We start from the raw sequence: 267,320 nt of genomic DNA, 5'->3' as shown, positions 1-267,320 counted from the left end.
GCTGGTGAAAGGGGGATTAAAATCAGTCCTCATGAAGGGTCTCAGCCCGAATTGTCGACTGTTTACTCTTCTACAAATGCCGCCAGGCCTGCTTAGTTCCTCCAGCATTCTGTGTGTTGCATTGAAATCAGAATCAAAATTTGCCCATGCAAAACTTTGCAATATTTTGTCACCCCCAGGAAGCTTAAACATTTTAGTGTACAAGCTGTCTTGCCGTGCAAGATGATCTTTTCAGTAATATGTTTCTGCAATTTAGTAATCAGTTCCAAAAATATTTCATAACATTTTAACATTTTGCCCAATAACTGGCATTTCTAATGCACTGCTTTCAGCTTTAAGGAGAAATTAATAAGATTTCAAATTTCGCAAGGTGATCCATGCATTATTAATATCTATGTGAGCCGTCCTGAGTCCCAGGTCATCTTTGACTCGGACGATCAGTGATTAGAGCTTCCTTACGGGTGTGTGCATGGTATGAATCCGTTATTTCTTCAAGATCCTGGTGTTCCTTCCGGAAACTGGAAATATAGGGAAGAGAGGCGGTAGCGACCGGTTCCTCCTCATTACTTGGTTTCCTGGATTTCCTGCTGGCCCTTCACCTGGTAGCCATTCTGTTAGGAACGTTGTGCGTGATCGTCTTGTTTCCTCTTGGAGACTCTCCGGGTCCAAAATAGTTTTCGCACGGTTAACAAAATAGAAAGAACTGCTCTACGTTGTGAGGCGTGATGTTGGCTGTTATTGTTGAGTTATAAATCCGTGTGAGTGGGTTTCCGATAGACGCCATGTCCGATGCTACTGTCTGGTTTCTGTCCAATTAGAATGCTCAGGAACGGGAGGCAACCATTCTTCATCTTCATCTCCACTGAATGTGAGTTTGGATCTTCGAAAATATCCTATTAAGTTCTCAATTGACATAAATCCATATTAAATTCCTGATCAATCCAAAGTAATTCAATCGTGATACATTTATATAGATTTATTACCAATTCACTAACATTTTGAATTCTTCACAAAGAGGCAAACAGACTATAGGACTGGAAGAACGATTACTGTGTAACACAAACATAAGTGGAAAGAGATCAGTTCATGTGTTTTATTCAGAGAAGAAGAGATAATTTAAAACATTTTCAGTAATTCATTGCATTATTATACAAATACTGTACTGGATAGCTATGCTAGAGGCATGACAGAGGTGCAGGTAAGTGAGGAGGCCAAGTTGCCTTCATGGTGAAAGAAGACATTGTAATGGTCCTTAGAAAGGATACTCTTGGATGATCATCCAGTAATGCCATATGGGTAGAAAGGGATGGTCACTCTAATGGGATTGCATTATAGGCCCCTCACTGGGCCGTGGGAATTGGAGGAACTGGTAAATAGTGAGATTACAGCTAGATCTAAACACAACACAAGACATAGTCTCAGAACAGAGGAACATCAATTTAGAACAGTGATTAGGAATTTCTTTAGCCAGAGAGTGGTGAATATGTGGAAATTATTGCCACAGGCATCCGAGGAGGCCAGGTCATTGTGTGTATTTACAGAGGAGCTTGCTGCCACTTATGCACAGGAGGGGGGAGCTGGGGGGATAGTTTGGGGTTCTAACATTTCACTGTCATTCATTCTTTGATGCTTTAGTGGATGGTTGTGAAGAAAAAGGATTTCAGGATGTATATTGTATACATTTCTCTGACATTAAATTGTATCTTTGAACCTTTGTCTTATGGTCTTAAAGTGCTGGAAGGGCTCAGCAGGTCAGGCAGATTCTATGAAGGGAAAAGACAGTCAACATTTCAGGCCGAGAACCTTCATCGGAACTGGAAAGGTCAGTGAAAGAAGCCAGAATGAGAAGGTGGGGGAGGTGAAGGAGTACAAGCTGGCAGGTGATAGTAGATGGAAGAGTTAAAGGGCTGAAGAAGAAGGAACCTAATAGAAAAGGACAGTGGACATTGGAAGAAATGGAAGGAGGAGGTGCACCAGAGGGAGGAGATGGGCAAGTAAGGAGAAGAAAAGAGGTAAGAGTAGAGTCAGAATGGGGAATGGAACACGAGGGAGGAGGGAGGGGGAAGTGAGAGAAATTAAGGTCCATGCCATCAGGTTGGAGGATACCCTAACAGAATATGATGGATGTATTGCTCCTCCAGCCTGAGAGTGGCCTCATCATGTCAGTAGAGGAGGAATGGGGTTAGCAAGTGGAATTGAAATGTGAAATGGGTGTCTCTAAAGAAATCGCACCTTTTGTGGTGGATGGAGTGAAGGTGCTCCACAAAGTTCTACATCAGGGCTCACTGATGTAGTGGGGACAGCAGCACTGCAGTGCATCACAGACAAGAAAGGTCACCGGCTTGCCAGTAAGTTGCTAACCCCTTGATGTCCTAATACATACTTACATAAAACATGTTATATCTGGCAACAATCAACTTGTTGTTTTGATAGGATAGGACGTAGAATGACTGATTTTGTGTTCATCAAGCACAAGGTCAAGGAAAACAGGGAGTAAAAAGAACAAAATAAAACATGGAAAACTTGTATTTTTGATAGGATAGGACGTAGAATGACTGATTTTGTGTTCAACAAGCACAAGGTCAAGGAAAACAGGGAGTAAAAAGAACAAAATAAAGCAAAGAAGTAATAATTTCATAAACACTGACAGTGAAATAAATATTATTTTATAAAGCTCCTTTTCACTGGCCTCAAAGAATAATGAATTGTGATGTAATGGAACATGGTTAGAATCTTTCAACTCAAGGGCATGATTCATGCCCAAGTCTCCCAAACTAAAGCACAAACCAATCTTTGACAAGTGTGACGGAACATGAAACTAATTAAAAATCAACCAGAAAGTGAAAATTTGCAAGTACTATAGTGTAGATTTTGGAAATCTGAGATAAAAACAGAAAATGCTGGGAATAGTCAAGTCAGGCAGTAAAAATGGTCTTCATTGACCTTAATGTCAACTCTGTTTCTCTCTATTTATACAAGCTGCCTGACCTGCCAGTTTCTGTTTTCCCAACATTTTCTGTTGTTAGAGTAAGAGTTATAAAGCACGGAAACAGGCCCACTGGTTCATGCCCACCAAAACACCCAGTCCAACTTAATCCTATTTGCCCACTTTTGATCCATATCCTAAACTTTCTATACAAGTACCTGTCCAAGAGTCTTTAAAAATTTGTCATTGTACCTGTTTCAGCCCCTTCCTTTGGCATTTCAATCCACATACACGACACTCTTTGTGTAAAAAAAGTTGCCCCTCAAGTTCTTATTAAATTTCCCCCTCTCACCTTAAACCTGTGCCCTCTAGGTTCTTGATTCCCCAGCCTTGGGGAAAAGACTGAGTGCATCCACCCTACCTATGCTCCTCGTGATATAACACTGTACACAGCGATGAGGTCATCCCTCAGTCTCCTATGCAGCAAGGAATAAAGTTCCAGCCTGCCCACCCTCTCCCTGGATCCCAGTACATCTAATCCTGGCAACATTCTTGTTACTTCAGTTCATGCCTGTTTCATGGATATGTTAGGATGCTGAAACCGATTACCACACCTCCACGCAGAGCTAAATTTTGATGCTTTACACCCATCTGAGACTTTTCCTTCCACTTTTTGTGCATAAAATGAGCCTGTAAAGTGCTTACTTCATGAGAAGTGTCCTAGTGCAAGCAAATTCTCCCTTTAATCTGTCCACTATTTTCTACTGTTGTCCTCTGATGGAGCGGACACAGATTGAAGCTTCTGCATTGCTATTATTTCATTCCCTCTTCCCTGTGAAGACTATATCTTCACAGTAAAATATAGTCTTACCTGGTGATAATGTTGTCCATACTTCTGAAGGGGTGGAGCATTTGTCTTTACTTGAGGGACAGGTTAGTGTCAGGGTGCTGAGGTGGATAAATCTGCTGCCTGGGTTGAAACTGTTAACAATGACTGGCCCTTGTAGAGAATCTTGTGATGACTGAAACAGGGAGGTAATTCTGAAGATGGAGTACCTGGTAAGGCTCTGAAAACCTGTGCCAAACAACTGGTGGGGGTGTTCAAAGACATTTTCAATCTCTCATTGTTACAGTCAGAAGTTCCCACCTGCCTCAAAAGGGTAACAATTATACCAGTGCCCAAGAAGAGCAGGGTGAGCTGCCTTAACGACTATATCTAAGGCACTCATATCTAAGGTAGTACTTTTAGAGGTTAGTTATAGTTAGAATCAACTCCTGCCTCAACGAGGACCTGGACCCACTGCAATTTGCCTATCGCCACCATAAGTCTGTGTTGGACGCAATCTTGTTTGTTCTCCAGGTCTTGGATCACCTAGACAACGCAAACTCCTATGTCAGGATGCTGCTCATTGACTACAGCTCAGCATGAAACCTGGACCCAACATATTGATGCAGCTATAAAGGAGGCAAGTCAGGGGCTATACTTCTTTAAAAGTTTGAGGGGATTTGATACATCACCAAAAACACTCGTAAATTACTACAGATGCACCATGGAGAGCATTCTAACTGGATGCATCACCACCTGGTATGGGGAAGTGAGGGCTACTGCACAGGATTGAAGTAAGCTGCAGAAAATTGTAAAATTAGTCAGCTCCATCATGGCAATAGCCTCTGTAGTAGACAGGATCTTTTCAAGGAGTGGTGCCTCAAAAAGGCAACGTCCATTATTAAGGACCCCATCACCCAGGACATGACCTCTTCTCATTGTCACCATCAAAAAGGAGGTACAGAACCTGAAGGCACCCACTTAGTAATTCAGGAACAGCCTCTTCCCCTCTGCCATCTGAATTCTGAATGGACTTTGAACCCATGAACACTACCTATTTTTTAAAATTTCTATTCTTTTCCAATACTCATTAAATGATTTAATACTCATTTCAAACTAATTTTCCACTACTGTAATTCGCAGGTTTTTTCCCCTCTATTATTATATATTGCTTTGTACTGCTGCTGCAAAGTTAACAACATACGCCAATGATATTAAACCTGTTTCTGATTCTGATTCTGGAAGATCGAAAACAGACACCCTCTGAACAGTTTGCAAATTATTGCACAATAATAGGATTGAACAAAGGTAGTTTTGTCAAGAGAGCAACATGTACTGTACTTTACTGATAGTGGTTTTTCATTGTTAACACAGGACATGGAAAGAAAAGAAATTGAAAGAATTAGGTGGGGAGGGGGATCTCACTGAAACCTACTGAATGTCGAAAGGCTTAGATCGACTGGAAGTGGAGGGGATGTTTTCTATGGTGGGGGAGTCTAGGACGAGAGGGCACAGCCTCAGGGTGGAGGGGTCATCCATTTAAAATGGAGATGAAGAGGAATTTCTTTAGCTAGAGTGTGGTGAATTGGTGGAATTCGTTGCTACATGCTGCTGTGGAGGCCAGGTCATTGAGTGTATTTAAGGCAGAGGTTAATAGATTCTTGATTAGTCAGTGAATGAAAGGTTATGGGGAAAAGAAAGGAGAATGTGGTTGAGGGCGAACTGGATCAGCCATGATGAAATGGTGGGGAAGCCTTGATTAGCCAAATGGCCTCATTCTGCTCCTATACCTTTGTCATGGTCTGGTCCGTGAAATCCGCGTTCCGGTTCACGGTCTGGTCCGTGGAATCCGGACTCCAGGTCTTCCGGCTGTCCCCTATTTCAGTTGGGCTTAATCAAAGGCACTTGATGCTCGTCTTGGGGCTGGGAATATAAGTGGCCCTGGGTTCAAATGTAGATGCTGGTTTGTCTCATCAGTATCCCGACCTTGCCTCTGTGGGGTAAGTCAGGCTGGCTTTGCTGTTAACCTGCTATTGGATCTGTCCCTTCCTGTCCTTGCCTCCATTGGGTAAGCCAGGCCGTCTTTGCAGTTACCCTGAGGCTGGACTGTTCCCTTCCCTTCCCGTTCTTTCTGTAGCCCTTGGCTGGAGCCTTGCCTGCTACCTTTCGCCTGAAGCCTCGCCTGTGTCCTCACCTATTCTTGCTGTCAAATTCTACCGCCGGAGCAAGACCAGAGCCTTGCTGTGTCTAGATAAGGAACTGTCTTTCGTTGTTTGGAACTGTCTCTTTGTGTCCTCACCTTCTCTAGGTAGGTCCAGCTGTTTGCCGCTACCTTGAGTTGGGAACTGTCTCATCATGTTCAGCTTTCTGTGTATGAGTCCCGGCCTTGCGTCCTGTTCTCAAGGAGGGGTCCCAGCTCTGTGTTCTGCGTTCCTGTCTCCCAAGACCAAGGCTCTGTGTTCCAGTCTCCCAAGTCCGAGTCTGAGCTTCATGTCCTCATCCAGCCCAGGAGTCCTGCGTCCTGCCCCCACGTCCTGTCCTGTTGCCTTGTCATATCTTGCCCTTGCCTAGATCCGGAGTCCAAGCCCGAGTCAAGACCCAGGTTCCTAGTTCCTTGTCCAGGTCCCGCTTTCCTAGTCTAGTCCTAGCCCAGGCCCTGTATCCTAGTCTTGTCCAGGGCCTGTGTCTTGTCCAGGTTTGTTTCTTCCCCACTTCCCTTGCTTTCTTGACACACCTAGTCCTGTTCCTAGTACTTCAGTGTCTGTGTCTTCCATTTGGGTCTGCTCCCATTGCCCACCTTTTGACAGCCTTATGGTCACATGGTGTAAATTAGCTGATGAAGCACGACAAGTTAACAAAGAAGGTCAGGATTTTCTGTATTGAATCATTTTATTCCCTTTCCAAATCATCGGGCTAAGCAAAAGTTCTGATGCTTCTACAATTATTTCTCAAGGGCGAAGTTACATGTAGATCAGAATTAAATTTAAGAAATTTGATCATCCTAGTCTTACCAAGCATGTTATAAATTTGTCCCAAATGCACGGTTTTATAGCAGGATTGATTGCAAAGATAACTTACAGTGCCCCACTGTCCTACCAGTACATTATTCATTATTGGGATGTGACAGAAAACCAGAACACCCTCTGTGTGTAAATGTTGTCCATCAGGTTGATTATATTTCTCCCCTTTCAACTTAAACCTTTGCCCTCTAGTTCTTGATTCCCAAACCATGGAAAGAAGGCTGTGCATTCACATTTATGAAAATACATGCAGTATCATTATCTTCATAAATAAAAAAAACTTAAAGCCACTCTGGTTGGGATATTCTGTACAGTTTTATTGACAAACTTCTTTGGTCAATGGGTTTGACCAAAGTCAAACTTTGGTCAAAGTTTGTCAATGGGTAGGAGAAGTTAAAAAGTAAGTTTATTAGGAACAAGAACTTCATGATGTGAAGAGATTATAGAAGAGTAGATTTGTTCTCAAGCAAAAGATTAAGAGTTGACCATTCATATGGGAAACACATTTTGATAATGCAAATAGAAGATAATTGTTATTTCTGTTAATAGACAGAGAGCATTGTTATAAGATAATTGGGAAAAGAACATATAAAAATGAGAACATGTCTTTCTAGCACAGAGGAAGGTGGAAGTTGATAGATTCTTGATTAGTCAGGGTGTGAAACGTTACGGGGAGAAGACAGGAGAATGGGGTTGAGGGAGAAATGGATCAGCCATGATGAAATCTGAGTAAAGATCTGATAGAGATTTATAAGATTATGAGAGGCACTGATAGAGTGAATGGACAGTATTAGTTTCCCAGGTTCTGCAAAAGGGTCTCGATGGGAGAATTTAGAGAGCTAGGCTGAAAGCTGAGAAGCAGGACCTCCAAGGTAGTAATTTCTGGATTGCTACCTGTGCCACATGTGAGTGAGGGTAGAAACTGGATGACTTAGCAGATATATACGTGGCTGAGAAGCTGGTGCAGGCAGCAGGGCTTTCTTTTGAGGGAGGTATGATCTGCATAAAAGGGATGGGTTACACCTGAACCTGAGGGGGACCAATATTCTCATGGGCAGGTTTGTTAGAGCTGATTGCAGTGGGGGGGGGGGGGGTTAAGACTAAGTTGACAGGAGGATGGGAACCCGAGTGAAGGAACTCAGGATAGGACGGATGGTAAAAAAGCAAAGACAGCGTGCAGTCAGACTGTCAGGAAGGGCAGACAGATGATAGGACAAAATTGCAGCCAGCAGGGTGGGTATCAGTGCATTAGGAATGCAGAATCAAAAAGGCCAGCAAATACAGTACTCAGTGTTATATCTCAACGCATGGAGTATAAGAAGTAAGGTGGATGATCTTGTTGCACTTGTACAGTTAAAAAACCGTAAGGGTAAAAGGACCCGGATGGGAGTTATATACGTTCTGTAAACAGTAGCTGGGATGTGGGCTAAAGATTACAATGGAAAATAGAAAAGGCATAACAAAAAGACAATGTTACAATAGGCATGGAAGATTTTAACATGGAGGTAGATTGGGAAAATCAGGTTGGTAATGGATCTCAAGAGATTTAATGTGTTGAATGCCTATGAGATGGCTTTTTAGAGCAGTTTATTGTTGAGCCTTCTAGGGGATCAATTATTCTGGATTGGCTGTTATGTAATGAACCAAAGGTGATTAGGGAGCTTAAGGTAAAGGAACCCTTAGGAGGCAGTAATCACAATATGATGGAGTTCAACTTGAAATTTGATAGAAAGAAACTGTAGTCGGATGTAGCAGTATTTTGGTGGATTAAAGGAAATTACAGTGGTATGAGAGAGGAGTTGGCCAATGTTGGCCAAAGTAAATTGGAAAGAGATGCTGGAAGGGATGAGCAGGTATCCTTGTGTTTCTGGGAAAAATAAGGATAGTGCAGGATAGATGTATTCCAAAAACAAAGAAATACTCAGATGATGGAAGAGTACAGCCATGGCTGACAAGGGGAGGCAAAGCTATTGTAAAAGCAAAAGAGAAGGCATACAACAAAGCCAAAATTAATGAGAAGATAGAGGATTTCAAAGTGTTTAAAAACCTACAGAGAGTAACTAAAAGAGTCATTAGAAGGGAAAAGATGAAATATGAAATCAAGCAAGCAAACAATATCAAGATGGATAGAAAAAGCTTTTTCAAGTATATAAAACATAAAAGAGAGATGAAAGTGGATATAGGACCGCTAGAAAATGAGGTCGGAGAAATTATAATGGGGGACAAGGAGACGACAGATGAACTAACTGAGTACTTTGCATCAGTCTTCACTGACTAGTGGTGTCCCACAGGAGTCAGATGTTGTATATTTGGACTTTCAGAAGGCCTTTGACAAGGTGCCACACATGAGGCTGCTTATCAGGTTAAGAGCCCATGGTATTAGCAGGAAAGTTATGTGGTTACAGCACTGGCTGATTGGTAGGAGGCAGCGAGTGGGAATAAAAGGACCCTTGTCTGATTGAATGCCAGTGACTAGTGGTGTTCCACAGGGGTCAGTGTTGAGACAGCTTCTCTTTATGCTGAATATAAATGATTTAGATGATGGAATAGATGGCTTTGTTGCCAAGTTTGCAGATGATATGAAGATTGGTGGAGGGGCAGGTAGTGTTGAGGAAATAGGAGGCTGCAGAAGGACTTAGACAGATTAGGAGAATGGGTAAGAAAGTGGCGAATGAAATACAATGTGGGAAAATGCATGGTCATAGGAAGAAATAAATTTGTTCTAAATGGGGAGAAAATCCAAAAATCTGAGATGCAAAGGGACTTGGGAGCCCACGTGCATAACAGCCAAAAGGTTAACTTGCAGTCGGTGGTGACAAAGGCAAATGCAATGCTAGCTGTCATTTCAAGAGGTCTAGAGTACAAGAGCAGGGATGTGATGCTAAGACTTTATAAAACATTTTTTAAAACATTTTTTTTATTAGTTTTTCAAAACATTTTACAAATTAAAAGCCCCAAATCCCAATGAGGAGCATTAATACAGTGCAAAATTAAGCGTACAATAACAATATGCTACAAAGGAAGAGAATTTAACAAAAAAGCACCTAAATTAAAGACAAGTAAGCTTAGTGTCCTCCCCAAGCCCCAAAACACAAGATAAAAAACAACAACAACTCCAGACCGACCACAACACAATATAAAGAGTATAGGTCAGGACAGTCAAACTCCCAGACTGTGAATACACTTAGCAGCAGAGGATAATAATGCCTACTACTAGAAAAAAAAAGGGAGCTGAAAGCAAGGGACCGAAAAGAAGAAAAAAAAGAAAAAAAAACCCTAGTCAGGAGGAAGGTTACGGAAGTACTCGATAAAAGGTCCCCAGACCTTATGGAACTTTAGATCCGATTTAAGAACTGAATAATGAATTTTTTCGAGGTCCAAGCAGGCCATGATGTCGTTAAGCCATTGCGCATGAGTGGGCGTGGCAACATCTCTCCATCTAAGGAGGATCAAGCGTCTCGCCAGGAGAGAGGCAAAGGATAGTATTCGGCATTTGGTCGGACCCAGACATAAATCTGTCTCGCCCCAAAAACCAAATAGAGCAATTAAGGGGTTTGGTTCTAGGTGATGATTCAGAATACCCGATAATGTAGTGAAGACATCTTTCCAGAATTTCTCCAAGCTAGGACAGAGCCAGTACATATGGATGAGAGAGGCCACGCCCCTCTTGCATTTATCACAGAGCGGGCTAATGCCAGGGTAGAATCGAGATAGTTTAGATTTAGACATATGGGCCCTGTGAACAATCTTAAACTGTAAAAGGCAATGGCGAGCACAAAGAGAGGTTGAGTTAACTGATCTGAGAACTGAGTCCCAGCTCTCCTCGGATAAGGAGATATTTAAATCCTGTTCCCAGGCCATTTTAATTTTATCCACAGGGGCCCGTCGTAAGGCTGCTAGTTTATCTGGGATAATTGATATTAAACCTTTACCTAGTGGATTAATGGAAAGAAATAGGTCCATAGCATTTTTCGCAGGCATTTCAGGAAAGTTAGGAATTAAAGGAGCAATAAAGTGTCGGATTTGGAGATATCTGAAAAAGTGAGCGTTAGGCAGGTTGAACTTAACAGAGAGCTGCTGAAAAGAAGCAAAGCGATTATCAATGAAAAGATCTTCAAAATGCCTAATGCCCTTCCTGTACCAAACATGGAATGCTGAATCATACGTAGTAGGTAAAAAAAGGTGATTATGTGATAGATAGGTAGATAGACAGGGTTAGAAATGGAAAACCCCTGGAAACCATAGCATTTCCTAAACTGAGCCCATATACACAAAGTGTGTCTAACAAGAGGATTAGCTATTGATCTGGGCAGACTGCTAGGGAGTGCAGAGCCAAGAAGTGCAGATATAGATAATTCTTTATTGGAGCTCAACTCCATTGCCACCCAGTTAGGGCACTTGGGTTGGCCGTGGAAGAAAGACCAGAAGGTAGCACAACGTATATTAGCTGCCCAATAATATAAGCGAAAGTTAGGTAAAGCCATGCCACCCTCTTTTTTAGATTTTTGGAGGTGGATTTTATTAATTCTAGAGCGCTTATTCTGCCACAGATATGACAAAATAATAGAGTCTAAGGAATCAAAAAAAGATTTAGGAATAAAAATTGGCATAGATTGAAATAAGTATAAAAATTTGGGGAGAACATACATTTTAACAACATTAATACGACCTACCAAAGACATAGATAGAGGTGACCATTGTACCAGCCTCTGTTTTATAGCATATGAAAGGTTGACAAAGTTTTCACGAAAGAGATCTTTAAACTTCCTTGTGACTGTAATTCCAAGATAAGTAAATTGATTATGGACTACTTTAAAAGGGAGATCACGAAATATTAGTTCTTGTGCTTCTTTATTTATTGGGAAAAGTTCACTCTTATGTAAATTAAGTTTTTAGCCAGAGATCTGGCTAAACTGGTCAAGAAGTGAAAACATTAGAGGTAAGGATGTAGATGGATTTGAGAGAAAGAGTAATAAGTCATCAGCATAGAGGGAAACTTTATGCTCAACACCCCCTCTCCAAATCCCGGTCAATTCAGGACAGCTTCGAAATGCTATCGCCAGAGGTTCTATAGCCAAATCAAAGAGAAAGGGACTTAAGGGGCATCCCTGACGGGTGCCACGTTTGAGATTAAATACTTGGGACTTCTGAAAATTAGTTAAAACAGAAGCAGTAGGACACAGGTACAGCAATTGGATCCAAGAGATGAAACTTTGGCCGAGGTCAAATTTTTCTAAGACTGCAAAAAGGTAGTTCCACTCTATACGATCAAATGCTTTCTCCGCATCGAGGGAAATAACACATTCAGGAGTCCCAGTTGGAGCTGAGTATAAAATATTAAATAGACGCCGAATGTTAAAAAAAGGGAGACGGTTTTTAATAAAGCCTGTTTGGTCATCAGAGATAATGGAGGGAATAACAGTTTCTAATCTATGAGCCAACACTTTAGCTAAGATCTTTACATCAACATTGAGCAGAGAGATCGGCCTGTACGAGGAACACTCTGTTGGGTCTTTGCCCTTTTTTAAAAGAAGAATAATAGATGCCTCATTGAAAGAGGGTGGCAATTTGCCATAATTAAACGAGTCAGATAATACTGAAAGTAACTGAGGAGAAAGAAGTGAGGAAAATGATTTATAAAATTCTACAGGGAACCCATCAGGTCCAGGAGATTTCCCTAAGGACAGTGCAGAAATTGCAAAAGATATTTCTTCTGATGATATAGGCGCATTGAGTTTGGCTTTGAAATCAGATGAGAGTGAGGGGATGTTCAGATTCTGTAAAAATTGATCAACTGAGATATTGTCATTCAAAGATTCAGAGGAATAAAGCCGAGAATAAAAATTTTTAAATGCGTCATTAATTTCTAAATGATCCGATGTAAAGTCTCCGTTCTCCTTCCGGATCTTTGTAATATGTTGTTTGGCTTTGGAGCGCCTCAGCTGATTGGCTAGGAATTTACCAGACTTATCCCCATGAATGTAAAAGCGACTTTTGCTTTCGAGAAGTTGGCGTTCGACAGGTTGAGTGGACAGAAGGTTAAATTTAGTTTGGAGTTCAACGCGCTTCTTGTATAATTCAGGGTTCTTAGTTTGGGCATATATTTGATCCAAATCTTTAATCTAGTTAATGAGGTCTGATCGATCTGCACGGGATCTTCTGTTGAGATTTGCTGTGTAAGAGATTATTTGACCCCTCAGATATGCTTTCATGGCATCCCAGACAATCTGGGATGGCACTTCAGGTGATGTATTAGTGTTAAAATAAAAGGTTATCTGATCCTTAATAAATTTTAAAAAATCATCATCCGATAATAAAGTTGAATCAAACTGCCTGTGTTTATTCCTCTGAGGGAGACTAGGAAAGTTCAGAGAGAGGGTAATTGGGGCATGGTCAGAAATCAGTATACTCTGATAGTCACAAGAGTGGGCAAATGGGATAAGTTGGTTATCGAGTAAGAAATAGTCAATTCTAGTGAAGGTATGGTGAACATGTGAGAAAAAAGAATAATCTCTCTCTGTAGGATGGAGGAAACGCCATATATCAGAGATACCAAAATTAGAGAGAAACGATTGGATAGCTAAGGCAGATTTAGTAGGTGATCTGGTAACAGAGGACGATCGATCCAGTTTAGGATCCAACCAACAGTTGAAGTCACCACCCAGTATAAGAGAGTATGAGTTTAAGTCTGGTAGTGAGGGAAAAAAACCGTTCAAAAAAGTTAACATCGTCAAAGTTGGGAGCATACAGGTTTGCTAGTGCAACTTTAGTGTTATATAGTTTACCAGAAACAATAATAAAACGGCCATTTGTATCAGATATTTTATTATGGAGTTCAAAAGGAATATTTGAGTTAATAAGAATGGAGACTCCCCTAGCTTTAGCGGCAAAGGATGAATGAAAATGCTGACCCGCCCACTTTGACAGAAGCCGGGAGTTATCAAAGCAACGAATATGAGTTTCTTGAAGGAAAGCAATGTCAGCTTTGAGTTGTTTGATATGTGAGAATACCTTCCTCCTTTTAACAGGGTGATTCAATCCCTTTACATTCCAGCTCACGAATTTAAGTGCACTAGCCATTATCAATTACTAATGCATAAAAGGCAGCAGGCATATAAAAAGTCAAGCAGTACACTAGCAGTCTGGGAGCAGAAATGTAAATATAGATTCGTAAAATCAAAACATATACATGTCCTGAGCAATAAAGAGAAACAATAAATACAGTGAGTGATGTTGGAACTGGAAAATCCACCCCACCCACACAACCCAAAACTAGACGGCTACCAAAACAAGTAGCTAGCTCTACCAAAAAAATTAACCCAAATACAACTTCCAGATCTGTGTCTTTGACAACAGTTCCGTATAAATACTATAGCAAATAGTAACTAGTTTATGCACTGGAAAACATAACTACAGATTAGAACACCTTCTGCAGAAATATAAAGCTTAATACAGAGAAAATCGGAAGAAAACCAAAACTAACCTACCCGCGAAAAATTATAGAAGAATAAAGTAAGAGAAAGGGAAAAAAAAGGTAAAAAAAAAGGAGAGGAAGGGGAAAATTATAAATTCAAGATGAGTATTTATCAACCATTTACAGAGAGGAGAGAAAAAAATTCAGAGATTAGAAAAAAGGGATGAAGAAAGGAAAAAAAAAGATAAAATAAATATCGTAAATTCCGGACTATAAGCCGCTACTTTTTTCCCACGCTTTGAACACTGCGGCCTTTACTACGGTGCGGCTAATGCATGTTTTTTTTTCATGCCGCCAAAAACATTTTGCCTCGTAACAGTAGACCAATAAAATTGATGAGTAGTTCACAGAGGACCAATGAAATTGTACGATAAATCAAGCGCACTTTCACAATTAAATTATTGTAAATCAGTCATTTGTACTCACCCTCATCAACATGGAAAACACTCGAAGAAAAGCATATGATGCAGCTTTTAAGTTAAAGGCGATCAATCTGGCGGTTGAAGAAGGAAATCGAGCTGCTGCACATAATCTTGGCATAAATGAATCGATGGTGAGACGGTGGAGACGCCAGCGTGAAGAACTGAGTCAATGCAAAAAGACGACAAAAGCTTTCAGAGGTAATCATAGCAGATGGCCCGAACTTGAAAACTTTCTTGAAGACTGGGTTAACACACAGAGAGCAGGCGGCCGCAGTGTTTCCACCGTGCAGATCAGACTGAAGGCTAAAGCAATCGCCACCAAAATGAAAATCGAAGATTTTAGAGGTGGGCCATCGTGGTGTTTTAGATTTATGAGACGAAAAGGCCTGTCCGTCAGGGTACGCACGACTCTGTGTCAGCAGCTCCCTCCCGACCACGAGGAAAAACTTGCTAACTTCCGCACATTCACTCAAACAAAGATAGCGGAGAATTCCATCGGGCCAGATGATATCATAAATATGGATGAAGTACCTTTGACGTTTGACCTGCCTCTCACTCGGACTGTTAATAAAAAAGGTGACTCGTCCATCACACTGAAAACAAGTGGCCATGAGAGAACGCATTTTACTTGTATTCTGAGCTGCACAGCATCCGGACTAAAGCTTCCACCGATGGTGATTTTTAAGCGGCTGACAATGCCAAAGGAAAAATTCCCAAAAGAAATCATGGTGAAAGTCAATAAGAAAGGTTGGATGATGGAGAGTCTAATGAAGGATTGGCTGAGAGAGTGCTACGCCAAGCAACCAGGGGGATTTTTTCACAGAAAAAAAGCATTGCTCGTTATGGACAGCATGAGGGCCCATATAATAGATTCAGTGAAAGCTGCCATCAAGAGTACAAACTCAATTCCAGCTGTGATTCCTGGGGGCACCACGAAGTATTTGCAGCCACTGGACATCAGCGTGAACTGGGCATTTAAAGTGGCGCTGCGCGATGAGTGGGAGACTTGGATGACGAGCGGCGAGAAATCCTTTACCAAAACAGGCCGCATGCGAAGAGCATCTTTAACTCAAGTCTGCCAGTGGATCCTAAATGCGTGGAGCCGTGTCACAACATCCACCATCACCAACGGGTTTCGAAAGGCTGGACTGCTGCGTGATGAAGAGGACCGCGTGCGCTCAAGTGAGAGCGACAACGAAGAGACTGAAGTGAGTGATGAGATCCTGAGGTTGTTCAATTCGGACACTGAAGAAGAGGACTTTGATGGTTTTAGTGCGCAGGAGGAAGATGAAGAAGGCGATCAATAACTTTTCCTGGTAGGCTGCAGTATATATATTTTTTTTACCAGTCGTTAGGAGATATTGGAATGTTGTTCATGCACTGTTCAGTAAAAAAGTATACGCAACGTAATTTGTGTGTTACCGATACGTATGTATATTTAAAAGTAGCTGTGTTACAGGCACTGTTCGAAAAAAAGCATTTGCAATATGTATTTGTTTATGTTACCATACGGATTTAATTAAAAGTTAAAAAATCCTCACGCGTAATATCTTTCTGTGTAAATATCTCATATTACAACGTGGAACATCTGTGGCTTAAAATCCGGTGCGTGCGCTCTGTAGTCCAGAATTTACGGTAAATATTAAAAAAAGGGAAAAATAAATCAGCAATTAAACTGTGAACCAACAAACAGGGAGGCCTTCACTGAAGACTTCGAACCTCCAAAACAAGTTAGAGTCAGTTGTAAAATTCTGTAGATAAGGTTATACAAGAGTAAAAATAGATTACACACACACCAAATCCCGGGAGAGATTGTCAACAGCCCTTAGAGTTTCATTGAATAATGTCTGAGTGATTCAAGTGAAGTCTGAGTCCAGAAAAAGTAATTTTACTACTAGGAGTACTTATCCACCATTTTAGGAGGTCCGATCAGATTCCGAAGATGGCTGGATCGCCGGAAGACTTGCCACAAATGCTTCAGCTTCCTTCACCAACCTGAGCCATTTGTATTTTCCAGTATTAAGCTTGATTCGTAGATCAGCAGGGTTGCGAAGGGAGGGTTTAAAACCACGATCAAACAGCACTTTCATTACGCCTTTAAACTCAGCGCGCATCTTTAAGGTCTGGGGTGCAAAATCTTCCACAAAGCGAATGGTTGTATCCTGGAAAGGAAGAGACCCCCTGCGACGTGCCTGCACAATCAGACTGTGTTTTACCTGGTATTGATGGAAACATAAGATTACTGGTCGCAGACGGGAGCCCAAAATTCCAGGGGGAACGTAAACTCTGTGTGCCCGTTCGAGCTTGGGCGGGTTCGGAAGCAAATCTTTCCCGAATATCTCACAGAGAAACTCGGCGAAAAACTTCACGGTTGATCCCTTTTCAGTGGCCTCTGGCAATCCAAGAATTCTAAGATTGCAGCGTCTGCTGCAATTTTCGAGATCCATCATTTTGGAAAGGAGTTTGTTAGATTTTTCCTCTAAGCTGGAACAGAGAGTCTCCAAGTATCGACACGACTTTCTAAATCTTTAGAAGTCGAATCGATGCGAGATAAGTGTTCAGCATGCTTGTCCACTTTATCGTTGATCCGATCCAGTTTGTCTTCCAACTGTTTGAAAGCGGTTTTAAATTCCTTTAAAATTTCGTCTCGGAGCTTTCCGAGCGCAACCAAAGTCTCGTCCGAGGGAGCGATAGCCTCCTTTCTCCCGGATTTAGAACTCTTGCTAGACATTGTAAGTTAGATGTGTTCACAGGCAAGTAAGAGATACTGAAAAAATTCCTAACTAAGGTTTAAAAAATGGAGACATTTAGTGCAAAGATAGCGACAGTAACGGAACAAAAGTTCGGAGCAGCTAAACAATCGCCATCTTACCGGAAGTCCGCTGAGACTTTATAAGGCAGTGGTGAGGCCTCCCCTTGGCTCCTTATCAAAGATAAAATGTGCTGGCAATGGAGAGGGTTCAGAGGAGTTTCACAAGAATGATTTCGGGAACAAAAGGGTTATCATATGAGGAACGTTTGATGGTCTGGGCCTGTACTCACTGGAATTTAGAAGGATGAGGGGGAATCTCAATGAAACCTTTCGAACGTTGAAAGGCCTAAATATGGTAGATGCGGAAAGGATGTTTCCCATGGTGGGAGAGTCTAGAACAACAGGGCACAGCCTCAGGATAGAGGGGCACCCTTTCGAAACAGAGAAGCGGAGAAATTTCTTTAGCCAAAGGTGGTGAATTTGTGGAATTTATTACCACAGGAAGTTGTGGAGGCCAGGCTGTTGGGTGTATTTAAGGCGGAGATTGATAGGTTCTTGATTGGCTACAGCATCAAAGGTTACGGGGAGAAGGCCAGGGAGTGGGATGAGGAGGGGAGAAATAAAAGGATCATCCATGACTGAATGGTGGGCCAAATCTGCTCCTATGTCTTATGATCTAAGTGTCTATTACCACAAGGCATGCATTTGAGGTGAAAGGGGTTAAGTTCAAAGATGATGTGAGGGGTAAGATATTTACACAGAGAGTGCTGAGTGTCTGGAATGGTGGTAGGGTGGTGGCAGAGGCATTTAAAAACAGCTAGATAGGCACCTGAATGTAAGGGAAATGGAAGGATATGGACATTATATACGCAGAAAGGTTTAGTTTAGTTGGCCCTTTGATTACTAATTTAGTTGGTTTGGCACAACATTGTGGGCTGAAGGGCCTATTCCAGAGCCGTATTGTTTTCTGTCCTATGTTCTAAGAACTTTAGCAAGGTATTTCACAAAGCCTTGCATGGTAGGCTGGTTCAGGGGGTTAGATCTCATGTGGTCCAAGATGAGATAGCCAACTGGAAACAACATTGGCTTGGCGGAAGAAGTCAGGGTATGATACAGGAGGGTTGGTTTTCAGATTAGAGGCCTGTGGCCAGTGGTGTGATTGAAAAATTGATGCTGGGACCATGGTTGTTTGTCATCTATAGTGTATATTAATGATTTGAATGAGAATTAGCATGGTTAATGGGTTTGCAGATGACACCAAAACTGGTGGCATAGCTGGTAGCGAAGAAGGTCATCAAAGATTACAATGGGATCCAGATCATCTGGGGAAGTGAGTCAAGCAACAGCAGATATTTGGACAAGTGCTAGTTGTATTTTGAAAATTAAACCTGGCTAGATGTTAACAATAAATAACCAGAACAATTTTTTTTAGAACATATGGATCTTGGGTACAAGTACATAGTTCCCTAACAGTGGAGACATAGATAGTGAAGAAGGTGATTGGCATGCTTGTTTTCATTGGTCAAGGTACTGAGTACAAGAGTTGGAACATTATGTTACAAGATGACGTAGAGACCTCACTTGGAGGTCTCAGCGTGCATTTCAGTTGCCTAGTATTGGAAGGATAACATTAAGCTGGAGAGATTGCAATAAGATTCATAAGGATGTTGCTGGGACTGGAGATTGTGAGTTATAAGAAGAGATTGGAAAGGCTGGGACATTTTTCCTGGAGCATAGGAAATTGAGGGTGACCCTATAATGCTATGTAAGATCATGTGGAACATTGCTGGATCTTAGAACATTGATCACTGCAACACTGGATAGGCCATTCAGCTCACAATGCTGTGTCAATTTTCATGCCAATTTATACTAATTGTCTTTTCCTGTGTACTATCCATATCCCTCCAGATTAGTGAAATGTCATTGTACTTTTCTTATAGCAGAGAAGTCTAAAATTTGAGAGAGGGTCAGAAGGGTAGGTTCTTCACCACAGACGGAGGTGGGTATGTATAAAGACCTGCCAGAGGAAATAGGAGAGGCAGGTATAATTACAACATTTAAAAGACATTTGAACATGTTCATGGATAGGAGGCATATAAAGGGAGAGAAAATCTGCAGATGCTGGAAATCCAAAGAATGCATACAAACCGCTAGAGGAACTCAAAAGGCCAGGCAGTATCTATGGAAAAGAATAAACAGTCGATGTTCTGGCGGAGGCCCTTCAAAACGTTGAACATCAACTGTTTCCTCTTTTCCATAGATGCTGCCTGGCCTGCTGAGTTCCTCCAGCATTTTGTGTGTGTTGTGATGTTTAAGCGGAAATGGGACTAACTCAGGTAGGCATCTTGGTCAGGGTGGAAAGTTGGTATTGACCCGTTTCTGTGTTGTAATACTCTGACTCTATTGGGCAGTATAACCCAATGAAGCATATAGATATGTACTAGAATTAGATGAGAGTGAGGCTTGAGTGGAGTATAACATGGCAGGAATTGGTTAGACTGAATGTTGCTTTTAAATCTATAAAATGAGAGAATAATTTACAGCAGAGCTTCTAAGGAACAGCTGCACAACAGGAGTAAGTTAACTCGAGAACCACAACCAATCTAGTCAGATGGAGCCACTTCAAATTTATTTGGACAAGTGGGGAATGAATAGAAATGTTAATGAAAGTGGAAGTATGAACTAAACATAGTTTACGATTTCTAATAATGACTGTAGGTCAGTGTGGCTTCTCTTTCTGTAAAAAAGCAGAGATTGTCTCATTCTAATTTAGACCTTTTTGAAGAGCAATGTATCACCTGTGCCTTGGAATTGAAGAACAGTTTTTCCACAAGTTGCTAGATTCTGTAGTCATGTTGAACTTTGGGAAACCAAAGTAATGCAATATTGAATGACAACTTCATAGGTGAAATAAAAGTATTTCTGTTTGGAACTAGTAGGCTTAAACTAGCTATCAAGGCTACAACCTAGGGAAAGTATGCTGGAAGATTATAATTATGTCACCTGGGTAAAGATGAATTGTTTCTTTGTTAAAATGAGTACTTAGGGAATGAAACTGGATTCTGACACAAAGATTCTATTTCTTTTTAACAAATCTTCATGGTTTCACTTATGACAATTTAAAGTTGATAACAATCAACTGTTGTAACTTTGGGATGAAGTAGGTACTCAAACTGACTGAGTTTTAGTCGGAATTCAGGATGTATATGGTGTTTTGATACTAAAAGTTAAAAAGTAGCGTTGTGAAAAATAATTAAAACTATTCTTAGACAGTCCATCAAGATGAGGAAGATGGATTTTCCCTCCAGTTTTCTGTGATCTGAGGTGGGTAATGGGACCAATGCAGATCCAGGAACCCTCCCACAGATGGGCAACACACACAACATGCTGGAGGAACTCAGCAGGTCAGGCAGCTTGTAAGAGAGGATTGAAACTTCTTCAGAGTAGAAATACCTCAAAGGGGTTTTACAGAGGTAACATAGATGCCAGAGATTCTGCAGATGTTGTGAATCTTGAGCAGGGCACTCAAGATGCTGGAGCAACTCAGGCAGTATTCATTTTGTGTGTTGCTCAAGACTTCCACCATCTGCAGAATTTCTTGAGTCTTTCACAGGCAGGGCAGGATATGGCTACCTACAAAATGCTAAGCAGAGAGATTATTCCAGAAATTTGAACAACAGTCTTCAGAAATGCAGCATCGTGTGTGCACCTGCTGGCTCTTCCCTTGCTGGCCAATTGCATCACATTCCCCGCCTTCACCCCCTTATTCTCTGGCAGCTACAACTCTCTTTCCAGGGGCACCAGCAAGGTAACCGCATTAGGCTCACAGGCTCTCTCATCGCTGTAGAGGAAAGGGGTGGCGTGGTCTTCATTTGAATGACTGCAAGGACCTTTCCCTGGTGGCACCCCCTTCCGAAATGTCCAGTCGATCACTGGCCCGGCTCATTTGTATCCACTCCCCATCCAGACTGGGATGACTACCTTCAGATTCCATGTGCAATCTTCCTCAGTCTGCCATTGTGGAACTTGCTACCTCTGCTTTAACTTAAATCCCTCCCCATCTATTTCCCCATTATCTTTTCTGTTCTGTGCTGTTCAACTAATCAGCTACCTTCAGCAACCGGTCTTCATTACAGAATATCGTTACCATTACACTTTACATGCTATTCACAGGTTTATGTCGGTGTTTTCTGTCTTCGCGTTTCCTGTGGGTGTGTTTTCATCAGCTGTGCTCAGGTCTGGTGTGGCCGGCTGGTGTTCATCTCTTAGGTTCTCTGTAATTACATGGCTACTGGGGACACTCAATCCCCCGTTCTGTCCGAGGGTACAAGAGGTGAAACATACGGTTTAACTTGTGTCCGGTGTTTCTGCTGGCTGCCTCGTCAAGTCTACACAGACACAAGTGTCTTCACCAGCTCTATGACCTGATCAGCAGTTTGATTGGTCAGACTGGGCGCTGAAGGGGTGAGATTGTGTGTCTGCCGTGACTTTCACCTGTTTTTCTTTCCTCTTTTTTGGACACTGCCTCCAACCACGTCCCAGTAGGCCACAGCTATAGCATATCAACTCCTTTACCCTCCCACGTCTATTCCAGCAGTTCCTTGCTTCATGCCCTGGTCACCGGCAAACTCTCTGGGACATCGCAGCAGCTACATCCATATCTTTCCTCATTGCTGGCGTTGCCGGTTGCTGCCCTTGTACCTTCCTACCCCACATATCCCTCGGGTACTTTTACCAGCACGTGTATATCTTCAGGTGCATCTGTTGAATTTCAACCACTTCCTCGAGCTTGCACCCGAAGTCCGAATTGCCGCACGCGACTTTAAATGAAGGCAACTCTTGACAAAATGCTGTGTCTCTTCCCCCACCCCGGGAAGAAGGGTCGTAATCACAGTCAGGGGCTGAGTCAGATCAGCAGGGTTCTCGACTGTGGTGAACTACATATACCTGTCTGGACACGCCCCCTGATGACTGCTCCTGTGGCTCCTCCCACAGACCCCTGTATAAAGGCGATTGAGGTCTGAGCCTGGCCTCTCTGTCTCTGTCGTGGTTTCTCGTGCCCCACAAACGACCAGGAGACGCAGAAGATTCTTCAAGAAGTATTAAACTTTAATTTGCAAATCAAAGCTGAGACAGTCATTGAGCTAGTCGCTGACTGCCCACCGATCCCCGGACACAGCATTCTTTATAGCAATCTCCTGGTCCAGTTGTATTAGCATATGCAATCGGTCTATAGTTGCGTATCACACGTACATCCGCCACTATTGTTTCTACCCATTGACTTAATCATGTTCTAATCTACATCTCTTAGCTACCTCTCATTAACACACCATTGTCTTCTACATTCTTAGGATTTCATTCTCCTACTAAATTGGGTACATACATAGCAAATAGCAAGTTTCAAAACTGACTACATAGTTTTGGTTACACAGCAAAACTTATACTTTTATACTCCAATATATCCCCCTTTTGAGACCCAGAGGGTCTCACACAGAGAAAAGATTAAGAGTCTGCACACAAAAGCCCCAATAAACTCAAGCACTTATTCCCAAATCTCGGGTTAAACTATAATTTTCTGCGCCAAGACCTCAAAGTATTCTCTCCCTGTTACCCTGGGCCGCTGAGCCAAAAACCTGTCCCTCTGTACCTGAGACAGGGAAAAAGGCTCAGAAGCCCTTACAATCTACTCCCACACTGTTGTTTTGCTCTTGTTCATCATGCAGGTGTTGTAGGCTGTAACGATACATTTTCAGTGTTTCTTTCTCCACTAAGCTTGCTTCAGTAATTGCCACGAGCATTGGAAATTGTTTGGTTGCAGCACACACTACAAGAGATTTGAGACAAGGAAGAAAACAGCACAGCTCAACAATATAATACTGACAGTTATTGCTATTTTAGTCAGCCATGCTCCCCATCCTCCGAGTCTATTTTCCAACCAATCAAAGAACTGATGTTCAAATCCTGCATTCTGTTTGACCTCTGTCCGCAGATTCTTTAATTTATTCATTGCTCTGGTGAAAGACCCTTCTGGGCTAGTATTGTTCGGTATGAAAGTGCAGCATTGTTCTCCAAACATTACACACACACCCCCTTTTTCTGCCAAAAGCCAATCCAGTACCTGTCTGTTTTTCCACGCCACCCTGCTAGTTGCATCCAGCTGTTGCCCTAAGGCCTCCAGTGCATCATCGGTGTAGTTGATGAATCTCCGATTGTATATAATATATAGTTTATCCATTCAACATTTTTGCTTACCCCATCACAGGTATGATAGCTTCCCAGTGAGCATCTCATGCAGTGTCAGGCATGTCATTCGATTAGTTTGCTTGCGGTAACTCATCAATGCTAACGGTAAAGCATCGACCCAATTAAGTTTAGTGTCTGCACAAATTTTGTTTAGTTTGGCTTTCAGGGTTCCATTAATTCTCTCTACCATGCCCTGCGACTGAGGGTGGTATACACATCCAAATCTTTGCTTTATCCTCAGCGCCTGTAGTACCAGTTTGACCACTTTCTGGATAAAAGCTGAACCATTGTCTGAGCTAACTTCTGTAGGTATTCCAAACCTTGGGATCACTTCATTTGTCAGAAATTTTACCACTGTCTTTGCCCCTTGATCTCTTGAAGGTACCGCCTCCACCCATCTGCTAAATCGATCAATTACAACCAGCATGTATCTTTTCCCTCTCACTGTCTTTATCATGTCTACGTAATCGATCACTAGATGTTTAAATGGTCCTTCAGGTACAGGAATGTGACCTATTGGGGTTGTAATTCCCTTCCAAACATTATTCTGTGCGCATACCTCGCACTGTGACAAGACAAAGTCCACTGAAGCCTGTAAATAAGGTGACCAAAAACCATCCTCCTTTATTTTCTTTATCACTTCCCCCCTTGCACAATGGTCAATCCCATGCGCTTCTGAAATCAGAATCGTCAGTAGAGGGGTGGGCGCTACCAACAAACCGTCTTCCATGCTCCACAAGCCTTCCGGGTTCTGCTTGGCCCCCCTTCGTCTCCACATTGTCTGTTCTGCCAAAGTTGCCTTACCTTGTATTTCAATTAGGTCCTCTACCTCAGGTTCTGGAGTTAGGCTTACCTGGGGGGCAATGACAGCTGATGTACACCCAGACGCTTTTCTGGCTGCCTCGTCCGCAGCTTGATTTCCCTTTGTTATTACATCATTTCCCTTTTTGTGTGCCTGGCATTTTACTGTAGCCAATGCTTTAGGTTTCATTATGGCTTTTATTAAGTCTAGAATTTGCTGACAATGTTGTATGGGATCTCCATTACTTTTTTTAAAACCTCTCTGCTTCCACACTGCCCCAAACAAATGGCATACTCCATGAGCAGATGCCGAATCAGTATAGATGTCTACTTTCTCACCTTCCATCATTTCACACGCAGCTGTCAGGGCTTTGATTTCTGCTAGTTGGGCGGAACACGGTTGGGGACAGGACTCCATCCTAATAATCTTATAGCTCGACTGATCCTGCTGCACTACTGAGAACCCTGCATGATTTCCATCATAATCCCTATAACAAGAGCCATCTACGAACAGAACCTTTTTATCTACATCCTCTGGTGGTTCTGACCGTAAATCTGCTCTCAATTTGGCAAATGCCATCGTCTTCCCTACAATCATGGGGTTCTCCTTCATAGTCTAAAGGGACAAAATCGGCTATATTACTGGTAGTGCATCTCTGTATAGTTATGTCAGGAAATGTCACTAGCATCTGATACGCTGCTATCCTGGCCGGCGTCAGCACAAGTTTCCCTCTTTCCAGCAATTCTGCTACTTTGTGGTGTGTGTACAGAGTCACAGGATAGCCCAGGGTTACAGATGATGCCTTTCCATATGCATAGTACAGCGCCGCCAATCCCTGATAACAGGGTGGATACCCCAGAGCCACCTCATCTAGTCTCGTACTGTAGTATGCTATCGGCTCCTTTGCTTTTCCTGTGCCTGTCTCCTGTGTTAGAACCGCTGTGACATAACCCTCCTTTCGGTTGGATACATAAAAACCTTCTTGTAGTCAGGCAAAGCTAATGCTGGTGCTGACTGCAATTCCTGCTTAATAGTATTGAAAGCTATCTCTGCCTCTCCATTCCACTGTAAGCCGTTCTTTAAATTTGTATGTCCTGCTTCTTTCATTATCTTTCTCAAAGGTGCCACAATCTCAGCATATTCTCCTATCCAATCTGAGCTGTACCCTGCCATTCCCAAAAACATCATCATCTGCCCTACAGTCTGGGGTTTGGGGGCCTTAGTTATTGCCTCAATCTGATCTGGTGCTATCGCCTTTACTCCCTTGGATATTACCCTGCCTAAGTACTCCACTTGCTGCGTGCAAAATTGCAGTTTCTTTTTGGATACTTTATGTCCTCCGTGCGCCAGCTTCTCTAACAGAGTTATAGTGTCCTGCTCACACTGTTCCTTACTGTGGGAGCAAATCAACAGGTCATCCACATACTGTAACAATGTACTTTCCAACGGCATGCCCTCTAGGTCTGCCTTCAACACCTGATTAAAAACGTGTGGTGAATGTTTAAATCCGTGCGGCATTCTGGTATAGGTATACTGAGCACCTCTGTAAGTACCGGTAAATGCAAACAGATACTGACACTGGTCGGCTAGAGGAATGCTGAAGAAAGCCGAACACAAATCAATCACTGAAAAGTAACTTGCTTCCGGTGGAACATTAGTCAAAAGCGTGTGTGGGTTGGGGACTACCGCTGGCCAGTCCTCTACCACATCATTTACCGCTTGCAAATCATGTACCAATCTCCACTTAGATTTATCTGCTTTTAAGACCGGCAACAACAGGGGATTGCATGGACTGTTTGTTCTTTTAAGCACTCCTATTTCAAGCAACCCCTGCACTGTCGACGCTATTCCCTCTTCTGCTTCTGGTCTTAGAGGGTATTGTGGTCTCCTGGGTGGAATTGCTCCCCTTTTCAGCCTTATTTCCACTGGACTAGCTGTTTTTATTTTCCCTACGTCCGTGTCATGCTGTGACCACAGAATAGATGGCAACTCATCTAACCTTTTATCTTTCTGCTGGTCTCTTTCCTTTCCCAGCAAGGGCAGGTGTAGGTGGGGAGTTATTTCGACCTCTCTCACTGTCCCTACCATATCTACACTTAACATTATTTTAATGCAATTGTTGTCTTCTGATATCCACACCTCTGGCGTGATTTTCCTCCACACTGTTACGGTTTCAGCACTCTTAACTAAGGGTCCTAAGTCTTTAGACTGATATCCCTTGTTTACCAACAACGTTACGTGGGGCGCAGCCTCCGGTATCCTGTACCATTTTTCTAAAAAGGTGTTCCACTTAACTTGTAAAGCTGCCCCTTCCTTTCCAATTATCATAGCCTCCCCTTCCAGGTGCTGTTGGGTACATGCCTCCAGGTGCCATCTCTCCTCTAACTCCCTGTTCTGAGTCTCGTCAAAAATCACTGTACAATGTAGCTCAGATTTGGGCATTACAGCCCTGGGTAATATAGCCTGCACGCCCTTTTTCCATTTTTCCCAGGTTTCCTGAATCTGATCTGCGATGTCTCCTATCCAAAAGACATTAGCCTTCTTGTCTTCTCGCACTATCAATTGAGCCTCTGCTCTTTCCACACTCAGCCCATTTCTGGTGCATTCTAATTTTAATTCCAGTTTCAATAAGGCATCTCTGCCTAACAAATTAATCAGAGTTCCTTTAAATACTAGCACCGGCAAAACAATTCCTTTATTTCCCATTCTCAACCGCACTGGAGCCATGCACTGTGTCAACTGTGTTTTCCCCGAGAACCCTACCGTCTTAATAAACTTTCCTGACATGGGAAGGTGAAGGGGATACTGTGGCTGTACACAAGTGTACGTGGCTCCAGTGTCTATCATCATTGGTGTCAGTTGCCCTTCTTTTCAAATCTTTTTATTAATTTTTAAGAAAAACATAAGTAAAATATAAGTACAAAACATTTGAGAGTACATAATAGATTAACTAACAATCAGATATGTATTAATCAATACATAAAGTCTCCCAAACTCATAGTATTAATGTAAAGGAATTAAGAAAAAGAAAACCCCCCCAAAAAAAACAACTAAAAAAAAACTAACCAACATGGGCAATTGCATAATGTTAAATACATACAGTAGTGCCGATGACTCCTAACCTCCATCCACACAATTCAGGATAGTAACAATAAGGTTCAGGATCAGACCATTTAATTCATATGAAAATGTTGAATAAATGGTCTCCAAGTTTCCTCAAATTTAACTGAAGAATCAAAAACCACACTTCTAATTTTTTCTAAACTCAAACAGGAAATAGTTTGAGAGAACCACTGAAATACAGTTAGAGGGTTAATTTCTTTCCAATTCAGTAAAATAGATCTTCTAGCCATTAGTGTAACAAATGCAATCATTCGTTGGGATGAAGCGGATAAACGCTTATTATCTATCATTGGTAGACCAAAAATTGCGGTAAAAGGATGTGGTTGGAGATTAATATTTAAGACTCTTGAAATAATATTAAAAATATCTTTCCAATAGTTTTGTAAACAAGGACAAGACCAAAACATATGGGTCAATGAAGCAACATCAGAATGACATCTATCACAGGTTGGATTAACATAAGAATAAAATTTTACATAAGAATAAAAGCCCTTCTAACATAACCTGAACAATGGGTTCCTCATCTGTCTCCCTTGTTATCATTGGGTAATGTCCCTTCCCACTCGAGTTCTCGGGGCACCCCTAATACCTCACATAGGGGTTCACAGGTCCGCTTGGGCCTGTGGGGGCTGGTCCTTGGCTAAACTTTAGTTCCCTTCTTATCGGTTCCTGCTGGTGTGTGACAGGCCATGGTGTAAACGGACAATCTCTTCTCATGTGACCTGGCTGATTACATCCCCAGCACAATCTCTCTACCTCTCTTTCCCCCTATTTCTTCACTGGTCCCCTCTGCCTATAGCTCCTCTGTCCCCCTCCTTGGGACTTCCAGTCCTGTCTGGGCTGTTTGAATTTAGTCTGTTTCTTTACTGCCTCCCACACAAATGTCTCCGGGGTCCTCTTCTTCCCTCGGTCTCCCTGTGGAGTCCTTCCTTTCTGTCCTGATTCAATACTTGGTTGGCCCCTGGAGTATTTTTCGCATCTCCTCTGGCAATCCCCTCTCAGTAACTTATCTAGCTCTCTCTCTACTTCTGCAAGTCACTCCCCTACCGCCTCCTTCTGCTCTTCTAGGCTTCTGCCTCCTACCTCTTCCCCACAAATTCTCACATCCTCTCTCTCTCCACTTAACTCTTGCTCCTCCAATGAGTCACCTTCTCTTTCTTCCTGTCTGTGTCTGTACACCTTAGTGTCTTCCTCGCTTGTAATCAATATTCTACCTGTCCTCCTCAGCCTTTCTCCCTCCATTCTGAAGAGTTTTAGCACTTCCATTTTCTTTTTTTTGCCCTCTTTTCTTAGATTTATCTTTTGGTTTGTAATTTTTAATTAGTCCCTCCATTTCTTCGCACAAACTTACATCAAACGTTCCTTCTCTTGGCCACTTTGTGACCAGGTTTTTGGTTCTTTTTTCCCATTTTTCTGAAGTTTTTGTGATCCCATATTTATTTAACGGGAATTTTTTGCTCAGAATCTCTACTGCCGTTCCTTTACCTGTCATGTTATTCTCTCTTTTTAAGGTATTTCAGAGATTCACAGTTCGTTTACTGGATAATATTATTTACTCTAATTCTATGCCTAGTCTATTCTGTTCTGCCCGTACAGACCTCTATTCAGAGCGGTACCCACAGAACTTGCTCTTTGCACCTCGTCTATTCAGACCCTTATCTCTTAAGGCGGTATCCACGAGGATTTTCTCTATTTTCCTTTCCCTGCCCGTTCAGCCCTTCGTTTCATACGAAGCGGTATCCACAGGGATTTACCAACATCACGTGGAATTTTTCTTAACTTAACTTCTTATTAACTTATTTGTACTTACCCTCACTGCAGTGTTCTTGATCAATCCTCTGAGCCTCCTGTTAACCCCCAATTCTGCCAGATTCTTTGGACCGGAGAGACACTTCGGCAGTGGTTCCACATTTCTGAGTCTCCGAGACCTCCCCAAAACCAACAGAATTCTAAGTACAAATTCTCGCAAAAAGCGCTTACCTTTTGTTTGGGTGCACCCTTAATTCTGTTAGCCTTGTGGGGGTCCCTAGAGGACTGGGAATCGTCCCCAATCTGCCGTTTCCTTTCCGCAGGTCTCTTTCCGGTCCTGCCGCGGTCGCCAATTTTGTCGTGGTTTCTCGTGCCCCACAAACGACCAGGAGACGCAGAAGATTCTTCAAGAAGTATTAAACTTTAATTTGCAAATCAAAGCTGAGACAGTCATTGAGCTAGTCGCTGACTGCCCACCGATCCCCAGACACAACATTCTTTATAGCAATCTCCTGGTCCAGTTGCATTAGCATATGCAATCGGTCTATAGTTGCATATCACACGTACATCCGCCACTATTGTTTCTACCCATTGACTTAATCATGTTCTAATCTACATCTCTTAGCTACCTCTCATTAACACACCATTGTCTTCTACATTCTTAGGATTTCATTCTCCTACTAAATTGGGTACATGCATAGCAAATAGCAAGTTTCAAAACTGACTACATAGTTTTGGTTACACAGCAAAATTTATACTTTTATACTCCAATATCTCCAGGATGTAGTATGGTGGTCAATCACTGCTTGTTCCTTCTTCCAGTCAATAAAAGCTGATACCTCGCCTTTACGTCTCAGAGAGAGTTATTGATGGTGCATCATCGACCTGACATTGCCTGACAGATATCCTGACAAGATATATCTGGGTAAAACCTCTACACCAATTCCCACACTACGCAAAATAAAAATGACAGGTACCAGTTAAACAGCACGTACTTAAAACAGCAGAGTACGCACTCACCTGCGGGCTACTTTTGAGCACCTGAACTCATGATGCCTGCTGTTTTCCTTTGCATCACACTCACAGAAAGTGTATGCTAAAATGCAGCTCCCAAGCGAGGCATCCCGAACCGTCGGTAACCCCCCCTTCGCACCAAATTAACACACAAAGTTTCGTCTCTTACATAAACACGCATGCACACACGCACACTACTCCCAGTTCATCCCTCCGTGTTTGTGATACCCCGTGTAGCCGGATAGCACCGACTGGGACAGGTCCAAGGATTTCTAATTTCTAAGCATACTCACCCACTTAGACTGCTAAGACCGCTGTCCACACGAAGGTATCCCACATGACACCAAATATTGTTACGTGAATGAAGTCATTGGAGAAAATTACTGGTAGATACAAACCATTTTCTCTGACAAAACAAGGTACAACAGGCACATATGGAGATGTTTTCAGTCAGAGCTGCACTCCAAATTAAATCCACAATACATTTTCAGATGTGAAGACTGGTAGTCAATTGTTAAATGTATATGTCCTAAACCCAGAAATTGCTCTAACAACCAGCTCAGGTCTTCAGAACTCGGCCAGGTACCCCATCTGGGCTGATTGCTTTCCTTGGGTTCACCCTCCTGAAGGCTGCTCACATATGGGCCTCAGACACTGAAATCACGGTGTCACTGGGGGGTGTGGGCATTTGTGATTGTCAGAAACGAGCCAAGCTCCCGAATAATGGCTTCAAGACAAATTCAAGGAAACAAAGTTTATTAACAGTTCTGCAGAGCTGGGCCCCTTCAGAGAAGGGAACCCTGAGCCTTACAGGGCAGCAGGTTTTATCCTTCTTCCTTACCCCTCCTCCCTGACTCGGGAGGTACACAGTGTTTTCCCATTCCATATTTGGAGTTGTTTTTTTACACGTTTCTGTAAAACAATAGTCCATATCTCAGGACTTCAATGATTCCACAAACAGTTAATTTTGTCAAGGCTTCTGCATTCATAATTAGATCACACTTGTTTACAGACTTTAACCCAGACATAATTAAATCACATTTGTCCTTTGACTTTAACCCGGACCTGTCAGAAACACACATCTTAATTTTGAATCTTACAATACCACCCTTTTTCTTTTTAAGATGTGCGTTTCAGCTAGCATTCTCTCACTCCCAGGGGACCCACTTTCTTCTTTAATAGCATAAGTTTTAGCTCGTTTGTCCCATGATGGGGTATCGCTACTGCCTGGAGCTGGAATATACTGCGCCTGATCAGTGTTCGTATACAAGGAATCAAACACGGCAAAAGTAAGAGAATCATTAGACCCCCGCCTGCTACTAGGAGAGTGGTGCGCCACCAACTACCTCCCAGTAGCCCGTCTAGCCAACTCATGTTCCCCAGGGATCTCCAGGTTTGTACTGGCACGTGGGCCAGTTTCCGAATTTTGTCGGATATTTTTAACACGGCCTTTCCACTGTCGTCTATCTTAAGGCAACAGTTTGTAAGATTGAACTTCCCACATACCCCGCCTTCAGAGGCCAATAGGTAATCCACAGCCAGCCTGTTCTGGTATATTGCTGTTCGCATCTGACTCTGCTGTTTTGCCAACAGCTCCAATGCCAGTGCCGTTTGATTGGTTATCACTCCCACCACTGCCTGCAGTCCAATAATTCGGTTTAACATGTAGACAGGAGTGCGATACCCCCACGACCCATCCTGGGCCCAGGTCGCTGGCCCATAGTATTCAATGATGCGAGCCGGTGGCCACTCATCACCCCACTCGCCCACCTTTATCTCCCGTGTTTCTCTCCTTAATGAATCAAACAGCTTAATTCCCAGCTTCCGGTCACCCTCCTGATGCAGGAGGAAGAACTCCGGTCTTTCCTGGGACAGCTGAGACTTCTCATGGTCCCCCCCTGTCCCATGTATCCTTTATTATAGACTTGGTAATAAGGTTTACTATTCTCCCAACATGTTTCTCTCTTGCTTAGATCATAGCATCGATCATTCACATGCGAGTGGGACACAAATGATCCTGGGAACACCCTCTGCCCCACTCGTACCACGGTTCTGCACTTGTCACATTTCCCTTCAATTTCCCCGACATATAGAATCAAATATATTACAGTCAATAATGTTACAGTCCACATAGAGTTCATTTTTGCTGCCTTTTTAGCTTCACCACCAACGGTTCTTCACCGGGAACACAGGTCCACTCAGTGCGGCTTTCGGGCTTCACCGGTCCTTTTACCCTGGATGCGTGTGTCCACCCTTTTTCTTTTGTCCGTACAGCCGCCTCTGTTGTTAGCAGGACCTGGAAAGGGCCTTCCCACTGTGGCTGTAACTTCTCCGGCTTCCAGGTCCTTACCAGAACCCAATCTCCAGGCACGATCTGATGTAAAGCAAAGTCGAGCAGCGGAGTCTGGGCCAAGAGACCCTTTTTCCGCAGTTCTGCAAAGGAACGGGACAAGGCCAGTAAATTGTTCTTTACAAATAAATCACCCCCCTGTAGTGTGGGATACCCCTCTATTTTATTCCAATATGGCAGTCCAAAGAGCATCTCATAAGGAGATATTCCTATATCCTTGCGGAGTGCAGTTCGTATTCTCAGGAGAACGATCGGCAAACACTTGGTCCATGGTAGCTTGGTTTCCAACATCAACTTGGTTAGCTGTGCCTTCAGGGTGCTGTTCATTCGTTCTACTCTTCCCGAACTCTGGGGATGCCACCGGGTATGGTACTTCCATTCGATATCAAGTGCATCGCAAATTAACTGGTGCGTATCTCCTTCTTGGTACGTGGTAGTGACATTCCCGTTATTCCAGCTATCCTTTCTGGGGTAATGCATCGCTGTCCTTTACTGACCCGGTGTCCCAGATACCTTACTTCCTTTTCTACAAATTGTAACTTTTTCTTTGAGACCCGTAGCCCCTGCTTCCCCAGGAAGTTCAGTAGTCTGATGGTGTCTTCCTGCACCCCTTCCTGTGTTGGCCCGGATAGTAATAGATCGTCCACATACTGTAGCAGTTGGCTCTCTGGAGCACATTGGAATTCTGCTAGTACTTGCTCCAAGACCTGCCCAAATAGGTTAGGTGATTCGGTGAACCCCTGTGGCAGGACCGTCCACCGGAGTTGTCTTTTCCGCCCCATCGTAGGATTTTCCCATTCGAACGTAAACATGTCACGACTGCTCTCTTCTAGCGGGCAACTCCAGAAGGCGTCTTTTAGATCTATTACACTGAACCATTCATGGACAGGGGAGATCTTACTCATCAGTGTGTAAGGGTTGGGCACTACCGGGTATCGGGTTTGGACTACTGCATTTAGGCCCCGCAGGTCTTGTACCATCCGATAAGTCCCATCTGGCTTTCGCACCGGGAGTATTGGGGTATTATACGGTGACATACATTCCTCCAGTAGTCCGTCAGCGATCAGTCCTTCAATCACCGGCTGCAGCCCTTTTCTTCCTTCCATTGAAATAGGGTACTGTTTTCTCCGTACTGGCGAACTGTTAGGTGATAGTGAGATTTGCAAGGGGGGACGTTCAAACCCCCCCGGTTCCCTTCCTGGTACCATACCTCCGGGCTTATTTTCCTATCGTCTTCTTCCCTGAGGGCAAACAGCTGTACCATTATCTTCCCGTTCCTGGGCACAGTCCCAATGCCTAGCCTGACTTGCAGATCCCGCCCGAGCAGGTTGAATCTCGCAGAGGGTAACAAAAGTAGGTCCTGTCCCGTTACCCTATCCTCATGTTCAATTTTCACGTTTTCTATAACAGGTACTTGTATTATTTTGCCTCCAATACCGGATACTCCCATTACCTTTGTTCCGGTTCGGGCGCCGGGAGGTATCTGGATTACGCTAGATCTTTCGGCACCCGAATCTACCATAAAGGTTGTATCTGACCCTTGGGGACCTACTTTTAAATTTACCAGGGGTTCCTGCCGATAATTCATCCCCAAGGGGTGGAACCCCCGACCTCCCTAGTCTTCATCTTCCATCATAGCGTACGAGCGCACTTCCCGTCGGTATCTGGGGCACTCGCGCCTGAAGTGTCCTTCTTTGTTGCAGTGAAAACATCTTAAAGCCTTCCTTAGCCCTCCTCGCTCCTGGCTACTACCTCGATCCAACCATGGTCCCCGTCTCTCTCTCTACTATCTGCGGTTACTTGTCGCACTGTCTGGACCATTATCCTTGCCGTCTTCTGCTTCTCTTCATCCCTTCTTACAAACACTTTCTGTGCCTCCCTAAGTAGTTCACTTAAGGGTTTAGTATTCCAATCTTCTAGTTTTTCCAGTTTTTTTTTTCTGGCCATGCTTTCGATACAAATTCAACACGAATCAGCTGTTGGCCAACCTCCGTCTCAGGGTCTTCGATTTGCGGAGCGGTAGGGGGCACATATGGGGCGGCAGGTGGTCGAGCACCTCCCATGTATTCTTTTTCTGTCCCCCTTCATTTATCGTTTTCAATTTATAACTATTTGTCGTTGGTAACCAGCATAGGGCATAATCACTTTCTTCGGGTTTAACGTTAGGTTTTGAATTCACGTACAGATTAAGGGCTTGTTGTACCCAATCCTCGCTAGACCCGAACTTAGGCCATCACACAGCCGACCCTTGGATCGGCTGGCGGGACCAGAATTCACAGTACTGTATCATTTTTTCTTTGACTTCCCTTTTCGCCTCCCATAATCCCAATTTTCTAACATCCGTCCCAACGGACTATCAGGGGGTACCCCGGGGTATTTTTCATCATTGGCGCCTGGATTTCCTTTACCCTTTTCTCTCTTAGACCCCTTATTCCCCATCTCGAGGACTTGCTCGGTTCCAATCCACCCGCAGGCACCCCGTAATTCCACAATTCTCGTGCACTACGTCTCTGCAGGAATTTAATTTGAATGTGACCCACCTAGCTTGGTCACTCCTGTCCAATTCCGGAACCTGTATTCCCGTGATCGCCGAGGAATTCACCTGCAGGCACCCCGCAGTTCCACAATTCTCATGTACTACGTCTCTACAGGAGAAATCACCTGCAGGAACCCCGCAGTTCCACGATTCTTGTGTACTACGTCTCTACAGGAATTCAATTTCTTACCTGGGTCCTGTGCACAGAAATTACTCGATCGCTCACTGTCTCAACTGCCTCGACAACCCCTCTTTGTTTCCTTGAGTCCGCCGGATATCACTCGTTCAAGCCGCGCAGGGCGACGAGCAAGGAATCAGGGACTGCCGAACTCGGCAGGGTGCACCTTCTCCGATGTCCTTCCTTGCCCCCCTCACGGCTGGAGTGTGGATCCCGGACGAGCGCCCCAAGTTGTCAGAAACGAGCCACGCTCCCGAATAATGGCTTCAAGACAAATTCAAGGAAACAAAGTTTATTAACAGTTCTGCAGAGCTGGGCCCCTTCAGAGAAGGGAACCCTGAACCTTACAGGGCAGCAGGTTTTATCCTTCTTCCTTACCACCCCTCCTCCCTGACTCGGGAGGTACACAGTGTTTTCCCATTCCATATTTGGAGTTGTTTTTTTACACGTTTCTGTAAAACAATAGTCCATATCTCAGGACTTCAATGATTCCACAAACAGTTAATTTTGTCAAGGCTTCTGCATTCATAATTAGATCACACTTGTTTACAGACTTTAACCCAGACATAATTAAATCACATTTGTCCTTTGACTTTAACCCGGACCTGTCAGAAACGCACATCTTAATTTTGAATCTTACAGTGATGATTCCTCTATGTTTTGATGGTCAAAGCCAGTCTAAAAGGCTCATCTAGACATGAAGCCTTGTCACCTGTCATTTGGTTCACTCTGTAGGAGATGATAGCATTCAAGTCTGCCAAGTTCAGTCCAGAATTGCTACTTCACAGGTGAGAAGGCTTTGCGGAGATTGGACCTGAACCCTTGGTCTCCAGACCTGAATGCCACTGATCTGGCCCTCAGCAGAATGCAGATTCTCATGGTTCATCTTGAGCTTCTGATTGAGGAAGACTGAATGATGTTGTGAGGAAGACTGAATGACTCATCTACAACTGACAACCATGGTGTATTCATTCAGATCCTCTGATGAGTCCTTGAACAAGGCCCAGTTTACTGTCTTGAAGCAATCCTGTAGCCGTGCCTCTGCCTCCCACAACCACCTCTTTGTTGTCCTTACCTCTGGAGCTTTGCTCTTTAGCCTTTACCTGGATACTGGTGGGAGAGCCAAGTGATCAGATTTCCCAGAATGTTGTCCGGACATGGAAAGGTAGGCATTCCTTACCATAGTATATCGGAGGTTTCGTGTGCTGCGGATTAAATGCTGATGATAATTGGGCAGGGATTTCTTTAGACAAGCCTGTTTGAAGTCCCCAAATATTATTTGAAATGTATCATATTGGATTGTTTCTTGTTTGTTGATGGCAGCAATCAATATTTCAAGTGCCTGATTAATGTCAGCTTTTGGTGACATATAGATACAGCAGAGAAACAGGACCTTTGGACCATTGAGTCCATGCTAATCCTGCACTAATCTCATTTTATTCCCCCCACATTCTCATCAATCTACCCCAGATCCTGCTGCCACTGTGGCTACCCATTCTCCCAGTGGCCACCTATTTTAATTCCATTTCCCATTCCCATTCCGATATGTCCATCCATGGCCTCCTCCACAGTCGTGATGAAGCCACACTGAGAAACAACACCTTATATTCCATCTGGGTAGCCTCCAGCCTGATGGCATGAACATCGATTTCTCAAACTCCCACCGCACCCCTCCCCCACCCGGTCACCATTTCCCATTCCCTTTTCCCTCACTCACCTCATCTCCTTGCCCACCCGTCACCTCCCTCTGGTGCTCCTCACCCCTTTTTCTTTCTTCCATGGCCTTCTGACTCTTTCACCAATCAACTTCCGAGCTCTTCACTTCATCCCTCCCCTTCTAAGTTTCACTTATTGCTTGGGTGTTTCTCCCTCCCCTCCCTCCACCTTTTAAGTCTACACGCTCAGTTTTTTTTCTCCAGTCCTGCCAAAGGGTTTCGGCCTGAAACGTCAGATGTGCTTTTTTCATAGATGCTATCTGGCCTGCTGAGTTCCTCTGGCATTTTGTGTGTGTTGCTCAGACTTACAGCATCTGCAGATTTTCTCTTGTTTATTATTTTTCTACTTATATTTATTCAGCTCATTTAATTGCCTTACAAAAAAATAACATTCAGATTTAGTAAGTATCATTGCAAACTTTTAATTCTTTATTCACACTGAAGAGCTCTGCAGTGGTCCACAATTTATCATTCGCAGTATAACTGTACTTTCCACACAAAAAAATGACATAATACTTTTTAGTGCTGGCAAATGTCAACCAAACAATAAAACAAAATAATACTTCATGTGAAAGACAATCTGCAGCTGGCACTCTGTAAATGAGCTAATTGATTTAGAAAACACTTGCATGATGTTTGCAGGAGCCATTAACATTTGCCCAGCCCTTTTCCTCATCGAATAGAATATTAGACTGAAATTGCTTTAGTCAAAGGCGAGATCATTCTGGCAAGTCTGACTGAGTCTTGTTGATGTTGCTTTTCAAAAAAAAATTGAACGTAAAATAATATAACACAAGCTTCAATATTATTTGAGAATGGGAAATAACCAAAGTATATTTACTGAAGAACAGCTAGATGAATATCAGGTAAGTCCAGGGAAGAGATTATATAATGTAAAAATATACAAGGTTATTATTCTTAATGGTGCATTGAAATGTACTAATTTGTAATGTTATAATAGAAGAGAATCTATTAAAATTATTCCAGTTTCGATGTCATATGCTAGGTAATGTTCGGTAAAATTCTACTTTAAAAGCATGCAAAGAAAAATCATTTTAATGTCACTAAAGAATGATATACAATAGGGTATGGATTATTTACAGAAGTAATGACTATTGATTTGAGGTTTAACCATTTTTAATCTCTCTGATTTTGGAGAAACTTGAGAATTTAAGTACAGGTTAAGTCATTCTATGGATGAAGTGAATGAGCAGCAGATGGCTAGCCAGAAAATGATGGAAGGAAATATTGTGAAACATTTCAGCCAGAGCACATTATCAGAATTTAAATAGCCGTAGATCTGTTAAAAGAAGGGGATGTTAGATGTGTCACAGATTCCTCCAAATGCTGTCGAAGGAATGAATGCAAATAATATTTTAATGTTGTGGGGAGGTGGGGAATATAGTTTTTAGATCTATGAGATATTGGGAAAGGAATTTCTTACTTTTATAGCAACTGTTATAATGCAAATACCATTCCTCAGTAAGTGCACACAAAATGTATATCACTGAATTTACATGATCACATTGTTGACAGTGTTGACAGTGTGATAATTGTCTCTCATGTAAACAAGGAGCTATTGTGACTCCAAATAAAATTCACAGGTGACTAACAACAGAACATAAGCTTGCAATCATCTGAAAATGACTCTTATTCAGGTATAACTCTTAAAATTGCTTTTAATTGCTTAAAATTTGTAGAAGATTACTTTTAGTTAAAGGGATGTACACTCATTGGTAAGGTCTCCTGCCAGTGACCTTCTTGCCAGAATGATGTTGTGTTAATGGGTGGGAGATGAGTTGACTTTACAAACATATCCTTCCATTTTGGTTTATTCACTTTTTATGCATTTGTTTTCATTTGCGCTCATGCTAATTTGACCTAAGCATTGCAATCTAACGACAGGAAGATTAGATGCTGAGAATGAAAAAATGAGTGCAGAAGTGAAATAAAAAATGATTGCCTATAAATTATAAACCCATAAACCCCATCACCCAGGCCTTTGAAGTTTCAATCTTGCAAGTGGTCAAAGTTTCAAGAGAGGTTTGTGACGTTGCCCACACAGAAATCTTACTTTGTAAATGCTGCTTATATTGTCAAATATCAGCCTTAATTTGCTGCCAAGGGTGTGATCTATTTTTATGGTGGAAAGCCATCAGTGTCTCATGTAGAGGTTAGCGCCAAACTTTGTTGTTTTGTGCGTTTAAGGCCACACAGGTTATCCAACTCACCGCATATCTTGTTCATTATCGTCTTGTTGATGGTTTGTTTCAGCACTTTTTATGGCTAGTGCTCATAATTCCATTTTATATTCCTAGCAACTTCTGAGAAATAATTAAATTCGCCAAAGCACAATCTAGAATTCAGTGCAGGACCTAATTAGTAAGAAGGCATTTATTGGACAGTAGGTGGCAGCAATGGAATAGATTTATGGCAAAAACTCAATTGATAAATAATATTATTGCATTACATGAAAATGCATTTAAAGCTTAAGATCCAACTTACAAACTTAAATTGAATATATATAAAATGCAATTTTAAGCAATATAGCTGATGAAGAATCATACCTGAAAGATGATCTCCTTCTGAGAACTTTACACTTGTTTTTATTACATTAAGATATTCTAATGCAGCTCATTCTTAGTGGTTGAGTTAGCAAATTGGGAAATATAATATGTGGTGTTTGTACACTCTGAAGTGTCTCTTATGTGTGTCTGGGTAGCAAGATAAAATAAACAATCCTTTAATGCAGATATATGGTTTACAAATGGCAGTAATCGTTATTCTGTAATGCCAGGTCCTGATAATGCTCCACTTAGAGGCACACTCCACAGATTAATTAAGGCTAGGAACAGAATGGAAGCTCCAAGTGAGGTGAATCTTACAGTTTCACAGCTATAGTTGTTCCAATAACCAATACATCACCTCTCTACCCAATCCACTAACTAAAGTCACATTCTTCTCTTTCCCCGTAATGAGGAACATCAGATTGGAATTCCTCCTTTCCTTAAGATATGTTTCAGTAATACCTGTAATATCAGACTTAAGCACATTTTCTATGTCCTAAATTCATCCACCTATTTACTAAGTACTGTTATTATAGTCGGTACCAAAGTTCAAAGTAATTTTTTATTACCATTTATTATTACCAAATTTATTTGTCTTTTTCCTAATCTTTATTTTGTTATCCTTCCAAACTTGCTGATTAACTCCGTTTCCACTTTCTCACCCTTCTGACTCCACATCCAGGTTCCTAGCCCTTGCAAGTACCCTCACTGACTGTAATATTGAACAAAAACAAGTCAGAACTCTTGAAAGTATTCGGTGGGTCAACCAACATTATTGGAAGCAAAGGGTGTAAGCTGACATTTCAGGTTGAGTCACTGCATCAGTCTTCAGTAATCGTAAACTACTCTGTCCCTGACCCAACGAAGTGCAACTTGTCTATTTTGTACAAGTCCGTCCTCCTAGGAGTCTAAAGTCCTTTTTGCTGCAACCACAAGCTCCTTTTTTCTGTGATAATTGGCACTTGGATGGGCAGTCTGAACTCCAGAGATTCCTACTTTGAGATCCACCATTTTACTCTTACCCGATTTCCCAAAATCTGCTTTCAGAACCAGATCTTTCTTTGGCATACAACATTCTTCAGCTGCTCGGCAATATCCTTGACACTGGTACTGCAGAATTAAAATGCCATCTTATGGTTATGTAGCAGCAATACCAGTCTTAACTTCTACGTTTAAGAGCAGCTTGGAGATGTATATGGATGGGAGGGGCATGCAGGGCTATAGTCCTGCTGGTGGTTGATGAGACTAGGCAGGATAACACTTTAGCATGGACTAGATGGGTCAAAGGGCCTGCTTCATCCTGCAGCACTATATGACTCTATGACACTATACACCCCTCCAGCACTCCAGCCTTTCTAATTGCCTCATTTCCCTTTGTATAACTAACCCAGGCAATGGACCTATCGGCATTGGATCTGGCTGTAACCCACAAGAACTGTAAACTCAACTCTATTCAGAGGTGAATACAACAAGAGTAATATACAGTTGGGGGATTCATGCACTGTCTGCCTGACCCATCTTTTCTGGCATTCATCCATTCCGTCTTTGCTGTTGCTAGGTAGGAACGCCTGAATGCCATTGCTCACGTAACCCACAGCCTCACAGATGCGTCACAGTGAGACTCTAACTCTGATAACATCGACAGTACTGTTCAGTACAATACAGGCTCTTTAACTCACAATGTTGTGTTGAGCATTTAACCAACTCTAAGATCAATCTAACTTTTCCCTCCCACGTAGCCTTTCATTTTACTTTCATGCACATGCCTGTCAAAGAGCTTCTTAACACTCTCGAATGTATCTACCTCTACTGCCACTCCTGGCAGGTCATTCCATGCACCTATCTCTCTCTGTGTAAGAATACATACCTCTGACTCCACCCCACTATACTCTCCACCAATCTCCTTAAAACTATGTCCCCTTGTACTAAGGATGTACACCATGGGTTTATCTAGCTGGCAATGCTTCCAGAAATACTCTGCAGCTCCTATGAGTTACGGCACTTCACAGGTGGCCTTCTCTGCCGCGATTCACCAGCTAACTAATTAAAATGAGGCAACACTGGTCATTCAGTTTTGACTTTTCACAGCACTAAGTGTTAGATAGCCTGGTGAACGATCCTAAGATTGGAGTCAATGTAATTGACAAGTTTCTGCATGTTTATGTAGGACAGATCTTTAAAACAAGGCAACTAAAATATTCTTTTCTATTTCAAGGATTGTACTGTCTTCACAAGGAAAGAAATTATGAGGTAAATTAAGAGATTAGATTTATTTTTCATATGTACTGTACATCAAAACATCAAAATATATGGTGAAATGTGTCATATTGTGTCAATCTGAGGATGTGCTGGTTGCAGCCACCCTGATTCTGGTCCCAACATAGCAAACCCACAACTTACTAATCCTAACCAGTACAACTTTGAAATGTGTGAGAAAACTGAGCACCCAGAGGAAACCCACGCGGTCACAGGGAGAACGTACAAACTCCTGTAAAGTGTTATGATGACTGTTCCACTACCATTCCACCAATGTGACTGTAACTATGTGAGAGCTAAATGGTGTCCCTGTACAGCAAAGAGCCTAACATGCTTTGAGGTTACAGCCAGAACAGCGGGTCAGGTTGTCTGAAGACATCAGTTTCAGTTTGAAAATGAGGTCTTTTAGGGTTAAGGGAAACATGGAGGGGAGCTTCTTCACACAGAGGGTGGTGAGAGTGTGGAACAAGCTGCCAGTAGAAGTGGTGGATGCGGGTTCAATTTCAATATTTAAAAGAAATTTGGATAGGTACATGGATAGGAGGGGTATAGTGGTCTATGGTCCAGATGCTGGTTGATGGCACTAGGCAACATAATAGTTTGGCATGGACTGGATGGGCTTGTTTCTGCATTGTACTGTTCTATAATTCTATGATTCTAAGGTTGTCAAGAATAAAGTGAACATAAGGCACCATTTAAATAGAAATGCTTGTTCATAGATTTTCAGTGTAAATTTCATTTTTGTGACTATTTTGTACTATTCAATGTTGCCACATTGAATATCAGCATCCATTAAACAGAGTAAGATAGGAATTGCGTGACAGCACAATATCAATAATTCCACACATTCACAAACACAATAAATATGGCTTGGCTTTTTTAAAAGAAATATTTATGGGATATGGGAATCACTAGTGATGTCAGCATTTACTTCCTTTCCTAACTGCCCTTGAGAAGGTGATAGTGGTGGAAGGAGGCTTGAACCTGCAGTCTGGTGAGGGGATTTCTGTGGTGCCATTATAAAATCATAGAGCACTACAGCACTAAAACAGGCCCTTCAGCCCATCTAATCCATGCCAACCTGATCACCTGCCTAAACCCATTTACTGCACCCAGATCACATCCCTCTAAACCCCTCCCATCCATGGAACCTCTATGTAGCTTTGTATTATCAACAAACCTTGTATTGTTATCTTCATTTGATCACCTCATCTAAATCATTAATATGTCTTGAAAGCTGGAGGTCCAGCACCAATTCCTGTGGCAGCCTCCCAACCCAGAGGTGACCTGATCATTCCCATTCTCCATTTTCTCTCTGCTAATTAATCTTCAATCTGCGCCATATGTTACCTCAAAATCTATGTGCTTTTATCTGGGAACTCTGCAAGAATTTCCACAAGTCCAAATACACACAAACATTAGTTCTCATTTATTCATTCTTCTGGTTACCATCTTAGAAGAAATCTAATAGCTTTATCAAATATAATGTGCCTTAAATTCATGCTGACTGCCCAATCCTGTACTCTAAGTTCCTTGTTATCACTTCCTTAATAATACATTTCAAAATTTTCTCTGCTATTAGTGTCAAGCTAATTGGCTCACTGATCCATTTTTTCTCTCTGATCTCCCTCTACACTTGGGAATGTATTTATTATTTCCCACCTTTTGGGACCATCCTAAAATTATGGAATTTTGGAAGGTAACAACCTCATTCAAAACCTTAGGTTGCAGGTCCTTGGGATGCATTACTTTGTCTGACACTACATTTTTTACTGCTAATGCTAATTTTTTTCAGCTTCTCATTTACTCCAGATCTACAGTCCTCCATTATTTCTAGGATGTTTTCAATGCCTTATCCTGTGAAGATCAACCAAAAAAATGTATTTTTTTGTTGGCTATTTTCTTTCTCCTATCTCATTCTGTGAGGCACCCAGTATTAACTTTTGCAAATCCCATTTTACATCTCCTGAGGTGCTTTATATTGTTCATGCTAAGTTATTCTTGTTTTCTATTTTCCCAGACTTCTATGGTGAATTCTGAAATATTCCCAATCCTCAGGCCTATTGCCTCTATATCCTGTTTCTTACTCCATCCATATGCTTTTATATCACAATTATTTCCACTTTCCCATTAAAATATTTTATGGAAAAACTTCTCTGATAATTTCCCCCATTCACTTAACCTTACACAGAGTTACACAGTATTACACACTGGCATTTAGGGCAGCAATGCAGGTCTTCCATCTGTGCGGTGTTCAAGGCTTCCTTTTGGTTTTCACTACTGTCAGTCAAGCAGGTCTTGAGTGGAGACTCAGGAATACTGTTGAACTCAGATGTAGAAGGATTCTTTATTGCTGTTCCCAGAACAGCTATGTCTTGCCAGTCAGGGTTGTTAGACCTGATCTGGACCCCTAAACCTGGAGGACCGGTGGACCTCTCTTAGTTTGAACTCTGTCCTTTGATCTGTTTGGCATGGGGGACCCTACAATGAACTAAATCACAAAGCTCTGACTCCAGCCAACATAGCTCTCTGGGTCATTGAGGCACACAAGCCTCCAAGCTACAACAAGGTTGTGATCCTCTTGGAGGCATTCATTTAACCATTGCTCATCATTATTTTTAACAGACAAAGAAAGTTAATCCATTTCCCTGCAGCTTTGTTGAATTTCTGTACTCTTTCAGACTATATCATAGATTCCGTGCATTGGTATCACAGAATGTCCCTTGGCAATTCAATGATATTAAAGATATCAAGCTACCTCTGCAACTCATCAGCAAGATGCCTGAATTGAAGGTATGAATCTAGGACTGTTTAGTGATGGCAAAAAGGACGTGGTTCTTTTACTTGGTGAGCAATCTGATACCCAGTGCCAGAGCTTTCTGAGACTGGCTCATAATAACACGATTATCCAGTGAGAATGAGAGGAGGTAAATTCTATTCCTGAAGCATTCTGTACAAATGTTAAACAATAGAAATTATAATTATTCCCTCTTTTTTTCCCCTCCAGGAAAACCCCTTTCATCAAGAGCTTCTTGAAGTGTTTTCAGATGAGCAGGGCGTCATGACATTTAATGAGTTTCTAAATATGTTCTCTGCCTTAAGTGACATGGCACCCAACAGTTTAAAGGCATATTATGCATTTAAAATTTACGGTAAGAGAACTGTATCCTCAGCATCATTTTAGAGTTTTATACTTAACTGTTAATTGAAAATTAAATTTGTTGTATAGTATATTCTCACCAGTCTCAAATTAAAATGAAGATAGTGGTGTTGCCCAAGGAATGGAAGTCAGCTGATGTAAAATCAGGAAGAAGAAAGCTATGCTATTAGAGCATATTTTATTTCCACACCATAAAGGCCCTTTGACCCACAATGTTGTGTCACCCTTTTAAACTACTCTAAAATCAATCTACCGGTAACCCCTCCCTCTCACAATTTTCTATCATACATGTACCTTTCTAAGAGACTCTTAAATGGCCCGAGTACATCTCTGGTACACACGCCTACCACTCTTTGTGTTTATATTAAAAAAACCTACCTCTGACTCTGCCCTAAACTTTCCTACAATCACTTTAAAGTTGTGCCCCCTCATTTTAGCCATTTCAGCTCTGGGGAAAAGGTGCTAGCTGTCCACTCTATCTGTGCTTTTTATCATCTTATAAACCTCTATCAAGTCACCTCTCATCCTCAGAATCAAATTAGAATCAGATTTAATATCACCAGCATATATCATGAAATTTATTAACTTAGTGACAGCAGTACAATGTAATACATGATAATATAGAAAAATAAGTGAATCAATTACAGTAAGTATATACATGTATATTAATTAGTTACATTAAAAATAGTGCAAAAACAGAAATAATAGAAATGAGGTAGTGTTCATGGGTTCAACGTCCATTTGGGAATCGGATAGCAGAGGGAAAGGAACTGCCTCTGAATCGGTGAGTGTGTGAATCATCCTCCTTTGCTCCAGAGAGAAAAGCCCCTGTTTGCTCAATCTTTCCTCATAAGGCATGCTCTCTAATGCAGACAGCCTTCTGGTAACTATCCTCTACGTTCTCACTAAAGCTTCCTCATTCTTCCTATAATGAGGCAACCAGAACTGAACACAACATTCAAAGTGAGGTTGAGCCATATTGAGCTGCAACCGTACATCATGGCTCTCGAACTCACTCTCCGGCTAATGTAGGCCAATAGACCATATTTCTTTTTAACCGCCCTATCAACTTGCACGCAACTTTCAGGGATCTATGGACGTGGACCGCAAGATCCCTCTCTTCCAAAAAAAAAATCATGCTTCAGAAATGCATGGCCTTTGTGCCTTTATCATTTGTATTTATTATACAACTTAACAATATAGATGACACAATCGTTCATTTAACACTGCCCCGTAAAATTGCTCCTTCAGCAGTTATGGCACAAATCATGCGGGAATTGAAAGAAATATTCACAAAATGGTGGGGGAGCTCAACAGGTCAGGCAGCATGTGTGGAAATGAACAAACAGTCGATGTTTCAGGCTGAGATCCTTGTTCAGGACTGGAAAGGAAGGGGGAAGATGCCAGAATAAAAAAGTGGTGGGGAGGAGAGGAAGAAGGAAACTTAGATGATGATAGGTGAAGCCTGGTGGGTGGGAAAGGTAAAGGTGGAGATGTATGCAGGATTGCAACATTCAACATTCCATAGCCTGAAGCATGTAGTAACACCTCTCGATGAGATGTTTGATACTAAGTTCTGCAACTGAACTTTGTAATATGAAGGTAAAAATTCCACATCATAAAAATGATTAGCAGACAAAGTTGTAGCCTGAATATAAATCTTTGTTGCTAGCATTTTGTTATGTAAACCTTAAAAACAATTTTCTCTAACACCATAAAAATCTGTTCATTAAAATGTAACTGGAGTCTTCAGTTCACTTCAGACACAATAAATAACTGCCAACAAAACAGAGAAGCAAGATGTTCCATGATGAACAGTTAACAGTCTGATCCCTTTGATTGTGACACAAAAGCTACTGACAATCTCCAATCTTTCATTCACATTCCCCATAACTTTCTCCTTCATTTTTCTTGCCAGTGTAGCTGGTATTCACTTCCCAGAACTGATCAATGCAAGGAGATTAATTCAACCAAAACAGTTTTCAGCCTGATAAAGCAGCAGGCATGATGGAACAAAGATCATTAATCCTTTCCAACTATTGAAATGATCAGAAAATACATTTTTTTAAAATGGTGAGAGAATCCCATCTGAAATCATGGAGCAAATCTATCATTAAAACGTTCACATTAAGAGGATATATTTATAGTAATAATTTACTTGAAACAAATGCCATCAGTAAATTAAATGCTCAAGATGATTATTTGAAATATATCTCTGAGACATGAAGCCTAAATAAGGAAGCACATAGATTCATATTTACATTTTCATGTTTTTCCTACAAATCACACTCCGTACCAGCTGATGTTACAGAGTTGTAGAGTCACAGAATTACCCAGCATAGAAACAGGCCCTTTAACTCTGCTGATCCATCCTGATCAAGATATCCAGCTAAGCTGTAGGGAAGTGTATGGCCATGCACTTTGGTAGAAGGATTAAAGGCATAAGTTTTGTTCTACGTTGGGAGAAAATTCAGAAATTGGAGCCACAAAGGGACTTGGAAGTCCTAGTGCAGGATTCCCTAAAGGTTAGCTTGCAGGTTGAGTCAGTAGTAAGGAAGACAAATACAATGGTAGCATTCATTTCAAGAGAATTCGAATATAAAACCAAGTATGTAATGCTGAGATTTTATAAGGTATTGTTCAGACTACATTTGGAGTATCCTGAGCCATTTTGAGCCCCATATGTAAAAAAGGATGTGCTGACTTTGAAGGGGGTTTTATGGGAATGACCGTAGGAATGAAAGAGAAGCACTTGATAGCTCTGAGCCTATACACTCTGGTGTTTAAAAGAATGGGAGGGGGGGGGGTCTCATTTAAATATATTGAACATTGAAAAGTCTAGATAGAGTGGCCGTGGAAAGGATTTTCCGATAGTGGAGAGCGGAGAGACCAGTGAGTAGAGCCTCAAAATACAAGAATTTATTTAAATCTTCAAAGAATCCCCTTTAGATCTCTTCCCTCACACCTAAATCTATGGTGTCTAATTCTGATATGAATCTAAAGCAGATTAATAAGTTAACAAAATATCCACATGCAGTATACGCAAGCTGTACATGATTAGCCATTGATGTCTAAATGGAGTTTTTTTTCCTGAATTGTGAATATGAAACTCAATAGAGCCAAAGACAAGAAAATACACGGACTCCTACTCACCATAAATCAAATGTTGAATTTTATAGTTTCTTATTGTCATCTTTTCAAAACAAACTCCACTGGATTCGGTTACTGACTCAGTTGATGAATACTATGGTGACTTAATACTAGAACAGTAAGTTCTCTTATTTGATATTAGTTATACGTACAGCTTGTTAGAAAGTTGTAACAAAAGTTGCTTGGAACTTCAAGATTCTTGGCTTGGCATTTGAAATATATTGGCAAGGTTTACAGGGAACTGGTTACTAAATGATCTTCTCAAAGCTATTGTTATATCTTGTAATGCTTGATTTTCCCATTAGCATATGCTTTAGTCTTCAGTTCAGAAGATGAAAGGTAACAGGGTTTCCCTTCCTCCACCATTGATGCTGCCCTCACCCGCGTTGCCTACATTTCCTGTACATCCGCGCTCACCCCATCTTCCTGCCACCTTAACAGTTTCTTGTCCTTACCTAACACTGCATGAGCCTCTGCATTCAACACATCATTCTCCGCAACTTCTGCCACCTCCAAAGGGATCCTACCACCAAACATATCTTTACTTCCCACCCCTCTCTGCTTTCCACAGGGATTGCTCCTTCCGTGATTCCCTTGTCCGTTCATCCTTCTCCACTAACCTTCCTCTTGGTACTTACCACTGCAAGCGGCCAAAATGCTACAACTGCTCATTCGCCTCCCTATCACCTCCATCCAGGGTCCCAGGCAATCCTTCCAGGTGAGGCAACATTTCACCTGTGAATCTGCTGGGGTCGTCTATTGCATCCGGTGCTCCTGATGCAGCCTCCTCTACAGTGGTGAGGCCCGTCATAAACTGGGGGAAACCACTTCAACGAGCACCTCGGCTCCATCCACCAAAAGCAGAATTTCCTGGTGGCCCAATGCTTTAATTCCGATTCCTGTTCCAACATGTTGCTCCATGGCCTCCTCTTGTTTCATGATGAGGCCACCCTCAGGATGGAGGAGCAACATCTTGTATTCTGACTGGGTAGCCTCCAACCTGATGGCATGAATATCGATTTCTCCTTCTGGTAAAATAATATTTCCTCCCCCCTCCCGTTCCCCACTCTGGCCTCTTACCGCTTCTCACCTGCCTATCACCTTCACTTGGGACCCCTCCTCCTTCTCTTTCTCCTGTGATCCACTCCCCTCTCCTATCAGATGCCTTCCTCTCCAGCCCTTTATCTTTCCTAGCCCTCTGGGTTCACCTATCTCCTTCTAGCTATCCTTGTTCCCCTTCCCCCACCTTTTTATTCTGGCATCGTTCCCCTTCCTTTCCATTCCTGAAGAAGGGTCTGGGCCCGAAACATCCATTGTTTGTTCATTTCCATAGATGCTTCCTGGCCGGCTGAGTTCCTCCAGCATCTTGTGTGAGTTGCTTTGGATTTCCAACATCTGCAGAATTTCTTGTGTTTAAGGTAATATATTAGCTGTGTCACGTTTCATAAATTGATCATGCCATAAAAATCCCAATCACATTCCATTATCCTGCGTTCACTGGAATCATTACAGTGCCAAAGCACCAGTCAACAGAGGTAGGGAATGATGCTACTGAGATTGGTCTGCTGGGAGCCAGCACTATGCTGTAATTATACAGTATAATCACAGATATGTGGCCCTTTCACCAGCTTGTTTGTCCCACCCATGGTGCTTATCTGTGCTAATTGCATTTGCCTACATTAAGCCTGGTTCCTCTGTGTATTTCCTATCTAAGTATCTGCCCAAATGCTATAAATGTATCTGCCTCCACTACTTTCTCTGGCAACTTGTTCCAGATAACCACCACCCCTGTGTCCAAATCTTACCCCTCAGATCTCCTTTAAAATGTCCACTTTCTCCTTAAAACTGTGTCCTCTTATTCTAAACTCCTCAGCTTGCCCTGGGTACAAGATTCAAACTATCCTACCTAGGCCCCTCTATAAAGTTATCTGTTAACTTCCCATGTTCAAGTGAGAATAAATCCAACCTATCCAACTTCTCCTTATATCTATAGCCCTCCAGTCCAGGCAATAGCCTGGCGAGTCCTTCCGCATTCTCTCTATTGTTACCATATCCTTCCAGTAGTGTGGTGACCAGAGCAGTACAAACTTCTCCACTGTAGTCTAACCAATGTTTAATAACATAAAAATAAAAAGTAAGATAATAAATTAAAGCAATAGATATAAAATAATTTTTGCTACTCTAGTTATTTATTTACTGAGATACAGCACAGAACAGCCTTTCGAGGTGCGCTGCCCAACAACCTCCAATTTAACCCTAGCCTAATCGCAGGACAATTTACAATGACCAATTAACTTACCAACCAGATGCCTTTGGGCTGTGGGAGGATACCAGAGCACCTGGAGGAAACCCACATAGTTACAGGGAGAACGTACAAACTCCTTACAGACAGCAGTAGAAATTGAATCCAGGTAATCAGTACTGTAAAGCGCTGTGCTAACCACTGCATTATAGAACCTTGTTATTATTCCCCTAACAATCCTGCTTTGAGCGCTAAGATCACATTGGCTCCCCGCAAACCTAGGACACTAACAAGCAATGAACAGACTCAGGAAAGGAAATTCAGTCTCCAAATCAAGTTAGTGGTTGCTGTAACAAAATCCATTCTGCTGGAAGAACTCAGTGGGTTGAACATCAATTGTCGGAGGAAAGGAATGTTGCCACTTTAGTTTGAAACCCTGCATGAGGTTTAGTTATTTAAGTTTTGTATGTAGTAACAGTAACAATACTTCTCCATTTAAGACAATTTATATTTACTTAGTGTTTATGTACACTCAATGACAATGTTATTAAGCACATGTGCTTGTGATTGCAAATATGTAATCAGCCGATCATGTGGCAGCAATTCAATGCATAAAAACATGCAGATATGGGCAAGAGGTTCATTTGTTGTTCTCACCAAACGTCAGAATGGGGAAGAAATGTGACCTAAGTGACTTTGGCCATGGAATGATTGTTGGTGCCAGATGGGGTAGTTTGAGTATCTTAATAACTGTTGATCTGTACCTAAAAAGACCAAGGTAACATGTCTGAACTACTGGCGTACTGTTACACTCACATCAGCAATAAGCAAATGCTTTGAGAGGCTGGTCAAGGACTTCATCTGCACCGTGCTACCACCCACACTGGACCCCCTACAATTTGCCTACCGACACAACTGATTGACGGATGACACATTAGCCATAGCTCTACACACTGTCCTTACACATCTGGAGAAGAAGGATGCTTATGTGAGAATGCTGCTCTTGGACTACAGTTCAGCATTTAACACCATAATTCCCTCCAAGGTCAACAAGAAACTCAGAGACCTCGGTCTGCCTTGTGTAGCTGGATCCTGGACTTCCTGTCAGATTGCCGGCAGGTGGTAAGAGTGGGCTTCCTCACCTCTGCCCCTCTGCCCCTCACCACAGGTGCCCCTCAGGGCGGTTTCCTAAGCCCCCTCCTTTACTCTCTATAGCTATGACTGTGTCGCCACCCACAGCTCCAATCTGCTAACTAAATTTGCTGAGAATACTATATTGATTGGCCTGATCTCAAATAATACTGAGGCAGCCCACAGAGAAGAAGTCATCAACCTGACATAGTGGTGTCAAGAAAACAACCTCTCCCTCAATGTCACAAATACAGAGGAGCTGGTTGTAGACTACAAGTGGAATGGGGGCAGGCTAGTCCCATCAATGAATCTGGGTTTAAGAGGGTGAACAGCTTTAAGTTCCTCAGCATAAACATCACCAAGGATCTCATATGCTCCTATAGAGAGATTTTAGGATTTGGGGGCCCATACCAAACTCCTTCAACCATCTGAGGTGAAAGAGGCGCTGTGTGATGAAAAAGGCACAACAGCACCTCTTTCACCTCAGATGGTTGAAGAACTTTGGTTTGGGCCCCCAAATCCTAAGAACTTTCTATAGGAGCATGATTGAGAGCATCCTAACTGGCTGCATCACTGTCTGGTATGGGAACAGTACTTCCCTCAATCAAAGAACTCCGCAGAGAGTGGTGTGGACAGCCCTGCACATCTGTAGATGTGAACTTCCCATGATTCAGGACATTTACAAAGACAGGTGTGTAAAAAGGACCCGAAGGATCATTGGAGACTCGAATCACCCTGAACACAAACTGATCCAGTTGTTACCATCTGGGAAACAGTACCACAGCATAAAAGCCAGGACCAACAGGCTCCGGGACAGCTTCTTCCACCAGGCCATCAGACTGATTAATTCACAGTGATACAATTGTATTTCTATGTTATATTGACTGTCCTGTACATACTAATTATTATAAATTACTATACATTACATATTTAGATGGAGACGTAACATAAAGATTTTTATTCTTCATGCATACGAGGGACGTAAGTAATAAAGTCAATTCAATTCAATTAAATTCAATTCAATCTCTTAGGATTTTCACGCAGAGCAGCCTCTAGAATTTACAGAGAATGGTGCGAAAGACAAAAATCATCGAGTGAGACACATTTCTGTGGATGAAAATGCTCTGTTATGAGAGAGGCCGGAGAACAATGACCACACTGGTTCAAGCTGATGGGAATGTGACAGTAACTCAGATAACCATGCGTTACAGCAGTGCTGCAGAGAAGAGAATCTCTGAATGCACAACACTTTGAACCTTGAAACGGATGGGCTACAGCAGCAGAAGACCACACACATACACTCAGTGGCCACCTTATTAGGTACAGGAGGTATCCAATAAAGTGGCCACTGAGAGTAATGACTAGCAGGAATCAAAGCCAAGGATCTTAAAGTAGGAATGGAGGAAATATTCCACGAGGGAAGTCAAGGGTTGTGGTAAAGGGACCAGTGATGGAAGAGCAGAGTGTTGTGTTGTGTTTGGAATATCTGTGAGCAGAAAATTCAGCCCAGACCAGCCGGAATGAAATTACTGAGGTAGGACAGGCTCTGAGTGGAGGATAAAAGAAGGCTTTGCAAATTAATCTGGTTCAACTATTTCTACAACTTCCTTTCAAAGATTATTATTACATTTGTATAAACGTACTCCCAAGTTATCTTGCCAATCAGAACAAAATTATTCTTCATATTACTTTTTTGTCTAACAGCTTAACTCTTGTGTATTTTTATTACTGAGTCTGCTCCGAATCTCTGTTCTATTGAAAACAACCCAACTTTCTTTAGTTTCTCCTTGAAATATAAGTTGAAATTCTTGATTATATTGCAGCAAATCTCCACTCCACACTCCCTTAGACTTTAACCATGCTGCTAAATTGCCCCGAGTTAATCTGCAAACTAACCAGTGATTTAGAACAAATTCCATGTTCTTGTACTTCACACTTACATTTATAAAGCCATGGTTCATGCCTGCTTACTTATGAACTGTTTACTATGTCTTATCCTCACCAGAGACACAGTTACACAATCTCTTGACTCCCTGCTCCGACATCCAGTTCAAAGTTGTACAAATTAATTGATATTCGTCTTTTCTCATGCTTCCTACCAAAGTGATGTCACTTCATATCCCATGTTTGGCTCCATCTATCGTATCTTTTTCCTTCAGGCCGGAGGAACAAGCTTTCCTTGTTTCCTCAACTATTGTTTATTGCTACAGTGATTGTCATTTCAATTTTTAATTTGCTTTAGATATGCGTTCCCAGATGGCTGTCTTCATTTCTGAAACCTCCCTCTGTGAAGCTCACTCATTATTCTAAACTCACTTCAGAAGTTCAGACTGGATGAAATCTTTGTCTTCTTCAATCTCTTCCACATTTTCCAGACCAAAATCCATTTTTCTTGTCTGGTCAGTGTTTTATTTACCTTCTGGAACAGCACACAATCAAACAAATCATTGTGTTGTGTCATATTTTGCATAGATTTCAACCATGATAACTTCATTTGCCAGTCTGACCTGGAGGTAATGCTCAATAAGCTTACAGGCAAGGAGCTGTCGGGTGAAGAACGTCAGTTGATATGTGAGAAAGTCATGGAGGAAGGAGACCTGGATGGTGATGGGAAACTGTCTTTAGCTGACTTTGAATACATGATCACCCGTGCCCCAGATTTTGTGAGGTAATTTCAAAGTCGATCAATGAAAGTTTTTGTTATTTTTATTTTTACATATTTCATGAATCATAGAGAATATGATTGCATTTTTAAACATTGGTAATATCACATCTACTGATGTAAGATGTCAACCTTCCTGTCTAAATCTTTCTGGATGTACCAGGAGTCCCAATGGGGCTGTAAGTACATTCTGAGAGTAATTCACAGATTTGGTGTTGACCCCATGCAGGAACTCCACTTGGGAAGAAAATAATATCAAATGAATATGTTTCCAGGAATGGGAGTAGAATTAAGATCACAACCAAATCTAAACAAGAGTTCCAAAGGGACATGGGGAACACAATGTAAACATCGACCGGTGACTGCAGGTGTATTGAGTCACAGAGCAATAGAGTTTTACACCATGCAAATAGGCCCTTCAATTCAACTGCTCCATAGCAACCAAGAGTCCCATCTAATCTGGTCTAATTTGCCCATAATTGACTCATTAACAACATTTAAAAGGTACTCAGTCAAGTACATGGAGATAATGGTTTAGAGGGATCCGAGTCAATATCTTTTAAAATGCAAGTATGGATCAGCAAATGCAGCTTTGGATGTGCACAATGCTATGGGAGAACATTTAGGAAATCATTGCATCATTTGAGTCTGAAAGTGATAATGGTAAGGAAGAGGGTTTTGCCAGCAGATGGGTTGAAGCAGAGTGAAGGCAGAGAATTTGTGAAGGGAGCTGGTGGATAAACTGTTCTGTGATGGAGAAGATATGGGATAAAATGTCTGGGGTTAAATAAAACTGCACAGTTCCAAATATACCAGTTTATTCTGAAGTCATGACCAGGAATGAATCAATAATAGAAGAATGGAGTCCATGACCATGGGGATTGACAATGTTTTTAATGTAGGAGGAGTTGCTTCACTCAAGACCGGCTGTGAGACTTGAGAAGTTGAAGCTCCATTAGCCTATCTCTGAAATTTGATGTACAGTTTGAAAATCATGTCATTGGTTAGGGAGGGGTTGGAATAAAAATGAGGAGAAAAAATACAGAGAGAGTAAATTAGCCCAGTCTGGCATTTTATCTAGTGGAAGTTAGCAACTTTGTCAATGCTGTTGTTCTTCATGAATGCACACAAATGTCAGCTTGAACATTTTTTTTAACATTGGCTTAAATTGAGGTACTGTATCACTGAGCTAAGACAGGCATTTCATGTAACAGGTTAATTTGTAGCTTCAGGAAGAAAATGATTCAAATTAGAAGCATATTATTACTGACTAAAATGACATGGAATGTGTTGTTTTGTGGCAGCAGTACAATGCAAAGACAAAAAGCTATTATATATTACAAAAATAAACTACTAAAGAAAGGAATATCAAGGTAGTGTTTATAGGTTCATGGACCATTCAGAGATGCAAGATGACGCCGACGATCTAGTAGATATAAATTTTCTTCTGAACTGAGATTGCTTCTGTCTGCATCCTGTCATTTCCCTTTTAAGTTTGTATTTTTGAGTCAACTAAACGATTTGGCACTTTTGTGATCTGCTGAGGGATTCAGCGAACTAGACTCTCGAGAGTGTAGGTATGGCCGGGGTGGTCATCGCTGGGGGAGGGCACTGCGTTGAGGCCCGAGAGCAGAAGATGTGTTTGGCTTCACTGCTCCGCACCGATGAAAGTGTTGAGCAGGATTAAAATGGTTGAGGACGAGAGTGGAAAGCAAACCGGTGTTCAGCACAGTCTGCCTGCGTTTGACCAGTCTTCCTCTTTTCGCTACCACCAATGGGCGGGATATGCAGGAGTCTTGGGTGCCATGTTATCCTGCAGCCAGCGAACTCCTGGACCAGCTTCACTTGCTTCAGCACTGAATGGGCTCTGCACATTTCCACCCACTTTCAGGGATTCTGCAGTTCACATTCACTGTGTTTTTGTTTCCGATTTGCATTACCTGTCCCCCTTTGCAAATTAGACATGCGGCCGTTCGGTGTGTATGTGTTTTAGTAAATTCTATTCTGTTTTTGTTTTGAGAATGCTTGCAAGAAGGTGAACCTCAAGGCTGTAATGACATACACACTTTGAAAATAAATTTGAACTTTGAAATCTGATGGCAGAGGGGAATACCTGGCCCTGAATAATTGAGCCGTCTTCAGGCTCCTGCACCTTCTCTTTGGTAGAAATGAGAAAAGTGCTTTCCCCCGAAGGGTACAGCTTTCTTGAGGCACTGCATTTTGAAGATTTCATTGATGGTGGGGAGGATTGTGCCCATGATGGAGAACGTAGAAAATATTCATCTAACATTCCATAAACAACTGTTCAGCTGTACAACTTCCTTGAGACTTTAATGCTACTAGTATAAAAAAAACTTACCCCAGAATTTAAACACAAAGTACACTGCAGCTGCTGTGGTCAAATCAACACGTACAAACAAGCTGGAGGAACTCAGCAGGTCGGGCAGCATCCGTTGAATTACCCCAAAATTTATGCATCTTAATTGTAATTCAGTATCATATTCTCAAAAGTCAATGAAGGTAAGGCTGGCTTGACTGATTTAGGAGTTAAGTGAAGGAAGAATATTGGGTGTGCGACTTAAAAATAAGACATCTAAATATCAATTCTTTATGCCTGAAATGTTCTGAAAGTAACTTAATTACACTATTTGCTGGCACTTTAAAGAAGAGGTAGTAAGATTTTAATGCATTATTTAATCTTCTGATTTCATTCTGTCACTTTATAATTCTGCATGACATCAAAGTTCAAATTTCAAAGTAAATTTATTATCAAAGTATGTATATGTCACCATATACTACCCTGAGATTCCATATGGACCCCCTGTATGGGGTCAACAATCTCAACACCAATCAAACATTGAATCCTTAGACCGAGTTGCTGTTAATGCAAATGAGACATTGACACTATGGTTCGATGTACATGTGGTAAATAAATGAAGCTGAATTTATGGCTGCATTTCACAATATCATTGAAGTGCTCACAGAATGAACCCCTTGTACTTCCAGAAAGCAGGAAGTTTGGCCCCATGCATCAATAAGAACATGACCTTAAGGTACAGGAGCAGAAGTAGGCCATTCGGACCATCGAGTCTGCTCTGCCATTCAATCATGGGCTGATCCAATACTCCCAGTCATCCCCACTCCCTTGCCTTCACCCCATACCCTTTGATGCCCTGGTTAATCAAGAACCTATCTATCTCTGCCTTAAATGCACCCAATGCCACTCATGGCAACAAATTCCACAGATTTACCACTCTCTGACTAAGGTAGTTTCTCCACATCTCTGTTCTAAATGGATGTCCTTCAATCTTGAAGTCATACCGTTTTGTCCCAGACTCCCCAGTAAATGGGCATTAGCACTGTATCAATGTTATCTCATTCTGTACGATTAATGAAATGTGTAAAATTAGCAAGTGAATGTGTAATGCTTTCTAAAGAGTTAAATATTAAAATCTAAAATCTTTTTATTTTTCAACAGCACTTTTCACATTAGGATCTGAAGAGCTTAAGTACATGAGGGGCTGCTACACAATAAAACCTTTACTTCTAATGCTACTCTGCACCATTTTTTTCAGCTGGAAAGTATTCCATGACCATATTCTGAGGCAAGATTTCTATTACATGTGTCTAAGTATTTAAAACTAATTGACACTTAATTATCTGAGTTAGAATTTCCCGTCTTTGTTTCATCTCATCTGATGTATTTGAATTAAAGAAAAAACCTTCAGAGAAATGCAGATTTGTTGGAAATAATTCATTAAGCCAAACAGAAAGAGCTTTTAAATTGAATGTTACAGTTTTCTTCCTCACCTGTTCAGTTTGAATACTAGTGAGAGCCCCTGAATCCAGTAATCACTTTGAGAAGTCCTGCTGGAATGACCACCAACGCAGCACGTTGGAAGCTTGCAAACATGATTCAGTACATATTGTCCGATTGAACAAGATTTCCATAAACATGATCTGAAAGGACATATGTTCGTTGGAGAGATTTTGGTTTTAAAAAGACGATCCTCTTTGTTATATTATTATAGTCTCTAATGAACCTTTCACTAAAATTTAATTTCTCCATCTCACACACCATCAAGAGGTTTCCAAACTGTTAGAACATGTAATAAATTTAGTCAAATACAATGAAATAACTAAGTTTTATTTCTATTTGTGAATTTTGCTGATGTGTTCATGAATTCTACACATATTCTTAGTATGTGTAGGCCTCTGTTAGTCTCGATAGACCACTGATTTGCACCTTGGAAAGTTTATATTCTTAGCAAAACCATGTAGAAAATTGCTTGCATTCAATTCTGCATTCAGAGTTCAATTCAGCTCTTGGTGTATGAGTTATTAAGGTTTTAATATAAATTCAAGATGTTGAGAGAGGATATTAAGTTTTTTTAACAAGAGCCAACCTCAATTGATTAATTGATAGAGACTTAGTGTTATCGTTAGGTAACAGCTCCTTTATTGTTGTATCACAAGACTAGCAAGAAGATAGAAGCCAAAATAGATGGATTATATGTTTTTAATCTAACAACATCAAGGCAAACCTTTGTTTCCAAACTTCACTATGTCTTTACTGTATTTTAATGTATTTTTACTTTAATGTATTTTCACTTTAATGTATTGGACACTCAATGTTACTCGTTTCCTTTCAAAAAAATGACTGAAGTATTTCCCAGTTGGTTCTGATTTGATCAAGTGTGGTTAGGAGTTTCTTTGTGAGAGAGAGAGGGCCAGGCCCTCATTTTTTTTCTCTGTAGTGCTCTTCAATTACCAGGCCAAACACCTGCTAAATGTTGGTTTTGTACCTGCCTCCACTTCCTCTCTGGCAGTTTATTCCAGAAATTCAACATCCTCCATGTGGAAAAAGCTACACTTCAAATTTCCTTTAAATTTCACCCTTCTCACCTTAAACCTGTCCCATTTTCCAATAAGAACGAGGAGCAGAATAAGGCCATTCAGACCATCGGTGAGGATCACAACTGCATCTGTACAGTTAATAAGGATGTTATAATGTGATTGAACAATCTATCGCTGCTTAAAACCAATGGAAACAATGCTAATTGTGGCCGTACTCGTCAGAATCCTTGAAGGAAACATGGCTGCTGATCAGGGACACAGGTGCGTTTAGGAAAATGGGGTTTTCGACTCCCATTACCAACTATCTTGCTGGCAAACTTATAGTCTCTAGTAATGCAATGAATTCCAAAGATTCACCACTCTCTGGCTAATGAAATTCCTCCTGGTCCTAGACTCCCACACTAATGGAAACATCTTATAAATTGGATTCTGGATCAGCCATGATGGAATGGTGGAGCAGACTCGATGGGCTGAATGGCCTAATTCTGCTCCTATGTCTTGGGCCTTATGGTCTTATCCTCTCCATATCCACTCTATCTAGGTCTTTCAATATTTGATAAATTCTAATGAAATCCCCCTCATTCTTCTAAACTCCAGCAAGTACAGGCTTGGAGTCATCAAATGCTCCTCATACGTTAATCCTTTCAATCACTGAGGAAAAGATTCGGACTATTTATCCTATCCTTTATATATTATAAATCATAATAGATCATGCATCAGCCTATCCAAGCTGTTCTTAGAACTTGCAACCCTTGGGTTCCAGGCAACATCCTGGTGAATCTCTTCTGCATTCTCTCCATTGCTATCACACCTTTCCCTAAGCATAGCAACTAGAATCGTACAGTCTCTAAGTGTGATGTGATGAAAGTTTTGTACAGCTGCAACATGACAAGTGAATTAAGGGTGTTTTTATTTCAAAACTGCCCCCCCCCCTTTTCCGTATTAAGAAGGCTATGAATGAATGAAGTAACCACGTAGTCAATTACAGACTCTACTGCAGTTGCAGATACCTGCCATCTCATTCCTGTCTGTTCCTATTCCTTTTTTCTTTAAAAGGTTCGTGTTTTGATCACCTACTACCCTGCCTGTTATGAGAGTGTGATTACATAATCTACTGTGGTCTTTGCTGCCAAATAACGCAAGTTGCAACTTACCCCAGGAAGGAGCCAGCACACTCAGGCAGGAACAGAAGTGAGGAAGATCCAAACACAGGTCTAATCTAAATCTCAAATAGCTCAATTTTAAAAATGTGTTTTTTTTTACCCTGAGGAGGCTCAACAAAAAGTTCAAAGTAGATTTACTATCAAAGTACAGACATGTCACCGTATATAACCCTGAGATTCATTTTCTTGAAGGCACACTCAGTAAGTCCAAGAAACATAATAGAACCCATGAAAGATCTATTCCAACAGGATGGACAAACAATCAATGAGCACAAGACAGCAAACTGCAAGTACAAAGTTCAAAGTACGTGTATGTCACCATATACAATCCTGAGATACATTTTCTTGTGGGCATATTCAATAAATCCATAGAATAATAATCATAACAGAATCAAAGACCATACCAACTTGGGTCTTCAACCAGTGTGCAAAAGACAACAAGCTGTGCAAATACAAAAAGAAAGAAATAATAAGAATAAATAAATATCAAGAGCATGAGATGAAGAGTCCTTGAAGGTGAGGTGTAGGTTGTGGATACAGTTCAGTGATGGGATGCATGGAGTTGAGTGGTTGTGCACTGGTTCAAGAGTCTGATAATAACAGTTCCTGAACCTAGTGGTGTAGGTCCTGAGGCTCCTGTACCTTCTTCCTGACAGCAGCAGCGATGATGATGGATGCTGCTTTCTTGCAATAGTGCTCAGTGGTGGGGAAGGCTTTACTTGTTATGGACTGTGCTGTATCCATTACTTTTTGTGGGAGTTTCCATTCAAGGGCATTGGTGTTTCCATACCAGGCCGTGATACAGCCACTCAATATACTCTCCACTACTCATCTACAGTACAGAAGTTTGTCAAAGTTTTAGATTTCATGCCGAATCTTCACAAACTCCTAACGAAGTAGAGGCACTGCTGTGCTTTCTTCATAATTGCACTTATGTGCTGGGCTCAGGACAGGTCCTCTGAAATGATAACACCGAGGAATTTAAAGTTACTGATCTCCTGATGAGGACTGGCTCAGAGACCTCTAGTTTCCTTCTCCTGAAGTCAATAATCATCTCCTTGGTCTTGCTGACATGGAGTGATAGGTTTATGTAACAAAATAAATCTCTCAGCAAAAGGGGATGTAATGCAGAGAAAAGTACAAGCCAACCATACAATTTATAAAAGGTTTAGTTTAGTCAAGAGAAAAGCAAAGTTGAGCAACACCAGTGTGAATTACATTAGAATTGTCAGCAATAGCATTGTGTATGGTCAGTGACATCTGAAGTGAAGATTTGGCTGAAGGAAAAGGTCATACTCCATCTTGTGGTACAACAGTGCAAACCCACAGTCAGGCATTGAAATGGAAGAAACCAAACCTGGAGTTCCATAGACTAAGGTTTGTGCCAACACATACATTCTTAAAACAGCTAGCACCTCAACAACCAAGTCAGTGTAATAAAACTAAACTGGATTAAATTTATATTTATAAATGTATTTTAAAAAAATGAATTATTTTAAAATTATTTTTAACGACTACTATCCGCTACCAAGCCGGCTGCTTCCCGAGGGAGGAGGCAGCAAAAGTGCTGTGAGAGAAGACAGAGGAGGGGTCAGAGGGCCGGCATCCATGCTAGGCTAAAAGCTAACCCCACCAGGCCAGCGGTACCATCCCTCCTGCTCTCAAATGTCCGTTCCATCGACGACAAGCTGGATGAGCTGCGTCTGCTGAGAGAAACACGCAAGGAGTTTAAAGACTGCTGTGTGTATGTCTTAACGGAATCCTGGCTCCATGACAACATACCGGACGCGGCGATACAGCTAGAGGGAATGACATCATTTCGTGCGGACAGAGAGGCAGCTAGCTCCGGTAAGAGCTGAGGAGGAGGTCTGTGTATTTATATAAACAAAGACTGGTGTGTGAACGCTACAGTAGCTGCTAAACACTGCTCACCGCTGGCTGAATTTCTCATTGTGAAGTGCCGGCCATTCTATCTGCCAAGGGAATTCACCATCGTGCTTGTGGCAGCTGTTTACGTAGCTCCCAGTGCCAATGCTGAGGCTAATGCTAACGAAGCACTGGGAGGCCTACATGAAGCCATCAGTGAGCTACTGACTACACATCCTGACAGCTTTGTGGTGATTGCTGGGGACTTTAACCACACCAGCTTAAAGACTGTTCCCCAAATTCCTGCAATATGTGGATTTCAAAACCAGGGGAGACAACACACTGGACTTGGTTTATACCAACACCCCACAGGCATACAAAGCAGCCCCCTGCCCCCATCTTGGCCACTCTGACCACATACCTGTCATGTTAACACCAGCATATAAACCACTGCTTAAACGTGTGAGAGCAGAGAAAAGACAGATAAGGGTCTGGCCAAAAGGAGCAGCCTCAGCACTACAAGACTGTTTTTTGCACACAGACTGGGACATATTCAAAACAGCAGCCTCCTATGATGACCATATAGACATTGAGAAGTATGCTGAGGCAGTAATCAGCTACACAGCCAAATGCACAGAGGATGTCACTGTGATGAAAACCTTCACCGCACGTGGTTATAAAAAGCCATGGATGACAACAGAGGTGCGTTCACTACGGAAGGCCCGTGACACAGCCTACAGATCGGGGGACAGGAGTGTGCTTCGCTCAGCCAGGTCTGCGCTTTCACTAGGGATCAGGAAAGCGAAAAGGGCCTACGCGGGCAAAATACATGGACACTTCTGTGACACAGGTGACACCAGATGGATGTGGCAGGGAATTAAAGCTCTGACAGACTACAAGATCAGGCAGAAAACTGATGACAGCAACACCTCTGTTCCAAACAAGCTTAACAAATTCTTTGCATGCTTCGAAGCATCAAACACTACAGCAAGGGGGAGAGCCAGTCCCTTCTTATCATCTGACCAGCGGGCTCCGATCATTGATTCAGAGCAAACAAGGAGGACCCTTGCCAGGGATAACCCACGAAAAGCGGGAGATCCTGACAACATCCCTGGACGTGTGCTCAAGGAATGTGCTGATGCATTAGCAGATGTCCTGACAGACATTTTCAACATCTCCCTTAGTCAAACCATTGTCCCCAGATGCTTCAAAACCTTCACAATAATCCCTGTAGCAAAGAAATCAGCTGTAGCCTGTCTGAATGATTACCGTCCCGTTGCCCTGAACCCCATAGTGATGAAATGTTTTGAACGGCTTGTCAAACCTCATATCACAGCCAGCCTCCCCTCATCGCTGGATCCTCTACAGTCTGCTTATTGTCCAAATCGCTCTACGGAGGATGCAATATCCACCACACTGCACACAGTTCTCTCTCACTTGGACAACAAAGACACTTATGCCAGAATCCTGTACATTGATTTCAGTTCAGCGTTCAATACCATCATCCCGCAGAGACTAGTGGAGAAAGTGTCGCTGCTTGGCCTTAACACTGCCATGTGTCGCTGGATTCTGGATTTCTTGACAGAGAGACCACAGTCAGTCCGTGTTGGCAGGAACATCTCTGACTCCATCACACTGAGCACTGGATCCCCACAAGGCTGTGTGCTTAGCCCATTGCTGTTTACACTGCTAACACATGACTGTGCAGCCAGATTCAAGGAGAACCTGATCATTAAATTTGCTGATGATACGACAGTGGTGGGGCTCATCAGCAAAAATGATGAAACAATGTACAGGGAGGAGGTCAAACACCTAGAGAGCTGGTGCAGCGACAACAACTTGATGCTTAATGTCACCAAAACCAAGGAGATGATCGTCGATTTCAGACAGTCTCAGCCTGAGCACACACCCCTCAGCATCAGCAGCTCCACAGTGGAGAGAGTGGAAAAAGTCAAGTTCCTTGGGGTGCAGATCTCGGACAATCTCACTTGGTCCAGGAACACCACTGGGATTGTGAAACGAGCCCAGCAGTGATTGCACTTTCTGAGGAAGCTTAAACAAGCATCATTCCCCACTAACATCTTAACTACATTCTACAGAGGCGTGGATGAGAGTGTGCTGACCTTTTGCATCACAACCTCGTGCTCCAGCTGCAGTGCTGCTGACAAAAAAGCCTTGCAGAGGGTGGTTAGGGGAGCAGAGAAGGTTATTGGGGTCTCCCTACCTTCTGTCCAAGACCTCTTTCAGAGTCGTTGCCTCCAGAAGACACGGTACATCATTAAAGACCCCTCACACCCTCTCCATGAACTGTTAGTTCTTCTGCCATCAGGTAAACGTTACAGGAGCATCAAAACTAAAACCACAAGGCTACTAAACAGCTTCCTCCCACAGGCAGTCAGACTGCTAAATAGCTGCTCTACCTGACTCTGCTTTGGACACTTATAACTTGTTTTTAACTGACATGTGGCTGTTGTGTTCTACTATTTATTATGATGTTTATTATTTAGTGTTGCGTTTGTTATGTTATGATTGCACTGCTCCTGGGAAACGCTGTCTCATTTTGCCCTGCAGAGCTTATGTACGGTTAGAATGACAAAGTTTTTGAATCTTTGAATCTTGAATTTTTGCAGCTGAAGAAATGAAGCTCCATTGAGTTCCTCCAGCATTTTATGTATGTTGTTCAAGACTTTCAGCATCTGCAGAATCTCTTGTGTTAGTGATACAAGTTAAATATTGATACAGTGTATGGAAGAGGGGATGGTTTTGTAGGTTAATAGTGGGATGTTTCCCCAAACTGTGACAACTCCAGCTTCCATCAGTGCAAGTAGCCAACTCAAATGTCAGATTTGGAGATCAACTTAGACCCATTATTCCGTCACAATCTTCCTTAATCCCTAAAGTTTGGTTTCAGGAGAAGCTGATGATTATATAATCAAGTATCGTAAGAGACAGAAACTGGTCATGATAAGCAGAGCAAGTAACTGCAGAAGAAGGACATTGCCCCAGGTTCCCAACTGCAATAAAACTCCATAAACACTGAACCCGTGACACCTATAATCAGATGCATCTGCAATCCTGGTTTTGCTCCATCAGGGGTAACCCCCTTCCCCACCCTCCCTGCGCCTTAATGATCTTCTTTTATCTCCTTCCCAATTCTAATTAAAGGTCTTCTACCTGGTATGTTAGCTCTGTTTATTGTCCCACAGATCTGGGCTGATCAGCTGAGTATTTCCAAAGCTTTTCTTTTTACGCCAAAGTCTCAGCTGAGTTTATTGTCATAAGCAATGAATACAATGAAAAACCTGCAGCAGCATCATGGCACATGGCATCAGACAAGTAGCATTCACAAGAAAAACAAAAATTCACATTTGTAGCATCTGTAGTTCTTTAAAAACGCAATTCCTCTGTTGAGTTGCTTCACCTCAACATGTCAGACTTCCCCCTTCGGGACACCCGATGGCATCCTGGTGAAGGGTGAAGTTCTGTATTTCCAGTTTCCTCTTTAACAACATGTTTTTCTCACAGCCATTCCCTGAAAAGTTCCAGTAAGTTTTTGGCAGCCCTTCTGTCATACAAAAAAGTTCTTGGGCATGTGTCTACTCAACCACAAATTAAACCTGCAGTGGAATTGGATGCTGGTTAAAGCTAGCTGAACAGATGACATTTCTATTTTCCTCTCAGAACTCATGAGCTATTCTTTCACTATGAAAAGCCACATTACTGCATCACATGGCGTGTATCAGCATAGACACGTTTTCATCATTTGTTGAGATGTGGTACATACAAGACACATGAAGAGTCTGCCAGTGCAAGATTTTTACAATGCTTCCACGCCTGAAGGAGTAATTTCCCATCATTGTCATCCAAGAAACCAGTGGTAGAACATCAAAGAGAATGAACATTTTTTAAAGAGAAACATATTTAGTGAGTTTCGTTTGTATACAAATTCTGCAGCTGGCTCACTAACCTTAGACAAAATCAAATTGTAATGACAATTCCAGTTTAAAATGTTTGACTGGAAACCTTCTAGAAACTGAGAATTGGTTACAAAACAGAAAGAAAGAGCAGGATTAAGAAGATTGAGCTCAGTTTTTCAGGCTGTGACTAGAGAAGTGTTACAGGGATCAGTGCTTTTCAGAGAATCAAGTTTACTGTATTATCACTGACATATGTCACGAAACGTTTTATTTTCAGGAGCAGTACATAAAATTACAACAGGTTACAATAAGCAATATAAAAAAAAAGTGCAAAAGGAGAGCAAAATAGTGAGTCGGTATTCATGGGTCGTTCAGAAATCTGATGTCAGGGGGAAGAGGCTGTACCTAAAACATTGAGTTTGTGTTTTCAGACTCCTGTGCCACCTCCCTCACAGTAGAAAGGTGAAGAGGGCATGTCCTGGATGGTGAGGGTCTTTAATGATGGATAACACCTTCTTGAGACACAGCCTTTTGAGGATGCCCTCAATGGTAGGGAGGCTTGTGCCTGTTATGAATGTGATCTAAGAAACTGGAGAAGCTGGTGGACAGGTAAGGCTTTATTCATCATGACAAACAGATATTCTCATAAAGACCCTTTGAGTAGAGTACCATAGACTCAAAGCACATCACATTTTTATATCCTTAAGATCAAAGGTAACAGTAGGTGCTTCAATACAATTTCAATAGTTACAATGACATGTTTTACTTCAATACTTTGGGTTGACAATGCTTCCTTTGACTTGTATATCTACAGTGGGAGCCACCTCTGAATAGTCAAATACCTTTGCTGGGGCAAAATAATTCACACAGTATGTCTAGAAGTTTCTGGGGACAGAGATCCCTGACACCCAAAATTGATGTTGTTCAGAGCTGACTGAGTTCACAGTTGATAGACCAGCAAATTGATGTGCTAAGTAAAAATGGTCTGGTCTGCAAGATTCCTTGAAATTGTTTGCAATGGTGCAGGTAACTTCGTTACGTTGCTTGGTTTGATGCAGGCTCAATTAACAGTTCAAAGTAAGTTTATTATTAAAGCACATATATGTCACCATATACAGTTCTGAGATTCATTTTCTTGTGGGCAATCACAGTAAAAAAAAGCACAAAGTAAGTTTATTATTAAAGTACATATGTCACCATGTGCAGCATTGAGATTTTTCTTGCGAGCATACTTAATAAATCCAATAACCATAATAGAATCAATGAAAGATCTCACCAATAGATCAGACATCCAGTGAGCAAAAGGCAGCAAGCTCTGCAAATACAGAAAGAAATCAAAAAAAGTAATGTAACAATAATAAATAAGTAATAAATATTGTGAACATGAGATGAAGAGTCCTTGAAAGTGAGTCCATAGAAACATAGAAAACCTACAGCACAATACAGGCCCTTTGGCCCACAAAGCTGTGCAGAACATATCCTTACCTTAGAAATTACCTAGGATTACCCATAGCCCTCTATTTTTCTGAGCTCCAGGTACCTGTACAGGAGTCTCTTAAAAGACCCTATCGTTTCCACCTCTACCACCGCTGCTGGCAGCCCATTCCACACACTCACCACTCTCTGCAGTTCCCAGAGGTAAAGCGGAAAAGGACCTTGGACCAATGGTTAAGGGTCTGCAAGGACTGCCACAACAAAAGGTCCTGGAAACAACTGGGTGGAGTCTGTCGCAAATGAAATGAGGTAAAGGCTTTTTTCCCCACTTCCTAGTACATTAGAAGCAGAGGCAGCTTTTGAACAGGAAAGTTGTAGAAGGGTTGTTGTTCAATGCTGATGTGGATCCTTTACTCTTCAAGGCCCCATTGCACCTTTGGACTCTCCGCCAAATAGTATGGGTAAGATGCTCACAGCTGAGCTGCATAAAGTGACTCATCAACCCAAATGATGTTCTGGCCCGCAGGGCAGAGTACCCTCATTCCCTGGAATCAAATGACGTATGCCCCTGGTTTATTGCAAGCTATAAATCAAGATGTGAACAATTTTTGCTATGTATTTTACAAAACCCAGGTAACTTTGGTGAAGATGGAGGATCTCATACACCATGATGGACTGTTCGTGCATTTACAGATGAATTTTATAGAATTCCCTCCTTGTGAAGGATATAAATATGCCTGGGTCAATATTGATTTTTTTATATGATCATAGAAATCTACAGCATATTACAGGCCCTTTCGTCCTCCATGTTGTGCCAACCATGTAACCTACTCTAGAAACTGCCTAGAATAACCCTACCACATAGTGCCCCACGTTTCACTTGGCATCACTACCTCACCACTCTCTGGCCCAACAGCACCACCACAGGGGCCAAGAAATACTGGATGATTGCCTTTCCAGGATATGAGACTGCTAGACTGTCCAGGAAGCTGAGTTATATGGCATCGGCTTTGGAGAAAACAGCCAATAAAACTGCATGTGCCTTTGATCAAACCCACCAAGCATTAACCAATTTGTGAACAAACTGATGGCTGTTCGTGCAGTAGCATTACGTAGGTTGAGAAATAGTTCAGTGGTTGGCAAGTAAAGTTGAGTAGAGTTATCCCCTCTGGTTCAAGAACCTGATGGTTGAAAGATAACTGTTCCTGAACCTGGTGGTGTGAGTCCTGAGGCTCCTGTGGCTTCTGACTGATGGCAGCATTGACAGAAGAGCATGTCCGGGGGTGGGGGGGTGGGAACGGGGGTGAGGGTCCCTGATTATGGACGCTGCTTTCCCGTGACAGCACTTCATGTACATGTGCTCACTGGTGGGGGACGGTAACACATGTGCGGACTGGGTGACATTACTTTTTGTAGGCTTTTCCGTACAAGGGCATTGGTGTTTCCATACCAGGCAGTGATGCAACCAGTCAATATACTCTCCACCAGTCATCTGTATAAGTTTGTCAGAGCTTTGGATGAGATGCTATATCTTTGCTAAGCTCTAAGAAAATAGAGAGGCTGCTGTGCTTTCTTCGTAATGGCACTTAAGCGAGGACAGGTCCTTTGAAAGGATAACATAGAGGAATTTAAAGTTGCTGGCATTCTCCACCTCTGATTCTCCGATGAGGACTGGCTCCTCCTGAAGTCAATAATCATCTCCCTGGTCTTACTGGCATTGAGTGAGGGGTTGTTGTGACAGCACTCAGCCAGATTTTCAAACTCCCGCCTATACGCTAATTCATCAGCACTCTTGATTTGGCCAACGACAGTGGTCATTGCCATAACATAATGGGGTTCACATAACCCCATTATCTTATATTTGCATACCAGAATGTCTTATGGTCACTTCACTTTGGAAAACATATCTCTATCAGCTGTGAGCCAGCCTATACTTCACAAACAGTAAAGTTTATTTGCAAAGGTGTACTTTTAACTTCAATTTGCTGCTTGCAATTTAGATTTTACATTAAGAACTGAACACTGGTTCTTGTTTGAATTAACGTCTGCTATATTCACTTAACTCCAGAATACTCCCTAACAGTGCCCATGTAGGAGTTGACTGAGTATACTAATGACTTACACTACATCTTATTCTAATAACTTGGCTGAGGGGGAAGAATGGCTTTTTTCCAGATTTGCTGATGGCACTAAATTAAGTCGGATTGTGAGTACAGAGATATATGTAAGGTGTCTACAAGGACATATGGACACACTGGGAGAGAGTGAGAAAGAAGAGACTGAATGCATTACAGAATGAACTTAAGAGCATGAGAGATTCTGCAGATGCTAGAGATCTTGAGCAATACACACACACAAGGCTGGAGAGACTGAGCAAGTCAGGTATCATTTAAAGATTTTGGGCCAAGACCGTTCATCAGGACTGGAAAGGAAGGAGGCAGGACCAGAATGAGGTTATCCATTTTCACGTACAAAATAGAATCTGCTAAGTGGTGACAGGGTGGCTTTTATTGATATTCAAAGGGATTCCCTAGATGTCTGCTTCTGCACACGTTACTGAACGCCAACACACAGGGAAAGTGGTTTCACACACACTCCACTCTACTCAACAATTTTCTCCAGTCCTGCTGAGCGGTCTTGGCCCAAAACATTGACTGTACCCTTTTCCATAGATACTACCTGACCTGCTGAGTTCCTCCAGTACTTTGTGTGTGTTGCTTGGATTTCCAGCATCTGCAGCTTTTCTCTCATTTGTAATGGAAACTGGTATGTTAGTTTTATTTTTATTAAAGAGAGAACCTGGACAGAGGAAAATGCAGTTGTGTAGGACCTTGGTGAGACTGCACCTGGAGAATTGCGTATGGTTTTGATTGTCTTGCCAGTTGGAAGCAGGAACATGGTTCCCATGACCAAGAGGAAATTTCTTCATACAGTCTATTTATCCCCTTATCAGGTCACCCCTCTGCCTTCTTTGCTCCAAGCAAAACAAACCCAGCCTTTTTAGCAGAACGAAAGTCATCCAATTCGGGGCACAATCCTGGTGCCTCTTCCTTTCGTCATTGTGATGATCTGAACTTCACACAATACTCCAAATGAAGTTTAACTAGTTTTTTTTTAACAATGAAGCATTATGGCTCACTTGCACCATCATTGAAATGTTCCCACAATCTATAAACTCACTTTCAAGGACTCTGCATCTCATGTTCTTGATATTTATTGCTTGTTTATTAATTATACAGTAATTTCTTTTTGTATTTGCAGTCTGTTGTCTTTTGCACACCGGTTGAGCGCCCAAGTTGGTGCAGTCTTTCATTGATATTATTCTATTACAGATTTATTGAGCATGTCTACAAGAAAATAAACCTCACAGTTGTATATGGTAACCAATATGTTCTTCGATAGTAAATTTACTTTGAACTTTGTTCTTTGCCCTAACGTATGGAGAGAAGAATGTCATGAGCCTTATTCATCAACCTATGTGTTTTCACTTTCAAAGAACAACGGACTTGAAACTCAAAGTTCCTCTGTTCATCAACAATAATTATCACCCTAATATTCACTATGTATGACTTCCTGGAATACATCATCTTGCTCTTGTTGAGATTAAATTTCATCTGTCAATTCCCTGCCCAGCTTTCTGTCTTATCTGCATTATACTGTAGAATTAGACATCCTTTTTTGCTATCCACAGCATGAGTCATCCACAAACTTACTAATCATTCCTCCCGTGCCAGATGGAACTTTGTCCCAAGTTAATGCAGCAAATGGTCGAAGAGCTGGGAAGTCTGAAGAAGATTGGGCTGGTACAATGATACAGCCAGTGGAACTGATGTGTCACAGTGCCAGATTCCTGGTACAGTCCCAATCTTGGGTTCTGTCTGTGCGGAGTTTGCATATTCTCCCTGTGACCACGTGATTTTCTCAAAGTGCTCCAGTTTCCTGCCACCCCCAAAGATGTAAAGATTGGTTGGTGAATTGGCCTTTGTACATATTCTAGTGTGTGGGGGGGGGGGGGGGGGTAGAATCTGGACAGAGTTGATGTGAATATGGGAAGAATAAAAATGAGATTAATGTGGGATTAGTAGAAATGAATGGTTGAAGGTCAGCAAGGACTTACTGGAGTGAAGGGCACATGACGATGCTTCAGTCTTACCATGTAGTACAGGTGCAGTAGAAAGATACATTCACTTTATTTGTGACGTACTCATCAGGGGTGATTGATAAGTTCGTGGCCTAGGGTAGAAGGAGATGAGTTATTAACTTCAAACTTTCTGCATAATCAGAGTTGAACTGCATGTGCATGTAACGAGAGCTGTATTACTCATCTCCTTCTACCTTAGGCCATGAACTTATCAATCACCCACCTGTGGACACTTTCTGGAGGTCCAAGATCCATATGCTCCACGACCGCTGGACTAAATGTGTAAATGTAGGAGGGGACTATGTTGAAAAATAGGTTTTCTAAAATTGACCCCTTCTACCTTGGGCCACGAACTTATCAATTACCCCTTGTAAAATGAAATGTGATGTTTGCATTAAAATCAAATTAGTGAGGCTTGTTCTGAGCACTCCGCAAGTGTTGGCAAACTTCTGGCACCAACATATTATACCCATAGCTCACTAATCGTAACCCATATGTCCTGGAGTACAAGAGGAAACCTACAGGACCATGGGGAGATCACACAAGTTCCTTACATACAGTGGTGGGAATCGAACACTGGTTTTACAGTTGGCACTTTAACAGCGTTACACTAACTGCCTGAAAGAGAATTCCACCCAAATGAGGCTCACCAAGTACTGTAAACAGGAGTTTCTGTGAGGATAACCAGATCAACCAGCTTTGCTGTTGATGTCAAACACTGTTTTCCTGTATATTTCAGGTAACTAGGGAGGAGATTCGACATACAGTCGGCCCTCCTTATCCGCGGGTTCCACATGCACGGATTCAACCAACCGCGGATCAGGAAAACCCGGAAGTTCTCTCTCCAGCACTCATTGTTTGAGCATGTACAGACTATTTTTTCTTGTCATTATTCCCTAAACAATACAGTATAACAACTATTTACATAGCATTTATATTGTATTAGGTATTATAAGTAATCTAGAAATGACTTAAAAGTACAGGCAGTCCCCGGGTTATGAATGAGTTCCGTTCCTGAGTCCATCTTTAAGTCGGATTTGAAGTCGGAACAGGTACATCCGGTATTATTTAGCGTCAGTCAAATGTTTTTCTTTGTATATAGTACATATTTTACCTTTCTTTGCATATAAAACACTTAAGAAACATACGTATTTCAATAATTAAACCACTGCGTTGCTTGGTAATAATTGTAGCTTTCATCGGGGCAGAGCCTTTCACACGCTCCATTAAAATTGTTCCGATCGTTGACCGACTGTAGCCTAATGCTTTTCCAATGACCGATGGCGTTTCACCTCTTTCCGATCGCTTTATTATTGCCACTTTATTTTCAATCGTGATCGTGATTATTTTCGTGAACAGAAACACTGTGGATTCAGAGCTTCACAGCCGGGTCCTAATGTCCAATGCACTGAGACAGGTTAAATAAAGTCTGGGGTTCTGCTGGGTCCTAATATCCACCGCACTGAGACAGGTTAAATAAGGGACTTGAGCATCCGCATTTTTTGGTATCTGCGGAGTTTTTCGGAACCAGTCCCCCGTGGATAAGGAGGGCCGACTGTACGCAGACAGACAGCTTTCAATAACAAAGATTCTGATGTTTTATTAACAGTACAAATTATTCCCTAGCATACAGGTTAATAATAGATTAATTGTGTCCAGAAAAATATGTACAATACATGTACTGAGTGAAAAATATAAACATTTCATTGTGACAAGCAGCTTTTGGCAGATTATTGGCAAAACCTTTAACCAAAAAAAACTATTCAAAAATAAATCTGTGCAAAATCATCATTAAAATTGACATTCTATATCCAACACTTCCAGGTCCGGATAAACTTGGTATTGTGTTTCCGTAAACAATAGAAAGTTTGCTGCAGTAAACATTCAAACGTATCTCTTTTCATCTCTTCATGGACAGACTCTCCCAAACTTCAATCTGAAAGGCAAATGTGTAAGTAGTTACCAGCTTGATAATGTGTGCGATTTCACTAACAGCTTCTAATATTATCCAAGTGAAATTAATGACTACTTTTCTCAGCAATATTTTCTCTGGAAACTAAGTAATTGATACATTTCCACGCACATGAAGGTGACTTAGTGTGTGGAGATTCCAAGCAGGGTTAGCACCTCTGGTGAAGGGGCTGTCAATATCCATTCTGGAGAACTCCACTCACTTTTGGTCTCCACCAGACACTCAGCTCTCATCTGTGGCTCCAAGTAGCCATATGCATGCGGCAGAGATCACACCCTGGTACACCTCTTCGACAGGCAAACTAAACCAGGTGAGGGTCGCTGGTGAGCCTAATACCCCAGAGAGATAGGGCCATGCCTGTCCTAGCATGCTTAGGACAGCTTCAACAGACTGGGAGGATGGGATCAACAGTGAGATGATCTGCAACACTTTATTGAGAGCGCAGGGCATGACAGTAGACGTCATGGTCAGCCACTGCAACAGAGGAGGTAGTGACGACAAATTGTACCACTAGATCCAGATTTCTGAGGTTGAAAGAGGGGAACTGCCACACTTCAATGGCTTTTCCACTTGAAAAACTGCCCACACACAGGTTTCGCTGTCATTGCTGGATATTACAGACAACTTTTCAATGAATATACCTAGGGCCAGTAAGAAGGCAAACCCGCATATAAAGCATTTCATTTCTAACTGAAGTTAAGCAGCAGCCACTTTTGGGGTTGTAAGGATTTGATGTTTTCGGAAAGTGTTTGAAATTCCATAATATATAATAAATTGACAAGAACCATAGAACATTACAGCATAGAAACAGGCCTTTTGGCCCTTCTTGGCTGTGCCAAACCATTCTTCTGCCTAGTCCCACTGACCTGCACCTGGGCCATATCCCTCCAAACCCCTCTCATCCATATACCCATCCAAGTTTTTCTTAAATGTCAAAAGTGAGCCCACATTCACCACTTCATCTGGCAGCTCATTCCACACTCCCACCACTCTCTGCATGAAGAAGCCCCCCCTAGTGTTCCCTTTAAACTTTTTCCCCTGCACCCTTAACCCATGACCTCTGGTTTTTTTCTCCCCTAGCCTCAGTGGAAAAAGCCTGCTTGCATTCACTCTATCTATACCCATCATAATTTTATACACCTCTATCAAATCACCCCTCATTCTCCTACGCTCCAGGGAATAAAGTCCTAACCTATTCAACCTTTCTCTGTAACTCAGTTTCTCAAGTCCCGGCAACATCCTTGTAAACCTTCTCTGCACTCTTTCAACCTTATTAATATCCTCCCTGTAATTAGGTGACCAAAACTGTACACAATACTCCAAATTCAGTCTCACCAATGTCTTATACAATCTCACCATTACATTCCAACTCTTATACTCAATACTTTGATTTGTAAAGGCCAATCTACCAAAAGCTCTCTTTACAACCCTATCTACTTGTGACGCCACTTTTAGGGAATTACGCATCTGTACTCCCAGATCCCCCTGTTCTACTGCACTCCTCAGTGTCCTACCATTTACCTTGTGTGTTCTACCTTGGTTTGACCTTCCGAAGTGCAAAACCGCACACTTGTCCGCATTGAACCATCTGCCATTTTTCAGCCCATTCCTCCAACTGGTCCAAATCCCTCTGCAAGCTTTGAAAACCTTCCTCACTGTCCACTACACCTCCAATCTTTGTATCAACAGCAAATTTGCTGATCCAATTTGCCACATTATCATCCAGATCACTGATATAGATGACAAATAACAATGGACCCAGCACTGATCCCTGTGGCACACCACTAGTCACAGGCCTCCACTCAGAGTAGCAATCCTCCACTACCACTCTCTGGCTTCTTCCATTGAGCCAATGTCTAATCCAATTTACTACCTCACCATGTAAACCTAGCAACTGAATCTTCCTAACTAACCTCCCATGCGGGACCTTGTCAAAGGCCTTACTGAAGTCCATGTATACAACATCCACTGCCTTCCCTTCACCAGCTTTCCTGGTAACTTCCTCGAAAAACTCTAATAGATTGGTTAAACATGACCTACCACGCACAAAGCCATGCTGACTGTTGCTGATAAGTCCCTGTCTATCCAAATACTTGTAGATCCTATCTCTTAGTATTCCTTTCAATAATTTACCTACGACCGATGCCAAACTTACCGGCCTATAATTTCCCGGCTTACTTTTTGAGCCTTTTTAAAACAATGGAACAACATGAGCTATCCTCCAATCCTCCAGCACCTGACCCGTGGATATCGACATTTTAAATATTTCTGCCGGGGCCCCTGCAATTTCAACACTAGTCTCTCTCAAGGTCCGAGGGAATACCCTGTCAGGTCCTGGGGATTTATCTACTCTGATTTGCCTCAAGACAGCAAGCACCTCCTCCTCTTTAATCTGTATAAATTCCATGACCTCTCTACTTGTTTGCCTTGTTTCCATAGACTCCATTTCAGTTTCCTTAGTAAATACAGATGCAAAAAACCCATTTAATATTGCTCCCATTTCTTTTGGTTCCATACATAGCCGACCACTCTGATCTTCAAGAGGACTAATTTTATCCCTTACTATCCTTTTGCTCTCAACATACCTGTAGAAGCTCTTAGGATTATCCTTCACCCTGACTGCCAAAGCAACCATATGTCTTCTTTTAGCCCTCCTGCTTTCTTCCTTAAGTATTTTCTTACTCTTTTTATACTCAAGCATCTTATTTCCTCCCTGTTGCCTATACATGTTATACATCTCTCTCTTCTTCTTTATCAGAGTTCCAATATCCCTTGAGAACCAAGGTTCCTTATTCTTATTCATTTTGCCTTCAACCTTGACAGGAACATACAAACTCTGCACTCTCAAAATTTTTCCTTTGAAGGCCTCCCACTTACCGATCACATCCTTGCCAGAGAACAACCTGTCTCAATCTATACTTTTTAGATCCTTTCTCATTTCTTCAAATTTGGCCTTTTTCCAGTTTAGAACTTCAACCCAAGGACCAGATCTATCTTTATCCATGATCAAGTTGAAACTAATGACGTTATGATCACTGGAACCAAAGTGTTCCCCTATACACACTTCCGTCACCTGCCCTAACTCATTTCCTAATAGGAGATCTAATATTGCATCCTCCCTAGTTAGTACATCTATTGATATATTGATCTACTGATATATTGATTTAGAAAACTTTCCTAAACACATTTCACAAACTCTAACCCATCTAGACCTTTAACAGTATGGGAGTCCCAATCAATGTGTGGAAAATTAAAATCCCCCACAATCACAACTTTATTTCTCCTGAAGTTGTCTGTTATCTCTCCGCAGATTTGCTCCTCCAATTCTCGCTGACTATTGGGTGGTCTATAATACAACCCTATTAATGTGGCCATACCTTTCCTGTTTCTCAGCTCCACCCATATGGCCCCAGTAGACAAGCCCTCTAATCTTTCCTGCCAAAGTACTGCTGTAATATTTTCCCCAACTAGCAAAGCCACCAACCCCCCCCCCCCCCCCCCCCACCCTTCATCCCTGCCTCTATCACGTCTGAAACATCGGAACCCTGGAACATTGAGCTGCCAGTCCTGCCCCTCCTGTAGCCAAGTTTCACTAATGGCTATGATGTCATAATTCCACATGTCAATCCAGGCCCTCAGCTCATCTGCCTTTCCCACAATACTCCTCGCATTGAAATATACACACCTCAGAAGATTGTTACCACCCCACATAACCTTACTATTTATGACTTTGCATGAACTACTAACATTTATTGTTACCCCCATTCCACTATCTACTCTGGCACTCTGCTTCTCATCCCCCTGCAAATCTAGTTTAAACTCTCCCCAATAACACTAGCAAACCTCCCTGCAAGTATATCGGTCCCCTTGTAGTTCAGGTGTAACCCGTCTCTCGTGTACAGGTCCCACCTGCCCCAGAAGAGGTCCCAATGATCTAGAAATCTGAAACCCTGCCCCCTACACCAGTTTCTCAGCCACATGTTCATGTGCCAGAGCATCCTACGCTTACCCTCACTGGCACGTGGCACAGGCAGCAATCCGGAGATTACTACCCTTTTATCACTTGTAGGAATATCAATATGCACAAGTAATTGGTCATGGTTCATTGTCTCACCACATCTTCCTGTTAGCTGCAGTCTGACAGGACGCTTTATTACACCATTCTACAGTTGATTTGTCCGTGCAGTAGTGAGGTGTTGCTGCATTTGGAGCAACTGTGAAACCAGCACTTTAAAGTTCAAAGTAAAATTTGTTATCAACACACTTATATGTTACTATATACCACCCTGAGATTCATTTTCTTGCAGGCATTTACAGGAAAATAAATAAATACAATAGGATTTATGAAAAACTATACATAAACAAAGACTGACGAACGACCAATGTGTGAAAGGAGACATAATGTTGAACTAAAATATAATACTGAGACTGAGTTGCAATGAGTCCTTGAAAGTGAGTGCATAGCAGTTGCAGAATCAGTTCAGAGTTGTGGGGAGCTGCTCTCATAGACGCGGCCTACCATGCAGACTATCCTTGATAGATAGATAAATGCTTCATTGATCCCAAAGGAAATTACAGTGGCACAGTAGCATTACAAGTGTACAGATATACAAAATATTGGAAGAGAAATAAAAAATAAGTTACCTTAAACAGTCTAACAGGGGGGGGGGGGGATTCATCACTTCCCCAGATATAGTTTGACTCATTATAGAGCTTAATGGCCGAGGGTAAGAATGACCTGATACAGCACTCTTTAGAGCAGCGCAGTGGTCTTAGTCTTTTAATAACAGTGCTCCTCCGTTCAGCCAAGGTGGCATGCAGAGGGTGAGAAACATTGTCCAGAATTGCCAGGATTTTCCAAAGGGTATTCAGTTCTGCCATAGCCTCCAGTGTGTCCAGTTTGACTCCTGTAACAGAGCCAGCCTTTCTAATCAGTTTATTGAGCTGTTTGGCATCAATCTTAATGCCATTTCCCCCAGCACACCACTGCATAGAAGATTATGCTGGCAACAACAGACTGGTTGAACATGTGAAGGAGAGGCCGGCATACTCCAAATGACCTCAGCCTCCTCGGGGAGTAGAGGCGACTCTGGCCCTTCTTGTAGTGTTGGTGCTCCACTCAAGTCTATCATCTAGGTGCACACCCAGGTACTTGTAGGTCCTCACCTCATCCACGCCCTCACCATCAACAGTAACAGGGAGCAGTGCAGGCTTAGTCTTCCTAAAGACCATCACCATCTCCTTTGTCTGACTGATGTCGAGCTGCAGATGATTCAGGTTGCACCAATTGACAAATTGTCCACTAGGGCCCTGTATTCATCCTCCCATTAAACACCCAGCTATTGCTGAATCAACAGAGATAGTCTGCAGATGACATGATTCAGTGTTGTATCTAAAATGCGAGGTATACAGGCTAACTAGGAAGGAAGCCAATACAGTCCCCTGTGGGGCCCCAGTGAAGCTTAGAGCCAAATCTGACACACAGCTCTGAAGCCACACAAACTGTAGTCTGCCAGTCAGGTAGTCCATTATCCAGGATACAATGGAAATGCCAACATGCGTTGAACAGAGCTTTTTAATGAGGGCTGTGTGGTATTGAAAGCACTCCATGAAATTAAAAACACAATCCTCACAGTGCTGTCCTGCTTATCCAAATGTGAGTAGGCTCTGTTCAGCATGTAGAAGACAACGTCATTGACTCCAATGAGTCAAACTGCCTGATCTGACCAGGAGGTGAGCCAGGACCAATCTCTTTTGGGTCTTCATGATGATGAGGTCAGGGCCACTGGACAGTGGTCATTCAAGACTTTCAGTCGGCCCTTCCTGGGTACTGGGACTAATCATGATGTTTTCCACACAGCTGGGACCCTTTCCAGGCTGAGACTCAGACTGACAATGCGCTGGAGAACTCCACACAATAGTTCAGCACATTTCTTCAGGACCTTGGGGTTCACACTATCCGGTCCTGATGCTTTTCCGTGTCTGACTACCCCCAGAGCCCTTCTCACCTGCTCAGTCCACGTCTATCCAAATACTCACACAGTCTCTCTCTTATAATACCTTCCGGTAATTTTCGCACTACTGATGCCAAGCTCACCAGCCAAAAATTTCCTGGTTTATTTTTAGAGCCTTTATTAAACAGCAGAACTACTTTGGCCATTCTCCAGTCCTCTGGTACCTCACCTGTCGCTAAGGATGACTTAATTATCTGTTATGGTCCCTACAATTTCTGCACTTGCCTCCCACAGGTCCTAGGAAACACTTCGTCAGGCCCTGGGGATTTATCCACCCTAATTTGCCTCACGAGAGCAAAAACCTCCTCCTCTGTAATCTGTACAGGGTCCATGATGTTGATGCTGCTTTGTCTCACAGACTCTGTGTCCATCTCCTGAGTAAATACAGATACAAAAAAACCATTTAAGATCTCTCCCATCTCTTTTGCTTCCATTCTGATCTTCCAGAGGGCCAATTTTATCTTTTGCTCTTACCATATCTGGAGAATCTCTTAGGATTTTCCTTCACCTTGACTGCTAGGGCAACCTCATGCCTTCTTTTAGACCTTCTGGTTTCTTTCTTAAGTATTCTTAAGTCTTATACTCATGATGTACCTCATTTGTTCCTACTTGCCTAGAACTGCTAAGCATGTCTTTTTTCCTTAACCAGGGCCTCAATATCTCTTGAAGACCAAGGTTCCCCACACTTGATATTGTTATCTTTTATTCTGACTGGCACATACAAGCTTTGTACTCTCAAAATTTTACTTTTGAAGGCCTCCCACTTATCAAGTACACCTTTGCCAGAAAAAAGCCTGTCCCAATCCACATTTGCCAGATCCTTTCTGATCAAAATTGGCTTTTCTCCAATTTAGAATCTCAACTTGTGGACCAGACCTATCTTTTTGTATATTTACTTTGAAACTAATGGCATTGTGCTCACTGGATGCAAAGTGTTCCCCCACACAAATTTTTGTCACCTGCCCTGTCTCATTCCCTAATAGATCAAACATCACACACTCTCTATTGTGTATCTATCTTTTTATTTTGTATTTGCATACAGTTCCCCTTCTTTTGCACATTGGTTGTTTGTCAGTCCTTCCATGTAGTTTTTCATTGATTCTATTGTATTTCTTTGTTCTACCGTGAATGCCTTCAAAAATATGAAAATGATGACATATACATACCTTGATTAGAAATTTACTTTGAACTGTGTTCTACGTGGGGTTTTAACAGAAAGAAAATCAAAAAGTAGATTCCCTTTTTACACTTCTGTACATCTGCAATACATATCAAGCCAAAATGTTTGATTTCATGGCAATCTCCTAAATTATTACTGCAATCACCAGTCCTTTTTTCCACTTTACTAAGCACATTCTCTTCCTTTAGCACAGCAAGAGCTGAATGATGCTCCCATGTGGGATTCAAGTATCTTTGAACAATCATTTCTCATTCATGCAAATAGTTGAAAAAATTAACACTGCAAATCTCCTCAAATTTTACCATCTCCATTGTCATCCTTCTTGTCCCCTTTAACAATAGATCTGCTTACACTCCCAGCAAGCAAGCTATATTCATTGGGACATGTCTCCAAATTTTAGTTTACAAACCATTTTTATCTTGCAATGTAGTACTCAGATGTCGCTCTTTGAACTGCTTCGGAGGGAGTTTTGGCACCTCCTCTCTGTTATTAGTTTGCACTTCACACCCATACTTCTGTTAAAAAGCAAATGATGGCCAAACATTAGTTAACTATTTTGCAAATAAGCTTCACATTAAAGCAGTCGTTTGATTACTTTGAAGGACTTCAGCAAATTAAAAATGGAGTTAAGTTCAACATTAAGTTTTCATCATTTCTTGTTACTAGAAATGATGAGAAACTTAACACTGTGCAAGAACCTACAGATCCATTGCTTAATGGGCAGTTTTCAATATTAAATACACATGAAGAGCTGAGTCTATTGTAAAATATTTGAAAATAGAGAACCCACATAATGTTATGGATATACTGAACTTCATAAATATTATTCATTACATTAATAACCATTTATTAAGCTGTGCTCATTAAAATGTTTTCAAACATTATGCCATCCAGAAACAACCAGGTTGCCTAAGAAACTTGAATGCATCAGGATTGAGAATTTCATACCAGAATGGTATCATACTTTCTAATAGCAACTGCACAGGTTACTGCAGCTTGAGTGTTTCTTGCTTTTCTCCAGATAATTAAGGATTCATATGGTAAGCAGGCTTTAGCTGACATGAATCCTGTGCTGCAGGCTGCTGAATTCCAGAGTACACCTGCATACATTTAAACAATTCCAAGAATTGTCTCTATTGACTTAGCTCTAGCAAACTGTGATGGTCCAAAGAAGAGCGTGCACTATATCAAAGTAATTATACCCATGACATGACTAACCAAATATAAAAACATAAATACCAGCTGGTCCAAGGATTACCATGCAGATATATGAAAGAACTGAAGTGCAAGTGGAAACATCTCAACTACATGTACCGTAGATTCCGGATTTTAAGCCGCTACTTTTTTCCCACATTTTGAACAGCTTTGAACTCTGCGGCCTTTAATCCAGAGCGGCTAATACATGATTTTTTTTCATGCCGCCTCGTAAACATTTTGCCTCGTAACAGTAGACCAATAAAATTGATGAGTAGTTCACAGAGGTCCAATGAAATTGTACGATAAATCAAGCGCACTTTCACAATTAAATTATTGTAAATCAGTCATTTGTACCCACCCTCATCAACATGGAAAACACTCGAAGAAAAGCATTGTGCTGCCTTTATGGCAGTTATTTAGTTTATAATAATTTCGCTTAGTAATTCATTTTCTAGTTAAAGTTAGAAGAGTTTTAACTATATTTGTTTTCTGTACTACATCGCGGGATGCTATGACGTCACACCCGGTTTCGCCGCGTCTTGTGGGATACCAGTTTGCGATAAACGGGAAGGAGGGGGCGAGCAGCGGAGCGGCTTTGGATCTGAGCGAAACGCTGCTTTTAAATGCCGTTTGCGATAAACGGGACGGCGGGGGGGGGGAGCAGCGGAGCGAAAACGCTGCTTTTAAGTTAAAGGCGATCAATAACTTTTCCTGGTAGGCTGCAGTATATATATTTTTTACCAGTCGTTAGGAGATATTGGAATGTTGTTCAGTAAAGAAGTATACGCAACGTATATTTAAAAGTAGCCGCGTTACGGGCACGGTTCAATAAAAAGCATTTGCAATATGTATTTGTTTTTGTTACCATATGGATTTAATTAAAAGTTAAAAAATCCTCACGTGTAATATCTTTCTGTGTAAATATCTCATATTACAACGTGGGACACCTGCGGCCGAAAATCCGGTGCGGCCTTTACAAGTAAAAAATTGATTTTATTTCTAAAATTAGAGCCAGCGGCTTTTAATCAGGTGCGCTCTGTAGTCCGGAATCTACGGTAATAATTTCGCACTAACAGGGTTCTTACAAGATCTTTTCAAATTCTGTTTACTTGAAAATTTCTGATTAAAATACATGGCTCTGAATTTTAGTGATCTCTGGTCATCTTCAGTACATTTACTTAATTTAAACAAAAGTATCAACAGCTTTGGAAAATCTCTTCCCATGTTTGTCACCAATTATCTTTTAAAAGTTATAGAAAACAGGTCAAAATGCATGAAAAGTGACGATTTGAGTTTTTAGTTTTAAGATTCCTTAAGGGTCATTAAAAATATGGCTAAACTATAATGAGAAATACCAAGTATTTCATTGAAGGCAATTAGACAAGCAACTGGATATTACCTATACGATAAAAATCATTTTACTCATTAACACCATTCCCCCTATATATTTTTCTTACAATGTGTAGACCAACCATTGGACAGAGCAGGATTAAAAAAAATTATTCTTTATAATAATTTTTTTATAAAACAGGGCCTAAGCACTGTGCAGCACTTTAAGTTAACATAATACAGTATAAACGAAAATTCCAGCTGCACAACAACAAGGCTATGCACACAGGAGCATTTCAGTAACTGCCCATCTGCAAGGGTTGGAGGGAACAGTACTCACAAAACATTATTACTGAATTGAAATACTAAAACCCAATTTTGGTAAAAGAACATGAATTAATGGCAAGTGGGACAAGCTTTAAAAGGGACTTGACGGACAACTTTTTGATGCAGAGGGTGGTGAGTATGTGGAACGAGCTGCTGGAGAAGGTGGTTGAGGCAGATGCAAAAGCAGCTTTTAAGTAGCACTTGGACAAGTACCGTAGATTCCGGATTTTAAGCCGCTACTTTTTTCCCACATTTTGAACAGCTTTGAACTTTGCGGCCTTTAATCCGAAGCGGCTAATGCATGATTTTTTTCATGCCGCCTCGTAAACATTTTGCCTCATAACAGTAGACCAATAAAATTGATGAGTAGTTCACAGAGGTCCAATGAAATTGTACGATAAATCAAGCGCACTTTCACAATTAAATTATTGTAAATCAGTCATTTGTACTCACCCTCATCAACATGGAAAACACTCGAAGCATTGTGCTGCCTTATGGCATACTTAGTTTATAATATTTTCGCTTAGTAATTCATTTTCTAGTTAAAGTTAGAAGAGTTTTAACTATATTTGTTTTCTGTACTACATCGCGGGATGCTATGACGTCACACCCGGTTTCGCGGTGTCTTGTGGGAAAATGCCGGTTTGCGATGAAACGGAAAGGAGGGGGGGAGCGCATTACGCGAGCGGCTTTGGATCTGAGCGAACGCTGCTTTTAAATGCCGTTTGCGATAAACGGAAAGGAGGGGGGGAGCGCATTACGCGAGCGGCTTTGGATCTGAGCGAACGCTGCTTTTAAGTTAAAGGTGATCAATAACTTTTCCTGGTAGGCTGTAGTATATATATTTTTTACCAGTCGTTAGGAGATATTGGAATGTTGTTCAGTAAAGAAGTATACGCAACGTATTTAAAAGTAGCCGCGTTACGGGCACGGTTCGAAAAAAAGCATTTGCAATATGTATTTGTTTTTGTTACCATATGGATTTAATTAAAAGTTAAAAAATCCTCACGTGTAATATCTTTCTGTGTAAATATCTCATATTACAACGTGGGACACCTGCGGCCGAAAATCCGGTGCGGCCTTTACAATTAAAAAATTGATTTTATTTCTAAAATTAGAGCCAGCGGCTTTTAATCAGGTGCGCTCTGTAGTCCGGAATCTACAGTACTTCAAGAGGCAGGGCTCACAAGTGTTCACAACCTGGGGTCTGCAGACTCCTTGGTTAATGGTAGGGGTCTATGGTATAAAAAAGTTTGAGAACCCCGGCTTAGAAGAATATGGGCAGAATGCAGGAAAGCTGAGTGGGCAATGTGGTTGGCACGGACTGGTTCAGTCAAGGAGCCTGAATCCACTTTGTATTGCTCTATGACTTAATGCATCTACGTACCTCATGAAGTTGCTGAATCTCTTTCATTGCTAAGCGTATAGAAGGGTAAAGTCTTGGGAATGTACGCTTGTTTCCCGTATGCTCATCTTCATAGCAGTTCTCTGCGTCCAGTGTTTGCGTTTCCCCTAACGTGGCGTTCTGCAGCTTTCTGTCTGTGATCTTTCTCATGACTGGTGGAACTCGAGGCTGCATTGACAACTGTGGCTCAGGCGGCATAAAAAGCTTGGACAGCTCGCGGTGCACTCGATTGTGGGTTGAGACATTTGCCTCAGTGTCTGAATCAGTAGATTCTTGTGATTTCATTCTCACTGAGAAGTGCCTGAGTTCCTCATAATCTGTTTCACTGTCACATTTCTGAGAAAGAATAATTTCAGCATTAGTGCACAGCCATTAAAACATGAAAAAGATGACCCAAGAAAACAATTCATTGCTAGGCTTGGAATGTCATAATGTATTGTCTTAACCTCCCTATCAGAAGACTGAGTAATTAAAAGATACTCCTTCTTTTTCTCCTACCCCGCTTTCATGACCTTTGCATCATCTTCACTTTCTTCCTGGTTCCCTGTCTCCTTCCCTTATTCCATGGTCTACTGTCCTCTCTGATCAGATTTACTTTTCTTCAGCCCTTTGCCTTCCCTACCTATCACCTCCCAGCTCTTCACATTCACCCTCCCCACCCTCCTGCCTTCCCCCCTCATCTGGATTCCCCTACCACTGCCAGCTCTTGCTCTTCCCTCTCCCCATACTCTTCCATTTTGGTTTCTTGCCTCTTCCTTTCCATACCTGAAGAAGGGTCACAGCCCGAAATCTCAACCATTCATTTTCCTCCATAGCTGCTGCCTAACCTGCTGAGTTCCTCCAGCATGTTGTGTGTGTTGATACTGGATTTTTCATCGCCTTACTGTACAAATGCAGCCTTGTTGGAAGTGCTACCTTCTGCCACTGTACATGCACCCACAGACTCCAATGACACAAGTTAAAAGTCAACTTTGAGCAGGCAAGCATCTGACTAGCATTCCTCCTTCAACCAATATGAACAATAAATACTATTTCTCCATACATTCACTGGTTTATTATATAGAGCATTGCTGGAAATAATTAATATACAGTCACAGGCATTATAAACAGAGACATCAAGTACAAACACCATATGGACGGTAATGCTAAACCTTAGATAAACAAAGTTGAATATTGTTCCTAACTGTGGGAGCTAGGGCTTAAAGAGTTTGTCATCACTGGGATGCAGCAATTGATTCACTTTGTGACATCAGAAAGCCTTTCCACCTGCAACGAGGCAAACTTCAGGAGTGTGAGTGAATAATAAAGATCAGCTTTATTTGTCATGGGTACATCAAAACATAACAGTGAAATGCATCAGTTGCATCAAATCAAATCAGCGAGCATTGTACTGAGCAGCCTGCAAGAGTCACCAGCACAGCATCCCACAACTCACTAACCACACGTCTCTGGACTGAGGGAGGAAACCAGAGCACCCAGAGGAGACCCACGTGGTCGCAGGAGAACTAACAAACCTTACAGACAGTGGCAATGCCAATCTTACAGCTGGCATTCTAAAGCACTGTGCCGAAAGCCACTCTACTGTGCTGCCCCAACAAACTCCACTTGTTCGGATAACTCCAGCTCCAACAAAATCGAACTATATCCAAGACAATGTGCTTACTTAAAGCCCCACCCATCACTCAAAAGTTTCACTCTCTCCAAAACTGGTACGTCATAGCTACTAAACGTACTGTAGATAATGCTAAGCCTCTATAAGACACTGGTCAAGTCCCACCTAAAGTATTGTCAACCATTTTGGGCCCCGTATCTCAGAAAGGATGTGTTGTCATTGCAGAGTCCAGATGAGGTTGATGAGGATGATTCCAGGAATGAAGGGGTTAACATATGAGTAGCATTTGGCAGTTTTGGGCCTGTGTTCACTGGAATTTAGAAGAATGCAAGGAGATCTCATTGAAATCTACCGAATGTTGAAAGGACTAGATAGGGTGGATGTGGAGAGGATGTTTCCTATGATGGGGGTATCGAGAACTAGAGGGCCTCAAAATTGAGGTGTGACCCTTTAGAACAGAGGTAAGGAGGAATATTTTAGCCAGAGAGTAGTAAATCTGTGGAAAGTTCTGCCACAGACTGTGGTGGAGGCCAATTTTAAGGCGGAAGTTGATCGTTTCCTGATCGGTCAGGGCATCAAAGGACATGGTGAGAAGGCAGGTGTATGGAGTTGAGTGGGATCCAGGATCAGCCATGATGGAATGATGGTGCAAACTTGATGGGCTGAATGGCTTAATTCTGCTCCTATGTCTTATGGTCTTACTTGTCAGGCTACACACACTTGACCTGTATCACTGAGGTTGACAAGGTAGGCAGGTGGATGAGAACACCACCATCATGTGGGAAATCACATAGCGACCTGATTTGCAAATGTATCATTGCCCCTTCATTGTCACTGGGTTAATACTGTGGTAGTAGCTTCAAACTACTAGACTAGATCAAAAATGTGATTCCTCATCATACTCAAGGGTAGTTACCGATAGCAAGACAAAAAAAACAAAATAGGTTTTTTAAAATTCCCTCACCATACACAACAAAGAAAAATAGCTGAGATTGAAGGGCCATCAAATAATTCATAAAGGTACTTAAAATGATAGTTTAGTCAATTAGTATTTGCTTTCAATAGCTGAAAATGTCTGTAATCAGTGGATACAGATGTAAGATGATCAGTAGAAATACAACAAAAGGGATTCTGTTTCTCTTTAAATAGGAGCATTTCTTTTTAGGATTCTGGATGCAGTTGGTGTTGGAAGCATATTTATTTGAGCCAAGAAATGGAACTAAATGGAAAAGCTGGGAAAAGTCAGTAAACACTTGGGCCAATTAACCAGCTGCAGTGCTTTTTCACTCTAAGATAAAGCAGAGGACAAACAACATTATGGAATATGTGATGCATATTTGCAAGCGTGAATCACACTTTCCCAATAAATTATTTTCAACTTGTTTCATATTTGTTCTGTTTGTAAAAGCCTGGTTCGGGCATGAAAATTTTAGCTGTGCCCATTCTTGCCCGGCTTGTGAAATGGAGCATCCAGAGATGTGAAACATCCGGTGCTGGAAAGGAGCTAATAAAACTAGATAGGAGGCTTCCTAAACCACAAGACACTATAGCCGGCCTAGTGCCACAATTTTACAATTTTAAGATGTTTCAACAATTTTCCTCTCATAAACAGGCCAATTTAACAGATGGGATTGATTGGCAAGTTACAACCGCAGCCAATGTTATGGGAATCAAATTACCAGCTTCTGAGCATTAGGCTGGACGAACTGTCTGAAAGCAGCACAATAGACCACAAGTGAAATTATGTGGATAATTATCGGAAAGCTATGATGTGTTGCGTGATATTCCTGAGGATTAAGAATTCACAGAAATGGGAAGCAACCACTTCTAGAGGACGCAGAGCAAGGAGCATCAGGATCTGACTGCATGTGCTGGAGCCTGGAGAGCAGCAGGAGCAAGAAGGTGGACACACCAGCTTAGCAACTGCAACCTCATTCCCTAGCCTTTAGACCCATAAGAAACAGGAGCAGAATTAGGCAATTCAGCCCACTGAGTACACTCTACCACCCCATCATGACTGATTTGTTATCTCTCTTAAAATTCTCCTGCCTTCTCCCATAACCTTCGACGCACTTACTAATCAAGAATCTATCAACCTCTGCTTTAAGTGTACCCAATGATTTGGCTTCCACAGCCACCTACATCAATGAATTCCACAGATTCACCACCCTCTGGCTAAAGAAATTCCTCCTCATCTCTGTTTTAAAGGGACATTCTTTTATTCTGAGGCTGTGCCCTCTGGTCCTATAATCCCCCACAATTGTAAACATCCTCTTAACATTACTCTATCTAGGTCTTTCAATATTCAAAACGTCTCAATGAGATCCCCTCTCATTCTTCTAAACTTTAGCAAGTACAGGCCCAAAGCTAAATACTCCTCATATGTTAACCCTTCAAACTCCAGAATCAATCTCATGAACATGCTCTGGACCCTCTCCAATACTAGTACGTCCCTGCATCTTAGATAAGGGGTCCAAAACTTTTCACAATACTCCAAATACAGCCCGACCTATGTCTTATGAAGCCAGAGGGATGAGGCACCTATGTATTTATTATAAAGAACACTAATTGTGAATTGATTTTCATAAGGATTTGCAAATGAAATCTCCCAATGCAATCCATATGACCCTCTACAAACTACAGTCCATACCACCTGGAGAGTCTGGGAGATGCGGAAAATACCCTCACATCCTGCTGTGCGGATCCACTTACAAAACAAGTCCCTTTCCCAATTACTTCGTAAGCTTGCTACATCTCTCTGTTCATTCACAAGTGGTATCTCCCTCTGTTTAGTATAGGGGTGAGCAGAGGAATGCACACTTTGATACATTTTGTGAAACCACTCTTTCAACATCGCTTTATTCTGCAATGGCATTCAATCCTGGAGATGGGTTAGGGCTTTCTTATGCTGTGCAAGACAGATCTCCTGGACACCCTAGTGCATTGGTTATTCTTGCTGACAAGTGTCTCACTGACCAGTGACTTTTATACCCCTTGAGTGAACGTGTGAACAAGCAAGAATTGGACTCACATCAAAACAGAAATTACTGACAAATTTTCCAAATTGTTTCCCTATCCAATAAAACTACAAGAGGACTAATATTATTTTCTGGCACCACAATAAAACTATGAAATGGCACGAGATGTATATGAAGGAGCTCCCAAAGGGATTATAATTATTTACCTGTCCACAAGGTACTGTGAGGACTTCCATAAATGGTTGAATTCCAACAGTTTTATAATACTCCACCAAGTCTGGTAGTGATGAATGAACCCTGTCTTCTCCCAGTATCACATATTTCCCATTTGGCTGCATTTCAATCATATAGTGTCTGCATCGATCTACACCCCTACAGTGGTTGGGGAAACAAAAATAATGCACGATTAAGCAGCAGATTCCTGGCACAGAGCCTCAAACAATCCAGTTACAGAAACACCCTTCCAATTCTTCCCGATTTACTGAATTACAAATCTGAGGTTGAAGTAGTAACAAAGTTTGACACATTTACTAATTGCAAGCAAAGCAACTTAGTAAACTCCTGTGACTGTTAGAGGGTGCTGCATTGACCCAGACCACCATAGCTCCAAATCCCAATATTCAAAATATTCCCTCAGGGCTCCCTCCCGTCTCTTCATTTAATTACTATCAACAGTACCTTCATTTTTAGACCCCACATTCTGCAAACCCATCTCTTTAACCCCATTAACAAAAGAAATTCTGCAGATGCTAGAAATCCTGAGCAACACACACAGCACAATTGATGTTTTGGGCTGAAACCCTCATTTCCCCCATGGGTTGTTAAACTCTTTACTACATTCTTTATCCTTGGAACACACACAAAATGCTGGTGGAACGCAGCAGGCCAGCAGCATCTATAGGAAGGAGCATTGTTGACGTTTCGGGTCGAGACCCTTTGTCAGGACAGTAGCGTTACACTGTTTACTTTTTAACTTGTGTCGTAACTTACGTCAGGACAACAATCTTAAACATTTATATAAGGTCATCCCCTCAGTCTCCTATGTTCTACAAAATAAAGACCCAGCCTGGCCAACAGAGAACCTCTAATCCTGGCAACATCTTTATAAATGATGTTTAAATCCTTACAATCAGAGGATTTCCTTTAGTTGGAGAGTCTAGGACTAGAGGGCACAGACTCAGAATACAAGGATGCCCTTTAGAACAGATATGAAAGGAATTTCTTTAGCCAGGGTGGTGAATCTGTGGAATTCATTGCCATAGTGGGCTGTGGAGGCCAATAAAGCAGAAGCTGATCAACTCTTAATTAATAAGGGTGTCATATAAATTATGGGGAGAAATCAGGAAAATGGAACTGCGTGATAATAAATCAGCTATGATGGAATGGTAGATCAGACTCGATGGACTAAATAGCCTAATTCTGCTCCCATTATCTATTATCTAAATCTTTTCTGTACTCCATCAAGTTTAACCACATCTTGTCTATAAAAGGGTGGTTAAAACTGTACACAGTACTACAAGTGCAGCCTCACCAGTGACTTACACAAGTGCAAAATAATGTTCCAACTCCTATTCTCAATGCTCTAACTGATGAAGGCCAGAATCGTAATGCCTTTTTCAGAACCCTGTCTACCTGTGACACTTTCAATGAACTATGCACTTGTACGCCCAAGTCCTTCAGTTCCATTGCACTCCCTAGTGCCCTACCATTCACAGCCTACTGTAAGTCCTATGTTGGTTTGACTTTCCAGCATGCATCTCCCCACTCATAGCTGTACTGAAATCCATTGCCACTCCTTAGCCCAGTTCCCTAACTAATAAATATTTCCCTGTAATCTTTAATAATGCTCTTCCTATCAACAACACTTCCTAAGTACATGTAATCTGCAAACTTACTGATCAATCCTTGTGCTTTCAAATCAAAATCATTTCTGTAACATCGACCCCTGCGGCACTCCACTGTCACCGGCCTCCAGTTCAAGAAACGACCTTCACTATCTCCAAGCCATGCTCTCTGCCTTCGATCTCAAAGCCCATTTTGAACCCATCTATCTAGCCCTCCCTGCATACCATGTGACCTAACCATCCAGACCAGGCTACCATGAAGAGTCTTGTTAAAGGCCTTTCTAAAGTCCAAATAGACAACATACACTGCCCTACCATATTCTATCTGTTTCATTAGCTCTTCAAAACAAAACTATAAAATGTTTGTCAAGCACAACTTCCCATGCTCACTCCTCATAATCAAACTTTGATTATTCCAGTGCTGGTGGAACCTGCCCCTTAGAATTCCCTCCAGTTTCTTCCTCACTAATACAGATGAATACTAAATGTTTTAAGGGACCATAAGGACCTTAATACTAACTTCTCAATTAGCACTACAATTTCAAAATACTTATTCACCTCATCCCTTGCTGTCTACTGTTGTGGCCTGTGACTACGCTGGGTGTAGTTCTTGGTTTGCAGTGACTCTTGGCAAAGCCCCAAGAACAATTAAAACATACATGTCAACTTTTTTCTTTATATAAAGCAAATGGGACAAAGCCTTTCAGAGTTTTATCTGTGCTGTTTTCAGCTTTATCAACAAAAGATTAGGCTAGAAAATGGTCTCTTAACTACACCACAATGAATGCTTGTTTTCCGTGCTAAATACTCAATTTCACACTTGGACCAGCACTTATCTGTTAGATTAATTAAAAAGAACAGGAAGTAACTAAATGACCATAGAACATAGAACAGTACAGCACAGCATGGGCCATTTGGCCCATGATGTTGTGCCTACTCCATAATCAATCTAAAATTTCCCACCTAGCCCATGTGCCCATCTATAAATCTCTTAAATCTCTCTACTGCATGAGCCTGTCACCACCCCTGACACTGCGTTTCAGCAACTACGGTACCACTCTGTTTCAAGTTTAAAACCACTGACTTAAAAGACCCTTTTACCTTTATGCAGCTGGACATTTCTCTTTCAATATTTTTATTAATATTATATAAATTGCATGGATATAAATACAAAGTTTATAAGGATACAAGTAATACAAATTACATTACATTTAAATCACAGTAATATGATCACAGTATCCCATATTCCAAATCAATCATGTAGAAAAAAAAATTGAATTATGAAATGAAATAAAGTAGAATGATTGTATTTTATTAAAAAGAATCTACCCCCACTACCAAAATAAGCTGGTTGGTGAAAAAGAAAAGAGAAAAAAAAAACCTTACCATGTAATATTATAATAATAATAATGGCTCAGAACCATACTTTAATAACAGTTCAAAGATTATGAAAATACCTCAGAAAGGATCCCCATAACATTAGAAAATCATGTTTAGAATCAGAAATCGAACAACGAATCTTCTCTAGATCAAGGCACAACATAACTTCCGATAGCCATTGAACATGAGAGGGCGGGCAGCCTCCTTCCACTTGAGCAAGATCATCCTCCTGGCCATAAGCGTTATAAAGGCCAATAACTGCAAATTAGATGGCTTCAGTCTTGTAATACTATCCTCAACAATACCAAACATGGCAGTCAAGGGATTGGGCTTAAAACTAACATTGAAGAGTACAGAAAAAGTTTGAAATACATCTTTACAAATTTGTTCAAAGCTCGGACATGTCCAAAATATATGAATTAGTGTGGCCACTACATTAGTACATTTATCACAGTAGGGGGAAATATCTGCGTAGAAATGAGACAGCTTGTCTTTAGACATATGAACTCCATGTACCACTTTGAATTGTAATAAAGAATGACTGAGCACATGATGATGAAGAATTAATCAATTTTAAAATAGTTTTCCAGTTCTGTAAATCCTTTTCCCAGTCTCCTTTAATTTTATCTAAAGACGCCTTTTTCAGTCCCAACAGCAGACCGTAAATGTGAGATATCTTTGGATGCAGAGAAGGCCTTTGACAGAGTTGAATGGAATTATCTTTTTACCTCCTTAGAAAATTTTAATTTTGGACCTAATTTTATTCATTTGATTAAATTACTTTATTTATCTCCCTCCGCTCGGGTTCTTACTAATCTTCAGAATTCTCAAACTTTTAAACTCCAACATGGAACTAGACAAGGTTGTCCTTTGAGCCCTTTGCTTTTTGATTTGGCATTAGAACCCTTAGCAATTGCTTTTCGAGAGTCTAAAGAGATTACTGGTATTTTAAGGAGTGGTACTATTCATAAAGTGTCGTTCTATGCTGATGACTTATTGCTTTTTATATCTAATGTTACAACCTCTTTACATTTGTATTCCATTTACTAATTTTAGTCAGTTCTCAGGATATAAATTAAATTTACATAAGAGTGAACTGTTTTCTTTAAACAATACCATCCGATATTAACCTTCCTTTTAAAATTTTAAGCTGGACATTTCTAATATCCCCAGAGTTCATAGAAACATAGAAAACCTACAGCACAACACAGGCCCTTCGGCCCACAAAGTTGTGCTGAACACATCCCTTACCTTAGAAATTACTAGGCTTACCTATAGCCCTCTATTTTACTAAGCTCCATGTACCTATCTAAAAGCCTCTTAAAAGACTCTATCGTATCCACCTCCACCACTGTTGCCGGCAGCCTATTCCACGCACTCACCACTCTCTGAGTAAAAAACTTACCACTGACATCTCCTCTGTACCTACTCCCCAGCACCTTAAACCGTGTCCTCTTGTGGCAACCATTTCAGCCTGGGAAAAAGCCTCTCACTATCCACATGATCAATGCCTCTCATCATCTTGTACACCTCTATCAGGTCACCACTCATCCTCCGTCGCTTCAAGGAGAAAAGGCCGAGTTCACTCAACCTGTTTTCATAAGGCATGCTCCCCAATCCAGGCACCATTCTTTGTAAATCTCCTCTGCACCCTTTCTATGGCTTCCATATCCTTCCTGTAGTGAGAAAACCAGAACTGAGCACAGTACTCCAAGTGGGGTCTGACCAGGGTCCTATATAGCTGCAACATTACCTCTCAGCTCCTAAATTCAATTCCACAATTGATGAAGGCCAATACACCATATGCCTTCTTAACCACAGAGTCAACCTGCACAGCTGCTTTGAGCGTCCTATGGACTCGGACCCCAAGATCCCTCTGATCCTCCACACTGCCAAGAATCTTACCATTAATACTATATTCTGCCATCATATTTGACCTTACCAAAACACTTAACTGGGTTGAACTCCATCTGCCACTTCTCAGCCCAGTTTTGGATCCTATCAATGACCCGCTGTAACCTCTGACAGCCCTCCACACTATCCACAACACCTCCAACCTTTGTGACATCAGCACACTTTACTAACCACCCCTCCACTTCCTCATCCAGGTCATTTATAAAAATCACCAAGAGTAAGGGTCCCAGAACAGATCCCTGAGGCACCCCACTGGTGACCAACCTCCATGCAGAATATGACCCGTCTACAACCACTCTTTGCCTTCTGTGGGCAAGCTAGCTCTGGATCCACAAAGCAATGTCCTCTTGGATCCCATGCCTCCTTAGTTTCTCAATAAGCTTTGCATGGGGTACCTTATCAAATGCCTTGCTGAAATCCATATACACTACATCTACTGCTCTACCTTCATCAATGTGCTTAGTCACATCCTCAAAATTCATTAATTTTTGGAAAAGTACCTGAGAACTTGAGAGCAAGATGATGTATTAATGAGCAGAAAGGTGAAGCCAAAGTTCCTATAACATTATAAAGAGTAAAACGACTATCTAACGAAAGGGAAGATGATTGACCATAGAGGAAAGTGTCCATTTAGTGGCAGCAGGAGGAGAGCTGAGAACGTGAATGAATAGTCTGGATCCACTTTTGCTAAAGAAGCTTCTGTTAGTAGGAGAGAGTTAGTTAAAGAAAAGGTGGGTGGAACTTAAAAAATCGTCTAGTCCTTGCTATGGGAAGGTATGAAAACAATGACTAATCTAACCACAAGTTTCTAATTCTGATACAAAGGGACAGACGCCAGACAATTCCTGGGACAAAGGTCAAATCCAACAACTTCTGGCTGACAATGGAGGGTAAACTCTGGGAGACAACAGGAGAGAAAAATAAATGGGATTTAGAAAATAGTACTTAGGGCAGTGAGTTAATAAAAAGAAAACTGGATGGATTAAATACAAATCTGAATAACCTGAAAGGAAAGATTTAGTGGGCCACAGGGTGAAGGAAAGGGAATGGAGTTCATTGTATAGCTCTTTCAGAGTGCTGTCCCATTTTAGTGTGGGCTGAGCAGCTTCCTGAAATGTATTATTCTGTAAGTGTACAGCCATTTGTACCTCCACTGCAGCATAGCGGCTGGCGTGACACCATTACATCTGGGGATTCAATTCTGGCCTCCTCTGTAAGGAGTCTCTGTCCGTTCTCCCCGTGCAATGTGTGGGTTTTCTCCAGGTCCTCTGCTTTCCTCCCCCAGTCCAAAGGCGTACCAGGTAGGTTAAGTGGTCATTGTAAATTGTCCTGTGATTAGGTTAGGATTAAATCCAGATCGTCAGGGGCAGCGCTGGAAGGGTCTATTCCCCTTTTTATCTCTAAATAAATAAGTTTCTCATTCATTAAATGGGAAACATTAGAGAAAAGAATTTAGTAACAATTTGTTAATGATTATGTATCGATAGAATTATGTATACATATGAATTGCTTATTCATAGGTACTTAATGTTTCGGTGATCTCCAAGATTTGGAGAATCGAGATAAAATATCTTTTAATTGATCTCTCCTATTTATGCGGTAAAAATCGTTGTGTTTCTTTTTCTCTTGCAAAGCTGCTAATGCAATGATTACAATAGATACAAGTTCAGAATCAGAATCAGGTTTACTGTCACACGTTGTGAAATTTGTGTTTTGTGACAGTAATGCAGACAAAACAAATAAAATAATAAATCCAGGAATGGTCTTCAATCCATGTAATTTATGAGTATTTAATTTAAGTAACAGATTCAATAGTCACCCACCAAATGCTGGAAAACTTTCTCAAAATTCAGTGAATTAAAAAAAGAGAACAAAACCCATTATTGCCCATTTTAATGTAAAAGTCGCAACTGAGTGGAAGAATAACAGCTTATAAAGAAACTTTGCAATCACAACCACTTCCTAGATACATCGCACCTAGACAGACCACCCATCTCCTCACACTTCTTTACTACACAGTGTGAAAACCAGAACAAGAAAATGCAGCCATTAATTTCCAACAGTCTCACCATTTTCTTTACAACTATACTGCAAAACAGGGGAGAGAGAGGAGAGAGAGGGGGTGTGAGGGGGGGGGAAGAGAGACAGAGAGGGGGGAGAGGGGGAGGGAGAGAGAGGGGAGGGGGAGAGAGGGTAGAGGGGAGAGGGGGAGGGAGGGAGAGAGAGAGGGGGGAGAGGGGGAGGGAGGGAGAGGGGGAAGGAGAGAGAGAGGAAGGAGGGAGGGGGAGAGAGGAGGGAGGGAGGGGGAGAGAGGAGGGAGGGAGGGGGGAGAGAGAGATACAGTACACACACAGGTCATATAGTTAGAAAGCACAAGGCTTCTGCACAGTACTTTATATTTGTCAACTCAGAGTGAGAAGGACTTTGTAAATCTGGTGGGAGCAAAGGGTGTTGGGAATGGTGAGGGCAGAAGGCGGTGGGTGTGGCGTGGGACAGGTGGCTGAGAAGGGGTGCCAGGGGTGGGGGTTGGCGAGGGTGCAGACACATCCAGCCCTGAGACACCAGGGCAAGGTCATTTGATTCCAAACAATTGGTTTACTGATCTGTGCAGAATATCTCCCTGGTGCTTCCTGCTCCCTCCCCTCTCCCTTCCCCTTCTTCCAACCATGATTCCCCTCTCCTTGCCCTCTTCCCCCTCTCAGTCCACAATCGAGACTCACATCAGAACGTGGTTTATCATCACTTACATATGTCGTATGTTTTTTTTGCAGCAGCCGTACAGTGCAATGCATAAAATCATTAGAGTGTAAAAAAGTTCTCAGCACCATACCTGCCTAAGACTTTTGCACAGTAGAGTACTTGTTTACGGAAAGATGTCATCTATTGTGTTAAATACTATGAAGAGGATAAGGAAGGTTAATTATTTCTGAAACCAATCACAACAGACGATACTGGCAATGCACGCCAGAATGGTGTGGCTGTTGCGTGGTGAATAGAGGAAGCTAAATGTGAAGGGGATATTAAACAAAGCTCAGTGATTATGTAGATCCAAATAGAAGTTAGAGATCAGTGCACATTGGAATGAGCATGAGATATCCCCCTTAAAGAGTTTTCAAAAACAATACAATTATCAAGATTTGAATGAAACTTGACCAGAGTAGTCATGGGATTTGTGGGGATAGAGGGAAGGTGGGAAAGAGTGTATGACATGAGGGTCTGAAAAAAATACAAGGGAGAGAGGGAAAGAGAGAGAAGTACAAGGGAGGAAGAATTTATACTGATAACTAAGCAATTTCAAGCAAGGCTAATAATTTTAAAGGACAAAAATAGTTACCTGTAAGTTAATGTATACCCCTCCCTGCTTTCACTGACACGTATCAAGAAGCAACCTAACGGTTGGTTTGCCAACAGATTTTCACCTTCACTGCAATGCAAAGTATAAAAATGCATTTTAGTAGTACACTTTCACAAATAAAGAAGAAATATCCGAGAAAACCGGTGCCCCAGACAGTACTTCCTCAGCCCCCATGGTACTCCTTGTACACTCATGAGATTCTGCTCTGGTTCTGCCTACCTTTCTTTTTGAATTTGCAAAGTTTGTTGTCTTCTGCACACTGGCTGTCTGTCCAGTTGGTGTGGTCTTTCACTAATTGCATTGTGGTTACTGGATTTATTGAGTATGCCCACAAGAAAATGAATCTGAGGGTTGCACATGGTGACATTGATGTACTTTGATAATGTTTACTTTGAAATTTGAGTAATCAGTGATTAAGATTCAATTCCCACCTCTGCCTATAAGGAATTTGTACGTTCTCCCCATGACTGTGTGGGTTTCTTCCCGATGCTCCAGTTTCTTCCCACATTCCCAAGACAAAGGTAACTTGTGGGCATGCTATTTTGGCACTGGGAGCATGGCGACATTTGTGGGCTGAGCCCAACACTTTCTCAGATTGTGCTGGTTGTTGACACAAATGACGTATTTCACTGTAAGCTTTGATGTACATGTGACAAATAAAGCTAATCTTTTAATCTTTAAGCAAGATATATATACACAGTAGCATCCAATGACATATATAACACATTGAGGCCCTTCCACGGATTTCAACAGCACGCAGACGGCCCGCAGTGTCCACATGCTGGTCTCATAGAAGCGAGCGTTTTCTGTGGCAGTTGAGTGCTGTTTCAGCACAGTTGAATCTGGATGATAATGTGGCAAATTGGATCAGCAAATTTGCTGATGATACAAAGATTGGAGGTGTAGTGGACAGTGAGGAAGGTTTTCAAAGCTTGCAGAGGGATTTGGACCAGTTGGAAGAATGGGCTGAAAAATGGCAGATGGAATTTAATGCGGACAAGTGTGAGGTATTGCACTTCGGAAGGTCAAACCAAGGTAGAACATACAAGGTAAATGGTAGGACACTGAGGAGTGCAGTAGAACAGAGGGATCTGGGAGTACAGATACATAATTCCCTAAAAGTGGCGTCACAAGTAGATAGGGTTGTAAAGAGAGCTTTTGGTACATTGGCCTTTATAAATCAAAGTATTGAGTATAAGAGTTGGAATGTAATGGTGAGGTTGTATAAGACATTGGTGAGACTGAATTTGGAGTATTGTGTGCAGTTTTGGTCACCTAATTACAGGAAGGATATTAATAAGGTTGAAAGAGTGCAGAGAAGGTTTATAGACAATAGACAATAGACAATAGGTGCAGAAGTAGACCATTCGGCCCTTCAAGCCTGCACCGCCATTTTGAGATCATGGCTGATCAACTACTATCAATACCCGGTTCCTGCCTTGTCCCCATATCCCTTGATTCCCTTATCCATAAGATACCTATCTAGCTCCTTCTTGAAAGCATCCAGAGAATTGGCCTCCACTATCTTCCGAGGCAGTGCATTCCAGACCTCCACAACTCTCTGGGAGAAGAAGTTTTTCCTTAACTCTGTCCTAAATGACCTACCCCTTATTCTCAAACCATGCCCTCTGGTACTGGACTCTCCCAGCATCTGGAACATATTTCCTGCCTCTATCTTGTCCAATCCCTTAATAATCTTATATGTTTCAATCAGATCCCCTCTCAATCTCCTTAATTCCAGAGTGTACAAGCCCAGTCTCTCTAACCTCTCAGCATAAGACAGTCCAGACATCCCAGGAATTAACCTCGTGAATCTACGCTGCACTTCCTCTACAGCCAGGATGTCCTTCCTTAACCCTGGAGACCAAAACTGTACACAATACTCCAGGTGTGGTCTCACCAGGGCTCTGTACAAATGCAAGAGGATTTCCTTGCTCTTGTACTCAATTCCCTTTGTAATAAAGGCCAACATTCCATTAGCCTTCTTCACTGCCTGCTGCACTTGCTCATTCACCTTCAGTGACTGATGAACAAGGACTCCTAGATCTCTTTGTATTTCTCCCTTACCTAACTCTACACCATTCAAATAATAATCTGCCTTCCTGTTCTTATTCCCAAAGTGGATAACCTCACACTTACTCACATTAAACGTCATCTGCCAAGTATCTCCCCACTCACCCAGCCTATCCAAGTCACCCTGAATTCTCCTAACATCCTCATCACATATCACACTGCCACCCAGCTTAGTATCATCAGCAAATTTGCTGATGTTATTTTCAATGCCTTCATCCAAATCATTGACGTAAATTGTAAACAGCTGTGGTCCCAATACCGAGCCCTGTGGCACCCCACTAGTCACCACCTGCCATTCCGAGAAACACCCATTCACCGCTACCCTTTGCTTTCTATCTGCCAACCAGTTTTCTATCCATGTCAATGTCTTCCCCCCGATGCCCTGAGCTTTGATTTTACCCACCAATCTCCTATGTGGGACCTTATCAAATGCCTTCTGAAAATCGAGGTACACTACATCCCCGTCTAACTTCCTGGTTACATCCTCGAAAAACTCCAACAGATTAGTCAAGCATGATTTACCCTTGGTAAATCCATGCTGGCTCGGCCCAATCCTATCACTGCTATCTAGATATGCCACTATTTCATCCTTAATAATGGACTCCAGCATCTTCCCCACCACCGATGTCAGGCTGACAGGTCGATAGTTCTCTGTTTTCTCCCTCCCTCCTTTCTTAAAAAGTGGGATAACATTAGCCATTCTCCAATCCTCAGGAACTGATCCTGAATCTAAGGAACATTGGAAAATGATTACCAATGCATCCGCAATTTCCAGGGCCACCTCCTTTAGTACCCTAGGATGCAGACCATCTGGACCTGGGGATTTGTCAGCCTTCAGTCCCATCAGTCTTCTCATCACCATTTCCTTCCTAATGTCAATCTGTTTCATTTCCTCAGTTACCCTATGTCCTTGGCCCATCCATACATCTGGGAGATTGCTTGTGTCTTCCTTAGTGAAAACAGATCTAAAGTACTCATTAAATTCTTCTGCCATTTCTCTGTTTCCCATAACAATTTCACCCAATTCATTCTTCAAGGGCCCAACATTGTTCTTAACTATCTTCTTTCTCTTCACATACCTAAAAAAGCTTTTGCTATCTTCCTTTATATTCCAGGCTAGCTTGCGTTCGTACCTCTTTTTTTTCTCCCCGTATTGTCTTTTTAGTTAAGTTCTGTTGTTCCTTAAAAACTTCCCAATCATCTGTCCTCCCACTCACCTTAGCTCTGTCATACTTCCTTTTTTTTTAATGCTATGCAATCTCTGACTTCCTTTGTCAACCACTGTGGCCCCTTTCCCCCCTTTGAATCCTTCCTTCTCTGGGGGATGAACGGATTTTGCACCTTGTGCATTATTCCCAAGAATACCTGCCATTGCTGTTCCACTGTCTTTTCTGCTAGGCTATCCGTCCAGTCAACTTTGGCCAGCTCCTCCCTCATGGCTCCATAGTTTCCCCTGTTCAACTGCAACACTGACACCTCCGAGCTGCCCTTATCCTTCTCAAATTGCAGATAAAAACTTATCATATTATGATCACTACCTCCTAATGGCTCCCTTACTGCAAGATCGCTTATCAAATCCTGTTCATTACATAACACTAAATCCAGAATAGTCTTGTCCCTGGTCGGCTCTCGTACAAGCTGTTCCAAGAATGCATCCCATAGGCACTCTACAAACTCCCTATCCTGTGGTCCAACCTGATTATCCCAGTTCACCTGCATGTTGAAATCCCCCATAACTACTGCGACATTACCTTTGCCACATGCCAATGTTAACTCCCTATTCAACTTGCACCCAATATCCATGCTACTGTTTGGTGGCCTGTAGACAACACCCATTTGGGTCCTTTTGCCCTTACTGTTCCTCAATTCTATCCACACAGACTCTACTTCTCCTGACCCTATGTCCCCCCTTGCAAAGGACTGAATCTCATTCCTCATCGGATGTTGCCGGGACTTGAGAAACTGAGTTATAGAGAAAGGTTGAATAGGTTAGGACTTTATTCCCTGGAGCGTAGGAGAATGAGGGGAGATTTGATAGAGGTGTATAAATTATGATGGGTATAGATAGAGTGAATGCAAGCAGGCTTTTTCCACTGAGGCTAGGGGAGAAAAAAACCAGAGGTCATGGGTTAAGGGTGCAGGGGAAAAAGTTTAAAGGGAACATGTGGGGGGGGGGGGGCTTCTTCACGCAGAGAGTGATGGGAGTGTGGAATGAGCTGCCAGATGAAGTGGTGAATGTGGGCTCACTTGACATTTAAGAAAAAACTTGGACAGGTATATGGATGAGAGGGGTTTGGAGGGAGATGGCCCAGGTGCAGGTCAGTGGGACTAGGCAGAAAAATGGTTCAGCACAGCCAAGAAGGGCCAAAAGGCCTGTTTCTGTGCTGTAATGTTCTATGGTTCTATAAGGTATGTAACCTGTCTGTAGCTACTGACAATGCACTGTTATAAGTATTTTCAAGCAGAATCGGGAATCTGAAGTTTTGCTAAATAGTTAACTCATTGAATACCACATTTGCAATCAATGCAAATTTAATACCATGGTATTAAAATTATCAATATCAATGATAAATCACACCCAAATAAATTTAAACTACACTCACCGTCTTGTGATCATCCCATGAAACCAGCAAGGAAACGTGCCATTCTGAACTACTTTTCGAGCCTGAGTTTCTTTGAACCATCGAATTGTAGCCCTTTTCTTGATAATTTGCTGTTCCTTCTCTGCCTGCTCCTGAAGCCACAAGTTGTTCATGTGCTCCCGAGAATTATCGAAGGGAGTTGCCTGAAACAAAGGTTTTGTTTATAATAGACATTTTAAACCAGGTAATCTGCTAGTGAATTATTAAAGTGAACAGTGGAAGATACCAGCACTTGGATGTATAGCTGTACCCACTGAAATCCAGTTGAAATCAAAGGTGTTACTTCACTACTGCTCTAAGCACATGCAGCAGAATACACAAACCTCTGTATTAGTCCCTGACTTCCAAATGTTGGAGATCAGCCAAATGTCCTTCGCTTTTGCTTCTTTTGGTTTGCTAGCTAAATGATCAAATTGGGAAAATGGAGAAACTTAAAATTTGTGAGGTCTACCAGCCATTTTTATCCTCCCTTACAGTTCCATTACAGGCACCATCCTCCCTACTACTGAGGACACTGTTGGTGACATTCCTTCGCCATCAGATTTCTAAGTGGCCCATGAAACTATGAAAACTACCTCATTATTCCTCTTTTGTGCTACTTATTTTTTTTAACTTTTTGTAATTTTAATGTCTTGCACGGAACTGATGAAGCAAAATAACAAATTCAATGGCATACGGTGCCTATAAAAAGTATTCACCCCACCTGGTAGTTTTCATGTTTTATTGTTTTACAACATTGAATCACAGTGGATTTAATTTGGCTTTTTGACACAGATCAACAGAAAAAAACTCTTTTGTGTCAAAGTGAGAACAGATCTCTACAAAGTCAGATGGAAGAAGTTTCTATGGTTTCTATGGTCAAAATTGAGCTTTTTGGCCATCAGACTAAATGCTATGTTTGGTGTGAAGCAAATACCACACATTATCAAAAATACACCATCTTTACTGTGAGGCATGGTGGTGGCTGCATCATGCTGTGGGGATGCTTCACTGCAGCAGGCCCTGGAAATCTTGTGAAGGTAGAGTGTAAAATGAATGCAGTAAAATACAGGGAAATCCTGATACAGTCTGCAAGAGAACTGTGACATGGGAGATTTATTTTCCAGCAAGACAATAACCCCAAGCATAAAGCCAAAGCTACATAGGAATGGCTTAAAAACAACAAAGTTAATGTCCTGGAGTGGTCAAGTCAGAGTCCAGACCTTAATCCAATTGAAAATTTGTGGCTGGACTTAAAAAGGCCTGTTCACTCACAATCCCCATGCAATCTAACAGAGCTTGAGCAGTTTTGTAAAGAAAAGGGAAAAATTGCAGTGTCCAGATGTGCAAAGCTGATGGAGATCTATCCACACAGACTGAAGGCTGTAATTGCTGCCAAAGGTGCATCTACTAAATACTGACTTGAGGGGGGTGAATACTTATGCAATCAATTATTTTGCGTTTTATTTTTGTAATTAATTTAGATCACTTTATAGAGATCTGTTTTCACTTTGACATGAAAGAGTCCTTTTCTGTTGATCGGTGTCAAAAAAGCCAAATTAAATCTACTATGATTCAATGTTGTAAAACAATAAAACATGAAAACTTCTGGGGGGGGGGGGGGGTGAATACTTTATATGGGCACTGCATATCAGTGATATTAAACCTCATTCTGATTTTATAATCTCTTCTCAGTTGTGCTATCAAAACATAACATTTTACCTTTTTAAAGATTAGACTCCATCTGAACAATCAGCCATACCACACATATCCAAGACTCCGTTGCCTATTATTATCATCCCCTTAACAGTTCACTATACCTCTAGGTGTTTTTAGAACTATGGAACACTATGGCACAGTACAGGCCTTCAGCCTTCCATGTTGTGCTGACCCATATAATCCTTAAAAAAAGTACTAAACCCACGCTACCCCATAACCCTCCATTTTTCTATCATCCATGTGCTTGTCCAAGAGGCTCTTAAATACCCCTAATGTTTTAGCCTCCACCACCATCCCTGGCAAGTCATTCCAGGCACTCACAACCCTCTGTGTAAAAAACTTACCCCTGATGTCTCCCCTAAACTTCCCTCCCTTAATTTTGTACCTATACCCACTGGTGTTTGCTATTGGTGCCCTGGGAAACAGGTACTGACTATCTACCCTATCTATGCCTCTCATAATCTTTTGTCATCAGAAAATTTGAAAATTGCACAGCATTAATCAGAAGTACTAGTGAATCAATGTCTCAATATCAACCATGGAGAAATCCCTCTAGTTCAAAAAAAGGCCAGCATATCTGGATAATATTGACCTTACGTGGATTACATTAAGACTTATGAGCAAGAACAAAGTACTTCTAAATGATGAAACACAAGAGATCCTTTATAAACAAAGTTCACATACATAAATTATCTCGTTCATTGGCAGATAAAGAAATTATCAAAATCATAACTGAATATGACCTTTAATCAGGCTAGCACTTACTTTTCAGTTGTTAGTGCTATTGTAAAGATCGTGTTTAGATTAAATCTGAAGTAGCAACAGCAGCTCTGGGTAATACATCACAGGTATAGAGTTATGAGCCTGAAGAACGTGGATGTAAAACTTAGCAACAAGGCACATGCACTACAGGAGTTAAATTGGCTAATACATAAAGGAATGTTTGCATAGAGATATATTCTCTGGAATTTAGAAGATCAAGGGACAATCTAGTTAAATATTTTATGATAATGGCAACAAACAAAAAATACAACGAGAAACTATTTCCTCTGAAACTATTTAGTGTGCATCCTCCTGAAAAATATTCAGGGTTAAGCTTTTTAGGATTGATGCTAAGAAGCAAAACTGAGAACTTATTCCCACGAAAGCAATAAATTACCATTTGATCAATTACTAAATAAAAGAAAGAATGAGAGCTCTTTTGTTTGATTATTATATTGAGGTTAGTTCAACAGTAGGTAAACTAAGTTCGGCTGCAGATAAGTCTTGAATGTAGCCTTGTAAACCTTGATCAAAGAAACTACAGTTAAAAGACCTACTCTCGACTCAATGCTACTATGCCCCAATAAATGGTTAGATCCCTAATTTCATGTAAAACATTAATGATGGAAATGGACCCTACCAGCATTTCCCTCTTCCCCTGCTCAGAAATAAAGCTTTTCCAAATTAGTTGTTGACAAGCAAAAAAACTTGCACCCTGGCAATTCTAAAGAGGATGGGTAAGCCCAATTAAAATCTGACCAATTCTCTTCTAATGGCGACATCCATCATTTAGGACCCCCATCACCCAGGACATGATCTCTTCTCATTGCTACAGTCAGGGAGGAGGTACAGAAGCCTGAAGGCACAAACTTAATGATTCAGGAACAGCTTCTTCCCCTCTGCCATTTGATTTCTGAATATACATTGAACCCATGAACACTACCTAGCTACTTTTTTATTCCTATTTTTGCGTTACTTATTTAGTTTAATAATACACTTACTGTAATTCAGTGTTTTTCTATTACTATGTATTGGATTGAACTGCTGCTGCAAAGTTAATAAATTTCACAATATATGCCGGTGATGTTAAACCTGACTCTGATTCTAATAGAAATATTTATAAGTTTGCTTGTCACATATGGAGGACTCATATATCACACATTACAACTTGGCTTAGACAAGGAAAGTGAGGAAATGTTAGGGGAAAGCAAAGTTCAGTTTCTTCTTAGAAATATAAAAACAAGGCTCAGAGAAAAACATACCTCGACTAATTTACTCCGCGGCCTGGGGACAGGAGGCTGGACGTCTTTGTGAAATTTATCTACAGCTGCAGAGCGAGGTCGAGGGAGTGGCTTCTTTTTTCTCGGAAGTGGAACAGGTGGTGTAACTGGTCCTGCAAAGTAGGGATTTTGATTAACATGTTAATTTTATTTTTTTACGTGCAACTGATGATTTATTTTTAATGCTTATATATTCTGCTGCAGAGATCCCATTTCAACTGGTTCACATGTGCATGCTGCTAATATATTGGCTGATTACCAGCACTTCCCAGACTACTGGTGTTAATCTAATTGTTTCCTGCTGTCTCAGTGAAGCAGGCAGCACAACTTCGCCTGCTACTTTTCACCTCCTGTTAATTTTTCTGCATTTCCAGATGGTTTAAACTCCAGAGTGGCACAAACAAGCCCTATTACAAGGATGCTCTTCCTGGTCCTCTACAAGTCCGTCTGCCAAATAAATGGTCCAGCGACTCAGAAATGTAACACATCTCTCCAACCAAGTACTAATTTGCTCTAATTTCCTTATTCTGTTTGCTACCAGGTGGGACTGGGAGTAAAACAGAGAATGTTACCCTTAAAGTTCTGCTTTAGAACTCTTTTCCTTACTCCCTAAACTTTGCCTACAGCACAGTATCGCTTTTTGCAACCTAAGTCATTAGTACAGAGACGGACCATGACCTCTGGCTTTTGTCCCTGCCCCCTCAGTTTAATCTGAGCCATTCAGTGACATTATTGACAATGGCCACATACCATTGTGGAGTCATGCCTTCAGCCGCAGACACACTCGACAGCTTCCCTAACTACTGGTCCCTTCTCTCCATTACCCTCTTGCTCTTCTTCTTCCCCTTCAACACAATTGAGCAGTTGTGGTGCCACACTCCTGGCTCTGACTGCACATCGCTGAGGAGCCATCACTAATAATGGCATCAATAACAATGGGAGTAATGTGTAAGCGAGCGATAACTCCCTGCTCCTCATGGACTATCTGGCAATTACCTATTCCCTTAGTCTGAACACCTGATTAAATATTAGCTTTATTGGTCACATGTACATTGGAACATACAATGAAATGCATAGTTTCGCACCAAATCACATCAGCGAAGATTGTGCTGGGCAGCCTGCAAGAGTTACCATGCTTCCGGTACCAACAAAGCACGCCCAGACCTCAGCATGCAGTACTGTGCAAAAGTCTTAGCTACTTATATATCTCTAGGGTGCCTAAGAATTTTGCATAGTACTGTGTCTACTAAATATTTACCGATATTAACAAAAGCTTATGACACTCAGATATTGCCGTTACAAGGGCAAATAAGGAGCGGATGGGGACGAATGTCTTTCCACCATGTGCTTCAAATCAAATCAAAATTAACCCAATCAGGAAATGATATAAGAACAGCTTGTGTAAAAGTCTTAGGCACCCTAGCTATGGATATGTGCCTAAGACTTTTGCGCACTACAGTACATCTTTGGAATGTGGGAGGAAAGCAAAGCACCCAGAGGAAACCAACGCGTCACGGGGAGACAGCTGTGGGAAATGAATTACGATCTGGTGCTGTAACAGCATTACGCTAACCTTTATGCCATCTATCAGCTTCAATGTACTATTCATAATGTTCTCCATTCTGAGTACTTAAACTTCATTGATATTGTTGTATTAAGTACCCCCGCAGCTCACACAAAATCTACCTTCATTTTTCCATTCCATTTCCTGCCTTTTTCTTTCCATTTCCTGCTCCAATTCAATCTGGCGTCTTTCTTCCATTTGTCTTTCCAGTTCCAGCCGACGCTGGTTTTGTAGTTCGACCAACAAAGCCTTATATTTGCTTTGACAGCGGTATCTTTTATAGCCTGAAGAATAATGAGCAAAATAAATTGGGCCAATTCAATTTCACAGTTCCACAATCAATGATATTATTAACTTAAAAGTAAAACTAAACATAAAAGATAAACCTATTACAAATGAGAGTATGATCAGCACAGTTATGCTTACTTATTCAGGTTCTGATTAAACCTTTTTCCATCCATTTTATATATTTTTTGGGGATGAGTCAAAGGCCTTTATCAGCAGCTTTGAACATGGTAATGAAACATTACAGCGAGCTTGTTTGCTACTTCTCATTCATCTTTAAGTAAATAATTTAATCAAAGAATTAGAACCACCAGTCAAAGCATCCAGTGAGGCTTTGTGGCAGCATCATCTAATAAACGGATGAAGTCAAAAATGTATGAAGAACATTAAAATCGTGATGAAAACAGCACATAGGACAGCTAGCATATGTTCTCAAGAAAATGTTAGCTGCTACTGACTTGCTGTACATTGAATAATGGACCTCCATCTAAGCCTATTGACATAAATCTCAGGGTATCGACGTAGCAATAGTTTACTTGCAACATGCATCCAAACTAGGTTAGTGTATGATTAAGGATTAAGTCAGCCATGATAGAATGGTGGAGCAGACTTGATGTGCTGAATGGCCTAATTCTGCTCCTATGTCTTATGGTCTAAGGAGGGGTTCAAGGAGCAATAACTCGAGGAGACATTATGGGGCTTTTGGCGGCATTAGACCCAAAGCACCACAGGTCTTTTTGCCTGCAATAAACATGGATGGAAGGTGGTACCATCAAAGAAAGCCTCTTGAATAGATGCAAGCATTCTACAGATAAGATACTACACCTATGGTACGGTGGTAATGGAGGAGGTGATTTCTGGGCAGAGTTACAGGCCGATTTGCTATTCTGGATGACGTTGCGTTCCTGGGCTTCTCCTATTCAGATTGAACAGTAAGTCTTCTATCATACTTCCCACTTCACCCTTATCAATGGTCGCAAGGCATGGAGATATCGGGGCGTGAACCACTTGTCATCAGGCATCCTTGAGATCAGTAAAGCTAGTTCCATTCAGTATTGTTGGAGACTATTAATGATAAAGACACTGAACCTTGGGAAATAGTAAGGCTTTGCTTGCTTGGGATGGTTAGTATTTGTTACTTATGCACCACCTTGCCTGTTACTTGTCAACCATTATACAGAGAAATGGTAACAGAAAGCAAAATTTAACAATTCATGGAACAGAGTTTGAAAGATATTTGAGATTTGTAAGTTTCCTTCTAGGTAACTAAACTAGATCTACTGCTTTCATCATTTTAGGCTGCTATTCATTAATTCAGCTTGTTTAACCAAGTTAAAATATTACCGAAAACTTCAAAAAAGGTAAATTCTTGCACTTAAACCAAAACTGAATTTTTGCTTTTCGCTTACTTTTTTGGATAACCAATGCAGCTTTTTCCAGTTTTTCGATGCACTTTGCGAGTTGATCCTGATGCCAATACTTAAAGAACAGGCGTGATTTTCTGCACAAGAAGGTGAGGGATACAGCTGAAACTTGAAATCAGTAATACAACACTAACTGGGTTCAAAAGCATCTCAAGACAGATATGGACTGCAGAATTTGTTGACACTACCAGAATAAATTGGCATACAAGAATGATACTTGGTTCATACACCCACATGGTTTCAATAATGTTAATAAATCTTGATCTTGCAATAAGAAGCACCAGGGAATAAAATTTCTATCAACAGAACTGAATGAGTTAATTTAAGTTTCAATCAAGAACCCAGATATATGAAACAGAAACCCAGTCTGCCTCAAACCCGACCACAAGTTGTTTTAACCTATGGTCAAGTACAAGTCGGTTTAAGATGGCACTGGAGAAGCACAACGGCTTAAAGTAAAAATAACTTTTACTTTATTAAATCATACCTTTTCTTGAAAATTATCACTGCAATCAATAGTCTGTAACTTCCCTTTCAGAGTCGAGCATTTGAACTGCCTGGATGGTGTGAACTGAAGTCTCGAAGGTGCAGGACGTTTGCTGCATGGTATATACAGCTGAATCGAGGTGGCGGGTCGCGGGCCAGAAAGTAGGGAACGAACTCCTGTTTGGCTGTATGAGCAGACTTGTAGGAGATTCGAAGCAGCAGAACTGAGGAGAGGTAGAATCAAGGTGGCAGACCCCGGGCCCAAGAGCAAGGAACAAGCTGAGGTTTGACTGATTTAAACACCAGACCGGATTGGAAAAGTCAGGTATGGGCCAAATAGAGGTGTTCAGTCCCGGGTCCAAGAGGGTATTGAAGCAGCAGGGTCTGGTTATGGGAGTGAGGAACGACCCGCTATTTGGCCAATTTAAACACTGGGCCAGATTGAAAAGGTTAGGGTTGTTGGGGCTGGGGACGAGAGATGGGCCAGTGTTCAGCTCGGTGCTTTGTGAGGTTTACTTGTCCCTGCGCTGAACTGAGGCTGTGGCCTGAAACTAATGGGCTTCTGGATCGACTTCAGTGATGTTGGGCTTGGCGGCTGTGGTCTCACTTTCGTGAACTTCAGTTCTGAACGCTATTTGTTTACTTTTATTGTTTGCATGATTCACTTTTTTCTGCACATTGGACGTTTGACGGTCTTCTCTTTTTAAAAAATGGGTTCTATTGGTTTCTTAGCTTTGTGGCTGCCTGTAAGGAGATGTATCTCAAACTTATATATAGTATACATACTTGGAGAATAAATGCACTTTGAACTTTGGATGAAAGAAAAATTACAGGCTATGTGGGAGGCATTGTTAGATTGATCTTGGTGTGGGTTAAAAGGTCAGCATAGCTTTGTGGGTCAAGGGGAGTGTACTGTGCTGTACTGTTCAATGTCAATGCTATCGACGCAGGGCAAGAGATTGGTGCTAGGTTTATTATTTAAATAATTTGTCAAGTCAAGTCACTTTTATTGTCATTTCGACCATAACTGCTGGTACAGTACACAGTAAAAATGAGACAATGTTTTTCAGGACCATGGTGTTACATGACACAGTACAAAAACTAGACTGAAATACGTAAAAAAACAACACAGAGAAAGCTACATTAGACTACAGACCTACACAGGACTGCATAAAGTGCACAAAAACAGTGCAGGCATTACAATAAATAATAAACAGGACAGTAGGGTAAGGTGTCAGTCCAGGCTCTGGGTACTGAGGAGTCTGATAGCTTGGGGGAAGAAACTGTTACATAGTCTGGTTGTGACAGCCCGAATGCTTCGGAGCCTTTTCCCAGATGGCAGGAGGGAGAAGAGATTGTATGAGGGGTGCATGGGGTCCTTCATAATGCTGTTTCCTTTGCAGATGCAGCGTGTAGTGTAAATGTCCGTGATAGTGGGAAGAGAGACCCCGATGATCTTCTCAGCTGACCTCACTATCCGCTGCAGGGTCTTGCGATCCGAGATGGTGCAATTTCCGAACCAGGCAGTGATGCAGCTGCTCAGGATGCTCTCAATACAACCCCTGTAGAATGTGGTGAGGATGGGGGAGTGGGAGATGGACTTTCCTCAGCCTTCACAGAAAGTAGAGACGCTGCTGGGCTTTCTTTGCTATGGAGCTGGTGTTGAGGGACCAGGTGAGATTCTCCGTCAGGTGAACACCGAGAAACTTGGTGCTGTTTACGATCTCTACCGAGAAGCCGTTGATGTGTCGTTGTGACACTTTATCCCACCTTTAACAGTGGATTCTGTTTTTTTAAAAAAGTATAGGCTGCTGGATCTCTCTGGAATCTGAGATGACAGCACTGATAGGAGACAAGACGGCCAGAGGCTATAGGACACAATTTCCATGATAGTGATTGGTGCAGCAGAAATTACCATCCACCCTAAACAATTATGTTCCAAATCCTACCCTCAATTAACACCATAAGCAGAAGAGATTCTGCTGACGCTGGAAATCCAGGGCAACACCCACAAATTGCAGGAGGAACTCAGCAGGTCAGGCAGCATCTCTATGGAGATGAATAAAGAGTTGACATTTCAGGCCAGGGCCCTTCATCAGGGCTGGAAAGGGAGAAGGTGGGGGGAGGGGAAGGAGTAGATGGAAGGTGATAGGTGAAGTCCTGTGAGGAAGAAGGTAGATGGGTAAAGGGATGAAGAAGGAGGAAGCTGATAGGAAGAAGAGTGGACCTTGAGGGAAAGGGAAGGAGGAGGGGCATCAGAGGGAAATGATAGGCAGGTGAGGAGAAGAGAACGGGGTAACAGGGGAGCCAGAATGGGGAATGGAAAAAGTGAGAAAAAGGAGAGGGGAGAAATTACTAGAAGTTTGAGAAATCGATGTTCATGCCTTCAGACTGGAGGCTACCCAGACAGAATGTGAGGTGTTGCTTTTTCCCCTCCCCTCACCTTCTTATTCCATCTTCTTCCCTCTTTCTTTCCAACCTTGGTGAAGGGTCTCAGCCCAAAATGTCGACATTATTTCTCTCCCTAATTGCTGCCTGACCTGCTGAGTTCCACTGGCATTTTGAGTGTGTTACTCAAGACTATAGAGAGAGTGCAGAGGAGATTTACAAGGATGTTGCCTGGATTGGAGCATGCCTTCTGAGAATAGGTTGAGTGAATGTGGCCTTTTCTCCTTGGACCGATAGCAGATGAGAGGTGACCTGACAGAGGTGTTAAAGATGATGAGAAGCACTGATCATGTGGATAGCCACAGGCTTTTTCCCAGGACTGAAATGGCTAACACAAAGGAGTATAGTTTTAAGGTGCTTGGAAGTAGGTACAAGAGGATGTCAGAGGGAAGATTTTCCACACAGAGAGTGGTGGGTTCATGGAATGCACTGCCAGTGATCATGGTGGAGAAGGATACAACAGGGTCTTTTAAGAGACTCTTAGGCAGGTACATAGAGCTTAGAAAAATAGAGGGCTATGTGGTAGGGAAATTCTAGGCAGCTTCTAGAGTAGGTTACAAGGTCCACACAACATTGTGGGCCGAAGGGCCTGTAATGAGCTGTAGACTTCTATGTTTCTAAGACAGACCATATCCCTATCCCCAACTTCATCAGCTCCCCTGGTAATCATCTGCAATAGAATTACTCCGTATATACCATTTAATCCACAACATGTGATCTGACTTAATCTCTAACAAAAGAGTACATCTTCCCATCACAAGTCCTTATTGTTTTCAATCTAGCACAGACGTCAATACTGTTCTACACATTTACAGCTTGACAGGAAGACACTTTTATGCAGGTGCGCTGTGTGTGGGAAGCTTTACGATGACAGTTGTGACACATTCTGCAGTTCCTGTGTATTCACATTGCCCAACTGCTAACCGTGGCACCTCATCCCTCCTACCACACCCTCCTTGTCTCAGAGTTAACTTTAGTTACTTTATTAATGTCTTTGAATTTCAGATTACAAAGAAAGAATGAGAACACCAGAGAGTGACTTAAATGTTCATATGAAAGCCTTATGATTAAATTTTGGGAAACCAAGTGCATGAGGAAGCATAAATTATCCAGCAGAGCTTAGCTGAGATAATGTCGATAGAGTTACAGATGGATCACTGAACACAGGCATGGAGATATTTACATCAGGGAGACGGCAAAGACAGGTCAAGGGTCAAGAACTGATAGTAAATGAAAACATTGCAGATAGGCTGAAATATTTTAAACAAAACCCATGAATGCAGAACACTGTAATCCTTAGAGCAGGAAATGCTGTAGTTGGTGACATAGCATCTGACAAAACAGAGGCTTCAGTCAGAACATTTTATAAACAAGACAGATTAAAGACCCCATTTCAAATGCCAACACCTTTCAGACCATAGCTGGTCTGTCCCTTATTTTTTATGGATCAGTATATCATATATCTGAAGAAAATGTAACATGTAATGTCCATGTGTGGTAATGGATGACCAAGCAAAGAATCCAAATATCCATTGTATCTTTTTCTGTGCTTTCTATACTTCAGCAATGCCTTCTTTGGGCTATGACTTACCCAAATTTCCAGTCCTTCAGGTCAGTAGTTTGAAGAATATTTAGGCAACTATGAAGCAGAGAGAAAAATGCAATTTTACTACTTAGAATGGACACATTATATAAAATGACATTTCCCTGAAGATTAGATAAAGTCAGAAAATGTTGGAAACACTCATATGTCAGGCAGTATCTGTGGGAAGAGAAGCAGAATTAGTTTTTCTGGTTTTTCAACTTCAAACATTAACTATTTTTTTTCTTACAGGAGCTGACTGACCTGCTGAGTGTCTCCAACATCTGTTTTTATTTCAAAATTTAATCATCTGCAGTGTTTTGATTTTCATTCGGTACTTTGAATTCACTTTTAAACAACTAAACATGAAGCGGTCTTACACACTTCCCTACACCCATTGAGTGTAATAATTAGCCTGTTTGAATAAGGAAGAAATACCAGGAGATCTTGCATCTTAAACATGTATGCATGTATAAATCCTCCTGTATCACACTAGAGGACTGCACATAGATGACTGTAGCATTTCCTTAAAGCTACGTTGATGGAACATCATAAAATACGCATTTATTTCCTCAATGAGCTGGGAATGTGCTATCTCAGAGGTGGGACAACGTTCACATGAGCCTTGATGACAACTTAACAAAGCCTTAAACTATGCAAGGATTTACAACAGAAGATTGTATCTAAATGATATTTTACTCTTCTAATTTCCTTGTTGGCTTCACAGTTGTCAATTCCTGTGCTATGTTTGCACAAGCATAGTATTTTTATGAAGCCTGCAGGAAGCATTAGTCACCTTTGGCAGCCGCACCATGGACATTTTCTTCCGGGGATCAAGGAAATGTAAATGCTGTTTATTTCTTCCTTAGTTAACTCTAGCATGTTCACTGCCACTTTATTCAGTTAACTGATACCAGGCAAACAAATTTGGCTTTCTGCATTACACACACAGTTTCACATATCTTTATCAAAAAGCCGCTGTAGGAGATTTCTTACAAACAAGTCGGACCTACGCATGTTTTACAATTCTTCCTGCAAGTAGAGTCCTGATTTGAAATGAAGTATGGACAGGTTGCAAGCTGATTCTAAATGACTTTATTGTTTCATCTCTGGAGGGTCCTCCGTACTGATGTGACAGCAATAGAGTGGGGAAAAATTCTGAGGGAACGCATTCAGTACGTTTTTAGCTTCTTAACTTAATAAATGACAGGGTTACCACCTTAGTTAATGTAGCAGACCGAATAAAAATACCAATGATATATATCTTAATCATGTAAGTGAAAATTATTAGGCAAAGGAAATCTGATAGTTACAGTTATTCAGCAATAATGCTTCAAAAATTTTCAGCTGCAGCCACTTACTCTCATCACTATCTGTAATTATTATCAATTATCAATACTAATCAATGATTAGTCAGGGCGGCAAGAATTACAGGATGAAGGCAGGAGAATGTGGTTGAGAGGGATAATAAATCAGCCATGATGACATGGTAGAACAGACTTGAACTGAATGGCCTGATTCTGCTTCTATATCTTATTAATATACAGAATGCTTAGAGCAATGTACATAAATACAAGCACGTATACACACACTCATCAATGCATGTACTGTACTTGCACACAAATGCACATGCATATGCACACACATACTCGCACCAACATTCACATACATGGACTAAACCAGTTTGAGCACAATTCTGGTGGTTAATTCGGCACTATCCAACTGAAATTTTGATTTAACCAAGAGTATCCTGGTTGAGAAGTTACAGAACCTGAGGCCTCTGTACCTCCCTCTGCAACTGGATCCTTGACTTCCGAACCAGAAGACCACAGTCAGTGTGGATTGGTGATAACATTTCCTCCTCGCTGATGATCAACACTGGCGCACCTCAGGGATACATGTTTAGCCCACTGCTCTACTCCCTATATACACATGACTGTGTGGCTAGGCATAGCTCAAATACCATCTATAAATTTGCTGATGATATAACCATTGTTGGTAGAATCTCAGGTGGTGACGAGAGGGCATACAGGAGTGAGATATGCCAACTAGTGGAATGGTGTCGCAGCAACAACCTGGCACTCAATGTCAGTAAGCTGAAAGAGCTGATTGTGGGCTTCAGGAAGAGTAAGACGAAGGAATACATACCAATCCTCATTGAGGGATCAGAAGTGGAGAGAGTGAGCAGTTTCAAGTTCCTGGGTGTCAAGATCTCTGAGGACCTAATCTGGTACTTCAGGGAGCGCAAAGCGCAGAAACAAATATCACTGTGATGATTGTACATTCTAGTATCAATTGTTTGGTGACAATAAAGTAATAATTGGTCTCAACATATTGATACAGCTATAAAGAAGGAAAGACTTCATTTGGAGTTTGAAGAGATTTGGTATGTCAACAAAAACACTCAAAAACTTCTATAGATGTACCGTGCAGAGCATTCTGACAGGCTGCATCACTGTCTGGTAGGGGGTGGGGCTACTGCACAAGATCAAAAAAAGTTGTAGAGGGTCATAAATTTCATCACCTCCATCTTGGGTACTAACCCAAGGAGCGTCAAGGAGCGGTGTCTCAGAAAGGCAGTGTCCATTATTAAAGACCCCCAACACCCAGGGCATGCCCTTTTCTTATTGTTACCATCCAGAAGGAGGTACAGAAGCCTGAAGGCACACACTCAGCGATTCAGGAACAGCTTCTTTCCCTCTGCCATCCGATTCATAAATTGAAATTGAACCCTTGAATACTACCTAACTTTTTAAAATATATATCATTTCTGTTTTTGCACAATTTTTAATCTATTCAATATACATATACATGATTTACCTCTATTATTATTTGTTTCTTCTACGTTATGTATTGCATTGAACTGCTGCTGCTAAGTTAACAAATTTCACATCACATGCCGGTGATAATAAACCTGATTCTGATTCATGGAGACAGAAGAGACTGCAGATGCCAGAATTCAGAGGAACAAACTATCTCCTGCAGGAACTCAGCAGTTCCTCATGCAGATTGTTTGATGCCCCATGAGTAAGTCATGTTTGTACAATTTTCAGGTGAAATCACACCAATAAGAAAGTTTAGCCTGTCACCTGATCTTTATAACTTTATTGACTTATTTTATTATCTTTATTGACTTCCATGTCAGGTTGGGACATGTATTGGACACCATGCTCCTAATCCCGTTTGGATGATCTGCAGGGATGTGAGAAAGTTAAACTAAATCACCAACAATCCATCATCTGAACACTTTAAACCCCCCCCCCCCCCACACTACTCCAACAATATATCCTGCCTTCGATTTCCCACTTGGCCTGATCCCTGACAGAGTCTTACAGCATGGAAACAGACCATTCATCCCATTGTATCCATGCAAATGTTAATCACCTATCTACGTTAATCTCAGAACCTTCTACGCCTGGGAGATTCAAGTGTTCATTTGGAAAAATATTAAACGCTGTCAAGTCACTCTGCTGTCACTACTCTCTCAGGAAGTTCACTCCAGGTACGTGTTAGGGCGTATTCTGGAGTTACGAAATATAGCAAATATCAACTTCAACAGCAAGCAGTGTTCAGATCGGAGATGTGGATCGTAGACTGAGTTTAAAATGAAGCCAAGAACAATGATGTTCTTGGAGTTGGGGTTGCTTGCAAACCAAGAAACACTCATTGACCCGCGATGACTGCATGTGCTTGAATATAGCTCGAGACAGTAGTGCTTAGCATTCATTTTGGGTGTCTGGAGAGTTGGTGTTTGGAAATTATTTGTAATTCAAAAGAAGCATTGTGGATACATTGTAACTATAGAATTGTCCTGGCATTAACTTTGATCTTTAGCATATAAAATGTCATGTAGTAATGGATTGGAGCGTCTTCAGTACGATGCCTGCTTGTAAGCTGAATAAAAGAGTTCTATATCATGAGCGTCGGTGTCTCCTGGTGACTTTGATCACAGTCACAACAGTGCTCATCACAATTTGGGTACAAAGACCCCTTTCGATCCCCTCTAAATTTTTTTCATCCTACCCTAAGTCTATGTCCACTAGGTTTGCCTCCCTCTGATATGGGGAAAAATTTCATACAAACTCGAGGAAATCTGCAGATGCTGGAAATTCAAGCAAACACACACAAAATTCTGGTGGAACGCAGCAGGCCGGGCAACATCTATAGGAAGAGGTAAAGAGGTACAGTCGACGTTTCGGTCTGAGACCCTTCATCAAGACTACCTGAAAGAAGAGATAGCCTCTTACTATGTCTTCTTTCAGTTAGTCCTGACGAAGGGTCTCGGCCTGAAACGTCAACTGTACTTATTCCTATAGATGCTGCCTGGCCTGTTGCGTTCCACCAGCATTTTGTGTGTGTCGCTTAAAAGATTCATACAGTCTGCCCCATCTATACTCTCTTAATTTTATATACCTCAGTCACTTCTCTTAATCTCCTCCACTCCAGGGAAAGCAGACATAGCATCCCAGTCTTTGTAACTGAAACTGCTTAGCTGCTCCCAAACCTGTCTTCTCACTTATCCTGATGCTAGTTGTCCAGATCCTCGACTCATGCGTTCCCACCCCCATCCACATTTCTATCAGTATTCTGGCCCTCCAAGCGATCTCTGCTACTGCTACTGCTGATCTTCCTGGTCATCTGATCTCAATGGCTGGCCTGATTCCAAGGCACCCAGTCAGAGGCCCAGCTCCAGAGCATCCTTTCCATATGTGGTTCCCCGAACACAAGCTCAACAACACACCTTCCAAGCATGGCCTCCAGAAAAGATAACATATTAAAGCAAAACATGAGATGGACCTAGCAACTCTGACCTGTTGTTGTCCCACTACAAACAAGCTGTTACTGCATCAATACCATTCATCTTGACAATGTTTTATTTTATTTTTCTCGTTAGACCTGAAAAAAAAAACTATCATTCATTACTCCCCAGGTACAGCTCTGTTCTGATATAAAGTTAAAAAAAAAATCAACCTAACCACAGCCATTGAAAACCTGACTCAAGCAATTAAAATTTTAATTTCAACAAATTACATTTACGGAAAAAGAGGCAAAACTACTTATTAATGCTGAACATAAATACTATTAATCAAGAATAGAGGACTTAAGCAGCACCAATAAACTGATCACAGTATCTCAATAAAGCACTGTGCCATGCCAGCGTAGTATATCCCAAAGTGACGTGCATCCAACCTTCCCACAGGTCTCAGATGTAGGACCTATTATCAACTTAAGAAATATACATGAAATATGGAGCTATTTTACTTAAGCTAACAATAACTTACAAAGAGGAATTTCTTTTTACGTTATTGTTAGCTTTGTTAAGATAGCCACATATTGAGAGCTAAGGTACATACAGTTAATCCTTTTTATTACAATTTTGCTTTTGTTTTTACTCTACCTTTCTTTGGTAAGTGGTACATTAGGGGTGATAAGCAGTACTCCATATCTGTAAAAATAAAAATAAGCAATCAACAGTATTCATGTATTCACTTTCTTGCTACTCATTTCCATGCTGATTTACACATGTTAATTTTTAAAATAATATTATAAATCTAAAAAATATATAATTTATAGAAAAGGCTTCAATTCACTGCAAGGTCTGCCATCCAGAATTGTGTAACATGAATCCTTATAACTTTCATTTCCTCATTATTGTCTTTACTAGTGCTCATTATGTCTGTTGCAGCAAATTACAATTAACTCCTCCTAATCAGATTGAAATCATATTCTCACTTACAAATGTTACCACAGTCTCAACAACATTTTAAACCCCTTTCATCCTTTAGTCCACCAATTCCAGCCTCTCATGGGGCTCCTTTGCTCCACTATCAACTGCTCTGAATCTACAATTGTGGACTCAGCCAGCTCTATCATGGGCACAGAGAACATCTTTTAGAAGGTGGTGCTTCAAGAAGGTGCCATTTATCATTCTGGACCCTCACCATGCGATACATGCCTTCTTTTTATTATGACCATCTGGGAGGAGGGTATAGGAGCCTGAAGACGCACATTCAATGTTTTAGGAACAGCTTCATTCCACTGCCATCAGATTTCTCAATGACCCTTGAACATATGCACACTAACTCACAATTTTGCTCCCTTTTTGAACTGTTCACTTCTATATACTTACTGTAATTTATAGTATTTTTAACTTACGTACTGCTGCAAAACAATAAATTTCACAACCTACATCAGTGATAATAAAACCTGATTCTGAACCTCTTCTGAACTTCTCCCTACCTGTAAAACACTCTCATTGATCACACTTGAATTCACATCTAATAACAAATCCAGCACTGTTTATTCATCTATTCAAAATGCAGCACAACACTTATCACATTGAATGCATTGAATACTTTTTCACAAATTCTTCGAAGAATGGTCTCCAAGAATATCCATCTCTACGAATCCGGATAGTTTCCAATAATCCATTGTATCGCAGCTGAAACAAGTTGGAATCAATGAGAAATAAAAAATAAATGGACAGTATGGAATGATTCCATCAAAATTACAAATATATTAACACAGTCCCCCTTCTTCCATCCATCAGTAAATGAAGACAGCACCCTACTTTTCTATAAAAACAAATAATGAATATATTTTCTTCAAAATTTGATTCTAATGAACCATTTCAAAATCTTTATCTAAAAAAAGTGAGAAAAGTAAAGACTAGAATTTAGTAATACTACACAGCCATGTTCCTATTGTAAATAAGGAGTGGAATTTTCCTTAATTCCTGATTCCAAATTCTGTAGTCACAATCAGTAAAACTAACGTCTATAATGACTTCAAATTTCCCCCTTGCTTTATGAACAACTTTAAATCATGAACCTGGGGACAAATAGCAAAGGTATATTAAGATTACTGAACTTGTCCCAATCTGAGGCTATCACTGCAGGACAAGTTTGCTTGCTTGGCTGCTACTCCATCACCTCATGAACTGTAGGGACCATCGAGGGCTATGGTCCTGGCGCAGGTCAAGGGGAGTGGGCAATTTAAATAGTTCCAGCAGGGACTGGATGGGCTGAAGAACCTGTTTCAGCGCTGTACATTCATTCACAGTAGCTACAGCGTGTATCATCCACAAGGTGAACTCAGTTACTCACTATTCCAACAACACCTCCCACACCTGCAGTCTCCATCAAGGAGAGCAGCAAATGGGAACACGTCCATCTGCATGCTCCACCCTCCGGCAGTTACATTGTTGTGTTTGGTTTCTAAAACCCATTTCAATTAATTTTACTCTGGTTCTGAACATCATCACAGTTTAACCCCATCCTCACTTGCAATTTATCATGACTGCACGACTGGAAGACTCACCTGATCCATGAAAACTTTGACGTCCAGCTGATCTGGCAATTTATTAATATTTGGTTTCACACATCGAATGAAATGTGGATTTGCTGAAATCATCTTCTCCATCAGTACAGCTAAGGAGTGCTTGAAAATGAATTGGGACATAGTGTTCACAAAAACTTTTCATTTCATGAAAATATTGGATTTAAGTGCACAAGCTACACGTTGGCCTGCTGTACAACACAACAAATAGACATGATCAACTTTGCTCACAGGAAAGGAAACAATGCAGCACTAAATAGGGCAATCTTCAAGTTGACTGAGCTGGAGCGTGAAACAAAATACAAGGAGCGACCTATAAGTGCTATTAGATTTGACAAAGTAAAAGCGCTCATAAACTATATGACAAAAAATCAACACTTTTAAAGTTGACCCTTGCACTATTAGCTAGCCGTAGATCACCTACTGATTTTATAGGTTCCTAGCTCACACTAAACAATGCATGAATATGGACACTTTTTAAATATATACTTGACACCCTGCTGTAGGACAGATGCTATTAAATGCAGAAAAGGTTTGGAAGGATGATTCTAGGGCTTGAGGCACTTATTTGTAGAGTGGCATTGGACAGGCAAGGACTTTATTCCCTGGAATGTGCATTAAATCATGAAGGGTATTGATAGGGTGAGTGCACTCAAACTTTTTCCCAAGAACAGACTATGTGTGTATTCTCTACAGTTAAGAAGAGTGAGAGATGATCCCTACCAAAACTATCAAATTTCTCACCAGACCTGAGAAATAACAATTCTCATTTCTGGGAAGTCTTGTGGTCAACAGATAGGAATCACATGAGAAGAGGGTGATGGATCTTTCTATCTCAAGCAGGTGTGGATTCTTTCAAAACAGAGGTTGGTAGATTTCTGAATACTAAGGACGTCAACAAATTAAACAAAAGTTCAAGAAAATGGATCTGAGCTCAGCCTGACCTTGATGAATGACAGAACAGGGCTGAAGGACCAGATAGTCAACTCCTCCTCCCATTTTTTATGTTTTGTGTACACAAAATTAGAATTTGGAGAACAACAGGGTTATTATCAAAACAAAATATTCTTTTCATATTTAAAATAATGTACAATTTAAGTGGAATATCTACAAATCTTTGTGTTGACCAATCTGTAAATAGAGCAAACCCATGGATACCAAATAACTTTTTTTTAAGTCAGCATCTCCAGAAAATAAGGGCACAGAGTAAAGAAAATGGACACTGATTTTAAACACAGATGCAGAACAAAAAATGTGGTGAATGCCTTTGACTCCCCTCACTTACTTAAACTAGAGCAGAATGGGATTTAACTTGCACATTTGAGCCATGCTGAGGTCTCAGAGGTGCACTGTGGTCACAAGGCAAGTTCTTTTAATGTTTAAAAAGGCTTCTTTGAAACTTTTGATGACCAGGCCACAACGTGTGGCTAACTACAACATTCACCAAACAACCACATATTGCAATGGGTATCTTGAGTAAAAAAAACATGTGAAGGATGCTTCACTTTAAGATAACTGACATACGATTGAAGTACTGGAGGTACACAATATCTTAACTACATATTCAGTTAATTAAGTTTATTTATGTTCGGCTTATCATTGCTCATCTTTACATTATCCTCCATCTGAATAAGTTTATACATACACACTTAACCTGACTACATTCCTTTGATGATATTCTGTGCTCTCAGAACTAAGTTTCTTGATTCTTTACTGTTCCCTTGATTCATCTTTGCTATGCTCTCCCCCATCGCTTGACCTGTCTATCATCCCTCTCATCTAGTTCCACCTACAAGCTTCAGTCTCACCCATCTCTTCTCACGTCTATACACTGGCTATCATTGCTCTACACTCTCAGTCTTACTGCAGGGTCGCAACCTGAAACATCGAACATCTCTTTGCCTCCCTGACCCTGGTTGATCCTGCCAGTAGTTTTATTTTTTGCCCCAGATTTCAGCATCTTGCGTCTTCCTTCACCAATTTCTTTTTCCAGTATTTGGTTGATAACTTTTATACATAATTTAAAAGTTTCCACATCTTTGCCCACACATCTCTCACTTACACATGATGCCTCTCTGAATCTTACCTTTTGTGACATTTTTATATTAAGACTCGTGTATAAGAGGTGACCAATATCCACTTTCTGGAGCACACTTCCTCCCACCTTATGTTCTGTGTAAGTTCCATTTAGTGCACTTAGTTTCTCAACCTTTGTCACGTCCATCTGAAATGACTCCACATTTCCTCAGTAGTGCCTTTCCCTCCACCAGGATTCTCAACCAAGTTCTCAAATGCTGATTTCCCACTTTACAGTTCTTATCCCTTTCCTCCCTACCAGAGAAATTTCCATGTTCTCACTTCCTACACCACCAGCATTTACATTCAGCAGATCCTCCTCTGTGATTTTCATCACCTTCAGTGAGATGCCACGGCCAGACACATCTTGCCTTCTTCTCAGCGTTCAGTACTCCTCTTCACTTTTCCATTCACGTTTACATCCACCCCCTCCTTCCACCACACTTTCCTATGCACACACAGGTTTACCCTTTTGCCATATTCCTTCCCAACATCCAGAACCAACACATGTTGCAGCCAGCAATTCAACTGCATTTCTTCCTATCTAATGTACTGCTTACAGTGTAGTTCCCTCCACACTGGAAGTGTTAATGACAGTGTTAGAGTGAAGGGGTGCTGAAAGGTTCACAAGGTAACCCTGAACTTCCCTATGCTTATCACTTTAATTCTCCATACCACATCAACCATGACCTCTGATTTTGGCCTCTTACACAGCTCCTGCAAGACGCCTTGTAAGCTCAACGCTAGTGCCAAACCTGAGGGCATAGAATGCATGTATGAAACTTCATTTCATTTTTCATCTGGGCACACTGTGGGACTAAGCACTCAACATTAAATTCAACAGTTTCAATAGAGGACCTGCTGAGTTCCTCCAGCATTCTGTGTGTTGCCATAGAAAAACTGCCCATATGTTTGACAATAAGGAGGAATTCTTTAGATCACAGGAAGATATCGACAGTCTGGTCAGCTGGGCAAAAAAGCTGTAAATGGAATTTCAGCTGAAGAGTACGATAATGTAACTGAATTTGACAACGAAAGGGAATCTATAATAAACAGGAGGTATTGAGTGATGTGGAGGAACAGAAGGATCTTGACATGTATCATCAAAATTCTTAAAAGGCAGAATAGGTCATTAAGGTAGTCAAAAGGACAGAGTATAGACTACTTCTTTAATTGAGACATAGAATAAAAGTGTTGAAAATGTGATTGCACTGAAGATGATACTTACAAGGAAGTTCCCTGGACTGGAAGATCTTAGCCTGATTGTCTAATACTGTTTTTTTAGGAACTGAGAAGACTGAAGTGCATAGAATTGTACAAGTCGTTAGAGTAAAGAGGAAATAAAAAGATTTAAAAACAAAAGAAAGAGTAAAGAGGAAAGACCAATTTCCTCACACAAAGGAGTGAAAACCAAGTGGCGAATTTAAATAGTTTGGTGAGAGGAGATGTGAGAATATTATTTTCCACCTGGTGGATAGTAAACGTCTGGAATTCTCTGTGGTAGAAATGCTCATCAGATTTAAGCAATACTTGATGCATTTTGAAGAGCCCTGAACTGCTGGCCTATGGAACCTGGTACTAGGTGGTGGGATTAAACCAGCAAGTTATTTCTCAACTGATATGGACATGTTGACCCAAACAGCCACTGTCATCTAAAAATTCTGATCATCTTCAGTTGCCGAAAGGTGTCTTTTTATCAATGCTAATTTGATATTTACTAATTACCTATAGGTCAGGGCAACCAATGTTCCTGAATCCATTTTACCAAAGTGTCAGAAAAACGCATGCTGACACAAAGAGGACATATACACCCAGCAAGTTTTTAGCTTAGCTTTTCCTGTGGAAAACCTTCAATCGATTAATATCGCGATTGGTTTCCCGTTGCTGATTAAAATTTTGAAAGTAAACAGAATTTACACCTTTTAATCTTAGCAGCTAATGGGTAAAAGTAAACATGAATACCTACTCTAAATTGAGCTCCAACAGACTGCTTCCTGGTGCTGTTAAAGTTGTCTTCTTTTCTATGTGCCTGGTAATAAAACACAAATTTAGGCCTAAATCATAACTTTAAAACATTTCTAAATACACTTCTTGGTGTTCAATGCAATGCAATTGTTATTTAATGATATTTACTGATCCAAAAAGGAATATAGAGAAGATGTTTGACACTGATGATTGCTATTAACTACAGCAATCACAGAATTACAAAGTTACAGTGCAAATGGAAGCCATTCAGCCAATCAAGCCCGTACCGACTCAATACAAGAGCAAATCAGTTAGCTGCAATTCCCTGCTGTCTTTCCACTGCCTTGGAATAGCATAACACGGTACAGGCGCTTTGGCCCATGACCTGTACCTTTGTCAGGCAATACCTTTCTTTTTGGAAACCGTGCTGACTTCGGCCCATTTTATCACGTGCCTCCAAGTACCCTGAAACCTCATCTTTAATAATGAACTCTAACATCTTGCCAACGACTTAAGTCAGGATAATAGGCCTATAATTTCTTGTCTTTTGCCTTCTTCCCTTCTTAAAGACTGGAGTGATATTTGTGATTTTCCCATCCCTTTGGAAATATTCCAGAATCTAGTGATTCTTGAAAGATGCCTCCACAATCTCTACAGCTACCTCTTTCAGAATCCTGGAGTAAACGTAGTTAAGTCCAAGTGACTTGTCTACGTTCATTTCTTTCAGCTTCCTTGGGACCTTCTCTTTAGTAACAGCACTTATACTGACATCTGCCCCCTGACACTCTTGAACTTCTAGCATACCACTGCTATCTTCCTCATTAACACAGAACAGTTACTGAGGTCAGTCACTATTATTCCCCTATTACTATCTCTCCAGCATCATTTCCCTGTGGTTATTAGCTGCTTATCTCTTCACAGATGGTGACCAACCTGCTGAGGATCTTCAGCAAAATTTTTGAGACTTCCTGCATCAATAGTTATTTTTGCTTTTCTGGTTTTGGTAGAACTTACTTTTGGTCTTTGATGAGCCATTAGGGTTCCTGTTCTTGAGACTGTAGCTGGAATTAAAAAAATAATGTCAGTATCAAATAAACTGGAATGATGTTTGATTATCCACCAATACACAACTTTTAAAAAAGTATAATGAGCACATTGATACACTTTTTCTTCCTTTCCTTATTTCTCTAGCGACTTCCCTTTCCTTCTGTGACTAAAACTCAATACAAAGATTTGTGTACTTGTACATAGAGAATTAGTAAATTGGAGAAAAGCAAATCTTCATGTCCCATTGTACTGTGCTGTGTCCAAGCAAACTCTATATACCAATACATCACTGTTACATTTGCTTCTATTTTTCACACTATAGTAAGGCACAAGATGTCATCTGTTGTATTTCAGATACAATCATTCTAATGCCTTCACTTTTGCTGGCCTTCCACTCACACCCTCCGTTCTGTTCCTCCAGCTTCTTTGCTCTTCTAAAAGCATCATCTGACACTTACCAAAATTAATTTGTCAATGCACACCCATACTTAGTTCATTGATAATCTTCTGCATTATCCCACATTTTGTTGGCTATTGCCAATTTTGAAGCTTTTTCTCTCGTCCCACAGACCAAATTTGCATCTTTATGCATAAGCCTATGCTGACTTTCTCTGCTACAACCCAACATCAGGAAACTACTTTTTATGTAGTCATTACCAGTTGCAGAACTCTAAAAACTCTCCAACTATGGTTTCTTGTGCGACTATTGTTATGAACCCCAGTTTCAAAACCTGGGACAGTACTGGGAATCTGTGAGTTATGTACCCCAGTATCAACTCTGGGACAATGTGTGATGTACTGGAAATCTGTGACTTTGTTTCTGTGAGTGTCACGCGATGACCTACCCCAAGAGTATAAAAGGAGCAGCGAGATTGCTCCAGAGAGATGCACCTTGGGAGAGACACTTAGGTGGAGAGTTGTTGTGTTTGGACAGCAGAGTCGTTAGTGAGAGTGAAGAGTGCAAGCTTTGATCGAACCCAAAAGGGAGTGGGTAGTCGATAACGCTGTGCATTTCGGAGGTGACTGGCATTTCGTAATCCAGACGTGGATTTTTGGCACCCAGATTGGTGACCCCTGCAAAGTCTCGGGTGTGGGGTGACCAGTCCTGGAAAAGGGACTTCTCATGTCAGTTACGTGGTGAAATTCTCACTTTTTGTGGACTCTTTGTGCTCTTCGAAACAGACCGCATCATGAACTCGCTTCTACTGTAAAGGTACGGTGGCCGCTTTGTGAGATCAGCGTTCGAGAGGTACTGTGTGTCTGCTGAATCGCCTTCGGAAAGGTATGGTGGCCATTTCTGGTGTATCTCTGCGAGACTCACTTCTTCGCTGTATTTTGAATCTCTGTCTTCAAGGTCGTCTCTTCACTACACATCGAAACTAAAAGTCACTCCTCTCAATTATGCCGTGAATCCTTGAAACTTTCTGAACTGACATTCTGAGACTGTGCTCCAGTAAGACTCTGTTAAGAATTGTTTCTAAGTTTAACCGTTTGGGAGCTATAGACACATGGCGCTGTTAACTTCGTTTTAAGTTAGTCGCTTGTTTAATTTTCTATGTTTCTGCTTGAGTGTTATTAAATTCTGTTGTTTTACAACAATATCCTGACTCCATTCCACATCTACTATTGCTGGTTGCATGTAACACTACATACACCACCACCATGTAGATCTGCTCCCTTCTGCCATCTATCCAGCTCTTCTTTTTACCTCATCCATGGCAGCCCTAACCTCAATCACCCAGGAGCAGGTCTCCTCAAGTTAGGAAACATTCACTACATCAATTTTTTTTAAACAACAAAGTGTTTCATTTATCTTGCTACTTCACAACAGTTTTGTTTGTTAAAAAGAGGGGTACAGAACTCATTTGGAAACCTGTCTTTCAAACAGAGGTCCATTAAAATCAGGAACATTCTTTTTTGATTGGATCAGTGAAGAGGAGTCTGCTGAACAAATAATTTAAAAAGGGAAAATATTCTCTCCAGTGCCAAGGTTAGGTATTCGATTTAATTCCTGTAATGCTTACATAATGAAGAGTTCTTTAGTAACCTGTCCTCAATAACCTCTCACCCTTCATTAACCATATCTACCCTTTCAGTCAAACTCTTAAGATTTCCTTCTTTGTCCCATTTTGTCTGGTTATGCTTTCATGAAAATATTTACGGTTTTTTTTATATTGATTGTATAGTGTTATAGATAAAACAAATGCTAATTTGTATTCTTTATAACATGTCTTTATCTGTTATGAAATATTAGTTATAAAATCATCGAGAGATATAGAACTTCAGCTGTTCCATCTGTTGACTGTATAGTGTCAACTTCCCAGGGGTGTCAAACCTCTGGCACACTGTGCCACTGCTCCATCATTTGTTCCACTCATTATATAAAGAAATAAAGTGATTATCTTGACTACCAAATGAAATAGTGAATGTTTTTTTTGGACCATCCAAGAGCATTGGGATATTTTCACAGGAAACATCTCATGCTGGCCTGATGCCAACTAGGTGGTTGTGAAAACATGGTGACATTGGATGATATGTTTGGAAACCCTCATGAACCTGGTACTTGGATTGTAAAATGCTGGGCCAGTTGACATTGCCTTCACTCTGTTTATATTTTTCCTTCTGTAGTTTGTGAATAAGCTCTGAATATACAGTGATAATAATAGTAAATATTGCATGAAGTTTAGTGCCGTCATGAACATTTTTTATAAAAAGGTACTTTATTTATTTTTATAGAACTATTGATAGTTTACTATCACATGTACTGAAACGCTTGCCTTGCACACCTGACAGATCAAATCGTTACACAGTGCACAGGGTAAAACAATAACAATGCAGAATAAAGTGTAAAAGCTATAGAAAAAAAGTACTGTAGGTATATGATAATCTGCAAGATCATAATGAGATAGACTGTGAGGCTCAGAGTCCATCTTACTGCACAGGAATTACTTATCTTATTGGTGAGATACTCTTAAATTGTGTCACTCTTTACAGCTTGGGCAGTGTGTCAGATACACCAACAAAGAAACAAAAACATTCAAATGATATGAAAAGCAGCAGAGATTTTCAAGGGTTGTGGAGTGAAAGATTTGGCATGATTAAAAAGGGTGATAAAACATTATGCATCTTATAATACTAAATTAATACTGTAGTAAAACAATGAACACATGCAAATATGCAACAGGACTCGGCCTTTTTCCTTAAAAAAGTATAATTATTGTTACTAATTCATTAATCAATGATAATCTCTGCTCAAAGTTACTAAAGCACGAGAAAACGTTTTATCAAAGATTATCACCAATTTGGGTACATGCTTTCAATAAGGTTCACCACACTTGGAATCGCTAAGAATAATTTTTTATTCTTTCCGGTTTCCTGCCACGTTCCAAAGAAATACATTAATAATCTGTGGATATGCTATGTTGGAAGCATGGCGACACTTGTCCCCAGCGCATCCTCGGACTGTGCTGGTCTTTGATGCAAACAATGCATTTCACTGTATGTTTCAATGTACAGGTGACAACAAAAGGGACCAGAGAGCCTGGGAGGTGGGAATATCTGTGTGCTCTTAGGGAGAAACGTGCAAGTATGAAACAGGCAGTACCTGAGGACGTGACTGGTCTGGGTCACTGGGGCTGTGAGAGTGCTCTACACTTATCGTAGCAAGCAAATAACAGTCAAAAATCAATTAACTAAGACCAAAAGGTAACTAAACTTGACTGCTCAAGATGTTTGCAATGACATTTACCTGTAAAAAGTACACTTAGGAGTGGAGTGATGCTATTAATAAACAGTCCTCGAATACTTGCTGGTATAGTGTCTCTATTTTTCTCCAAAAATCCGGACGCATTGTATTGGACCTGTAGTAGAAGGCTATCAGTTAAAAATGACAAATTTGCTAACAGTACCAAATTGTGTAAAGCTGTCTTAAGATTCTCCTGCAACGATTCATCTTGTTAGATACTTGTTAGATTCATCTTTTTAGATACTTGCCTCTGAAACAGATTTATTTACACCCATTAAAAATGGTAGGATCTGTTAATTATTCATAGTAATATTCAATTATCATTCTATTTTAACTTAATACTTAACAGTTATAAAAACACACCTTAAACTAACAGTGCAATATAATGGGACAGATAAAGTGGTAATTGAAAGGTGGGAGGGAGTTGAGTAAGACAACAGGGGAAGGGCCACAGTGGGTGGGATGCAGAAAGAATGGGGAGACTGCATGGGGGGCGTGCAGTAGAGGGGCAGACAGAAAGAGACAGTGCAGAGTAACTATACAAGAAGGAAACAGAAAAATGCAGCGAGTGGAAAATCAGGAAAGGCAGGGCAGGGATGGATGGGGAAAGTGACAGATGGGATGGGAGAATGGGAAATGTAGCAGGATGGGGTTAAATAGGGAGAGAGAGTTCTGGTAGGGATGTATAACACGCAGAGAATGTGGGAAAGGCAGAATGAGGAGATACACTTTAGAAGTGCAGTTAAAATAGATTAACATTTCATAAAATATTACAGAGTAGGAAAGAATTAAATTGACAATAGTCCTTATTTGTCAGCATGTGGGTCTCTCAGTTGGATAGGGCTCTATTTAAATAGCTCCTGCAAGCATTCAAACACTGCTTCCCTTTTGTTTATACAAATGGCTACCAATCATTTTACTGGAAACCACAGCCCTCTGAACATTTCCTGTACTTTCAGCAGAGTTGCTTTGGTTACAATTGCATCATAAAAGTTTCAAAGGTTCATTTTATAGTCAAAGAACGCATGTACAATACAACTCTGATATTTGTCCACTCCAAATAGCCGTAAAATACAGAAAGACCATGAGTGCTGATGAAAGAAGACATCAACCTTCCCCCAGCCCGAAAAAGAAAAAGAACTTGTAAAGCCCAAATCCCACCCTCTCCCACACAAAATCCAGCCACAATAGCAATCACCAACCCCCTACAGATAACAGACTGCCAACACAGATGCCTTGTGCAGGAAGGCACAGAGTCGACTGTACTTCCTTAGAAGGTTGGCGTCATTCAATGTCTGTAGTGAGATGCTGCAGATGTTCTATAGGTCAGTTGTGGAGAGCGCCCTCTTCTTTGTGGTGGCGTGTTGGGGAGGAAGCATTAAGAAGAGGGACACCTCACGTCTTAATAAGCTGGTAAGGAAGGCGGGCTCTGTCGTGGGCAAAGTACTGGAGAGTTTAACATCGGTAGCTGAGCGAAGGGCGCTGAGTAGGCTACGGTCAATTATGGAAAACTCTGAACATCCTCTACATAGCACCATCCAGAGACAGAGAAGCAGTTTCAGCGACAGGTTACTATCGATGCAATGCTCCTCAGACAGGATGAAGAGGTCAATACTCCCCAATGCCATTAGGCTTTACAATTCAACCGCCAGGACTTAAGAACTTTTAAAAAGCTATTATTAATGCTTTTTGAGATAGTGATTTAGATGCATATCATATTTTTTACTGAGTTAAGTATTGTATGTTATTAGTTTTGCTACAACAAGTGTATGGGACATTGGAAAAAAAGTTGAATTTCCCCATGGGGATGAATAAAGTATCTATCTATCTATCTATCTATCTATCCATCCATCCCCGACACTCTCACTCACAGAGAGGAACAGCACCAAGCCCCCCACCCCCCCCACACGAAAATGAACAGATCATCCACCCACCAATTGTCCACAAGAAAGAAAACACCAAAAAACCGAAGGAAATCAATATAAAGTACAGTCCAATAACCACATTAATTTCAGAATGTAGGAAATGTCTTTTTATCTGTTATGAGGAGAGCAGCCGCACAGACTCAGTCCCTTTGCAAAGAGTGACCGCTGACCCAGGTCCGAATGCCACCGACTGGGGGTCGAACGCACTGATCCAGCTGCTGACCATCTCTGTTGGGAGCCATCGCTGTCCTCCTCCACATTCACCTCGATGCTTCAAACTTCCTGATCGCTTCGAGATGGAGTTGTTCACGGTCCCGCGCTTCGTCTCTGGTCTTTCCGACGAGTCAGCTCGTGTTCTTGGTCCTTTTCGACCACCACCCCCTCCCCTGCCATCTCTGATCTCCACAAGGCAGCTCTCCAGACACAGAGTAGTGGTGGATCCTTCAATCAAGTTCCAAACTGTACAACACAGGCTCCAGCAGTTTCCACAGCACAAACAAGCAGAAGGCGTGAAAAAGTGAAATAATTGGATAGATTTACTATCTCAAAGATGTCACCCAAGGAATCACTGCTTGCTGGTGCCATCTTGACCACCAGGAATAAACAGTCAATAATGCTGCTGAGTCAAAGACCACAACTTGTACTCCACCTTTTGCGTTGAGGAGGGATCAGTGGGAGTGTTTGCTGGAGAGTAGACAGCTGTTTTTTGGGTTAAAACAGGGACAGTTGAGGATCTGCAGTGAAATCTATGGAAGATTTGTGTCAATAGCCACGAATTCAGTCGGAAATCAATCTCTCTTTATATAGTTGTATTAACTGATTTAAGAAAACATAAGTAATTGAACAAAGATAATTTAAAAGAAAGTACCAAATTAAATTAATCCATGTACGAAATCACCTTTTTATTAGTTCACTCAAAGCTATGCACAAGGTTGACCAAATAGAAGAAAGCCATAAACCTACCTGTAAATACACTTGAGCAATTTGGCACTTCAGGACAATGACAATCATATTTAAAGAAACATGTTCTTTTCATCAACACAAGAATATCAAGAATTAGGTACAGGTATGTGATAGAGAGCCTCTTAAGCTTGTTCTATTATTCAGTATGATCATGGCTAATCTGTTCTTGGTTTCAATTTCCACCTTCCTGCTATTCAACAACTCATCCTTTGAGGTAAATACCTTCAAAGATTCATAATCCTCAGAGGAAATAAATACTCTTCTTCATATGCGAGGGGCCACCATTATTTTGGAATTATGACTCCCGGCAGATCCCACAAAAGAGGAGATATCCTCTCAGAATCTACCATGTCATGTCCCTTAGATGATATATATTTCAATAATACTCTTTCTTTCTTCAAAACTGATGGGTCCAACCTGGGCCTCGTAAGATGACTCATTCATCTTACCCTATGAATAAACCCAATGAATCTCCACTGAACTGCTCCCAATGGAAGGATATTTTATTCTTAAATAAGGAAACTTAAAGTACATATAGTATTTCAGATGTCAATCCCTGTCGCATTGTAGCAAGACTTCCCCAACTGCGATAAAAGGCCAGTTCTCCATTTGCTTCCTAGTTATTGGCTATGCCAGCAAATTAACGTTTGCATTTCATGCATGATTATGTAAATTAGGTGTGTAACGGGGGGGGGGGGTTCTTCTTTTTCTTTGTTACTGTGTATGTAATCAAAATGGCGTCTTTGTTTTGTTAAAAGTAGGAATGCTGGCGCCTGTGTTAATAGTAGGAATGCTAGCGTCTTTGTTATGATAAGTGCTGGAAGCTTGTTTGGGACTGTAAACTGATTGTTGGCGGGGATTTTGGGGAGTCGGCGCGATGGAGTGAGAGAGAGAGGACGGGATGCTGGAAGCTGGGCGACAGAACGGACCCCGAGGGGGGGGGTCCCCGGCCCAAGGTTTTCGGTGATGAGAGGAGACGGAGACAGAGGAGTGTGGAGCGTCTGGTCGACCACCGTGGGGGTCCCAGGAGGCGGGTCGAGGAAGTCGGAGGGGATCGAATGCCAGAAGACTTCAGTAATTGAGCTCCAACGGTTGTGCACGAAGTGGTTTGGACTTTGATAAGTTTGGCGCCTTTTCTTTTTTTTCTCTTATTCATATATACTGTATCGTTAGTAATCGCTTAGTTATAGTAATCTTTATAAATTGTACTCATTTAATCGCATATGGTGTACTGTCTGTTTTTTGGGTGAGGCGGGGCCGAAGGCTGCTCCCCCTAGACTAGAACGAGTTTGAGCGATGCCTGAGGCGACCCAGGGGTTACAGGTGAATGAGCTATTTGTCCCCGCAAGACTGCCCCACCATTTCATGAGTATCGCTGATCTGATTGTAGCCTTACCTCTGAAATCTTGCCTTTCCACAGTAACCTTTCATACCTTTCTTATGAATACTGCATCTACCTCTGGCTTAAAAATATTCTAAGACTCCACTTTATCAGCCTTTTGAAGCAAAGTATTCCAACCACTCACGGATGTCAGAGAAAATTCACCTCATTTTTACCTTAAAAGGACAATGACTTATTTTTAAATGGCAACTCTTGTATGTTTCTATTCAATTCCCTCTCCCTCTCATAATTCATGGTAGTTAGTATCAAACCTTTCTTCATAAAACAATCTGCACATTCAGGTGGCAGTCCAGTGAACCTGCTCTGAGCCACTTTCAACACGTTAGTAACCTTCCATAAATAAAGTGATAATATTAATGAGCGTTCCAGGTGCAAGCTCACTGATGCTCTTTATAATTGAAGCTTAACTCCTGTAATGTTGCACTCAATAAAATTGGTGGCGATCGCAATTATTTGCTGTAGCTGAAAACTAGTCTTTTCTGAATCATACACTGTCACCCAAATTCTTCCATATATCAGAGCCTTCCATTCTTTCACCAGTTAGACAATCTGCTTTGTTTTTACCTTTTACTGCCAAAAAAGACTATGTCACATTTTCCTGTATTATGTGACATTTCCTAGATTTTTACCCATTCACTTAACTATATGCCTCCCTTAATCGCAGGACTCCGCAGAGAGTAGTGTGGACTGCACCACGATTCAGGACATTTACAGACAGGTGTGAAGAAAGAGCCCAAAGGATCATTGGGGACCCAAGTCACCCCAACCACAATCTATTCCAGCTGCTACCGTCAGGATACAGTACCACAGCATAAAAGCCAGGATCACCAGGCTCTGGGACAGCTTCTTCCACCAGGCCATCAGACTGATGAACTCATGCTGATTTGAGTGTATTTCTATGTTACATTGACTGTTCTATTTATTATAAATTACTATGATTGCACATTGCACATTTAGACAGAGACATGACGTAAAGATTTTTACTCCTCATGTATGTGAAGGATGTAAGAAATAAATTCAGTTCAATATGCATCCATTTTATCATCATATCTGCTTCACAACTTACTTTCCTTACTATGTCAAGAATTGGGCTTGGACTAACTGGAACTGGAATTGAAATTCATTTACTATTGCCACAGGTATCAAGATTTCGTAAAAATCTTGTCTTGCATACCATTCATACAGATCAACTCAGTACATAGTTCATTGAGGTAGAACAAGATAAAACAATAACAATGTAGAATAAAGTGTAAAAGCTACAAAGAACTGTTAATTTGAACAATGGATGAATTTTTTCAATAACTTCACTGCTTGCAATGTGCAATATCCGGACAAATTCTACATTTTTAGAATGTAGAACTGGCAGTTTATTGATCTTTGTACTCTGACGGGTATTGAAGACAGACAAGTTTTGCTATGATTTATTTTCCCTTCCAGACTGATAAAACAGTGCATACTTTATGCTCCAACATTACAAGGAGGAAGTGCAGAGAAAAATCACAGCAAAAATGACAAGCCGCACATATAGGCCAGGCTAACAAAGCAATTGTGATCTTGGTTGAAGATTAGCAACTAATGACATCTGGCATCATAAAGTTAATTGCTTAATAATGTCAAAGGAACACTGTTCTAAACAGGAAGGGTGGGAATAGGGCCCTTTGCCTTTGAAACAAAATTTTTAAAGATTTGGGTGATTCACATTTTCTGCCGCCTGGAAAAAGGCCCTTTCCTTAAAAGTTGAAATCCATGTGGCAATTAGTTAGAACATAAAACACTACAGCACTGTGCACATCCTCAGTCCACAATACTGTGCCGACTATTTAAACTACTCCTAAGATCAACAGCCCTCCACTTTTCTATGATTCACGTGCCTATGTAAGAATTTCTTAAAATGTTTCTTTACCTCCACCCTTGGCAGGGTGTTCCACACACCCACTACTCTCTGTGTAAAAAAAACACTGACATCCCCCCCTTACTTTCCTCCATTATGTATCAACATTTCTGGTATTCCTCATTTGTAGTATTTGTTAGCAGAAGCTGGTAGTTTTCAAAAGAACTCTGCTCCTACTTGATTTATTCCATAGAATCAAACAAAAAAGCTTTGATACTTCATGATCTCAGCTAAAGAGCGATGAATGAAGCTGTCATGATGGTAAAGTGTAGAAAAGTGGGAACCAATTTGTGCACAGGAAAAGTTCCACAACCATTAGATTATTACAGATAAAGCCCAGTAACAGGGTCTCCTGGCTCAAATGAGCCAGTGCCGCCCAAGTACACTCATGTGACCAATTAACCTAGGTTTTTGGAATGTGGGAAAAAACCAGAGCACCTGGGGCAGACCCACATGGGGATCTTACAAACTCCTTACAGACCACGGTGGGAATTGAATCCTGGTCCCTGGCACTGTAAACACCATGAGACCATAGCACAAAGGAGCAGAATTAGGCCATTCGGCCTATCAAGTATGCTCCGCCATTTCATTACGTCTGGTCCATTTCTCTCTCAACCCCATTCACCTGCCTTCTCCCCGTAACCTTTCATGCTGACTTATCAAGAATTTATCAATCTCTGCCGTAAGTACAGGTGCCCTAAACTTGAGATTTATGAAAGATTGTTGAAGATTGCAGAGAGACATTGATAGGATGCAGAAGTGGGCTGAGAAGTGGCAGATGGAGTTCTACCCAGAGAAGTGTGAGGTGGTACATTTTGGAAGGACAAACTCCAAGGCAGAGTACAAAGTAAATGGCAGGATACTTGGCAGTGTGGAGGAGCAGAGAGATCTGGGGGTACATGTCCACAGATCCCTGAAAGTTGCCTCACAGGTAGATACGGTAGTAAAGAAAGCTTATGGGGTGTTAGTATTGGAGTATAAAAGTTGCATTGTTTGCTCTGTAACCAAAAATATGTAGTCAGCTTTGAGCTTGCTATTTGCTATGCATGTATCCAATTTAGTAGGAGAATGAAATCTTAAGAATGTAGAAGATGATGGTGTGTTAATGAGAGGTAGCTAAGAGATGTAGATTAGAACATGATTAAGTCAATGGGTAGAAACAGTAGTGGCGGATGTACTTGTGATACGCAACTATAGACCGGATTGGATATGCTAATGCAACTAAACCTATCAAAAATGCTATGTACGAGGATCGGTAAGCAATCAGCGACTAGCTCAATGACTGTCTCAGCTTTGATTTGCAAATTAAAGTTTAATACTTCTTGAAGAATCTTCTGTGTCTCCTGGTCGTTTGTGGGGCACGAGGACCTACGACATTAGCTTTCATAAGTTGAGGGATAGAGTTTAAGAGATGCGATGTAATGATGCAGCTCTATAAAACTCTAGTTAGGTCACACTTGGAGTACTGTGTCCAGTTCTGGTCGCCTCACTATAGAAAGGATGCGGAAGCACTGGAATGGGTACAGAGGAGATTTACCAGGATGCTGCCTGGTTTAGAGAGTATGGATTATGATCAGAGATTAAGGGAGCTAGGGCTTTACTCTTTGGAGAGAAGGAGAATGAGAGGAGACATGATAGAGGTGTACAAGATATTAAGAGGAATAGACAGAGTGGACAGCCAGTGCCTCTTCCCCAGGGCACCACTGCTCAGTACAAGAGGACATGGCTTTAAGGTAAGGGGAGGGAAGTTCAAGGGGGATATTAGAGGAAGGTTTTTCACTCAGAGAGTGGTTGGTGCGTGGAATGCACTGCCTGAGTCAGTGGTGGAGGCAGATACACTAGTGAAGTTTAAGAGACTACTAGACAGGTATATGGAGGAATTTAAGGTGGGGGGTTATATGGGAGGCAGGGTTTGAGGGTCGGCACAACATTGTGGGCCGAAGGGCCTGTAATGTGCTGTACAATTCTACGTTCTACGTTTTCTCAGTTTTTCTATCTCTGCACAATCTGTTCTCAAGATAAGGCCTTTCACACCAGGACATCCAAGATGTCCCACCCTCCCTGCTCCTCCCAGATATTGATGTAACTCTCACTCACACCTCCCTCTGTCACTTTTGTTCCTGCCTCATCCTGCACCTTGCTCCCAGACAGAACAGGGAGAGTTCCCCGGTTCCCAGCAGCCTACACATCCAACTTCCACCAGCTATAACATGATCCTCTCACTAGCCACATCTTCCTTAGACCACCCCATTTGGCTTTCTGCAGGGTTCACTTTCACCACGTATCCCCTGGTCTTCTCTTCCCTCCCACTCAGCGCCTTCCTCCCTGGGCAATCTTCCCTTTAACCTGTCTCTGTACCTCTTCCTTCACCACCTCTTCCAGTTGAGGCAGTCATTAATATGCATATTTCTCTGGCTACTGTACATTTATCGCATCTGTGCTCCCATTGTGACATCCTCTAAGTCTCTGAGACCGGCCACAGACTGTGAGACCACTTCACCAAGCACCTGCATTCCACTTGCTGTGGCCATTTGGATCTCACTGTTACCAGCCACTTCAATTCCCCTCCCCATGCTCAAGCTGACATACCTGTCCCTGGACTCTGCCTCTGCAAAGGATAAATTGAAATTTGTGGAATAGCACCTCATATTTCACCCGGATAGTCTCCAAATGAGTGGCATGAACAATAAATTCTCCAAATTCTGATAAAATGCATTCCTCTATCCTTTTTCCCTCTTGCCCTACCCAGCTCCCATTCCCTCCTCCATCTGCCAATCCTTCCACTGGATTCTCCCATTTGCCCTCCCCAACTCCACCCCTTGATTTGGTGCTCCACCTTCCTTTCCTATTGGATACCATCATATTCAGCCCTTCGTCACTTCCACCTATCACCTCCCAGTTTCTAGTGCTATTCCCACTCTCCCCTCCCCCATCTGCTATAATCCTTCCTCAGCTGGATCCACCAATTACCTGCCTGATCTTGCTCCATCACTTTCCTCCATCTTTTTACACTGGTTATCTTCCCTCAATATTTCAGTTCAGGTGAAGGGTCTCAACCAGTCACCAGTCCAATTCCCTCCATATATACCTCTTGACCTGCTGAGTAGATCCAGCTTCTTGTGTGTTTCTGTAGATTCCAGCATCTGCAGTCTCTTCTTTCTCTATTTTTACCAGAAAGATACCCGGGTTCCAAGAATCAAGTTAACATTTACAATACTTTTTCATTAAATTAGAATTTAAGAGAAGATAGTAATTTAACTGAAGTCTTCTCAACACTAGGTGGAACAGAGGAAGAGAAAGAGCGAGATGGTTGGGAGTTGAGAGAAATAAGATTTAGGTTAAATTTTGGAGCCAATTGTTCCAGACTGAGATTGTGATTCTGTTACATATTAGGGAAGGTAAAAAGTTCAATTTAATACTGACAATTATTAATTTTAAATTCCAAGCAGACAAACCAAAGGGATAGCACCCTTGCTTTGGAAAGTGGCAATATTCTTATTTGAACCAAACATTTTCAGCAGTGGTGACTTGTATTCGCAGATGGATTGTAAAAACGGAACTCTCACCAAATAATCTTGGCATTGCTTACCTTTACCCACAACATTCAATAAACTCTAGCACTAATAACAACAAACTTTTATTAAAAAGGATCATACTCATACCACCCAATTACTAACATCAAGGATCATGGCTTAAAGTTTAACTTTTTTTGTTTCTTTCATTAACACAAGCTTTATCTCTGGATGATAGAATATATAAAATTAAACATTTTTCATTGTCATTTCATCCTCATAATAAAAACAAGATACTCTTACCGTTCCTGCATAATGTACCACTGTAAATACTGGATCGTGACTTCTGCCTAATTTAAAATTTGGATTCCGCTTGAAACCATGGTTTAGTTTGTCTACAAAAGTCCAGTCAGTGGCCTGTAATGTGCATAAAAGGTATATTTGCTTATTCCACAAATATTGTCAGGATTAATATTTGTTAGCAAACTTCTCTTAGATGAATAAAGGAACTAAAGTATTTCAAATATACAGTAAGAGTTATCTAAAGCTGATTTCAAGTTTGCATGCATTTATTTTAAAAAATGTAAAGTAACCAATAAGCCAGACAAAGCCTGGATGAATAAAGCTACTCAGCCAGTTGCAAGATGCTCTAATTCCATGAATCTAAAGGAGGGCAGGGACCTGAGTTCTTGGTGGACAAGTTTAGTGCTGTGTCTGAGGTTTTGAAATACCTTCCCTTTGTTGGTTTTAGGGTATGCCATGGCACAGGGGACAACTCTGAATCTTATCAGACTACCTTCCCCTAGAGAAGGATCCCACAGACATTTCTTCACTCATGAATTTTGCATCCTCTACCCTATCCAACTATGGAGGCTAAGTAATTGGTTATACTCAATGAAGAGATAGTCAGGTGATTGACCTATAGGGGCTCAAAGGGCTAAGGGGAACAGACAGAACAAAGTAAAGATCAATCCAAAATGAGATCAGCCATTACCTTATCAAACGGTGGACAAAATTTTAGGGGCTATACAGTCTACTCTTACTTCTATTTGTCGCTATAATTACAGTTACATTTTTGTGAACATCTTAGATCCATACCACTATGAAAATCTAATTGCAGACTGATAAAATATGTTTCTAAAGCACCACCCAGGATATGCTCTCTTCACATTACTATCATCAGAGAGGAGTCACAAATGCCTAAAGACACACGCAGAAACAGCTTCCTCCTTTCTGCTATCTGTCAGATTTCATGAACACTACCTTTATTTTTGCACTACATTATATAAAACCCCCACTGTCCATATATATAGATATATAGCATGGTTACCCTGCTGTCTACCAGCGGGAAGATCCTCACCAGAATTCTCTTGGACAGATTTAACCCCACCATTGCCAAAGGCAACCTCACAGAGAGTCAGAGTGAGCAGAGAAACATTGACAGGATCTTCACCCTGTACCAGACACAGAAATGTTGTGAGCCGAACACGGGACTGGACGCAGTATTCATTGACCTGAAGAAGGCCTTTGATACAGTCAGCCGCAGTGGTCTCTGGAAGATTCTGTTGAAGCTTGGCAGTCCCCTGAAATTCCTCACCGTCCTGCAGCAGCTCCATGAAGGCCAAAGCGGTCAGGTTAAACACAATGGTGACCTGTCTGACTCACCCCCCATCAGTACCAGCGGGAAACAAGGCTGTGTTTTGGCACCATCTTTATCAGCGGTTCTGCACTGACAGAAAAATCTTCAAACTCCGCCGTATTTTTACCCAAACAAAAACCATGCAAGAGCCCATTCTCGAGCTACCATATGCGGATGACTGTGCTCTCCTCACGCACACAGAAGATGCATCACAGACTACAGTCACTCAGTTCGCTAAGGCTGCAAGGGCTTTTGGGTTAACGGTCAGTCTGAAGAAAACAATGATCCTCCATCAGAAGCCCCCTCGCGGCATTTACAACGCACCTCAGGTCATCATTGACGACCACCATGGTTGAGCAGTGTCATCTCCAATAACACCACAGTAGAGAGGGACATTGACAATTGACTCGCCAGAGCTAGCAGTGTCTTTGCGCGCCTCCAGAACCGTGTGGAAGAACCGCCGTCTGTGTCCATCTGCAAACATCCAGGTGTACAGGGCTGCCATCGCCACAGCACTGCTATACAGCTGCGAAGCCTGGGTCTTGTAGCACAAGCAAATCCAGTTGCTCGTCACTTCCATCAGTGCTGGTTCCGCTCCATCATGGGTATCAACGGGCAGGATCATGTCTCCAACAATGAGGTCCTGGAGAAGGCTTAACTTCCAAGCATTGAAGCCACTTTGCTACTGAAGCAGTTCTGCTGGTCAGGCTACGTATCTCACATGGACAACTCCAGCTTACCGAAAGCAGTACTCTACAGAGAACTCCCTCAGGGCCAGAGAGATCATAGTGCTCTACACAAGTGGTACGAAGACCAACTTAAGCAGCAGCTCTCTCAGGGATATATCAAGGTCAATGAGGAGCACCAGCTGGCTTGTGACAGAGATCGCTGGAGAACACTGATCCACAGAGCAGCCAAGAATTTTGAGGAATCCAGAAGAGTTGACTGCTGAAGAGAAGAGGAGACGCAGAAAGGACCCTACTATCTAAGCGCCCACATCCCAGCTATTTCCGTGTCCCTACTGCTCCAGAATCTGCAGATCCAGAATTGGCCTCTATAGTCACCAACAATTGTGTCATTGCTTCTGAGGACTCTTCTTCCCTTCTGATCTTCGCAAGTGAAGAACCAGCCATCAATATATATATTTATTATTCCTTATTGCAAGTTGTAGTATGTTTTAAGTATTGCACTGTACTGCTGCCACAAAACAACAGATTTCACAACATATGTCAATGACAGTAAACCTGATTTAGTACACTTCTTCAACAAGTGATTTTCTTTCAATAGGATTTTCACCTTTCCTCTTGCAAGTTTTTATTCTTACAAAAATCACCAATGCACCATGTTTACCACAGTGGATACTCCACCAACAAATAAAACATACTGAACCATCATCTCAGCAACAACATATTAAGATCAATGTCAGCACAGAAATTATTAAACATCAGCATCAAAATGGGTATTATATTAGTCATAAATAATATCAGAATATAACATCAGCAATTTAACAGCCATGTTAATGGCATGGTTGACCTAACAAAACCACATGGAGTGACAGGACTGTCAAAGCATCTGGATGGGAGGGAGATGGGCAGAGTAGTTGGTATGTTAACTGGTTTCTGTAAATTGTCCCTAGAGTAGGTGGGAAGCTGGAGGACGGGGTGGTGGGTGGGGGGGGGGGGGGGAGCCGAAAAGGACGCAAGAGGGAAAACATGACTAGTGTAAATTTGTTTTTAATGGGCAGTCTGGATATGGTGAGCTGGAAAGCCTGTTTCTGTGCTGTTTGACGCAAACAAAAAGATAAGTTGGAAGTAGTAAAAAAGGAAAGGAGTCTCAACTTTGGTTTTTATGTGTTTTAATTAGTTTGATGTTTTCAACTGCACATAATCTAACCAACCTGCAATGTTGCCTCTGATTTTCACTCTCCACAGCTGCTGCCTGCTAAATCTTAGCAGTTGGGCTTTAAAATCTATTGCATTTTACTTCTGCATAATTATTTTCATTTTTAAAGCATTAGTAATAAACCACAGTCATGTTTACACTTGCTTTCAGGTCCTTACCTGGGGAAATGCAGTTTGCTCATCCAATAGGGAAAGAATTCCTAATGGTTTTGCTAAAAACAGGTCCTGTGAAGAGAAAGTTTACGCTTGAATAAACTGAAGCAGCGTAAAAAAAAGCAAAGCAAAGCAGAACTAAACACCTTTCTTTACCAGGATTGCTTTATTGTCTTTAAAGGAAATAGTTTTCCATTCAACCTCTTCTTGTTTGTACTCTTCTTGTTGCATTAAAAATATGTGCTGTGGAGAAAAACAAAAGAAATCCATTCCATTTGTGAGTTTAGATATATAAAAGAACCAAAATATACACACATACTGGTATCAGTAAGGAATCAAACAAAACCAATATTATAGTAGATATTGTTCTGAATGTTTAGACTAAGCATTGAGCTCTAGATTGGAAGCAAGACTCCTAGATTATTTACAGAGAATAATTTGCAGATTGAAAAACTGTGAGCCTGAGGCAGAGTGTGTGAAGTTTATTGGTTGAATAATGTAGCCATTTAGAGACTAGTGAATTTGGTATTGGTGAAGACAGGGCAGGAACTATTTTGAGGTTACTAAAGCAGTCAAGGTCATTAAGGCTCTATGTTCTTTTGCAATCTGCTTATGCTAAGCCCACTTATTGCAGGTCCTCACAAACATCTGCTTCGTAATTTCTAAATCATGGTGGCTGGTAGAAGTTAGTGAGTAAAGATCTTTGTTATGCATTGTACAGGATGAGGGCATGACAAACAAGGCCAGTATTTGTCATCTATCCCTAAATGTTTGAAGTAGTGGTGATGAGCGCACTCCTAAATCAGCACTGTACTCCAGTGACGGTATTCCTTCAATGGCATTCAATATTCCAGGATTTAGAGCTACTAGGCTTCTAAGCAGCTCTTCTACTAGAGCCACTAAGCCAGTAGGCTTCTGAACTCCCTGCAGCATTGTATTTAAAGTGTCACTGTTCTGTACCTTACAATATTTAATATTAATGACTTTAGTTTGTTATTTATGTGTGAGTCATCTGTAGTTTTTGTCCTTACTTTCATAAGTTATTGTGTGCTGTATGCTTTGCACCCTGGTTCGAAGAAATGTTGTCTCATTTATAGATACATGTATTTAGTTAACGACAAGAAACTTGACTTGACTTGACAACTATGGTGTAACATTTGGTGGACCATTCCCAATTCAGGATGGTGTGTGAATTAGCAGGAAGTCGGTGTTGAAGCCTGCTACCCTTGCTTTCTTTGGAATTAGGGCTCATTGGCTTGGGAAATTCCATCTGAATAGCCTGGGCATGTAATTGAGTGTAATTTGTAGATGATATGTCCTGTCACCCAGGTGTGCTCATGGTGGTAGGAATTCGTCTCTAGGATGTTGAGTACATGCCAGGAAGAGGGTGGGCTTGAACTTGGTAGTATGAATTGCTCATCCAGAGAAAGGGAGAATATCCATCCAACACTTGTGCTTTCCAGATACTAGAAAGACCCTAATGTGTCTGTCACTGAAGTGTTTCTCACCTTAAAGTGCTTCTGTAATCATAGGATATGTGTAGCTGGTCAATTCAATTTTATGCACACTGTCAGAAGGAAGTAGAGTTTGACTGCATGGAAACAGTCTGTCTGACCGATCAGCAAATTTGCAGATGTTTGTGAGGTCTAATTTGGAGTATTATGTGCAGTTCAGGTCAGCTACCTACAGGAAAGATTGGAAGAATGAAGGAGAAAATTTTCTTTGGGGAAAAAAAATTACTAGGATGTTGCTGGGACTTAAGGACCTGAGTTACAGGGAAAGGTTCAATAGGTTAGGACTTTATTCCCTGGAGCATAGGAGAATGAGGGGAGATTTGATAGAGTTATACAACATTATGAGGGGTATAGTTAGGGTAAGTTCAAGTAGGTTTTTTCCACTGAGTTTGGTTGAGACTAGAACTAGAGGGCCTAGATTGTTGGTAAAAGGTGAAATATTCAGCCTCCTTCCCTCAGAGGTGGTGTAAGTGTGGAATGAGCTGTCAGCAGATGTGGTGAATGCAGCTTTGATTGCAACATTGAAGTGAAGTTGGGATAAGAATATGGATGGAAGGGGTATGGAAGGCTATGATCCAGGAGAAGTTGATGGGATGAAACAGAATAGTTTGGTATGGAATTAATGGGCCAAAGGGCCTGTTTCTGTGCGGTGGTGCTCTATCACTCTGTGATGTCTGTTCGATTTTGTTTTTCCTACATCCTCATCAACTTTTCCCAAGTTCAATCCTCACCTAAACACTTGGGTAATTTATATTATCCAATTAACCTTTAGGAAGTGGGGGGAAACCAGAGAACCATAGAAACTTGCACCATCACAGGAAGAGCATGCTAACTTCACAGAGGGCACCAGAAGTCAGGATGAAGCTTGGTGTAATGGAACAGTGAGGTAGCAACTCTACTCACTGCACACTGTGCCGCTCACTGGGGACTCAAACGATGCTCATGATGGATGCAGGACTCTGAGACTGCCATGTTACAGAAATGTCAGGAGTAAGTAGTCAGGGCCAACCTCTACAACTAGTCTTCACTGATTAAAAATAAAAACAAAGAAAGAATGTAAATTCCTACTTGTCTCAAAATAACGTAGTAAATCATTATTCCCTTTTTTTAAACTCCAAATCCTGACAAGAGTACACAATTCTAAGTAATGGATGTAAACAACCAGCAGAAAATATCTACATATTTTTCAAAAGCCATCAATTAAAGTTGAAAATTCAAAGTAACAATGAAGTTTGAACTTTAATGGATGGTAGTTGATGACAAAAACCATCAATGATCCAAAAATCAATACCTAATTTAGTAATGCAAGCTTAAACTCAAGTTTACTTACATGGTTGAAGAAATACTGAAGCTGTTCATTTGCCAAATTAATACACATCTGTTCATATCGGTTAACCGCAAAATTTTCAAACCCAAAGATGTCTAATATACCTAAAATAAAAACCAGGATTTAAATTAAGAGTGCAGTTTGCATCTGCATAATTTGTTGAAATACAAAGGGGCATTTGTGATAGATGGAAACAACAAAACTAACAAAAATGTATACTTAATTAAACTGCCATGTTCTCCATATTCAATATATTTAATATTCAAAATGGCAACTTCTAGAGTGGGGTTCCCAACCTTTTTTATGCCATGGAGCCTTACCATTAACCAAGGGCTCTGTGGACCCCCAAGTTGGGAACCCTTGTTTTAAACTATTTGTTCTAAACAACATAATTTATTCTTGAGTGTGCAAGTTCATCTCACTTTGACAACAACTGTTATTCTGGGATGACTAACAATGCTAGACAACCTTTGCACAGCTTCACTTGCATGATTTTAACACATGAAAGGCTTATGTTACATACCTATCTCCCATAGTTGAACAATATCCATGTCATCTTTTGGAGCCAGTAGTTGGTTGATTTTGCTGACAATCCACCCAAAAACTCTGCCATATGCAACCTTAGCAATAGAGTCCCTGGCATCTATAATAATACACACAAAATTAGAATGGCAACACAGGGACCAATGCAACCAATATTTGCAGGTAACACCAAGATTGGGGGTGCAGTGGACAGTGAGGAAGGCTTGCAGAAGGATCTGCGTCAGCTAGAAAAATGGGCTGAAAAATGGCAGATGGTTTTAATGCAGATAAGTGGAAGGTTTTGCACTTTGGTAGGACCAGCCAGGGTGGGTCTGACACAGCTAACGGTAGGCCACTGAGTAGTGCAGTGGAACAAAGATACCTAGGAATACAGGTACATTCTTTGTTGAAAGTGAGGTAAGGTCGCAAAGAAAGCTTTTGGCACATTGGCCTTCATAAATCAATTTACTGAGTACAGAGCTGTGATGTTATGTTGAAGATCTGTAAGACATTGCTGAGGCCTAATTTGGAGTATTGTGAATTGTATTGAATTGACCTTATTTCTTACATCCTTCACATACATGAGGAGTAAAAATCTTTACGTACGTCTCTGTTTAAATGTGCAATGGACAATTTATAGTATTTTATAATAAATAGTATGCACAATAGAATAGTCAATATAACATAGAAATACAGTTGTGTCAGCATGAATTAAGTTGTCTGATGGCCTGGTGGAAGAAGCTGTCCCAGAGCCTGTTGGTCCTGGCTTTTATGCTGTGGTACCGTTTCCCGGGCGTTAGCAGTTGGAACAGTTTAATGTTGGGGTGACTCGGGTCCCTAATGATCCTTCGGGCCCTTTTTACACACCTGTCTTTGTAAATGTCCTGAATAGTGGGAAGTTCAAACCTACAGATGCGCTGGGCTGTCCACACCAGTCTCTGCAGAGTCCTGTGATTGAGGGAAGTACAGTTCCCATACCAGGCAGTGATGCAGCCAGTCAGGATGCTCTCAATCATGCTCCCATAGAGAGTTCTTAGGATTTGGGGTCCCATACCAAATTTCTTCAGCCGTCTGAGGTGAAAGAGGCGCTGTTGTACCTCTTTCACCACAGATGGTTGAAGGAGTTTGGTATGGGCCCCCAAATCCTAAGAACTCTCTAAAGGAGCATGTGAGATCATGGTGATGTTTATGCTGAGGAACTTAAAAGCTATTCACCCTTTCAACCCCAGACCCATTGATGTCAATAGGCGTTAGTCTGCCTCCATTTTTCCTGTAGTCCACAACAAGCTCTTTGGTTTTGTGTGCAGTTTAGGTCACCTACCTCCTGGAGAGATGTAAACAAGGTTGAAAGAGGACAGAGAAACTTTACAAGAACGTTATGTGGTTTGGAGGATCTGAGTAATAGGAAGGATTAAATAGTTTAGAACTGTATTCTTTAGAATGCAGAAGATTGAGAGGAGATTTGATAGAGGCATACAAAATTATAAGGGATATAGATAGGGTAAATGCAAGCAGGTTTTTTCTGCTGAGGTTGGGTGGGACTACAACCAGAGATCTTTGCTTAAGGATGAAAGGTGAGGAGCTTAAGGGGAACATGAGGGAAACGTCTTCACTCCGAGGGTTGTGAGAGTGTGGAATGAGTTGCCAGTGCAAGTGGTCCATGCAAGCTTGATTTCGATGTTTAAGAGAGGTTTTGATAGGTACATGAATAGTAGGGATATGAAGGGCTGTGTTCCTGGTGAAGGTCAATGGGAGTAGAGAGTTTAACTGGTTTTCGGTATGGGCTAGATGGGCCGAAGGGCCAGTTTCTGAGCTGTATTACTCTATGAGACTAAATATACTTCTGACTGTGTTTCTGGTCAACTACTACTTATTCTATCCATCTTTGATTTAATATGAATTTTATTTTGTGCACATCCATGAAACAAGTTACAAGCGCAGATTCATTAATCCAAGTCAAAAACAGATAATCAGACCCATCAGAGATGATCTTAAAGGGCTCTCATTTCACACTGATTAATGAATTGAGCAGACAGCAGCTGCTAGGCAATAAATTTATTCAGAAATTTGGTTTCAATCATACTCGACAGATGCTGCCGATCTGCTGAGTATTTCCAGTATTTATTAAATAATATCTATTATATTTTGTATTTGTCCATTCCAGGCTACATGGACCCCAAGATGCCAAGTATAAGGCTGTCAATTACTACTAGATGGAATAAATTGCCTCTACCTTCTGCTTGCTGTTTGGTGTGGTATCGTTGAATTGACTCTCCTCGAGTGACTGCCATTGTACAGATCAAACATTTTAAAAGTTCGTCTTGCTCGACACCAAATTGACCCTATTGAAATTAACATTAATTAGTATAATCCAGGGCACCAAAGCAAATAAAGCACTTCCAAGTCAGCAACAGAGTCTCAGCAGTCACCTTCACATTTAATTTAAAAGAATTATATTTCTTCCAGCTCCGCTTTAAAATTATTTTTTCAATTACTAACATTGTATAAACATTTCTATAGGAGTTATAACGTTGAGAGGGTTACCTGAAATATCTCCCTGTTGGGTGCAACAGTCCTTTAGATTTAGGCATTTCAAATCCCTGGGCAAAAGATACCGGCAGTCTACTCTATCTATACTTCACAATATCTTATGAGCCTTTTGCAAATTTCCCCATCCTGACTGCTCGAGAGAAAACAACACATTTATTTAATCTCATGAAGCCTCTGTATTTACCTTGTGTTCATATGCTGATGTTAATTTGTTTGACTTTGGTGTAATATCTTTTTAAGGTCACTGAACTTCTATTATGAGTGCCCAATGTTTGTTGTCTTTGCAAGGTGCAAATTACAAATGAAGTGCACTGATTCATCAGTAGCATGTTGCTCTTTTCTTCAATGCTGTGCACTTTCCCAGACAATGACTAACAAAACGGTGACGACAAAGAAGGAGATAAAGAAACTGTAAAGCAAACATGGCCTTTTGTACAAGAGATTCCGTCGATTCCAGAAACCAAAATGCGGGAGGAACTCGGCACGTCAGGAGCATCCATGTTGGGGAATGAACAGTCAACATTTCAGCCTGAAACCCGTCGTCCAGGCTGGCAAGGAAGGGGCCAGAAGCTAGAATAAGATTATGGAGGACGGGACCAGTACAAGCCTGCTGGTGATAGGCCAGACCAGGTAAGGGGGAAGATGGGTGGAGGGGAATGAAGAGAGAATCTGGGAGGTGATAGGTGGAGGAGGGAATCTAATAGGAGAGGAGGGGAAGCAGAGGGAGGCGATGGACAGATGAACAGAAAAGAAGGCAACAGTGCCAATTCTATAGAAATGCACTCCCAAATGTGACACTTATTGGTGAAATACTGAATATTAAAGCTTTTTTTTGCTATAACCAAATATATAGGCATCTATTAGTCTCAAGAGACCATGGATTTGTGCCTTGGGAAGTTTCCAGGGCGCAGGCCTGGGCAAGGTTGTGTGGGACACCGGCAGTTGCCCATGCTACAAGTCTCCCCTCTCCACGCCACCAATGTTGTCCAAAGGGCCGATACAGCTTGGCATCGGTGTCCTCACAGAGCAATGTTAAGTGCCTTACTCAAGGACACAACATGCTGCCTTAGCTAAGGCTCCAACTAGCGACCTTCCGATCACTAGACCAACGCCTTAACCACTTGGCCACGCGCCTAATAATGGTCACAAATAAAAATTGCCTGCTATGTCTAACCAGATGACAAATATACTGTTCAACTTGAAGTCACCAGGGTATGCAACTTGCCCATCAGAAGATGGTGAGGTTAACAATGGAGGACTCTTGGTGGTCACTGAACTACCTGCCAGTGAACCTGGTTCCCCTGCTCTGCTCTATTTTTTGGATCAGGTGGCCAAGTCTCACCAAGTCCTGAGGGAGATCCTGTCACTGGGAGCTGCAGGGTTGTGATCTCCGGACAGCCATGCAGCAAGAGAGTTCTAAGGTTTGATATTGTGGTTGTGACCAGGAAGGGCAGGTAGTGGTGTGGGGATGGGGAAAGAGATTAATACATTCTGTAGAGGGTTAACTGCCAGATAGCTGATACAGAAACCTACGGTGATTCTCGTCATCCGATTACTTACTGGGAACGGGGAGATTCTGAGGTCATGCCCTGTCCCGTGAAACCAACGGTGAAATATCACCAAAAGCAACACACACAAAATTCTGGAGGAACTCAGCACCGCTTATGAAGGGAAATGAACAGACAATGTTTTGGGCCGAAAAACTTCACCAGAATTGACTGTTCATTTCCCTCCTTAGATATAGCATTTCATGTGTGTTGCTCCAGATTGCCAGCATCTGTAGAATCCCTTGAGTCTCGAAACATCACCACAAAGTATCCTGGGTAATCGCCTGGATGGACAAGCATTATCTGTCATCAGCACGTGCAGTCTGGAAACGTGACATCCAGTTATCGACAATCACACGGCATTAGGGTTTACCACAGCATGCAGGATCCAGCAGGAACATTACTGAACTCTAACTCTTTCTCTCCCCACTCATGTTGCCTGACTTGCTGAGTGTTATTATTTTTAAGACTTCCACACCTGCTATTGTGCAGTTGGTATTGGTCTTCATCTTGGAGTAAAGCAGGGCCTAGACTTGTATCTGGATGGTAGAAAAGATAGTGTGACTCTAAGAAAAGAGCAAAGTGAGAGGGAGTAAATGACATGTGAGACACTCTCGGATAAACTAACGTTAACTTCCGGAAGTGCCAGTCAAAACTCTTCTTCTTCTTCTTTTGCTGTTCCTCCTGTTTCCCCTGTCCCTGCACAGTTTCAAGATGGGAACAATGGAGGTTCAGTCACAACGACGAAGTTGTGGAGATGGCAGCAACCATCAATGAACCAAGATATAACAATCTGAGACTTACAGCCCAAAGACTCATGAGCTGAGGTCTGGAGGCACGCGGGGCCATTGGAATAAGAGTTGGAGATGTCGGGATGTGCAGTCTGGGGGCACCCGGGGCCATTGGAATAAGAATTGAACATGTATGCAACTGCAGGGATTTCTCTCTCTGTGAGTCCCTTCTCCATTCATCCCTCTCCACTGATCTCACTCCAGGCACCTATCCTTGCAAACGGCACAAGTACTACATTGTTGGCGATGGAGGAGGTGAATTGTTGCCCATTCACCTCCTCCCTCACTACCATTCAGCACTCCAAACATTCCTTCCAGGTGAGGCAACACTTGAACTGCAGGTCTGTTGAGGTCACCTACTGTATTCAGTGCTCCTAGTGCGGCTTCCTCTACATCATTGAGACCCAGAGTCGAGCACCTTCGCTCTGTCTGCAAGAGGAAGGATTTCCTGGTGGCCATTTAAATTCCACATCACATTCTCTCTGCATCCATATAAGTGTTCAGAAAGCAATCCTAATTAGATCAGACAGACACAAGGCAAGTCTACTTAACATTTCAACACCTGTGTAGCTGAAATATTCTGCTTTGCAAAGCAACCCAGTACATATTTGGATACATATTTGCCGAGTTTCAGTGCACTTATAAAGAATTTACAGGATGAAGGAGTTTGATTTCAGTAAATAATCTGACCAATTTCTGAGAAACAGGAGCTATGATTATATTCAAGTAGTTCTAGAAACAAAACACACTTGTATGTTTCAATGATTCATTTGTCATGACAAAAAAAACCAGCTTTTTACTAGAGAACTTTATGTTCTTTCAGGTTTGTTTGTTTATTTGAGGTACATATTGAAGGTATACATACTGCTGCAGCTTTCAGCCATCCCTTAGACTGATATGTCACTTTAAGGATTCCAGTGTCTTGAGGTTCGAAAAGGATATTGCCTAGTGACAGGATTCCTGCTAATATTGTCATCATGTCTACCCGCTCCTGTAAATAAAGGCAGAATATGAATTGGATAGTATTTTAATGATGGATTCTTGTTAGTTTCAATTTGCAATTAGCACATTCTGCTGCCAAAATACAATACAGCGTTAAAATGGTCCAATTAACCAATAAGCTTTGGTATAGATCATTATGCTTTCAGCACCTGGAAAATATATAGTCATGGGCTTTTTTAGTAAAAATAGAAAGTCTGAATATCTTTTAAATGGTGTAAAATTTGATGCATTGGTGTTTGGGGGAGCTCGGAGATACTCCAGTCAGGTCTAGATACTTCTTTGGCTGAGAGTATCTAGGCCAGGCGTCACAGTCTCAATGTATAGCATCAGCGCTCAGGACAGACATGAGAAGCAATTATTTCACCCATAGCATAGTGATCCTTTGGAATTCTAACCTACAGGCATGTGGAAACTCAGTCGCGGTCAAAATTCAAGATAGAAATCAATAGTATTTTTTTGATAAAATTGGAATGAGGAGATCGATAATGAGGGTACTTAAAGATAAAGATACAATTTAGAAAGATCAAGGCCTTGAGGTCCATGGGGAACAAGCACAGAAGAGGAGATGAAGCCTAAGGCATATCAGACCTATGCCCACCTTGGAACACACAGGAAAGTAGTGTCCATCTTCAAGGACCCCCACCATCCAAGGCCATGCTCTCTTCTCACTTGTGTCATTAAGAACAAGGTATAGGAGCCTTAGGTCCCATACAAACAGATTTATTTGATTCTATTGTGTTTTGTTGTGACTACTGTGAACGCCCACAAGAAAATGAATCCAAGGGTGGTATGTGGTGACATACATGTTCTTTGAACTTTGGACATGAATGATGTGACCTACTCAAACTCCTAATGTTTTATATTCTTACAGTGCCTATAAAAAGGATTCACCCCCTTGAAAGTTATCATGTTTTATTGTTTTACAACACTGAATCACAGTGGATTTAATTTGCCTTTTTTGATACTGATCAACAGAAAAGACTTTTACATCAGAGTTAGAACAATTTTCTACTAGTTGGTCTAAATTTAGTATTATTTTGAAACACAAAATAATTGATTGCATAATTTCTCACCCCCATCAAGTCAGTATTTAGTAGATGCACCTTTGGCAGCACTTACAGCCTTCAGTCTGTGTGGTTAGGTCTCTATCAGCTTTGCACATCTGGACACTGTAATTTTTCCCCATTCTTCTTTACAAAACTATTCAAGCTCTGTCAAATTGCATGGGGATCGTGAGTGAACAGCTCTTTTCAAGTTCTCCCACAAATTCTCAATTGGCTTGAGGTCTGGACTCTGACTTGGCCACTCCAGAACATTAACTTTGTTGTTTTTAAGCCATTCCTACGTAGGTTTGGCTTCATGCTTGGTGTCATTGCCTTACTGGAAAATAAATCATTTCCCAAGTCACAGTTCTCTTGCAGACTGCATCAGGTTTTCCCTGTATTTTGCTGCATTCATTTTACCCTCTACCTTCACAAGCCTGCCAGAACCTGCTGCAGTGAAGCATCCCCACAGCATGATGCAGCCACCACCATGCTTCACGGTAGGGATGGTGTGTTTTTGATGATGTGCGGTTTGGCTTATGCCAAAGATAGTGTTTAGTCTGATGGCCAAAAAAGCTCAATTTTGGTTTCTTCAGACCAAAGAAACTTTTTCCAGCTGACTCAATGTCTCCCACATGCCTTCTGGCAAACTCTAGTCGAGATTTCATGTGAGTTTTTTTCCCCCAACAGTGGCTTTCTCTTTGCCACTCTCCCATAAAGCTGCACCCAGGCAACAGTTGTATGCACTGTCTCTCCCATCTCAGCCACTGAAGCTTGTAACTCCTCCAGAGTTCTCACAGGTCTCCTGGCGGCCTCCATCACTAGTCACCTTCTTGCACCATCTCTCAGTTTTTGAAGACAGCCTGCTCTAGGCAGATTTACAGTTGTGCCATATTCTTTCCATTTCTTGATGATTGACTTAACTATCCTCCAAGGTAGTGGTCGCCAACCCGTCGATCGCGATCGACTGGTCGATCTTGGAGACTTTACCAGTAGATCCCGAAAAAAAAAAGAAAAATAAATACACAAATACTGTTGAGAGACTGTTTCTGGGTTGTGGGGTTTTAGTTCCGTTCTTTCTGCCCAGTGTGCATGCGTGTTGCTTCCCCGCACTACACAGTGTAATTCAGTGGTCCCCAACCACCGGGCTGCGAGGAAACAATATGAGTCAGCTGCACCTTTCCTCATTCCCTGTCACGCTCACTGTTGAACTTGAATACACGCAAGGTCATTACACAAGCGCGCCAGGGATCACTAGTTGGCATCGGGTAACCGGCCGGCGGGAAGTGCCAATGCTACCGGCCCGGAGCGCGGACAGACGGGCGCCGCTTCTGAACCTGTTTAGCACTCTGAATGTTCGTGGAGAACCCAGTGCTAAAATATTCACAGACCTCATTCGGGCTCAGGGTTTCATAAGCAGCAGACCAGCTAGCTCGCTGCAATCTACTGAAACTTTTGTCGGCCGATAGATCCTACAAGGGGGGGTGGGCAAGCGTCCTAATGCACTCCTTGCTGGGTCGGTCACTCTCTCTCCGGACTGTGACCGCCGCAGCCACGGTACAGGAACAGACACACCTGGCCAAGGCAGCAGGTGGGAGGCTGGAGCTTGGGCCTGGAGGCTGTGTAATGAGGCAATGAAGCCCTCAAAACTGCTTCGGTACCTGGAGTCCAAGCACCCCACACTGAAAGACAAACCCGTTCAGTTTTTTCCAGCGGAAAAAACGTGAGCACACGGGACAGCAACTGAGAGCCACGTCAACTAAATTGCGGAATAGACTGCACATAAGGAACCTGCGTCGAGTATCGCTGTATTCCCATCGCGTTTAACCTCCCCCCCGCCCGTCGGCCAGTCTGCAAGAATATTGTCAATATTAAACCGGTCTGCGGTGCAAAAAAAAAGGGGTGGTGACCCTTGGTGTTTATATGTTATTTCTGCTTCCGGGTTGCAGGATTTTATTTCCGGTCTTTTCTGCCATGGTGCGCGTGCGTGTAACTAATGAATTTGGAGTCGATCTTGCCTTTCACTAAAGCTGAGATAGGGGATCTTGGACTTAAAAAGGTTGGTGACCACTACTCCAAGGGATATTCAGTGACTTGGAAATTTTCTTGTATCCATCTCTTGACTTGTGCTTTTTAATAACCTTTTCATGGAGTTCTTTTGTCCACGGTGTAGCTTTTGCCAGGGTACTGACTCACTAGTCGTTGGACCTTCCAGATAAAGGTGTAATTTTTACTACAATCAATTAAAATGCCTTGACTGCACTCAGATCTCCATTTAACTAATTATGTGACTTCCAAAACCAATTGGCTGCACCAGTGATGATTTGGTGTGAATACTTTGATTTAGATCAATTTGTAGAGATCTGTTCTCACTTCATGAAAACTTCCAAGGGAGTTAATACTTTTTATAGGCACTGTATATTAGATTAATGCAGGAAAGTGGGACTAAGATAAAAAAATTCAGCTATAACCGTAGTGAATGGTAGTGCAGGCACGATGGTCCCAATGGCCTGCTCCAGCTTCTATTTCTTATGTTCTCAATGAATAATAAATAAATTCAACGCCAAGAACAACTGATTGCTTAAGAAAATCCTGGAAATACAAAAAGCTGATATGGTACATCATACCAGGTGGCATTCTCTACTTTCCATCTTGAGACCAAGCCTGACCCCGACCCCACCCTATCACAAATACATCCTCCAATACAATGTAGGAATGAGAAGAAACATGTGGAATGCTTAACAAATTTAAAATGCAGGTGTGCACGCAAAGGCGATTAATTTTCAGGTGTGTTAAGCGAGGAATAAACAAGAATCCAACATTTTAGCATGGAGCATTTCAATGCATCTCAAGTAATCAATTAGGTAATAAAATCAGTACAGTCTGAACCTGAAGCTGTCAAAGTAAAGTAAGAGTTCTTCTTTCAAATTAGATTTCAGCTTTTTCTAAAATAAATATGTGTAAAAGGTGGCAGAGGAAATACTTTCTCTTTGGTATTATCCCAAATTATGTTGAAACTGATTAAAAATATGGATATTTAAAGTGTGCATTCTAATATATCTATTTTCTAAATAAACTTTAGTATTAACTAACATCAAAAACTGCATTATTTGTTAACCACACTAATACACTTAAACTCTAAAAAAACAGATCTTCTTATCCCCAAACTGTAACTTAAATAGTTTCTCTTTAAAAGACTTTGTTCTTTGCCACTGAGCCATGTTATGTCTGGTCCATCTTTCAGTGTCTTCTAACTTCTCCCTCACAACTCCACATCAAATCCTCTCATTATTTCTCTTCTCTGTAACGGAGACTAATACTTTGTTTAGTGCTTAAAATACCAGATAAGTTCCATTTTTTGAAGGGTGGATATTAATAATGAAAACATTTCAAAATATTATTTAGAGAGAAGAGCACCACAATTGGATATGCCCATTTACACTAACTGCAAAAATGCTTACATTTGCAATGGCAATTTGACATTAAAAATAAGTACTAACATTTCTGGAAACAGCTGATTTACCTGCTCAAGAAACCCAACCATATCCATGGCATTGCATACTTCATTGTATTTCTTGTTCCAAAGTTGGATGATTTCATCAGAAACATATTTGTGATTTAGGTACCTAGAAAAGACTGGGTTGAATTTTCAGATCTCACATGACACTGTTCACATGACACCTAAAACTATAAGGGATGCAGATTCAGTTAATACTTTAAAACCCCAGCTCAAAACTTATCGATCATACTTTTAACATTGTTTTTTCTTTTATTTTCACCTCTGCACTTTATCCCATTGTAAGTCACTTTGTACTACATTGCTTATAGGAAAAGTGTTCTATAAATAAGTTATTATTATTACTACCGTTCACACTACAGTTGAAACATACAAGTAAAGCCTTTCAATGTTGTTTTAAACTTTTCAAAGATTCAAAGTACATTTATTATCAAAGTGTGTAATTGAAAGGGTGGGTCGGTATATAGTATCAAGACTAAAGACAACATAATAACAAAATTTTGAGGAGATCTGAAGCAAATAAACTAAAGCATAGACTTTTAGAGCTTGTTTCACACCTTACATTGCTACTGTGCAAATATGCAATAGCCAACTGCATGAAAACAAATCTTTGGAACAAATGTAGGTGTCAATTTTTTGAATCTGGGCTAGAAGTGTTTAATCCATTGACAAAGACAAACCTCTAATTAATTTAGGAAATTAATCTGCAAAGAATAATATGATTGATTTATACAGTCACAAACAAAAACTGGTTAATGATATTTCTTCTTGAGAAAACATAGAGCAATACAGAACAGGATCAGCCTGTGAGGTCCATGCCAACAACGGTGCTAATTTAACTAATTCCACCTGGCTACAAATAGTCTATATCCCTTCATCTCCTACCTGTCCAAATGCCTGACTAAATAGCTTTTGTATTTGCTTCCACCACCTCCCCAGGTAATATCCTCCAGGTATAACTCATTCTGTGTAAATTACAACTTGCCTCTCAATCTCCTTTAAACTTTCCCCCTCACCCCTTAAATCCATACCTGACATTTCCACCCTGGGAAAAAAACATGACTGGCTTTTATGGCCCTGATAATTTAATATACTTCAATCAGGTCAGTCCTCAACTTCTGACACTGCAGGGAAAACCAACCAAGTGTGTCTGGCCTCTGGTTTGTGCCCTTCTTAAATAAGTGCGCATATTTGCTATTCCACTGAAATAAAGAGGAAATAAAGGTTGCTGTCCAGTGCTCAACAACTTCTTTGTATCCCTCTTAACACCTGGGCCATGTCAGATTTTTAAAATTCAACACCTTCTTCTTGGTATCAACATGCCCTAGTACATCGACACACCCCTGATCTCATTATACTCCATGACCTTTACTTGGTGAATACTCATGCAAAGAACTTATTCAGCATCTTGCCCGTTTCCTTTGTCACGAGGTATAATTTCCCTCCTTCATTCTTGAGTTGACTTATCCACTTGCTAGCTACGCTGTTGTTCTTTAAAAATACGGATGATGCCGTAGGATTCTCTTTAATCCCACATACAAAGGACATTTTGCTACAACAAGTGTATGGGACATTGGAAAAAAAAGTTGAATTTCCCCATGGGGATGAATAAAGTATCTATCTATCTATCTATCATTTCATTATTCTATTGTTTTGTTGTGGTTACTGTGAATGCCCGCAAGAAAACGAATCCGAGGGTGGTATATTGTGAAAAAATAGATGCGTGTAAAAGATGGTCAAGGAAATGCTTTCTCTTTGGTATTATTCCACAATATGTTGAAACTGATTTAAAAGTATGGATATTTAAAATGTGCATCCTAATATTTCCACTTTCTAAATAAATTTTAGTATTAACTAACAAAATCAAAAATTGCATTATTTGTTAATCACACTAATGATCTTAAACGCCTAAAGATTCTCTTATTCCCTAAGCTGTTTCCCATTCTTCTTATCCTATTTCATGTTCCCTTTTATCCCTCCTGATTCCCTGTTTAAACTCTTCCTGCTTTTTTTTTCATTCCTCAGGGGCTCTGTTTGGTTTCAGCTTCCTAATCCTCACACAAGCTTCCTTTTTCACTCTGAGTAAATTTACATCTCTCATCATCCAATGTTCTTGAACTTTACAGTCCTTGTCTTTCTTCCTCAAAGGAGTACATTATTCTGACTCGCTGCCCTTTAGATAATTCTCACATGTCAGACATGGATCTTCCCAGCTCCCAAATGGCTTTTCCCAGCTCCTGCCTAATACTGTTGTAAAACAGCTTTCTTCAATTGAGCACCCCTCCCACCACTGCCCAAGATTCAGTCTTATTCTATTAAAATATTAAAACATGATTTTAAAAACAGAGAGCCAATGGTAAGACAGGAATAGATGGCATTGTCCTTAAAAGAAGGTCTAAAGAAGATTTGATAAGTCATGACTGGTTCTCACTGTAAGCTTTCCCTCAATATCAGCAAAACAAAAGAGCTGGTCATTGATTTCAGGAAGGAGGGTGAAGCACATGCTTTAGTGTATGTCGTTGGAGCAGAGGTCGAGAGGGTTGACAGCTTCAGGTTTCAAGGTGTAAACATCACCAATTTCCTGCCTTTCTCCAACCACATAAACACCATAGTCAAAAAAAGTGCATCTACACTTCCACTTCCTCAAGTGGGTAAAGAAATTCAGTTTGTGCCTGCTGATCCTCACCAACTTTTACAGATGCACCACAGAAAGCATCACAGCTCTGAGCACGACTGCCAGCAAGCAGTAAAGACGCTCAGCCTCCTCTCCATGGACTCTACACCTCTCACTGTCTTGGAAAAGCAGCCAACATAATCAATGGCTGCTTCCACCTTAGTTAGTGTCTCTCTCTCTCTCTCTCTCTCTCTCTCTCTCTCGCTCTCTCTCTCTCTCTCTCTCTCTCGCTCTCTCTCTCTCTCTCTCTCTCTCCCCCTCCTCCTCTCCCTCCCCCTCTCCCTCCTTCCCTCCCCAATTGGGCAGAGTATACAAAAGCCTATAAGCATATATTATCAGGCTCAGTGACAGGTTCTATCCCACAGTTAGAAGACAATTGAGCAGACTTCTTGTATGTTAAGACAGACTCTTGACCTCACAATCTACCCCCTCATGGCCCTGCACCTCATTTTTGTTTTTCACTAGACCCTCACTGTAACTGCGACACATATTCCCTGCATTCTGCTCCGCACTACTTTGATGTACTGTCGTTTGGAAATTATCTGTATAGATGGCATGTACAACAAAGTTTTTCACTGTACCTCAGTATATCTGACAATAATAGACCAATTACCAACTAAAATATGAAAATTGATGATGTTAGACTGCTTGTCAGTGTGGGCTATGCGATTAGTGTGAATGATTAAGGGCATGGGGGGAAAAAAATCACTGCCTATAATTGTAATGGAAACAGAGTTAAACCGTTAAAAAAAATTACACAGGCAAAAGAGAAAACACCGTACATCACCCAGAGCAGGGGTTCCCAACTCGAGGTCCATGACCTCTTGCTTAATGGTATTGATCCATGGCATAAAAAAGGGTGGAAACCCCTGGCGTAGAGTGAGCTACAAAGAGCAGATCTGAACTCCACAGGCCGTGAGGCCTCCTGTGCCTCACTCAGTGCCTTCGGGTTTGCGAGACCCAATATGATTGGCTGCGTGCACCGTGCAGGCGTGGTGGATGAGTTTGGGCAGCAGTCCCAATTGGTCACTCTTGAACAAGGCTTGGATTCCGATAATCTTTTATAACTTGCCAGTCATTCGACAATGAAAATATGAAGTTTTTGTGAGCGGCACAGTGGCTCTACTGCCTAACTGCCCCCCTGCCCTTTGCAAAGGAAAACAACTCTTGATAACTAGCACCAGGAACAAGCAATGTGGTGAAAGTGCAGTTAGCTTGCTTTTTGAGCTAAACTTCATTCCATCTTCTGAAAATAAGTTTTTGGCTTCAAATGTGCAATTATGCATTTTTCTTTTCTTTAACTGATCGAGGAAAAGAGGCTCTACTGCGCAGGCGCGTGACGTAGCGCGCTGAGGTTTAAAAGAAAGACCACCATATACAGCGGCCACCATTGGAGTGGACTGAGTCGGAGTGGGACGGCTTTGGCTCAATCAGGCTTCGGCGAGAAACAGGCAGAGGTGAGGGTAGGTTCCGGTAAGTTTCTGTTTTCTTCCTTTTTTTGTTCAGACTAGAGAATATGCCAGGCAGGATGTTGGAATGCTCCTCTTGCAGGATGTGGGAAGTCAGGGAGACCTCTGGTGTCCCTGACAACGATACCTGCAAGAAGTGCATCCAGCTGCAGCTCCTAACAAACCGCGTTAGGGAACTGGAGCTGGAGCTGGATGAACTTCGGATCATTCGGGAGACTGAGCAGTTTATCAACACAGATGCCTTATGCAGGAAGGCACAGAGTCGACTGTACTTCCTTAGAAGGTTGGCGTCATTCAATGTCTGTAGTGAGATGCTGAGGATGTTCTATAGGTCAGTTGTGGAGAGCGCCCTCTTCTTTGTGGTGGCGTGTTGGGGAGGAAGCATTAAGAAGAGGGACGCCTCACGTCTTAATAAGCTGGTAAGGAAGGCGGGCTCTGTCGTGGGCAAAGTACTGGAGAGTTTAACATCGGTAGCTGAGCGAAGGGCGCTGAGTAGGCTACGGTCAATTATGGAAAACTCTGAACATCCTCTACATAGCACCATCCAGAGACAGAGAAGCAGTTTCAGCGACAGGTTACTATCGATGCAATGCTCCTCAGACAGGATGAAGAGGTCAATACTCCCCAATGCCATTAGGCTTTACAATTCAACCGCCAGGACTTAAGAACTTTTTAAAAGCTATTATTAATGCTTTTTGAGATAGTGATTTAGATGCATATCATATTTTTTACTGAGTTAAGTATTGTATGTAATTAGTTTTGCTACAACAAGTGTATGGGACATTGGAAAAAAGTTGAATTTCCCCATGGGGATGAATAAAGTATCTATCTATCTATCTATCTATCTATCTATCTATCTATCTATCTATCTATCTATCTATCTATCTATCTATCTTATAGAAAGTAGCTACCAGGAGGTAGTTACACATAAGGAACAGGGCACAGGTAATTGGGTTACCATCAGGCGAGGGAAAGGGAAAGGGCAGGTAGTGCAGGGATCCCCTGTGCCATTCCTCTCCAGAACAGGTATACGGATTTGGATACTGTTGGGGGGAATGGCTTACCTGGGACAAGCTGTGGCAGCCGGATCTCTGGCACTAAGTCTGGTTCTGCAGTGCAGAAGGGAGGGAGGAAGAAGAGGAGAGCGGTACTGATAGGGGACTCCATAGTCAGGGGTACAGACAGGAGATTCTGTGGTTGTGACAGAGACTCCCGGATGGTTTGTTGCCTCCCGGGTGCCAGGGTCAGGGATGTCTCTGATCGCGTGCACAGCATTCTGAGGTGGGAGGGTGATCAGCCGGATGTCGTGGTACACATCGGTACCAATGACATAGGTAGAAAGAGTCAGGAGGTCCTGAAGAGTGAGTACAGAGAGCTTGGTAGGAAGTTGAAAAACAGGACCTCGAGGGTAGTAATCTCCGGATTGCTGCCTGTGCCACATGCCAGTGAGGGTAAGAGTAGGATGCTCTGGCAGATGAACACGTGGCTGAGAAACTGGTGTAGGGGGCAGGATTTCAGATTTCTAGATCATTGGGACCTCTTCTGGGCAGGTGGGACCTGTACAAAAGAGACTGGTTACACCTGAACCACAAGGGGACCAATATACTGGCAGGGAGGTTTGCTAGTGTTATTGGGGAGGGTTTAAACTAGATTTGCAGGGGGATAGGAACCAGAGTGCCAGAGTAGATAGTGGAACGGGGGTAAAAATAAATGATGTTAGTAGTTCATGCAAAGTCACAAATAGTAAGGTTGTGTGTGGTGGTAATAATCTTCTGAGGTGTATTGTGGGAAAGGCAGATGAGCTGAGGGCCTGGATTGACACGTGGAATTATGACATCATAGCCATTACTGAAACTTGGCTACAGGAGGGGCAGGACTGGCAGCTCAATGTTGCTGACATGATAGAGGTAAAGGGATGAAGGGTAGGGGGTGGCTTTGTTAGTCAGAGAAAATATTACAGCAGTGCTTCGGCAGGACAGATTAGAGGCCTTGTCTACTGAAGCCACATGGGTGTAGGGAGAAACAGGATAGGTATGACCACATTAATAGGGTTGTATTATAGATCACTCAATAGTCAGCGAGAATTGGAGGAGCAAATCTGCAGAGAGATAACAGACAACTGCAGGAGACGGAAAGTTGTGATTATAGGGGATTTTAATTTTCCACACATTGATTGGGACTCCCATACTGTTACAGGTCTAGATGGGTTAGAGTTTATGAAATGTGTTCAGGAAAGTTTTCTAAATCAATATATAGATGTACCAACTACGGAGGATGCAATATTAGATCTCCTATTAAGAAATGAGTTAGGGCAGGTGATGGAACTGTGTGTAGGGAAACACTTTGGTTCCAGTGATCATAACGTTATTAGTTTCAACTTGATCATGGATAAACGTAAATCTGGTCCTTGGGTTGAACTTCTAAGCTGGGAAAAGGCCAAATTTGAAGATATGGGAAAGGATCTAAAAAGCATAGATTGGGACAGGTTGTTCTCTGGCAAGGATGTGATTGGTAAGTGGGAGGCCTTCAAAGGAGAAATTTTGAGAGTGCAGAGTCTATATGTTCCTGTCAGGGTTAAAGGCAAAATGAATAAGAATAAGGAACCTTGGTTCTCGAGGGATATTGGAACTCTGATAAAGAAGAAGAGAGAGATGTATAACATGTATAGGTAACAGGGAGGAAATAAGATGCTTGAGGAGTATAAAAAGAGTAAGAAAATACTTAAGAAAGAAATCAGGAGCGCGAAAAGAAGACATGAGGTTGCTTTGGCAGTCAGGGTGAAGGATAATCCCAAGAACTTCTACAGGTATGTTAAGAGCAAAAGGATAGTAAGGGATAAAATTGGTCCTCTTGAAGATCAGAGTGGTCGGCTATGTATGGAACCAAAAGAAATGGGAGCAATATTAAATAGGTTTTTTGCATCTGTATTTACTAAGGAAACTGGAATGGAGTCTATGGAAACAAGGCAAAAAAGTAAGGAGGTCATGGAATTTATACAGATTGAAGAGGAGGAGGTGCTTGCTGTCTTGAGGCAAATCAGAGTAGATAAATCCCCAGGACCTGACAGGGTATTCCCTCAGACCTTGAAGGAGACTAGTGTTGAAATTGCAGGGGCCCCGGCAGAAATATTTAAAATGTCGATATCCACGGGTCAGGTGCCGGAGGATTGGAGGATAGCTCATGTAGTTCCGTTGTTTAAAAAAGGCTCAAAAAGTAAGCCAGGAAATTATAGGCCAGTATGTTTGACATCAGTAGTAGGTAAGTTACTGGAAGGCATACTAAGAGATAGGATCTACAAGTATTTGGATAGACAGGGACTTATTAGAAAAAGTCAGCATGGCTTTGTGCGTGGTAGGTCATGTTTAACCAATCTATTAAGAGTTTTTTGAGGAAGTTACCAGGAAAGTGGATGAAGGGAAGGCAGTGGATGTTGTATACATGAGGAGTGCAGTAGAACAGAGGGATCTGGGAATACAGATACATAATTCCCTAAAAGTGGCGTCACAAGTAGATAGGGTTGTAAAGAGAGCTTTTGGTACATTGGCCTTTATAAATCAAAGTATTGAGTATAAGAGTTGGAATGTAATGGTGAGGTTGTATAAGACATTGGTGAGACCGAATTTGTAGTATTGTGTGCAGTTTTGGTCACCTAATTACAGGAAGGATATTAATAAGGTTGAAAGAGTACAGAGAAGGTTTACAAGGATGCTGCCGGGACTTGAGAAACTGAGTTACAGAGAAAGGTTGAATAGGTTAGGACTTTATTCTCTGGAGCGTAGAAGAATGAGGGGTGATTTGATAGAGGTGTATAAAATTATGATAGGTATAGATAGAGTGAATGCAAGCAGGCTTTTTCCACTGAGGCCAGGGGAGAGAAACACCAGAGGTCATGGGTTAAGGGTGAAGGGGGAGAAGTTTAAAGGGAACATTAGGGGTGGCTTCTTCATGCAGAGAGTGGTGGGAGTGTGGAATGAGCAGCCAGATGAAGTGGTGAATGCGGGCTCACTTTTCACATTTAAGAAAAACTTGGACAGGTATATGGATGAGAGGGGTTTGGAGCAGAAAAATGGTTCGACACAGCCAAGAAGGGCCAAAAGGCCTGTTTCTGTGCTGTAATGTTCTATGGTTCTAAAAAAGGAAAAACAATTCAGTAAATTTTGAAAATAGAGTCATAAGGTCATATTGGACAAATAAAAGAGGTCATTTGGCCCACTGCATCTGTGCTAATTAACAAGCATCCATGGGCACTAATCCCAATCTATTCTCTCTACATTTCCATCAGCTGCCCCTAGATTCAACTACTCACCTACACACAAAGGGCAATTTACACTGGCTTATTAACCTACTGACGCACATGCCTTTAGAATTGGTAGAAACAAGTGCACTGGAAGGAAGAACATGCTGGGACAGTGAAACTATGCGAACTCCATAGAAACAGTTGCTCGGGTCAGGACTGAAACTGGGTCAGTGGAGCAGTGAGACTGTGGTTCTGCTGGATGAGCCATGGTGCCACTCACAATAACTTCTTATTTTTGTTGATGTTGATGAATAAGTTATAAAAGATTGTTGGAATTCAGGCCTTGTTCAAGAGTGACTAATTGGGACTGCTGCCCAAACTCATCCACCACACCTGCATGGTGCACGCAGCCAATCATACTGGGTCTCCCAAACTTGAAGGCACAGAGTGAGGCACATGGAGACCTCATCCGCCATACCTCTGGGTTCTTGCCCTGGAATACTCCAAAACTTTCACCCAACTAAAGCTGGGGTAGAGCCTCAACCTGATGGAGGTTTTGAGGCTACAAATTTTTAAAATGTCCCTGATATTCAATGACATTAAAAATATAACATTCCTTCAAATTATTAAAAAGATAGAAATATAAAAATTAAAAAATAACATTAGAACTCTGTGAACCAATAAATAAATAACAATAAAAACAATTATGTAACAGTTCAAAAACCAAACTCCAATCCACATTTCCGGAACCTTCATTCAGATGAATAGGGATTCTGATTCTGTGCCAAGTCTGGCTGACTGACCAACTCCACAGGGAGCCAGCACTGGACTACAGTAACCAGTAGACATCACTACATTAACAACCAAACACCAAGTCCAGGAAAAACTTGCTAGCAGCTGAACACCTGCAGTTCCTTAAAAATTGCGGGCAGGAGCCACCACAATTCAGCCCTTTATTCCCCTTCAGTAAATTAGCTTAGTTTTGTCACAGGCACCGAGATACCGTGAAAACTTGTCTTACATAATCATTCAATTTACTATGACAACATCATGACAGCATTATGCATTAATATATAATTTGGGGTGGCATGTAGTTAGTGCAACGCTTCGCATCACCACCGATCAAAGTTCAACTTCCACTGCTGTATGTAAGGAGTTTGTACATTCTCACCGTGACCGCATGGATTCCCTCTGGGTCCTCAGGTTCATTCCCTCTCCCACACTCCAAAGATGTTCAAATTAGTACGGGTTAGTAAGTCCTTGGCATGCTACATTGGCGCCAGAGGCATGGTGCCATTTGCAGGTGGTCCCCAGCATATCCTCGGACTGTGTTGGTCATTGACCCAAACAGCTCATTTCACCATTTCGATGTATGTGACACACAAAGCTAATCTTTAATCTTTATTTAATTACATGATCGTGCATGTAATTCCTGTCAGGTAATGCTACATGATTCTCTTCACTGGACCATTATATTTTAGTGCCCTTTCAAAAAGAGGATGTGGGTTGAAAATATTTGCATATTTGACCTCCAAAGAAGTTTCACTGCCTTTTGTTTTTCAAGAACTGAAATCACCAACATTTATTAAAATTGGTACAACACTACAAGCGGCCTTTCCCAATTGAATACTAAAATAATTTCTTCTACATGATAAAAAAAAATGCAATAAATTAGTTTCTGAAATAAAGTGTTACCTGTAGAACTTAGGATCCAGAAGACCATAGACTTCCTGATCAGCAGGAGATATTCCAGCAAACATATAGTAGAAAATATGGAAATTTTTCTCGCCTTCATCCTGATGCACAACTCGGGATTTTTCCAGAAGGTATTCATTGATTTTTGCACCTTTTACTGGATGAAAGCAACAATTCACATATTAAATTAACTATCCTGTTAAATGGATGGACTAGCACAAACTATCCTCTTTGACAGCATATTGTTACTGTCCCTGAGCCTCCAAGGTTTTCCTCCACATCTACTTCATTAATTATGTACTAACTCTAAAAGGATATTTCAATTGAAATATAATTAAATATTAAAATAGCCACACAATTGCTGCCTGGCTGTAGTAAATGGGAAGGGGAAAAGTTACTTTGAGAGACAAGGATTTAATTTCCATACTGTCATACAGATCAGTGACAGACTCAATTCAAATTATTTTCTACATACAATTACTACATTCAAGGAAAAACACTGCATCAGCTCTAAACTTTTTGGAAACTTAAATAAGTTGTAACAAAATGGACCTTCCAATTGTGCTCCAATCGACTTAACAAACTTTCAGTTTGGGGAAGTGATCAGATGTCCAACAGTCTCATTATGCTAAATTGAGTAATTCTTTGTATTATTTCCTTTTGTCTGAACCAGAATGCACATTAATTCAATGGATAATTGGCTTCCCAGCTCAAAGCACATGAATGCAAACTGGCAAAAGTGAAGGCAGGAAATTCAAGAGTCCGTAGGCTGGGTCGTTCACCCAGCTTAAACAATATCAAACCAGAGCAATTGCCAAGTTTTCAGCTGCCCTGGAGTTATCTAGCAGAAAATGAAAATAACTTCTGCCCTCACACAAATTATCCAAATGGAGAGAGAATGCAAATGAGCAACGTATTTAGGTGTTGTAGAGCATGAATCACAAAATGATAGCACACAGGTCAAACAAGTATGTAAAGACACCTTGACCTTTATTGCAAAAGGTTTAAAAATAGAGAGGCTTTATTACAATTAACTGTAGAGCCACGCCTAGAGAGCTGCACACAGTTTGAAAAAGTTTTATTGAGTTCGTAATACATTATGGTAACAGGCCTTTCTGACTCAGCAAGCTCACACTGCTCTACTACACCCATATGATTAACTAAGCCAACAATCTGTACGTCTTTTAGAATGTGGGAGGGAACTGGAGCACCTAAAGAAAACCATGTGCTCACATGGAGAACGTACAGGCAGTGGTGGAATTGAAACTGGGTCGCTGGTGCTGTAACATCATTACTCTGACCAGTACGCAATCATGCCACCCACGTATTGGACCCACTTTAAGAAAGGAGAGTCCCGCTTGGTGGCGCAATAATATCAGCGCTGGACTCTGGAGCGAAGGTTCCCGAGTTCGAATCCAAGTTGGGCTGTTGAGCGTCGAGCTAGCAACTCGGCCTCGTAAAAAACAAGAACAGCTTGCTACGGAAATACCGTAATGACGGTGCCCCGATAACTCCACTGCCGTGTTAAGGGCTATTCTTCTCTTCTTCTTCTTCTGCTTAAGAAAGGAGAGCATGGAGGCAACCCAAAGGAGATTCACCAAGCACATTCTGTAGATGAGAAGACTGTCCTATCTAAAGAGGCTAGATATTTGATCTATATACATCAGAGCTCAACAGAAGGGGGGGGGGGGGGGGGGATGGGAGTTACTGTTGTGTCCGACAAGATCTTGAGCAGATATGATGGGGTAGATGTTGAGATGCTTTCATTAATGGGAGAGTCTTAAATGAAGGCACATTGTTACAAGACGGGCTAGAAATTTAAAACTGGACTATGTTGAAATTTTTTTCCACAGAGGGTGATAAATCCTTCTACACCATTGGGTTATGAACGCTAGATCATTCAGAGAGGCAGCTCAGCAGTGTAGTGGTTTAATGCAATCGTTTTGCAGCACAAGCGATTACTGATCGGGGTTTGATTACCACCACAGTCTGTTAGGAATTTGAATGTGTTCCCAATGACCACATGGGTTTCCTCCAGGTGCACTAGCTTCTTCTCATTTTGCAGGGTCAAATTTGAAGACAGAATATAATATTAATGGTAAGACTCTTGGAAGTGTGGAGGATCTGAGAGATCTTGAAGTCCGTGCCCATAGGATACTCAAAGTTGCTGCACAGGTTGACAGTGCTGTTAAGAAGGCATATGGTGTGTTGGCATTCATCAACCATGGGACTGAGTTCAAGAACTGCGAGGTAGTGTTACAGTTATACAAGACCTTGGACAGACTGCACTTGGAGTACTGTGTTCGGTTCTGGTCACCTCAGTACAGGAAGGATATGGATACTGTAGAGAGACTGTAGAGGAGATTTACAAGGATGTTGTCTGGATTGGAGGGCATACCTTAGAAGAATAGGTTGAGTGAACTTGGCCTTTTCTCCTTGGAGCAACAGAGGATGAGATGTGACCTGATAGAGGTGTATAAGATGATGAGAGGCATTGATCGTGCAGATAACCAGAGGATTTTTCCCAGGGCTGAAATGGCTAACATTAGGTGCTTTGAAGTTTTAAGGTGCTTGGAAATAGGTACCGAGGGGATGTCAGGGGTAAGTTTTTCACACAGAGAGTGGTGGGTGTATGGAATGCACTGCCAGCGGCAATGGTGGAAGCTGATACAATAGGGTCTTTTAAGAGCCTCTTAGATAGGTACATGGAGCTTAGGAAAATAAAGGGCTATGTGCTAAGGAAATTCTAGGCAGTTTCTAGAGTAGGTAATATGGTCGACACAACATTGTGGGCCGAAGGGCCTGTAATGTGCTGTAGATTTCTATGTTCTAGGTTCACATTCCAAAGATGTACATTTAGAGTTAGTGGGCATGGTATGTTGGCACTGGAAGTGTGACAACACTTGCAGCCTGCCCCAGCACATCGTAAATGATGATGGAAGTGACACATTTCACTATGTTTTGATGTTTCAATGTTTTGATCGACGTGACAAATAAAGCTGATATTTTTAAAAAAGTGCTTGAGACAGAGATAGATACATTTCAAAAATCAAGGAAGTGAGGGCTCTGGGGAGCAGGCACAGAAAAGACCAGAACAAGCTTGAGGAGTTCTTGTTGTGTTAACTGGTTAGCTATTTGCAACATCCAGATGCTGAGCACGAGGTTTATGAGTGGTTACATTATAGTAGTGTACCGGTTATTGCAACGCTATTGCAATTCCGGAGTTTGAAGATCAATTCCAGTGCCATGGAATGGATGGATTTTCCCCGGGTCATACAGTTTCCTCCCACAAAGATGTACCAGGCAGGCTAACAGGTCATGGAAATTGTACTGTGAATGGATTGTGGTGAAATTGGGGTTGTCGGGGGAGTTCCTGGGCAGTGCAGCTCAAAGGGCCGGAAGGGTCTATTCTGTGCTATATTTCTAAACAAATACATTTGCCACTAGGAAATGAATCTCACTCTCTGACTTGTGAGAGAGTGACTTCTTGAGCCTTCACTAAGCATTCACATTGTCTTTGGCTTACCTGTTCGCAAACCAAATTTAGAAAGGTACGTTCTTTGTATTCTTTGCTCTCGGCCCCAAAAACAATTCTTAATTTCTCTAATGCTTACATTCTATACCAGTCCCAGTAATAGTAACTGGCAAAATAGCCAATGTGACACAAGAAACCCCTTTTACAAATGTAGGGAGTGACTTATGGTCTGGGATGCACTCTAGTTTGGGCAGATTAAAAACGAGGCACTCAAATGGGAACTGTATAAATATTTGAAATGGAGAGTTTGATGTCGCTACAGGGAGAGAGCATGGAAATGAGATTGCAGGGTTACTATACATACTCCAAAATGAACTCATCTCTACCTGTAACAGAACAAAAGGTTGACTCGGTAAAGGCAAGCCAAAGGCGGCAAAAATGCCTTGAGGTAACTGTTTCACATTAGACTGGATAGAACAAATCTCAAACTAGATTGATGACTACCCTATCAGAGAACAGACTCCACTCAGGAGCTTTTCTTTTAAATAAAAGCAGTTTTAAAAGTGGGCTACCAAAACTGGAAGCACTGGATGAATATTTTGTTGCATTAGGTATCATGAGGCCGCTATTAGTCAGATCATTCAGATGAACCAGCCAGGCTTAATATTCAATAGGATTTGTGGAGATGAGCCTTGGGAAGCAGTCAGTGAAGAAGTCCAGTGTGGACGCAGGGTCTGTGTACATGGGGAAGTGATTCTGTGGTTGTGCAGGTGTAGGTTTGAAATTCATTCTGGGTTGTTAGCAGGTGAAGCAGTCATTCAATCAGACCAATCCAGGGCTGAAAATAACAATGCAGTCTTCCCTGGTAGAGAGGCAAATCTGGAAGAGAACAGCTATGAGTGACCTCAGTTTCTGACAAAATTAGAGTCTATGGCAGAACTTACAACATTTCACCAGTTCCAGTAACCTCATTTGTTCTGGAAGACTGGAAAATTGCAAATGCCACTCCATTCTTCAAGAAGGGAGAGAGACAGAAGAAAGGAGAACTAGAGGCTAGTTACTCTGACCTCAGTGGCTGGGAAGACATTGGAGTTGATTATTAAGGATGAGGTCTCAGGATACTTGGAGGTACATGATAAAATAGACCTTAGTCTGCACGGCTTCCTCAAGCAAAAATCTTCCCTGACAAATCTGTTGGAATTCTTTGAAAAAAATAACAAGCAGGATAGACAAAAAAAACGCTTGATGTTGTTTACTTGGATTTTCAGAAGGCCTTTGACAAGCCTCCACACGAGGCTCCTTAACAAAATACGGGCCCGTGGTACTACATGAAAGATTCTAGTACAGATAAAGCAGAGGCTGATTGACAGGAGGCAAAAAGTGGGAATCAATGGAGCCTTTTCTGGCTGGCTGCTGGTGACTAGTGGTATTCCACAGCGGCCTGTGTTGGAACCAATTCTTTTAATGTTATATATCAATGATTTGGATGATGGAATTGATGGTTTGTAGATGATATGAAGATAGGTGGAGGGGCAGGTAGTTTTGAGGAAGTAGAGAGGCTACAGAAGAACTTAGGAGACTTAGGAGAATGGGCAAAGAAATGGCAGATGTAATACAGTGTTGGGAAGAAGAAGAAATGAATGGGTTGACTATTTTCTAAATGGAGAGAAAGTACAAAAAACTGAGATACAATGAGAGTTGGGAGTCCTTATGCAGGATTCCCTGAAGGTTAATTTGCAGGTTGTGTCTGTGGTGAGGAAGGTAAATGCAATGTTAGCATTCATTTCAAGTGGACTAGAATATAAAAGCAAAGATATAATGTTGTTTATAAAGCACTGGTGAGGCCTCACTTGGAGTATTGTGAGCAGCTGTGGACCCCTTATCTTAGAAAGGATGTGCTGAAACTGGAGAGGGTTTCAAAGGCCATTCACAAAAATAATTCCAGGATTGAATGGCCTGTTTTATGAAGAGTGTTTGATAGCTCTGGGCCTGTACTCACTAAAATTCATTAGAATGAAAGTGACCTCAATGAAAACTATCAAATGGTGAAAGGCCTTGATAGAGTGGATGTGGAGAGGATCTTTCCTATGGGGGAGTGTCTAAGACCAGAGGACAAAGCCTCACAACACCCCCCCCTCCACCATTTCCATCCCCTTGCCCCTCTCTCATGTTGTTTGTCCATCATCTCCTGCTGGTGCTCACCCTCCCCCCTTTTTTCTTCCTTCCATGGCCTTCTGTCTCTTTCACCAGTCAACTTCCCAGCTCTTTGCTTCATCCCTCCCCATCCAATTGTAGGGCTCTCAGTACCAGTAACTGTGGTGTTTACTGTTCAAGCTAACAAAATGGCTTCTCTGTATTGTTATAATGAAATGGCTTCTCTGTAATGTTACTTAATGCTGTAATGGGTTTCTGTATCTGGAATGTTTGGGTTATGACTGCAGATAAGGGGGGAACTAACCAATGGAGAATTGTTACGCTATCTTGTATGTGTAAGCTGAGCGGGAGTTCGTGGTCTTTTATGGGAGGCAAGCGAGGAGGGCGGACGTGTGAGGAGCAGACAGCGGTTCCAGGGCAGCGGATACTGGATGTCAGCGGTTCGGATGGTGGCCAAAGGCTCAGAAGGTCATTGTGGATGGAACGGGAGGCATGAGCTCCAACGTATTAAAATATTATGTGCATAAACTGATAACCTTACTGATTTGGCGCCTTTACGTTATCTGTTTCTACTAATCCATCATCAAGAAATAACTATAAAGTTGCAATTACTTACTCGCCTTTGGTGTATTGCCTGGTATTTGTGTGCGAGCATGTACAGGGGAGGCATTAAACTGTATTTACACCGAAGTATTGCACTACTGGCGGGGCGACAGCAGCTCACCCTAGGCGAACGGGGGTAAATTGGGGTCGCAGATATCAGCTATCGCCTGGCATTTCTCTCTCCCCTCCCCCAACTTTCAAATCTACCCTCAGTTCTTTTTCCTCCAGCCCTGCCAAAGGGTTTCAGCCTGAAAGGTCGACCTGTACATTTTTCCAAGATGCTGCCTGGCCTGCTGAGTTCCTCCAGCATTTTGTGTGTGTTGCTCAAAATAGAGGAGTGTCCTTTTAAAATAGAGATGAGGAGGAATTTCTTTAGCCAGAGAGTGGTGAATCTGTGGAATTCTAGTCTTTATGTATACTTAAGGCAGAGATTGAGAGATTCTTGATTGGTCAGGATAGGGAGGGATGCGAGAAGATGGCAGGTGATTGTGGCTGAGATGAAAATTGGATCAGCCATGATGAAATGTCCTAATTCTGCTCCTGTATCTTGTCTTGTTTCCTACAAACTATTTTCCCAACTTTCCTCAGTTCTCATACCACACATTTGCAGTAATCAATTCACCCACATGTTTGGGAATGGGAAGGAGGGAAAAACATTGTAGTCACAGAGACTGCCGATTCCACATAGACTGCACCCAAGGCTAGAATTAAATTCAGATTATAGGAGCTCTGTGACTTCAATGAAAACTAAACTATTCACCTATAGTCCTACTGCCTTTTCTTAGTCATAAACCACTGGAAACCAAAATGCCCTTTCAGTTCACTTTTTCGTTGACTGTTCCAAACACATAACAGCTGTTAAGTCACCTCAACAACTTAAATTTTTACAGAACTCGTGGACATAACAGGTGATGTGCCATGCACTTTAACGTCTTCAAACATCAAGTAATGGCTCTTGCAATGAAGAAAAGCGCCTCTCACAATGCCTTTTTTAAAATTTCAAAATTATTCATAAAAAATTATGAAAAATAAAAATACATGATTTCAAGTCGACATTTTCATAACAAGTAATGTTTACCATTGCCTAGAATTAATACATCAAGAGTTAATACCCAACATACTAATGTAAACAGCACCTGAGGTTGTAAACACAAACTTTAAGTCACTTGCATGAAATGTGATGGGACTCTGAAACAAGTTCCTCCTCTGTATTTAGAAATTTCACAATAACTTTGGATTAAAAATGTGATCCTCTCTGTGCAGGATACACTCCAGTCCTGCAATGCCCATCAATACTGGAAGGGCCGCCAACAAGCCAACAGTCACTGTAAACTCCATTATCTGTAGACATAGTGGCTAGACAGCTCAGGCAGAACCTTGAGAGCCTACTGCCTGGACCTATAAATGGCAATCCCCTCCCATATAGCATACCCAAGATCAGGATTGTAGGATAAAGCAATCCAGGGTTGAGGGACAGTTCCTTCAAATATTCCAACAGGGGCTGCAGTTTTTCAAAGAAAAACTGGAAAGAGAGACTCCTTCAGCATGCAGAAATGGTAGGTGACTCAGGAGCCTGAGAGTCTATTGGGCTTGACTGTTCTGTGCAACGCCCTCCAACCTAACACCCTGATCTAAAGGGAGAGGGAAGACTTTCACTGCGAGCCCCAGTAGAGATCACCGTAGTATGTCTAGACAGTAGATGAGGGCAAGGAGCTGGAGGTGTGTAGCAGCAACACATGTAAAAACAGCAGCTCAGATGTGGGACAGTACAAAGGGCATCTCTGAGAGATGGCTCCCGCTGTGTGCTGGGGGAGGTGGTGTGGGAATGTTTTGTTGTCCAATGAGCAATTCTGGTCAACTGGGGGGGGGGGGGTTATAATAATAGGCTGATTATTTTAAACGCCTATTGGAATCTCAAAACAAACATTAAAATGTTTGAAAATAAACCCTGAGCTGTGGGTCTGACAGATGCTCTAACCATGTGTTTCAGTGATGGGCAGGTCACTCTTCCATTATCCAGTCTGTCCCTTTGTCTAACTCTCAGTAGAGAGTAGCTTCCACCATCAGTAGGACAGCACTGTTTGGAGGTGACCATGTCCCAGACACTGAAATAGTCCTGAGTGATGGGAGAGGCAGATACATTAGGGACATTTAATAGACTCTTAGATAAGAACATGGATGAAAGAATTTCATCTGCCAGGTGTATGGAACACTTTTCCCAATTGGAACACTTCTCCCAGTGAATTGGACACAGCCAAGGTTACCTACTGATGCTGTGGCAAACTTGTCAATATCTAAACATGCTCTATGAAGATGGAACATAGCTATCTGATTTCTGGCATACTCCTCTTTGAAAGTGAAGGGGCACCATTCAAGATCTGTTACCGTGCACCGAACACTCTGCAACTGTGTACAAACTCAGACCCAGACCATAAAATCAGGTCCAAATTAAAACATACGGAGTCCTGAAATAGAACGTGTGACCCATCCTGTCAAAGATCTCTCTAGGTCTCTGACCAAATGAATGTTGTAGTGAATGGAGCAGCCTTGAAATATGTAGAACATGTCTTCACAGGATGGTCCTGGAAGGCACCATGCCCTATAAAGGAAGCAAAGTCACATATTGCCTTCAGAACTATGACTGAGAAGCCAGTCAGCAAGTTAGTGTCTTGCTGAACCTACTACCTTTTCCCAGAGAGTTAAAAGACAAGGCACAGTCCAACCTTGTAGTATCTTGAACCTGTGACTTCATGTTTGTACTTTGAAACATGCAATGAATCCACCTTCAGTTTGTACATCTTGCCTAAGGTAAGTCCTTGAATGCTTGATCTAGTACTCCAAATGAAGCACCTTCTACTCAGGTACCAGATCTTAAACTCCCACCTCTTAGTTACCTCCCTAGGCTATTCTGACATGAGTCTTACCCACATCCCACCACTGACTCAATTAAAGGAAGCCCTTGGATCAGACTATTGAGCTAGGAATACAAACTGGAATCCTACCATAGTGGCTGTGAATTTGTACTCAAGACATTGAATGGGAGAAATAGATGTAGCAAAATGCTAGTTATCAACAATGTTGGTCATAAAACCATCAAAATGTCGACAGTAGTCCAACTGATTCACCAATGTCCTTCAGTAAAGGAAATACGGCTTTTGCAACTTGTTTGCAAATACATCCTCAACTAAGTTTGACTCCTAACTCACCAAAATGGTCTAGCAAGCATTCAAAAAGTGAAGGAAAAACTGGTCTTCCACACAATGATATTCACTTTCTATGAACAACAATATCTCACAAACAATAACATTCTTTCAGAATTGTGGGCGCTGTTACTTAAGCATGTGTCTTAAGATAAGTTTGGAGTAACTACTGTTTCAGAAAGAGAACACTGAGTTGGGAAATATCCAGGATATTTAGGAATAAATCCAGAAGAACATGCCTACTTTGATTTCAGTAACTGGTAGAGGAAATTCAGGTGAATGCTTACAGGAAATGGGTTTGCCATTAATGAATTACAATGAGGCCCCCTGCTTTCAAATTAATTGTTACTCAATTTTTAAAAGCATCAAACAGATTTCCCAGACCCAAGGAAACCCAACAACTGAAAGCAGATTAGAAAAGATGAAACCAGGATGTTTGCCTTCATATCACTGCTCGAGAGGTAGGAACAGTTCATCCTGGTGCAACAATTTTATTCCACAAACCATGATCAGTCTGCGCCTCCCCCACCTAATAAACGTCAAGAACCCCCAACTGTGATGCACGCCTCCTTCCCCACAAAACAACCATGAGGCCACCTGGGGATATAAAACTCATCTAAAGTAGCCGACTTGTTAAATATTGCAGAACATTTTAGAAAATCAACTCAAACTCTAATGCATAAAGCTGACAGGCGGTTAAGGTGGGGTATTGGGAGAAAGCTAGAAAGAGAGTTCAAAGGTCAAAGTAAATTTATAATCAAAATATGTATATTTTACCATATACCACCATGACTTTCATTTCCTTTCAGGCATTTACAGAAAAAATAAAAGAATTCAGAAGAATCTACGAAAAACTATACATAAAGACTGACAACCAGTGTGCTAAAGAAGATAAACTGGGCAAATAGCACTATGAACTCAACACAAAATGCTGGTGGAACTCAGCAGTTCAGGCAACATCTATGGAGAGTACTGATGGAGGGTCCTGGACCAAAACGTCAGCTGTTTCTTTCTCTCCATACGTGCTGTCTGACCTGCCGAGTTTTTCCGGCATTTTGTAAGTGTTACTCTGGATTTCCAGCATCTACAGAATCTGGAAACCGTGTACAAGATATATTTTGTTTTACCTGCAGTATTGTGAAATCTCAGTTGAATATATTTTCCAAATCTGCTACTGTTGTCATTCATCACGGTCTGAGCATTCCCAAATGCTTCTAGAAGTGGATTCACCTGCAAAAGAGAGTGTTCTTTTTAAGTTTTCCTATTATAGCAACATCTAAAACGTTAATTACAAGACAAAGACAGCATGATACTAAGGCTGCAAACTTGACTTGACCCACAGGTTCAGTGCCTTTCCCCAACCAATATGAGGTCTATTGTCTATATAAATAAAAGCTAAAACTACAGGAAATCCGAGAAGGTTGAACATGGCAGTAGGGTAAACAGGCAGATGAAACAGATAACAAGAAAGGTATGTGATACCAGATGATTGTTATCATAAAACAAAAGAGAGGGCGTACAACAAAGCAAAAATTAGTGAGAAGACAGAGTATTGGGAAGCTTTTAAAACCCTACAGAGAGCAACTAAAAGAATCATTAGGAGGGAAAAGATGAAATATGAAATTAAGCTAGCAAACAATATCAAAGTGGATAGTGAAAGCTTTTTCCAAGTTGTAAAAAACAGAAGAGAGATGAGAGTGGATATAGGACCGCTAATAAATGAGAGTGGACAAATAATAACAGAGGACAAGGAGATGGCAGATGAACTAAATGAGTATTTTGCATCAGTCTTCACTGTGGAAGTCACCAGCAGTGTTCCAGTTATTGAAGGGTGTGAGGGAAGAGAAGTGAGTGCAGTTACTATTACAAGGGAGAATGTGCTCAAAAAGCTGAAAGACCTAAGGATACATCATAATTCACCCGGACCAGATGAACTGCACCCTAGGGTTCTGAAAGTGGTTCCGGTAGAGATTGTGAAGGCATTAGAAATAATTTTTCCAGCTAAAGGAATAACAGTTCTTTGCAACATAATGAAAGAAGGAACACTGTTCAGTTTTGAAATGCTTAAAGAGAGAAACACTTATTAGAAAAACACGATTTTTATCGGTATTTACAGATGCAACAATATGTTAATAAGACGCTTAAAAATGTAATCAAGGCAAATACATGCTTGACAGAGCTCGTTAGAAAAGCATATAATTCAGATAATGGTAGTAGAATCATTTCAAGCATGTATAAGGGGTTGTCAAATCTTAAGTCATTCGACTTCATACATTAAAACAAAATGGGAGAAGGAAGGAGGGATAATTATATCTGAGGAAGAATGGACAACAATATGGAGATATCAATGGAAGTGTACCAGTTCACAGAAATGGAGGGAGTTTGGATGGAAAAACTTGATAAGATATTTTATTACACCCTCTCAGAAATCCCATTATGATAGTAACCCCCCTGTTTGCTGGAGAAATTGTGGAAATCAAAATGCAAATCATTATCATATTTTTTGGATTGCCCTGTTATCAAAAACTATTGGAGGGGGGGATACACAATGCCCTACAAGACATCTTTAAATGTGAAATACCCTTAGTGAGTAAGACCATATATTTTGGATATATACCTCAAGAATGGTTGAAAAGAGATAAATATTTAATGAATATACTGTTGGTGGCTGGTAAAAAGACTCTTACTAGGAAATGGTTATCACAGGAGAGCCCAACTTTAAATACATGGATGGAAATTACAAAGGACATTTACAAAATGGAGAAGATAACAGCATCTGTTAACCATAAGCTGGAACAATTTGATTCATACTGGGAAAATGGTTTAACTACATAATGCCTCATAGGCCTGATTTTATTTTCACAAATCAATGAATCTGTTGTAAAAAAAAAGATCACTCCCTACTTGTACATAGTTCTTTCCTTTTGCTTGTTTTTTCTTTCCACTCTTTTCTATAAGTGTATACCTCAGATAAATACTTTGTGGAGATTTTGAGATATATATGATTATATGATATATATGTACAATGTCTGAAATACATCTTATGGAAATGTTCGTTTGATGAACTTCAATAAAAAAATAAATTACCAAAAAAAAGAAATTAATTTTTCAAAATCACTGGACTCTGGCAGAGTGCCGGAGGACTGGAAAATTGCAAATATCACGCCACTCTTTAAGGAAGGAGGAAGGCAGCAAAATGGAAATTATAGTTATGGAGTACTTAGTGACACAGGACAAGATAGGACAAAGTCAGCATGGTTTCCTCAAGGGAAAATCTTGCCTGATGAACCTGTTGGAATTCTTTGAGGAAATTACATGTAGGATAGATAAAGGGGATGCAGTGAATGTTGTATATTTGGACTTTCAGAAGGCCTTTGATAAGGTTCCACACATGAGGCTGCGTACCAAGCTAGGACCCTCTGGGATTACAGGAAAGTTACTGGCATGGTTAGAGTATTGGCTGATTGGTAAGAGGCAGCAAGTGGGAATAAAGGGTCCCCTGTCTGGTTAGCTGCCAGTAGCTAGTGGTGTTCTGCAAGGGTCGGTGTTGGGACTGCTTTTTTTATGCTGCATATCAATGCTTTAGATGACGGAATAGATAACTTTGTTGTCAAGTTTGCAGATGATATGAAGATTGGTAGGGGAGCAGGTAGTGTTGAGGAAACAGGAAGGCTGCAGAAGGACAAGACAGATTAGGAAAATGGGCAAATAAATGTCAATTGCAATACAGTTTTAAAAAATGTATGGTCATGCACTTTGGTCATGAATTAAATGTACTCTATAGATTATTTTCTAAACAGAAAGAAAATCCAAAAATCAGAGGTGCAAAGTGAGTTGGGGGTATTTGTGAAGAACACCCTAAAGGTTAACTTGCAGGTAGAGTCAGTGGTGAGGAAAGTAAATGCAATGTTAGCATTCATTTCAAGTGGTCCAGAATACAACAGCAGGGATGTGATGCTGAGGGTTTATAAGGTACTGGTGAGGCCTCACCTTGAGTATTGTGAACAGTTTTGGGCTCCCCATCTAAGAAAGGATGTGCTGACATTGGAGAGGGTCCAGAGGAGGTTCACAAGGATGATTCAGGGAATGAAAGGGTTATCATACGAGCAATGTTTGATAGCACTGGGTCTGTGCTTGCTGGTATTTAGAGGATGAGGGTGACTTCATTGACAGAGTAGACAGAGTAGATGTGGAAAGGGTGTTTTCCATGGTGGGGGAGTTGAGGACAAGAGGGCACAGCCTCAGGATAGTGCGGCGTCCATTTAAAACAGAGACGCAGATAAATTTTTTTGGCCAGAGGGTGGTGAGTTTGTGTAATTTATTATCATAGGCAGCTGTGGAGGCCAGGTCATTGGGTGTATTTAAGACAGAACTTGAAAGGGTCTTGACTGGACATGGCATCAATGGTTACAGAGAGAAGGCTGGGAACTGGGGTTGAGGAGGGGAAAAAAGGATCAGCCATAATTGAACGGCAGAGCAGACTCGATGGGCCACATGGCCTAATTCTGCTCCTATGTCTTATGGTCGTATGAATTACAATGAGGTCCTCTGCTTTCAATTTTTTAAACATCAAACAGATTTTCCAGACCCAAGGGAACCTAACAATTGAAAACAGATTAGAAAAATTGAAACCAGTGGTGACTTCCTTCATAACAGTGCCCAAGAAAAGAGTTTTGGTTCATCTGGGTCAACAATTCCACAAACCAAAACCATCTGCACCTCCCCCACCTAATAAATGTCAACAACCCCCAACTGTGACATAGGCCTCGTACCCCACAAAAACAACCATGATGCCATCTGGGGCTACAAAGTTCACCTAAAGTAGCCAGGAAGTTAAATATCGCAGAATATTTTAGAAAATCAACTCTAATGTCTAAAGCTGAAAGATGATTGGAGTTTGGTGTCAAGAGAAAGCTAGGAAAAGAGCTCACAGTTCAAAGTAAGTTTATAATCAAAGTACTTATACATTACTATATGTTATCTTGAGATTCATTTTCTTGCAGACATTTCAAAGGTTCACTTTATTGTCTAAGTACGCATGTACAATATAACTCTAATATCGCTCACATGGAAAATGCCAGCAAGACCAAAACCTAACCTTCCAACCCAACCCATCCCTTGCACAAAAACCAACCCGGAAAATAGCAGCCAGACATCAAAAACCCCAAACCCCGAACATGCTTCCACACATAAAGAGAACCACCAACAGTGTCTATCCTCCAACCCCCATCTCCCACATACAAAAACAGAGAACACCCACACAGGAAAAAACACGACAGAATCTGTGAAAAGCTTTGCATAAAGACTGACAACCAATGTGCAAAATCAGGCAATCTGAGCAAGTAACAAAAAATAATTCTACAAACATTACACAAAATACTGTAGGAACTCAGCAGGTCAGGTAACAACTGTAGAGAGTGCTGTTGAAGGGTCTCAGCCTGAAATTTCCACTGTTTATTCATTTCCATAGATGCCTCCTGACCTGCTGATATCCCCCAGCATTTTGAATGTTGCATAGGAAACCAACATTTTTTAAACTTGTTTTCTCTTGGTCATCTAATCAACAAAGGGTCTTTCAGCTAAAATGTTAATGTGTTGCAATTCCACAGATGCCACCTAATATGCTGAATGTTGTCAGCAATTTGTGCTTCTATTTTTATGACCAGCATCTTCTACTGGCCGGGGGAGCAGGAGGTCACTATTGACACCATCAATAGCCTTGTCAAATTAATGGCCACTTTTGCCTTCATTTTGCTTATAACACCTTTCCTGGATTTGCGAGCCAATATGATCACATCCCTGAAGACTGCCTAAAACAGTGACCTCCAACATGCTACAGCCTTTCTATATCTGCAGAGTTACCTTCAGACCTTTTAAGATAAGCCTTAACACTTATCTTGTCGATCGGTCTTTTGGTCACTGACTGAACATTTCATATCTGTACCTATATTTTGTTTAAACAGGAGTGCTGTGAAAATGTCCTTTATTATCAAAATGCTACATTCCTTTTCATATTGTCTATTTTCTTTGGGTTCAATCTAATAAATAAAGTGCACTTAATTCATAATTCAGTCACTGAATTTAAATAATTTCAATTTCTCCTCAATCAAAAACACCTGTGCTTATTTAAATACCAAATTCAAATTGCAAATAAATTTTCGTTCTAAACATGGCCACATGCTAATACGAACATAGGTGTAAACGTAAACAACTGGCCTGTCTATTTCGTCTCTCCAGTATCACCTTATTGTTGCAATCCTTTTCCTGGAACCATTCAAACAAATCTTTTCAATGCTGCCTTCTGAACCTTTTCTACTTGGTTAAAGTGTACCAATTAAAATTGGAGTGGATGGATCTTATAAGCAACACACACAAAATGCTGGTGGAACGCAGCAGGCCAGGCAGCATCTATAGTAAGAAGCACTGTCCACATTTCGGGCCGAGACCCTTTGTCAGGATGAAGGGTCTTGGCCCGAAACGTCAACTGTGCTTCTTTCTATAGATGCTGCCTGGCCTGCTGCGTTCCACCAGCATTTTGTGTGTGTTGCTTGAATTTCCAGCACCTGCAGATTTCCTCGTGTTTGGGATCTTATAAAGCAGGGGTGGCCAAACTGCTGACCACAAGCCACATGCGGCTCTTTGGCATTCAATGTGCGGCTCACGGAAACATGTTGGTTGACCTTTTTAACCACGTGCTGCCATTGTGTAGAAATGAATGGGAAAGCATTTTGGCGATATATAGAACCGCAGGAAATCCCTTGAGACTTAATTCCATCGCTCAAGAGTTGGTGAGAATCGCTACATGGCGCTGAAGACAGCTTGAAGACAGAGGCGCGAGTTTCAAAATACACGACATAGATCTACGTCGTTGGGCGCTGAAGGCAAAAGTAGTGCAGACGTAGATCTACGTTGTTTGGCGCTTAAAATGTTATTGAGTCTAGGCCCGACCTCACTCACGTCATGTACATTAACGCAGTGTAACACAGGACGCTGAATTGTGCAGACCTAGTTGGTACACTGTGGATACACATTTTGTTTACAAGTGTCTGTGAAAATTTTGTGAAGGAAGATGGCATCATCAAATTGTAAGAAACGAAAATATGAAGATGAAAACAGACATTTTTAAGCCACAGAGGGAGGAAGATTTTGCATTCACTGTTAAAGGAGGTAAACCTTTGTGTCTTATCTGCAATGTGTCACTCAGTCATCACAAAGCCAGTAATTTGAAACGCCACTATGAAACAAATCACAAAAACTTTTTGGCTGATTATCCATGTAAATCCGAATTATGGAACAACAAATTAACTGTGTTAAAATCATCTCTAAATAGCCAGCAGACACTGTTGACAACATTCAGTAAGGAAGCTGATACAATGACTGAAGCTAGTTTTGTTATGTCATTGAATATTGCTCGTGCTAAATGCCCACATTCTGTTGGCGAATTTGTTAAGAAGAATATAGCTGAAGTTGTTGCAGTGTTAGATCGAAATAACACAAAACTTCAGTGGCTAATAGCATAAACACCAGTTTCACGCCACACTACAGAGAGGCATATCTCCCAAATCAGTGCTGATGTTGCAGGCAAAATGATTGTGGTGAACTACATATACCTGTCTGGACACGCCCTCCCCCGCTGACTGCTCCTGTGGCTCCTCCCACAGACCCCTGTATAAAGGCGATTGGAGGCACTGCTCCTCCCTCAGTCTCCAGGATGTTGTGTGGTGGTCTCTTGCTGCTAATTGTGGTCTCTTGCAGCTAATAAAAGCCTATCGTTCGCCTCCCGTCTCCGAGAGTTATTGATGGTACATCAATGATGTAAAGAATTCCCTTGCATTCAGCTTAGCTCTTGATGGATCTACAGAGATACAAGACAACCCACAACTGGCGGTATTTATTCGTTATGTTTCCTCTGATGTAACTGTGAAAGAAGAGATGTTGGACTTGGTGGCATTAAAATAAACAACTTGTGGTGTTGACATTAAAAATGTGCTTGACAGAGCCTTAACAGATGCTGATGATCCACTGAATAAACTCGACAGTGTTGCAGCAGATGGAGCACCTGCAATGGTGGGGAAAATGCAGGATTAATTGCACTTATGAAAAGTGATTCCAGCTTTCCAGAGTTTCTCCCTGTCCATTGCATTATTCATCGTGAACACCTGGCAGCCAGATACTTCAAGTATGAAGATGTTATGAACTCTGTCTTAGGAAGTGTCAATTTCACACGTTTAAATGAGAAGACCCACCGCCAGTTCAAAAATTTTATTGAAGAACAGGAGCTTGAAGATAAACCCAGTGATGTCTCTTTCTACTGCATTGTGAGGTGGCTGTCAACCAGCAATGTCTTGAGTAGGTTTGTGGATCTGTTGGAGCCTATTATTACTTTTCTTAAAGGAAAGATCTTATCCTCAACTGAAAAATGATGAATGGATGCAAGATCTGATGTTCCTTACTGATATAATGAATCATCTAAAAACTCTCAACTTGGCACTCCAGGGGAAGGATAAGATTGTTTCTGATCTTACTCAATTTTCAGCTTTCAGAATAAGAATTTTTCAAAGAGACATCTTGTCAAGAAACTTCATTCACTTTCCCAATCTCAGTAGGAGAGTAAATGCATTCCCTGATATTGAAATAAAAGACCACAAACTGGAAGAATACAAAGATAAATTACTAGATAATTGCTAGATAATTTCCTAGCCAGGTTTGATGATTTGCAGAACTTGAAGCCCTGCTTCGCCTTTCTTGTAAATCCATTCATGGTTGATGTGGTCCCATTCTCGAACCTCTGGTTACAGAATCATCTGCTGTGGAAATGGAACTAATGGAATTACAGGAGGACCTGGGTCTAAAGATGATCCATAGATCCCAGTCTACAACTGAGTTCTGGAAACAAGTTTCAATAATAATATATCCTGAACAGAAGAAAACTAGTCCTATTTCTTTCCATTAATCCACTAGGTAAAGGTTTAATATCAATTATCCGAGATAAACTAGCAGCCTTACGACGGGCCCCTGTGGATAAAATTAAAATGGCCTGGGAGCAGAATTTAACTATCTTCTTACCCGAGGGGAGCTGAGACTCAGTTCTCAAATCGGTTAACTCAACCTCTCTTTGTGCTCGCCATTGCCTTTTACAGTTTAAGATTGTTCATAGAGCCCATATGTCTAAATATAAACTATCTCGATTCTACCCTGGCATTAGCCCGCTCTGTGATAAATGCAAGAGGGGCGTGGCCTCTCTCATCTATATGTACTGGCTCTGTCCTAGCTTGGAGAAATTCTGGAAAGATGTCTTCACTACATTATCGGGTATTCCGAATCAGCACCTAGAACCAAACCCCTTAATTGCTCTGTTCGGTTTTTGGGGCGAGACAGATTTATGTCTGGGTCCGACCAAATGCCGAATACTATCCTTTGCCTCTCTCCTGGCTAGACGTTTGATCCTCCTTAGATGGAGAGATGTTGCCCCGCCCACTCATGCGCAATGGCTTAATGACATTATGGCCTGCTTGGACCTCGAAAAAATTCATTATTCAGTTCTTAATTCGGATCTAAAGTTCCATAAGGTCTGGGGACCTTTTATCGAGTACTTTCATAACCTTCCTCTTGACTAGGGTTGTTTTTTTTTCTTCTTCTTTTCGGTCCCTTGCTTTCAGCTCCCTTTTTTTTCTGGTAGTAGGCATTATTATCCTCTGTTGCTAAGTGTATTCACAGTCTGGGAGTTTGACTGTCCCGACCTATACTCTTTATACTGTGTAGTGGTTGGTCTGGAGTAGTTGTTGTTTTTTATCTTGTGTTGTGGGGCGTGGGGAGGACACTAAGCTTACTTGTCTTTAATTTAGGTGCTTTTTTGTTAAATTCTCTTCCTTTGTAGCATATTGTTATTGTATGCTTAATTTTGCACTGTATTAATGCTCCTCATTGGGATTTGGGGTTTTTAATTTGTAAAATGTTTTGAAAAACTAATTAAAAAAAGTTTAAAAAAAAAGAAAACTAGTGTGTGACTCATCTCAATTTTCAGCATAACATACTGCTGTGAATCACTGTACTCTGTATTGAAGTTTGTCAAGTCGGAGCATCGTGTAATCCTTACAAATCAACACCTGACGGAGCTAATTCCTACAGCCTTGACAACATATCAGCCGGATTTTCAACGGACTCACAGCCAAGATGGAGAGGCACAAGACCTCTACTGGCAGTAAACAATGGTTTTAATAGCCTGATAATTGTAACATTGTCTGTTTATGTCATAAAAATATTATGATAAGACTGTAATTTTGTAAGGTGGTATCTGATTAAAATATCTCTAATTTTATTGGTTTGCTTTTTTAAAAAAATATTTTCCTCCGTGTTTTGACCAGATATTTACTTAGACAAATAAATATCATTAGAAATATCTCACTTTTTTCCCTTTTATTTTTATCTTTGGCAGTCTAATCTTATGTTACTGAAATGCAAATTTGCATATTTTTCTTAGATGTTCCCGTAGTTCATTACCGTATTAAATACGCTCAATATAGTTAAAACAATCATCAGTCAAGATTTTGAAAACATTTGGTATATGTACATAATGATTACTGAAACTAATACAAATTAACAGTTTAAAAAACATGCATGAATAAATATTATTGCGTACATGCATTTCTTAACATTTATATAAAATTTTTGTAACAAAATGTGTATGTAACAATAAAAACATGTGTAAATTTTGTTCATGTCTTGTGGCTCTCATACATCTGAAGTTAATCATATGTGGCTCTTACATTAAATAAGTTTGGCCACCCCTGTTATAAGGGTTTAAAATGCCCTCTTTGTATGATAGATATTTACTGACCAGGTTCAGTTTTCTAAACACGGCAGCTTATACAATTTGTTGTTTTTCAGTATGTTAAATTTCCAACCAAAATTCTTTGTTTAGCTACTTGTTGTAAATGGGAGCCAGTTTTCAGTTCTTAATGTAAATGGAAGCAATAATTAGTTTGAAGTTAAAAGGATAGCTTTGCAAACAAGCTCTATCCTAGAGCAGACTTGCTGGTCCACAGCACCTGGCTTAATGCTCAAGAGCTGCAGTGTAATCAATGGGCTACGTTAATTTGGCTTGTTTCAAATTAAACAATGCTGGCTAAGATGTTCAGTTCGAGGAAGTTTGCAGACCAGAGTGACATCATCACTTAGCATATCAAACCACTACAGAAGTGTAGCAATTAGTGTGACGCTATTACAGCTTGGGACATTCCGGAGGACGGTGTTCAATTCTAACATCCCAGGTGCTCCAGCTTCCTCCCTTAGACCAAAGGGTAGTTTACTTGGTCAATGAAAAATGTCCTAAGATTAGGTTTGGATGAATTGAAGTGTGGGGTTAATTGAGGTTATGGGGTTGCCGGGACAGTGTAACTGGAAGATACAGCAGGACCTCCATGCTGTATCGCAAAATAAAACGGAAAAGCTGATCTGTTAATAATTGAGACACAAACAAAAGAAAATCTGCAGATGCTGTAACTCCAAGCAACACACACACACAATGCTGAAGAAACTCAGCAGGCCAGGTAGCATCTGTAGAAAAGAGTACAGTCAATGGCTTGAGCCAAGACCCTTCATCACGACCCTCCTGATGAAGGATCTCAGCCCGAAACGCTGACTTTACTTTTTTTTCCATATACGCTATCTGGCCTGCTGAGTTCCTACAGCACTGAGTGTGCGTTGCTGTTAATAGTTGGAAGGACTGTATACTCAAAAGAGTCTGCTTCACAACATGAATTGTGGGTACCTGGGATCTCTGTCTCCAGAAGCTTTTAAATCACCTGTGTCAAAAGGTATCTGAAAAAATATCATGTGTATGAAGTCATCCAAGTGGCAGAGAAACATATGAATATAGAGAGCAGTCCAGGCTGTTAAGAATGGTCCAGGAACTTCAAGAAGAATGACAGAAAGACAGGGTGAAATAGAATCCATTTCTCTGCCTCTGGATCATCCATGGTTCGTGATTTTTAGATTATAGGTATTGTACCTATGTTTTGGAATTCCTTTGCGTTTTAGAAATAGTTTGTAACTTTGAAACCTTTTATAAGATAGAAAACCTCCGTGAGTTTTAAATGTGCTTTAAGAATTTTGTTTGGATTTAAATGTGTATCACTAAAAATAAATGAACTGTTTAAACTACTTTGTTAAATGGAATCATCTCTTCCTTGGTGGGGTGGGGGGGGGCATCCCACCCCTCAAATAGTGGCTATTGGCAGCTAAACTCGTCGTGAAGGATAAGCAGGGAAGTGAACTAGTCTGTGAAGATTGAGCAGTTACAATATAACCTTTCTTTGGTGAAGGTACCCATAACTATTAACATCGGTGAGGGCTTAAAGTCTTTCGTTGAGTTTAGAACTTCACAGCCAGCAAACCCACTGCTATCACATCTGTTTTTGAATCCCATAAGCTTTATTGCATCTCCAGACCAGATCTGACTAATGAGACGAAGACCTGTCTTGGCTGGAAGAGAGAAGAGGTCCTTGCATGTGAGAGGCATCATAGAGATGACATATCACCTCCAATGCCCACTGGCCTCAGGACAAATTAGGCCATTCAGTCCATCAAGTTTGTTCTACCATTCCATCATGGCTGATCCTGGATCTCACTCAACCCCATACACCTGCATTCTCACCACATCTTTTGATGCCTTGACCGATCAGGAAACAATCAACTTCTGCCTGAAATATACGCACGGACTTGGTCTCCACCACAGTCTGTGGCAGAGCATTCCACAGAGTTACTACTCTATTGCTAAAAAAATTCCTCCTTACCCCTGTTCTAAAGGGTCAACCCTCAATTTTGAGGCTGTGCCCTCTAGTTCTGGGTACCCCACCATAAGAATGCCCTTTCAACATTCAATGAGATCCTGCATTCTTCTAAATTCCAATGAGTACCTAAAGCTGCCAAACACTCCTCATATGTTAACCCCTTCGTTTCCAGAATCATCCTGTTTTCTCTCCAATGGCAACACATCCTTTCTGAGATATGGGGCCCATAACTGAAGACAATACTCCAAGTGTGGCCTGTTTAGTGTCTTACAAAGGCTCAGCATTGTCTCCAGCTTTTATATTCCATTCACCTTGAAATAAATGTGAACATTGCATTTACTTTCTTTACCACAGACTCAACCCGTAAATTTATCTTCTGGAAGTCTTGCATGAAAACTCCCAAGTCCCTCTACACCTCTGATGTTTGAACCTACTCCCAATGTAGATAATAGTCTCCACTATTGTTCCTTTTACCAAAATGCATTATCATACACTTCCCAACACTGTATTCCATCTGCCACTTTTTTGCCCATTCTTCCAATTTGTCTAAGTCCTGCTGCAATTACATTGCTTCCTCAGCACTACCGACCCCACCAACGATCTTTGTGACATCTGCAAACTTAGCCACAAAGCCATCAATTCCATTTCTTAATCATTGACAAACAATACAAAAAGCAGTGGTCTGAATACTGACCCCTGAGAAACACAACTAGTCACCGACAGCCAACCAGAAAAGGTTCATTTGCTGTCAGTCGTGCCAGTGTCATTCCTGTAATGCCATAGGATTTTATCTTGTTAAGCAGCCTCATGTGTGGCACCTTATCAAAAGCTTTCTGAAAATCCAAGTAAATGACATTCACTGCCTCTCCTTTCTTCACCTTGCTTGTTACTTCCTTGAAGAACTCTAATAGATTTGTCAGGCAAGATTTCCCTTTACAGAAATTATGCTGACTCTGACTTACTTTATCATTAGTCTCCAAGTACCACAAAATCTATCCTTAATAATAGACTTCAACACTTTCCCAACCACTGAAGTTAGGCTAACTGGCCTATAATTTCCTTTCTTTTGCCTTCCTCCCTATTTGCAACCTTCCAGTCCTTCGGGACCATGCCATAATCAAGTGATTCTTTAAAGATCATGACCGACACATCTGTTACCTCATCAGCAACCTCTCTCAGGACTCTTGGGATGTAATCTATCTGGCCCAGGTGATTTATCTACCTTAAGACCTTTCAGTTAACCTAGCAGTTTTCCCTTTGTAATAGGAATGGCACTCACTCCTGCTCCCTGACATTCACAGATCTTTGGCACACTGCTAAGTGTCTTTCACAGTGAAGACTGATGGTAAGTATCCATTAAGTTCACCTGCCATTTCTTTGTCCCTATTACTACCTCACCAGCATCATTTTCCAGTGGTCCAATATCAACTCTCACCTCCCTTTCACTCTTTATATAACTGAAAAAAAACTTCTGGTATCTTGCTTTATATTATTGGCTAGTCTGCCCTCATATTTCATCTTTTCCATTCTTATAGCTATTTTTGTTGATTTTTTGCTCATTTCTTTTTCAATTCCTGCTAAAATATTGTTTACATTGTTTATATTTACATAATTTATTATTATATTGTAACTTGGCCTTTACTGTGCCTATTGTCTTGTTTATTAATTATTGTACTGTCTTGCACTGTTTTGTACACTTTATGTAGTCCTGTGTAGGTCTGAAGTCTAGTGTAATTTTGTGTTGTTTCAGGTAGTCTAGTGTAGTTTTGTATTGTTTCATGTAGCATCATGGTCCTGGAAAAATGTTGTTTCGTTTTTACAGTGTACTGTACAAGCAGTTATGGTTGAAATGACCATAAAAAGCAACTTGACTTGACTTTTGTCAGATTTTAAAAGCTTCCGAATCATCCAACTTCCCAGTCACTTTTGCTACCTTACACACCTTTGCTTGGCTTTTTGGCTTGTAGTACTGTCATGGTGACAACTAAATTGCTTTGTATAAATGCAGACACCACTTTTAGTCACGTCTCTAAAGTAACCAAGTGGAAAACCTTTACAGTTAGCTGACCGCAGGCTTCAGCTAGTGTTCAAATACAAATGTCTATCTATTTTAATTAACACATCACATGATGTTGAATCATTGCAGGAATGTTTTATTTTGACAATTGTTGTTGTCAATTAAGAATAGACCAGAGGACACAGCCTCAAAACACACAGATGTCCCTTTAGAAAAGAGGGATGAGGAGGAATTTCTTCAGCCAGGGCTGGTGAATCTGTGGAATTTTTTGCCATAGACGGCTGTGGAGACCAGGTCATTGGGTATATTTAAAGCAGAGGTCGATTGGTTCTTGATTAGCAAGAGCATCAAAGGTTACGGGGAGAAAGCAGGAAAGTGTGGATAAGAGGGATAACAGACTCAATGAACCCAATGGCCTAATTTTGCTCCTACGTCTTACAGTCTTATGTTCTGATTTTAGTTCTGCCTTGTCTTAAGAAATAGTATTTGTTGGATTAGCAAAGAAACCTGCAGCGTCAATGAAGTTGGGATGCTGCTGTTTTGGAGAACACAGGACCAATTCAGTGTGGTGAAAGTTTTTGAAGTTGAAACAAACTTGATCAGGAATGCTGGAAACACATGAGATGCAATGGACAACTCATCAAATAGACTAGGGCGTTTGTCCTCTATATGATCCATGTGGAGTATTCAAGACAAGTAACACTGTATGGTCTTGGAGAAGTGGAAGATGCATATTACAGCTGTTGATAAGCTTGACAATGTAGAGACTTTAAAAGCACCACAGAACAAAAGAAGTCTCTTACAAATTGCATAGTGGTTGATGCAATGTTTTATAGTGCCAGTGACCTGGGTTCAATTCCTGCTACTGTCTGTAAGGAGATGTATGTTTTCCTGTGACCATGTGGATTTCTGCCAGATGCTTTGGTTTTCTCCCACATTCCAAAGATGTATGGGTTAGTAGGTTAATTGGTCTCATAGGTGTATATGGGCTCATTGGGCCAGAAGTGCCTGTTACTGTGCTGTATCTCTAAATCAGGGGTTCCCAACCTTTATGCCATAGGGCCAGTCCCACTAAGCAAGGGGCCCGTGGACCCCAGGTTAACATCTGCTCTAAATAAATAAATACATTGTAAAATCCTCAAAAGGGATATTTAACTTGATCTTGTGAGGAGAAGGTAGAATGAAGGATGTTGCAAGAGAAATTCAAGCTAAGCAGGTTAATATGGTGGCCCCGATGGCCATGGCAGCATCAAGATGGTCCAGCGGTAGTGTGATGACTCGTTGAAACAAGGAAGCAGCTTCGGTCAGGGAGAAGTGCAAGAAACAGATCCAGAGAGAAGGCAGTGGTAGCCTAATCATCTTTATCAAAACATGAACACTGCAAGAAGGTTTAGCAAGCATACAGTAGTTTACATATCACAGGAAAGTCACACTCACTGTATTTTGTTTAGAAAAAGCAAGGGTCTTCAAATAACTTTTGACGATGGCTCATGTTAAGGTCATCATAGGATGAGAAATATTGAATAATATTTAGGTTAGGCTTTTCAAGAAGTTAACAGTTAATTGAGAAGATAGTGCTTTCAAGCATTGGATGCAGGAAGGCAAAGCCATGGAACAGATTCTGAAAGTCCAAATATACAACAGCCACTGTATCCCCGTTATCTATCCTACAAGAGGTCTAGCATCTCACTATGTCCAATTATTTGCCCAAATGCCTTTTAAACATATGTAATTATATTTGTCTTATCACCTCCTCCAACAGCTCATACTAGGTATTTATCATCTCTTATATGCAAACAAACATGCTCAGGTAGAAAACAACTTGAGTTAATGAAGAATAGGAACACTGGATGACTGGCAACTGGGCAGGCTTTTGACAACAGGGTGCAAACAGGAAGTAGGCCGGAGAGGGATCAGAGGACAATGGCAGCTGACAGAATTCAAAGGCCCGTAGGAAGGCCTGAAGCTGCAACCAGAGTGGTGAGCTAGGCATGAGCAAGAGACTATTCGGGCTCTGAAAAGCTACTGCAGTGGATGTCGTGTATTTAATATTTCGATAATATTTGAGTAATCTTGCATATAGGTTGATTAAGCATTCTTGTTTATGTAATTCATTCTGGGTTATATGTTAAATATGTTAATTGCATACGTCATCACACTACCGCGTGATGTGTGCACACCTCGCTTAAAGTAGCGCAATGTATAGACCCGCATTTCTATGCCTTCCTTTGAATTAGTTCAATGTTTTGAAGTTACAAAACATAACAGTGAAGAGAATGATGCAACGAAGGCTGTGAAGTCAACTTCGCAATTTTTTTTAAGGTTATGTTGTGGAAAACCCTCCCATTTCCAAACCCTGAAGCAATGCTTGAAAAGCACTGACTTACTGGAATTTAATCTGTCTTTTATTCTAACACAGTATACATTGCCTACCTGGTGGAATTATAAATTGCCACCATTGTGATTTTTTTAGCTACGGAAAAAGAAAATTGTAATCTTAATTAAAAAGTCTCTTTCCCAAAGTAAAAATGTTCAGTTCTCAATTTTGGTCTACTTAAATACTGAACTTTGCAAAAATTTAAAAGCGAGTCATTTTCTCTCCCACTTATTTGGCAACCAGAGGCACTGCACATTAACGACCTTGTAAGCCAAGTTCAACAGAATCCTAAAATAGACCATGGCACTAAATGTAATTAATGTCAGAATTCAAAAAGCTCACCCTTCAATGTTTTTTAAAAAAACCCAAATGTTTGCCAATTTTAATGTAAGCTGCTGGAAAACAGGAAGGAAAAAGAGCCCATAAACTCCCTTTTATGCTTTATACCTCTGCATACTAAACATGCTCTCTAAATGAATGTAGGCAAGACAGTTTTGAATTATTCATTTCAAATCAGACAATAAGGATGCAATAGAAATGATGAGATGGAGGCAAATCTTTCTCCAAAGCTCACCCCTATCTGCTGGCAGGCATAGTTCAGTCATGGGCATTTCACAGTGGAGCCTCCTGTGCAGCATTCAAATCAGCATCAACTAATCACCTGCCCTGACTGACTCGTATTCCCCCACAAAGTCAATGACTATACCTTGTGCTTTCTCAGACCTCCTGATTGTTAGTGACCATTAAAGAGTGGAACAAGAATGAAACTCTAATAATGATTTAAAACACCATATTCAATTGTTGGACAAACAATAATGCAATAATAAAGTACTGCAATTTGATGTTAAAATGTCAAGTATTCAATGAGTGAAATCACTAGAACACATTTTGACAAGAATGGCTGACTTAATATTTTCAACAGTTAGACAACACAACAAACTAATTAAATGGATTCTGCTATGGTGCCTTGCTCAACAGTATCTGAACATTACAGATTTCCAAACACAGTGATGTGAAAAGTTCAAAGTGCTAGTCAAAAACACAGCATCAACTATTAAAACATGTAATGAGGTGGGCCAAGAACTTAACACTTTTACTTTACTAGATTTTCCAGACATTCTAAAAATGTTTCACAACTAACAATTCCATGTGGGGTAAGCTGCAGAAGGGCCGGCTGGTGCCATAGTGGCATCAGCGCCGGACTTCGGAGCGAAAGCTCCCGAGTTCGAATCCAGCCAGCTCTCTCGCACGCTTTCCATCCTTGCTGGGTTGAGCATCGAGCTAGCAACTCGGCCTCGTAAAAACAAGAAAGCCTGCTAAAAAAAATGCCGTCACGATGGCGTCCCGATGACTCCACTCGGAGTTAAGGGCTTTCTTCTTCTTTTTTCTAAGCTCCAGATATTTTAAGCTTATATCTTACAATAAATTTCTCAATAATAAGAATCTTATTGTAATATTCTTATACTATTTCAAACAGAGGATACAAAACCAACTGGATATTGTACTCTACCTCAGCCTCTATTTCTAAAAGAACATGACACAAGATGTCATGACTCAGCACAGAAGTTAAAAACTGAAAGTGAAATAGATGACAAAATACTATGAAAACAAAAGTAAAACATAAAGATCAGAAAAAGAAAGATTAAAAAAACTTAAAGCAAAAGAAACAAAGCAAGAGTCACTCGCAACTAAACAGGCCCTTTGGCTCACGATGTTGTGCCAAATCAAATAAATCAGTAATCAAATAGACAACTAATCTCTTCTGCCTATACAATGTCCATAACCTTTTATTTCCCTCACATTCATGTGCCTAACTAAACTTCTCTTATATATACTTAATGTAATTTACAGTATTTTTCTACATTATTGCATTGTACTGCTGCCGCAAAGTTAACAAATTTTGTGACATATGCCAGTGATATTACACCCGATTTTGAGTCTGCCTCTCCTAACACCCCAGGCAGTGCATTCCAGGCAACCACCACTCTGTGTAAAAAAAAAACTTGCCCACACATCCTCTTTGAAATTTGTCTCATTAACGTTTTGCAATTTAGGCAGACGAATCATGGCTTTATAAGCAATAAATGTTCAGTAGCATTCTAAAATTCATCATCAATATAATTAAAGGTTACAATGGCTGCAAAGTGGTAGAAATAAGACCAAAGTTGCCAATAAAAACATTTAAAGTGATAGGCCTTGTTTCTGCCCATTTCTTCTTTGCACACAGTTACTCTAATTGCAATTTTGGGAAGGACTTTACACATTAAAGTAAAAGAAAAACACTTTATCATAACATAAGAATCTATGGGCTAGTATATTCAAACTAAGTCATATCACACCAGAATATGATTTTCCTTAGCAAACTTGCATTAAGTGTTAGAAAGCGACAAGTGCAAGTGACAGGAAAGTGGAGTCAGAAGGTTGAAAATAATGGGGAACGTTTTGTTTCAAAACCCAGGCTTTTATATTTTTGTAGATGATCACAAAATCTGGTGTAGGATAGGAAGACAAAGATTATAGACATCTCTTGGTAGTTCAACATAGGGTGGCATGATGGCTTAATGCTTAGTTAAACTCTTTACAGCCCCAGCGACCAGGCTTTAATTCCCACTGATGTCTGTAAGCAGTTTGTGCGTTCTCCCCATAACCACGTTGGTTTCCTTTGGGTTCGCCTGCTTCCTCCCAAATTCCAGAGTGTACAGGTCAGGGTTAACAAGTAGCCATGTTGGCACCAGAAGCACAGCAACACTGGCGGGCTGCTCCAGCACATCCTTGAAGTGTATTAGTCCTCGTCACAAATAACGCATTTCACTGAATCTTTCAATGTACATGTGACAAATAAAACTAATCTTTAAAATCTTTGTGTTTGACTCTCTAGTTCAGTATACTAACATACTGATTTGAATGGTCCAGAAAACAGGCACAAGACATTACTCTCCTATCAGCAATGACAAGATTCTCACAATACTTCATGTTGGCAGTCGGTGAAGAGCTATTGTAAACAGATCACCTTAAAAATATAAGCAATAACAGGCAGCATTATGAGGTGGTTTACAACATAAATGAAACATTGTGCAGCCAGCTGAATTGACGAGATCAAACATTAATACCAGCCTTTAGTTCTACTCTGTTCACTTCTTCCTGTTAAGCACTTTTGTAGTAAAGCTTGACTAGTAGGAACACAATAGTCAAACAAGATATCAACTTTATATCAACATCAGTTTAAATTCTGCAATATCTTGACTAAGACAGAATTATCCCTTCTTGTGAAACTATAAGTCATTATCCTTGAAGAATACAAGGCAAGGCAGCCTAAATTAGAAAAAGGGATATAGAAACAATGGAGTTTTTTTTAATTGTTCAGTATTTGCTTACAGAGTGCAGTGCATTCTTTGTTAAAAGAGAATTCTGTTCCTTCCAAGGCTTAAAGGAAGGGGAAATTGCAGGTGCTCATACTTACCCTACAGAAATCCTACAAAAGTCAATGGATTCGGCCCAGTTCTTCAAAGTAAAGCCCTCCCAGCCATTGAGCTCATCTGTCGTTGGAAAGCAGCGCCCATCATCAAAGGTCCTCGTCACCAAAGCCACGCTCTTTTCTCACTGCTGCCATCAGGTAGAAGGTAGGGTGCCTCAGGACTCGCACCAACACCAGATTCAAGAACAGCTATTATCCCTCAACCATCAGGCTCTTGAACAAAAGACGATAACTGCACTCATCCATTGAAATGTTCCCACAACAAATGATTTCAGTTTAAGGACTCTATCTTGTTATTTCATACTCTCGTGTTTATTGCTATTTATTTATATCTGGATATGCACAGCTTGTTGTCATCCACGCTTTACGTGATCCTTCATTGATCCTATTATAGTTACTATTCTACAGATTTGCTGAGTATGGCTGCAAGAAAAAGAATCTTAGGGTTGTATGTGGTGTCATACATATATGTACTCTGACAATAAAATTTACTTTGAACTTTTGAACTTCACTTTGAACTTCGAAAATGTGATTGATTTTGTCTCCTTGGAAGTTCAGCCATATAGATCCATGACCGAAAGGGTACCAATTCCTGCGATCTATAATTTACCTCAACTCATCAGTAGTGTTCCTGAACTCTTTCATATGTGATGAGAGTAGAGGGCAGGACAGTGAAGTAAATGAATTCAGATAAATTCTATGGGAGATTTTATACTGTATCTCACATTTTGGGTGGCGGGGTAGAGGTACATCTCTACCAAAGGAGGTGTGAGGTGCTCCTTCCCTCCGCTAGCCTGCAGGTCACCCTTGTGCAAGATGTAGCAAGGTGGGATCAGGGTCACATGAAGTCACAGATGGTGGATGGTCGTATGAGCAGCTAGTGCATGTCAGAATTCCTTATGTGACCACTGATGCCAGGCAATCTCTGAAGAGTATTGATAATGGCTGGGGTCACCCATCTTGTAATGACACTGCCCAGAAGACAATGGCAAACCACTTGTTGAAAAATTTGCCAAAAACAGCCAGTCATGGGAAAACTATGATCACCTATGTCATATAACACAGCACATAACGAATGAACAATCTCAAATTAGTGATTATTCAATAATTAGTAATTATTAATTTCCAAATGGCCTTTAGACCAGGTTCAGCTGTATAGAGGAAGCCACTCCTTACAATGGCCCACCTCCTCTAAAGCATGTGCATCCTTTGCATCAGAGAGTGAGGCGAGGAGTGAAGGATGAAAGGAAAAATGTCATATAAATGGATCCATTCAGTCTGTGAAAGTCCAGGTAATCTATTCATTTCCATGATCCTTGAGGAAGGAAGCATATCCAGGAAAACATCCACTCTTCTTTATGCGTTAGCACACAAAACCATGTTCCAACAATTGTAGTTCTACACTGAAAATTAGCCTAGATTTTGTACCCTTCCATTTCAGTGTGGTATCTGTTGAGTAAAACCAACCAATGCAAGAATTGATTGTGATGTGTAGGACTGAGAGTTGCAGATCCTGGGCCTCTGTACCTCCCTCTGCAATTGGATCCTCAACTTCCTAACCGGAAGACCACAATCTCTGCGGATTGGCGATAACATATCCTCCTGGCTGACGATCAACACTGGCGATCAGAGGTGTGTGCTCAGCCCACTGCTCTACTCTCTATATACACATGGCTGTGTGGCTAGGTATAGCTCAAATACCCGTCTATAAATTTACTAACAATACAACCATTGTTGGTAGGATCTCAGTTGGTGGCAAGAGGGCATACAGGAGTGAGATGTGCCAACTAGTGGAGTGGTGCTGCAGCAACAAATCTGGCACTCAATGTCAGTAAGACGAAAGAGCTGATTATGGACTTCAGGAAGGGTAAGACAAAGGAACACATACCAATCTTCAGAGGGATCAGAAGGGGAGAGAGTGAACAGCTTCAAGTTCCTGGGTGTCGAGATCTCTGAGGATCTAGCCTGGTCCCAACATATCAATGTAGTTATAAAGAAGGCAAGACAGTGGTTATGGTTTATTAGGAGTTTGAAGAGATTTGGCATATTAACAAATACACTCGAAAACTTCTATAGATGTACCGTGGAGAGCATTCTGACAGGCTGCATCACTGTCTGGTATGGGGGGGGAGGGGCTACTGCACAGGACCGAAAGAAGCTGCAGAAGGTTGTAAATCTAGTTAGCTCCATCTTGAGTACTCGCCTACAAAGTACCCAGGACATCTTTAGGGAGCAGTGCCTCAGAAAGGCAGCATCCATTATTAAGGACCTCTAGAACCCAGGGCATGCCCTTTTCTCACTGTTACCATCAGGTAGGAGGTACAGAAGCCTGAAAGCACATACTCAGCAATTCAGGAACAGCTTTTACCCCTCTGCCATCCGATTCCTGAATGGATATTGAATCTTTGGACACTACCTCACTTTTTAAAACATACAGTATTTCTGTTTTTGTATGTCTTTTAAAAATATACGACATACGTAATTGATTTACTTGTTTATTTATGATTATGATTTTTATTTTATCTATTATTATTTTTTCTCTGCTACATTATGTATTGCCTGGAATTGCTGCTGCTAAGTTAACAAATTTCACGTCACATGCCGGTGATAATAAACCTAATTCTGACTGCACGGGTACTAAGCTGATAGAATTGTTGCCATTCAATGATACTTTAAGCTCATCTCTCAGAAAGAAGTATAAGGTATCATGGACGTATTCAAAGTTTTTCCAGTGACCCAGCCAATATCTGTCACTCAACAAGCGTTTCTAAAAAAAAACCTATGCATTTTTAGTTTGTAGAGTCTTGCTAGATAAAAGCAGACTTCAACATTTTTCAATTTATATTCATGATTGTATTGTAATAACTTCAAACTGTTCAATGACCAACTGAACTTATTTAAGATGCTTTATAAATTTAAGTTCTTTCCTCTTCTAACATGTCATCTCCAAAATCATGAGCTTTACAATACAGAAAAAGAACTTCAATTATAGACTACAGTAGGAATGGAGACAGGCTAACCTCTATTGATATCAATTTATCAGGGGTTGAGAGGGTGAACAGCTTTTAAGTTCCTTGGCATAAACATCACTAAGGATCTCACGTGGTCTGTACATACGGGCTGTGTGGTGAAGAAAGCACAACAGCGCTTATTTCACCTCAGACAGTTGAAGTTTGGTGTGGGCCCCCAGATCCCAAGAACTTTCTACAGGGGCACAACTGAGAGCATCCTGACTGGCTGCATCACTGCCTGGTGTGGGAACTGTACTTCCCTCAATTGCAGGACTCTGCAGAGAGTGGTGCGGACAGTCCATCGCATCTGTAGCTGTGAACTTCCCACTATTCAGGACATTTACAAAGACAGGTGTGTTAAAAGGGCCTGAACGATAATTGAGGACACGAGTCACCCCAACCACAAACAGTTGCTACCATCTGGGAAACAGTACCACAGCATAAAAGCCAGGACCAACAGGCTCTGGGACAGCTTCTTCCACCAGGCCATCAGACTGATTAATTCACACTGATACAACTGTATTTCTATGTTATATTGACTATTCTGTTGTACATACTATTTATTATAAATTACTATAAATTGCACATTACACACTTAGACAGAGACATAACAAAGATTTTCACTCCTCATGTAAGTAATAAAGTCAATTCAATTCATATTAAACCATGCCAGCTGCCTCCATTATTCTCCATACAAAATGATTGTTTGAACATAAGTTTGTGCAAGAGTATCTGCCTCTGACATCTCCCCCTATATTTCTTCCAATCACCTTAAAAATATATCCTCTCATATTAGCTCCTGGTGCCCTGGGAAAAAGTGCTGGCTGTCCACTCCATCTGTGTCTTTTATCACCTTAGACAGCATTCTTCATAAAATGTGTCTCTAACCCAGGAAGCATCCTGGTAAGTCTCCTCAGCACCCTTTCTAAAGTTCCCACATCCTTCCTATAATGAGGCAATACTCCAAGTGTGGCGTAACTGGGAATTTTTTTTAAAGAGCTGCTATATCACCTGCTGGCTCTTAAACTCAATACCTTAACTAATGAAGGGAAACACCCACTGTTCCATGACTACCCTAACTGTGCATGCAGCAACTTTGAGGGATCTAGGACATGGATCCCAAGATCTTTCTGCTCTTTGACACTAAGAATGTTGCCACTTCACACTTTGCCACCTCTCAGGCAGCTCTGCATCCTGTTAATGCCCCGTGGTAAGTTACAAACAACCTTCTACTATTCACAGCACCGCCAACTCCCATATCGTTTGCAAACATACTAACCCACCTTTCCACTTCCTCATTTAAATCACCTGTAAAAATATTCCACAGCAGGCAACCAGACCACTAGTCCCACACCACCAGGCAGAATTCATGACATCTGCTACTGCCCTGTCTTCTGTGGGTAAGCCAATTCAGAGCCAAGTTTCCCTGGATCTCATCCCTCCTGACTTTTGGAATGAGCTTACCATCGAGATCCCTCATCAAAACACCTCACTAAAAGTCCATTTATATCATATCCACTACCATCATTAGAGTGCTTTGTTATATCTTCAAAGAATTTAATCAGGCTCCCAAGGCATGACCTCACATACCGACCATCCTTAAAAAGACTATGCTTCTCCGAATGTAAATTCAGAGTTTAGGAATCCTTTCTAATAATAGATAGATAGATAGATACTTTATTCATCCCCATGGGGAAATTCAACTTTTTTCCAATGTCCCATACACTTGTTGTAGCAAAACTAATTACATACAATACTTAACTCAGTAAAAAAAAATATGATATACATCTAAATCACTATCTCAAAAAGCATTAATAATAGCTTTTAAAAAGTTCTTAAGTCCTGGCGGTAGAATTGTAAAGCCTAATGGCATTGGGGAGTATTGACCTCTTCATCCTGTCTGAGGAGCATTGCATCGATAGTAACCTGTCGCTGAAACTGCTTCTCTGTCTCTGGATGGTGCTATGTAGAGGATGTTCAGAGTTATCCATAATTGACCGTAGCCTACTCAGTGCCCTTCGCTCAGCTACCGATGTTAAACTCTCCAGTACTTTGCCCACGACAGAGCCCGCCTTCCTTACCAGCTTATTAAGACGTGAGGCGTCCCTCTTCTTAATGCTTCCTCCCCAACACGTCACCACAAAGAAGAGGGCGCTCTCCACAACTGACCTATAGAACATCTTCAGCATCTCACTACAGACATTGAATGACGCCAACCTTCTTAGGAAGTACAGTCGACTCTGTGCCTTCCTGCACAAGGCATCTGTGTTGGCAGTCCAGTCTAGCTTCTCGTCTAACTGTACTCCCAGATACTTGTAGGTCTTAACCTGCTCCACACCAATATGCCTATCACTGAAGTAAAACTCACAGGATTATCCCTATAATTCCCAGGATTACCCCTATTAATTCCTTGAACAAAGGAATAACATTTGCCACCCTCTAATCATCTGGCACTACTCCTGTGACCAGTGAGGACACAAAGATCATTGCTAAAGACACAGCTTCCTGTAGTAACCTTGGGTATATCCTTTCCAACCGCAGGGACATACCTGCCCTAACGTTTTTAAAATGTTTCAACACTGCGTCTTTCTTAACCTCAACATGTTCCAGCACATTAGCCAGTTTGTCAAGGTCCTTCTATCTGGTGAGTACTGAAGCAAAGTATTCATTTAGGAGCTCCCCACCATCTCCTCCAACTCCTGGAACAAATATCCGCTTTTATCCCTGATCAGTCCCACCCTCACAAAATGTCCTCCGTTCTTCACAAATGTGTAGAATGCCACTGGGGGGGGGGGGGTTCCTTAATCCTACTCACCAAGGTGTTTTCACATCCCCTTTTAGCCCTCATAAGTCCTTTCTTAAGCTTTTTCCCAGCTATCTTATAACACTCAGGAGCCCTGCCTGATTTTACTTCTAAACCTTTAAGTGTGATTCCTAAGTTGACAAAGTGTCTGTCTCTGAGATGAATTGCTCTATGACTCTGTGACATTCACTCTGTGCTGGACTAACTAGTTAGGAATGGCCATCTTCTCAGGCAATATTGGATTCAAATAAGACTTATTTCTGTTGGGGATAATTCTGGGGTTATGAAATTATGGATAGCATAATTACAGATTAAATTTAATGAGAACCAGTCTTCAGGAAATAAAACATGTACACAAGTTAGCTTCCAACTGATACCTTGTGGCTCATGAGAACTATCGCTGGTGGAGGACACTCTGTTTCTGTCCTATTGAAACTACATGGGGGAAGACAATTGATCAATATTCCTGCTATTAGCACAGTGTATCCCTCCACTTAATGAAGAGTTCAAAGTTCAAATTATTACATACATACATCTCACCAAACACTACCCTGAGATTTATTTTCCTGCAGACATTCAGAGTGGGTCAAAGAAATGCAATAGGATCAATGAAAAACCACGCACAAACACTGACAATTAACCAATGAGCAAAAATAATCAAACCATACAAATACAAAATACTAATAATAAATAAACAAAAAAACAAGTAAATAAATAATACTGTGTTGATAAGCTGTGTAGTCCTTAAAAGTGATTCCATAGTTTGTGTTCAGTGATCATTTCAGTGTTGTTGTGAATGAAGTTGTCCTTGTTGGACAGGAGCCTGATGGTTGAAGGGTAAATAACTGGCCCTGAACCTGCTGGTGCCTATCCTGAGGCTTCTGTACCTTCTTCTCGATGGAAGCCGTGAGAAGGGTACATTGGGGCAGCTTTCCTGCGACAGTGCCTCGTGTAGATGTGTTCAATGGTGGGGAGGGATTTTCCTGTAATGAATTGCGCTATGTCCACCAATTCTTTTGGTAAGCTCTTCCATTCTTGGGGACTGGTCTTTCCATACCAGGCTGGGTCCATATCAGGACAGATCTATTTTGTCATACCATATAACCTTCTGTTTAGTTGTACATTCATGGAGCTACCCTTCAACTGTATCAAAAGGGGAATATTTTGAGTGTCTGGCTTTAGGAAGAGACACCATTACTGCATATTTAAAGGGTTTGGCTAGTTGGGATGTGCTGCCTTTGTAAATATGTAATTCCGTAAATTTACCAGACTATTCAAAGTTAAATAGGTGATTATCACAATTAAAACTGTAGCTTATTTCAAACAAGAGTAAATATACTTAGTTTAGTTTTTGTTTTTATCTGTGTGTTGAAGCTGTATAAAGCATCATGTCAGAGAGCGAGATTCTCTTGGATTCCCCTGGAGGTTCAGTGTGTGAATAGGGACTTTCATATTTACCAGTTACAGCTTCTATGCAGCTCAGTTTTAGTCAGACACAACAATTACCTCTTCCATCTGGGGAATCTGAGCAGGCCAATGCAGACAGTCTGGGACCCACTGATGGGGCAGACAGTGGCTGTGAAGATGAGTACTTGGTGAGGCGTGCTCCTTCTGCCATTCACACAGTTCCTGATATGGAGCTTGAGGCGGAGGTTCCAAAGAGGAATCAAATTTTCCTTCTCTACTTGGTGTTGTCATGGGCCCAGAGACTCTTAGGAGTCAGCATGGATACTGCTTTTCTTCAAGAGGGTTTAACCACATCCTGGATTGTACTTTCCTCTGCTCACCTCTTCCCATGATGGAGCACAGAACAGAGAATCAACTTCAAGAATCTGGTGCTGGGCATACAAATGATGAAGGGTCTTGGCCTGAAACACTGACAGTTTATTTCCCTCCATAGATGCTGCCTGACCTGCTGAATTTCTCCAGCATTTTATGTGTGTTGCTTTGGATTTCCAGCACCTGCAGAATCCCTTGTGCTTATGCAAATGACGTTACCTGGTAAACATACCAAATTAAGGTCACTAGGGTTTCAAAGTTGAGGACATCGAGGATCTTGAGGAGACCTTGTTGCTGGTAGTTTTGCTGTGCCCAGATCTCTGAAGCATGTTGTGTGAGACTTCATTTGCCTCGGTAGATCATGAACTTTGTAACAGATCTGGAGGTCTCAACAATTGAAAGACTTTTTTCTTCAATTGACTATTGACTAAAAGCTGTGCTACCATATTGAAAATACAATTGGACTACATCAGTGACAGCCTTTGCTGAAAATACAGAAGGGAGCTTTAAAAGCCACAGTTTAACTGGAAGCCAATATAATTCAAGTCATCAAGGGATCAGTAGCAGAAAGGGTTCCTGGGTATCAACACCTCTGAAGACCTAGCTGGGGCCCAACACATTGATGCAATTATAAAGGCGGCACACTACCGGTTTTATTTCAATAGCAGGTTGAGGAGATTTGACATGTCGGCAAAGACTCTGGCAAGTTTCTACAGATATACCATGCAGAGCAGTCTAACTGCTTGCATCACCGTCTGGTATGGAGTCACCAATGCACAGGGTCCAAAAAAAAACTGCAGAATGTTGCGAACTTAGCGACCTCCATGAGTACTAGCCTTCACACCTTTGCAGACATTTTCAAACTGGCGATGCCTCAAAAAAGGAGGCATCCATCATTAAGGACCCCCACCACCAAGGACATGCTTTCTTTTCATTTCTACCACCAAGCAGAAAGTACAGGAGCCTAAAGTCACATACTCAACATTTTAAGAAGAGCTTCTTCCCTCCACCAGATAATGAACTAACCCCTGAACTCTACCTCACTATATATGCACTACTTAATACTTATATACAGATCTTATTGTAATTTATAGTATTTTATGTATTGCACTGTACTACTGTCACAAAACAGCAAAATTCATGACATATGTCAGACTAGGTTACTGCCATTGAGCATGGGTTTGTGGTGTAGAAGGGAAAGAGGGAGAAGAGGGGAGCGGTAGTGATAGGCGACTCAGCAGTCAGAGGAACCGACAGGAGGTTCTGTGGACGTGAATGGGACACCCGAATGGTAGGTTGCCTCTCAGGTGCCAGGATCAGGGACATCTCAGATCATGTCCACAGCATTTTGGAGGGGAAGGGGGGAGGGAGAGCAACCAGATGTCTTGGTACATTTTGGTACCAATGACATGGGAAGGAACAGCAAAGAGGTCCTGAAGAGAGAATTTAGAGAGCTAGGCAGAATGGTAAGAAGCAGAACCTCCAGGGTAGTAATTTCTGGATTGCTACCTGTGCCACGCACCAGTGAGGGTAGAAATTGAATGATTTGGCAGCTAAATGTGTGGCTGAGAAGCTGGTGCAGGGGGCAGGGCTTCAGGTTTTTAGATCATTGGGATCTCTTTTGGGGGAGGTATGGCCTGTAAAAAAGGGATTGGTTGCACTTGAACCCGAAAGGGACCAATATTCTCGTGGGCAGGTTTGTTAGAGCTGTTGGGGAGAGCTTAAACTAACTTAGCAGGGGGATGAGAACCAGAGTGAAGAGAATCAGGAAAGGATGGATGGTAAAAAAGCAAAGATAGCATGCAGTCAGATTGTCAGGAAGGGCAGGCAGGTGATAGGACAAAATCGCAGCCAGCAAGATGTGCATTAGTGGGTTAGGGATGCAGAATCAAAACGGGTAGCAAAAACGGTACTCAAGGTGTTATATCTCAATGCATGCAGTATGAGAAATAATACTTGGATGATCTTGTTTACTATTACAGATTGTCAGGTATGATGTTGTGGCCATCACTGAATCATGGCTGAAGGATGGTTGTAGTTGGGAGCTCAATGTCCCAGGTTACACGTTGTATTGGAGGAATAGGAAGGTAGGCAGAGGGGGTGACATGGCACTGCTGGTGAAGAATTGCATCAAATCATTAGAAAGATTTAACATAGAATTGGAAGATGTTGAATCCTTGTGGGTTGAATTAAGAAAATGCAAGGGTAAAAGGAACTGATGACAGTTATATACAAGCCTCCCAACAGTAGCTAGGATATGGACTACGGATTACAAAGGGAAATAGAAAAGTTGTGTCAAAAGGGCAATGTTATGATAGTCATGAGAGATTTTAACATGGAGGTTAGATTGGGAAAATCAGGTTGGTAATGGATCTCAAGAGAGTGAATTTGTTTAATGCCTATGAGAAGGTTTTTTTTTTAAGAGCAGTTTGTGGTTGAACCTACTAGAGGATCAGCTATACTGGATTGGGTGTTATGTAATGAACTGAAAGCGATTAGGAAGCTTCAGATAAAAAGGATCATTAGGAACCAGTGATCACAATATGATTGAGTTCAACTTGAAATCTGATAGGGAGAAAGCAAAGTCCGATGTAGCAACATCTCAGTGGAGTAAAGGAAATTACAGTAGTATGACAGAGGAGTTGGTACTGTAAATTGGAAGGAGATGCTGGCAGGGATGACAGCAGAACAGCAATGGCGTGAGTTTCTGGGAAAAATGAGGAAGGTGCAGGACAGATGTATTCCAAAAATGAAGAAATACTCAAATGGCAAAATAATTCAACCATGGTTGACAAGTCAAAGCTAATGTAAAAGCAAAAGAGGGCATACAAAAAAAGCAAAAGTTAGTGGGAAGACAGAGGATTGGGAAGCTTTTATAACCCTACAGAGAACAACTAAAAGAATCATCAGGAGGGAAAAGCTGAAATATGAAAGCAAGCTAGCAAACAACATCAAGGTGGATAGTAAAAGATTTTCAAAACATGTAATGAGATGAGGGTAGATATGTGACAGCTAGAAAATGAGGCCAGAGAAATAATAACAGGGGACAAGGAGATGGCAAATGAATGAAATGAGCATTTTGCATCAGTCTTCACCGTTGAGGACACTAACAGTATGCTAGATGTTGAAGAGTGTGAAGGAAGAAGTGAGTGCAGTTACTATTACAAAAGACATACTCAAAAAGCTGAAAGATTTAACGGTACACAAGTCACCCAGACCAGATGAACCGCACCCTAGGGTTCTGAAAGATGTAGTGGTAGAGATCGTGGAGGCACTTAGTAATGATCTTTCAAGAATCACTGGACTGTGGCATGATTCCGGAGGACTGGAGAGTTGCAAATGTCACTCCACTCTTTTAAGAAAAGAGGAAGGCAGCAGAAAGGAAATTAGAGCGGTTAGCCTGACCTCAGTGGTTGGAAAGATGTCAAACTCAATTGTTAGGGATGAGATTATAGCGTACTTGGTGACACAGGACAAGAAAGCACAAAGTCAGCATGGTTTCCTTAAAGGGAAATCTTGCCTGATGAACCTGTTGGAATTCTTTGAGGAGATTACAAGTAGGATGGATAAAGGGGATGCAGTGGATGTTGTATATTGGACTTTCAGAAGGCCTTTGGCAAGGTGCCACACGAAGCTGTTTATCAAGTAAAGTGTCACAATCACAGGCTTGGCAGCACAGCAGATACAGCCATCGCGCTCATGAATATGGATATGTCAGCGATTTATTTCATTGTGATAGTATTTAACTCTATTCTTTCCATCGTACAGACTTGACCCCTGGCACAGCAATGCTTTGCTGCCTGCTCACCTCCAGCCTTGCCTGAGAAGCTGGAGGGTTGAGTCAAATGACTCTGAACACTAGTGCTATTCATTTTGTATTTAGTTCTTCCTTTCAGCCGCAGTGTAGGCTTCCTTTTCCATTTGAGAGTTTTAGTTAATGGCCCTGTTTGGCCTAGTGTTTATTGTTTTCTTTTCCCTCTAACTCTGTTCGCATTCAAGTCTGTGAACTATCGACCCTCTTCAGTGTCACTCAATCCCCGCTTATAAAATGTCATATCCAAACCTGGTGACATTAAGAGTCTATGGTATTACCGGAAATTTACTAACGTGGTTAGAGCATTGGCTGATTGGTAGGAGGCAGCGATTTAGATGATGGAACAGATGGCTTTGTTGCCAAGTTTGCAGATGATACGAAGATTGTTGAAGGGGCAGGTAATATTCAGAAAAAACAAAGGCTGTAGGACTTAGACAGATTAGGAGACTGAGCAAGTGAGTAGCAAATGAAATACAATGTTGGAAAATACATGGTCATACACTTTGTCAGAAGAAATAAGAGTGCAGACTATTTTCTAAATGGGGAGAAAATCCAAAGATCTGAGATGCAAAGGGACTTTAGAGTTCTTGAGCAGGACACCCTAATGGTTAACTTGCCTGTCGAGTCTGTGGTGGGGAAGGCAAATGCAATGTTAGCATTCATTTCAAGAGGTCTAGAATATAAGAGCAGGGAGCTGATGCGGAGACTTTATAAGGCACTGGCGAGGCCTCACCTTGAGACTTGTGAACAGTTTTGGGCTCCTTATTTAAGAAAAGATGTGCTGGCATTGGAGAGGATTCAGAGGAGGTTCACAAGGATGATTCTTGGAATGAAAGGCTTATCATACGAGGAACGTTTGATGGCTCTGGGCCTGTACTCACTGGAATTTTGAAGGGTGAAGGGGATCCATTGAAACCTAGACAGAGTAGATGTGGAAAGGATGTTTCCCATAGTGAAGGAGTCCAGGACAGAAGGGCACAGCCTCAGGATAGAGGGGTGTCCATTTAAAACTGAGATGGGGAAAAATTTCTTTAGCCAGAGGGTGGTGAATTTGTGGAATTTTTTAACCCAGGTAGTTCATTTGGTGTGGTTAAAGCAAAAATTGATAGATTCTTAATTGGCACAGCATCAAAGGTTAAGGGGAGAATGCCCAGAAGTGGGGCTGATGAGGGGTAAAAGGGATCAGCCATAATTAAATTGTGGAGCAGACGCGATGGGCTAAATGGCCTAATTCTCCAACGTCTTAATGTCTTATAATAAACCTGATTCCAATTCATCTAGTACCATGAGATAGAAAATTTGGACAGTGTATTACCTCAAGAGCTGCACCATTTTGATGACTGTTTCTTTAGACGAGAGTGGGCGGTTAGACAGAAGTGTGAATGAGTGACGCAGTGAGTCAGTGCAGAGTTATGCTACCTTACAAAGTTGGAAACGGTCAATGTTAGTGATGATTGGAGATGTGGTTAGAAGCAAATCAGTTGTGTTTGTCAAGCCTGCAACAATTATGGTTTACATTTCCTCTTACAACTGCTGTTTTAAGAGTCAAATCTGTGGAGTAAAATACCACTGATGTGACATTTGACAGTTGCTTCATGTTGCACCATAGAAAAGCAAATAATTACAGATTGGTTTTAGTTAATCACTGCCTCCATTGGTGGAGTCCAGTGGTGGTAGACCTGAGAGAGTGAATAAAAACTTCACACCCTGCCCTTCAGCTTTACGGCAGCACACTATAAACGAATTTATTCAAATGTAAATGCCAGTCATTGTTACGCGTTTTAAATGTTAGTTCCATATATCACATCTCTTTTAATTACTTCAGATGATTTTATTAAATTTGGTACTTTTAGTTGTGTTAAGTAAATAGTTTCAAATAGCTTTAAGATATTAGTATCCAAAGTTGTGTAGAGCTCAGGATCCCAAGTTCCACCGCCCAGGGTTTGCTCCACCTTGCAAGAGAACATGGAGTAAAGATTTCAGTAGAATGGGAGATCTCTAGCATGGCCACTGTATCATCCTGGGACGGAATGCAAACAGTGGATTGGATTGAGTGTGAGAGCATTTCCACACCTCTCAGGGTTTATCAGCAACAGTGCTGAGGCCAAAAGGGTTTAGAAGATTCAAGTTCCAATAGCCTAACCTGGTCCAATCATATCCAAGAAAACTCACCAATACCTCTACTCCCTCAGAAGGCTAAAGAAATTTGGCATGTTCCCTTTGACTCTCATCAATTGTTAAATCGATTAAATACAGAGAGCATCTTATCACTTTATCATTTTCACCTACCACCCCACCAGCCTCCAGATCCAACGTATAATTCTCGGTATATATTCCGCCACCTCCAATGGGATCCCACTACCAAGTACATCTTTTCCTCCCCCACCCTTTCTGCTTTCCGCAGGGATCGCTCCCTACGCGACTCCCTTGTCCACTCGTCCCCCCCATCCCTTCCCACTGATCTCCCTCCTGGCACTTATCCTTGTAAGCGGAACAAGTGCTACACCTGCCCTTACACTTCCTCTCTCACCACCATTCTGGGCCCCAGACAGTCCTTCCAGGTGAGGTGACACTTCACCTGTGAGTACACTGGTGTGGTATACTGCGTCTGGTGCTCCCGGTGTGGCCTTTTATATATTGGTGAGACCCGACGCAGACTGGGAGACCGTTTCGCTGAACACCTACGCTCGGTCCACCAGAGGAAGCAGGATCTCCCAGTGGCCACACATTTTAATTCCACGTCCCATTCCCATTCTGATATGTCTATCCATGGCCTCCTCTACTGTCAAAATGAAGCCACACTCAGGTTGGAGGAATAATACCTTAAATACCAGCTGGGTAGCCTCCAACCTGATGACATGAACATTGACTTCTCTAACTTCCGTTTATGTCCCTCCCCTTCTTACCCCATCCCTGATATATTTAGTTTTTTTTCCTCCCTCCCTTTTTTTTCGTTCTCTCTCTCTTTGCCCACCACTCTGCCTGTTCTCCATCTCCCTCTGGTGCTCCCCCCACCCCTTTCTTTCTCTCTAGGCCTCCCATCCCATGATCCTTTCTAGCTCTGTATCCCTTTTGCCAATCACCTTTCTGGCTCTCAGCTTCATCCCACCCCCTCCTGTCTTCTCCTATCATTTCACATTTTCCCCTCCCCTCCTACTTTCAAATCTCTTACTATCTTTCCTTTCAGTTAGTCCTGACGAAGGGTCTCGGCCCGAAACATCGACAGTGCTTCTCCTTACAGATGCTGCCTGGCCTGCTGTGTTCCACCAGCATTTTGTGTGTGTTGCTTGAATTCCCAGCATCTGCAGATTTCCTCGTGTGAGCATGGAAGTATCAAGACTAGGGAGGTCAACTGTGACCATATACAAAAAGAAACTGCAGAGAGTTGTGGAGATGGCTCAACATATCACAGAAAACAGCCTTACCTCCATGCACTCTGTCTACACATTCAATAAAGCAGCCGGCATAATCACAGCCCCCACCCTCCCACTGGGCAGAAGATACAAAAGTCTGAAAGCAGAAATCACCAAGCACAAGAGCAGCTTCTACCCCACTATTATTGCCTATTGAACTGTCCTACAGTACAAGAAGAAACCTTGACCTCACAAAGTACCTGATTGTCTACCTGCAGTGCACATTTCCTGTAATAGTAACACTCTATTCTGCAGAGTTATTCTTTCACCTAGTATTACCTCAATGCACTGCTGCGATGAACTGATCTGTATGAACGGTATGCAAATTTTTCACCGTGCCTCAATATCGGTGACAATAATGATACTTTTTATCAATCATTTGCATGAGGGGTTCCCAACCTGGGCTCCACAGACCTCATGCTTAATGGTAGGGGCCCTTGGCATAAATAGGTTGGGAACCCCTGATTTAGACCATCTGCGTCTTCAAGGAATCTTATTCTTTTTTTTTAAAAAGAAAAGGTAAGTTCTGTTATAAACCACTTTATGAAGTTCCATGAATGACAATTTCAAAGTAATTTTCATTCAAATTAGTTTATGATCATATACACTAGGGTGCAAGAGATTGCTTGTTTACATAAAGCTCGAAGAGTAAGCACTATACATGGTGATAATGAGGAAATCTATGGCTACACCACAACAGCAATAAACTCCTCTAGGAATCCAACACGAGAAATTGAAATCGGTTTCCAATTTCCAATTTCTAATTGAAAGGGCATTATTGTGCAATAATAAAATGAACAACCACCACATGCGTTAATTTGTCTAATCATTTGTGTGAATTGTTTACTCACCCAAACCCTCCTACGGTTAAAAGTAAATAATTCTCAGTCTGTATTTAACAATACTCTTTGTTACAAGGGAAAGCAATTATCAGCAGCTCTCTCCCCAACCCCCCACCCCCCCCCCCACACCCTTTTTCATTTTGGAGTCTTCCCCCTTCCTTTTCAGTCCTGGAGAAGGGTCTCAGCCTGAGCCATCGACTGTGTATTCGTTTCCATAGATGCTGCCTGGCCTGCCGAGTCCCTGCAGCATTCTGCGGGTGTTGCATTGTCATTATTAGCTCCTTACCTGCAGAACCTGTCGCTCTAACTGAGAGTTTCCTTTGCAGAGCTCCATGATCTGACGCAGCAGTAGCTTAGTACTCTCAGTCTTCCCAGCGCCACTTTCCCCACTGCGAATTCAAAATCAGATCAAACTTCAGCTATACGTCATTTTTTAAAACTGTTTCATATCTGGACAGCATTAGAATAAGAATTTGAAACACCGCAATGAAAAATCACAGAAAATAAGAATTCCAAATGTTTCAACAATGGGTAAACTAATGGTGTGATTTTTAAGTGAATTGCGAAGGAAATGCTGGAAAGGATGAATTTGTACTGCAATACCCAACTAGATCTGCACACACTGGAAGGTGAGCAGCACTACTGGGAGTCAGAAGACAGGAACGCTGGAAAGGACCACATTCAAAATTGGCCTCCTTTACTCAAGTATCTTGGCCCAAAGTGTCAACTGTTTATTCCACTCCACAGATGCTGCCTGACCTGCTGAGTTCCTCCAGCATTGTGTCCACCAACAGACGCTGCTTGACATGCTGAGTTCCTCCAGCACATCGTTTCTTGCTCCAAATTCCAGCATCTGTAATCACGTCTTCTAATTTGCTTCATTGTCCGAAGCAAGCACATGCACTAACATACTGCAGTACTGAGGTATTTCTGACAACACACGAACTTCTCAATGGTTTGAAGATCAGTCATTCGCCAAGAGAGGCAGAAGATCAACAAGCCACTGTTGTCCGTGCAACATATCACACCGACAAGTCACCTCTCTTCTTAAGCCCATCACTCCTATTGACCCATAGTCTGTTGACAGCAGCTTGCCAGAGTCCTCTGACCTGGGCCAAAGGTTGATCAGCCTTGTGGCCTCAACTTTCACCACACGACTTCATATGCCTTCTACGTGATGATATTTCCTCTCCCAGGGAAGAAGCCCTTAGAGCTTCTGTTAGTGTTTCTGTAGCTCTGGGCTTTTACAAGATGGGGTTGCTAGCCCCATGCCCAACCCTCCTCCTTTCGCAGCCGCAAAGAACTACTGAGATTAAATTGATTAGGGATTAACTCTTTACGGGTGGAGTTGAGAAATAAAAAGATGGTCGCTCTTTTGGGGTTGTATTATAGGCTCCCAAATAGTCAAAGGAAATTAAAAGAGCAAATATATAGGGAGATTGTGAACAGTGGGAACAGTGCTTGGAGCTAGAATAAGATAGAGTTCAAAAGTTAAAGTACACTTATTATCAAAATATGTTAACTATGTATAACCTTGAGTTCCATCTCCTTACAGGCAGCCACAAAACAAAGAAACCCAAAAGAACTCATTAAAAAAAAAGAAAACCAAATACCCAATGCGCAGAAAATAAACAAATAGTACAAACATCCAAAAGCAAGCAAACTGCTCAAGTTCACAGCTGTGAGTCCGCAGCCACGGAACCAGTTATCACTGCAGCCAATCCAGTTAGCTGCAGGCCACAGCCTCAATTCAGCACCGAGGTAGAACAATAACAATGCAAAATAAGTTGCAAATGCTGCAGGAAAAGTAGAAATTGAGGTAAGCAGTAAAATGCAAGAGGCCTATTCTACAAGAAGTCTGCTCAAGAGTCTGAGAACATGAGATGGAAGCTGTCCTTGAGCCTGGTGGTGCATCCTTTCAGGCTCTTGTATCTTCCACCCAATGGGAGAGAGAAGAAAGAATATTTGGAGTGGGCGGGGTCTTGGTTTATGCTGATTGCTTTACTGAGGCACCAAGTATAGACAGAGTCCATAAAGGGGAGGCTGGTTGCTTTGATTGTAACTTTCCCAAGACAGACTTGGACTGCAGTATGGTTAAGGACTTGGATGGGATGGAATTTGGTAAATGTGTTCAAGAAGGTTTCCTCAGGCAATATAGAGAGGTTCCTATCAGGGAGAGAGAAGCTCAACCTATTCCTGGGTAATAGGATGGGGTAAGTAACTTAAGTGTCAGTAAGCGAGGGAAACACTTTATGACCAGTGACCATTGTTTTATTTCGTTTTAAAATAGTTATGGAAAGGGACAGAACTGCTTCACAGCTGGGGCAGTGTAAATTCTAACAGTATACGGCAGGAGCATGCAAAGATTGTAATTGATTGCAGGCTGGCTGTGAGCAAACAGCCTTCACCAAGTGGGAGGCTTTTAAAGGTCAGCAAATGAGATCTCAAGTTCTGCATCTTCCAGTTAGACTGGAGAACGAGACTGTTAGCAGTACGAGACTGTTAGGAGTGTACTGGTTAGTATGATGCTCTACAGTGCCAGATCATGATCAGGATTAAATTCCCAAGAGTTCATACGTTCTCCCCATGACCATGTGGCTTTCCTCCAGGTGCTTTGGTTTGTGTTGGTTCTGTAAGTACAGCAACATCACATCTTGGACTGTGTTGATCACTGACACAAACAACACATTTCAATGCATGTTTTGAAGTTGGATGACCAGGGATATATGGAGGCCCTAGCCAGGAAAAAGGGGGCATGGCTCAAGTACAGTCAGCTAGGATCAAAAAGGCAGCATTAATCATTAAGGACTCCCATCACCCAAGACATGCCCTCATCATTGCTACCATAAAGCGGAAGGTACAGGAGCCAGAAGACACGCATTCAACATTTTAGGAACAGCTTCTTCCCCTCTGCCATCAGGTCCCTGAATGGACAATGAACCCATGAACACTAACTTGCTGTTTTATTTCCTCTCTTTATGCACTTTTTATTTAATTGTATATATAGTTTTATTGTATTTTATAGTTGTTTTATTATGTATCGCAATGTACTGCTACAAAACAATGAATTTCACAACATGCACTAGTGATAACTAAACCTGATTCTGTTTCCTCCAATTCCGGAGAATCCAAAGAGATTTTATATACAGTATTAATGAAAAATAGAGTAATTAGAGAATAAGGCCCCTCAAAAACCAAAGTGGACATCTATGTGTGAAACCACAGAGGTCCTCAATAAATAGTTATCTTGTTTTTACTGTGTAGAAAGACACAGAGATTATGGAACTAGACAAATGTAGTGGGGAGGTCTTGGAGATGGTCCACCTTACAGTAGAGGAGGTGCTAAATGCATTAAAATGATAGACAAATTTCCAGGACCCGATCAGGATTACCAAAGGCTAGAGAAAAAATTGTGGAGCCCTGGCTGATATATTTGCATTATTGTTAGCCACACGAGAGATGCTGATAGATTGGAGGGTAGCAAATCTTGTACTTATATTCAGTGGTAGGGAAGTTACTGATAAAGATTCTGAAGGAGAAGATATGCGTAGATCTAGAAAGATGGGGTGATAGGGGTAGTCAGCATGGCCATGTGTGTTGGAGGTCATGTCTTATGAATATATTTTATGGTGTGACCAAGAAGGTTGATGAGAGCGGGGCAGTAGACAGAGCATATAGAGACTTCAGTAAAGCCTTTGATAAAGTTCTATATGCTAAGTTGCTCTAGAAGGGTAGATTTCATGGAATCCAGGCAGATCTGGGCTAATTGGATACAGAACTGGCTTGACTGTAAGAAGCAAAGGTTCATGGTGAAAGGCTGTTTCTCAGACCGGAGGCCCGTGACTAGTCATGTGCCTCAGGGTTGGTGCTGGGCCAATTGTTGTCATCTACATCAACGATTTGAATGAGAATATACAAGGCATTGTTAGTAAGTTTGTGATGACACTAAGATAGGTGGGAAAGTGGATGATGAAGAAGGCTATCAAAAATTACTGTGGAATCTTGATCAGGTGAGAATGTGGGCTGAGGAATGATAGATGGAGTTTAATTCAGATAGTTGAGGAATTGCATTTTGGAAACTCAGATCAAGGTAGGTCAGTCAAAGTTAACTGTATGGCCTTGGGGAGTGTTGTGGAATTGAGCAACTTTGGAGTTCAGGTACATGGTTTCCTGAAAGTGGGTCCCTAGATTTACAGGATGGTGAAGGCTGTTTTTGGCACATAGGGTTTCATCAGTCAGCACATTGAGTATAAAAGTTGGGAAGTCATGGTATAGTTGTACAAGACACTAGTAAGGCGAACCTTGGGAGTAGTGGGTTCAATTTCGGTTTTTCTGCTTGGCTTTTGGACCATAGTCATATTGGTTTCAATTTAAACTAATACCCATGTCCAAGATTTGGAACCAAACAGGTAAATAAAACTAATAAGTCACGATCCTAACTCATACTAGAAAGCTCACTTATAGCTCATTTATGGTTTTGAAGACCAGAAGCTTAACTGATTGTAACAGCCTGGAATTTATTACAATTAAGGGGTCAAAAGAATAAAGTTTCTTGTCTCAATAATGCCAGTTTTAGGAAGTTTCCTTTGAGTTTGTGCAGCTTATTCCTTGATTGATTTAATATTAATAAATTGATATAGTTTGATCTCAGATGAAAATAGGATAACCTTAAAAATAAGCATTGTCAATTTAGCAAATAAAAATATTCAAAACCCTTTCCACCAATGCCTTATTTTTGTACAAAAAGCTCAACTATATGATCCTCCCCAAGGACCTAAAAATAATCAAAAAATAGATGAAATACAAAATGATGAATAATGTGACTAGAACTAGGCCAGGTGCAGGCAAAAGATAAGATTCATGCTGCAAATCCAGCAGTCAAAATTCCACAATCATTTGGGTCGGCTGGACCAATTTTGGACATTTAAGCTGAGATTTTAAAAAAAGGCTCATCAAAGAGAAGGCCTTTGACAAGGTGCCACACATGAGGTTGCTTAACAATTTAAGAGCCCATGGTATTGCAGGAAAGATTCTAGCATGAAAAAGTAGTGGCTAATTGGCAGGAGACAAAGAGTGGGAATTAAGGGAGCCTTTTTTGGTTGGCTGCTGGTGACTAGTGGTGTTCCACAAGGGTCTGTGTTGGGACTGCTTACTTTTGCAAGGCACGTCAATGATTTGGATGACAGAGTTGATTGCTTTGTTGCAAAGTTTGCAGACGATATGAATATAGGTGGAAAGACAGGTAGTTTTGAGGAAGTAGAGGTGACAGAAAGAGTTAGACATATAAGCGAATGAGCAAAGAGGAGACAGATGGAATACAGTATCATGCACTTTGGTAGAAGAAATGAAAGGATAGACTATTTTCTAAATGGAGAGAAAATTCAAAACTCTCAGAGGCAAATGGACTTGGGAGACCTCATGCAGGATTACCTAAAAGTTGATTTGCAGTTTGAGTCTGTAGAGAGGATGGCATATGTGACGTTAGCATTCATTTCAAAAGGACTAGAATATAAAAGCAAGGATGTAATGTTAAGACTTTATAAAGCACTGGTGAGTCTCACTTGGATTATTGTGAGCAATTTTGGGTCCCTTATGTTAGAAAGGATGTGCTCAAAACTAGACCGGTTTCAAAAGAGGTTCACGAAGAATTGAACGGCTTGTCATATGAAGAGCACGAAGGCTCCGTCTGTATTCACTGGAATTCTGAAGAATGAGGGGTGACCTAATTGAAACCTATCGAATGGTGAAAAAGCTCAATAGAGTGGATGAGGAGAAGATGTTTCCTTGGAATAGAGGGGTGTTCTTTTAGAATATAGATGAAAAAGGATATCTTTTGCAAGTGAGGCACATTTGTGGAATTCATTGCCATAGGCAGCTGTGGAGGCCAAGTCTCAATGTATATACAAGGCAGAGGTTAATACGTTTCTTGATTGTTCACAGTATGAAGGGATACGCAAAGAAGGCAGGAGTATGGGACCAAGAGGAAAATTGGATCAGCCATGATGAAATGGTGGAGTAGATTCGATGGGCCATCTGGCCCAATTCTTCTGCTATATCTTATCGTCAATGCATTGTCTGTTCATTTGGCTGTGTCGTTTACAAAAGTGTCATCTGCTGTAGGAGATCTATACACGTCCATTAAGAGCTCAAGCAGCACAAGTTCACCAGTCACTGCTCGACTCACTCGAACAACTCCAATAAAAAAAAGCTTCTTCCAGCTCCCCTGACCTGTAGATTCCTGGGCAGTTCAGAATCATCTGATCATAAACCTTTTGCCAAAATGTAGTGATAGTTAATTTATGACTCCACTCTGAACTGAATGAATCAGATTCAGTTAGTTATCACATCCAGACCTACAGTGAAATTCATCATTTGCACTGACAACCAACACATCCCAAGGATGTGCTGAGGGCTGCCCACATGTGTTGCCACACATTCCGGTGCTAACACAGCATGCCTACAACATCAGCAAACATTATTATCTTCAGTAATACAAACATAAAAATTAACCATAATATTGAAAAGTATTTACATTTAAATAGATCACTTGAAAACAGTCAATACATTTAAATTAACTTCATTAAATGAAAAATGTTAATTATTTTACATTTCAGTTTCTCTCTCTCAGCCATTTTGTATTCAAAATGAATGGCAATATTGCTATGATGTAGCTCTAAGCTGACATAGTCCAGTGGCCTGACATAGCTCACCTTGCATCTAGTGATCATAATGACATTAGTTTCAATGTAAGTATGCAAAAGGATAGGTCTGGTCCACGTGCTGAGATTCTAAATTGGAGTAAGGCCAATTTTGATGCTATCAGAAAGGATCAGGCAAGTGTGGATTAGGACAGTCTGTTTTCTGGCAAAAGTGTACTTGGTAAGTGGGAGGCCTTCAAAAGTAAAATTTCGAGAGTACATGGCTTGTATGTGCCTGTCAGAATAAAAGGTAAAGGTAACAGGGTGTAGGGAACCTTGGTTTTCAAGAGATATTGAGGTTGGTTGAGAAAAAAAGGAGGTGCATAGCAGGTATAGGTATGTACAAACAAATGGGGTGCTTATGGCGTATAAGAAATGCAAGAGAGCACTGAAGAAAGAAATCAGGAGGACTAAAAGAAGGCACGAGATTGCCCTAGCAGACAAAGTAAAGGAGAATCCTAAAGGATTCTACAGATATGTTAAGAGCAAAAGGATAGCAAGGGACAAAATTGGTCCTCAGGAAGATCAGAATGGTAATCCATATGTGGAGCCAACAGAGATAGGGGTTGGGGGGGGGGGGGGAGAGAAAGATCTTAAAATATTTTTTGCATCTGTATTTACTCAAGGAGATGGCCATAGAGTTTATAGAAGTGAGGCAAAGCGGTAGCAACTTCATAGATCCAACACAGATTACCGAAAAGGTGGTGTTTGCTATCCTGAGGCAAATTAGGGTGTATAAATCCTTGGGGCCTGGCACAGTGATCCCTTAGACCCTGTGGGAGGCAATGCAGAAATTGTGGAGGCCCTAGCAGAGAGATTCAAATCATTCTTAGCGACAAGTGAGGTACCACAGGATTGGAGGATAGCCGATATTGTTCTGCTGTTCAAAAAAGGTTTTAAAGATAAACCAGGAAATTATAGGCCAGTGAGCCTGACACCAGTGGTGGGAAGGTTATTGGAAGATATTCTGAAGGAACAGATATACAAGTATTTGAATAGACATGGACTAATTAAGAATAGTCAAAATGGCTTTGTGCAGGGTAGGTCATGTCTCTATTATGTTGTTGAGGAGGTTACCGGGAACGTTGATGATGGCAAGGGTGTGGATGTTGTTTACACGGACTTTAATAAGGCATTTGACAAGGTCCCGCATGGGTGGCTGGTCAAGAAGGTTCAGTCGCTCAGCAATCAACATGAAGTAGTAAACTGGATTAGACATTGGCAAGACAGCGGCTATACTTCATTAGGAGTCTGAAGAGATTGGGTATGTCAACAAATACACTCAAAAACTTCTATAGATGTACCTTGGAGAGCATTCTAACAGGCTGCATCACAGTCTGGTATGAGAGGGGCTACTGCACAGGACTGAAAGAAGCTGCAGAGGGTTGTAAGCTCCATCTTGGGCACTAGCCTACAAAGTACCCAGGACATCATCAGGGAGTGGTGTCTCAGAAAGGCAGCATCCATTATTAAGGACCTCCAGCACCCAGGGCATGCCCTTTTCTCACTGTTACCATCAGGTAGGAGGTACAGAAGCCTTAAGGCACACACTCGGTGATTCAGGAACAGCTTCTTCCCCTCTGCCATCCGATTCCTAAATGGACATTGAACCCTTGGACATGACCTCACTTTTAAAAAATATATATAGTACTTCTGTTTTTCTGCACGATTTTTAATCTTTTCAATATACGTACTACGTAAATGATTTATTATTTTATTTTGTTTTTTTCTTCTACATTATGCATTGCATTGAACTGCTGCTACTAAGTTAACAAATTTCATGATACATGCCGGTGATAATAAACCTGATTCTGATTCTTTCAATTTGTGAGAGAAGCCAGAGAGTTACATGGTGGTCGAAGGACCTGTATTGTGCTGTAGATCTATGTTTCTAGAACTGTAACAGACATTTGCCTCTCTGACTGGAGGCCTGTGACTAGTGAATGCAGCAAGGATCAGTGCTTGGTCTGATGTTGTCTGACATCTATAGCAACAATGTGGATGATGATGTGGTCAACTGAATCAGCAAGTTTGAAGATGGCACCAAGATTGGGGTGCAGTAGACAGCGATGCAGGCTATCACGGCTTGCAATGGGATCTGGGCCAACTGGAAAAATGGGCTGAAAGACGGCAGATGAAATTTAATGCAGACAAGTACGAGGTTTGACACTTCGGTAGGACCAACCAGGGAAGGTCTTACACAGCGAACAGTAGGGCAATAAGGAAAGTGTGAAAACAAAGGGATCTGGGAATACAGGTACACAATTTGTAGAAAGATTTAGGAGGTTATCTTGGAGAAGAGCTCTCAAAATGTCACTGTATTCTTACCTGATGACTATGCACTGGTTCTTGGGGCCCGTGGCTAAGCGACCCAACATTGATTGATAGGCACGATCTGCCACGGCAAAAATATGAGGAGGTAGGCCATCTTTTGAAGAACTTTTGTACTTTTCCGATTCCTTATAACAGAAACAAGAGATTGTTAAGTAACATTTCGTTGAAGTCTGTAAAAAAAATGTTGCAATGTTAATGTGAATATGCATGCAACACACACACACAAAATGCTGCAGAAATTCAGCAGGCCAGGCAGCCTCGATGGAAAAAAGTACAGTCGACATTTCGGGCTGAGACCCTTATTTATTCCACAAAAGAAAAAGGATGCAACATTGGACTCACTTCCTTCATTCTGTACAAGTTTAGCTAATTTAGAAAAAGAGCAGCTATGTAAGGCAGGAATTTTAAAGACTGAATGCATGGATTCACATCTTTAGTTGAAAATGCCACAGAATCCTAACTCAACCCTTCTAAAAGGGATCTACTTGAACCAAGTAAACCTGTTTGTATAAAATCCATTCATCACTGCTTAAAAACTGGGTTGCTCATTGGTCCCCTTCACAAGTCACTGCTCCTAACATTTCCAACTCTTCACAACATAATTTTGTCTGTGTTTTCAAAAACAAGTTAATAATAAAAATATATATGCAATCAATCCATTTTATTTTTAAAGGAATGGATTCTTGCTGTAATTTTAATTCAGAGTGAAAGAAAATCGTCAACAAATACTTCAAGTAAACTTGCAGCACAATTCAGTCATCCATATGCTCAAGTATCTTATGTCATAGGATACATCTTAAATTTGGTGCTGTTTCAGTTAAGGAGTTTTGCCAGATAGAAATTCCTAAAATCTTACGTAAAACCTATTTGAAGTTGAGCAGTTGACTTTTGGGACATGACCAGTTGTTTGAAAGATTCTATTTTTTTGTTTTTAATAATCACAGATGAAATATCAACCTATTTAAGAACCACTTTGAAATAAAAATGGAAAAAAAATCAATGCAATATATTGTAATTGCAGGCATTTAATTTTCCATGGAAATTAATACAGCAGAGTAATATTAGCATATTATTTCAAATTTAATGAACTCCATGCTTGTAAAAGTAGGACAATTAAAAATTTCAGCTGATTTTTATATAATAAAATGATTACGTACCGATTTTTCATACAAGGGCAGATACTTGAAAGGATTGATGGCTATTAGAATATCTCCAATGTAAGACTGAAAAAAGTAAAAACAAGAGCAAATTAGCTGGTGTACAGATTTTCAAAGTAATACTCCACTGAATAATTCCATTGATAAAATAGGTTCCATGCATATATCCCAGCAAAGGGAGAAAGAAATAAGGGAAGTTCCTTATAACATAGTCTGTTCACTTTAATGCTGCTTTTTCTCAGGAAGAGGACTATGCTGGAAATGGGAAATCCTATAGCTTTTGGACTGCTGTGAACCTCTCACTGGAACCTCAGTGGTTCCCAAAATGAAAGCATCATAACGGTTAGGAAAGATGCTTCAGGATATTCGTCCAGCAAGAAATAAGGAATTTTGAGATATAACCAAGTTGAAGTGAATATGGCATCCTTGAATCACCTGCAACTGTCCTTCTATGGAGAATGTAACGGACTGAGGGACTATTGAAGAAATCTTTAAAGAGTTTTTGCAGTGTTATCTTTGTATAATACAGAAAGGACATGCCAATGGTGGTGGCAGGTGGTAGATGTGCCAATGAGGTGTTTTTATACCTGTGCTGAATCATAAGGACAGTGGATATCCCAGTAACAGTCATCTTTTAGAAAGGCCTTGTAAGTTTGTCAGCAAGTGTGCACCCTGACCTTGCTAAGCTAGGATAGAGCAGCGTTCACTGATGAACACCAAGCTTCTGAAGCACAAGTGGTTCTGCTCATGCAGTGCAGGTCTCTGAGAAGACAACTCTGAATAGGCTGATATTAATCAAAAAGCAGATAATTTCCCACACAACTCAAGGATGTGGTTCACTTTATCTTCAAAGGCCATCTGACCAGCTTCCACATTCATCAGAATTTTCCTCCTTCAACTTCCTGATTTATTTTTCTAGCTCCACTAATCCTTATTCCCTTCCTCACAGCATCTTTCCATGCAAAGACAGAAAACCCAACATCTGCATTTCTACCTTTCAAAAAACTTCTACCTTTTTGAGTTTAGCTTCCTTTGAATGTTGTTAGATGAATCGGCAGCACGCTCTCACATTTCAAGAATTCATTTTCCTTATAATCAATAATTTACCTGGTAATCAGTCTCTACACATTCAAAAGCCTCCTCAAATGCTCATGAGATCCACTCTTCTCCCTCATCCCTCTCTCACACCATACTATCCATTAGCATCAATGTTCACCGAGTAAAGCTTCTTGCAATGTCATTAAGCTCCAGCAAAATGGTGACATTGAACATTAAGCTGTGATTCAATCAGGATTCCAAAATAATATGAACGTGTACTTAAGGGGCCTGAGCCAGTTTGAACAACTTCAGTTATCTCAGCGCTGAACTGACTCCAGAACCTATGGACTCAATTTCAAGGACTCCACGACTCAGTATTATGTACTGACTTTTAAAAAATTATTTGCATGTTTGTCTTCTTTTGCTCGTTAGTTGCTTATCAGTCTTTGTTATTTATAGTTCTTCATAAATTATTTTGTATTCCTTTATTTTCCTGTAAATGCCTGCAAGAAAATGAATCTCAAGAAAAAAGTGATACACACACACACACTCACACTCTTTGATAATAAATTTACTTTGAACTTTAATAAATTGTAAACAAATAACAATAAACATTGCACAGTACAGTGGATTCCAGTTAATGGGACACATTGGGACCAGTACATTTTGGCCCAATTATCCAAAGTTTCATGGAAATAGTTACGAAGGTACAAAAAAGACAAACAACCTTTTAACTGAGTAAAAAAAATTATGTATTTAAATGAAACACAGAACAAATTAAAATGCTATCAAAACTACTGCAGTACTATAAAACTGAATTTGTTACCTCTAGTTATCATATTCTTTTGATTGAGTGTAAATGAACAAAATCAGCACAGACATCCAGTGTAGATAATGGTCTGCCTTCATACAACTTTCAACAATTGTTTCCTACACACCTTCATTTTCATTGTAACATTCAAAAGCCTAGTACCCGGTAGTTCCAACTTGGTGAAGCAGTGAAATCATTTCATTTTCACTCTCGACCATTTCTGGCCTTCTCCAAGTCTGAATGCTTGAAACTACAGTGAGCAAGAGAGTTCTGAATTGTCTTGCTGTTTATTTCTTGCCAATTTTCAATGACAAAAAAAATACTGCTTTTTGAACACAAGCACATGCGACTGACAACATTTAAAAACTGTTCATTCTAAGCACAGTGTATTTTCTACCGCCCATAAAGAGCATATATCTGACGTTAGTTAGGAACTGTTCGGCAACAGTTTCCTACCCAAAGAAAGACCATAAGATCATCAGTCACAGGAGCAGAATTAGCCATTTGGCCCATTCAGTCTGTTCCACCATTCAATCATGGCTGATTTCTTTTTCCCCTCCTCAGCCCCACTCCCCAGCCCTCTCCCCGTAACCTTTGATGCCATGTCCAATCAAGAACCTATCAATTTCTGCCTTAAATACACCCAACGAACTGAGCTCCACAGCTGCTGTGGCAACAAATTCCATAAGTTCACCACACTTCGGCTAAAGAAATTTCTCTACGTCTCTGTTTTGTAAGGGTGCTCCTCTATCCTGAGGCTGTGCCCTCTTGTCCTAGACTCTCCTACCAGGGGAAACATCCTTTCCACATCTACTCTGTTTAGACCTTTCAATAATCAAAATATTTCAATGAGATTCTCCCTCGTCCTTCTAAATGCGAGTACAGATCAGGAGCCATCAAATGTTCCTCGTATGATAACCCTTTCATTCCTGGAATCATCCTTGTGAACCTCCTGTGGACCCTCTCCAATGCCAGCACATTCTTTCTCAGATGAGAAGCCCAAAACTATTCACAATACTCAAGGTGAGGCCTCACCTGTGCCTTATAAAGCCTCAGCGTCATTTCCCAGCTATTGTATTCAAGACCTCTTGAAATGACCATCTATAAATTTGCTGATGATACAACCATTGTTGGCAGAATCTCAGGTGGTGACGAGAGGGCGTACAGGAGTGAGATATGCCAACTAGTGGAATGGTGCCCCAGCAACAATCTGGCACTCAGCGTCAGTAAGACCAAAGAACTGATTGTGGACTTCAGAAAGGGCACGAGAGAACGTACTCCGATCCTCATAGAAGGATCAGAAAGAGAAAGAAGAAGCTATTTCAAGTTCCTGGGTGTCAGTACCTCTGTGGATCTATCCTGGACCCAACATATCAATGCAGCTACAGAGAAGGCCCAACAGAGGCTATATTTCATTAGGAATTTGAGGAGATTTTTTTTCCACCAAAAAACATCGCAAATTTCTACAGATGTACCATGGAGAGCATTCTATCTGGCTGCAACACCATCTGGCACTGGGGGGCAGGGTGGGGTGCTATGCACAGGAATCAGAATCAGGATTATTATTCACCGGCATGTGACATGAAATTTGTTAACTTCGCAGCAGCAGTTCAATGCAATATATAATCTAGAATGAAAAATAATAACAAGTAAATTTTATTCTGTATACTTTATACAGAATAGGTATATTGAATAGATTAAAAATCGTGCAAAAAGAAATACTATATATTAAAAAAAAAGTGAGGTAGAGTCCAAGGGTACAATGTCCATTTAGAAATAGGATGGCCAAGGTGAAGGAGCTGTTCCTGAATCACTGAGTGTGTGCCTTCAGGCTTCTGTACCTCCTACCTGATGGTAACAGCGAGAAAAGGGCATGTCCTGGGTGCTGGAGGTCCTTAATAATGGACACTCCTTTCTGAGACACCGCTCCTTGAAGATGTCCTCGGTACTTTGTAGGCTAGACCTCAAGATGGAGATGACTAAATTTACAACCCTCTATGCAGTTTCCTTTGGTCTTGTGCAGCAGCCTCCCCCATATCAGACAGTGATGGAGCCTGTCAGAATGCTCTCCATGGTACGACTATAGAAGTTTTTGAGTGTATTTGTCTCTTCAAACTCCTAATAAGTATAGCCACTATTTTGCCTTCTTTATAACTGCATCAATATGTTGGGGATCCTCAGAGATCTTGACATCCAGGAACTTGAAACTGCTCACTCTCTCCCCTTCTGATCCCTCTATGAGTAGTTCTCTTTCAAAAGTAGCTGCAGAAAGTTGTGAACTTAGTCAGCTCCATCACAGGCACTAGCCTCCATGGTATTCAGGACATCTTCAAGGAGCGAAGCGTCAAAAACAAGGCATCCATCATTAAGGATCCCTATCACCCAGAACGTGCCCTCTTCTCATTGCTACCATCAGGGAGAAGTTACAGGAACCTGAAGCTACACACATTCAACTATTCAGAACAGCTTCTTCCCCTCTGCCACCTGATTTCTGAATAGACATTGAACCCATGAACACTACCTCACTAGTTTTTTTTTATTTTTGTTCTACTTATTTAACACATATATTTACTGTAACTGACTTATTATGTATTGCATGGTGCTGCTGCCACAAGGACAACAAATTTCACAACATATGCCACTGATATTAAAACTGACTCTAATTCCCACTCCTACTCGTGCCATGCGCTAGTGTGGTCAGAAATGGGCAGATCTTGCATTTTAACATGTGTCTAAGGAGATGGTGCAGGAGGGAGGGCTTCAGAGTTTTGGATAATTGGGCTCTCTGCCAGTGAAGGTGGGACCTGTAGAGAAGGGACAGTTTGCATCTGAACTGGAGGGGGACTAATCTCCTTGCGAGAAGGTTTGCTAGTGCTGTATAGGGGTACAGGTTAAACTAGAGTTGTAGGGGGCGGAAATCAGAGTGTCCGAGCCAACAGCGTAGTGGTTAAGCCTAAAGACAAAGACAGGAGTCAAAGGACTGAGCAGAGTAGGACTAATGTTCTGAGTTATGCATATTTTTATACAAGGGAATTTGTAGATGTAGTGCATTTGAATTTTGATAAGGTGTTGTGGTGACCTACTTCCCAGCGCACTCGAACCGGCTCGCAAAGTGGCGCACGCCGGCATTGAGGCCGGTCCCAAAGAGGGCGCCAAGCCTGCTTCACCAGCAAGAGGAAGAGCCCACGTGCGGGACAGGACTGTGAATACGCGCCCCCTACAGCATTCCCGCCCGGGGAGGGCGGGATCAGGAAGGCTTTAAAGTGAGGCCGCGAAGTTTGAATAAACCTCTTTTGCAACTGCAGCTCACCGACTCTGTGTCGTTATTTTAGCGCTGCGTGTAGCACACCGCTACAATTGGTGACCCCGACGGCCCAAACGATATTTGGACCGGAGATGAACGACGCCGCATCTGTTCATGCAGTTTCATTAAAACTGCCAAGCTTCTGGACGCTGCGACCTTACCTATGGTTCCAGCAAGCAGAAGCCCAATTCCACATTCAGCAGATAACCTCGGATGCCACACGTTACTACTACGTGGTGAGCTCCCTCGACCAGGGAACAGCGGCCCAGGTTGAAGAGTTCATACAGTAGCCCCCAGCAGACGGCAAATACACAGAATTCAAAGCCTTGCTCATAAGGACTTTCGGACTCTCACGGTGCGAGCGAGCTGCCCACTTACTGCACCTGGATGGTTTGGGGGACAGGCCACCGTCGGCTTTGATGAACGAGATGCTGTCCCTGGCAGGAGGTCACAAGCCCTGCCTCATGTTTGAGCAGGCATTCCTGGAGCAGCTGCCCGAGGACATACGCCTGCTGCTGTCCGACGCGGATTTCAGCGACCCCCGGAAGGTGGCGGCCCGGGTGGACGTGCTGTGGAAAGCCAAGAAGGAGAGTGGGGCGTCCATCGCACAGATCACCAGGTCACGCTCCCAGCAGCAAACCAGACCAGGCCCGGCCGCAGAGCCCGCTAACCTGCTAGAGGCAGGGGTGAAGAGGCCAACCAGCGGTGGGGCGCAGAAGCCCGCTGTTGTCGCCCGCCCTGCAAGTTCCTGGGAAACGCCAGAGCCAGCCGTTGCTGATGGCTACGGCGGCTGGCCATCGGGATAGCCTCCTGTATGTCTGGGACAAGCAGTCGGGACGCTGCTTTTTGGTCAACACCGGAGCCGAGATCAGCGTCTTACCTCTGACCAGTTACGACACCCACAACAGAGAACCGGGTCCCACCCTGAGGGCCGCGAACGACAGCACAGTAAGGACCTACGGCACCCGTATGGTGCGGCTACAGTTCGGCTCCAGCTGGTTCATGTGGGACTTCACACTGGCCGCCGTAGCCCAACCACTCCTGGGAGCGGATTTTTTGCGAGCTCACGGCCTACTGGTCAACCTGCCCAGGAAGTGACTGGTCCACGCTGAGACCTTTCAAACATTCTCTCTGGGTGAAGCCCAGTTGCCGGCCCCACACCTAGACTCCATCACGCTGTCCGACAACGACTTCACCAGAGTCCTGGTGGATTTCCCATCGGTTCTGGCACCGCAGTTCACGGCAGCCGTGCCCAGACACGGCGTACAGCACCACATCCCGACACAAGGACCACCCCTCCACGCCCGTGCTCGAAGTCTTCCCCCAGACAAGCTCCGGCTGGTGAAGGAGGAGTTCAAGAGGATGGAGGAATTGGGGATCATACGGCGGTCCGACAGCCCATGGGTCTTCCCCCTGCACATGGTGCCCAAAGCAACAGGGGGCTGGAGACCATGCGGCGACTACCGCAGGCTGAACGAGGCTACAACACCAGACCGCTACCCTGTGCCGCACATTCAGGACTTTGCAGCAAACCTGCACGGTGCACGGATCTTCTCCAAGGTAGACCTCGTTCGGGGATACCATCAAATCCCGATGCATCCGGACAACATCCCCAAAACAGCACTCATCACCCCTTTCGGCCTTTTCGAGTTCCTCCACATGCCGTTCGGCCTAAAGAATGCCGCACAGATGTTTCAGCGGTTAATGGACGTGGTGGGACATGACCTGGACTTTGCTTTCATCTATTTGGACGACATCCTCATAGCCAGCGGCAGTCGTCAGGAGCATCTGTCCCACCTCCATCAACTCTACGCCCGACTGAGTGAATACAGCCTGACAATCAACCCGGCCAAATGCCAGCTCAGGCTCGACACCATCGACTTCCTGGGCCACAGGATTACTAAAGACGGGGCAACCCCTCTGCCCGCCAAGGTAGACGCGGTCCGCCATTTCCCCCGACCCAACACAATCAAAGGCCTTCAGGAATTCGTGGGTATGGTGAATTTCTACCACCGCTTCCTCCCTTCAGCTGCCCGAATCATGCGCCCCGTTCGCCCTGATGTCGGATAAGGGCAAGGACATTACCTGGGACGAGGAGTCCGCCGCTGCTTTCATTAAAACCAAAGAAGCCTTGGCAAACGCCGCGATGCTAGTGCACCCCAGAACGGACGTCCCTACCGCCCTCACAGTGGATGCATCCAACACGGCAGTCAGTGGAGTGCTGGAACAACTCATCGAGGGTCGCTGGCAACCCCTGGCGTTTTTCAGCAAACACCTGCGACCACCCGAGCTCAAATACAGTTCTTTCGACCGGGAACGGTTGGCGCTATACCTGGCAATCCGGCATTTCAGGTACTTCTTAGAAGGTAGGCCCTTCACCGCGTTCACGGACCACAAACCGCTTACCTTTGCGTTCACGAAGGTGTCCGATCCCTGGTCGTCCCGCCAGCAGCGACATCTGTCCTACATCTCCGAATACACGACAGATGTCCGGCACGTCTCGGGAAAGGACAATCTCATGGCAGACGCCCTCTCTCGCCCTAACATCCAAGTCCTGTCCCAGGGGGTAGACTATGAAGCACTGGCAGAGGCGCAGCAGGCAGACGAGGAGATCTCTAGTTACAGGACTGCAGTCTCCGGTTTGCAGCTCAGGACCTCCCGTAGGCCCAGGTGAGAGGACCCTACTCTGTGACGTCGCCTCCGGCCAACCCCGTCCCGTCGTCCCGGCAGCCTGGCGGCGGCGCATTTTCAACTCCATTCACAACTTAGCGCACCCCTCCATCCGGACAACCGTCCGGATGGTCTCCAGCAGGTTCGTTTGGCACGGACTCCACAAGCAGGTCAGTGAATGGGCCAGAACGAGCATGCACTGCCAGACGGCCAAGATGCAGCGGCACACCAAAGCCCCGCCGCAGCAATTCCACCCCACCCGCCGGCGTTTCGACCACATTCACGTGGATATTGTGGGCCCCCTGCCAGTGTCGCAAGGAGCGCGGCACCTCCTGACTATCGTGGACCGGTTCACAAGATGGCCAGAGGCGGTCCTGCTCACCGACACCACCTCCGAATCTTGCGCTCGGGCACTGATTGCCACCTGGGTATCTCGCTTTAGTGTACCGGCCCACATTACCTCCGACAGAGGCGCCCAGTTCACCTGCAGCCTGTGGTCAGCGATGGCCAGCCTTTTGGGGACACAGCTGCACCACACAACTGCCTACCACCCACAGTCGAACGGACTAGTGGAGCGTTTCCACCGTCACCTGAAGTCGGCTCTCATGGCCCGCCTCAAAGGGCCTAACTGGGTGGACGAGCTTCCCTGGGTCCTGCTCGGAATCCGCACGGCGCCCAAAGAGGATCTGCACACCTCATCGGCCGAGTTGGTGTACTGCGCACCCCTGGTCGTCCCAGGGGAGTTCATACCAGCCCCAAGGAGGCAAGAGGAAGAACCCGCAGCAGTCCTGGACAGACTACGTGAGAGGCTCGGTAACCTGGCCCCCATACCCACTTCACAGCATGGGCAGAACCCGACCTGCAAAACTGTAAGTTCGTTTTTGTACGACGGGGCGGACATCGGGCACCGCTAGTAATCAGAAACGGGTCCACATTCGTGCTGGACGTTGGGGGGAGAGAGAGGAGGTTTTCACGGTGGACCGACTCAAACCGGCCCACGTGGACTTGGCGCAACCGGTCAAGATTCAGGCACTGCGACGCAGAGGCCGACCTCCCAAACAGAGTCCGACCCGGACTGTGGACATTGGGGGTGTATCGCCAGTTCTGGGGGGGGGGGGGGTGATGTGGTGACCCACTTCCCAGCGCACTCGAACCGGCTCACAAAGCGGTGCGCGCCGGCATTGAGGCCGGTCCCAAAGAGGGCGCCAAGCCTGCTTCACCAGCAAGGGGAAAAGCCCGCGCGCGGGACGGGAATGTGAATACGCGCCCCCTACAGCATTCCCGCCCGGGGAGGGCGGGATCAGGAAGGCTTTAAAGCGAGGCCGCGAAGTTTGAATAAACCTCTTTTGCAACTGCAGCTCACTGACTCGGTGTCATTATTTCAGCGCTGCGTGTAGCACACCGCTACAGTGTCATATAAAAGTCTGTGGCACAACAGGCCATGGCATCAGAGGGAGTGTATGATCACATATTAAAGACTGATTGTCACAGAGAAGCCGGTGAATCAGAATAAGTAGATGCTTTTCCATTTGACTGGATACAAATAGTAGGGTGCACCAAGATAATTTCTTGGGCCCTGTTTATTTGCTGCCTATGTATGTCATTGACCTGGGAGGAGTGAACAAGCCTACTGACGACATAAAAATAGTTGGGAGGGAATTTTGCAATACGAACTCTGTAACTGAAAAGTGCGTGCACGAAATTTGAGAAACTTGGCAAACCAATTTTGATGCAGCACTATGAGGTCATGTACCTTGATAGGAGGAAGCAGAAGCAGGTATCTATATATGGAAGGATTGGAAAAGACAGTAGAGGGATCCAGATGTGTCCGTGTGAGTCACAAAAAGTTGGCAAGCAGTAGAACCAGTAGTCAGGTAGGGGGTTAGAGCTTAGTAACACAGAAGTATTGTTACACTTTTTAGAAGGTACTAGTGGGGCCATTTGGCGGAATCACTTGTGGTTTTGATTGCTTTATTTAAGCAAGGATATACTAAGCAACACATACAAAATGCTGGAGGAACTCAGCAGGCCAGGCAGCATCTATGGAAAAAGAGTTAACGGACACCATTTCAAGTAGAGACCTTTCATCAGGGTTTTCTCCTCTAAGGATATACTGGCACAGGACACATTGATTCACTAGCCAAGGTGAGGAGGCGGTCCTTTTCCAAACACTGAAGAAAGTTCAGCTTAAAAGAACGCAGAGAAAACCCACTGAAACATAATAGTCTGAAGGGCTAGGACATGGTAGCTGTTGGGAAAGCCTGAGAAGAGAAAGTTACAAGAGGTGGAAAATGGGGGGGGGGAGAAAGAGGTGCAGTCATTTAAACAAATGAGTACGGATTTCTGGAATTCTCTACCCCAGAGAACGGTGGGTCGAGGGCAGATCATTGGAGGTATTTAAGTTTTCTTTGAATGATCAGGGGATCTAGAGCTGTTGGAAACTAGTACTGAAAAGGATATTAGGTTTATGACAGATCAACCATAATCCTGTCGAAAGGTGGACAGTCTGGAGGGGGCAGGAGATCCACCCCTACAATGTGTTCTTATTTTCTCCTCCACACTAAATAACCTTCTCTCCGAAAATGTTCACTTGGAAACAGAAATCACTATCAAAGTAATTATTACTCTTGGGAAATCCTGCCTTGGTTTTAAGCCAGGCTATTCCAACTGGCTCTCATTTCTCTTGGGGGGGGGGGGAGAAAAAGGTAATTTAGGAGCAATCTAATTGAGATCTTTAAAATTATTAAGGGTTACGATCATGTGATTGAGAGAAAATGTTTCATCTTGCAGAAAAAGCGCCCAACTAGAGGCCACCAATATAAGATAACCATGAAGAAATCAACAGAGAACTCTGAAGAAACTGGCTTAGATAAAGTGTAATAAGAATGGAGAATTCATGAACACAAAGCAAAGAGATAAAGCAAACAATGCAGACACACTTAAGAGAAGAATGAATAAGCATGCTAGGGATAAAGGAATAGAGGATTGCAGTAATAGGTTTAGAAGAGGAAAGAAAGGATGTGGTAAGGAGTAGTATATAAGAGCTGTCAAGGACTCATAGGTATTAATGGCTTTTTTTTTCTGTGCTTTGCAACATTTTTAATCCTCCAGTGTCACCACAGAGCCTAATTGGGACCTCAAGTAACATTCATATGAGTAAACATTAGATTACTTTCAAATGTTACTGCATTAAAGTAGGAGTCTTAGCAGATATTTTGTAAATTAGTCCAAGATATTGAAAATGATTAGACCATTCTGCTGTTGCTCCTGCTGAGGTCAGATCAAAAAAAGGGCTTTACAACTTCATTGACATACAAGGAACTCAGCAGGTCAGGCAGCTTCTATAGAAATGGATAAACAGTTGATGTTTTGGGCCAACGCCCTTCTTCAGGACTGAAGAAGGGTTTCAGCCTGAAATGTCGACTCTTTATCCATTTCATAAGAACATAAGAATTAGGAGCAGGAGTAGGCCATCTGGCCCATTGAGCCTGGTCCACCATTCAATAAGATCATGGCTGATCTGTCCGTAAACTCGGCTCCGACTACCTGACTTTTCTCCATAACCCTTAATTCCCTTACCATGTAAAAACCTAACTGTTTCTTAAAGAAGCCTCAACTGCTTCCCTGGGCAGAGAATTCCACAGATTCACCACTCTCTGGGAAAAACAGTTTCTCCTCATCTCTGTCCTAAATCTTCACCCCTGAATCTTGAGGCAATGTCCCCTAATTCTAGTCTCACCTACCAATGGAAACAACTTTCCTACTTCTATCTTATCTATTCCTTTCAAAATGTTGTATGTTTCTATAAGATCCCCTCTCATTCTTCTGAACTACAGAGAATATAATCCCAGGTGACTCAATCTCTCCTCATAGGTTAACCCTTTCATCCCTGGAATCAAGCTGGTGAACCTCCTCTGAACTGCCTCCAAAGCCAGTATATCCTTCCTCAAGTATGGAGACCAGAACTGCACACAGTACTCCAGGTGCGGCCTCACCAGTACCCTGTATAGTTGCAGCATGACCTCCCTGCTCTTGAATTCAATCCCTCTAGCAATGAAAGCCAACATTCCATTTGCCTTCTTGATAGCCTGTTGTACCTGCAAGCCAACATTATGCAATTCATGCACAAGCACTCCCAAGTCCCTCTGCACAACAGCATGCTGCAATCTTTCACCATTGTGTACAGTTCTGGTCACCGAATTATAGGAAAGATATCAATAAATTAGAGAGAGTGCAGAGACGATTTACTAGGATGTTACCTGGGTTTCAGCGCTTAAGTTACAGAGAAAGGTTGAACAAGTTAGGTCTCTATTCATTGGAGCGTAGAAGGTTGAGGGGGGGATTTGATCAAGGTATTTAAAATGTTGAGAGGGATAGATAGAGTTGACGTGAATAGGCTGTTTCCATTGAGAGTAGGGGAGATTCAAACGAGAGGACATGATTTGAGAGTTAGGGGGCAAAAGTTTAAGGGAAACACGAGGGGGTATTTCTTTACTCAGAGAGTGATAACTGTGTGGAATGAGCTTCCTGTAGAAGTAGTAGAGGCCAGTTCAGTTGTGTCATTTAAGGTAAAATTGGATAGGTATATGGACAGGAAAGGAGTGGAGGGTTATGGGCTGAGTGCGGGTAGGTGGGACTAGGTGAGATTAAGAGTTCGGCACGGACTAGGAGGGCCGGAATGGCCTGTTTCCGTGCTGTGATTGTTATATGGTTATATGGTTATATTTAAATAATAATCTGCTCTTCTATTATTCCTTCCAAAGTGGATGATCTCACATTTACCAACGTTGTATTCTATCTGCCAGACCTTGGCCCACTCTCTTAACCTATCTATATCCCTCTGCAGACTCTCCACATCCTCTGTACAATCTGCTTTTCCATTTAGTTTAGTGTCATCAGCAAATTTTGCTAGCTACACTTAGTCACCTCTTCCAAATCATCAGTGTAAATGGTAAACAGCTGCGGGCCCAGCACCGACCCCTGCGGCACCCCACTCACCACTGACTGCCAACCAGAGAAACACCCATTTATACCAACTCTCCGCCTTCTATTGGTTAACCAATCCACTATCCATGCCAATACACTTCCTCCGACTCCATGCATCTATATCTTATTTATAAGTCTCTTGTGCGGCATCTTATCGAACGCCTTCTGGAAATTTCCATAGATGCTGCCTGACCTGCTGTGTTTCTCCAGCATTTTGTGAGTGTTGCTTTGGATTTCCAGCATCTGCAGACTTTCTCATGTTTATGATTTCCATCTTCATGTAGTTGAATCTTAACAAATCAGAATGCTAATTCATTTTGTTCATCAACAATTATAGAAGAACCATTTTTTTTCACCATCCTTTTCTCAAAAGGTCCTTCAGTGATCCCCATTTGCTCCAATCTGATCTAGCCCTTCTACATAAACCCTGTACTTAATCAAATCCTTTAAACTACATATTCAAAACATGTTAAAGAATGGGGTGCACTTTCTGTGACAGCTGTTTCACAAGCACTTCATCCTCTTATTATATTATCAACCATCTGCCTTACTTCCAGTCTTGTGCATCTGAAGCTGACCAGCCTGGTAACAATGGCTGGCTTTGTGGTCCCCACAATCCTCTCCAGAATAGCTCAGTGTTTGATACTCAGCTCCCTCTTCATCTGTTTACATTTTAGTGACATTATCCTTTTCACATCTATGCTGTTGACACACAGTTCAACATTACCACAACTCTTGATTCCATCAACCACTTGCTCTGAAGCCTGGTCCATTCAAGATGCAAATAATCATTAAATTGTTTCCAGCAGGCCGATGTCATGTTATTCAGCTTCCACCAAACATAGCTAAAGTTACACCATTCAGAGTCAGCAAGAACTCACTCGCAGCCAGGACTCGTTGCAATCTGTTCTTTGCAGACCTAACCATTATATTTGTTCTGCTCTTTTAAATCTAAATGCTATAACTCTAAGATAGCCTTGCACCGTATTGTCCTCCTGTAGAGCACTTTGTAGATGTAGCACTTTGTTCTGTATTCTGCTGTTGCCTTCGCTTAAACAAACCTCACGGTGCAGTAAAATAAAATGATCTACAACACACACAAAATGCTGGTGGAACGCAGCAGACCAGGCAGCATCTATAGGAAGAAGTCTAGTTGACGTTTCAGGCCGAGAATGATCTGTTTGGATGGCATGCATAACAGAAGTTTTTTTTTAAAGCTGTCCCTCAGTATCTGTGGCAAAATAAAGGAATTGATTAATTTTCTTTTGTCCACCTTCCAGCATTAATGTTACTCATTTCTCGGTTAGCCTTCAGAAAACTCTGTTGGTTTTCTTTGAACACTGAACTGCAGTGCTGATTTGGATATGATCAAGTAAGGTCGGCTGGAGGTCGGAGGTCTGTCCTGGGGTTAAAGGACTGTTTATGTGTGTGTGGGCGGGAGGGTGGGGCTGGGCCTGTTTTGCTGCTCATTGTGTTCTATTTTGTTAGTTAGTTAGAAACACAGCATGGAATAGGCCCTTCCGGCCTTCGATCTGCACCTCCCAGCTATCCCCAATTTAACCCTAGCCTAATCACAGGACAATTTACAATGATCAATTAACCCACTAACCAGTACACCTTTGGACCATGGGAGGAAACAGGGCATGGAGAAAACCCACACTCTCCATGGGGAGGACATATAGACTCCTTACAGATGACGTTGGAATTGAACTCCAAACGCTTGACGCCCTGAGCTGTAATAACATCGCGCTCACCACTACGCTACCGTGTGGCGCTATGTCATTCTGCTGAGCACTGTGGTCATGCTATGTCAGCGCCAGAATCTGTGGCAACACTTGCGGCTGCCCCCAGCACACCCTCAGGCTGGTTTGTTAATTCAAAAGATGCATTTCACCCCATGTTGTAATGTACACAAGATCCAACGCCTCCATCATCGATGAACAGCTGCAGCAGGGTGTACTATTTACAAGATGCACTGCAACACACCAAAGTTCCTAAGGCAGCACCTTCCGGACCCACGACCACTACCATCTCGAAGGATGAAAACAGCAGATACTTGGGAACACCACCACTTGGGAATCCCCCTCCAAGTAGCTTACCATCCTGACTTGGAAACATATCACCGTTCCTTCATTGTCGGTGGGTGAAAATCATGGAATTCTCTCCCGAACAGCACCCTGGGTGTACCCACACCTCAGGGACTGCAGCTCATCACCACCTTCTCAAGGGCAACTAGGGATGGGCAATAAATGCTGGCTTAGCTGGCAAAACTCACAATCCGTAAATGGAAAAGAATTATTGCCAGCACCTTCAATCAATCCCATTTGAACATAGTTGGGTCCCATTGGTACAGGGTCTAAGAAGCCAGTTTCTCCAAGTGTTCTATTAAACTTACCTCAGTACGTTCTCTCCAATAGGTCTGTTGGAGAATTGGCCATCTTACTCCAAATAAAACTTTCACAAGAAAGAAGTAGAAAATCTATTTTTCTGCCGAATCCACATTTGACATGACATCTAAAGCTCTGACAAACTTCTACAGATGGGCTGTGAAAGGTATCCTGACTGGCTGCATCATGGCAAATATGGAGACACCAGTGCCCAGGAAAGGAAAAGCCCACAGAACATAATTCATTCAGCCCAGTGTATCACAAGAAAGGCCCTCTTCACCAGTGAGCACATCTACAAAGAGCACTGCCACAAGAAAACAGCATCTGTCAAGGAACCCCACCATCCAGGCCATGCTCTCTTCTTGCTGCGATCAATGGGAAGGAGCTACAGAAGCCTTAGGTCCCACCCCACCAGGTTTAGGAGCAGTTCTTACCCTTCAACAACCAAGCTCCTGAACCAGCATGATAGCTTCACTCACCACAACACTGAACTGAACACTGAACCCTATGGACTGACTTTCAAGGACTCTACAACTCATGTTCTCAGAATTTATTTATATTGCATTGTTCGTCTTCTTTGTCAGGTTTCTTCATAGTCTGTCAGTGTTTGTGTGTATATACAACACTGTGCAAAAGTCTTAGGCACATACAGTGCCTATAAAAAGTAGTTACCCCCCCCCTTGGAATTTTTCAAGTTTTACAACATTGAATCGCATTAGACTTAATTTGGCTTTTATTGACACTGATCAACTGAAAAAAAACTATTTTGTGTCAAAGCAAAAACAGACATAGAAAACAGAGAAAACAGAAAACAGAAAACACAAAGCTGTGCCGAACATGTCCCTACCTTAGAACTACCTAGGCTTTACCCATAGCCCTCTATTTTTCTAAACTCCATGTAGCCATTCAGGAGTCTCTTAAAAGACCCTATCATTTCCGCCTCCACCACCACCGCTGGCAGCCCATTCCACGCACTCAACACTTTGCGTAAAAAACTTAACCCTGACATCTCCTCTGTACCTACTTCCAAGCACCTTAAAACTGTGCCCTCTTGCGCTAGCCATTTCAGCCCTGGGAAAAAGCCTCTGACTATCGACACAATCAATGACTCTCATTACCTTGTACACCTCTATCAAGTCACCTCTCATCCTCCATCGCTCCAAGGAGAAAAGGCCAAGTTCACTCAACCTATTCTCATAAGGCATGCTCCTCAATTCAGGCAACATCCTTGTAAATCTCCTCTGCACCCTTTCTATGGTTTCCACATCCTTCCTGTAGTGAGGCGACCAGAACTGAATACAGTACTCCAAGTGGGTTCTGACCAGGGTCCTATAAAGCTGCAACATTACCTCTCGGCTCCTAAATTCAATTCCACGATTGATGAAGGCCAATGCACCGTATGCCTTCTTAACCACAGAGTCAACCTGAGAAGCAGCTTTGAGTGTCCTATGGACTTGGACCCCAAGATCCCTCTGATCCTCTACACTGCCAAGAGTTTTACCATTAATACTATATTCTGCCATCATATTTGACCTACCAAAATGAACCACCTCACATTTATCTGGGTTGAACTTCATCTGCCACTTCTCAGCCCAGTTTTGCATCCTATCAATGTCCCACTGTAACCTCTGACAGCCCTCCACACTATCCACTACACTCCCAACCTTTGTGTCATCAGCAAATTTACTAACCCATCCCTCCACTTCCTCATCCAGGTCATTTATAAAAATCACAAAGAGTAGGGATCCCAGAACAGATCCCTGAGGCACACCACTGGTCACCGGCCTCCATGCATCTCCAACCACTCTTTGCCTTCTGTGGGCAAGCCAGTTCTGGATCCACAAAACAATGTCCCCTTGAATCCCATGCCTCCTTACTTTCTCAATAAGCCTTGCTTGCAGTACCATATCAAATGCCTTGCTAAGGTCCATATACACTACATCTATGGCTCTACCTTCATCAATGTACTTAGTCACATCCTCAAAAAATTCAATCCAGCTCGTAAGGAACAACCTGCCTTTGACAAAACCATGCCAACTATTCCTAATCATATTATGCCTCTCCAAATGTTCATAAATCCTGCCTCTCAGGATCCTCTCCATCAAATTAACCAGCACTGAAGTAAGACTCACTGGTCTATGATTTCCTGGGCTATCCCTACTCCCTTTCTCGAATAATGGAACAACATCCGCAACCTCTCCAGTCCTCATTGATGATGCAAAGATCATTGCCAGAGGCTCAGCAATCTCCTCCCTTGCTTCCCACAGTAGCCTGGGGGTTCATCCAGTCCAGTCCCGGTAACTTATCCAACTTGATGCTTTCCAAAAGCTCCAGCACATCCTCTTTCTTAATATCTAGTCTCAAGCTTTTCAGTCCACTGCAAGTCATACCTACAATCACCAAGATCCTTTTCCGTAGTGAATACTGAAGCAAAGTATTCATTAAGTACCTCCACTATTTTCTTTGGTTCCATACACACTTTTCCACTGTCACACTTGATTGATCCTATTCTCTCATGTCTTATCCTCTTGCTCTTCACGTACTTGTAGAATTCCTTGGGGTTTTCCTTAATCCTGTCCGCCAAGGCTTTCTCATGGCCCCTTCTGGCTCTCCTAATTTCATTCTTAAGCTCCTTCCTGTTAGCCTTATAATCTTCTAGATTCATATCATTACCTAGTTTTTTTTAACCTTTCGTAAGCTCTTCTTTTCTTCTTGACTAGATTTACAACAGCCTTTGTGCATCACGGATCTTGTACCATACCATCCTTCCCATGTCTCATTGGAACGTACCTTCTCAGAACCTCATGCAAATATCCCCTCAACATTTGCCACATTTCTTTGGTACGTTTCCCTGAGAACATCTGTTTCCAATTTATGCTTCCAAGTTCCTGCCTGATAGCCTCATAGTTCCCCTTACCCCAATTAAAAATTTCCCCAACTTGTCTGTTCCTATCCCTCTCCAATGCTATGGTAAAGGAGATAGAATTGTGATTACTATCTCCAAAATGCTCTCCCACTGAGAGACCCGACACCTGATCAGGTTCATTTCCCAATACCAGATCAAGTACAGCCTCTCCTCTTGTAGGCTTATCTACATATTGTGTCAATCACTCTAGGGAGATGCCAATCAATATTTGGGAAATTAAAATCTCCCACCACAACAACCCTGTTATTATTACTCCTTTCCAGAATTTGTCTCCCTATCTGCTCCTCGATGTCTCTGTTACTATTGGGTGGTCTATAAAAAACACCCAGTAGAGTTATTGACCCCTTCCTATTCCTAACTTCCACGCACAGAGACTCTGTAGACAACCCCTCCATGACTTCCTCCTTTTCTGCAGCCGTGACACAATCTCTGATCAAGTGCCACGCCCCCACCTCTTTTGCCTCCCTCCCTGTCCTTTCTAAAACATCTATAGCCTAACACTTGAAGTAGCCATTCCTGTCCCTGAGCCATCCAAGTCTCTGCAATGGCCACAACATCATAGCCCCAAGTGCTGATCCACGCTCTAAGCTCATCCGCTTTATTCATGATGCTCCTTGCATTAAAAAAGACACATCTCAAACCACTGGACTGAGCGTGTCCCTCCCCTATCACCTGCCTATCCTCCCTTTCGCACTGTTTCCAAACTTTCCCTATTTGTGAGCCCAACCTCCCTTTCCTCCGTCTCTTCAGTTCGTTTCCCACCCCTCAGCAATTCTAGTTTAAACACTCCCCAATAGCCTTAGCAAACCTTCCCGCCAGGATATTGGTCCCCCTCTACAAAGTGTTCTAAATTATAAATATAAAATACTTAATAATTGATTGCATAAGTATTCACCCTCCTTTAATATGACACACCAAATCATCACTGGTGCAGCCAATTGGTTTTAGAAGTCACATAATTATTTAAATGGAAATCTGTTTTTGGAGACCTGTGCACAGTCAAAGTGTTTCAATTGACTGCAGTAAAAATACACCTGTATCTGGAAGGTCCAACTGCTGATAAGTCAATATCAAGAACATAATAAGAATGTAAGGAACAGGAACAGGAGCAGGACATTTGGCCCTTCGAGCCAGCTCCGCCACTCAATAAGATCCTGGCTTATCTGGCCTTGGACTCATCGCCACGTACCTGCGTTTTCCCTATAACCCTCAATTCCCCTACTGTGCAAAAATCTATCCAACCTTGTCTTAAATACATTTACTAAGGTAGCCACTACTGGATCATTGGGCAGAGAATTCCACAGATTCACCACTCTCGGGAAAAGCAGTTCCTCCTCATCTCTGTCTCAAATCTTCAGGCTATGTCCCCTAGTTCTAGTCTCATCTGCCGGTTGAAACAGCTTATATAATTTCATAATTTTATATGTTTCTATAAGATCTCCTCTCATTTTCTGAATTCCAGCGATCCACAGTCCCAAGCAACTTGATCTCTCCTCATAGTATAACCCCCTCATCTCTGGAATTAATCTGGTGAACCTCCTCTGCACTGCCTCCAAAGCCAGTATATCCTTCCTAAAGTAAGGAGATCAGAATTGCAAACAGTACTCCAGGTCTGCCTCACCAGTACCCTGTACAGTTGCAGCATAACCTCCTGCTCTTAAATTCAATCCCTCTAGCAATGAAGGCCAACATTCCATTTGCCTTCCTGATAGCCTGCTGCACCTGCAAACCAACCTTCTGTGATTCATGCACAAGCACTCCCAAGTCCCTCTGCACATCCAATCTTCCATTTTTCCTTCCAAAGTGGATGACTTCACATTTACCAACACTGTATTCCATCTGCCAAACCCTTGCCTACTCACTTAATCTCTCTGCAGACTCTCCATATCTTCTGCACAATTTGCTTTTCCATTCAATTTAGTTTCATCAGCAAACTGAAATGCACTACACACAGCCCCCTCTTCCAGAACGTTAATGTATATTGTATCCTGGCAAAAATTACACCATGAAGACAAAAGAACACTTCAAGCAACTCACAAAAATGTTATTGAAAAAGCACCAGTCTCAGGAGATGGATACAAGAACACTCCCAAGTCACTGAATATCACTTGTAATACAGTTAAGTCAATCATCAAGAAGGGGCTGAGAAGAGCAAGAAGGGGGCATGAGAAGGCCTTGGCGAGTAGGGTAAAGGAAAACCCCAAGGCATTCTTCAATTATGTGAAGAACAAAAAGATGACAGGAGTGAAGGTAGGACCGATTAGAGATAAAAGTGGGAAGATGTACCTGGAGCCTGTGGGAGTCAGTGAGGTCCTCAATGAATACTTCTCTTCGGTATTCACCACTGAAAGGGAACTTGATGATGGTGAGGACAATATGAGTGAGGTTGATGTTCTGGAGCATGTTGATATTAAGGGAGAGGAGGTGTTGGAGTTGTTAAAATACATTAGGACGGATAAGTCCCCGGGGCCTGACGGAATATTCCCCAGACTGCGCCACGAGGCAAGGGAAGAGATTGCTGAGCCTCTGGCTAGGATCTTTATGTCCTCATGGTCCACAGGAATGGTACCGGAGGATTGGAGGGAGGCGAATGTTGTCCCCTTGTTCAAAAAAAGTAGTAGGGATAGTCCAGGTAATTACAGACCAGTGAGCCTTACGTCTGTGGTGGGAAAGCTATTGGAAAAGATTCTTAGATAGGATCTATAGGCATTTAGAGAATCATGGTCTGATCAGGGACAGTCAGCATGGCTTTGTGAAGGGCAGATCGTGCCTAACAAGCCTGATAGAGTTCTTTGAGGAGGTGACCAGGCATATAGATGAGGGTACTGCAGTGGATGTGATCTACATGGATTTTAGTAAGGCATTTGACAAGGTTCCACATGGTAGGCTTATTCAGAAAGTCAGAAGGCATGGGTTCCAGGGAAGTTTGGCCAGGTGGATTCAGAATTGGCTTGCCTGCAGAAGGCAGAGGGTCGTGGTGGAGGGAGTACATTCAGATTGGAGGGTTGTGACTAGTGGTGTCCCACAAGGATCTGTTCTGGGACCTCTACTTTTTGTGATTTTTATTAATGACCTGGATGTGGGGGTAGAAGGGTGGGTTGGCAAGTTTGCAGATGACACAAAGGTTGGTGGTGTTGTAGATAGTGTAGAGGATTGTTGAAGATTGCAGAGAAACATTGATAGGATGCAGAAGTGGGCTGAGAAGTGGTAGATGGAGTTCAACCTGCAGAAGTGTGAGGTGGTACACTTTGGAAGGAGAAACTCCAAGGCAGAGTACAAAGTAAATGGCAGGATACTTGGTAGTGTGGAGGAGCAGAGAGATCTGGGGGTACATGTCCACAGATCCCTGAAAGTTGCCTCACAGGTAGATAGGGTAGTTAAGAAAGCTTATGGGGTGTTAGCTTTCATAAATCGAGGGTTAGAGTTTAAGAGATGTGATGTAATGATGCGGCTCTATAAAACTCTATTTAGGGCACACTTGGAGTACTGTGTCCAGTTCTGGTCGCCTCACTATAGGAAGGATGTGGAAGCATTGGAAAGGGTACAGAGGAGATTTACCAGGATGCTGCCTGGTTTAGAGAGTATGGATTATGATCAGAGATTAAGGGAGCTAGGGCTTTACTCTTTGGAGAGGAGGAGGATGAGAGGAGACATGATAGAGGTGTACAAGATATTAAGAGGAATAGACAGAGTGGACAGCCAGCACCTCTTCCCCAGGGCACCACTGCTCAGTACAAGAGGACATGGCTTTAAGGTAAGGGGAGGAAAGTTCAAGGGGGATATTAGAGGAAGGTTTTTCACTCAGAGAGTGATTGGTGCGTGAAATGCACTGCCTCAGTCAGTGGTGGAGGCAGATACACTAGTGAAATTTAAGAGACTACTAGACAGGTATATGGAGGAATTTAAGGTGGGGGGTTATATGGGAGGCAGGGTTTGAGGGTCGGCACAACATAGTGGGCCGAAGGGCCTGTAATGTGCTGTACTATTCTATGTTCTATGTTCTAAATGGAAAGAATATGGTACAGTTTTAAATCTGCTTCAAGCAGGCTGTCCTCAGGAACTGAGTGACTGAAAGAAGGTGACTAGTGATAGAGGCCACCAAGAGACCTCTGACAACTCTGGAGAAGTTACAAGCTTCCATGGCTGAGATGGGAGAGACAGCGCATACAGCTGTTGCCTGAATGCTTCTCCAGTTGCAGCTTTATGGGAGAATGGCAAAGAGAAAGCCACTGTTGAAAAAAAAAATTAGATGAAATCCCACTAGAGTTTGCCAGAAAGCATGTGGGAGACCCTGAAGACGGCTGGAAGAAGGTTCTATGGTCTGATGAAATCAAAATAGAGCTTTTTGGCCATCAGACTATGTTTGGTGCAAGCCCCGAGTCTTATATCATTAAAGAATTTTTCTCTGATGCTTCCTGCTCCCTCCCCTCACCCTTCCCATTTTCCCCAACCATGATTCCCCTCTCCCTGCCACCTTTCCACTCTCAGTCCACAATAGAGGCCCACAGCAGAATCAGGTTTATCATCAGTCACATGCTTCATGAAATTTGCCTTTTTGCAGCAGAAGTAGCAGTACAGTGCCATACATAAAATTACTATAAAACTGTGCAAAAATCTTGGGCACTCTAGCTATATATATGCACATATGATTCTATTACATTCCTTTGTTCTACTGTGAGGAGCAAGAAAATACAGGTTTCCCCCGCTATTCGAAGGTAGAGCGTTCCTATGAAATGGTTCGTAAGCCGGAATGTCGTGAAGTGAAGAAGCAAATTACCATTTATTTATATGGGAAAAATCTGAGCGTGTTCGCAGAGCCAAAAAATAACTTACCAAATCATACCAAATAACAGTAACATATAGTAAAAGCAGGAATGGTCTGATAAATACACAGCCTATATAAAGTAGAAATACTTCTCTGCAATTATTGCCGCACTGTCCACCAAAGCGAAAATCTCACTCAAGCGCTCTCGGCAGCACTTGCGGCAAAAACACTCGGCGCAAAGCGCTCCCGGCAGAAGCACTCTTTCCAGTGACCTTTAAGCTATGAAGCTGCCAAATCATACCAAATAACACATAAAAATACACAGCCTATATAAAGTCAAAATAATGTACGTCCAGTGTAATTTCACTTACCAGATTCGGGAAGACAGTGAGCACATTGATGATGGTGTGTTAGACTGAGTCGTCGGAGGTTGGGGTGATGGGAGACTGGGGTGTTATCTCATCGTCGTCTGTTTCCATCACGGCAGGCAGGTCAGCTTCTTCTATGTCTGCCTGCCTCGATGTCGAAGATCGAGTTTCGTGTTCTGATGTGGAAGGCTTGAAAAACTACAGTATGCTTGATTGCTTAGCCTCCTGCATTTTTCTATCATACAGTTCTTTGTAAGCACTCAAACCATCCTGCAAATATGCCCTAAACCTACGTACCCTTTCAAAGCTAAAATTATACTTTTCTGCAATCATTGCAGCGTTGTTAATCGCAGTGAAAATCTCACGCAATTGCTTTGCGTTCAGTTCCTGGACAACTTCACTTTTGGGCTGTTCGGTACTGCATTCAGCTTCAATTGTTATCCCTTCTTCTTCATCAGCTCTTCATCTGTCAGTTCTTGGTCATGGGATGCCAAAACCTCTTCAACATCATCTTCGTCAACTTCCACAAACCCTTAACCAAACTCACTGTATCCTTACTTCATTCACCACGATAGAAATGTTTTATTATGTCTAGTTTTACACTAAATGTAACACCCTTATGCACTCTTTTAGGCTTTTCCAATACCTTAGAATTCACCTTGTTAACGGATGCACAAAATAAATCGACATAAAGCACAGATGCTCACAGGCATCTGCAATGCTGGCTAGAATGCAGTTCCGGGGGAGGAGCTTGGCTGCTCGGCACGAGTGCTGCCTTTTTCATGCGCTACCTTTTCTCGTAACAGTGAAAACATCTTCTGTTAGCAAAAACAGGTAACTAATGTAGGCCTTTCATAACAGCGAAGTATCGTAAAGGGAACGTTCAAAAGACGGGGTGTTCGAAAGACTTGTATAGTCTGTGGTGACATGTACTTTGATAATAAATTTACTTTGAATTTTAACTACCATTACTCTACTAAATGAAGCCAAACTCATTTTACTATTGCTTTGAAAATTTCCATATTAGCTTGTCACACAATACAAGCTTGGCTAAACCACTAATAGTACATTCAAGTTATCCATAAAACAACATCAAATATTTACATACAACTTTAGATAGAATATTGGAATGAATGTAACAGATTTGCATTAGACCAATTTTTTGATAATAATTTGTCCAAATCAAATTTGCCACGACTCATTCATACCATCAGGGAGATGGTCTTGGAAAGAGCCTGAAGACCAGTTAATTTGTCCTCCGCCATCTGACTTCTAAACAAGGAACCCATAATCTCTACCTTGTTATTCCTATTTCTGCACTATTATATTAATTTTACTTCTTTGTACTGCATTGCTGCTGAAAAGCAAATTTCACATCACAAGACAGTGATAATAAACATGATTCTGATCCAAGATAATAAACGACGATTATCAGGACACAAAATAAACACACACTATTACAGACTGCATGGTTGAGAAGCACCATGTTGGCATAAATAGACTCCAACTATTTACATTCCATATGGAAATCACCTCAGCCTTTCAGCAAATTCAGCATTTCTTTTTTCTTGAGTGTACAAATGTGAGTTTCCTTCCAAAAGGATCTAGGGTACTTGCCTCAGCCACCAACTAGGAAAGCAAGTTGCCCATTCCTAACCACTTTATTAAATAAATTGTTTTTTTATCCCTTAAGTTCATTAACTCTAGTTTTGGAGATCAGTTGTAGACTGTTCCACAAGTGAGAACATCACTTCTCAATTTATTCTGTCAACAAAATGGCTTCTTCTGAACAATGAACCCATAAATTCCACCTTGTGATTCTTTTTGGGCTATTTATAAGTAATGTTTTTTCTTTGTACTGTACTGCTGCTTCAAAACCAACAAATTTCTCATCACAAAACAGTCGTTAGCCACTCCATTCTTAAAACTTGTGCTGAGCTATCTTAAGATTGGGATTTTCTTCTATTCTTAGAAAAGCATAGACCCAAAAGGAGATTTAATAATTTCTAAGGTTCCATGTTAATAAACTTCCCTGATGAATCCCCAGTGCTCTTAGATACAATAAGAACATAAGAAATAGGAGCAGGAGTAGGCCATCTTGCTTGTTGAGCCTGCTCCGCCTTTCTATAGCGGCCGTGGACTCATCTCCACCAACCTGCCTTTTCCCCATATCTGTTAATTCCCCTACTGTGCAAAAATCTTTCCGACCTTGTCTTAAATACAGTTACTGAGGTGGCCTCCACTATGGGGACAGGAACAATGTACAGTTCACTTCACATCCTAGGTTGTGACTTCATGACCTAGAATCAGCACAGAAATCAGCCCTTCAGCTCGAGCATCCACACCAAACCCATCTGCGTGCTGTTGGGTTGTATCCTTCGAGGCCGGCCTATTTGTGTTTGTGTAAATGAATCTTAAGCATAGCTACTGTATTCCACATGAGCATTAGTGACATTGAGCCACAAAAGCATGACTAAAAGCTTGGTTAAAGATAAGGATTTTAAGGAAATAAGTATCAAGAGTAACAAAAAGCTAAATGAAGAGAATATGAAATCCCAAGAGCAAGATCAGCATTATGGAGTGAATACTCAGTATTGTTTTATGTTTGCACAATCTGTCTTCTTTTGCACATTTATTGTTTGTCAGCCTGTTTATTAATATTTTTCATAAATGCTACTGTATTTCTTTTTTTTCCTGTGACTGTCTGCAAGGAAGCAAATCCCAAAGTAGTATTTGGTGACATATATGCACTTTGATAATAAATTTACTTTGACTTTCTCAACACACATCAATATAAATTACTAGGAATTAAATGCACTGCACCCTAAATAATGTTATGTGTATTTATTACACATCGGTTTAGCTTCTTAAGCAAACTTGGACTTAATTGCATGGGGCTTTGAGAAATCCAGATACAGCTAACTTCACACTTGTTTAGAAAATGTAATTGCCTTTTCCTGGAGTAAACTGCAGAGCCCAGGAAAACTACCCTTTCACTAACTTTAGTCTGAGAACTCATACCCTGATTACTTATCTTGCCCTGTTAAACTTCTTGAAAGATGTTTACTTTGCAGTGCAGATTTATTAGTTTCATATCATGATTTTTAAAGAATTAGGAGGCAGCGTGAAAACACCAGATTTAGGCAACCCAGGCATCAGAAGGCCAGCATCTCACTTACAAGTACTAGGAGGACACAAGGAGACTACATCCTCCGTTAAAGAATCAAGAAATACGAGGAATGGTCTAATCAGTGCTGACATTCAGAAAACACTTCTCTTTCGAGATTTGAGCTGGAAATCTGGATGCCAAGAATTAGCTTTTCACTTGTGTTACACGAACTCATGTTGCGCATTGAACTCAGAGAAGCGCCTGATTTTAGTACCAGTTGTGAACCAGCAGTACCATAAGCTTGGAACTTTCTGGAGATACGATCATACAAGAGAAATTAATTTCCCCATCATAAATTTTATGTTATACCTTTCAACAGGAAGTTTTACAAATGGATGTAGCTTAGCACACTGCCTCACAGCAAGTGTACAAGACATTCCCAAGTGCACCTTAAATAATTTTCTATCCACTGCAATTAATAGGATGTAGCGAGCATTCTGTTTTTTATGTTTTTCGTTCATTTCTCTGCCTAGACCCAATGATACATCTAAGGAGCACAGAAATATCAATTCAATCCCGTTCCTATTCCACTGCAGCAATGTCAAGGTGCTGTTGTACTTCACAATAAAAGCTACCAAACACTCCGGATTTTGCCCCCTCCCCCCACCCATCCCCTCAGCTTCTTTCTCTCTTTCATTTAAAATGCTGCACAAAACACGATAATAAATTTACTTTGACGATGAACACCCTCCCACCACCCCCGGACTTTACATTTTCACTCGCCTTTGGGCAATATCAACATCTGCTCCTAGAAGCAGAACACCTTTCTCGCCTTTGTATTCAAATCTCCCTGCCGACAGACGCTGCTCCTCCAGAACCCCCAGGCCACCAAGCTCTGAAGTTTCCTCCCTAAAACCGTCGGCCCCTTCTTTCCTTCGCCCATCTGAGATGTTCCTCAAAACATCTTTGACCAAGATCTTATTCATTTACTCCAAGAACTTATTGGGATTGGAACTAAGTTTTGATGACGCTCCTAAAGAAGTGCCTTCTGGTTATTTTTCTAATTTAAAGTTACTTTGGCTCTGTACATCATTTCTCGATAAACACTGCGATTGCGTAACAACCGAAATAACATTTTTTTAAAAAATTAACCACAGCATACACCCGTCGGATTTTACTTCAGAGCTTTCAGTACTGGCGATCTGGGCTGCAGTAGCCGAGAAACTGTCCCTCTCCCTCCCCCCCAAGCTTTCAAAACCGCTGAAATACGACCCCTGTGGAAGCGACATGTGCACCTCAATGCTCAGCAGTGGGAGGGGAATCAGGAGCTGGATGCCTGATTTAAACTCCCTGGTGACTAGTGGTAACTCAGGGGTTACATATGTTCCCATGGCCTTGCCGTCCTGCCGGGTCTAATTTAAATTCATAGAAAAGCCGTGAAGGCCCTCGGTTCAAGCATGAGTGAACACGAATTTATCACTACAGCTCGTTCAACTACACTTCTTGGTTTAGGGGAGAGAGATAGATTACCCTTCCTTGAAGTAAAGTATCTTTTAAGTGTTATTATGTTCCCCAAATCTAATCTGTACACTGCAACCCTCGTTGGTTCACACACTCGCCTGGCCAGTTTAATCCTTCAGTTGTATCTCAAGATACGTTCAAACTTGAAAACAAAGTGTGCCCAGAGCGCTGACGCTCTCCCTTGCTTCTGCTAAACAAAAGATGAACAAGATCACCGCGGTCAGCTTGCGAGCTCAGACACTGATCGTTCCCCGGCGGCAATCGCATTTTGATTCCATTCCCTCAAGTCAATGGGAGGGCGACAACTCCTCCTCGCCAAACTGGGTCTTTAAACGACTGCCACCCGATACCTGCTTCAACACACTTACATAAATGCGGTCATGCCGGAACCTGCGGCTGAGCACGTCCAGGAGAATGGTCTCATCCAGCTGGGCCAATGTGGCCAGGTCCTCCGGGCCGGTGCTGTCGGCGGCCGAGCACATCTCCCCACGGCGTCCGTCACTCTGAGCACCAGGGGCTCGGCTCCCGAGCTGAAGGATGCACTACCAAAACCTGTCACACTTTCTTCCGGACACCTCCAAGTCTACTCTGACATGAACGCCCCTGTTCACTGACGCTAGTGCCTCCTATTGTGTTAACCTGGGAAATGCAAATTATACAGTATTTACAGCAAGGAGACACTTTCGTGTGCTGGAGTAAAATCAGCTTCTAAACGTCCCTTTCTTATAAGAAAACCGGAGGAGCTCATTGGCGCCCCCTTGTAGAATTCCAGCCAATCGCCTTGACTGACAAACCAATGCCAACACTCCGCCTTAGCTCCATTCGAACGCATTTCTGCTATTAAACAGGAATACAAGCTTTCACCCTACCAGCCCCTGCATCCAGTACACCACTCTTCACTATTTCCAACAGACCTAATGGAATCTCACCATCCCCTCTCCCCAGTCTTTCTGCTTTCCACATGGATCACTCTCTTAGAGACCTCCTGGTCTGCTCAACGCTCCCCACCCATCCCTCCATACCACATCCCCTAATACTTCATCATGCAACTGTAACAGATACTCCCTCACAACCTCAAGAGCCCTTCTGAGTGAGGCAGAGATTTGTGTGCACTTCCTCCAACCTAGTCAATAGCATTCAGTGTTCGCGATGTGGCATCCTGAACACCAGTGCCACCAAGCATCAACTCGGTGACCATATTGCAGAGCACCTGCACTCTGTCTTCAGCCATCTTGAACTTCTGGATGCATCTCATTTCTTCTCCCCTTATCCTTCCCACACAGAACTTTTACTGAGAGCATCCTGAGCAGCTGCATCACTGCCTGGGTCGGAGATTGCACCATCTCGGATTGCAAGACCCTGCAGTGGATAGTGAGGTCAGCTGAGAAGATCATCTAGGTCTCTCTTCCTGCCATTACAGACATTTAGACTACATGCTGCATCCACAAAGCAAACAGCATTATGAAGGACCCCACACACCCCTCATACAAACTCTTCTCCCTCCTGCCATCTGGGAAAAGGCACCGAAGCATTCGGGCTCTCACGACCAGTCTATGTAACAATTTCTTCCCCCAAGCTATCAGACTCCTCAATACCCAGAGACTGGGCTGAGACCAACTTACTGCCCTCTACTGTGCCTATTGTCTTGTTTATTACTTATTGTAAAGCCTGCACCGTCTTGTGCACTTTATGCAGTCCTGTGTAGGTCTGTAGTCTAGTGTAGCTTTTACTGTGTTGTTTTTACATAGTTCAGTGTAGTTTTTGTACTGTTTCATGTAGCACTGTGGTCCTGAAAAACATTGTCTCATTTTTACTGTGTACCATACCAGCAGTTATGGTTGAAATGACAATAAAAAGTGACGACTTGACTTGACTTGAACTTGTCCTTGGCCTTCTCTATCGCCACAGTGAGACCAAACACAAACTAGAACACCTCATATCTAGCTCCTGATGCAGCCTGACCTGCGGAGTTCCTCCAGAATTTTGCGTGTGTTGCTTTGGATTTCCAGCTTCTGCAGATTTTCTCATGCTTGTAACGCCTCATATCTGTTTGTGACCCAACAATCCAATGGTATGAATCATGAATGCTTCAATTTCAAGTAATTCACATTCCCTGTGTCCCTTTACCACTCCCACAAGTCTACCCTGGTCCTTTCTCCCTCTGCTCGCCTTTTCCTTCTCTTCCATTGTCCCACTCACCTCCCAGATAGAATGCAAAGTCTGAGAAGAAATGCGTCTGGCGAACAGAGACTGGGGAGGAATTGCAGGTGGTGGATGGGACACAGGTATTCACGATCTGTAGTGTCAGCTGGGGAGCCTAATGTCAGATTTCCAAGTTTGCTTTTGGTACAAAACTAGATTGGGAAGGGGATGAGCATGTGAAGAGGTTTGCAAGGGATATAAACAAGCTTATTGAGTGGATGAGAACATGGCAAATGGAATATTCTGTGGAAAGTGCACAAAAGAGGAGAACAGAGTATTTTTTTCAATCAAGTTGAGAACTGTTGATGTTGACTTCACGCTCATCACTAGCGTGCAGGTGAAGCAGACAACAGGGCGCCACTGTAGATTAGCGGTTAGCGCTACACTATTACAGCTCGGAGCACTGGAGTTCTGAGTTCACTTCTGATGTCATGTGTAAAAAGTTTATATACCCTTCCCGTGAAGTTCAAGCGATTCCTCCAGGTGCTCTGGATTCCTGCCATATTCCAGACGTACCGGTGGTAGTAGGTTGATTGGTCAATGTAATTTGTCCTGTCACTAGACTAGGGTTAAATAGGCAGGACGCTGGGTGGTGCAGCACACTGGGACTGAGAAGCCTGTCTCATGCTGTATCACTTTTAAAAATTAACAAGGCAAATAGGACGTCAGCCTTCACTGGGGAGGATTTGAGGCAAGATATTTGACTGCAGTTATAACAAGTCTTAGTGAGATTGTACCTGAGTACTATGTACAGTTTTGATCACCTGCCCTTCAGGGAGTATAACAGAAATTCACCAGACTAGCTCCCGAAAAGGCTAATTTGAGGGAAGATTAAGCATGCATTCTCTAAGGTTTGGAAGAATGAGAGATGATCTTATTGAAACCGACAAGGCTCAACAAGCTAGACGAAGGAGGAAAAATTCTTCTGACTCGTGAGTCTGCAACCAAGGATCCCAAACAGTAGGCCACTTGGGACCAAAGTGAAAAGAAATGACTTCACTCAGAAGTGGATGAATCTTTGGATTTCTCCACCTTGGAGGGTCAAAGATCCTTGCTCATTCAATTAAGTAAAAACAAAACTCAATTGGATATTAAGAAAATCAAGAGTCACAGGGATATTGCAGGAAAAATTGAGCCACAATAGAAGAGTTCGGAAATCAGTTATGAGCTCAGTGAATGGAGAGGTAAAATCTACGTCTGCTTCAAATTGAATTGTCATTCAACCATACGTGAATACAGCTAAACGAAATAACATTACTCTGGAGCACTGAGTTCCTTGCAAATTTTCTCTGTGCTCTTTCAATCTTATTGATATCTTTCCTGTAGGTAGGTGACCCAGAACTGCACATAGTGCAGTTGAATGAGCACCAAAGTAAAAATGAAGTGAAAAAAATTAGGGTAAATTGAAATGTCCTTAAACTATTTTATGCATTGCATGAAAATTGCTTAAGATATTCTTTGGTGCATTTTGCTCTTCTTGACACTCCCCTCACCCACCCAAGTCCTCTAATCATTTGATTAAAAGGTAAGCAAAGAATGACTGGCTGTCAGTTATTACCATTGTTCTGGGTAGTGCAATGCCAGTTATATCCCCTTCACAGCTTCAGAGACTCAGTCCCATGTGACACAATGGTCATTCAATTTTCATCTCTAAGAAGGCACATTAAACTATAGTAAGTAAATAGTATTCACCAGTGGTTCTTTAACTCATGATCTACAATTGTAACAACATAATGGAACTGTGTTAGGAATAAACTGGTAACAAAATAAATAATGCTATTGTTATATAGTCCTAGAGTCAGAGATTCATGGAACACTTTAGCAGAGGAATAGGTCCTTTGGCCCATCTAATCCATACTAAACCATTAGTCCCATCAACCTGCATCTGGCCCATAGCTCTGCATACCCCTCACATCAATGTGCTTTTCAAAACTTCTCTTAAATGTTGAAATCAAACCCGCATCCACTACTTCTGCTAGCAGCTCGTTCCACACTCTCACCACCCTCTGAGTGGAGAAGTTCCTCCTCACATTCCCCTTTTCTCCTTAGCCCATGACCCCTAGTTCTTCTCTCACTCAGTCGAAGTGGAAAAGCCTGCTCTCATTTGCCTATCTACGCCCCTCATTTGGGTGGTGGGGTGGAGATACATCTCTACCAAAGATATATCTTCGCTATCCTTCAGGTCACCCTTGGGCAAGGTGTAGCACCTGCTTAGCCTTTCAATCACCCACGGGAGCAGGTGGTGGATGGTCGTATGAGCAGCTGATACACATCACAAGTCCTGGTTATGCCAGGTGGAAAATCTCTGAAGAGTATGGCTGGGGTCACCTGTCTTGTAAAGACACCACCCAGAAGAGGGCAATGGCAAATGACTTCTGTAGAAAAATTTGCCAAGAACAGTCATGGTTAAAGAGCATGTTCACCCATGTCATAGGACATAGCACACGATGACGATGATGATGATGATACCTTTCATAAATTTGTCTACCTCGATCAAATCTCCCCACATTTTCCTATGATCCGGAGAATAAAGTCCTTTTCTACCTTTCCCTATAACTCAACATTCTTGTAAATTTTCTCTGTACTCTTTCAATCTTATTGATATCTTTCCTGTAGGTAGGTGACCAGAACTGCACATAATGCAGTTGAATGAGTCCAAAGTAAATTGAAGTGGAAAAATCAGGGTAAATAAATGCAGTCTTTCCCAGAGAACAAAGAGCTAAACTAAACACACCAGTGGGTGGTGTCAAGCAGTATGACACAGAACTGTGTTGATACAGTAAACAGTGTGTACACAGACCAGCCTGATGACAGAGTCCAAGTATAAAAAGATGCAGGCATTTTTAAAAGAGTCTGAGATAAGTTTAAAATAGATTAATTTGAATGACAACACGTGACAATTTCACATTTACAGGTCTGACAACACTGTTCAGAATCCTGTGGTTGGAAATAATCCTGATACCCAGTGCGACTGGAATTATCTGATAGGCCGCTGCTTACTCATTTTGCTATCTTGACGATGTAGGAAGAAATCAACAATGAAACCAGTCACTGACCTTAAAGGAAGGAAAGTAGGCAGCAGGGCCAATGGTGAAAATGTGTAAAAGGATTTTAAATTGCGGCAAGTGGCTAATAACACATCCAGGTAGAAAGATTGTTTAAAGTTTAGCATTGTGAATCTTTCATCTCATCATTCAACAAAGGTGAAGGAGTGTTGACCTATAACCTATTCCAAGATCAACCTAACCCTTCTCTCCTACATAGCCATCCATTTTTCTATCATTTATGTTCCTACCTAAGAGTTTCTTAAATGCCCCTGCCACCTGCTGGGAATTCCACACACTCACCACTATCTGTGTAAAAGGCTTACCTCTAACATACGGTACTTTCTTCCAGTCACCTTAACATTATGCACTATGGTATTAGCCATTTCAGCCCCGGGAAAATATCTCTGACTGTGCACTCAATTTATGCCTCTTATCATCTTGTCTACCTCTATCGAGTCATCTTGCATCCTCCTTTACTGCAAAGAGAAAAGCTGTAGCTCACTCAACCTTTCTTCATAATCCAGGCAGGTTCCTATAAACCTCCTTTGAACCCTCCCGAAAGCTTCTACATCATTCCTATAATGAGGCAACTAGAATTGAATACCATATTCCAAGTGTGGACTAATCAGGGTTTTATGGATCTGCAACATTACCTCACGGCTCGTGAACTCAATTCCCGACTAATGGGGACATGGGTAACATTGCCAAGCTCTGTATTGATTCCTCATCTCTAAATGTTCTTTTCAAGCTGCATCCTTGAACTGCAAGCCTTCAAAGTGCTACATTTATTGCGGAAAGTATATTGACTGGCTGCATTATGGCCTATTATGGGAACACCAATGCCTTTGAGTGGAAAATCCTGCAACAGGTAATGGATTCGGCCTAGTACATCACGGTTAAAGACCTCTCAACCATTGAACACACCTACATGAAACGCTGTCTTCGGAAAGCAGCCTCCATCATCAGAGATTCTCACCACTCTCTTTTCTCTCTGCTGCCATCAGATAGAAGGTACAGGTGCCTCAGCTCTTTCACTACCAGCTTCAAGAACCATTACTACGCCTCAACCATTCAGCTTTTGAACAAAAATGGATAACTACAATCATCTATAGAGATGTTCCCACGACCAAAAACTCACTTTAAGGACTCTTCATCTTGTTATTTATTGCTATTTATTTTTATTCGCATTTGCACAATTTGTGGCCTTCTAAGCTTTTACCATCTCAGTGACTCCATTTACAGTCCCTATTCTATAGGTTTGCTAAGTATGTCTGCAGGAAAAAGAATCTCAGGGTTGTATATGGTGACATCCACACTATGTACTTTGAATGTTTAACTTTGAGGAGCAAGTTCCAGGATTTGCATTCAGATTTACATGAAAAAATTACAAGACATTTCTATGTAGGAAGGGTGTATCACGTGAAGAAGAAACTGGATTCATAGAGTCCCCATGCACCTGCTGCCAGCATAGAGGCTAGTAAAACACATAACAGTGCCAACTGGGGTTCGATTCCCACCACTGTCTTTAAGGAGTTTGTATGTTCGCCCCATTACCACGTGGAATTCCTTTGGGTGATCTAGTTTGCTTTCACATTCCAAAAGTGTACTGTTAAGATTAGGCTTCATGAGTTGTGGGCATACTATGTTAGCACAGGAATCATGACAACACTTATGGTCTCCCCCTGGTACAATCCTTGGACAGTGTTGGATGTTGATGCAAATAATGCATTTCACTGAAGTCCATGTTATAAGTAATGCTAGTCTCGATCTCTAATCTGTCTGAACTATTATCCTTTGTGATGGTGGAGTTCACAGCCTTGGTAGGTACTGTCATTCTTGTTAGGGTGAATTAATTGCAGTGGATTTTATTGATGGCACGCAGTACCATAATGTGTCCGTGGTGGAAAGAATGAATATTTTGGGTGATGATGGAAAACCTATCAAATTTGTTGCTTTATCCTGGAAGCTGGCCAGCTTCTTAAATCTTGTTACAGCTGTGTTCATCCAAGCAAACGGAAAGTATTCTATCATTTTGCTGGCATGGGTCTTGCAGGTGAAAAACTTTGGCAAACCTGCAGGGGGGTTATTTATAGTAGGATACTCACTCTAAACTGATCTTAGGCACAAGGGATTCTGCAAATGCCAGAAATCTTAAGCAACACACACAAGATGCTGGAGGAACCCAGCAGGTCAGTTAACATCTATGGAAAATAATAAAGTGTTGACATTTCGGGCCAAGGCCCTTCATCAGGCTAAACTTTAAATAACTTCACGTTTTTTTAAATCTGTTCCTAACAATTTCTAATTCTATTATATATTACTAGCATTTGCACTTCTTTTCAGATGAAGGTCCTTGGCCTGAAATGTCAACACTTTATTCCTTTCCATAAATGCTGCCCAACCTGCTGAGTCCCTCCAGATTTTTTGTGTGTGTTACTCTGGATTTCCAGCAACTACAGAATCTCTTGAGTTTAGGCAGCATCAATGGAGGGAAACAAACAGCCAACATATTGGGTAGAACCCTTCATCAGGGCTGATCTTGTTACAAGAGCATTTATGTGGCTTGTACAGCTGAGATTTTCATCAGTGGTGATTCCAGAGTGTTCTAGATGGGGGAATCTGACCCGAGTATTACCACTGAATATCAAGGGCAGATGATTACATCTTCTGTTGTAGCAGATAATAATTGTCTGGCCCTTCTATGAATACATTAAGAGAAGTCTGCATCACAATGTGTAAGCAGTTCAGAAGATCTGAAAATCCCATGAGAGATATTGCCAGCAGCATTGTCGGTCCAAAATGCTGGTGTCAGAATATGATTGGAGAAGTTGTAAACTGTTGTGGCAGAATTTTGAGAACTGGAAACAATGTGAAAGGAAATGTCAGACGAGTTAACCTTGTGGCTTCAAAAGAAACAATTGGAAAGAAGAAAAGTCGAGTTTTAACAGGAAGTTGGAGTGTAAGCCAGGACGTAAACCATTGTGAGTTTAGAGGCACACATGTGGAGAAACTCTAATTTTTAAACTTAAAGTTGTGCTAATTAAGTTCATGATATTTAATATGTATCAAAACATATATTAACGTGGTCACTGCAATAACTGATGTGCTATTTGCATATTTTCAATTTAAGTTTTTATTCAGAAATTATGTAATGAAATATGCCTGGATAGATAATAATTTAAAGCAATATTTGCATAAAGGACTTAGCTACATATATGTTATAAAGAACGATGCACTAGAATGATTAGTGCCTGAAATTAGAATTTCGGAGGTGTAGTGCAATCATATGAAAATAGCTTCAAAACTGAATGAATCAATAATCCAAACATTGTTGTCTCCTTTAGATTTATAACTGAGGATATAACTATGATATCTGAGGTGGAAATTTCTATGCAGTGGGAGATGAGCGTGTTGAAGTGAGCTGCCAGAGGAAGTGCTTGAGGTGGATACATTACTTTAAAAAGCACTTGGACTAGTACACAGAGGGTTGAGGCTTACAGGGATATGGAGTGAATGCAGGAAATTTGTACTAACTGGGTTGGCATGGGCTTGTTGGGCTGAGTGGCCTCTATCACAGCTCTCTGGCTCTAATTAGTTAATTGTATCATTTCATATAGTTAACTGTTAATATAATGTAATGTACAGTACTGTTCAGAAGTCCTAGGCACAGTACTGTAGTAATTTTTGCACAGAACTGTGGTAATTTTGTGTATTGCATTGAACTGCAGCAAAAAAAGGCACAAGTTTCATGACATATGTGAGTGATGATAAACCTGATTCTGATATGGGTCTCTATTGTGGACTGAGTGCGGGAAGAGGCAAGGAGATGGGAATCACAGTTGAGAAAATTGGAAGGGAGAGGGGATGGAGTGGGGAGCATCATTGAGACATTCTGTAAAGGTCAATTTTTAAAAATCCAGTTTAAGTGCTCTCCAACTTCTCTCGCAAACCTGCCTGCATGGAGATTAGCCCCATCGGGTTCAGGTGTAACCTATCCTTTTTGTACAGGTCATATTTTTCCCAGAAGAGATTCCAATGATCCAGAAATCTGAAACCCTACCCCCTGCACCAGTTCTTCAACCACACATTCATCTGCTGAATCATCTTATTCTTACTCTCACTGGCGTGTGACACAGGCAACAATCCAGAGATTACTACCCTGGAGGCCCTGCTTTTCATCTTTCCACCTAATTCCTTATACTCTCTCTACAGGACCTCCTTCCTTTTCCTACCTATGTCATTGGTGCCAATATGTACCACAATATCCAGTTATTCATGCTTCCCTTTTAGATTGCTGTGAAGCCAATCTGAGATACCAAGGAAACAACATACCGACCAGGTGTCTCTTTCACGTCTACAAGGTCTGTTGTCTGCTTCTCTGGTTATGGACTCCCCTATCAAGACGGTAGTCCTCATCTCCCCCCTTCCCTTTTGAGCCACAGAGACAGGATCAGTGCAAGACATCAGGTGGCTGCGGCTTCCCCCTGTTAGTTTGTCCCTCCCCCTCAACAGTATTTTATTGCACAGAATGGACACTGGGGTACTCTGCACTGGCTGCTTATTCCCTTTCCCGCTCCTAACAGTCACCCAGGTACATGCCTCCTGCAACTTAGGGGTGGCTATCTCCCTGTACCTCCGATCTAACACCTCCTCATTTTCCCGTACTGTATTAACTGAAAGTCATCAGGCTGCAGCTTCAGTTCCTTAACATTGCCTCCAAGGAGCTGCAGCTGAGCGCATTTCATGCAGATGCAGTTATCAGGGAGACTGACGGTCTACCACAGTTCCCTCATCTCACACAAGGAACATACCACAGACTCTGGACATGCACTAACGATGTGCTAACAAAAAAAAACTAGAAACTTACTTAGAAGTTTACTTCACCAGTGCTTCCCCAAGCCTGTTGAGCCAAAATGGCCGCTCCGCTTACACCTTGCTTCTTTTTATTGGCTCCTGTCAAGCGCCTTATAGATTGTTTGATTCCAGCCACCAAGAAGTCCCAATAGCACCTGAGCTGTTTTGAAACCTCATGCTGTGTCACCAACGAATAACCTCTCATGCTGATTGCGGCCCTCAGAGAAGGATTATTTGGTAATAACTGCCAACTGTGATGAACAAGAACATAAGAAATGGAAGCAGGAGTCGGTCATCTGGCCCGTCAAGCCTGCTCCACCATTCAATAAGATCATGGCTGATTTGGCCATGGACTCATCTCTCACCTACCTGCCTTTTCCTCATAACCCTTAATCCTCCTACTATGCAAAAATCTTTCCAATCTTGTTTTAAATATATTTACTGAGGTAGCCTCAACTGCTTCATTGGGCAGAGAATTCCACAGATTCACCACTCTCTGGGAAAAGCAATTCCTCCTCATCTCTGTCCTAAATCTACTCCCCTGAATCTTGAGGCTATATCCCCTTGTTCTAGTCTCACCTACCAGTGGAAACAACTTTCCTGCCTCGATCTTATCCATCCCTTTCAAAATGTTATATGTTTCTATAAGATCTCGTCTCATTCTTCTGAATTCCAGTGAGTACAGTCCCAGGTGACTCAATCTCTCCTCATAGTCTAAGCCCCTCATCTCTGGAAACAACCTGATGAAACTCTTCAGCACCACCTCCAAAGCCAGTACATCCTTCCTCAAGTAAGGAGACCAGAACTGCACGCAGTACTCCAGGTGCAGCCTCACTAGTAGCATGTACAGTTGTAGCATAACCTCCCTGCTCTTAAATTCAATCCCTCCAGAAAGCAGTACCATCAAAAAATCGGCAGACTCTACAGCTAAGGAGAACATTTGGAGGCTTGTTTTATTAAGGTTGTGGGAAAAAGGACATTAAGAACATTTGTTAATGATGGTTGGAGGAGAAAATGTTGGGCGCCTATGTTGTGTTGACTGGTCAAGGGGAGAGTAGCCAAGAGGTATCAAGTGCCTTACCTGCAATACTATAACTGTATGACAGCATAGGCTTCTGCCATAAACCTGGAGGAGAATAGGAAATTAATGTCATAAAGTCACAGAGCACTACAACACAGAAACAAGCCCCTTAGCCCATCTAGTTCATGCTAAACTATTACCATCAAAAAGAGTCATAGAGCATTACAGCATGTCCATGGGTGAGTTTGAAGATTGAGGTTTCATCAATGCCCTTAGGGATCAGCAATGTTTAAAATCCAGTACTTAGACTTTGGTGTGTTACAGCATCAAGATGGAGTAGATCGCAGTTGTAATGCAGTAAGGGTGAAGAATATACCTGATAAGAACTATGCCAAGATAAGATTGTTTCAGGAGAATGCATCACCTGCCACTCCTGGGAAAATGTCATCCAAATCCCCACACAATGTTGACCCTCTTCTTACACCCAAACATGAAAACTGCATTTGGACATTATTGGGACTCTCAGCCGAAAGAGCCTGGTTGAATTTCAAATTGGTGAGAACTACATAAAACTGGTTGTTATCCTGTTTCACTTGAAATTTAATTATTTCATTGCACTGAGGAATGTGATGTTTTACAACTAATTACTTGGTAATTATTCACTCATGCTTATCTAATTGACACTGTAGTTTACAAATGGAGATGCAGCACGCCTTCGATGTTTGTTTAATTATAAACTTCAAACGTTTAAAATAATTTATGTTGCTATCAACTATTGTATTTCAAAATTGTAAATTGCATGGTTTGAAACCTATTACAGTTGTACATTCTTTAACAAGTCTGGTATAGTTGTACATTCTTAGACCTATTCTGTGAATTTGACTAGAATCTGTCTGTGGGGCAAAAATAGTCAGGTCTCTCAGTCAAGCACAAAAGAGAATTCTTTTCAAACAATTATTAAAACTGATTGGATGCCATAAGCAAAGAAATATTGTTACGAACGTGGAGCAACTCTGAGGGGCCGAAGGGTGCAAAGTTGCCCCCTCCTTTTTGAGAATCGCAGGATCGCTATTATTTCGGGTCTGAGACCCAGGAAATGAGAGAGATACACATCATGTCAATAATGAGAGAGAGAGAGAGACGCAGAATACACAAGGTTTGGAATGTCTCCTGACATAAGTGGAACGGAACCACTGATTACTGCTATTGTCTCTTGGAGAAGGAATTGTGTATTGAGTACTGTACTATTCATTGAAACCCCTCGGGGACAACCAGAGTGGTCTGGTTGAGATATTGCATCATCCCAACTTGATTGACATCTGAGACCCCGTGAGTGAGGATAAAAGACGGGTCTGGGGAATACCCCTTAGACACACCAGGAGAAACGCTAGAAATCCAGTGACAGCGTTTTATAGCAAAAGCCAGTGGGAGCTCGTGTGTGTCCTCCCTTGCCTGGGTGGCGGGCTCATCACGGAAGAACGGTTTAGCTAAAGGAGAGGTCATACTTGAACGGCCACAGCAACGAGACACCGACAGATCGAAATCATAAAGGAAGGTTGGAAAAACACTTAGCGGTAACTGTTCCCATTTTCCTATCGCTCTCTCTCTCTCCAACAATTGCAACACAGCGACAAACAAACGACGGCAGCCTGTGTGAACTGAAGCGAACTTTATATTACCATCGGACAATTCATTATCCCCTAGACAACGATAGAGCTTATTTCTTATTGGTTATTATTATACCCGCACTTTTAGGTTTAGTATTGATGACGTATATTATCTGTATATTTGCATTGATATTATTTTTGTGTATTTTTACTAATAAATACTGTTAAAAATAGTATCATCAGACTCCAACGGATGCCTCTATCTTTGCTGGTAAGTAACCCAGTTACGGGGTTCATAACAACTTGGGGCCTCGTCTCGAGATTTGATACCAAATTGGAGGGCCAGTAAATCGGGCTTTTAAGTCCAAACTTGGATCTGGTTGCGCGGGTAACCAGACGGGAAACCAGCAAAGATGGACGTAGACGAATTTATAAAAAACCCGACTCTGGAGGCACTAGAGGCTGCCACAAAGTTGGACTTGATAAATATTGCGAAAGGACTAAATCTCGCAGAGGTGAGGTTGTCAATGAAAAAGTGGGAGGTGCGGAGGGCCATAACTCAGTATTATATTGTGAAGAATGTGTTTTCAGCTGAGGTATTGGAAAATATCCCTGAAAAGGTACCAGCTAGTGGGACGGCTCAGTCAGAGTTGGAAAAATTAAGGTTGGAACATGAAATTAAGTTAAAACAGCTGGAAGCAGCTGAAAAGGAAAAGGAAAGAACTGAAAAGCAGAGGGAGCATGAGCTCCAGCTAAAGGAGTTAGAGGTGAAAAGAGAGAAGGAAAGAGCTGAAAAGGAGAGGGAGTATGAGGAGAAGGAGAAACAGAGGCAACATGAGCTGGACCTGGAGAAGTTAAGGAAAGAGCAAAGAGCTTAAGGGCCAGACTGAGAGGAGAGATTTAATGTTAGTAGGGAGTTTAGGTTAGTACCTCTGTTCGAGGAGACAGATGTTGATAGTTATTTCTTGCATTTTGAAAAGGTGGCAGTGAGTCAGAAGTGGCCCAGAGATCAGTGGGTGGCGCTGTTACAAAGTGTGTTAAAAGGGAAGGCACAACGGGCATATGCGGCGTTGTCTGTGGAAGAGGAGGAGTATGAGAATTATGAGAAAGTAAAGGAGGCCATTCTTCGGACCTACGAATTGGTACCTGAAGCGTATAGACAAAAGTTCAGAAATTTAAAGGAAGTGTGGAATCAGACGTATGCAGAGTTTGCCTATGAGAAGGGTGTGCTCTTGGATTGTTGGTGTGCAGCAGAAATGGTGGAAGAGGATTTTCGGCGTTTAAGGGAGTTAATTCTGATTGAGGAATTTAAAGGTTGTGTTTCGGATGATATCCGGATCTATCTGGATACGAGAAGCCGAATAAGTCCATATCCGAATTTGCCAGGTTCGCAGATGAATATGCCCTAACCCACAAGACAAAGTTTTCCTCGAATAAGAGTTACCAGAAAGACCATGGGAACGATAGAGAAAGCCCGTCGGCTGAGGCAGAGATTCAGCTGGGAGCTAGTGGAAAAAATAAGGAGGAAGAAAGGCAAGATGGCAGGAGGGGTCCTGGTTTGACCTGTTTTAATTGTGGAAAGGTGGGTCATATTGCATCCAAGTGCTTTGCTCCGAGGAAGGAGACAGGAAAAGGGAAAGCAGCAGTCCCTACAGGATGTATTGTGTTGATCAGTAAATCGACGAAAAAGCCCCAGGTAGATAGAATATGAGAGGGGCATGAGAAATTTATTTCAGAAGGGACCATGTCTGTGAAAGAGGGAGAAACACCAGTTCCAGTGCAGATCAGGAGAGACACTGGAGCTGAGCAGTCATTGATTCGCAGTAAGGTACTAGATTTTGGTCCCGAGACTGGAGAGGTAGCTTTGAGAGGCATAGGAAAAGGGACAGAAGCTGTGACTTTGCATAGGATCATTATAACTTGTGAGCTGGTATCTGGACCAGTTGAAATAGGGGTGCGATCAGAATTTCTGAGAGCTGACCTAGACGTCCTTCTGGGTAACGATTTAGCCGGGGATGAGATTTGGTCGGCCATGGAGCTGACGAACCAGCCTGTAAGTGTTGAGGACCTGCCCCTAGATTCCAAGGTCTATCCCGCATGCGCGACCACTCGCAGCATGTCGAGAAAGGCAGCTGAGAAAGAGACCAGTTTAATTCAGGCCGGTATCGATTTGACTGAGACGTTTTTACCGACCCTGTACCAAGAGGCGTAAGAGGGTGGTAAAACGGAGAATAGGGAGGTGAAAGAGAGTAAGGGAGAGGAGGTGGACCTGCCCTTAGCCAGGAGGAAATTTATAGAGGCACGGAGTAAAAATGAGAAACAGATAAGGCTGTTAGAAGGTCCAGGGTTGGACATGGATGATCTGTCTGGCTTGACAGAACTGTTTGAAGAAGTTGAAAATTTTAAAGGTGTTCCCGATAATGAAATGAGGACAGTCCTAGATGAAAAGGATGCCATTACCTTGAAGGAGTCTGCTGGGTTGGCAGATGAGGTTGTTTCAGCCCACAGGGTTGAGTTTACTCCGGAAGGGAGTTGCCCAGAGAGTAACTGGGAGGATCAGGGGAATTTAGAATTTGAAAAGGGGACGGGTATTGAAAGCCTGGAAGAGGCAGATGTCCCATTTGAGTGTGTTCAAGATGTGGATGCACGTGGTACTGAACCTAGTAATGGAACTCAGGAAAAGTCTGAGGTATTTGATTCAGTTAAAAAGGAATGCAGTCCTTGTGGGTCAGATGGACTTGGTTCAGTGAAGAAAGGGTTAACCTTGGTAATAGTGGGAAGTGAGAATTCCCAGTTGTTTGTGTTCGAAGGAGTGTTAAAAATTAGTGAGGAGATAAAAGGTGGTGATGTGGATATTATTATTAAAGGGAAAGGGGAAAGTGTAGTTCC

The 267,320-nt window shown here is 41.8% G+C and overlaps 2 protein-coding genes across 3 annotated transcripts; one reads left to right on the top strand and one right to left on the bottom strand.

Annotated features, from left to right (window-relative positions):
- Window positions 1-37,857: 37,857 nt before the first annotated feature.
- On the top strand, window positions 37,858-58,548 carry LOC140737473 (calcium and integrin-binding family member 3-like). Its single transcript, XM_073063930.1, has 6 exons — window positions 37,858-37,996; window positions 41,913-41,947; window positions 44,635-44,746; window positions 44,961-45,105; window positions 54,109-54,304; window positions 57,777-58,548. Exons 1-6 carry the CDS (start codon window positions 37,946-37,948, stop codon window positions 57,796-57,798), a joined length of 561 nt encoding a protein of 186 aa, XP_072920031.1. The 5' UTR covers window positions 37,858-37,945; the 3' UTR covers window positions 57,799-58,548.
- A 12,185-nt stretch (window positions 58,549-70,733) lies between these two features.
- LOC140737716 (myosin-IIIa) lies at window positions 70,734-252,406 on the bottom strand. 2 transcript variants are annotated; one of them, XM_073064280.1, is made up of 30 exons: window positions 252,069-252,406; window positions 223,816-223,881; window positions 222,653-222,783; window positions 213,913-214,015; window positions 178,432-178,534; window positions 167,873-168,029; window positions 157,804-157,906; window positions 153,101-153,226; window positions 149,581-149,689; window positions 147,349-147,468; window positions 146,829-146,929; window positions 144,141-144,227; window positions 143,991-144,056; window positions 140,595-140,708; window positions 130,602-130,713; window positions 126,821-126,867; window positions 125,808-125,870; window positions 121,748-121,867; window positions 120,784-120,869; window positions 119,826-119,873; window positions 114,437-114,484; window positions 109,897-109,988; window positions 108,325-108,486; window positions 106,621-106,751; window positions 102,860-103,041; window positions 98,163-98,252; window positions 89,897-90,062; window positions 85,083-85,436; window positions 81,252-81,357; window positions 70,734-73,612 (listed from the first exon to the last, which is right to left on the bottom strand). In XM_073064280.1, the coding sequence occupies exons 1-30, from the start codon at window positions 252,180-252,182 to the stop codon at window positions 73,608-73,610; spliced, it is 3,312 nt and encodes a 1,103-aa protein (XP_072920381.1). In that variant the 5' UTR covers window positions 252,183-252,406; the 3' UTR covers window positions 70,734-73,607. The 2 variants fall into 2 exon arrangements, with proteins under 2 accessions (XP_072920381.1, XP_072920382.1); XM_073064281.1 differs by lacking the exons at window positions 178,432-178,534; window positions 213,913-214,015; window positions 222,653-222,783; window positions 223,816-223,881; window positions 252,069-252,406 and having other exon boundaries at window positions 157,804-157,916; window positions 167,873-167,901.
- Between the last annotated feature and the right edge of the window lie 14,914 nt (window positions 252,407-267,320).

This window comes from Hemitrygon akajei, chromosome 13, assembly GCF_048418815.1.
Source record: "Hemitrygon akajei chromosome 13, sHemAka1.3, whole genome shotgun sequence".
In the NCBI taxonomy this organism is placed as follows: domain Eukaryota; kingdom Metazoa; phylum Chordata; class Chondrichthyes; order Myliobatiformes; family Dasyatidae; genus Hemitrygon; species Hemitrygon akajei.
The sequence above is the reverse complement of the archived record's forward strand: the minus strand, read 5'-3'. Positions and strand labels throughout refer to the sequence as shown.

Coding starts and splice junctions, on each gene's coding strand:
- LOC140737473 (XM_073063930.1), top strand. CDS start 37,946: ATGGGAAATAACCAAAGTATATTTACTGAAGAACAGCTAGATGAATAT. Junction 41,948..44,634: donor ACAAGGAAAGAAATTATGAG/GTAAATTAAGAG, acceptor GTACTCTTTCAG/ACTATATCATAGATTCCGTG. Junction 44,747..44,960: donor GCAAGATGCCTGAATTGAAG/GTATGAATCTAG, acceptor TTTCCCCTCCAG/GAAAACCCCTTTCATCAAGA.
- LOC140737716 (XM_073064280.1), bottom strand. CDS start 252,182: ATGTGCTCGGCCGCCGACAGCACCGGCCCGGAGGACCTGGCCACATTG. Junction 106,752..108,324: donor AATGGAATGGAAAAATGAAG/GTAGATTTTGTG, acceptor CCTACTTTGCAG/GACCAGTTACACCACCTGTT. Junction 98,253..102,859: donor CATGGGATGATCACAAGACG/GTGAGTGTAGTT, acceptor TTTGCATTGCAG/TGAAGGTGAAAATCTGTTGG.